Source organism: Bos indicus, chromosome 8 (assembly GCF_029378745.1).
Source record: "Bos indicus isolate NIAB-ARS_2022 breed Sahiwal x Tharparkar chromosome 8, NIAB-ARS_B.indTharparkar_mat_pri_1.0, whole genome shotgun sequence".
NCBI classification, from domain to species: Eukaryota; Metazoa; Chordata; class Mammalia; order Artiodactyla; family Bovidae; genus Bos; species Bos indicus.
In genome coordinates this window covers 79106161-79359153 of record NC_091767.1, presented here as the reverse complement: position 1 = coordinate 79359153, position 252993 = coordinate 79106161, and the positions used below count along the sequence as shown (strand labels likewise).

The 252993-nt window shown below is 40.2% G+C and overlaps 2 protein-coding genes across 10 annotated transcripts; one reads left to right on the top strand and one right to left on the bottom strand.

The window, feature by feature from the left end:
* Nucleotides 1-75623: 75623 nt before the first annotated feature.
* Nucleotides 75624-135493, top strand: GOLM1 (golgi membrane protein 1). 5 transcript variants are annotated; one of them, XM_070795067.1, is made up of 11 exons: nt 75913-76052; nt 86485-86634; nt 88660-88839; nt 107820-107874; nt 111136-111238; nt 120605-120734; nt 125291-125450; nt 126211-126480; nt 128054-128167; nt 132388-132440; nt 133516-135493. In XM_070795067.1, exons 2-10 carry the CDS (start codon nt 86506-86508, stop codon nt 132405-132407), a joined length of 1161 nt encoding a protein of 386 aa, XP_070651168.1. In that variant the 5' UTR covers nt 75913-76052; nt 86485-86505; the 3' UTR covers nt 132408-132440; nt 133516-135493. The 5 variants fall into 5 exon arrangements, with proteins under 5 accessions (XP_019822069.2, XP_070651168.1, XP_070651169.1 ...); XM_019966510.2 differs by lacking the exons at nt 75913-76052; nt 132388-132440 and adding an exon at nt 75624-75716 and having other exon boundaries at nt 133201-135493; XM_070795068.1 differs by lacking the exon at nt 132388-132440.
* Nucleotides 135494-135660: 167 nt separating this feature from the next.
* NAA35 (N-alpha-acetyltransferase 35, NatC auxiliary subunit) lies at nt 135661-229464 on the bottom strand. 5 transcript variants are annotated; one of them, XM_019966509.2, is made up of 23 exons: nt 229342-229464; nt 228362-228490; nt 214939-214972; nt 207535-207649; nt 206682-206756; nt 204667-204834; nt 196587-196653; nt 196464-196507; nt 195208-195258; nt 194463-194546; nt 193516-193630; nt 172387-172565; nt 167328-167387; nt 164754-164860; nt 157729-157795; nt 155745-155843; nt 154984-155162; nt 147739-147875; nt 146681-146748; nt 145699-145839; nt 145180-145302; nt 142572-142652; nt 135661-141779 (listed from the first exon to the last, which is right to left on the bottom strand). In XM_019966509.2, exons 2-23 carry the CDS (start codon nt 228483-228485, stop codon nt 141720-141722), a joined length of 2178 nt encoding a protein of 725 aa, XP_019822068.1. In that variant the 5' UTR covers nt 228486-228490; nt 229342-229464; the 3' UTR covers nt 135661-141719. The 5 variants fall into 5 exon arrangements, with proteins under 5 accessions (XP_019822068.1, XP_019822066.1, XP_070651163.1 ...); XM_019966507.2 differs by having other exon boundaries at nt 229211-229459; XM_070795062.1 differs by having other exon boundaries at nt 229346-229446.
* Between the last annotated feature and the right edge of the window lie 23529 nt (nt 229465-252993).

The window sequence follows — 252993 nt, the reverse complement described above, 5'->3', positions numbered from 1 at the left end:
AAGGGATTTGACTTAGGTCATACCTGAATGGTCTAGTGGTTTTCCCTACTTTCTTCAATTTAAGTCTGAATTTGGCAATTAGGAGTTCATGATCTGAGCCACAGTCAGCTCCCAGTCTTGTTTTTGCTGACTGTATAAAGCTTCTCCATCTTTGGCTGCAAAGAACATAATCAATCTGATTTCAGTGTTGACCATCTGGTGATGTCCATGTGTAGTGTCGTTTCTTGTGTTATTGGAAGAGGGTGTTTGTTTTGACCACTGCATTCTGTTGGCAGAACTCTGTTAGATTTTGCCCTGCTTCATTCCGTACTCCAAGGCCAATTTGCCTGTTACTCCAGGTGTTTCTTGACTTCCGACTTTTGCATTCCAGTCCCCTATAAGGAAAAAGACATCTTTTTTGGGTGTTAGTTCTAAAAGGTCTTTTAGGTCTTCATAGAACTGATCAACTTCAGCTTCTTCAGCATTAGTGGTTGGGGCATAGACTTGGATCACTGTGATAATGAATGGTTTGTCTTGGAAACGAACAGAGATTATTCTGTCGTTTTTGAGATTGCATCCAAGTACTGCATTTTGGACTCTTTTGTTGACCATGATGGCTACTCCATTTCTTCTAAGGGATTCCTGCCCGCAATAGTAAATATAATGGTCATCTGAGTTAAATTCACCCATTCCAGTCCATTGTAGTTCGCTGATTCCTAGAATGTCGATGTTCACTCTTGCCATCTCCTGTTTGACCACCTCCAATTTGCCTTAATTAATTTACCCAACATTCCAGGTTCCTATGCAATATTGCTCTTTGCAGCATCAGACCTTTCTTCTATCACCAGTCACATCCACACCTGGGTATTGTTTTTGCTTGGCTCCATCCCCTCATTTGTCTTTTTGTGACAGGTTTATTTCGCTTAGCCTTTATCATTCCAAAAAAGTGAACAAAAATTCCTTGATCCTGTCTATGTTCAAAGTCCCCTTATTGTCTCAAAATAAATACTTTCTAGTTGACTTGTTTCAATCAGTATCCAAGCAAGGTTAAATATCGCGTTTGGTTTTTACTTCTCTTTACCATATAAGCCACAAGGGAAGACGGGTTTTTACTTCTTTTAAGGTTCTTTTAATATAGAGATTTTCATTTTTTCCCCATGCAATTGACTTACTGAATAAATAGATCCATTCTCCTATAGAAGGTGACTCAATTTAGATTTTTATCCTCATGATATTCACTTTTTCTTCTGTCATCCATATTTCTTGTAAATTGAATGTTTGCTAAAGGCTTGATTAGATTTAGACTCTTTTTGCAAAGGACAGTTCATGAGATGATGCTATGTACTTCAGACTGCTTCACAACAGAAGGCAAACAATAGCTGGTTGTCCCCTTTACAATAGATTGAGGAGTAAATTCAGGTGGTGGTGCCTCTGATGATGAAGTTCTCCATCAGGCCTTTCGTCCAGTGGTTTCCATCCACTGATGATGATGGCATCCTCTCTGAGGCTCCCAGTGATCCCCACTTTGGTATTCACATCCTTGTGTAAATTTACACCCTCTCCCTGAGTGTAGGCTGGACTTATGACTGTTTCTATTAACAGAACCAGCAGAGGTGATATGTCACTTTGACATTGTTTAAAAAAAACTGTGCACATTATCTTGAATTCTCTCTCTTGCTCTCACTCACTTGCTAGCTCCTGGGGAAACCAGCTGTTATATTCTGAGATGCTTTATGAAGAGGTCCCTGTGGCAAATAACTGACATCTCTGGACAACTGCCAGCAGGGACCTGAGCTGTGCCAACAGCCGCAAGAGTGAGCTTGGAAGCACATCCTCCGCTTACCAAGGGTTGAGATTACTGCAGTCCCAGCTGAATCCTTGACTGCATCCTCATGGGAGAGCCTGAGTCAGGGGCATCCAGTTAAACCACACTCAGATTCCAGACCCATGGAAACTGTGACATAAAAAATGGTTGTATTAAGTTGCTACATTTGGGGGGTAATGTGTTACACAAGAGATAACTAATACAAAAATCTTTGACTAGATTATTTCCTTACAATTTACTCATTTGGTGATTTTCTAATTCTATCATTTATTCTAAATTTATTAATTGGGAATAATTTTTAAGAAAAACTTTCTCCCCATCAATTAGGGCTATTTAGTTACACTGAAAAATTGCACAAGAGAGATGATTCATTGCTTAAGATTTCCCCTTTAGTTGCCAATATTCATATTAAAGAGATGATGTTCTAGCTACCTCCTAAATTGACCAAAGAAACGTTTCTCTCTCTCTCTTTCTTTTTTTGGCCACACTGCGTGGCTTGTGGGATCTTAGTTCCCCAACCAGGAGTCGAACCTGTGTCTTTGGTAGTTAAGGTGCAGAGTCCCAATCACTGACCACAAGAGAATTCCCCATCTCTTTTTCTCTTTTTAAATAGTAATGTAGACTTATCAATTAGCTGGATTGCTTTTTTATTTTCTTAATGATACCTTTTGATAAATGATTTCCTAATTCTAATATACTCAGTTGATTAATCTTTTCCTCTGCAGCTAATCCTGTTGAAGAATTCTTTGCTTGTACAAAGATCATGCAGCTATGTTATCTTGTCAAAGCTTTATGTTTTTATCTTTCATATTTAAGTCTGCAATCCTCTAGGATTGCTATTTACATTTGATAAGATGTCCTAAAAAGTTGTACAGCAGCTGAAAGGTATGCTTAGAGGAAAAATTACAGACCTAAATGCACATATTAGAAAAGAGGAAAAGCTGAAAATAAACTATTTAACTTTAAGCATAAGTTAGAAAAAAAATGATAGTTTCTAATTTCCAATATGATATCTTTGAATTATTTAAGGTTATTCATGTGTATGGCTTTCATTTATTTTTTAAAGTGTATTGCTTTTAAATAACTATTCAGAATTATATTTTTAGCCCTTAAATATATGGATATTTTTCATTATCATTTTGTTATTGATTTCTAGCTTAATTTCACTGTGGTCAGAGAACATGCTTTGTATAATTTGCTTGTTATGAAATATGCTTTATGGGTTAACACAGTTAATTTTGATAAGGTTTCATGTGTACCTGAGTAGAATGTCTATCCTACAATTACTGGGTATAGGTTTTTATTTATATCAATTATGTCAAATTTGTTAATCATGTCATTCAGTAGGTCTACTGATTTTGTTTATCAGTTACTGAGAGGAGGGATACATTTAAGTTTTCTATTTTGATTAAATAGGATTTTGCTTTTATTTTTAGTTTTATTAAATTTTTACTTCATATGTAAGACTCTGCTATTCAGGGCATACAATTTATAAATGTTTTATCTTCTTGATAAACAAAACTTTAATGATAAATAATTCTTGTTATCTTTAATCATAAATGAAATGATAAAATAAATAAATAAAATTGACTTTGTCTGATATTGTGATAGCTATAACAACTTTCTATTACTAAATGTTTCAGAGGTATATCTTTTCCCATCCTTTTACAGTTAACCTTTGTGTAGTCTCATACTTAGATTATGTCTCTTGTAAGCAGCAGGTCACTGGAATTTTTTTATCCAGACTGCCAATCTTTGGCTTTTAATTTGAGGTAGTTATTCAATTCATATCCATTTAAGTGTTGATATACACCGTTTTCCCTTCATAGATCACAGCTTTGTTGTGGTGTAGGGACTTGAGTAACTCAAGCCATGAGCCATGCTATGCAGGGCCACCCAAGCAGATGGGTCATAGTGAAGAGTTTTGACAAAATGTGGTCCACTGGAGGAGAAAATGCAATCCACTCCAGTATTCTTGCCACGAGAACCCCATGAACGATAGGACAGAGGAGCCTGGCATGCTGCAGTCCACGGTGCCACAAAGAGTCGGACACGACTTAGCGACTGAACAACAACATACACAGTTTTAACATCTTACTATATGCCCTCTGCTTTTCCCACCCAAACTATATGACTTTTTCTTGACTTTCTTGTCTACTTTTGGGTTGGTTAAATATTTTTTATTACTCATTTCTCTTCCTCTATTTCCTTTTATGATATAGTATCTTCCTATTCTTTCAGTGGATATCCTAGATATGACAGCAAACATCTTTAACTTAGAACTAATAAACGTTACTTCTTTCATGTCTCACACGTGTTATTACTTTGACTGCAAGGAGATCCAACCAGTCCATTCTGAAGGAGATCAGCCCTGGGTGTTCTTTGGAAGGGATGATGCTAAAGCTGAAACTCCAGCACTTTGGCCACCTCATGCGAAGAGTTGACTCATTGGAAAAGACTCTGATGCTGGGAGGGATTGGGGGCAGGAGGAGAAGGGGATGACAGAGGATGAGATGGCTGGATGGCATCACTGACTCGATGGATGTGAGTCTGGGTGAACTCCGGGAGCTGGTGATGGACAGGGAGGCCTGGCGTGCTGCGATTCGTGGGGTCGCAAGGAGTCGGACACGACTGAGCGACTGAACTGAACTGAACTCCATTTACCTCCATCCCAACTTATGTGTTTTTGTTTTCATGTATTTTAATTCTATAGGCAGATGCCCATTCCGTAACATTTTTAAGATTTGGATGAGTACACATGGAAACCCATACACTATGTATCTAGATAGTTTAAAGAATAAATCATGCTAACAAATTGTTGAGCAAAATATATGTTATTTTCCTACATTTATCAGTAATGACAATTTAGAAAGCCAGATGGAATTCATAATTCTGAATTCGAATTCAGGACTCCTCAGAGTTCCCTGCTAGAATATTATGGCACAGAGCAGCTAGCTTCTGGTTCCTGGTCCACAGTTACACTCCTCCTCCTCCCACCCCCACTCCTCTTCCCACTTCTACCTCCAACCCCGGGAGGCCTCACGCATGTGTGTACGGACTATCCAGCTCTGTGAATTCCTGCTACAAACAGCCTCTGCGTATTCACTCCTAGGCCCTCAGGTGTGCACTGGAAATGTGGTCTGTTTTTGGGAGGATGGAGCCAGGGATAATAGGGCCCACACCACACAGACATGGAAGGAGGATCAGATCCATGTGTGTGGGGAATTTTGAGGTCCCAGGTACCCAAACTGTGCTCTAAGTAGAGAGACATAGGCTCCAGGTGGGCATGTACCCTATGGATTCCTTACCTTAAGGCATGGCAGGAAGAAGGCCAGAGTGCAAGGCCTAGGGAAGGGTGCCTCTGGCCCAAATCTTAGTGACTATACATGCGCGCGTGTGCACACACACACACACACGTGTATTATTTTACAAAGTTTTATACAGCTAATATGCATTTAGATTTACCTACATATTCACCTTTCATATTGTTCTTCATTTCTTTCTGCATCTCCAGCCTTCTATCTCATTTAATTTTCCTTGTGCCTTGAGGACAATCCTCAATATTTTCTTTAAAGTGGGTATCCTAGCTGTGCATTTTCTTTTTTCTGTTTATTTGTTTGTTTGTTTGTCCAAAAATATCTCTCCTTTCCTTTCACATTTAAAGGATATTTTCCCTGAATGTAGACTTCTAGGTTAGAAGTGATTTTCTTTCTGGTCTTTGAAGATGCCATTCCATCGTTGCCTTTGACTCTGTCTCTTTGGGGTGTTCAACTGTCAGTGTTAACTTTAAAGAGCACATAGGCAATAATTAAGTAGATGAGAAACCCAATTTTTAGAAATAAAAGATTTGAGCAGACCCTTTACCAAAGTTAAAAAAAAAGATAATACATCAGACTTGTAAGATTTCTGTAAAATATGGTTAATATGCAGGTCTGTGGTAAGACGGCTCAGGTTGAAATACTGGTTCTTTGACCCTTGGTGAGCCACGTAAGCTCTCTAGATATTATTATCTTCATTTGTGAAATACAGATAATAATCGTAAAGGCCATTCTGAAGCTTAAATGTTCAGTTCAATGTAAAGTGCTTACAAGAGGGCCTGGCATACAGTCAACACTTAGGAAACGTGACCTAGCTATGCCATGAGTGTGTACCTTTGCTCTGTGTTGTGAATAGTGTTAACAGTAGTATTAGTAGTAGTAGTCGTGTTGAGAAATTTCTTCTTGGTTTTGGCTTCTGTCATATTTGGGAGCAAATTTCAGGATGGCATGTAGCAACTGTGCAAGACTAGCTTGTCTTCTTTTTGGGGTTACCATCATCACTGGATTTATTTTCACCAATATTTCTTCTAGTTCCCTTTTGTTTTTTCCTATGCTGTATTGTTTGATTTAGGATTGTGTTTAGCTACAAGTAAGAGAATGCCAGGGTCCGTCTCAGAAGCCCGCTGGCTGCGACGGATCGCGCAAAACCTCAGCCGAGAGGAGCTACCCCACGTCCAAGGAGCTGTGGCTGTGCGGACACAGGAGGGCCGAGAGGAGATACTCCACATTCAAGGTCATGAGGGGTGGCTGTGAGGAGATACCCCTCGTCCAAAATAAGGAGCAGCGGCTGTGCTTTGCTGGAGCAGCCATGAAGAGATATGCCACGTCCAAGGTAGAGAAACCCAAGTAAGACCGTAGGTGTTGCGAGAGGGCGTCAGAGGCCAGACACACTGAAACCATAACCACAGAAAGCTAGCCATTCTGATCACACGGACCAGAGCCTTGTCTAACTCAATTAAACTAAGCCATGCCGTGTGGGGCCACCCAAGACAGACGGGTCATGGTGGAGATGTCTGACAGAATGTGGTCCACTGGAGAAGGGAATGGCAAACCACTTCAGTAGTCTTGCCTTGAGAACCCCATGAACAGTATGAAAAGACAAAATGATAGGATACTGAAGGAGGAACTCCCTGGGTCAGTAGGTGCCCAATATGCTACTGGAGATCAGTGGAAAATAACTCCAGAAGGAATGAAGGGATAGAGCCAAAGCAAAAAGAATACCCAGTTGTGGATGTGACTGGTGATAGAAGCAAGGTCCGATGCTGTAAAGAGCAATATTGCATTGGAACCTGGAATGTCAAGTCCATGAATCAAGGCAAACTAGAAGTGGTCAAACAGGAGATGGCAAGAGTGAATGTCGACATTCTAGGAATCAGTGAGCTAAAATGGACTGGAATGGGTGAATTTAACTCTGCTGCTGCTGCTGCTGCTGCTAAGTCGCTTCAGTCGTGTCCGACTCTGTGCAACCCCATAGACAGCAGCCCACCAGGCTTTCCCGTCCCTGGGATCCTCCAGGCAAGAACACTGGAGTGGGTTGCCATTTCCTTCTCCAATGCATGAAAGTGAAAGCGAAAGGGAAGTCGCTCAGTTGTGTCTGACTCTAGCGACCCCATAGACTGCAGCCTACCAGGCTCCTCTGTCCACGGGATTTTATAGGCAAAAGTACTGGAGGGGGGTGCCACTGCCTTCTTCGGAATTTAACTCAGATGACCATTATATCTACTACTGTGGGCAGGAATCCCTTAGAAGAAATGAAGTGGCCATGATGGTCAACAAAAGAGTCCGAAATGCAGTACTTGGATGAAATCACAAAAACAACAGAATGATCTCTGTTCATTTCCAAGGCAAACCATTCAATATCACGGTGATCCAAGCCTATGCCCCAACCAGTAACGCTGAAGAAGCTGAAGTTGAATGGTTCTGTGAAGACCTACAAGACCTTTTAGAACTAACACCCCCCAAAAGATGTCCTTTTCATTACAGGGGACTGGAATGCAAAAGTAGGAAGTCAAGAAACACCTGGAGTAACAGGCAAATTTGGCCTTGGAGTACAGAATGAAGCAGGGCAAAGGCTAATAGAATTTTGCCAAGAGAACGCACCGGTCATAGCAAATACCTTCTTCCAACAACACAAGAGAAGACTCTACACATGGACATCACCAGATGGTCAACACTGAAATCAGATTGATTATGTTCTTTGCAGCCAAAGATGGAGAAGCTCTATACAGTCAGCAAAAACAAGACCAGGAGCTGACTGTGACTCAGATCATGAACTCCTTCTTATTGCCAAATTTAGACTTAATTGAAGAAAGTGGGGAAAACCACTAGACCATTCAGGTATGACCTAAATCAAATCCCTTATGATATACAGTGGAAGTGAGAAATAGATTTAAGGGTCTAGATCTGATAGACAGAGTGCCTGAGGAACGATGGACGGAGGTTCGTGACATTGCACAGGAGACAGGGATCAAGACCATCCCCATGGAAAAGAAATGCAAAAAAAGCAAAATGGCTGTCTGGGGAGGCCTTACAAATAGCTGTGAAAGGAAGAGAAGTGAAAAGCAAAGGTGAAAAGGAAAGATCTAAGCATCTGAATGCAGAGTTCCAAAGAATAGCAAGGAGAGATAAGAAAGCCTTCCTCCGCGATCAGTGCAAAGAAATAGAGGAAAACAACAGAATGGGAAAGACTAGAGATCTCTTGAACAAAATTAGAGATACCAAGGGAACATTTCATGCAAAGATGGGCTCGATAAAGGAGAGAAATGGTATGGACCTAACAAAAGCAAAAGATATTAAGAAGAGGTGGTAAGAACACACAGAAGAACTGCACAAAAAAGATCTTCACGACCCAGATAATCACGATGGTGTGATCACTCACACTCACCTAGAGCCAGACATCCTGGAATGTGAAGTCAAGTGGACCTTAGGAATCATCACTACAAACCAAGCTAGTGGAGGTGATAGAATTCCAGTTGAGCTATTTCAAGTCGTGAAAGATGATGCTGTGAAAGTGCTGCACTCAATATGTCAGCAGATTTGGAAAACTCAGCAGTGGCCACAGGACTGGAAAAGTTCAGTTTTCATTCCAATCCCAAAGTAAGGCAATGCCAAAGAATGCTCAAACTACTGCACAATTGCAGTCATCTCACACACTAGTAAAGAAATGCTCAAAATTCTCCAAGCCAGGCTTCAGCAATATGTGAACCGTGAACTTCCTGATGTTCAAGCTGGTTTTAGAAAAGGCAGAGGAACCAGAGATCAAATTGCCAACATCCGCTGGATCATTGAAAAAGCAAGAGAGTTCCAGAAAAACATCTATTTCCGTTTTATTGACTATGCCAAAGCCTTTGATTGTGTGGATCACAATAAACTGTGGAAAATTCTGAAAGAGATGGGAATACCAGACCACCTGACCTGCCTCTTGAGAAACCTATATACAGGTCAGGAAGCAACAGTTAGAACTGGACATGGAACAACAGACTGGTTCCAAATAGGAAAAAGAGTACGTCAAGGCTGTATATTGTCACCCTGCTTATTTAATTTATATGCAGAGTACATCATGAGAAATGCAGGACTGGAAGAAGCACAAGCTGGAATCAAGATTGATGGGAGAAATATCAATAACCTCAGATATGCAGATGACACCACCCTTATGGCAGAAAATGAAGAACTAAAGAGCCTCTTGATGAAAGTGAAAGAGGAGAGTGAAAAAGTTGACTTAAAGCTCAACATTCAGAAAATGAAGATCATGGCATCTGGTCTCATCACTTCATGGCAGACAGATGGGGAAACAGTCGAAACAGGGTCAGACTTCATTTTTTTGGGCTCCAAGATCACTGCAGATGGTGACTGCAGCCATGAAATTAAAGGATGCTTACTCATTGGAAGGAAAGTTATGACCAACTTAGATAGCATATTGAAAAGCAGAGATATTACTTTGCCAACAAAGGTCTGTCTAGTCAAGGCTATGGTTTTTCCAGTGGTCATGTATGGATATGAGAGTTGGACTGTGAAGAAAGCTGAGCGCCGAAGAATTGATGCCTTTGAACTGTGGTGTTGGAGAAGACTCTTGCGAGTCCCTTGGAATGCAAGGAGATCCAAACAGTCCATCCTAAAGGAGATCAGTCCTGGATATTCATTTGAAGGACTGATGCTAAAGCTGAAACTCCAATACTTTGGCCACCTCATGTGAAGAGTTGACTCATTGGAAAAGACCCTGATGCTGGGAGGGATTGGGGGCAGGAGGAGAAGGGGACGACAGAGGATGAGATGGCTGGATGGCATCACCAACTCAATGGACATGGGTTTGAATGAACTCCAGGAGTTGGTGATGGACAGGGAGGCCTGGTGTGCAGTGATTCATGGGGTCGCAAAGAGTCAGACAGGACTTAGCAACTGAACTGAACTGAAGAGAATGCCTACATGCCAGCACCCTAAAAGAATAAAGTTTTGTTCATTGCATCTGTTGAGATGCACAGAAGTCAGCAGAACTAAGATATCATCAGTCTCTTAGACTCCTGTGCTTCCCTTATCTCAGTATTTAACTGTGGTTTTCATTCAGATGGTTTCAAGAGGGCTGCTATACCCATGGGCATTGCATCAATGTTTCAAGCAGAAGAACAGGAAAAAATTAAAAGCTGTCTTCTAGAAGTTTCTTTCTTTACACAGGAAGGGAAGCTGTTTCTATCAGAATCCTAGATACAGACTATTAATCAGAACCATGTAATGTGAGCATCTCCAGATGCAAGGGATTATTGGAAATGAAAGGTTTTTAACTGGATACAATGCAACCCCAAACAAAATTGTAGTTCTGTTAGAAAAGGAAGAAGTGGGGATGGATGGTTACAGGCAAGTACTCGGCAGCGTCAATAATGAGGGATATAGCTAAAGCCCACAAAGCTCTAATTTTCTGAAGCCTTTATACCCTGTGACCTCATTTTATGTCCAGTGCCCCTCAGCCACCACCATCTAGCCACACTGCCTTCTTTTAGTCCTTTCAACTCACTAAGCCCCTTCCTGACTTGAAATGTTGATACTGAGCCCTCTCTGCCCAGAATGCATCCCCCTGAATTTTACATGGCTGCTTCCTCTTCATTCGTCACATCCCAGTTTCCAAAGCCCCAGCTTAGGACTCTCCACCCCATCCCTCTCTCAGACACCATCTCTGCTTAGTATATAATGTATAATTGTACAACTATATGATTACTAAAACTTTATGTAATGTTTTTTCACATTTTGATACTTATTAGTATTTCCCAGCAGGAATCTTGTCATTCTGTTTACTGTCATGTCTCCAGTGCCTAGAACACTTGTTGACACATGATAAATATTCAATAATTACTTGTGGGATGAATAAAATAATCCTCGCTATTTTATTGAAAGAATGAATGAAAGCATCTGTATGGAACTGGACCTCCCTTGCTGCTGCTGCTGCTGCTAAGTTGCTTCAGTCGTGTCTGACTCTGTGCGACCCCATAGACGGCAGCCCATCAGGCTCCCCCGTCCCTGGGATTCTCCAGGCAAGAACACTGGAATGGGTTGCCATTTCCTTCTCCAATGCATGAAAGTGAAAAGTGAAAGTGAAGTCACTCAGTCGTGTCCGACTCCCAGCAACCCCATGGACTGCAGCCTACCAGACTCCTCCATCCATGAGATTTTCCAGGCAAGAGTACTGGACCTCCCTTAGGAAGTTTCAAATGTGACCACTAACTCTGTAGTGTCAAATACTAGGTCCTATGTGCCAGACTACTTTAAAAGTAAACTCTTTAAAATCAATTCACCAATAGCCAATAAACTTCAGTAGTGAAAATGAGGCCCATGAAGTCAATTCCTATTCAGAGTAGTGAACAGATGCTTTCCTTTATTCTGGACATTAAAGATAAAATCCTATCTCTTCCAGGGCCCTCACTTATAATTGCCCTCCCTTGAACTTCTCCCACTAGTGATCAATTGCCTCTGCATTTAATGCGTTATGAAACTGAGAATCTGTGGTACCAATTTTGTTCCTAATTTCCCTCTAATTTGTATCTGCTTCTACAATGGTAATAAAATCAGCCTGAATCATATAACAAAATAAGATTAGGGACTGCAGATACACATGGAGTTTCATTAAAAGAATAGGTAACACAATCAGGATTCTGAGATAATCAAAATGTAATAATCTGCAAATTTATAAAGGGAAAATTATCACCCCAATGATACAATCAGATGATGAAAGTAAGCATAATAGTTTTGAATTCATGTGACTTCCTTTTAAGAAATGATTACTAAGGGAAAAAAGGTCACTTTAAAAGAAAGTGGGGTCTCTTATCAAGTCCAAAAACAAAACAAATAATCAGGTTACTGTCTCTGAAAATAGAAATAGATGCTGTGATCTTGGAAAAGCAAACTATTCATCATGTCACAGAGGCATAGACTGGTAATGAACCAGGCCTTCTGGTGACATTGATTAAAGCATTTGGAGCACGTGAATAGAAAGCAGAAAGGAAAAAAAGGAAGACAACAAAACCTATTGTGCTAAACAGCCTCAGGGCTGTTAGAACAACCTCATTCAGGAGGCTTTAGACTTAAGATGTGGTGACCTTATTTAGATGCCGCCTCCTACCACCCTGCCGAAAACACAAAGCCCAGGCCTTTGGTTGTTGTTCAGTCACTAATAATAAAGTTGATTGCCTTCAAGAGGTAAGAGCTGAGGGGTATGAAAGGGAGTAGCAGCACTCTGTCCTTCTTTGTATATTTCTGACTTTCGGAAACATATTAATGTTCCTTGTGTTCATGAAATAAAATTAACAAAGATGAGAGAGGAAAATGTCTAAACTAAAGGAAACTGGGGGAAAAAAATAAACCCAATAGAATGAACGTAACTCCTGAAGGGGAGAAATAGAAAGAAGTAACCCAACATAGAAAGACAGATTTGGCAGAGTGGCTCTTTTGAGTAGATCTGTTTTTGCAGTCGTATATTAGAAACAATTCTGAAGCTTATATAATTTTATTTGTTTATTGGCTGTGCTTGGTCTTCATTGCTTCTGGGCTTTTCTTCGGTTGCGGTGAGCAGGGGCTACTCTTCATTGCAGTATTTGGGCTTCTCACTGCTGTGAGTTCTCCTGTTGTGGAGCACAGGCTTTAGGGGTATGCACTGAGTAGTTGCAGATTCCAGGCTCTAGAGCTCAGGCTCGGTAGTTTTGGCACAAGGGCTTGGTTGCTCCATAACACAAGGGATCTTCCTGGACCAGCCATCAAGCCTGTGTCTCTTGCATTGGCAGGTGGATTCTTCACCAGTGAGCCTCCAGGGGAGTCCTAAAACTATTTTAGATGTATTTTAAGGTTGAATAAACTTGTAAATGTGTTGATACTTTGGAAGCCAGGATTCCTGCTGTGGAAGGGAGGACTTATGGATACGAAGTGGGCTTATGGAGGGTCAGAAAGAACCTTAGGGGTACAGACTGGAATCAGAAGTATCTATGGAGTCTCATGATTTCTAAACCACGTTGTTAATCCTCATTATTGGAGGATTCTTCTACTCGCTAAAGTCAATACATATGCCAATCTGTGGTCTCTTGCAGACATGTTCAGACTGGCAAAAATTTGAGTCACCTGACACATTCCCAGCTGAGGTAGAACGAGGCAGTGCTCTCATGCTTGTTCTCATTGCAGCTCTCCTTCTGTAAGCAAATGCCCGTTTTGCAGTCTATTCAGTGCCACATCTTTCCCATTTTTGATGCTTTCTGTTGGTGATATTGCTAACATGCCCCCCAAGTGTAGTGCTGAAGAGCTGTTTAATGTTCCCAAGCACAAGGAAGCTGTGACATGATTTATGGAGAAATATATTTATAAGACAAACCTAGTTGAGGCATGGAAATATAATGCTATTGGCCATGAATTTAATGTCAATGAGTCAACAATATATACTAAATAAGGTGTCTTTAAATAAACACATATAAAACAAAGTCATGTATTGATCAGTTGACAAAAATGTGACCAGAGGCTTGCAGGAACACAACTACGCAGCGTCAGTGCATGTGGCCTGGAAAACAGATACATACCAGGCTGCTTCTAAAAGGGGCTCGATCATGAAACAGGGCATGTTTGTTGTTCGCAGAGTCACTGCAGACTGAACAAGCAGCAGCCGATTTTGTCCTTTGCACAGTTAGAGTTCACCTGTTGTGGATACTGTCATCTGAAGCATGTGGTCAGGCTCTTGGTGCAATTTCAACAAGCCGTAGTCACTGGTAGCTCAGACAGTAAAGAATTTGCCTGGGTTCGATCCCTGGGTTGGGAAGATCCCTTGGAGGAGGGCATGGCAAGCCACTCCAGTAATCTTGCCTGGAGAATCCCCATGGATGGAGGAGCCTGACGGGCTACAGTCCGTGGGGTCGAAAAGAGTTGGACACAACTGAGTGACTAAGTATAACTTAGCACAACCCTATATTTGCCCTCTTAACAATAGTTTAATATTTTCTAATTCAGTGTTTGTGGCAACTTTATAGAACATAACTATGGAAAATAAGGAGAATTGACCATATATATATATGCATGACACTTGTACATGTGCATAGTCATATAGGTAAGTATGTTTGCATGTATATTATATGTATATATACCATACACGCATATATTTCCTGGTTCTGACTCTTGTAGACCCAAGCAATAAAAACATCCCAGTATCAGTGAGCTTACCTAGCACTCAGATATCATTCTATAATACAAACAAAAAAAAGGAGCAGGGCTCCTTGGTAAAATAACCAATTCCAGGTCTGGAGTCGGGTGGATGGATGGATACATGATGAGTCTGGAATATCTTATCATGCCAGAAAGTAGGAAAGCACCCTAAAAAATGATGGAGGCAGCCTACTCAAAGCAGTTTCCACTGGACAAGTCAGGGACAACCTGAGCACTAAAATAATTGAGTACAGTAATGAATCACAAACCATTAGAGGAAAAAATAGAAACTGAGGAATCCGTATCCATTATTAACAAATGACAAAAAAGGGAGCTCTTCCTTACAGTAGAATGCTGGTTGCCAACTGAAAAATGGGGACATAGTGCTGGTGTTGAATTATCATTCTGCAGCCATCATTATAACGACTGGTTTGGGTAAGAATCATATTAACGCTACATTGAGGGAGAAATTTTGATGAGGAGCTGGATATTTGAATGTCTCCACACAACTTGCTCAGTAATTCCAAGGGAAAATAGTAGTAGTCACTACACAATGGAGAAATAAGAGAAGACTTTCACCAGATGATCAAAATTAACATCACAGTGAAGGACAGATGGTCGCGGTGTGCCAGACGTGATACCCTGTAAAGGACACAAGAATACATAATCCGAATCTAATCATGAAGAAACACCAAACAGATCCATGAGAAGCATGCTGCTCTTTTACAGGATTAGGAGAACCTCTATTCTTTTGAAATGTTAAGGTTGTAAATACATAGAAAGACTGTGGAAATGTTTCAGATTAAAGGAGGCTAAAGAGATATGGCAACTAAATATAATGCATGATCCTAACACAGATCCTATACTGGAGAAAATGCTTTTAAAACTTTTTAGGCATAAGTGAGTCAACATCTGAGTTATTGACGCAATAAGTGAGTCAACAAGTGAGTTAATATCTGAGACTGGAATACAGGCAAGAGATTCAATGAAAGTATTTTACCAAAGGTAAACTTACTGTAGTTATATAAGAGAGTCTCTGCATTCTTAGAAAATATACACTGAATATTTAAGAGTAAAATGTTAACATAGGTGCATCTGAATGATGAGTATACAAGTGTTCTTCATACTCTTCTTACTCATGCAAATTTTCCTTTTTTCCTTTTTATTCATGCAACTTTTATTTAAGTTTGAAATTATTTCCAAGTGAAAGTTTTAAAAGCAAAAGAATGAAAATTCTTGTTATCCCAGAAATCTTACGTCTAAGAATGTTTTTCAACAGAATTTTAGGAAGAGTAACAAAGACAATGTGATAATAGAATGATTGCTGTTGAACAAAATCAGAAAGTTAAAATCAATCTTTAGTAAAAGACTTGTTAAATAAATATAAATGTATATCCATGATGACCCAATTGCAGATATTTGCTCGGTTCCCATCAACCCTCTCATTGTAGCCATATTTGCACTGGAGCCCTGGGCTCAGTTGTGTGGACTGAGGGTAGGCACCTGATTTGTAACAAGCTAGTCAGGTTTTCTCCACCAGAGGTTCCATACTGGGCTGACATTCCAGTTCAGTCTGCATGATTCTTTTGACCAGAACAGCAATAAATCGAGAAGTTCCAGTAGCCATCTTCAACCAGATGTACAGAGGAAAAAGAGCAGTAAGGAATTGCTAACAATCTATTTTTCCATAAAATATATTCAGGTATTTAAATAGACACATTTTAACTGTCCATTAATATTCTTTATAATAGTACAGAAATATGAAAATGAATCCCAACAAATAAAAAATTAATGATCAGAATATTGAAAGCGTTCATGCTATTAATCTCATGTTTAATATTGTCTCACTGATTTATGTATGATGTTATAAGTAAATAATGTTTTGGAAAAACATTTTAAAACATATTGAGCTTATGATTTAATGATTTCATGATGCTGTGAATGCCTCTGCTCCAAACAACTTCATTCAAATTTAACATTTTTAAAAAGATGCTTAAAGCTTCCACATCTGTGAAATGAATAATCTGAAGGTTGGAAGTTGGATCCATTTCCCTGCATGTTATTGCCGCCTAGTGGCTGATGATAAGAACCTAAATTTGAGTTGGGAACTGGCCCATTGAGTGACTGGAGAAGGCAATGGCAACCCACTCCAGTACTCTTGCCTGGAAAATCCCATGGATGGAGGAGCCTGGTAGGCTGCAGTCCACGGGGTTGCTGAGAGTCGGACATGACTGAGCGACTTCACTTTCACTTTTCACTTTCATGCATTGGAGAAGGAAATGGCAACCCAGTCCAGTGTTCTTGCCTGGAGAATCCCAGGGACAGGGGAGCCTGGTGGGCTGCCGTCTATGGGGTCACACAGAGTCGGACACGACTGAAGCGATTTAGCAGCAGCAGCAACAGCCAGTGCATGACTGGGGCAGCTTAGCTATTCCACCCACTCTAAGAAGGTAAGTTCCACCAGCCAACTCCCATCAGGGGTCTCCCAAGAAGTAACTCTATATGTCTTCTTAGAACATCTTGCTCCCAAAACCCTGACTTCTTTCCCAGGACTTCCTGCTTCCCAGAATCCCAGGTTAAGTTGGGAGCATGACAAGAAAGCTTGGGGACCCAATCAGTGAGGAGGCCCCGAAAACATCTCATTTGGCTGTCATGCCAAGGAACTCATCTTAGAAAGAGAAAAGGAAAACTAAAATGGTTTCCACTCCAGCTCGCAAAATTCAGGGTAAAGCAAAAACTACCAAGACTCTAGTTAAGCACACCAGCAAGCTCTCACCTTGTGGGAAAAGAGAGGCTATCTCAGGTACAAGATACGTGCAGTCTGCTTTTTCTACAACTTACCCTCAGGGAGTCCCCCCAGTTTCCCTGGGTCTGGGTTTTATCTGCAAAATCCTACCCTGTCAAATTCACCCCAACCTACTGGCACAGCACAAATAACCCCTTACCCTTCAATGTGCCCAGAGCTCTTTAAACTCATTTAGTATTAATTCACAAGCTCAGAACTTCTCCAAGGAAGAGACTGTCTGCATCACATTGACCACTTGTGGGACAGCCCTTGCACATGATAAAAACTGAGGTTGTCACCAATGTGTGAAACCTTTCTGCAGTTCTCAGTCTTTGGCCCTCCAAAGAAAAGTGCCTAGCTGGTGAGACAGTGAGCAAAAGATAGTGTAAAAGGGACTGTCCTCAGGGTCAATGGATTTTCCTCTGCTGCTAACTGGCTCTAGACCCTGAACAATTCACATCTTTGGATCCGTTTTCTCATAGTTATGTGAACAAGTTGGGTGACATATTCTCCAAGGTTACTTTCAGTTCTGTGATTAACTGAATATATTCTCCTCTAGTTTAGTGTTATCTAAGTCTGCATTGACCATCTCTGTTTTCCCCTCTCACTTTCATCACTTCATTTATTAAAAATCACCCTCATGAAGATAGAATGAACCATGTGGTGTTGGATTACAGGCAGACATCATTAAGAACTCATATTTAGCCTTGTACATACAAATGGCTAGATACAGAAATAATTAGGTAACTGTGGGCTGAAGAGCCAACTCATTGGAAAAGACCCTCATGCTGGGGAAGATTGAAGGTAAAAAAAGAAGAGGGTGACAGAGGATGAGATGGTTGGATGGCATCACCAACTCAATGGACACGAGTTTGAGCAAACTCTGGGAGATAGTGAAGGACAGGAAAGCCTGGTGTGCTGCATGCAGTTCATAGGGTCACAAAGAGTTGGAGATGACTTAGTGACTGAACGACGACAAAAATGTGGGCTAGTAGCTGTACATGTATTACCTAGCTCTGTCCAGTGAGAGGTCTAAGAACCATGACACCTCAGTACCAATAGGAACACCTAGTGCACAAATCTTGGTTTCTAAACCCATTCTCCAATGAAAGGAATCTAAGACCCTGAGAAATGGCTTGTTCTGGGGCCAGGGCAGAGAATACACAGGATGAGCCTGGAGTACCTTGCAATGCCAAAAGGAAAGTGCTCAAAAATCAAAGCAATGTGGGCATGTCAAAGGAACATAGGAACCAACAGAAAGAGCTCCCAATGGCCAAAGCTTAAAAAAAAAAAAGAAACAGTACGGATTAAAACCCAAAGTACAAAACAAATGCCCTTGAATCCATATTGGCATAGATAGGTGACTGAATAAATAAATAGGAGGGCAGACAAATCTCCTGTGCAGCAAAACTCCAAATAATTTTTGTAGAAACCCTGTCCTTGGGGCTTCCCTGGTGAAACAGTGGTTAAGAATCCACCTGTCAAGTGACACGGGTTCCATCCCTGGTCTGGGAGAATCCCACATGCCATGGAGCGACTAAGCACACACCACAACTGCTGAAGCCCGCAGGCTCTCGGGCCCGTGCTCTGAAATTAGAGAAGTTACCGCAGTGAGAAGCCGGAGCACTACAATTAGAGAGTAGCCCTCGCTCACAACAACTACAGAAAGCCCACAAGCAGCAATGAAGACCCATCACAGCCAAAAATATAAATAAGTAAATAAATCTTAAAAATAAAACCTATTTTTTTAAAAATGGAAATTCTGCCCTCAAAGTGGTAGGGCTCACATCTCTGCCCCTTGAATGTGCTGTGCTGTGCTTAGTCGCTCAGTCATGTCCGACTCTTTGCGACCCCATGGACTGAAGCCCACCAGGCTCCTCTGTCCATGGGGATTCTCCAGGTGACAATACCGGAGTGGGTTGTCCCCCTCCAGGGGATTTTTCCCAACACAGGAATCAAACCCAGGTCTCCCACATTGCAGGCGGATTCTTTACTGACTGAGCCACGAGGGAAGCCCAAGAATACTGGAGTGGGTAGCCTATCCCTCCTCCAGAGGATCTTCCTGACCCAGCAATCAAACCGGGGTCTCCTGCATTGCAGGCGATTCTTTACCAGCTGAGCTATCAGGGAAGCCCTGCCCCTTGAGTGTGGGCTCCACTTAACGACTCATTTCCAAAGAATACACTTTGGAAAGGGGGACAGAAACAAAGAGTAACTTTGCTATGGAGAAACTTGGAAACATGACCTCAGCCAGGTGATCAAGTGATGCCTTATATTGGGAGCACACACCCTCGGTAGGATTGGCCATGAGAATGGCATTTCGCCTCTGTGGTGTTCTTTCCAAAAAGTTATGACCATCGTATAACCATGAGAAAAGCATCAACAAACTCAAATGGAGAAATATTCTACAAAACACCTGACCAATCCTCCACAAAACTGTCAAGATCATTAGAACAGGAAAAGTCTGAGAAACTGTCACAGCCAAGAGGAGCCTAAGGAGTCATGATGACCAAGAGTAATGTATCCTAAATGTGATCCTAGAACAGAAAGAGAACACTAAAATTATTTAATGAAATCTAAATAAAGTGTGCAGTCTAGTTATAATACTATAACAATGTTGGCTATTTAGTTTTGATAAAGGCCCCGTGGGAACATAAGATGCCAACAATAGGGAAAGGAGATGAGGTGCTTATGAGAACACTTTGTGCTGTCCTTACAACTTTTCAATAAATCTAAAACTACTCTGAAATTAAAAGTTAATTTAAAATAACTATATAAAATCACCCCATACCTAACCAAGGATTTACCACGTTAAAAACCCAAAGAGTTCATACACTCAATACTGAAAAAACAAGCATCCAACCAAAAAGTGGGCAGAGGATCCAAACACACATTCTTCCCACAAAGTCATTCAAATGGCCACCAGGGACATAAAAAGATGTGCAACATTGCTAGTTATTAGAGAATTGCAAATCAAAACCACAATGAGGTATCATCTCACACCAGTCAGAATGGCTATCATCAAAAGTCTAAAAATAATAATTGCCAAGAGGGGATGAGGAAAAGGGAACCCTCCTACACTGCTGGTGAGAATGTAAATTGGTGCAGTCACTATGCAGAATAATATAGAGGTTCCTTAAAAACTTAAATATAGAACTACCACAGGATATGTACCCAGTGATCTCACTCCTGGATATATATCCAGAAAAAACAAAAACTCTAATCTGAAAAGGTATGTGCACCCCAGTATTTAGGGCAGCACTATTTACAATAGCCAAGACATGGAAATAGCCCGTGTCCATCAACAGACAATTATCTTAAGAAGAAGTGGAACATGTACACAGTAGAATATTACTGAACCATAAAAAAGGAATGAAATATTGCCATTTGTGTGGATGGTCTTTGAAAATACTATACTTAGTTAAATAAGTCTGACGGAGAAAGACAAATACTATATGAGACCACTTAAATGTCCAATCTAAAAAATAATACAAATGAATCCGTATACAAAACAGAAACAGATTCACAGATATAGGAAACAAACTTATGATTACCAAACAGGAAAGAGAGGGAAGAAGGGAAAAATTAGGGGTATAGGATTAACAGATACAAGCTACTATACATACAATAGATAAGCAACAAGAATTTACATATAGCACAGAGAATTATGTTCAATATCCAATAACCTATAATGGAATACAGTCTGAAAAAATAACTGACTCTCTTTGCTGTACACCAGAAACTAATACAATGTTATAAAACAACTATACTTCAATTAAAAAATCCAAGCATTCACTGAGGATTCGACCTGAAAGTTCATATCTTATAGTATCTGTCTTTGTTTCTTCCTGCTCTTGTTACCTAGGAATTTTTGTACCCTATAAAAAAGACGTCATCAAAATTTTAATAAAATTTTGCACATACTTATAGAGTAAGATTTCAAAGACAAGACCAACTCTTTGCAGATCTATATTTCCATTTAAGATTTTTTTCAAGACAATATTCCCAATGTTAATATAGAAGAAGGGACACCTTTGCTGGGGTGACCCCTCAGGGAATCATCAGATGTGAAACAGATATTTATGTTACCAAAACAATAGAAAATTTCCCGATTACAAAACCAATGATCGCGATCTCAAATTAAAATGACAGTGAACCCCAGCTGATGTGAAGCAGTTGCTGTTTATGCCTGTTGTCTTGACTTGTACTCTTCTCTTTCCTCTCCAAAGTGACTCACTTTGCTAATAAATTATAGCATCAGTCTAAGGAAAATGATTTCCAGCATTGTTTGAAAAATACCATAGCAGTTTTTTCAACTGTGCCTTTGTTTGGTTTCAGTATTACAGACCTTGGGATCTGCAGGTTCACTCCCTGCCACGGCTTCTCCTGAGTCTGGCCCTGTCCAGGTCTCTCTAGCCTACCTGTGTCTCCAGTGCCATCAGTCATGCTTGTTTGGGCCTAGATCCACCTGTCATATGTTGTTAAAAAAAATACCTCTTTCCTACAGTCTCTGAACAGCCTCAAATCCTATCCACATCCCCATTCTAGAACCCATGTCCTCCCCATCAATCATCTAGCCTTTCAAATTTGTCTTCTCAATGACTCTCCCTCCTGCTAAAATCTGCAGTCTGGCTTCTCCCTGGGCACCACAATCACTGATGCTCTAAGTGGGGAAGTTCCGCCTTTTTCTCTGTCCACTCTCCCGAGTGATCATGCTCTTCTCGGGGTTCCAGAACAGCGATTCTCTGACACCTCTCAGATTTGTGTCTGCAGCCACATCTTCTGGACAGCCTGCTGCACACCTGCCCGGGGGCACTTCAGGCTATGTCAGGCACCTCTTCCTCTCCACCTGCTCTCCCGCTCCTTTCCTGAGCTCACTTACTGTCCCAATCTGTCACCCAAGTCAAACACTTGGTGGGGACTCTAAACCCACTCTCCCTCACTCTCCACATCCACATAATACACCTCCAGTCCGTTTCACCTTTGAAATACTTCTCTGACCTCTACCCTAATTTTTCTGATCCCATAGTACTCACACTGTCCCCAGTACAGCCTCCTAGGGACAGCCTTCCAGCCCTGTCCTGTCTACATCACATCCACACGCCACAAGGTGGGGAAAGGGTGGGCTATTTGAAAAGCAAACCTAACTCTTGCTCGGGGTTGAAACCTTCACCTACTGGAGAAGTCTTGGGTCTCAAGTGGAACCTGAGGCCTCTCTTTCTTCCCACTTCTTGCATCCCTGCCTCTCACGTTATGTGCTGGCCACTGGACCCCTCCACCAGCCATCTCTCCACCTGGCTTCCACCGTCTCCTCTGCCTGCAAGCTTCACCCCACACACATTTCACCAGCTAATCCTACTTACTAATACCCCTGGAAGGCCTTTTTTCACCTCTCTTCCACCTCAGCTCCTGGGCCCAGACTATGTCAGGGACCCCTCATTCCTGCTTCCAGAATATCTCCATCTTGACAGTTCACTTATTCATTTACTCACCAACAACTCTTTCAAGAACACTACTCTGTGCAAGGCACAAAGGCCAGGGGCAAAACCAGAAAGAAGAGAGGAGCATGGAGTCCCAACGAGGCATAGACTTCACGTGTCCCCTGGAGGTACCCACAGGGAGGTCTTCTCTCTTCCCTGCCCACCTGCTCCACTGGGCTGTGAGCAGAAAGCACAAAATACTCTTAGTCATCATTTTACTGCCAGGCTTGGCACAGTGTCTGGCGATAATCTTTTTTTTTTTCTTGGCCATTGTACATGGCATTCGAGATCTTAGTTTCCAGACCAGGGATCAAACCCATGCCTCCTGCAGTGGAAACACAGAGTCCTAACCCTGGACTACCAGGGAATTCCTTGGCTGTAACCTATGATGGATGAATAGAATGAGGACTCAGACCTCCCAACATGCAACGTGCTACCCTGACTTTTTGGAATTAGAAAGAACCTTACAGATGTGGCCCAACTCCCTCCCCAGACCTTTCAGTTCAGTTCAGTTCAGTTCAGTCGCTCAGTCGTGTCCGACTCTGCAACCCCATGAATCAAGCACGCCAGGCCTCCCTGTTTTTCACCAAAACCGGAGTTTCCCCAAACTCATGTCCATCAAGTCGGTGGTGCCATCCACCCATCTCATCCTCTGTCATCCCTTCTCCTCCTGCCCCCAATCCCTCCCAGCATCAGGGTCTTTTCCAATGAGTCAACTCTTCGCATGAGGTGGCCAAAGTATTGGAGTTTCAGCTTCAGCCTCAGTCCTTCCAATGAACACCTAGGACTGGTCTCCTTTAGGATGGTCTGGCTGTATCTCCTTGCAGTCCAAGGGACTCACAAGAGTCTTCTCCAGCACCACAGCTCAAAAGTATCAATTCTTCGGCGCTCAGCATTCTTCACAGTCCAACTCTCACATCCATACATGACCACTGGAAAAACCAAAGCTTTGACTTGACGGACCTTTGTTGGCAAAGTAATGTCTCTGCTTTTGAATATGCTATCTAGGTTGGTCATAACTTTCCTTCCAAGGAGTAAGCATCTTTTAATTTCATGGCTGCAGTCACCATACGCAGTGATTTTGGATCCCCAAAAAATAAAGTCTGACCCTGTTTCCACTGTTTCCCCATCTATTTCCCATGAAGTGATGGGACCAGATGCCATGATCTTCGTTTTCTGAATGTTGAGCTTTAAGCCAACCTTTCCACTCTCTTCTTTCACTTTCATCAAGAGGCTTTTTAGATCCTCTTCACTTTCTGCCATAAGGGTGATGTCATATGGATATCTGAAGTTATTGATATTTCTCCCAGCAATCTTGATTCCAGCTTGTGCTTCTTCCAGCCCAGCATTTCTCATGATGTACTCTGCATATAAATTAAATAAGCAGGGTGACAGTATACAGCCTTGACATACTCCTTTTCCTATTTGGAACCAGTCTGTTGTTCCATGTCCAGTTCTAACTGTTGCTTCCTGATCTACATATAGGTTTCTCAAGAGGCAGGTCAAGTGGTCTGGGATTCCCATCTCTTTCAGAATTTTCCACATTTTTTTGTGATCCACACAGTCAAAGGTTTTGGCATAGTCAATAAAGCAGAAATAGATGTTTTTCTGGAACTCTCTTGCTTTTTCCATGATCCAGCGGATGTTGGAAATTTGATCTCTGGTTCCTCTGCCTTTTCGAAAACCAGCTTGAACATCTGGAAGTTCACAGTTCACGTATTGCTGAAGCCTGGCTTGGAGAATTTTGAGCATTACTTTACTAGCGTGTGAGATGAGTGCAATTGTGCGGTAGTTTGAGCATTCTTTGGCATTGCCTTTCTTTGGGATTGGAATGAAAATGGACCTTTTCCAGTCCTGTGGCCACTGCTGAGTTTTCCAAATTTGTTGGCATATTGAGTGCAGCACTTTCACAGCATCATCTTTCAGGATTTGAAATAGTCGCACTGGAATTCCATCACCTCCACTAGCTTTGTTCGTAGTGATGCTTCCTAAGGCCAACTTGACTTAATAGTCCAGGATGTCTGGCTCTAGGTGAGTGATTACACCATCATGATTATCTGGGTCATGAAGATCTTTTTTGTACAGTTCTCCTGTGCATTCTTGCCATCTCTTCTTAATATCTTCTGCTTCTGCTAGGTCCATACCATTTCTGTCCTTTAATGAGCCCATCTTTGCATTAAATATTCCCTTGGTATCTCTAATTTTCTTGAAGAGATCTCTAGTCTTTCCCATTCTGTTGTTTTCCTCTATTTCTTTGCACTGATTGCTGAGGAAGGCTTTCTTATCTCTTCTTGCTATTCTTTGGAACTCTGCATTCAGATGCTCTTATCTTTCCTTTTCTCCTTTGCTTTTCGCTTCTCTTCTTTTCACAGCTATTTGTAAGGCCTCCACAGACAGCCATTTTGCTTTTTTTGCATTTCTTTTCCATGGGGATGGTCTTGATTCCTGTCTCCTGTACAATGTCACGAACCTCCATCCATAGTACATCAGGCACTATGTCTATCAGATCTAGTCCCTTAAATCTATTTCTCACTTCCACTGTATAATCATAAGGGATTTGACTTAGGTCATACCTGAATGGTCTAGTGGTTTTCCCTACTTTCTTCAATTTAAGTCTAAATTTGGCAATAAGGAGCTCATGATCTGAGCCACAGTCAGCTCCCGGTCTTGTTTTTGCTGCCTGTATAGAGCTTCTCCATCTTTGGCTGCAAAGAATATCATCAGTCTGATTTTGGTGTTGACCATCTGGTGATGTCCATGTGTAGAGTCTTCTCTTGTGTTGTTGGAAGAGGGTATTTTTATGACCAATGCGTTCTCTTGGCAAAACTGTATTAGTCTTTGCCCTGCTTCATTCCGTACTCCAAGGCCAAATTTGCCTGTTACTCCAGGTGTTTTTTGACTTCCTACTTTTGCATTACAGTCCCCTATAATGAGAAGGACATCTTTTTTGGGTGTTAATTCTAAAAGGTCTTGTAGGTCTTGATAGAACCGTTCAACTTCAGCTTCTTCAGCGTTACTGGTTGGGGCATAGGCTTGTATTATTGCGATACTGAATGGTTTGTCTTGGAAATGAACAGAGATCATTCTGTCGGTTTTGAAACTGCATCCAAGTACTGCATTTCGGACTCTTTTGTTTACCATGATGGCTACTCCATTTCTTCTAAGGGATTCCTGCCCGCAGTAGTAGATATAATGGTCATCTGAGTTAAATTCACCCATTGCAGTGCATTTTAGTTCGCTGATTCCTACAATCTCGACCCCAGACCTTTAGTAGATGAGAAATCAAAACTCCTGTAGAGAGAAAAATGAAGTGTCAGCAGTGGAATTCTGAGTCCAAAGTTCAGTACTCTTTCTTTCTAAACCATGCTGCCCCTAACTTGAATAAACTGTGTTTTGTGGTCCTTGGTAACATTTGACTAATTAATATTTCCTATCACTTATTTAACCATAACTTAGTGATCATTCTTGCTTGTTCCTTTCTTTATCTTATAATCCTTATAATCAAAATGATTATAAGGATGATAATCACTTTGATCACAAGAGAATCTTAGACTAATTAAGAAAGGATTCTAATGGATTCTAGGGAGCAAAATGAACCAAGCCAGGTCCCTGTCCTTAGAGGGGACAGCTGGGCACAGACAGGCTTAGCCTGTGTTAATGCCATCACTGAAGTTCTCCTGATTTGGATGGATCATGAGATGCTGCCTGGAAATGAAGCCTCATCTCAAAAAAGTCAATGGACATTTTCCAGGTATTTGAGGACCCAGGAAGGAGAGTGTTCCTAGCAGAGGCAGCACGGTTATAAGGAACAGGAGCAGCAAACTTTAGTCCTTACAGTGATGTTGGCTATGTTCTTTCGAATTAAATTTATCTGTATCTCAATCAGTCCATCAGTTATTATACCACATCTCACATCTAACTGCTTATCCTTTTATTGATCCTTTTTCAAAAAGAGTAATTGATACAGTTCTTCCAGTGTTGAATCCACTCTATTTGACAAATTGGTTACAAGGTTCTAAACACTTGGCAAGTGCCGTGGTTACTGGCACTCGTTCCACAAGCCTATGTTGATGACCACGTGCCAAGCATTGAGCCAGGTGCTGATGCAGACTCAAAGATGAAGATGGGGTGCCAAGGATGCAAGGGGCTGGCCCAGTGAAGACAGGAGAGACCAGCAATCACCCACTAAAAAAAGCCCCAAAGGAGGCTAATTTCAGCTGTTACTGTATTGGTTTAATTACTGGAAATTCTCTGAAGGCAGGAACATGTTTTAAAGTGTCTGGGGGTCACTCTGATGCTCCTCATGCTCCCCACTCCCCATTATCTACCACCAGGTCCTTCCTGTTTTACTCATAAATATTTTTCAAATCCATCCATTTCTTTCCATCTTTATCAGCACCCCTGGAACAGGGTAGGACCTACAGTCTTTCCTTCCAATGTCCTCCACTTGCCTTTGGTCTGTAGAAAAACTTTGGTCAAAGAATAAATTTAATCAGAGAAGTGAGAAGATGCAGAAGCAAAGGAAAACAGTCCAACAAGACCAAATCATAGTTGTTTAGTCATTAAAGTCAAGGACCTTCGGTTCCTTCTCAAAGGCTATAGATAATATTCTGAGCCATATCCTGCGACCTGTCTTATAGATACTGAAACCCCTACCAGATGGAAGAAGTTAAATACATGATAACCAGACTGTAGCCATGGCGTAAGCTATCACAATTCCAAGAACTGGCCTCAAAGAAATGGGAACAAACCAACCATGGAACCGCAGATTAACTGTACTCAGGACAATCAAGATGATGCTGGTCAGACCACCACTGACCAATTCAAGACGACTGTCAGAGCTGCCTCTGCTATTTCTGCATGGCCTTGCTCTGTCTATATGCCCCTGCTGCTGCTGCTGCTGCTGCTGCTAAGTCACTTCAGTCATGGCTGACTCTGTGCGACCCCATAGACGGCAGCCCACCAGGCTCCCCCATCCCTGGGATTCTCCAGGCAAGAACACTGGAGTGGGTTGCCATTTCCTTCTCCAATGAATGAAAGTGAAAACTGAAAGTGAAGTTGCTCAGTCATGTCTGACTCTTAGCAACCCCGTGGACTGCAGCCCACCAGGCTCCTCCATCCATGGGATTTTCCAGGCAAGAGTACCGGAGTGGGGTGCCGTTGCCTTCTCTGCTATGCCCCTGGACTCCCCTTTAAAAATTCTTCCCCACTGATTGTCAATGGGGAATTGGCCTTCAGACATGAGTCCTCTTCTCCCACCAGGTGCCAGCCTCTGAAATAAAGCAAAGTTTCCTTTCCTCCAACCTAGCTCCTCCAGTACTGGCTTTCCAGTAGTGAGCAGCCAGGCCCAGCACTTCCATATTGCCAGTCACCATTTCTCTCTCTTCTGGATTACTGTGATTGCTTTCCTTGTATCATTTCTAATCCTTTTGTAATCACCTCTAATCTATTGTCCACATGTCAGCCAGAGGAATCTTTGCCACATGTAAGCCTAATCACATTCAGTTCTCACACATGTTCAAAGTCATTCCCTGCCTTCTGACTATTTTTGGTAAAAAGATGTGGCCTGTACCTTTGTACCTCCAATGGGAACACAGAACTTGAATCAAGCCTTTTAGAACTCTGTGTTCTCAGCAGTGAGGAATAAGCAGATATTATGTCATCTGATGTCATTTAATGGCTTAAATGTTTGGTCTGCCACAAATTCATACATCACATATCACTCATTTTTAGCATCTAGAGACTATTCCATATCAGCGGAGCTGTTTCTTTTGTCATCATAACTTCATGGTATTTCATAATGTTTGATGTTTCATAATTTTTTTAAGCAGTCCCAATCCCATTTAAGATGTTTCTAATGTAGGTACACAAATTATACATAAATCTTAGTTCACTATTCTTCATCTTCAAAATTACTTTAGCTCTTCCTATAACATTTTCCCCATTCTGACATCTTCTATATAAACTTTAGAATTAGTTTTTTAACCTCTCTGAAAAATTCTATTGGAATCTTGCTCAAAATTGCAATAATTGTATAGGTTATATGTAAAGGATGAAAAACGAGAACATGGAGTATTATTCTGTGATTCTATGTGAGCAATGATTTTTTGCACAAGAGACCAAAAAAAGAAATCACAAACTATAAGCACATTTCCTCCTCAAAGAAGAGGAAAATATAGTTGTATTGAATTGAGGGTCTTTGAGATTATTTAGTCATTAGAAAACTGGGACGAATTCATCTTCCCTGATGCGGGCCTCAGGGGCACGTGTGCTGCCTGCCCCAGCCCTCTACCAAACTCCAGCGGCCACGTGTGCTGCCTGCCCCAGCCCTCTACCAAACTCCAGCAGTTTGGACCATAGCCGACACTTGACCAAAAAGAAGCCAACCCCTAGACCTGGCTGAGTCAATTAGATTTGTTTTTTTCTAGAATTGGAGAGAAGCAAGAAATTAGAAGATGATGAGGCCTTCAACTGAAAGATCAGGCAAATTCAGGGCCAGGTTGGTACTACAGAACACAAAAATGAGCTGAAATCATGAAGGGGCAGAGGAGACAGAGAGAGCCCATATTGGAAAAAAAAAAAAAAAAAAAGAAGCCCATAGCTAATACCATCCTTAATGGTGAAAGATGGAAACACTTCCCCCTGATATCAGGAATGACAAAGATGTCTGTTCTTGCCACTTTTATTCAGTATTGTAATGGAGGTTCTAGCCAGGACAATTAGGCAAGGAAAATAAATAAGAGGCATTCAGATTGAGGAAAAAAAGAAATTAAACTATCCCTATTCACAGAAGACAAGATCTTATATATAGAAAATCCCAAAGAATTCTCAAACACCATTAGAATTAATACACAAGTTTAGCAAGGTAGCAAGATACAAGAATGCTATACAAAAATCAATTGCATGCCGTACACTAAATCTGGAAATGAAATTCTACTTACAACAGCATCAAAAAGAATAAAATACTCAGTAATAAATTTAATAAAATAACTGCAAGGCATACACTGAAAGCCATAAAATATTTATTGAAAGGAAACAAAGAAGACCCAAACAAAGGAAAAGATATTCTATGTTCATAAATCAGAAGACAATATTATTAAGACAATAATATTCCCGAATTGATACAGAACTTCAACACCATCCTTATCAAAATCTTAGCTGGCTTCTTTGCAGAAATTGAAAGCTAATTCTAAAATTTATATAATATTACAAGGGCCCCACAATAGCCTAAACAATCTTAAAAAATAACAAAGTTGGAGGAAGTGCATTCCTCAATTTGAAAATTTACTACAAACAAGAGTAAAAAAACAGAGTAATACTGGCATTCTGCTGCTGCTGCTACTAAGTCGCTTCAGTCGTGTCTGACTCTGTGTGACCCCATAGACGGCAGCCCACTAGGCTCCCCCGTCCCTGGGATTCTCCAGGCAAGAACACTGGAATGGGTTGCCACTTCCTTCTCCAATGCATGAAAGTGAAAAAGTGAAAGTGAAGTCGCCCAGTTGTGTCCGACTCTTCGTGACCCCATGGACTCAGCCTACCAGGCTCCTCCGTCCATGGGATTTTCCAGGCAAGAGTACTGGAGTGGGGTGCCATCGCCTTCTCTGAATACTGGCATAAGAATATATAGATGAATGAATGGAATAGAATTGCAGTTCAGATTCACATTATGTTCAGTGAGTTTTCTACAAGAGTGCCAAGACAATTCAGTGGGGAAATCATTTCAACAAATGATGCTGAGACATCTGGGTATCCATATGGAAAAGAATGAAGTTGGGACTCTACCTCACACCATATACAAAAATTAACTCAAAATGGATCATGAAATTACATATAAGAACTAAAATCACACAAAGGAAATGTATGAGTAAATCTTAATGACCTTGGTTCACATAGTGGTTTCTCAGATATGATACCAAAAGCCCAAATGAAAAATAAACCACAAAAACTGATAAATTGGACTTCAGAAAAATTATACACTCTTTTTTTACTTCAAAGGATATCATTAAGGTCATATTTTTTTAAATGACCTGTAATCTACAGGATGAAGGAAAGTATTTGCAAAGCATGTATCTATCTGATAAAGGATGTATCTCTAGGATATATATAAAGAAATACAACTGCTGGGAAAGATTGATGGCAGGAGGAGAAGAGGGTGACAGAGGATGAGATGGTTGGATGGCATCAGACTCAATGGACATGAGTTTGAGCAAACTCCAGGAGATAGTGAAGGACAGAAAAGCCTGGTATGCTACAGTCCATGGGGTTACAAAGAATTGGGCATGACTTAGTGACTGAACAACAACAAAATAAAAAGTCAAATAACTCAATTGAAAAAACAAACAAAGAATATTAATAGATAGTTCTCCAAAGAACATACCCAACTGGCCAATACTAGTCACTGCTACTGCTACTGCTAAGTCACTTCAGTCGTGTCTGACTCTGTGTGACCTCATAGATGGCAGCCCACCAGGCTCCCCTGTCCCTGGGATTCTCCAGGCAAGAACACTGGAGTGGGTTGCCATTTCCTTCTCCAATGCAGGAAATTGAAGTCGCTCAGTCATGTCCGACCCTCAGCGACCCCATGGATAGCAGCCTTCCAGGCTCCTCCGTCCATGGGATTGTCCAGGCAAGAGTACTGGAGTGGGGTGCCATTATACTGGTCACTAGGTTAATGCAAATAAAAACTAACCACAATGAGGTTAAAATACAAAATACAGACAATGACAAGTGCTTACAAGAATATGGAGAAATAGAAACCCTCAAACACTATTGATGGCAATATAACATGGTGCAGCCACTTTAGAAAACAGTTTAGAAGTTCCTCAAAAAGTTAAATATCAAGTTATCATACGGCCCAACAATTCCACTTCTAGGTTTATACCAAAAGAAATTAAAACATATGTTGACTTAAAAACTTGTACACAAATATTCATAGAAGCATTATTCATAACCAAGAAGTTGGGGGGGGGGGGTGGAAAAAGGCCCATCAGTTGGTGAATGGATAAATAAATTGGAATATTCTCCAGCCACAGAAAGGACAAAGTACAGATGCTACAACATGGATGAACTATGAAAACATGCTAAGTGAAAGAAACCAGTCATATTAGTAAAAAGCGACATAGAATATAATCTCATTTATATTAAGTATCCAGAATAGGCAAATCCATAGAGACATTCAGAAAGTATGGCAACTCATGGTTTCCAGGGGCTGAGGGGAAGAGGGGGAATAAGGGGTGAATGCTAATGAGTATGGGTTTATTTTCAGATTTATGAAATGTTCTGAAATTAGAAAGTAGTTACGGTTGTGAAAGTCTGAAATATACCAAAGAAACAAATAAGAGTAGTAGTGTAGTTGCTCAGTCGTGTCTCTTTGCGACCCCATGGAATGTAGCCCACCAGGCTCCTCTGTCCATGGGATTCTCCAGGCAAGAATACTGGAGTGGGTTGCCATTCCCTTCTCCAGGGGATCTTCTCCACTCAGGGATTGAATCTGGGACTCCAACATTGCAGGGAGATTCTTTACCCACCTGAGCCACCAGGGAAGCCCAACAAATAGCATCCTTTGAAAGTGAAAGTGAAAGTCACTAAGTCATGTCCGACTGTTTGCAACCCCATGGATTATACAGTCCATGGAATTCTCCAGGCCAGAATACTGGGGTGGGTAGCCTTTCCCTTCTTCAGGGGATATTTCCAACCCAGGGATCAAACCCAGGTCTCCTGCATTGCAGGTGGATCTTTACCAGCTGAGCCACAAGGGAAGTGACTTTCACTTCATATATATATTGGTTTCGACTTCCCTTGTAGCTATAGTCCATGGGGTCACCAACAGTCAGACACGACAGCATCCTTCAAAAGGGTGAATTTTATGGTATGTGAATTAAACTTGCTTTAAAACTCAGGAAGAGATGCAGCAGACCTGGATAAAAGAGTAGTGGAAGAGGATGTGTGAATGGACTTCTCTCCTGTGTGGTCAGAGCTCCCGGGGGTCTGGGAGAATGTATGGTGAATCCTTTCCAATAATACCCTTGTCCCTGAGCTAGCTCAAATGGTCATCTGTCACCTGTTCCCCAGCAATTGCTGACACACACAGACATTGTTTCTGCCTTGATTCTAGCCAACCACCTGCAATCACATTGCTCCCCACCCCTAGGGAGCTCGGGCCTTTGGGGCTCAGGTTTTGGCCTGGTGAGGAAGCAGCCAAGTGTGTACATCATCCCAGATATGGAATGGACTTGTGAATATGGGAAACATTCATGCAGGAGAGACATGATCGAGTCCAAAAGGATAGTATCATTTTTTATAACAATAAAGGACATTGTTATCTTTCTAAAGATTACAGTTTTCAGAAAGATAAATGCTCACTTGAAGGCTTTCCCATTTCTATTGGGTAAAAGCCAAATTGATGCTACAGATTCACAGTCAGGTCCTAACATTAGTTATTTAGATGAATGTTTGTCTGATTTTCTGCTATGCATCAGGGCTCACTTGAATATGAATTTTGTTCATATCCATATTCAATGAATACAAATATGAAACCCCTATTTGAAGATACACTGTGTGACTCAGGACAGAATTCTTTTAAAAATAATTTTAAATGTTTGGCTTGCAGAAGTAACCTTCACCATCTGTAAAACAAACACTGAGAAAATTCCCCATTGAGATCTTTTTATTGAGCTCATTTAGTTTAGTGTGTCTTTTGTGTTTGGGAGAAAATTGGTTTTACGCTAAAGAAATCATTCAGCTCATTATGCCTTGATTGTGGGAGACAATGCCTCGTTTTGCAGGACTGATCCTACTCAAGTATATGCAATTTAATAACTATCGGAATATACAGCAGCAAGGAAAAAACCCATATCTCCATTTCCTTTTCTTCTTTTAAAAAATTTTTTTGCCCATGCCACATGGCTTGCAGGATCTTAGTTTGACAACCAGTGACTAAACCCAGACCTTCAGTAGTAAAAGCTCTGTGTTTAAACCACTGGACCACCAGGGAAGTCCCTATGTCTTTTTAATTATTCAAAATCTCACTAATATGAGCATGTGTCTCCATAGAGGCTATTTATGAATTCCCAGTAGGGATTATTATTCCCACATGTAATACACAGGTTGGTTCTTTTCTGCCCACCTGTGTATCTTTGGGTGGCCCCTGTGCCTCCCACACCAGCTCCAAACCTTGTTTGTTGTTGCCATTTAGTCCTAAGTCATATCCTAAGTCATGTCTGATGTTTTTGTGACCCCATGGACTGTAAACTGCCAGGCTCCTCTGTCCATGGGATTTCCCAGGCAAGAATACTGAAGTGCCTTGTCCTTTTCTTCTTCAAGGGATCTTTCCAACCCAGGGATCAAACCCACAGCTACTGCATTGGCAGGCGAATTCTTTACCGTTGAGCTACCTGGGAAGGACAATTTTGTTCACCTACTTTCAAAATTCAGATGTCACCTGTTCTTACAATTCCCTCTTCCCACGCTGAGTCAGACACCTCTGAAATTCTTAAAACCTGTCTTTTGGTACTCATCATGCTGTATTGTAAATCATGAGAATGTGAGCTCCTTGAAGGCAAAAAGCATCCCTTTTTCTTCTCTGTGACCCCAGCAAAAAAACATTTCCTAACACAGCAAAGGTATTCCATTCATGATTGTTTAATGAATGGATGAATGCATGATTTAGCTTAGAGATTTTTCTGTCTGCCACTCCCCAAAAGGTTTATTATAGACTGTCCAGATGCAGGGAAGGAAAATTTTCCTTTACCCTTCTATGTTCTTTTGACTGGCTTATTAGCTAAATTTACATAGGACATATTAATAGGAGAAAAACCAACTTGATTACATAGATATGGGAGTTCCATGAGAATATTAGGCCCAAGGACAAGTTGGGGCTTATATGCCATCCTGAGCTAGAGGATGGGACAGGGGTCTGGGGCTTCAAAGGGAAGGAGGGTCATTCACAGGACAAAAAGTAGAGCTGACGTTTGGTAATTAGATGTTGTCTCTGCATACAGACAGGTTTTTCAGATGACAGTTATCTCTGGTAAGAGTACTTCCTCTTGAGTTAAAAAGGAGGCTCCCTATCTGAATGTGTAATAGGGAAGAACAAATCTGACCCCATATTGGATTTCTTTCTTTTACTTTAACCTTTGTATTCTATTGCTTTTGCTACAAGTTAATCACTAAAGGGATGCTGCTACAGCTTAATGTATACATAATGGCCCATCTGTGTGAACCCGGCTCTCATGCCTCACCTTAAGCTATAATAACTGTTTATCTTATAGGACATGTCCTGACCAGGCCCACCTGAGAATGGCTGCAGGCATGAAAAAATTAACACATCCCCTCTGAAGTCTGCCCAGAATCAGGAAATATTTGCAACAATTTATTGCCTTTTTTACTTTACCTCCTTGAGTTTGGGTGAACTCTGGGAGCTGGTGATGGACAGGGAGGCCTGGCGTGCTGCGATTCATGGGGTCACAAAGAGTCGGACACGACTGAGCGACTGAACTGAGCTGAACTGAACCCCTTCTTTGCTCTATAAAAGAAATTAGCATCCAAACCTGGGCAAGATGTTTCTTTGGGACATTAGTCCACCATCTTCTCTGTCTGCTGGCTTTCTGAATAAAGTCACTATTCCTTGTCCCAACACCTAATTTCCTGATTGATTGGCCTCTCCTATAGGGAACAGTATGAACTTGGACTCAGTAACTTTTAAGTCATTAAGGGAGAGGTAAAAGTGTTTCTTGAGTTCTCTAGATCAAGATTGCCTTCAGCCCAAAATAATCCACATGCCAATTCAGTTCTATCTTTAGGGATAATGTATTCTGCTCCCCTTCTGAGATGATCTATTTTCGCTAGTTGTTGTGTGCCCTCTGGGTACAGTGAAATCAGACCATATGATCTCCATAATGAAGAATAGTGATTCCCAAAGAACAATGCATGTTCTGAAGTTGGTCCATCACAGATCATTTTTTCATCATCTGCACAATGGGAAAAATAAGGACATGAGTTTTCATGGAGGAAAAATGACAGTTTTTTTTTTCTGAGATAAATAATTGTCTTCCTGCTCTTCTACTCTCTGGTATTAAAATATTTTTCTTTTATGAACTGGTAAAATAAACAGAAGGTGAGACCCATGCACACACACACACACACACACACACACAATATAGGTGAGCTATACACACACAATCAGTTCAGTTCACTTGCTCAGTCGTGTCCAACTCTTTGCAACCCTATGGATTGCAGCACGCCCAGCCTCCCTGTCCATCACCAACTCCTGGAGTTTACCCAAACTCAACCATCAAGTCTGTAGTGCCATCCAACTATCTCAACCTCTGTCATCCCCTTCTCCTCCAACCTTCAGTCTTGCCCAGCATCAGGATCTTGTCAAATGAGTCAGCTCTTCACATCAGGTGGCCAAAGTATTGGAGTTTCAGCTTCAACATCAGACCCTCCAATGAACATTCAGGGCTGATCTCCTTTAGGATGGACTGGTTGGAACTCCTTGCAGTCCAAGGGACTCTCAAGAGTCTTCTCCAACACCACAGTTCAAAAGCATCAATTCTTTGGCACTCAGCTTTCTTTATAGTCCAACTCGCACATCCATACATGACTACTGGAAAAACCACAGCCTTGTCTAGACGGACCTTTGTTGGCAAAGTAATGTCTCTGCTTTTGAATATGCTATCTAGATTGGTCATAACTTTCCTGCCAAAGAGTAAGTGTCTTTTAATTTCATGGCTGCAATAACCATCTGCAGTGATTTTGGAGCCCCCCCAAAATAAAGTCAGCCACTGTTTCCACTGTCTCCCCATCTATTTGCCATGAAGTAATAGGACCAAATAGGCTGAGAGGAGCTACCCCACGTCTGAGGTCAGGGGCAGCAGCTGAGACTGCCAGGCTGCGACGGTGCAGGAACAGCTGAGAGGAGCTACCCAAGTCCGAGGTCAGGGGCGGTGGCCGGGAGGAGCTACCCCACATCCGAGGTAAGGGGCAGCAGCCGAGAGGAGCTACCTAAGTCCGAGGTCAGGGGCGACAGCCGAGAAGAGCTATCCCATGTCCGAGGTCAGGGGCAGTGGCTTAGAGGAGCTACCCCGCATCCGAGGTCAGGGGCGGTGGCCGGGAGGAGCTACCCCACGTTGAAGGTCAGGAAGGGCAACGGTGAGGAGATACCCCTCGTCCAAGGTAAGGACCAGCAGCTGCGCTTTGCTGGAGCAGCCATGAAGAGATACTCCACGCCCAAGGTAAGAGAAACCCAAGTAAGATGGTAGGTGTTGCAAGAGGGCATCAGAGGGCGAACACACTGAAACCATAATCACAGAAAACTAGTCAATCTAATCACACTAGGACCACAGCCTTGTCTAACTCAATGAAACTAAGCCATGCCCGTGGGGCCACCCAAGATGGGCAGGTCCTGGTAGAGCGATCTGACAGAATATGGTCCACTGGAGAAGGCAATGGCAAACCACTTCAGTATTCTTGTCTTGAGAACCCCATGAACAGTATGAAAAGGCAAAATGATAGGATACTGAAAGAGGAACTCCCCAGGTCAGTAGGTGCCCAATATGCTACTGGAGATCAATGGAGAAATAACCCCAGAGAGAATGAAGGGATGGAGCCAAAGCAAAAACAATAGCCAGTTGTGGATGTGACTGGTGACAGAAGCAAGGTCCGATGCTGTAAAGAGCAATATTGCATAGGAACCTGGAATGTCAGGTCCATGAATCAAGGCAAATTGGAAGTGGTAAAACAGGAGATGGCAAGAGTGAACATCGACATTCTAGGACTCAGCGAACTAAAATGGACTGGAATGGGTGAATTTAACTCAGATGACCATTATATCTACTACTGTGGGCAGGAATCCCTCAGAAGAAATGGAGTAGCCATCATGGTCAACAAAAGAGTTTGAAATGCAGTACTTGGATGCAATCTCAAAAATGACAGAATGATCTCTGTTTGTTTCCAAGACAAACCATTCAATATCACAGTAATCCAAGTCTATGCCCCAACCAGTAATGCTGAAGAAGCTGAAGTTGAATGGTTCTATGAAGACCTACAGAACCTTTTAGAACTAACACCAAAAAAGATGTCCTTTTCATTATAGGGAACTGGAATGCAAAAGTAGGAAGTCAAGAAACACCTGGAGTAACAGGCAAATTTGGCCTTGGAATACAGAATGAAGCAGGGCAGAGGCTAATAGAGTTTTGCCAAGAAAATGCACTGGTCATAGCAAACACCTTCTTCCAACAACACAAGAAACGACTCTACACATGGACATCACCAGATGGTCAACACCAAAATCAGATTGATTATATTCTTTGCAGCCAAAGATGGAGAAGCTCTATACAGTCAACAAAAACAAGACCAGGAGCTGACTGTGGCTCAGATCATGAATTCCTTATTACCAAATTCAGACTTAAATTGAAGAAAGTAGGGAAAACCACTAGACCATTCAGGTATGACCTAAATCAAATCCCTTATGATTATACTGTGGAAGTGAGAAATAGATTTAAGGGCCTAGATCTGATAGATAGAGTGCCTGATGAACTATGGACAGAGGTTCGTGACATTGTACAGGAGACAGGGATCAAGACCATCCCCATGGAAAAGAAATGCAAAAAAGCAAAATGGCTGTCTGAGGAGGCCTTACAAAGAGTTGTGAAAAGAGAAGTGAAAAGCAAAGGAGAAAAGGAAAGATATAAGCATCTGAATGCAGAGTTCCAAAGAATAGCAAGAAGAGATAAGAAAGCCTTCCTCAGCAATCAATGCAAAGAAATAGAGGAAAACAACAGAATGGGAAAGACTAGAGATCTCTTCAAGAAAATTAGAGATACCAAGGGAACATTTCACACAAAGATGGGCTCGATAAAGGACAGAAAGGGTATGGACCTAACAGAAGCAGAAGATATCAAGAAGAGGTGGCAAGAATACACAGAAGAACTGTACAAAAAGATCTTCACGACCCAGATAATCACGATGGTGTGATCACTCACCTAGAGCCAACATCCTGGAATGTGAAGTCAAGTGGGCCTTAGAAAGCATCACTACGAACAAAGCTAGTGGAGGTGATGGAATTCCAGTTGAGCTATTTCAGATCCTGAAAGATGATGCTGTGAAAGTGCTGCACTCAATATGCCAACAAATTTGGAAAACTCAGCAGTGGCCACAGGACTGGAAAAGGTCCATTTTCATTCCAATTCCAAAGAAAGGCAATGCCAAAGAATGCTCAAACTACCACACAATTGCACTGATCTCACACGCTAGTAAAGTAATGCTCAAAATTCTCCAAGCCAGGCTTCAGCAATACGTGAACTGTGAACTTCCAGATGTTCAAGCTGGTTTTCGAAAAGGCAGAGGAACCAGAGATCAAATTGCCAACATCCGCTGGATCATGGAAAATGCAAGAGAGTTCCAGAAAAACATCTATTTCTGCTTTATTGACTGTGCCAAAGCCTTTGACTGTGTGGATCACAATAAACTGTGGAAAATTCTGAAAGAGATGGGAATACCACACCACCTGACCTGCCTCTTGAGAAACCTGTATGCAGGTCAGGAAGCAACAGTTAGAACTGGACAAGGAACAACAGACTGGTTCCAAATAGGAAAAGGAGTACGTCAAGGCTGTATATTGTCACCCTGCTTATTTAACTTCTATGCAGAGTACATCATGAGAAACGCTGGGCTGGAAGAAACACAAGCTGGAATCAAGACTGCCGGGAGAAATGTCAATAACCTCAGATACGCAGATGACACCACCCTTATGGCAGAAAGTGAAGAGGAACTAAAAAGCCTCTTGATGAAAGTGAAAGAGGAGAGTGGGAAAAGCTGGCTTAAAGCTCAACATTCAGAAAACGAAGATCATGGCATCTGGTCCCATCACTTCATGGGAAATAGATGGGGAAATGGTGGAAACAGGGTCAGACTTTATTTTTCTGGGCTCCAAAATCACTGCAGATGGTGACTGCAGCCATGAAATTAAAAGACGCTTACTCCTTGGAAGGAAAGTTATGACCAACCTAGATAGCAAATTAAAAAGCAGAGACATTTTTTTGCCAACAAAGGTCCGTCTAGTCAAGGCTATGGTTTTTCCAGTGGTCATGTATGGATGTGAGAGTATGGTCATGTATGGACTGTGAAGAAAGCTGAGCACCAAAGAATTGATGCTTTTGAACTGTGGTGTTGGAGAAGACTCTTGAGAGTCCCTTGGACTGCAAGGAGATCCAACCAGTCCATTCTAAAGGAGATCAGTCCTGGGTGTTCTTTGGAAGGACTGATGTTAAAGCTGAAACTCCAATACTTTAGCCACCTCATGCGAAGAGCTGACTCATTGGAAAAGACTCTGATGCTGGGAGGGATTGGGGGCAGGAGGAGAAGGGGACGACAGAGGATGAGATGGCTGAATGGCATCACCAACTCGATGGATATGAGTTTGGGTGAACTCTGGGAGTTGGTGATGGACAGGGAGGCCTGGCGTGCTGCAATTCATGGGGTCGCAAAGAGTCAGACACGACTGAGCGACTGAACTGAACTGAACTGAACCATTTTAAAGTGTACAGTTCAGTAGTGTTAAGTGCATATTCACATTGTTGTAAAACAGATTTCCAAAACGTTCTCATTTTTTGTAACTGAAATCTTATAAACAGCAATAAACCCAATAAACAGCAACTCCTCTTTCCCCCTCTGGGAGCCAGATATCCACCATTATACTTTCTGTTTCTTTGAATTTGACTACTTTAGATCCAAACAAGTGGAACCGTACAGCATTTAGCTTTTCATGATTGGCTTATTTCACTTAGCATAATGTCCTAAAAGCTCATCTATTTTGTAGCATGCGCCAAGATTTCTTCCTTTCTGAGGCTGAATAATACCGCATTGCAGGTACATACTGCATTTGTCCATCTATTCATCCATGGATGGACCCTTGGGTTGCTTCTATGTCTTGGCTGTTGTGAATGGAGCTGCTATGAATGAGTGCACACTGCTTCCAATTCTTTTGGCTATATACCCAGGAGTGGGATTGCTGGATCATACGGCAGTGCTATTTTTAGTTTTGCCCTGAAACTCCTACTGCTTTCTGTAGCAGCTATACCATTTTATATACCCATCAACAGTGTGCAAGTGTTGCAATTTTATCACATCCCATTAACACCTGTTATTTTGTTTCATTTTGTTTTAATAGTAACTATCCTACTATAGGGCTTCCAGTATGGTTTTGATTTGCATGTCTTTGATGTTTGATGATGTTGAGTGTATTTTCATGCATTTTTTGGCTGTTTTTATTTCTTATTTGGAGACATGTCTGTACTGAACTTAGCTGCTCAGTCGTGTCTGACTCTTTGCACCAGGCTTCCCTGTCCTTCACTATCTCCCTGAGGTTGCTCAAACTCATGTCCATTGAGTCAGTGATGCCATACAATCATCTCATCCTCTGTCACCCCCTTCTCCTGTTGCCCTCAATCTTGCCCAGTATCAGGGTCTTTTCAATGAGTCAGCTCTTTGCATCAGGTGGTCAAAGTACTGGAGCTTCAGCTTCAGCATCAGTCCTTCCAATCAATATTCAGGGTTGATTTCCTTTAGGATTGACTGGTTTGATCTCCTTGCAGTCCAAGGGACTCCCAAGAGTCTTCTCCAGCACCACAGTTCAAAAATTTCTTCAGCACTCTGCATTCTTTATGATCCAGCTCGCACATCTTCTCACATGTACGGATCTCACATGTACATCAATAGTACATGACTATTAGAAAAACCATAGCTTTGACTATACGGGCCTTTGTCGGCAAAATGATGTCTCTGATTTTAATACACTGTCTGGGTTTGTCATAGCTTTTCTTCTAAGAAGCAAGCGTCTTTTAATTTCATGGCTGCAGTCACCATCTGCAGTGATTTTGGAGCCCAAGAAAATAAAGTCTGTCACTTTTTCCATTGCTTCCCCACCTTTTTGCCATGAAGTGATGGGACCAGATGCCATGATCTTATCTTAGTTTTTTGAATGTTGAGTTTCAAGCCAGTTTTTTCACTTTCCTCTTTCACCTTCATCTTTAGTTCTTTTTCACTTTTGGGTGGTGTCATCTGCACATCTAAGGTTGTTGATATTGTTCCCGGCAATCGTAATTTCACCTTGAGGTTCATCCAGCCCGGCATTTCACATGCAGTATTCTGCATAGAGTTAAATAAGCAGGGTGACAATATACAGCCTTGACATACTCCTTTCCCATTTTTTAACCAGTCTGTTGTTCCGTGTACAGTTCTGTTGCTTCTTGACCTGCATGCAGATTTCTTAGGAGGCAGGTAAGTTGGTCTGGCATTCCCATCTCTTTCAGAATTTTCTAGTTTGTTATGATCCACACAGTCAGAGGCTTTAGCATAGTCAGTGAAGAAGTAGATGCTTTTCAGGAATACTCTTGCTGTTTCTATGACCCAACGGGTGTTGGCAATTTGATTTCTGTTTCCTCTGCCTTTTCTAAATCCAGCTTGCATATCTGTAAGTCCTCAGTTCATGTACTGTTGAAGCCGAGCTTGAAGGATTTTGAGTATTATCTTGCTAGCATGTGAAATGAGTGCAATTGTATGGTAATTTGAATATTCTTTGTCATTGCCCTTCTCTGAGATTGGAATGAAAACTGACCTTTTCCAGTACTGTGGCCACTGCTGAGTTTTCCAAATTTGCTGGCATATTGAATGCAGCACTTAAACAATATCATCTTGTAGGATTTGAAATAGCTCAACTGGAATTCCATCACCTCCTCCAGCTTTGCTCATAGTGATGCTTCCTAAGACCCACTTGACTTCACACTTTAGGATGTCCAGCTCTAAGTGAGTGAAAACAGCATTGTGGTTATCTGGGTCATGAAGATCTGTTTTGTACAGTTCTTCTGTGTATTCTTGCCACCTGTTCTTAATATCTTCTGCTTCTGTTAGGTCCATACCGTTTCTGTCCTTAATTGTGCCCATCTTTGCATGAAACGTTCCCTTGGTATCTCTAATTATCTTGAAGAGATCTCTAGTCTTTCCCATTCTGTTGTTTTCCTCTGTTTCTTTGCATTGTTCACTTAACAAGGCTTTCTTATCTCTCCTTGCTATTCTTTGGAACTTTGCATTCAGATGGATATATCTTTCCTTTTCTTCTTTGCCATTTCATTTCCCTGCTTTTCTCAGCTATTTGTAAGGCCTCCTCAGACCATCATTTTGTCTTTTTTCATTTCTTTTTCTTGAAGATGGTCTTGATCACCACCTCCTATGCAATACTACAAACCTGTCTATAGTCCTTCCGGTACTCTATCAGATCTAATCTGATAATCATAAATTTGATTTAGGTCATACCTGAATGGTTTAGTGATTTTTCCTAGTTTCTTCAATTTAAGTCTGAATTTTGCAATAAGGAGCTCATGATGTAAGCCACAGTCATATCCTAGTCTTATTTTTGCTGTCTGTATAGAGTTTATCCATTTTCAGCTGCAAGGGATATAATCTGATTTTGGTATTGACCATCTGCTAATGTTCAGTGTAGAGTCATCTCTTATGTTTTTGGAAGAGGGTGTTTGCTATGACCAGTGCATTACCTTGGCAAAACTCTGTTAGCTTTTCCCCTGCTTCATTTTGTACTCCAAGACCAAATTGCCTGTTACTTCAGGCAGTTGAAGTACTTGACTTCCTTCATTGGGGGTTAGAGCTTCATGAAGTTGGAGGGGGACTTAACTCAGCCCGCAGCACTATCTAAGTGCATACACGTTCCATAAATTTGCTGTGGCTTGTCACCCTTGCCCATGAACTTCACGCTAGGGCCATCTCCCAATGCCTGCCTCACTGTAAGCATCCTCATCTTCATCATTACCATGAAGAAGCTGTAGTTTTATTCCCAGGGAGTTTCTCTTGGGTCCTCTTGATGGAGCTTTAGCAAGACAAATGTCTAGCATATCAAGGAAACAGAATCTTGTGGACTTTACCAGTAACCAAGAAGAGGTGGATCCACTAGGCCTAAACTGAAATTCTTTAGTAGCCTGAATCCTCAGCTAGAGCAAAATCTTCTACAGCAAAACTGCTCTCCTCTATGTGTAAGGGGCTGAATGTTGAATGTCATGAAAAATTCAACAGGTTCAAGTACTGTTCATGAATGCTAATAATTTGTTTTACATTCACAATGCATTAATGGTTTATAGGACACTGTCAATAAATTGTTGTGACTTCCATTTATGTTTATGAATTTATAAATATTGTAGATATTGTGATGACTATTGAAAAGAATATTGCCAAATCTCAGTGATTACCAATGTTGAAATATGTCAGTGTTGTTTGAAGGGCAAAAAAAGATCCATACTTTATAATTCTCAAAGCTCTTATCTCTAAGTGGACATGTGTCTAGAGGTATCAAGTAAAAACAAGACTCCAAATATGAAGGAAATGGTCCCTGTTCTTGTGACAGCTACTTAATGAAGTAATAAAATAAAGGTAAGAGCTAAACAACATATAAAGCTTACCACCAAGAAAATAAGTCACAAACTGAACTCAGCTCTTTGCTCCAGGCTAGATCTCAGCTGGTAAAGAATCCTCCTGCAAGGCAGAATACCCCAGTTCAATTCCTGGGTTGAGAAGATCCCCTGAAGAAGGGATAGGCTATCCATTTGAGTATTCCTGGTCTTCCTTGGTGGCTCAGTTGGTAAAGAATCAGCCTGCAATGCTGGAGACTTGGGTTCGCTCCCTGGATTGGGAAGATCCCCTGGAGGAGAGGATGGCAATCCACTCCAGTATTCTTGCCTGGAGAATTCTTATGGACAGAGGAGCCTGGCAGGCTATTGTCTATGGGGTTGCAAAGAGTTAGACACAACTGAGCAACTAAGCACAGCACAGATTTTATAGAACCACACAGTATCAGTTTTAAAATCATTTTAAAAGAGACTTATAAAACCTTGCCTCACTCATAGGTTCCTTAGCTTCCAGGGTCCCAACTCCAGTGGGAAGCTGACCCAAGTTGTGTCTGTCTCAATTAAAAGCCACAAGCATGATGCTAGCCAGGCCAGGAGACCCATAGGCCATTCAGATATTTCAACAGAGTCAAGTTAACATTGATTGTCATGCACAGAGCCAGTTTTCTGTATGAATGAGCAACTGCTCCATCACTCTGCCCAAAGGGACACTGCCAGTGTTTGGGGGCCCAGCTGGCTCCCAACAAAGGCACTCACTCCCCGAGAAGGGGTTCAGGGGGAGAAGTGACCCAGTCTTCTGTGTCAGGTCAATTGAGCTCTGCTATAGAATATGCTTCACACAAGCCTGTTTTCTCTCCTCCCCACCCCCAGCACAATCATGACTTGATTGTTAAAAAGACTGTGAATAACTACAGCTGGCTTTTTGCCCTGTTGGTGGCTGCCCATAATGATTTTTCCACAACTTTCAAATCCCTTTCTAAAGGATGCTATGAGGAAATTCTAGAAGACAAACAACCCATGTTAATAAACCCCCAAACAGAGGGGTGTTAGCACAGACCTCGGAGCAGCCTTTCAAGTATGCAGAGTTCGTCCATAAGATACCAACTTCTCACTAATTGAAAGGATGTTGACTCTTGCTGAGTACTTATTTGCTGCTCAATTCTGCAGAGCTGACACTGGTTGGATGTCAACCTTGTGCTGTGCTCTGTCTTTGTATCTGCAATTTGCAGAACATTGCCGTGGTGGGGGATACAGCAATGGAGATTGGAGTTCCTGCCCTCAGTAAATTCATCATCTCTTGGACCCACAAGTCAACAAGAAAATGGGGTGTAATAGAAAAGTGACACTGAGCTGATACCTGGCCAGTGTCGTCACAAACTCCAGAGCTAAGCAAACGGAAGATGAATTGCATACATGCATGGCTTTGAAGCTCTTGAGATCAGGACTATGTAGCCATTAAAAAGAATGGAGCAGAGCCATATGTGCTGACAGGGAACAAGCCCAGAACACACGGCTGCTGCTGCTGCTAAGTCGCTTCAGTCGTGTCCAACTCTGTGCAACTCACTGGGCTCCCCCGTCCCTGGGATTCTCCAGGCAAGAACACTGGAGTGGGTTGCCAAAGTGAGGAGCAGGACAGTGTGTTTGCTGTGTTCCCATTTGTGCTGAAGGGGTGGGGGATAAGGATGAAGAAGATGCAAATATGATGAGGATAAACACAGAAACATTCCCAAGAAACTGGTAACAGAGAGTTCCTTTAGGGACAAAAACTGTATAACTAGGAGTTTGGTTGAGGGTGAGTGTGGTAGGACATACTTTTTGCTGTATTTGGAGTTTGGTATAGTATGAATGTATTATCTTTTGCTATCTTTTGAATTTAACTTAAAATAATTTCTAAGACACTTATGAGTACCATTCTTCATTTAGTCTATAGAGAAGCAAGAGTGTGTATGTGTGTGTTTATTCAATGCAATTCCAATCCAAATCGCATCATGCTTTTTTCCTAATTCTAATTGATTCTGAAATTCAAATGGAGATGCAAGGATCCTGGAAGAGCCAAAACAAGTCTGTTAAGGAAGAAAGTAACAGTATGTGATTTCAAGAAATATTATAAAGCTACATACTGTTTAGAATCTTGTGATATTGGCATAATGCTAGACAAAGTGATCAATGGTACGAAATAGAATAAAGCATGTGCGTAAAAGACCCTAGAAGGATATACAAGAAACAAATGACAGTTATTACCTTCTTGCAGGTTGGGAGCTGGTTGGATGAAAAGCAACATGGGGTACTTTTCACTGTATACATATTTAATGTGTGATTCACATGAATGATTCAAAAAATAAAGTTCAAAAGCATTTATGCCACTTCTTAAAATGCAGTTTATGCTAACTTTCCAGAGCAAATTATCAGGAAATATTGCAAATTTTGCATTTTGGTAAGCAAAAAAAAAAAAAATCAAATTGTCTGTCAGATCAGTTTAAACCAAGGTTTGGATCCTGGGGCTCTTGGTTTTTCAAAAGACACTAAGCTATTTCTGAGAATGTTAGAAAAGGTTGTGTCTGAGCAACGTATTGTTTAACACCATGCTGTGGTCACATCTGGTCTGAAAGCCAAGAAATTCTTTATCAAGAGAGAAGCTGGGACTTCCCTGGTGGTGCAATGGATGGGACCACCTGCCAATGCAGGGGGTCACAGGTTCAATCCCTGGTCCAGGAAGACTCATGTATCTCAAAGCAGCTAGGCCCATGTGCCGCAACTACTGGAGCCTGAACACCTAGAGCCTATACACCACAATAAGAAAAGCCGCCATAAAAAGAAGCTCACGCACCAGAATTAGAGAAAGCCTGGCCACAGCAACAAAGACAGAGTGCAGCCAAAAATTTTTTTAATTAAAAAAAAAGAAGAAAGACACTGACTTTCTGGTTTCCTCCTCCGTCTGAGATCTCAGTCAACAAGAAGAGTTTTTTATTTTCCTTTCTTTTCATTGAAGTAGAGTTGATTTATAATGGTGCTTTCTTTTTTAAGGCAGTCGTATTGAGGTATAATTGTCAGACAATACACTGTACACATTGAAAGTGTATAACTGACATTGGTGTTGAGAATTGCAAAACTCTCAACACGAAAGACTCCATCCAATTCCCAACGCAAAGGGACATGACCAACTCTAACGTGGCCCTAGTGGCCTGTGGCTGTGTCCCTGGGTTGACCCAGCCTCTCTAATTTCCTGCTTGGGAAAACTCAGGCTGCCAAACAAATTTACTATTTGTTCCTGATGAGCCCCTTGACCTCCCTTTTCTTAGAGTATTTACTTTAGAAAACTTGCAATTATAAGACTTTCCTCCCATCCCGTTGAGAAGTATGTGTATCTTCTATAACCCAGGAATGTCTTTCTCAAAGGGAGCCCTTCCTTTAAAATGTGACCATCAAGAAGGATAAGGGTCTATCATGCAGTATTTGTGAGAGAATAGGAACCAACCTCAATAAGCACCAATATTAGACACAGATGACCTAATCACATCTCTCTTTTGAAATAGATATTTAAAATATTTGAATGTTCAAGTTCTAATTTTTCATTAAGATGCATTATAATTACAAGGAATTTACAAGAATTATCTTCCTATTTTTTTAATTTAAAAATTCATCAAAAAAAACTTTTTTTTTTAAATTTTTGGCCACACCACACAGCTTTAGGCATCTTAGTTCCCTGACCAGGAATTAAACCCATGCCTGTGGAAAATTCTGAAAGAGATGGGAATACCAGACCACCTGATCTGCCTCTTGAGAAATTTGTATGCAGCTCAGGAAGCAACAGAACTGGACATGGAACAACAGACTGGTTCCAAATAGGAAAAGGAGTACGTCAAGGCTGTATATTGTCACCCTGTTTATTTAACTTCTATGCAGAGTACATCATGAGAAATGCTGGACTGGAAGAAACACAAGCTGGAATCAAGATTGCTGGGAGAAATATCAATAACCTCAGATATGCAGATGACACCACCCTTATGGCAGAAAGTGAAGAGGAACTCAAAAGCCTCTTGATGAAAGTGAAAGTGGAGAGTGAAAAAGTTGGCTTAAAGCTCAACATTCAGAAAACGAAGATCATGGCATCCGGTCCCATCACTTCATGGGAAATAGATGGGGAAACAGTAGAAACAGTGTCAGACTTTATTTTTCTGGGCTCCAAAATCACTGCAGATGGTGACTGCAGCCATGAAATTAAAAGATGCTTACTCCTTGGAAGGAAAGTTATGACCAACCTAGATAGCATATTCAAAAGCAGAGACATTACTTTGCCAACAAAGGTCTGTCTAGTCAAGGCTATGGTTTTTCCAGTGGTCATGTATGGATGTGAGAGTTGGACTGTGAAGAAGGCTGAGCGCTGAAGAATTGATGCTTTTGAACTGTGGTGTTGGAGAAGACTCTTGAGAGTCCCTTGGACTGCAAGGAGATCCAACCAGTCCATTGTGAAGGAGATCAGCCCTGGGATTTCTTTGGAAGGAATGATGCTAAAGCTGAAACTCCAGTACTTTGGCCACCTCATTCGAAGAGGTGACTCATTGGAAAAACTCTGATGCTGGGAGGGATTGGGGGCAGGAGGAGAAGGGAACAACAGAGGATAAGATGGCTGGATGGCATCACTGACTCAATGGACATGAGTCTGAGTGAACTCTGGGTGTTGGTGATGGACAGGGAGGCCTGGAGTGCTGTGATTCATGGGGTTGCAAAGAGTCAGACACAACTGAGCGACTGATCTGATCTGATCCTGCAGTGGAAGCCCAGACCACCAGGGAAGTCCTTGTTTTTATTAAGCATCTCCTAGAAGATACATATGCCACAAAGCAAAGATTATTAGTTTACTTTCCAAAATCTGTGCTTTCACTTTAATAAGGCAAAATTTTATTTTAGGAAGAAATTCATGAAGGAGAGACTTCATTTTTCATTTTCCACTTTTGTCTACAAATTATCTGCTTGTAACAAACACACCCATAATTATTATTACTATAATTGCCTTAGCTTTTAGCATCCTCCTTAATAAACATGTCAGGATGAGAAAATGCTAAGAAAGGCAAACCTTTCTCTTGAGGGCATTACCTCTAATCACATCTCCAAATGTCCTCTAGGACTTTTCCTTAGTTCGCTCCAGTGTTTGTTTTTTAATTTAATTTTCACCTGAAAATTAAGAGACCCTCTGGACCCTCCCCACCCATTTTTCAACCCCAAGCAACCAATGATGTGCTTTTGCCCATAAATTAGACTGCATTTTCTAGACTCCCTCCACCATCCCCAGTTCTAATGATTTAGAGTTGATATACATCACTGTATAAATTTAAGGTTGTTGATGAAAATTAAATTAACTATCAAGTTAAGAGGAAGAAATGGAATTTATTTGAACCAAACTGAGGATGATAACCTGGAAAGTAGAGTCTCAGAAAGCTCTGAGAACTGTTCCTCCTGTTAGGTATTGAATGCATTTTCCAGACAAAGGATCACACGTCAAAATGACACACTGAGGATGCAGGGAGGCCCCAGAGGGAGATGTATATGTACATATTGTCGATTCACTTCATTGTACAGCAGAGACTAACACAACATTGTAAAGCAATTATATTCCAATAAAAAATGACATTATGATATTTTATGTTAAGTCCACCAGGGATACATAGTCCAGGTAAGCACCCATAAAACAAGCAGCAAGTCACCATGGTCCTCCACAGAGCTGGGAAAGAACACCGTTCTTTAAGGAACTGAAGGAAGTAAAAAGAAAAAATGATCTTTACAGTTGAGCAGGCTCTTCCTGGTTAATGTGAAGTACAGATACACCCTGCACATTAGGGAGGGAGGAGGTGCAAGCCAGCACCTGGAGAGAACTTTATACTTAATTTTTATATAATTTTGTCCTGTCTTAAGATCTAAATTTTATTTCATCAAGGTGTACAGTGTAATGGCTTCATTTACATATATTGTGAAATGATTACCACTTTAAGTTTCGTTAACATCCATCATTCCACATAGATGCTGCTGCTACTGCTAAGTCGCTTCAGTCGTGTCCGACTCTGTGCAACCCCATAGACGGTAGCCCACCAGGCTCCCCCGTCCCTGGGATTCTCCAGGCAAGAAGCAGATATATTACAATAAAAAGAGAAACCAAAAAAGAAACAGATATTTTACTTTGATGAAATGAGAGCTCTTAAGATTTACTTTCTTAAAAGCTTTTCTATATATCACAGAGCAATGTTAACTATAGTCATGCTATACATTACATCGTTGGTAATTATTTATCTTGTAACTGAAAGTTTGTACCTGTTGATCACCTTTCTACAATTCCATTCTAAAAATGTAGACTTTTAAAATACATGTGGGTCATGCAATATTTAGTACTCTTTTTGTCTGGTTTTTCTTTACTCAGAAAAATTATTTTAAGATTCATCCATATTGCATGTATCAACAGTTCATTCCTTTTTATTGCTGAGCATTATTCTACTAGGTAAATATATTATGCTTGCTTATGCATGTAACCATTGATGGAGGTAGTTTCCTGTTTGAGGCTATTACAAAATAAAGCAGCTGTAAACATTTATGTACAATCTTTGTATGGATAAATATTTCCTTCTAGGGGGTTAAATATCTAGGAGTAGAATTGCTAGATCATATTGTAGATTTATGTTCAACTTTTTAAGAAGTGTCCAAATTCTTGGTTCTAGTAGTTTCTTGTTTGCTTCTTTTTTCAAATTCCATCTGATTTTCTGATGGAATGCTCTGATAGATGCACATGTTTGGAAATAAAGACAGTTTTACTTGTTCTTTTCTAGTCTGGATGCATTTTATTTATTTTTCTTGTCCAACTGTATACCCCTAGTACAATGTTAAATAAAAGTGGTAAGACGTCCCTGTCCTATTCCTGATCTTAGGGGGAAAAATATTCAATCTTTCACCATTTACTGATATCAGGCAGGTTTTTGGCAGATGCCCTGTATTCGACGGAAGAAGTGCCCTTTTACTCTTAATTTGCTAAGAGTTTTTATAAGAAATGAACGTTGGGTTTTGTCAAATACTTTTTCTCCATCTATCGAGGTGATCATATGATTCATTTTTGTTTTTTAGCTAGTACAGTGAATTATATTAAGAATAACTGACTTTCTTTTTAAAAAGATTTACTTATGTATTCATTTGGCTGCACTGGGTGCTTGCTGCTGCCCGCGGGCTTTCTCCAGTGGCAGCGAGCAGGGGCTACTCTCCGGTTGTGGTGGATTTCTCGGTGTGATGTCTTCTCTTTTTGCGGAGCACGGGCTCTGGAGTTCTCAGGTTTCAGCAGTTGCTGCTCGAGGACTTAGTTGGCCCACTGCATGTGGGATCTTCCTGGATCAGGGGTCAAATCCGTGTCTTCTGCATTGGCAGGCAGATTCTTAACCCTGAGCCACCAGGTAAAATCAGTTTTCTTTACCACTAAAAACAGATTTTCAAATGTTAAGAATGACTCTGGATTCCTGGGATAAATCCCACTTGGTCATGTTGTATTATCCTTTTAATATATTGTTGGATTCAACTTGTTAAAATATTAGAATCTTTGTGCCTACATTCATGAAGGATATTGATCTGCAGTTTTCTTTTCTTGTATTACCTCTGATGGTGTCAGGATCAGGGTAACGCTGGCCTTGTAGAATGAGTTAGAAAGTTATGTTTATTCTTCCTATTCAATTTTTGGGGAAGAGTTTGTGTAGTATTGTTATTATTTTTCCCTTAAAAGCTTTTTTTAAATTCACCAGTAAGACCACTGGGGCTTGCATCTTAGTCTGTTCAGGCTTCTATAACAAAATAACATAGATTAGGTGGCTTATAACCAACAGAAATTTCTCTCTCATAGTTCTGGAGTCTGGAAGTCCAAGACTGAGTTGCCCTCATGGTCACGTTCAGGTGAGGGCCCTCTTCCTGGTGCAGAGTGGTGCTGACTTCTCATTTTATCCTCACCTGGTGGAAGAAGCAAGGGAGCTTTCTCAGACTACTTTTATAAGGGCACTAATCCCACTCGTGAGGGCTCCACCTCATGATATAATCACCCCAAGGCTCCCATCTCCTAATATCATCACCTCAGGGGCTAAGCTTCAACATACAAGTTTTGGAGGGACACAAGCATTTAGACCATAGCAGCTTGAAGTTTTCTTTATGAGATGGCTTTTAATTACAAATTCAATTTTTTCAATAAATATAGGGTTACTCTGGCTATATATGCTTTTCTTCAGTGAGTTAGGGCTATGTCTAGGTTGATATCCCTTAGGATTTGCCCATTTCACCTAAGTTGTTGAACTTATTGGCATTATTTATATTATTCCCTTGTTATCCTTTTAACATCTGTAGCTGTCACTCATCTCATTCCTGGCATTAATAATTTGTGTCTTTTCTTTACTTGATCAGTCTGTCTAGAAGATTGTCAATGTTTTCAATCTTCTCAAAAATGAGATTTCCATTAATTTGTCCATTGTTTTGTTTCTATATCACTGATTCCTACTTTGATATTTATCTGCTTTATTTTGATTCATTTGGATGGAGGAAAGAGGAAAGAAAGTATATATCCCCTCTTTTTGAGAATATGTCCCAGGAACTACATAGAGCACTTCTACTTACATTATAGTGGCTATAGCTGAGCCACACGGGCAGCCTTTGCTTCCAGGGAAGTTGCGAAAATGTAGAGTATATTCAGGGTGGTCACAAGTCCCACTGAAATTCCAGGTTGCTGGAAAGAAGAGAAGAGAAAACAGAGGGCAAGAATTAACCTCTGCCATCTGCAAAATAAACCATAGAGCAAATTCTCAAGAGTGTATTGCTATGGAGTTAAAGAGATGATTCCAACTAGATAAATGGAATCTAGCTGGGAATTTCAGGGAAAACACACCCTTATTTCCCAGGATTAGATGTGAAAAGAACATCTGACCTTTTTTACTTCAAACTATTTGGACCAGCACTTCTCAAACTTTAGTGTGAAGACTGATTACCTGGACATCTTGCTAAAAATGCAGTTTCTGACTGAGTAGGTCTTGGGTAGAGCCCAAGATTCTGCATTCCCAGCAGTTCCTAAGTGAGACCAGTGCTGCTGGTCTGAGGATCATACTTTGTGTAGCAGAGGACAGAACCTGTAATGGGTTGAACTGTGTCCCTGAAAAAGAAATGTTCAAGTCCTAACCTCCAATTCTTGTGAACGTGACCTTATTTGCAAATAGGGTCTTTGCAGATGTAACAAAGACATAAGTTAACATGAGGTCATACTGGATTAGGCTGGGCCCTAGATCCACCCACTGGCATCCCTACGAGAGAAGAAGAAAGCCATGTAAAGATGGAGACAGAGGTTTGATGTAGTGTGGCTATAAGACAAGGAACACCAAGGATTCCCAGTAGCCAGCAGAAGCTAGAAGTGGCAGAAAGGATCCTCTTTTAGAGTCTTCAAAGAAAGCATAGCCCTGCCCACAACTTGAATTCAGACCTCTGCCTTCCAGAACTGTGAGACAGTATGTTCTTGCTTGTTGTATTAATCTTTTTAACAATTGTTTGTTTATTTTTGGCTGTGTTGGGTCTTAATTCCAGCATGTGGGACCTTAGTTCCCTGACCAGGGATCGAACCAGTGTCCCCTACATTGGAAGATGGATTCTTAACCACTGGACCACCAAGTAAGTCTCTGTTTCTGTTTTTTTTAAAGCCACCCAGTTTGTGGTCATTTGTAAGGGCAGCCTCAGGAAACTAACACAGCCCTTGACTCCAGGTGTGGGGTTGCGGGGAGGCAGTGAGGGGGCAGGATGGAAGATTCTCTCAGACTTGAGTGTTGTCAAAATTGCATCATACTTCATCTCCTTCATTCCCAAGGTGGCATTTCTCAAAGCATAGAGTAGTGACCTAGGATTCTCATTTAGTATCTAGATTTTCTAGGCATCGCTCTAGCCATGAAATCAGTATTTTTAAAGATTGGACCCAACATTGACTTTTCAAACAGGCACCCCAGGTGACAGGCTCCATAACTCTTTCCTTACCACCACAAGGCTGCAGAGAGTAAGAAGCTACTCCTGATGAAGGAGACAGGCGGGCGAGCTGCTGGCTGTCCTGGGCAAGGCTAGCCTGAACTGGCTGGTGGTGTTTTGGAGAGGGCTGATAATTAATGGTGGCTGACTCTGCCCTCTTTAGTCATTTTCTTGGGGGTGACTCTTTTGTTCTATGTAAAGTTAGTTTAAGTACTCAGAATAATCAGCTTCTGTAAATTAAAAAAAAAAAAACCAAACACATACTAAGAAGTGTAGTTTTCCATCTCTATCATTTTTCCTTAATCCCCAGCACCACTAAACTTTGAAGGAGTTTGATGATATTGACAAATGACTTAAAGGCCCCTGGCGGGGAAAAAAAACCCAAGTGCAAAAAAAAAAAAATAAGAGCTGTGGTTCTCTGACTGCTATGGGCAGGGGTTATATGAGGGAAATTTCTGTGGCAGTAATATTCTATATCTTTCTTTCTTTTGGTGGGGAGAATGGTCAGTTTTTAGTTATGGATAACTTTATTTATTTATTTATTTTTGAGAGTACCACATCTGGTCCCATCACTTCATGGGAAATAGATGGGGAAACAGTGGAAACAGTGTCAGACTTTATTTTTTTGGGCTCCAAAATCACTGCAGATGGTGACTGCAGCCATGAAATTAAAAGACGCTTATTCCTTGGAAGAAAAGTTATGACCAACCTAGATAGCATATTCAAAAGCAGGGACATTACTTTGCCAAGAAAGGTCCGTCTAGTCAAGGCTATGGTTTTTCCAGTGGTCATGTATGGATGTGAGAGTTGGACTGTGAAGAAGGCTGAGTGCCGAAGAATTGATGCTTTTGAACTGTGGTGTTGGAGAACTCTTGAGAGTCCCTTGGACTGCAAGGAGATCCAACCAGTCCATTCTGAAGGAGATCAGTCCTGGGATTTCTTTGGAAGGAATGATGCTAAAACTGAAACTCCAGTACTTTGGCCACCTCATGCCAAGAGTTGACTCACTGGAAAAGACTCTGATGCTGGGAGGGATTGGGGGCAGGAGGAGAAGGGGACGACAGAGGATGAGATGGCTGGATGGCATCACTGACTCATTGGATGTGAATCTGGGTGAACTCTGGGAGTTGGTAATGGACAGGGAGGCCTGGAGTGCTGCTATTCATGGGGTCGAAAAGAGTCGGATACAACTGAGCGACTAAACTGAACTGATACCTTTTTTTTGTTTGTTTATTTGGCTGTGTCATCTTAGTTGCAGAGCTCGGGTTATTCATTGTGACACACGGGTTTCTCTTTATTTGTGGCACACAGGCTCTGTAGTTGTGATACACAGGCTGCAGAGAGCATGCCAGCTTAGTTGCCCTGCAGCATGTGGGATCTTAGTTCCCCAATCAGGGATCAAACCTCTGTGCCCTGCATTGGAAGGTGAATTCTTAACCACTGGACAACCATGGAAGTCCTGACAGTAATATTCTATATCTTAATAGGGTCTGTGGTTACATAGTTAAATGTTTTTGTTAACCCAGGAAGTGTCTGTGCATTTCACTGTACTGAAATGTTCCACACAAGAAATTGATCTACCAAAGCTTCATTTCTACCTCACGAAAACACCACTTTTTGGCACATAGGAAAAGAATATCATGCTGTGGAATGGTGGTCCAGGCTTGTATTAGGAAGCACAGACCTGACCTGAATTCATGCTTTCTGGTCACCAAGAGACCTTGGTCGGAAAGGCTCTTGCTGGGGTCTGTGAACCTGGAGCACTGTCAGAGTGTGAACCACATGCAGGAATGCACAGTGGCCACTAGCCTGGCTCCTGGAGCCTGGGGCACCTGGGGTTCAACCTCCCTCTCCCACTTTTGTGATTGGAGCCAGCCACTTCACTTCCAAGCCTACACTCATTTGTAACATAGAATAACAATAGTATCAATTTCATGGAATGGTTGCAGGGAGTAAATAAAAATTTAACTCAAGGTATGACTGCAAGGAGATCCAAACAGTCCATCCTAAAGGAGATCAGTCCTGGGTGTTCATTGTAAGGACTGATGTTGAAGCTGAAACTCCAATACTTTGGCCACCTGATGCGAAGAGCTGACTCATTTGAAAAGACCCTGATGCTGAGGAAGACTGAAGGCAAGAGGAGAAGGGGACGACAGAGGATGAGGTGGTTGGATAGCATCACCAACTCAATGGACATGGGTTTGGATAGACTCCGGGAGTTGGTGATGGACAGGGAGGCCTGGCGTGCTGTGATTCATGGGGTCGCAAAGAATTGGACACGACTGAGTGACTGAACTGAACTGAATGACAGTAATCACTGGAAATTGATAGCTATTGTCACAGATGTTTATGCTGGTATTTATCAGATTTCTAGGTATGTGTTCTTTTCAAAATTTTGCTATTTATTTAAAAGACCAGAGCTAGCAACTCCTTGTTTTAGTATGAAGTGAAGGAATTGTGTCTATTTAATTCCCAAATCACTGCAGATGGTGACTGCAGCCATGAAATTAAAAGACGCTTACTCCTTCGAAGAAAAGTTATGTCCAAACTAGATAGCATATTCAAAAGCAGAGACATTAATTACTTTGCCAACAAAGGTCCGTCTGGTCAAGGCTATGGTTTTTCCAGTGATCATGTATGGATTTGAGAGTTGGACTGTGAAGAAAGCTGAGCACCAAAGAATTGATGCTCTTGAACTGTGGTGTTGGAGAAGACTCTTGAGAGTCCCTTGGACTGCAAGGAGATCCAACCAGTCCATTCTGAAGGAGATCAGCCCTGGGATTTCTTTGGAAGGAATGATGCTAAAGCTGAAACTCCAGTACTTTGGCCACCTCATGGGAAGAGTTGACTCATTGGAAAAGACTGATGCTGGGAGGGATTGGGGGCAGGAGGAGAAGGGGACGACAGAGGATGAGATGGCTGGATGGCATCACTGACTCAATGGACGTGAGTCTAAGTGAACTCTGGGAGTTGGTGATGGACAGGGAGGCCTGGCGTGCTGCGATTCATGGGGTCGCAGAGTCAGACACGACTGAGCGACTGAACTGAACTGAATTCTATGTGTTGCCACAACCGTTTTAAGAAAACTGCTTATAAGTAGCAAAACAGCTTTATTTTGCAAACATGCTATGGTCTGAATTGTATCCTCTCAGAATTCATTATGTTGAAGTCCTCATGCCAAGCATCTCAGAATGTGACTGTATTTGAAAACAAGCTTGAAAGAGGTGATTAAGTGAAAATCAGGTTATTGGGTGGGCCCTAATCCAGTATCACTGGTGTCCTTATAAAAACAGGAGATTAGGTCAGGGTACAGAGGGAAGATTGTGTGAGGACACAGGGAGACAACAGCATCCATAAGCCAAAGAGGGGCTTCCAGGGAAACCAACCTTGCTGACACTTGAGCTCAGACTTCCAGCCTCCAAAAAAACTTCTGTCATTTAAGCCACCTGGTCTGTCGTACTTTGTTACAGCAGTGCTCACAAACTAATACACATGTATATTAATAATTTCTACAAGATGAAGCATGGTTAAGTAAACTTAACTTTAAGAATACAATCTACCGTTTTTAAATCATTTTTTGACTTTGTTTTAAAGAGCAGTTTTAGGTTCACAGTAAAATTGAGAAGAAGGTAAAGTTTCCTGTGGGAGCTTCCCTGGTGGCTTAGTGGTAAAGAATCCACCTGCCAATGCAGGAGACGTGGGTTCCATCCCTAGGTTGGGACGATCCCCTGGAGAAGGAAAGGACAACTCACTCCAATATTCTTGACTGGAAAATTCCATGGACAGATGAGCCTGGTGGGCTACAGTCCATGGGGTCACAATTTAGTGACTAAACAACAACAAAGGTTCCCATATGCTTCCTCCTCATCCCCACCCCAACCCACACATAGTCTCCTCTATGGGGAGACTATGGGCTGTTAAGCGTCTAGTTAAGGCTATGGTTTTCCCAGTGGTCATGTATGGATGTGAGAGTTGGACTGTGAAGAAAGCTGAGCACCAAAGAATTGATGCTTTTGAACTGTGGTGTTGGAGAAGACTCTTGAGAGTCCCTTGGACTGCAAGAAGATCCAACCAGCTCATCCTAAAGGAGATCAGCCCTGGGTGTTCTTTGGAAGGACTGATGCTAAAGCTGAAACTCCAGTATTTTGGCCACCTCATGCAAAGAGTTGACTCATTGGAAAAGACTCTGATGCTGGGAGGGGTTGGGGGCAGGAGGAGAAGGGGACGACAGAGGATGAGATGGCTGGATGGCATCACCGACTCAATGGATGTGAGTTTGAGTGAACTCTGGGAGTTGGTGATGGACAGGGAGGCCTGGCGTGCTGCAATTCATGGGGTTGCAGAGAATCCTACAGGACTGAGCGACTGAACTGAACTGGACTGAAGCCCCATAAGTGTGATACATTTGTTACAACTGATGCACCTACATTGACACATCATATCTAAAGTCCATAGTTTACCTTAGGGTTCCCTCTGGGTATTATACATCCCATGGGTTTTTAAAAAAAAATGTGTAATGACATGTGTCCACCATTACAGAATATTTTCACTACCCTAAAAATCCTATGTTTCCCACCTATTAATCCTATCCCAAACCCAATCCCTGTCAACCACTGATTTTTTTTTTGTTTTTACTATTTCCATAGCTGCACAGAATGTCACACAGTTGGAATCATACAGTATGTAACCTTTTTTAGACTGGCTTATTTCATTTAGTAATAGGCATTTAAGCTTTCTTCATGTCTTTCTATGGTGTGATAGCTCATTACTTTTTAGTGCTGAATAATATTCCATTGTCTGGATGTACCACTGTTTATTTATCTACTTACTATTTTCTTTCTTTTTGTTTGGCTGCGCCACACAGCATGTGGGATCTTGGTTCCCCCACCAGGGATAGAACCTGTGCCCTCTGCAGTGGAAACACAGAGCCCTAACCATTGAACCACCAGGAAATTCCTTGTCCACTCACTATTTCACAATGGAAGGACATCTTGGTTGCTGCCAAGTTTTAGCAATTATGAACAAAGTTTCTGTAAATATTCATGTGCAAGTTTTGTGTGATCGTAAGTTTTAAACTTCTCTTAGTAAATACCAAGGAGCATGATGGCTGGATCCCATGGGAAAGATATTGTTTTGTAAGAAACCACCATGCAAAGAGTTGACTCATTGGAAAAGACTGATGCTGAGAGGGATTGGGGGCAGGAGGAAAAGGGGACGACAGAGGATGAGATGGCTGGATGGCGTCACTGACTCGATGGACGTGAGTTTGAGTGAACTCTGGGAGTTGGTGATGGACAGGGAGGCCTGGCGTGCTGCGATTCATGGGGTGGCAAAGAGTCGGACACAATTGAGCAACTGAACTGAACTGAAGAAACCACCAAACTGTCTTCCAAGTGGTTGTTCATTATGCATTCCCTCCAGCAATGACTGAGAGTTCCCATTGCTCCACATCCTTGTCAGCATTTGGTGTTGTCAGTGTTCTCAGTGATTTTTTCCTTTATCACTAGTCCTGGAATCTCAGGCAATTTGCAAGCCCATCTTCAGCAGCCCCCACTTCACTCTCTCCCCCACTTCTTTCTTTGCCATATGTGCACTTTTCTAGCTGCTCCAACCATATGTGAATGATACTCCATTCTGGTGGTGGAAAAGAAAAAGATCTTTTTTAAAAATTCAATTTTCACATCTTACTGTCTTGATATATGTATTTTTCATCTCTGGTGAGTTTGCTTAAAAATACATGACTCAGACATTAAAAAATCTGCCTGCAATGCAGGAGACCCAGGTTCAATGACTTGGTTGGGAAGATTCCCTGGAGAAAGGAATGGCAACCCACTCCAACAGTCTTGCCTGGAGAATTCCATGGACAGAGGCGCCTGGTGGGCTACAGTCCATGGGTGTCAAAGATTTGGACGTGACTGACCGACTAACACTTTAACTTGCACATGTATATGAAACTTCCTTGATGGTCCAGTGGTTGGGACTCCGTGTCTTCCACTGCATGGGGCACTGGTTTGATCACTGGTCAGGGAACTAGGATTCTGCTTGCTACGTGGTACAAACAAAGAAACAAAAACAAAGCAAAAAATACATACATACACATTAGAGACAGGACCAAGTAAACACACAAGGAGATACAGTACAAACGGTGCAAAGTTAGATGTCTGGAACAGTTTGGGTTTTTCAGAGAGGCAGTTGGGAGTAGGACAAGTTTCCGAGCCTTCTAAAATGTGCCCCTGCTCCTCCCCTGGGTTAAGCTGGCTCCATTGCTGTATTTCTCCCATCATTATTTCAAACTTTCATCTCTTGACTCTACTCCTTTCCAAATGTCCAACTATAGCCCTGATTTGCTACCCAGGTGGCGCAGTGCCAATGCAGGAGATGCAAGAGACTGGAGTTCGATCCCTGGGTAGGGAAGATCCCCTGGAGGAAATGGCAACCCACTCCAATATTCTTGCCTAGGAAACCCCACGGACAGAGGAGCCTGGAGAGCTACAGTCCATGGATTCACAGAGTAAGATGCATTGAGAGACTGAGCATAGCACAGTCCTGATTTATCCTTTCTCTTATGAAGGTTGCTCTTCCTGGCCAGCTTGCGAAGCTTCCCTGGCTCATTATCATAGCAATAGGAGCACACTGCTGAAATCAGCACCAACAAAGCAGGGAGATCATGTGCTTGCACACAACCATGGATCTGGGTCACAGACATGTCAGGCTGGCTAAAATGGCAACTCTGCATTTCCCAGCTCATAGACTTGAAAAACAGGGAGATAGTAACTTTTGGGAAAATTACTATTCACCTCCACACCTCTTTCCTCTCTTGTGAATGATGGCTTTTCTCTAACCCAGAGGGAAATCTTTAGATGGTTTGGTTTCACCTCACCCAAATAGGGATGACCCAAAATATAGGTCAGGAGAATTTCTGTTCCACAGTGCACCATCCCTGTAAGGGCTTAGCTCCACCCTACCACTCACAGGCTTGCATCCTGGGCTACCAAAAGAGGGAGAAGTGGGTTGTTGGGAATGGAACACAATTTGGTGGCTGAAAAGGTACAGCATGGGGGCTTCTGGCTGTGGAGGAAGGGGGCCCTAGCCAGTCTCTGAGAAGGTAGCCTGAGGTGAGGCAGTTCTGAGGATCACTCAGATGGAGAGCACGTGGGCTGCAGGCCTGAAGAAGCCCCCAGGAGGCCTCCTGGATGTCAAGAGAAAGCTGATGGCCTCTGGAGGTACAATCCCCCCTTCAGATCCTGTACCCCCATCCAGACTTCATCAGTCTCACCCCTGTGTCCAAACCCCTCCCCCCAACCCTGAGGCTCCCTTCTAGGTTCAGGTTAAAAGGCTTTACTTCTTTCAAGGCATTTCTTCCACATGTCTTTCAACAAGCATGCATCCTTCCATTTCATCCCAGTGCTGGGGCTTGGGAAATTCAAAGACCCATAATTGAAATGTTTTTTATTTCTGGTTTTCCTGTGCTATACAGAGTCTCAGGCAATAAACACAGTGCCTAAATTGGGAGCCCATGGACCCATTCTCAGAATAAAAATGTTAAATGCATGAAAGTAAAATGAAAAAAAAAAAGCAATCATATTAAAATATAGTTATTAATATATTAAAAAACAAATGTGTAGTAATATATATATAACAAATGATATAGTAATATATGTGCTTGTTTAATGCATCAACAAGATCAAGTACTTTGATTTCAAAGGGCTGTCATGCATAAATGTTATTTAGAGACATTTGATACAATTATGATATGTTGTCAAAGTATCTGTATTTTCTCTTGGTTACAAAGTCATGGGTACTGTGAATATAGTGAAGTCTACTGCCACATTAAAATGGAAAGTATGCTGAGTCTCAGGGCTCCCCTGATTGCTTAGTCCTGCCAATGCAGGAGACAGGACTTCAACCACTGGGTCAGGAAGATCACCTGGAGAAGGAAATGGCAATCCACTCCAGTATTCTTGCCTGGGAAATCCCATGGAAAGAAGAGCCTGGCAGGCTACAGTTGGTGTCACAAAAGAGTCAAGCATGACAGTGACTAAAAGAACATGCTGAGTCTCAGTTAGAGGTTATGTCAGTAACTATGAAGAGCTGATTTTCTCTTCTTGGAAGGGTATAGGTTAGCATGTCACGGTGTTACCGATGCTCACAGAAAACAGGAGACTCCTGAGGCAGAGACAAAGGACAGTTGGTAAGCCACAGATAGAACAGTAGGCTGAGGTATCAGCATTCAAGCTGGTCCTCTGAACCTCTTCCCACAGTCATGTGAAGAACGCCAGGTGACACTGTACACACAGTGGATTGTACTTAATTATTTATATTAACATGTAATGAATTTATTGTTTTTAAATAAAGTACTAATTTTTAAAAATTTTCTAAAATATTTATAGTAGAACTCACATGATGGAAAATTCTTTGGGGTCATCCATAATTTTTAAGTGTATCTACTGAAAATTTTGTGGTCCTGAGCCTGAATAAGCAAAAAAATTCTTCAGGAAGAAGAACAAAGCTGGAGGTATTCTATCTGATTTCAAGCTATACTACAAAACTATAGTAATCAAAAAAGCATGGCGTTGGCACAAAAACAGACATATAGATCAATAAAGAGCCCCCAAATGAACCCACACTTACATGGTCAATTAATCTATGATAAAGGAGGCAAGATTAAACAATGGGGAAAAACACTCTTTTCAATAAATGGTGCTGGGAAAACTGGTCAACTACATGCAGAAGAATCAAACTGGACTACTTTCTCACATAATGTACAGAAATAAACTCAAGATGGATTAAAGACTTGAATATAAGACCTGAAACCATAAAATTAGAATAAAACATAGGTAGCATGCCTTTGATACTAGTCTGAGCAACATTTTTTGGGGGATATGTCTCAAGTAGGAAAAACAAATCAAAAATAAAATGGGACTACATCAAACTAAAAAACTTTTGCACAGCAAAGGAAACTATTAACAAAGTGGAAAGGCTGCTACTGAATGGGAGAAGATGCTTGCCAATGATAATCTGATAAGGGGTTAATATCCAAAAGATACAAGACTTCATATAACTCAACTTCAGAAAAAACAAACAACCTGATTAAAAAATAGATAATCTGAATAGACATTTTCCCAGATGGCCAAAAGGCACATGAAAAGATGTTCAACATTATTCATGATCAGGGAAATCCAGATCAAAACCACAATGAGATATTACCTCATACTTCTCAGAATGCATGCAATCAAGTTCAGTTGCTCATTCATGTCCAACTCTTTGTGACCCCATGGACTGTAGCCCACCAGGCTCCTCTGTCCATGGGATTATTCAGGCAAGAATACTGGAGTGAGTTGTCATTTTCTCCTCCTGGGGATCTTTCCAACCCAGAGACTGAACCCATGTCTCTGAATCTCCTGCACTGATTGGCAGGTGGATTCTTTACCACTGACCCTCCTGTGAAGCCCACTTCACAGAATGGTTATTTTCAAAAACATCACAAGTAATAAATGTTGGCAAGGATGTAGAGAAAAGGGAACATTCATGCACTGTTGCTGGGAGTGTAAATTGGTGCAGTCAGTGTGAAAAGCAGTAAGATTCAGCAATTCTGAGTATTTTTCCAAAGAAAACAAAAATACTAGTTCAAAAAGATATATGTACCCCTATGTTCATTGCAGCCTTTTTCACAATAGCCAAAATATGAGAGGAACCTAAATGGCTATCAATAGATGAATGGATAAAATAGATGTGGTGTAAATATATACAATGGACAATATAATTTAGCTCTTTGGATTCCTATCTTTCTCTACTTCGAGTCATAGCCCCTTGGCACACAATGCATTTTCCTCCTTTTCTTTGGCTCCCAGTTTCCTCACTTTTTGATTCATATCCTGTGGTTTCTCTGGATGTACTGTGTGACGAACTAGTACCACCAAAACTGACAGTGGAAGAAGATGCCCTTGGTGATGCAGAGCAGCTGCATTGCTTTTAAGTGACATCCTCTCTTCCTGCAATCTCCACCTCTATCCCCACTGTGCCCCGCCAGGCCCTGATTTACTGTGTCCTTGATGTCTCTCCTGATTGATTTCCACTTGCCAACCTCAGGAAGGTGCTGGAAAACCAGTCAATACTAAAGTGTCAGTGTTCTATGGGCTGTGCTGATTATCTATTGCTGCATAACCAACCACCTCAAATGCACGGGCTTGAGACAATAAACATTCTGTGATCCTTCCAAAATCCCCTGTGCTGACTGGATGCAATTGGACACTTCTCGTGCAGGGTCTTGAGAGTCCCTTGGACTGCAAGGAGATCCAACCACTCCATCCTAAAGGAAATCAGTCCTGAATATTCATTGGAAGGGCTGATGCTGAAGCTGAAACTCCAATACTTTGGCCACCTGATGCAAAGAACTGACTCATTTGAAGATACTCTGATGCTGGGAAAAATTAAAGGCTGGAGGAGAAAGGGATGATAGAGGATGAGATGGTTGGATGGCATCACTGACCCAATGGACACGAGTTTGAGTAAACTCTGGAGTTAGTGATGGACAGGGAAGCCTGGCGTGCTGCAGTCCATGGGGTCACAAAGAGTTGGACATGACTGAGCAACTGAACTGACTGAATGACGTGCAGGGTCCCTCCTGCAGTCACAGTCAGATGGAAAAGCCAAAGGCTGTGTTAGTCCATTTGGGCCTCTGTAACACAATACCACAGACTGGGCAGCTTACAGACAACAGGAATTTATTTCTCAGGGTGCTGGAGGTCAGAGGATCAGGAGCTTACATGGTCAGGTTCTGGTGAGATCCTGCTTCTTGGCTGCAGACCACTGACCTCTCACCATGTCCTCCAATGGCGGAAGGAGGGAGCTTTCCGGAGTCTCTTTATACATAGGCCATCACTCCTGATGGCCTCATCTCCTTCTAACATCACCTCGGGGGTTAGGTATCTAGTCGGGAGCATGTTCAGATCACAGCAGCGGTCGACTCTGGAGTCGAGGGGGAATCAATTAGAGCTTCCTCCCTCATGTGCATGGCAATTGCTGGGAGCTGTCAGCTGAGACCACAGATGGGGTTGGCAGCTACACACCCACATGTGGCCTTTCCATGTGGCCTGGGCTACCCCACAGCGTGTGTGGCTGGAGTGTAACAGTGAACATCCTGGAGAGACCCAGAGGCAGCTATGTCACCTTGTATGACCTCATTTGTGCTGTACTCTATTTGCTGGAGCAGTCATAAACCCCCACCCAGTTTTAAGGGAAGAAGACACAGCCTACAGTCTCAATGGGAAGAGTATCAAGGAATTTTAGGGCCAAAGCAAGTCAATACTTTTTTCTTTCCCTACTTAGTCAAGGCTGGACCACTGAAATCTAGCTTTAATAACATACTAGGGCTTCACTTTATGCATGTAGGTAATCCACCTTAGGAGGAAGGGAAGAATTGATTGCTATTGCTAAACTTTTCTTCCTTTTTAGGAACGGTACCTACATCTGGGGTCATGGCTAACCAGAATAGAAGCCTCTATTTCCCAGCTACCTTGCTACTAGCAATGGACATGAGACAAAGTTCTGGCCAAGGAATGTGATCAGAAATGTTATATGCAACTTTTGAGAGGTATCCTCAAAGGAAAAGAACAAGCTTTTCTTTATCCTTTTCTCCTTCATCTGGATGGAATGAGGAAGTGACAGCTTAAGCTTAAACAGCTGTCCTGGGATGAAGGCCACACTTAGGAGCAGTGGAGTCCAAGCCCCTTCAGACTCTGCAGGCATGTCAATTCAGCCAAGACCATCTACTTGGAGACTTACCTGTGAGAGAATAAAGCTTTGTGGGTTAAGCCACTATTATTCAGGTTTCTTGTCACTAGCAGCTGAACCTAATCCTAAAATGATAAAGCAAAGCTCCCTTTATGGGCTTAAACTTCACATTCTATAGAGTGGAACCTTACAGGGAAAAAAGGTTTTTTCCAGGCGTTCCTTTCATAGGGTGACTAGCCTTGTACTGCTCACTGGATCATCAGAGACCAGTGTTTCTCAGTTGACCAGGGTGGGTGCACTATGGGCACTGTGCATGCACGCATGCTCAGTTGCTTCAGTCGTGTCCGACTCTTTGCAACTCTATGGACTGTAGCCTGCCAGACTCCTCTATCTATGGGATTTTCCCAAAAAGAATACCAGAGTGGGTTGCCATGTTTTCCTCCAGGGAAGCTTCCCAACCCAGGGATCGGACTCATATCTCTGGTATCTCCTGCATTGCAGGCAGATCATTTTTTGCTGGGTAGGATCGTCAACTAAAGGTCAATAGCAGATGGCTCCCCAACCCCTCCTGCCGCTGCTGCTGTTATGTCGCTTCAGTCGTGTCCGACTCTGTGTGACCCCATAGACGGCAGCCCACCAGGCTCCCCCGTCCCTGGGATTCTCCAGGCAAGAACCCTGGAGTGGGTTGCCATTTCCTTCTCCAGTTCATGAAAGTGAAAAGTGAAAGTGAAGTCGCTCAGTTGTGTCCGACTCTTAGCGACCCCATGGACTGCAGCCTACTAGGCTCCTCCATCCATGGGATTTTCCAGGCAAGAGTACTGGAGTGGGGTGCCAGTGCCTTCTCCACAACCCCTCCTAGTCGTTGTTTAAAAACAGAATTATAAATAAAACTGATTACAATCACCAAAGTTGCTAAGAGACTGAACTTCATTATTTCAACTACTAAAAAGAAACAATAATTACAAAACATTAATTCTTAGAGGTGCTAAGAATTGCTACAATGGAAATCATATTACAATTCACAAGTGAATCATATTAACATGTTGCACATGTTAAATTGACACAACGTTGTATGTAAAATATAACTTAGCACAAAAAATGTTTCCTTACATTTCCAAATGCTCCCTCCATGCAGGATACTACCCTCAACCGAGAACCACTGCTCCAGACCAAGGAGACTGACCCACTGTAAGGGAAATTAAAATGGAAGAAGTCTTGTTCAGGCTTCAGAAGCAGCAGAGCAGTCCTGATCTTATTTGTGATCTGCCTGGACACTGCCTGGATTCCATGCTTGCCCTTGGACACAGCTCATTAGGCAGCACTTTAGATAAGAGAAGGAGTGGGTCTGGGAATTCTTGAGCCCCTGGAGACCTGGCCAGCTGTCTGGGGTTTGATGAAATCCTATGAATTGCAAGATAAAATAAATACTGTTGTAAAAATGTTAAAGTAAAACCAGAGCTGCCTTTTTGCGCACAAAGTGATGATGATGTCAGTTTGTGGCCTGAAATTTTAAGCAAGAGCCTCCAAACTGCAATTTGAAGTCTCACCCATAGAGCAGATGCACTGCCCAGGACCTTTCCCATACCCACAAGGGTGTGACCCCACTATGTCACCCTAGAGGAAACAAAGTGGTTCTTAACACAAGTTGTGAAAGATCTTGCTGGGTGTGGAGAACTTGACAGATTTGGTAAGGTGGTAAGTCAGTGGGGATATGAACAAAACTAAGACAGCAGGACTGCTGCTGCTGCTAAGTCGCTTCAGTCGTGTCTGACTCTGTGCGACTCCATAGACGGCAGCCCACCAGGCTCCCCCGTCCCTGGGATTCTCCAGGCAAGAACACTGGAGTGGGTTGCCATTGCCTTCTCCAGTGTGTGAAAGTGAAGTTGCTCAGTCGTGTCTGACTCTTAGTGACCCCATGGACTGCAGCCCACCAGGCTCCTCCATCCATGGGATTTTCCAGGCAAGAATACTGGAGTGGGTTGCCATGCCCTCCTCCAGAGTATCTTTCTGACCCAGGGATCAAACCCACATCCCTTACAATCTCCTGTGTTGGCAGGTGGGTTCTTTACCACTAGTGCCACCAGGAGAACCCTGCTCAAGAACCTACTTGTATGCAAAAAAAGAATTCACAGGAAACAAAAGGCAGAGTGACTTACCTGGTGGTTCGGTGGCTAAGATTCCATGCTCCCAATGCATGGGGCCTGGGTTTGATGCCTGGCTGGGGAGCTAGATCCTGTATGCCCCAACAAAGATTAAAGATCCCATGTGCCGCAACTAAGACCTGGCACAGCCAAATAAGTAAATTAAAAAAAATTTTTAAAGCAAAAATCACTGAAATATAATTGACATTTCAAACTGTATTTTCAAGAAATATCCTCCTTTCTCAACATCATAGAAAAATAAGCAGTAGTGGATGAGTCAGCTTCTCAAGTTTGTAAGTTTTCAAGTATTCTTACCATTGCTGCAAAGTTAAAACAAACTGTCAGTCTCTCACTGTAGACATACATCTCAAGGTTAGAGAACCAATCTACCTCAGAAGTCTTTTGAAAACACTTTTGAGAACCAAAGACATGCAAGCATTAGTGAAGCAGAAGAACCTCCTTTCCTTGAACACTGCATCTTGGTGCCAAAAACACACAGCACTACTCCTGCATATCCTGGGCTAGAGTGCTGTTCTATCTATGTCAGACTTCATGCCTTCAGGCTGCCTCCAGATTTCAGTATACCCTTAGCTTGGGCACTTTTCTTCTTATCTGCTCAGTGGGCATTCCCTGGCCCCCTCCTCTGCCCGTCCAGCTGGGTCTCCCATAATCCTTTGCATTGGGGCCATGCCCTAACAGGTGTACCTGTTTGCACACCAAGCAGAGGAAACCATAAAAGGAGCTCTGGAAGCGCGTCAGCTTTAAAGTATGTTGTAGGGCTCTCAACCCATTCAGGAATCTTTCCACGACTTTGCTCAGTATTGCCCAGGCTATTAAAAACTGATGTTTCTTGCTCAACTTCAAATCATATTACAGTTCTTGATAGTATGAGGCTATAATCACAGTCTTTTACAGCTCCAGTCAATACAGGAGACTGAAGACAGTTATTAAAAAAGAGGCATCTGCTTCCCTGGTGGCTCAAACAGTAAAGAATCTGCCTGCAATTCGGGAGACCTGGGTTTGATCCCTGGGTTGGGAAGATCCCCTGGAGGAGGACATGGCAACCCACTCCAGTAATCTTGCCTGGAGAATCCCCATGGACAGAGGAGCCTGGTGGGCTACAGTCCATGGGGTCACATAGAGATGGACACAACTGAGTGACTAAGCACAACACACTTAGAATAAAGATTATCCCTACCTTCCTTTGTATGATAGTAAGCTGGCCTTTCAGAGGTTTCAGATGATCAATAAAAGCCCTTCTGCCAACACAGGATTGCCAGACTTTTATAAAACATAAAACCCCCCAAACCAAAAAAACAGGATGCCAAGTTAAATCAAGTTTCAGTTAAATAACAAATACATATGTACATGGTATCATACCCATTCAGTATACAGGACATACTTACACTAAAAACCTACCTATTGTTTATCTACAGTTCATATATATCTGACAACCTTACCCAGGTAACAAAGACTCTGTGAGTCAGAATGCTTTGGGCTGCTTGTGACAGGAATCCAGCTCATATGGCTTAAGTCAAATGGAGAATTAATTGGCGGATATAACTGAAAAGTCCAGGGATAGGACTGGCATCAGTTATGGCTGGGTCCAGAAGATCAAATGATATCATCAACACTAGACTCTACCTCTGTCTTTTTCAACATATTAGGCAGGTGTCTCCACGTGGGGGCCCCAAGCAGCTCGGCTGCTGCTGCTGCTAAGTCACTTCAGTCATTATCTGACTCTGTGCGAACCCATAGATGGCAGCCCACCAGGCTCCTCTGTCCTTGGGATTCTCCAGGTAAGAATACTGGAGAGGGTTGCCATTTCCTTCTCCAATGCATGCATGCATGCTAAGGCACTTCAGTCATGACTAACTCTGCAAGCAGCTCTAGGCTTATCTTTTCCTAGTATGGGTTGCCTTCGTGGAAAAAAGCCTTCTGTTTTCCAGTAGCTCCAGCAGATGTCCTGAACAGAGTTTCATTGCATTGACTGGATCTTGTGCCCATCTATGAACCAGTCACTATACCCCGTGGAACTGGGCATTGTATTAATTCCCGGGGGCTGCCATAACAAAGTACCAAAACTGGTTGGCTTCAAACAACAGGAATTTTATTCTGACATGGTCGTGAAGGTAAGGTCATGCTCTCCCCAAAGACTCTAGGGGAGAACCCATTGCTTACCTCTTCCAGCTTCTGGTGGCTCCAGGCACTCCTCGGCTTGTGGCCACATGGTTCCAGCTTCTGTCTCTGTGGGTCATATATAGCTTCTTTCTCTCTTCTGTCCAAACACCCTCAGCTTTTCCCTTATAAGGACACTTGTCCTGAAATGCCAGTTGGGCACAGACAGCCCTGTGCCAGTCTCCTGCAGCACCTAGCCTCTGCAGCACAAGTACCAAGCAACTGCAGCTTTCCTGGGCACCTGGAGCAGTTTTGTAAGAGAGCACCTCCAGTGAGAAACCAACCCATGAACAGCTTTCCTGGGCAGCTTAGAAGGTGATTTCTAGATTTCTAGAAAGTTCTGGAGGGCAGATTTTCAGCAAGTTCTACTGACAACACAGCAATTTCTCTGCCACTTAGGGAGCCACAACCCTCTCTACAGAGGTCTCAATCTTATTTTTGTGGTTGGTGGAGAGACAGGCAGATCTGATAACAGCTGCTCAGAATACCTTCCATTCCTGTATTCTTTATTTTTTTTTAAAGGTTTATTTAGTTAGATTTTTGTTTCTTTGCTGTGCTGAGTCTTTGTTGCTGCACATGGGCTTTCTCTAGTTGTGACGAGCGGGGCTATTCTTTGATGTCAGGTGCAGACTTATTGCGGTGGCTTCTCTTGTTGCACAGAGCACAGGTTCTAGGCGGGCAGGCTTCAGTAGCTGTGGCGCGTGGGCCTAGTTGCTCTGCTGCATGTGGAATCATCCTGGACCAGGGATTGAACCAGTGTCCCCTGCACTGAAAGGTGGACGCTTGACCACTGGACCACCAGGGAAGCCCCATTCCGATATTATTTATAGTTCTCTTTGCTTTCTACCTGGAGGCGGTGATGGCACCCCACTCCAGTACTCTTGCCTGGAAAATCCTATGGACAGAGGAGCCTGGTAGGCTGCAGTCCATGGGGTTGCGAAGAATTGGACATGACTGAGCGACTTCCCCTTTACCTTTCCCTTGCTTTTTACTGGCCAGACCCTTGTGATGCTATGTTAAAGAATCTTTATATTTAAACTTACCCTGTTTAAATTACTGTGTACTTTTTCTCTCTCTAGATAAGATCCAAGTGGATACACCTTCCTTCTACACCTTCCTTGTCTAATGTTGTAGCCACTAGCCACATGTAGCTATTGACCATTTGAAATGTGGCTAGTGCCGAGGAGAAACTGACTTCTTTATGTTTACTTTTATACTGAAATTAAAAAAAAAAGTGGACTTCCCTGATGGTCCTGTGGATACAAATCCACCTGCCAACGCAGGGGACATGGGATGATCCTTGCTCTGGGAAGATCTGCATGCCACGGACACAGAGCCCATGCACCAGAGCTGGCCCTCTACAGCAAGAGAAGCCACCACAGTGAGAAAATGGCAGGCAGCAACGAAGACCCAGAGTCGTCAAAAATAAGTAAATAAAAATTTAAAAAACTGAAGTGGTGTATTTATTTTCTGTCAAATGTTTTACCACATGTAAAATGTCCCATTCAGTTCAGTTCAGTCGCTTAGTCATGTCCGACTCTGTGACCCCAAAGATGCAGTTACTGGAAAATTTTAAATTATATATGTGGTTTGAAATCTATTTCTGTTGGACAGTCTGTCCTACACCAATTTTCTGTTCAGTCTTTCCTGATTTTCCTAGACAGACATGAATTCTGCTTGCGCCACAGCTCTTTGAATTTCTCTTAGGATATCTGTGGGGGACATTTGCTGATTATTTGTCTGCCAGAATCCTCTTTTTCAGGCATTACCTCAATTTCCTTTTGTGGAATTAGTGGCCACGTCCAGAGTTGTCCCGGTTAGCCTGGTAAATGGGCATAGAATCAAATCCCTCCAACTGGAAGCTCCCTCTGGACACGTTGTATCTTGAGCAATGTTGCAAACAAGTGCGGTAAGCTGGAGGGCACATTTCCTATAGATGCTGCAGTGTGGCATATATACTAAACTCACTCTATCTGCTGTGTCATTTTTGCAGTGATTTCTGCTGCTTAGTCCTCTGCAGCATCTAGGTTTTCCAAACTGATTGAAAATCAATTTATATGATTTCACTGATTCTCACTATTGACTCCCTGAGACCCTGACCTTTGTCCAATCAACTCCTTTTCCTTGAGATTTACAAAGGCTCTTTGTATTGTTTGTGACCAAGAACTCTGAAAACGATTCTACACTGTTGTTCTGTTACGTATTACACATATTTCTAGCAAGTTCTAGGTATGGGGAAAGCCTCAGAATTGCAGGATAAACTGAAAAGTCAGGTTTTGAGGCGCATAGGAACCAGCCCCACAGATCTGCATGCCAAAAATGATGGGTACCAACACTGACATACGTGCACATGGATCCTTTTTCGTCTTTGGGTCATCGCTTTGCTTATCCCAAGAATAGAGTGTAATGAATCAGCTGAGGGTAGGAGTCTGTAGTAGACAGAATAATGGCCTCTCAAGATGTTCACGTCTTAATCCCTGAAACCTGTAAATGTCACCTTAAATGGCAGAAGAGAATTTGCAGATGTGATTAAATTAAGAGTCCAGCCACAGACATTATCTTGGATTATTTGGGTGGGACCCATGCAATCACAAGGGTTCTTAGAAGCAAAGAAAGCTTCCCAGCTGGATCTGAGAGATGTGACTATGGAAGCAGGATTACAAAGATGTTACTGATTTTGAAGATTGCTTGTTTGTAAAATGAAAGAAGGGGGTTACATGCTGGGAATGCAAGCAATCTCTAAGAGCCGGAAAAAGCAATGCAATTGATCTTCCTAAGAGTCTCCAGAAAGCTCAGTGAGATTTTTTGATCAACACAACTGTGTCATTTTAACTCTTGTTGTTGTCGTTAACAACCTAGTTGTTCCTAAATTGTGTCTAACTCTTTTCAACCCCATGGATTGTAGCCTGTCAGCCTCCTTTGTCCCAGGGGTTTCCCAGACAAGAATACTGGAGTGGGTTGTCATTTCCTTTTCCAGATCTTCCTGACCCAGGTATCAAATTTGCATCTCCTGCATTAGCAGGCAGATTCTTTACCTCTGAGCCACCAGGGAAGCCCTCTAGGTTTGTGATAATTTGTTAGGGTAGCAAATAGAAAACTGATACAATGGTCTATTCCTTGAGCTAGAGAGGACATCACTTTGACTGACAGTCCAACTAAGGCTGTATCCCTTGGAGAGTAGGAGGTAGGTTCCTGTATGAACATAGGGTGCTATTAGCTAGTGAAGGAAAGAGAGATAAACAGACAACACACAGGGGCACACTACAACCAACCACAACAGCCCCTCGCACATTATTTAATCATTGAAAGTGAAAGTGTTAGTTGCTTACTCCCGTCTGACTCTTTGTGACCTCAAGGTCTGTCCATGGGATTCTACAGGCAAGAATACTGGCGTGGGTTGCCATTCCCTTCTCCAGGGGATCTTCCTGACTTGGAGACCCTGGTCTCCTGTATTGCATGCAGATTCTTTACCATCTGAGCTACCAGGGAAGCCCTTATTTAATCAAAAGCTATCCATTTGAATTTTTAGGGCGAGCAACTGATTAGGTTAAACATTCTGGATGAGAAGCCTTGAGGAAATAGAAGAGCACTTTATAAGCAATGTAAATCCAAATTCACATATGCAACACTGCATATATAAATATTGCATTTTAAAAGAACTTTAAGAACTACTCTTTAATTCCAAATTTTGCCATAAAGATCCCCATGAAACTTGGAAAGGATGATTCCCTCTCAGTAAAGATGTAGTTAATTTAGCCAGCTTCCCTTGTACCTAGACATATAGACCTCTTCTATAAAGTGATTAAGAATCCCTGGCTTAGTCACTGACTAATTAGTCACTGATAAATCACAGACACTAATGGGAACATACTTAGAGGCAAATGAGATGGAAGTTACGGTTCGCAGTCTAAGAAAGCAAAGTGTTACTAGGAGAGCCAAAAAGAGCATTAAGGGAAGATACTGCGCCTGTTCTAAAACCCTGACTATGGTCACTGAAGGTTCATAGGGGATCAGAGGCAAGACTTGCAAGTCAAGACCAAGGACAAGCCAGAGCTGATGGTCAACACACACATAGCTTTTGAACACTTATTTTGACCAGGTGGCAGTCTAACAATGGGCAATGAAAACATCATGTTGGAATATACTAGAATATCACTCTAAAGGGGTTATTATTGTCAGCTCATGACTCAGGTTTGGACTCATAAAAGCTCTCGTAACTGCCGTTAAGGAGATCCACGCTCAGGTGGTAGTAAGGAACCTTAACTTTTTGAAGGGGTCTGTTCTGGTTGAATCCAGTTTTAACTGTGAGAGTTCCTTCAGGAGTTTGTCTTTTGGAGTTGGGGTTTGGGAGGGATGAGCCAGGGGGTTCTTTTCTCAGATACTAGAGCTAGGTACGTTCAAAAAGAGATGATTCTAGGAAAATTGTTCTCAATTCTGGCTACATGTTCAATCTGAGAAGCTTTAAAACAAAAATACTAATGTTCAGACTCAGAACTCTAGAGGTGGGACTCTGGTATCTAAATATTTTAAAATCTCCCAGATAATTTGAATGTCTGGCTCATGCTACCAAGGTTAAGAATCATTGCTTTATAATTTCCTAGTACAGGTCAACTTAAAATATATTCACAACCTAAAAGTTGAGAGTTATGTTTTATTTGGTGGGAATTTGGGGAGTTCAAGTCTGGGAGACAGTATCTCAAGTGACTCTGAGACAACTGCTGTGAGGAGGTGAGAGGAACAGCCAGGTTTTATAGAAGTTCTGCAACAAAGGGCAGCTAGTTGGAACATCAGAAGATTATTGTTAATTAAAGAAAGCAGATATCCCAAGTTAAGAAAGTTTGTGCTTTTCTGTGAATGAGACAATGCAAGAGTCTCGGCTCACTAAAATAATTTCTTCTATATACATCTCAGCTATGGGGCCAGTATTCTGTGTTTTCACATCCCAAGTTCCCTTGGGCTCACTGTGGGGAGGGTCTTTAGTCTGCTGGTATTCTTTTTCCTGTATTCCCTTAGAATACAGGCTCACGTTGGCAGGCTGCAACTGCTGATGACAATGACAGTCTTATTTACTGATATGGCAGGAAATATTCCATTTCTCATATGGTTATTCTATATGTCACTAGTTTTGTGGCATCTTCTCAGGTAGGTGTGGCTCAACAGTGCTTCTCAAACTTGCGTGTGCCTGAAGGTCACCTGGGTGCTGTTTAAATTTCAGATTTCCAGGCTCCATTCTCAGAAAATCCTAGAGGATCCCGCTTGGGCAGCACCCAAGAGCCTTGGGATTTTCTCTGCTGCACAGTTGGGAGTGTCCCAACGCTCAACAAAATGAGCGCTGAGAGATAATAGCTTTAGGAAGATCAAGCCCACCTGTGAAGGGCCGATGGAAGAAAAAGGACAGATTTGTGAGTAAAGATCCCCCAAATACCTGTTTTTCCTTGGCCCCTCTATACTCGGCAGTTTCGGCCAGGACTACGTGAGCAAGACCAGAGACGTGAGCAAGACCAGGAGTGTGACAATGGGTGCGGTCGGCTCTGGGTTCCGGAAAATTCCTCCCGGCCGGAGGTGGGGGACGTTGAGGGGTGGGGAGGAGGGCGGTCTCCCGGGGCCCTTCTTTCCGTCGCCACTTCTCACCTCCTTTAAAAGCATCGAGACCGCTCTGCTGGTCTGTCGGAGCCCAGGCCCGAAGGCGCGCCGGGAGCCTCGGGTGAGGAGCTGGGGAGGAGGCTGAGAGGGGGCGCGACCAGGCTTTTCCAGCTCCCGCCGCTCAGCGGCCGCGGGCCAGGGCGCGCGCACCGCGGGGCCGGGAGTCCGGGCGCGGTCCCGGCCTCGCCTCCTCGCGCTCCCGAGGCCGTCTCCTCCGCGCGCCGCGGGCGCTGGCCAGAGGCGGGGACTCGCCGCTGCGGAGGCCGCGAACGCGGCGGCGCTGGACGCTGCCCAGGGCGGACGGGAGCACGAGGCCGGCGGCGGTGGCAGAGCGGCCCGGGCGAGAAGGGAGCCGGGCCCCCGCAGCGCCGAGCAACCGCCGGAGCCGCGGCAGGGGGTGAGTAGGCGGCGCGCACGCCTGGCGGCCCTCCCCCGGTCGCCCCAGCCCCCTTCTCTCTCCTTGTCCCTCCACGGCCCGGGGCCCGCGCCCAAGGACCCCGCGCCGGGCCCCGGAAACACCCGCTCTCCCCCGGCTGGCGCCCGGGCCGCAGCCTTTTACCGGAGTGGGCTCGAGGCCGGCCCCGCACCTCCCAGCGCTGGAGCCTCCTTCCCGGGGCCGCCCCGACCCGCCGCGTTCCGCCTCCCGGGCTCCGCTCCGTTGCTGGGCTCCCCTGAGGAGGCCGGTCTGGGGCGATGCGGGGCCTTTCTTTTTGTTCTTAGCTGTGTCACGCGCGTCGGCACCCAGAGTCGAAAGCGAGCATCCCCAAAGTGGCGCTAGTGGCAGCGGTGCGGGCGTGATTGGCACATGGGGAGGGCGGGCTGGCCGCGCCGCTCGTCTCTTTCCCTCTCCGCCCCGGGCCGCCGCGGTGCCCACGTTGGCAGCAGTCGCGTCCTGGCAGGTGAGCTTGACACCGGGTCCTGGTCTGCGAACTGCCGGAGCTCTTCCGAATCCCGTCTCAGGGATGCTCCGGGTTCCTTCTGTACCTGTATTTCCCAACTTTGGCGGCGTGGAGGATCCACAAAACTTCTGCTCCGCCGTAAAAATAGTCTCCTGGGTTTACATACTCTTTATATGTCACACCCTACTTAATATTTTTAATGATTGTCTTTCGGTAAAACAAAATAGGCAAAATACCTGTTTCGATGAGTATTCGTTGTAGCGGAATTTTAGAATCATTGTATTCGCCAAGTCGTGGTGAGGCTTGAGATACCCCGTTTCCAAATCTGCAAAACCAAACTTGTGTGACTTTCACGGCTTTGAGATTTCCTTTGTCTGGTTTGTGATCTCCAAGGTCCAATTGCCCTAAATAATGCAGATATTGAGGGACAATCCTAGGGGCAGAGTAAGGTAGTCCAGTAACCTGATTACATGTTTAACAGCTTTAGAGTGACTCTGTTTGGCTCATGGCCACGAGACTGACTCAAATTTAGGCAGTTTTAGTATTCCTGAATTTTTTTGTAGCATGGGGCCTGAGAAGTTGAATCCCTTGTTGGTACTTGTGGGTCTTCTAGAGCATCCATCCATAGCTCCTCCTCCCTATGTTAGAGAAGATTAAGCTAAGCGCAGGCTACTGTGAAGAATAAGTTTATTTGTAAATAGAAACCAGGAGCTTGCTAAGACTTGCGTTTTTTAGGTCAGAACTCAATTTTTAAGGAGTCAGTGGTGAAAAGACATTGAATTCTTAGAATGTTTAAAGAAAACAACACTTCAAGACTTATTTTCCTCTCCTGTGAAGATATCACCTTTTCTCCCCATTGGTTTTGCTCAGAAGTGAAAAACCAAGGATGAGAGGCAGGAATGCTGGGGGTGAGGGGTGGAGGTCAGCATTTGGGAACATTGCTATTAGAAAGTAAGGGTGCCATTTGTTTTCTAATTGCTGGTCCAGTTATTGATGAGGGAATGAAAAGATTTTGCGTGTATATTGTTTTTTTCAGGGGTGGGGCTGAAACAGCAATGAGAATGGTTGACTGTGTCAGGCCCAGGGCCAGCTTCAGTCCATTTGTATGTCCACCTTCCCCCAGCCAGAAGGGAACTGCTGATCCTGTGAACGTTGCAGGCCAGCTTTCTGCATCTGAAGCACAAAGGATAGCCAGGCAGAGCCTGGGGAAACTGCCTGTGTGGGAAGAGTTGGAAGGCGGGGTGTCGCTTTCAACTTGTCTTGCTGGGCAGCGAGTAGGATCCCATCACTGGCAGTGAAGTGGAAGGGAACATGAGGTAGTGTGGCCCTGCTTTTAAACAGTCCGGGAGGGGCTGTGAGGGGAGGCAGGAACTGGAGGAGAGGCCCTGTGCCTGGGGCTTTAATTCAGTTGTATTATTGTTGTTTTCTGTGGGGGAAAAAAATAGTTGCTTTAGGAAAAGATTTCTTTTTTAATGACTTAAAATGGGGAATTGGGATAAGAAAAAAAATCACTTTTCTTTTTGTTTAAAAGAAAAACTCAGTTAGCATTATTTTCTAAAACTTCACAAAAGTAGAGGGAATGGTCTTGACATCCCCTTGTGCTTAGTCGCTCTGTCTGACTCTATAGCCCGCCAGGCTCCTCTGTCCACTCCAAGAATACTGCAGAGGGTTGTTGTGTTCTCCCCCAGGGATCTCCTGACAGGTAGATTCTTTGCCTGCTGCGCCATGGGGGCTTTCACCTTAACAAAATGTGAATGGCATTTCTCTTGCTCCCCCAAGATGGTCTTAGAGTGTGGCTGCTTTCTAGACTTTTCCAAGTTACTGATGAAATTACATTGAAAGAGAGGCATGGCTTGAAGTTTGAGGATTATTTCCAAAATTCCCAGAGAGCCTATTTTGCTTCACAAAGAAATGTCAGCCACTTTCAGGAAAGAAAATGCACACCTTCTCAGATTTTTACATCGTGATCTTATTCTCTTTCAAGACTGCATTAATAAAACTTCCTCTCACTAAGATTTTGATGATTAACTAGTGCTGACAGGAAGAACACATATGTAAAAATACTGTATAATGAGATAGTTTGCTGTGGTTTCCAAGCTTTTTTGTTCATTCTTGTTAGTAAAAAAAAAAAAAAAAATTTAACTAGTACAGCATAATGTCAGTTGGATCTCAATTAAGACCAGTTTTTAGTACTCCTCTGTATGTGTGTTTGTTACTTAATTATAAATTAATGTACATGTGCTAATGTTGTAGCTCAAGATCCAGTATATACTTAGGGCTGGAATCATTGTGGAGGTAAAACCCTCTTTCAAATACTCCTTGAACTTTGAGGTTTTTTTGGTCTGGATCTTGTTAGATCTGAGTACAACATCCTTGTTTTTACTTGGTGATGTCGCACAGATGAAGCTGGCTCAGGGTGGGAAGTGCATTCCTAACCCCTGGCTTTTGTTCACCTGTGCTTGCGTTTACTAGTATAGCTTTAATCTGTGCTTTTTATGGGAACCTTAAAGCTTCATATCCTCTGTGAGTTTAGTTTTAATTTGTGCATCTATTTCATTGTATGCTTGCCCAGTCAAAGGAGTGTGTCAGGTACCTCAGAGGGCTGGTGACTTTGTGAGGGTGCAGTCAGTTCCTGCTTTTACTAGCACTGTTAGTATTTCATGGTAGTATTAGTACAGTGTAACACAGTGTAAAGTAATTAGTGTACACGTAATACATTTAACTTGGTGTAATATTTACATTACTAAACGTAGTTGCTATTCTACTTTTTGGACAAAAATAAATGTAACTTCTAGGATTTTTCCCCCAGCCCAGATGGAGCGTCTTTTACACCTTCTGGGGTGCATACGCCCTGCTGGTAGACAGCTGTTTCTCTCACTTCAGTCTCAGGTAATTCTTTCATTTGATTCTCAGAAGAACCCTGTGAATGCAGGTATAATTGATCGCACTCCCCATTTTTTTTTTTTTTAATGAGTAAACTGAGACTTTAAAAGGTTAATACCGGGACTTCCCTGGTGGTCCAGTGGTTAAGATCTGCTTTGCAATGCACGGGACCCAAGTTCAATCCCTGGTCAGGGAACAAAGATCCCACATGCCTTGGAGCAACTAAGTCCATATGCCTCAACTCCTAAGCCCATATGCCACAACTAGAGAGTCCATGCACTACAACAAAAGATTCCACATGATACAACAAAGACCTGGTACAACCAAATAAATAACTATATTTAAAAAAAGGTTAATACCACAGCAGTTCTTTTCAGTTAGTATTTGCTTGGTGACAAGTACATGCTCTCATTTAATTTTCACACTAGCCTTAGAAGACAGGGATAAGCCTTTACAGGGGAGCACAGGAGGTTGGGAGGAGATGAGGAACCACTGCGTCACCAGGTCAGAAATGGGCTGCCCTGTATTCTTTCTGTTCCTCTCTATCTCCTCCTCTCTTACTCCAACTTGTAAATATCTTTCCTTATAAGCATTTGCTGTACATTTTCTATTATAGAAAAATGTAAAATGGCAACCCACTCCAGTACTCTTGCCTAGAAAATTCCATGGATGGAGGAGCCTGGTGGGCCGCAGTCCATAGGGTCACAAAGAGTCGGACACAACTGAGCGACTTCACGACGATTGATTTATTGAGTATATTTTTAAAAATTTTCAACAAAAATGGGATATGAGCATTACTATTTTGTAACTTTTTTCATGTAACAGTTTATGTTTTGATCATCTGTTGCTTCATAACAGATCAGCTGCAAGCGTAAAACCATCGTTTAGTTATTGCTTCTGGTTCTTTGGGTTGACTGGACTGTAGTCTTTTGAGGATCAGCTAGGCTGTAATTTCAAGATGGCTCATTTGCTATTACTAGTTTTTAAAAATAGTGCCTTGGTGAATTCTTGGACAAAATTTTAATATACTAATGATTTTAGAAAAAAAAAAGTAAGCTATTTCTCTGATTCTGATGCTGCCAGAACTGGAGGGTCTAGCCCATCAAAATGTTCTCTGTCATTTATATCCATGCAGCAGGTAGATGATACCTTATCTTTCCTCTCTGTTTTCTGTATCAGTGAGGGAGGGTCCTGTAGAAGCCATTGTTGCTCTGGAATTAGTGATCACTTCATTCTGACTGGGGCTTCTCTGGTGGCTCAGGCAGTAAAAAATCTGCCCACAATGCAGGAGACCCAAGTTCTATCCCTGGGATGGGAAGATCTCCCCTGGAGGAGGAAATGGCAACCCACTCCAGTATTCTTGCCTGGAGAATCCCATGGACAGAGGGGCCTGGTGGACTGTAGCCAAAAGCCAAGGAAGTTTGGGGAATCCAAACTCAACCTTTAAACAGTATGGAAATGTTTAAACAGTATAGAAATGTTTCCCCAAAGATAAACAACGTACCCTCTCCAACATGCCTTTCTGCTTCTTAAAAATAATTGAGTGTGACCAGAATAAGAGGCACTTGTCAGACCTGTCCAGTGAGCTCTGGTGAGCACAGTTCTCAATCTTGACCTGTATCAGCATCACCTGGAGAACTTTATAATCATGTGATGCTGATGCTGCTGGTCCAGGGTCCATACTTTGAGAACTGTGAACTACAGCAGTTGTTGGCAAACGTTTTCTGTAAAGAGCCAGATGGTATTTTAGGTTCTGTAGGCCCAGTGGGTTGTGTCACAGCTACACAATTCTCATAGCCTGACAGCCATGACAATATGTAAATGAATGGTCATGGCTGTGTCCCAACAGACCTTTATTTATGTCAGTGAAATTTTAATTACATGTACTTCTCGTGTCATGAAATATTATTCTTTTGTTTTGTTTTGTTTTGTTTTTTCAATAAAAAAGCTTGAAACCTGAGCTTTTAGACAGTGTACAAAGACAGGTGGCTGGCAGGATTCTGCCCTGAAGCTGGAGCTTGCCGACTCCCGAACAAGAGGAGGAATTTGGGAACACTTGCTATCGTGTAGCTGTGGCGTCCACAGGGGAGTTGGCCCTTCTGCAGAAAGTCAAGTGCTGGAAGAAACACAATGGAATTGGTTCTCATTCATTTTCACTCATCCATCTCACTCTTTGGTATTTTCACTCTATAGCCCTAAATATGCACATGAATTTTGACATTTTTTTCTTTTTAAAACATTTTATTGAGCATAATTGACATCACATATTAGTTTCAGGTATACAGGGTAAAGATCCATTATTTGTATACTTTGCAAAATGCTCACCACAGTAAATCTAGTTATCATCATTGCACAGTTACAAAATTTTTTTTCTTGTGATGAATTTTTAAGATCTACTCTCTTACAACTTTACTATGCGTGATATGGTATTATTGTAGTTACCCTGCTGTTAAAGGTTTTTCTTTCTAAACTATTAGATTCTAGAATTGGGGGCAAATTGAGGGTTGGGAAAGTGGGAGTAGGAGAATTGTATACTTCCTAGTAAGTTTTTAAAAGAATATAAGAATTTAAAAGGAGAATTCAATGGACTTGTAATTTAACCCTAATGGTTTAGACAGGAGTTTACAGACTTCCCCAGAGGGGCCAGATAATAATACATCTAACTGCGTCAGTCTTCATTCTAACCCTTTGAGTAAATCCCCGTGTCAATTGTTCAACTCTGCCTGGTAGGCAGAAAGCAGCTGTGGGCAGTACTTCAAGGGCTGGGCGTGGCTGTGTTCACCAAAACCTTATTTACACAATGGGCTGCTAATGGCTCTAGGCCTCAGTATGCTGACTTCTGCCTTGGAGACATTCTTGGGGTGGGGTGGAATATCTTTGAACCCTCCAAAAAAATGTTGGTGACCAACTCCTGAGACCTCAGCGCTAATTGGGGCATCCTCCAATCTGTTTGCTCACTGAGGTGGCTTCTGAACTCTGTTCAGGTCACTTCTGGCTCCATTGAGGGCACTTCCGGCTCTCGCCCTCCGCCCACCTGGTAAGGCCATTTCTTCTGAGAAGGAATTAAGGTGCAGCTCCCATATTGTTTGGAGAAGCTGTGTTGTTCCTGTAGTGATGACATTGGTTAAACAAGTCAATCTGATTTGATTGCTTATGTATTTGCCTATATGATTAAAAATCTCCGTGAAAATGAGGAAATGGAAAGATTATTTAACTAGGAAGTTCAAAGGGCTCATGTATTTAACCAGTTGCCCATTTTCTTATGTTTTTCTTAAAAAAAGTCTCTGTTCTCTTATAAACATTTTTGCTTAAAAGGCAACAATAATTTTAACCAGTAGATTGAATTGCTTAAATTAATTGAGCCAGTCATTTTTTTAAAAACGACTCTTCCAACTTGCCAAGAAACATTTAATGCAGATATACCTGGAATTTCACAGAGTTTAGTTGATTTAGGTTAATCTTTTTCAGTATGTCAAGTGACTATAATCAAATATAAGACAAAACACCTTCTGAAGCCTAAATTATGACTGTTAATCTGTCTGACATAGACTGTCTCCGACCCACTTCTGTCACCCCCAGTCTGTATAAATTCTAAAGTGGAGGAGGGTAGAGCGTTTGAAACATTTGACAACCCTGACTTTGAGTGCCTGCCCTTAGTCTTCATTAGGCTTTGACATTTTCCCAGCCATGACTCCCTTCGTCTTGGGCAGCAGTGTTTCTGCAATCCTGGAAGTCCTGGGTGAGGCACGTTGCAGGACGAAGGGTCACTGTTGGCCCTTTCTCCGTCATGGTCATCTTCTTACCTGGGCAGCCCTCTGTCCATTGGGAGCCCGGGGCTCTCCTTATTGCGCCCTCTGGGCGGCTGCACACCAACTGACCTGCCAAGTGCTGGGTCAGGCGAGGGGCCTCTGAGACTGTACTCAGCTTCCTGGAACCTCTCTCTTGCATACTAGGGTCCTAGTCTAGGATGTCTGCTGCAGAAGCAGCATCTGTGAGTCAGCCCAGGTGATGGCAGTGACTGCTGCTTCAGTGGACAGCAGAGTTGAGGGAGGAGCTGGTTCCTATGGCTGGTTCCTAGGAATGGCTGGTTGCTATAAAGTAGAACAATTGAGGAGGGAAGACATTCATCACTTTTTTCTTATAAAGGGCAGAAAAGGCCAGATCTGGAAATGATTTGTTATTCATCTTTCCATCTCTAATAATGATTACTGTTGCTCAGTCATGTCCGACTCTGCAACCCCATGGAATGTAGCCCACCAGGCTCCTCTGTCTATGGGATTCTCCAGGCAAGAATACTGGAGTGGGGGTGCCATTCTCTTCTCCAGAGGATCTTCCTGACCCAGGGATCAAACCTGGGTCTCCTGCATTGCAGGCAGATTCTTACTGCCTGTGTCACCAGGGAAGCCTCTAATATGATAGTCAGCATTCCCTGAGCCATTGAAACTATGTGTCGGTTGTGGTTCTAGGCATGTCTCTTATCTTTTCTGGTCTGTATTCCTCATTTAAGCCCTCTGAGGAAGACAGTCCAGGGTTCTGTGGTTCTTAAGAGGTGGAGCCAAGTCTGACTCTGGCCACTGGGTTCTGAGTTAGATCTCTTAACGCTGCCCTGGCTTCCTGTTGCTAGCACGACAACCTGTCCTGTCAGAGCTGTTCACTAAACTTTTTGACTGGCTAAAGGAAGAAGAATGTTAAATGATCATCTGTAACTTCCTTGAAGTGAGAATTGAGTTACATTGTTTTCAGAGTTACGGTATACCACCCTGACTCACATCTGCAGGTATAACAAAAGATCAAGTAAGGATCCCATCTAAAAGCGTATTGTCAAGGGTTTAAGCATGTGACAAAGACGGCCTTTCAGAGAACTGAGTGAAAATAGATTATTCCATAAGAGAGTGCTCAGAGAACTGGCTGGGCATTCCAAAAAAAAAAAAAAAACAAAAAAGTTTTCTTTGTATTTCCTTACTTCTTGGGTCAAAAAAATTCCAAATGGATGAAATACTTAAATATAAATATGAAACCCATAGGTATGTTGAGAGGAGATATGGGTAAATGTATATCTAAACTTAGAGTAGGAAATGTCTTTCAAAATTTAAGCAAAATCTAGAAACAAAGAGTGATGAGATTAGGTTATTTTGAAAACACCAACAATAGCTAAAAATTACGGGCAAAAGATTTCATAGAGAAAGGAGGAGTGGGCCTACTTCTTGGTGATTTAAGAAATGTCCCGAGTTATTTTGATGCCTTTTGAGGGTTAAGAGCAGCTGGAATAGAAGGAACAGCCAGTGAAGTAGGAAGAGGAGGACTTTTAATTTTACACTTCACTGTGTGTGATTTTTCTCCCCAATTGTATTTGTAATTATATATATATATATATATATTTTTTTTTTTTAAAGAAAGACTTTCATGATCAAAAACATGATAAAGCAGTGGAGACACATTTTCAGCAGATCCGTAGAATTTTCTGGAACTTTAGTATTTCTGAGCATCACTCTCTGTTAGTACATACAGTGCTAGCTGATAGCAACTCTCAGTTAAATTTAAAACTTATTTTCCTCTTTTGTCCCAAGAGACCAGAACTGGTGAAGAAGGCACCAGTCAATGGAGGCTGGACTCAGCCCTCAGTTCTATGCATGGGAATTCTGGGGGTGCTTAGTTTTACGTGATTTCCACTAGATTGCTCTTACATCCCCTTCTTGGCTCCCACGCCAGTACCTAGAGAGAGAGGATGTCTCCCAGGGACACGACTCAGCTACAAGTACCATTGGGGGAGAGCTGGCTCTCAGTTCTCCTGTGTCCTCACCTGCAGGAACTTCACCTCAGAGCTGAGTCCCTGGTGGTGTCTCTTCCCCTCCTCCCCCGTTTGCTTCTCCCCTTCCGCCCTCACCACCTCTTCCCCGTCCTCCATTGCTGGCCTCACTTGGCATAAAAGCACATCTATTGTGAGGGAGCCCGTTGATTACATGTATTGTGTGCATTGCCTTCCTTCTGATAAGGCCCTGTTCATCTGGCTCAGCGAAAGCCGTTTGGAACAGTTCACTAACCTTACCCTTGCTGGGGCAGGGCTGGGATCCAGCCAGACTGGGCTTGGGATCGGAGCCCAGGAGCAGAAACATGACTCCTTCCTTGTCAGCTGTGTTTCTGTTTCTTTCAAGAAGTCTGATGCTCCCTGCAGCCCTTGAAGTCTCCTGACTTGGCTGTGCTGCACAGATATGGGCTCAGAAGGGAGAGAACAGTGTTCAAAGGAAGCTGGGCCAATGCCTCTTTCTGAGGCAGTCGGGGCACTTCCGGTCCTGGCTTCACACGCCTCCAGGAGGCTTTCCTGCTTGGCTCAGGGAATATCGTAATTGGGTGTCACTGACAATTTTATCAAAGAATAGAAAACCCTCCCCTTGTTAGGAATCAGATCAAAAAGACTTCTTTGCGGAATAATGAGAAATGGAGTCTTTCTTTCATTTTTAAAAGATTTTTTGAAGTCTTTTGCTTCTGTTCCGTGTCTTGGTTTTTTTCATGGTCAGGCATGTGAGATCCTAGCTCCCTGACCAGGGATTGAACCCTCACCCTTTGCATTGGAAGGTGAAGTCCCACCCATTGGACAACCAGGCAAGTCCCTGGAGTCGTTCTAGTCATTCTAATGTGATGTAGAAGCACTAATATTTGCTTTTACTGCTTACAGAGATGGTGATTTCTCAAATTGTACTGGGAGGTAAGAAACTATAGTTATCCCCATTTTTTCAGATGGGAAAACTGAGGCATAAGAGAAATTATTACCTGCCCGCAGTGTTGAGCCGGTGTGTGATGGGTTTCTATGATGGTGCCCACTCCCACAGGCCTGTCCCAGGGATCTAGCCGCACTGCCCAGGGCACACATCATCTGCTCTGGGTGTGCTATGTACAGTCCTCTCTGCCGACAGCTCTGTGTTTCAAGGAGAAAACACCAGCCTGTGTTTCGGGCAGGCCGCCTTCCTGTTGGTTGTGGTGATGGATGTGGCATGTCCGGGGCATGGCAGTCCTGGTACTGAGGCCTGTGTGCCTGTTCTCATTCGGCAGGTTCTCAGCCCGGCCCTTGAGATGATGGGATTGGGAAACGGACGTCGGAGCATGAAGTCACCACCGCTCGTGCTGGCTGCCCTGGTGGCCTGTATCATTGTCCTGGGCTTCAACTACTGGATCGCCAGCTCCCGGAGCGTGGATCTCCAGGTGTTCTCTTGGTCCTGTTTGTGTGGGTGTCACAGAGTATTTAGAGCTGCTGGGTGCTGGATTCTGAGGAGTTCGTGGTTTATCAGCACCTAAGGTTTTGTGCACAGTAATGCATGTTCTGCAGGGCCCAACACCCAGCCTCAGGCCTGGCTCCACACCAGCCCTGCTCTTGGGTGGGCGAGGACCCCCTTGTGACTTCTTAGGCTTGCTGCTAGGACATGCCTGTCTGCCCTTCCTGTAAGTGAACAATTTTTAGTTAGGCCTTTGGGGCTGGTTCTGGGAAAACAGCTCAAGTACCCTGCCCACAGCCCGTTCTGGTCCTCCAGTCCACATTCAGTACCTGAGTGGTGTGGGTAGTGTATTTGGAGAGTGGGTGTGAGAAATGTGTTTAGAGGTACCAGTCTTTACCAGTATCATTTACTGATAGTAATAACTTTATCTTTCCTATTTATTGCCACCTGTCATGGGCCAGCAGTACTGAGCGACAGCCAGGACTCTTTCTTGACCACGGTTTAGTCAGGCTTTGTGGAGCCCCCTTCTTGACAAGGCCTCAGTCTTGTCAAGGCCATCCTGTTTTTGGCCTGCCCAGCCCAGGCTCAGCAGAGAATCCTGCTAACTCATTCCTCCAGCCCTGATGCCCAAGCAAGCTCCTCATGCATTATCTTTGATGGGCGTGCCTTTAGCAAGACTCCCCCTACCCTCTTAGTACTTTTCCATCTACCAACCCCTTGTCCCTGCTCTTTGGCTGTAAATCCTCAGCTGTCTCTGCGGTACTCAGAATTGAGAGCAGTTTCTCTCTCAACTGCAATAGTCATGACCCCTGTTGCAGCAGCTTGAATCAAGTTTTCCTTATCATTTTAACAGGTATCAGAATAATGTTTCTTTAAGGGTACGTTGCATACATTACCTTTTTTTGTATTCTGTCAGGTTAGGATCTTGTTCCCCACCCCATTTCACAGAGGAAGGACGAGGGGAGCTGGGACTCCAAGCCATTCTTTCTGGTGGCAGGGCTTGAGTTCTCAGGAAACCCGTCCCCTAGGAGCGTTTCTGAACTCCTCTGGTGCCTGCCCCCCGCAGTGGTAGTGCTTTTGTCTGAGTTTCCCCTGGACCCCTGTTATCTGGGCAGATGGGGTTTTGGTGTCCAGAGAACTCAATCTGTTTCAGAAATTGTGTCTTATAAAGAGTGTTCAAGTGCTGTGTTAGTGAGGAAAAGAAACTAAATATTTGAGCGCCAGCTCACACCAGGTAATGCATAAAGCATTTTATGTACAGGCAGACCTTGGCCATATCACAGATTCAGTTCCAGACTGCTGTAATAAAGCAAATAGTGCAATAAAACAAGTCATGTGAGTTTTTTTTTATCAGTGCATAAAAGGTTATATTTATGCTATACTGTACTCTATTAAGTGTTCAGTAGTGTTATATCTAAAAAAAAAAAGTACATACTTTAACTTAAAAATACTGCTAAAAAATGCTGACCATCATCTAAGCATTTAGGGAGCCTTAGTAACTTCAAAGATCATGATCTCAGATCATCACAACAAATATAATGATAATGAAAAATTTGAAATATTATGAGAATTACCAAAATGTGATACAGAGATACGGAGTAAGCAAATGCTATTGGAAAAAATGGTGCTGACGCACTTGGTCCATGCAGGGTTGCCACATACTTTCAATTTCTAAAAAATACAATACCTGTGAAGCTCGATAAAATGAGGTGTGCCTATACCTGCCTCAATCAAGCCTGGCAAAGTCCCTGTGAGGGGTGTGGTGGTGTTTCCATGGAGACGCACAGTAGACACACAGATGCTCAGAGAAGTGAATAGCCTCTAGAATAGCCTGTGGGAGCATCTGCACCACTCACCTAGAAGATCAAGCCCTGGGGACACACCAGGTGGGAATGGACACGCTGTGAACACACTTGGCCCCGGCTGGGGGCTGTGGTGTGGTCTTGCTGAGGGAACGTGGCAGTCTGGTCTGAGGATAGCTTCACATGGTCCTTACGCTGTGGTGTCCTTGCAGACGCGGATTGTGGAGCTGGAAGGCAGGGTCCGCAGGGCAGCTGCGGAGCGAGGGGCTGTGGAGATGAAGAAGAATGAGTTCCAGGGGGAGCTGGAAAAGCAGCGGGAGCAGCTGGACAAAATCCAGTCCAGCCACAACTTTCAGATGGAGAGCGTCAACAAGTTGTACCAGGACGAAAAGGCAAGACCTGCTTGACTTCCTCTTAATTCTGTTCTAAATGCCGTGTATACCCTGTTGAATTCTCCTCAGTGGGAGGATAAGCAGCTGCGTGTTTATGTGTGTTGTTGTTTAGTCACTTAGTCATGTCCGACTCTTGGCGACCCCATGGACTGTAGCCCGCCAGGCTTCTCTGTCCATGAGATTTCCCAGGCAAGAATACTGGAGTGAGTTGCCAATTCCTTCTTCAGGGGATCTTCCTGACCCAGGGATGGAACCCTTCTGCATTGGCAGGTGGGTTCTTTACCACTGAGTCACCAGGGAAGCCCTCGGAAGGAGTGAATTCTGTTGACTGGGGCGGGGAGGGGTCACCAACAAGAAGCGAAATTAAGTAGAGTGTTCAAGGATGAGCTGGAATTGGAAACAGAACAGACGGGAAGGGCAAAGAAACTGCATGTGCAGAACTGCATGTGAAAGAACATGGCTGTTCAGGTGTGGAATGAGCCTCTTGCTCAAGCTTTGGGCGTTTCCCCATCTTGCCAGTAGTCCCTGGATGAGCTTGTTGGAAAACCTTTTGAAGTGGTGATAAAAGGGAGAAGTGCCAAAGAACTATCTAAGCATCAGGTTCATCCTCCTGTTAACCTTGTTTTCTTTTACAAATTTGCGTTGAGTACCTCCTCTGTGCCAGGTGTGAGCCGGATGCTGGTATCTCACAAAGGGACAGCATTGTGGCCATGAGTATCCCACAGGGAGAGGAGATGTAGACCTCCTACTAAATACGCACCGAGAAAGTAGGGGACCTGAAAGTGCTGGGTTTTATGTTTAAAAAATACTAGACCTGCACAGATTTTAGAAGGGACTTCCTGCGAATGAGAGCAGCTTTATGTGTCTTGCTTTTTCTGGCTTGCTTGGGACTGTGTGACTTCACTTTCCTGTTTGTTAGACTGTGTAATGGTATGAGTTACTAATATCTTCTTTTCTAAAGTGCATCAGGCTCATGAACATTTATTTTCTTGAAGACTTGGCTGCTAGTTTCTACTAAAATCAAGTCCGCTTTCAAGATAATGCATCTCAAGATATGACTGCTTTCCAGTAAATCAAACATTTCACAGAGAGAGGCACATGGATTAGCATGAGCCAAATCCCACATGGAGCTTCTGCCAACTTCATCCCTTAAGAATACACCCTATTTCCTCCCAAAATGTACTTCAAGAGGTTAAGCATGTGAGAAATAGCGAGGTCCTGTTCTACGTAGCTGAAGAGGATTCCGGGAGCACACACAGTGTCACCCACATATGGGAAAAATACGGCAGCACCTTCCTACAGCAGCATAAAAACTGGAACAATTCAGAGAAGAAACAGACATTGTGACAGTGAGAAAGTACTCTTCAGATTTTTTTTAAAAAGTATTTCTCACCCTTCAAACCAGTCACATAGGAAAAGTCTGAGGCCCTGTCTAGAAATGGCAGCCAGAGCAAGGTTTCCCTTCTACAGGGAGGGAGGAAAAAGAATGTTTTGTGTTGTCTTTCTGCCTGCCTCTCCACCCCTGTGTGTATCTGTTATTACCTGAAAATCTGACCTTTTTTTTCCTTAGGAAGAATTGCCTGTTACTCTGAGCCTCTGGCCTTTCTATATTCTGTTTTTAATTTTTTTTTCCTTTTTGAACATTCTTTGGTATTGCCCTTCTTTGGGATTGGAATGAAAACTGACCTTTTCCAGTCCTGTGGCCAGTGCTGAGTCTTCCAAATCTGCTGGCATATTGAGTGCAGCACTTTCATACAGCGTCATCTTTTAGGATTTTAAAAACTCAGCTGGAATTCTGTGACCTCCACTAGCTTTGTCGATAGCAATGCTTCCTAAGGTCCACACTCTAGTATGTCTAGCTGTAGGTGAGTGACCACACCATTGTGGTTATCTGGGTCATTAAGACATTTTTTTATATAGTTCTTCTGTGTATTCTTGCCACTTCTTCTTACTCTCTTCTGCTTTTGTTAGGTCCTTACTGTTTCTGTCTTCTATTGTGCACATCCTTATATGAAATGTTTCCTTGATATTGCTGGTATTTTTGAAGAAATCTCTGGTCTTTCTGTTCTGTTGTTTTCCTCTATCTATTCGTTGTTCACTTAAGAAGGCCTTCTTATCTCTCCTTGCTATTCTCTGGAACTCTGTATTCAGTTGGGTGTATGTTTGCCTTTCTCCCTTGCTTTTCACTTGTCTTCTTTCCTCAGCTATTTGTAAGGCTTCCTTACACAACCACTTTGCCTTCTTGCTTTCCTTTTCCTTAGGGATGGTTTTGGTCACCACCTCCTCTACAGTGTTAACAAATTTCCATCTGTAGTTCCTCAAGCACTCTGTCTACCAGATCTAATACCTTGGATCAATTTGTCACTTACATTGTATAATTATAAAAAATTTGCTTTAGGTCATACCTGAATGGTCTAGTGGCTTTCCCTTCTTTGTTCGATTTAAGTCTGAATTTTGCAATAAGGAGCTCATGATCTGAGCCACAGTCAGCTCCAGGTCTTGTTTTTGTTTACTGTATAGAGCTTCTCCATCTTTGGCTGCAAAGAGTAAAATCAGTCTGGTTTTGGTGATACCCACGTGTAGTGTCATGTCTTGTGCTGTATGTTTGCTGTGACCAGTATGTTCTCTTGGCAAAACTCTGTTAGTCGTTGCCCTGCTTCATTTTGTATTCCATGCCAAACTTGTTTGTAACTCCAGGTATCTCTCCTATTTTTGCATTCCAATCTCCTGTAATGAAAGGGACATCTTTTTTTGGTGTTAGTTCCAAGAGGTCTTGCAGGTCTTCATGGAACCAGTCAACTTCAGCTTCTTTTGCATTAATGGTTGGGGCATAGATTTGGATGACTGTGATGTTGAATGGTTTGCCTTGGAAATGAACTGAGATCATTCTGTCATTTTTGACATTGCACTCAAGTACTGCATTTCAGACTCTTTTTATTGATTATGAGGGCTACTCCATTTCTTCTAAGGGATTTTTACCCGCACTAATAGATAATAATGGTCAATTGAATTAAATTCACCTATTTCCATCCATTTTAGTTCACTGATCCCTAAGATGTCAATGTTCACTCTTGCTGTCTCTTGCTTGATCATGTCTAATTTACTTTGTTTCATGGACCTAACGTTCCAGGTTCCTCTGCAATATTGTTCTTTACAGCTTCAGTCTTGACTTTCACCACCAGACACATCCACAACTGAACATCGTTTCCGCTTTGACCCAGCCACTTCATTCTTTCTGGAGCTATTAGTAAGTCGCTTTCCACTCTGCCCCAGTAGCATACCGGACACCTTCTGACCTGGGGGGCTCATCTTCCAGTGTCATATCTTTTTGCCTTCTCATACTATTCATGGAGTTCTTGAAGCAGGAATACCAGAGTGGCTTGCCATTCCCTCCTCCCGTGGACCACGTTTTGTCAGAACTCTCCACTGTAACCTGTCCATCTTGGTGGCCCTGCATGGCATGGCTTATGGCTTCATTGAGTTATGCAAGTGCCTTCAGTGTGACATGGCTGTGATCCATGAAGGGGCTCTTGGTATATAGATCTAGTTTGTCCATTATCACCACTGTGCCCTGTTTCTTTGTATAAATGTGCCGCAGCTTACCCACCCTCTGCACTGGGCCCGTCACTTGTTTCTAGTGTTGGCTGTTGCAGAGAACTAGCTGCTTCTGCAGGGCTCCCTTGACACGTGTGAGTTTCTCTAAGCTTTCAGTACATTTCTGACTACAGTTTGGGGACCCATTAATGAGCTGGGAGTAATAATTTGCTGGTTATGACCCACATAAAGATTTTTAAAATATTAGAGTATTATTATATTATTTAATATTCTTTGGTGAAACCATTGTGTCAGTGTATATATTAAAGATAATACATATGTGAATGTTTGCACTGTATCAAATTTGTCATTGTGGATCGAAAGAGTTTTTTTAGAGGTAAACTTAAAAGCTGAATTGCTGGATGGTGTTATTACATTTTCATTATCTGTTTCCACCTTGCTCACCAGTGTGGTGCTGTTACTTTTTCTTTTTTGTGCTTTCCTGGCTGGTTCCATTTTCAGGAGCCATAGCCTGTTGGAAGCAGGGAGAAGCCTGGGTCAGTGAAGTGTGCCCATTCCCAGAGCTGCAGCTGGCCAGTCAGGTTCTCTGTCCTGATGATTTGAACCAGATCCCACAGACTCTGACTGGTTGATGGTAAATACTTCCAATGAGACTTCAGCTGATCCTTTGAGATTGGATTGTCATTTTCATTTTCTTTCTTTTCTGCATTCCTGTTGCATGAATAGGTATGGTTAATTCACTTTGATTGCATAAATGCAATTACACAAGTTCATGTGCATTTATATAACTGGGTAGAAGCTCATTTCCTGAGTTGTATATTATTAGTAGGGATATTCAGCTTTGTTTTAAAACAAGAAATGATTGTATATGTCAGCTTTCAGTAGCTTTCAAAGAAATTGTCTTTTTCTTAATTATCAAAATATTTTTATTATAGACAATTAGGTTTCCCTGGTGGCTCAGCAGTGAAGAACCTGCCTGCAGTGCAGGAGAGCAGGGTTCAATCCCTGGGTTGGGAATTATGAAAATATAAAAAATACTTTAAAAGACAATTATGAAAATATAAAAATAAAAATCACCTGTAATTCCATCATTTGGAGATTAACCACTGAGAACCTTTAAAAAAAATACTACACTTTCAGTTCAGTTCAGTTCAGTTCAGTCACTCAGTCGTGTCCGACTCTTTGTGACCCCATGGACTGCAGCATGCCAGGCCTTCCTGTCCATCACCAACTCCTGGAGCCTACTCAGACTCATGTCCATTGAGTTGGTGATCCCATCCAACCATCTCATCCTTTGTCATCCCTTCTCTTTCCGCCTTCAATCTTTCCCAGCATCAGGGTCTCTTCAAATGAGTCAGTTCTTTGCATCAGGTGGCCAAAGTACTGGAGTTTCAGCTTTAACATCAGTCCTGCCAGTGAATATTCAGGACTGATTTCCTTTAGGATTGACTGGTTGAATTTCCTTACAGTTCAAGGGACTCTCAAGAGTCTTCAACACCACAGTTCAAAAGCATCAATTCTTCAGCGCTCAGCTTTCTTTATAGTCCAACTCTCACATCCGTATATGACTACTGGAAAAACCATAGCTTTGACTAGATGGACCTTTATTGGCAAAATAATGTCTCTGCTTTTTAATCTGCTATCTAGGTTGGTCATAACTTTCCTTCCAAGGAGTAAGCGTCTTTTAATTTCATGGCTGCAGTCACCATCTGGTGATTTTGGAGCCCCCAAAAATAAAGTCTGTCACCATTTCCACCGTTTCCCCATCTATTTGGAGTATTTATAAATTATGATTGTGTTCAAACTTTTATTAATGTAATGTGCCATGAAAATTGTAGATAAGGTGGCTTCTTTAAACAGTAAACATGTTAACACTCCTAGTTTTTGCACACCATTTAAAGGGACCCAGGAAGTCTTGGCTTATTCTGCATTGTTATCTTAGGGATGTTGAGGTGACCTTCCCCTCGGAAGGAAGGCAGGGGTGTACTTCCAGACAAGAGGATTCTTCATAAATATTTGCTGAAAGGGACCTTTGTAGAATGCCTTGACATCTGATTGGCATAAGGGACCATGTTTTGAAGATCTGTGTTTGAGTCAGATGAACAGGATTATACGTATATGTGTTGTCCTGTTTTTTATTGTTGGATAACAAATTGCCTCCAAACACAGTGTCTTAAAAGCATGACAGACATTTATTTTGTTCACAACTTGCACTTTGGGAGGGCCTAGAGGGAACAGCTTGTTCTACTCCACACTCCACATCCGGGGTGCTTTGAAGGCTTGGGGTGGAGTCGCCTGAATGTTCCCTCGCTCATGTGTTGCGGTCAGGGAACTGAGACTTCAGAGGGGTCTTGTGAGGCCACGGCACCTACATGTGACTTTCCACGTGGCTGGGGGCTTCCCTGAAGCATGGAGGCTGGGCTCCCAGGGTGAGGATCCCAACAATGAAGGGGAGGAAGCTATAATCTTTTGCAGGAGTTTCCCAGAGCTGCCAAGATAAATACCAGGAACTGGATGCCTTAAAATGAAAATGTATTCCTTCATTGTTCTGGAGGCTCCAGGTCCAAAATCAGGGTGTCAGCAGGGCCATGGTCCCTCGAAGGCTCTATGGAGCCTTGGTGCTTTGTAGCTTCTTGTTTGCTGGCAGATTTTTGCATCTCTTGACCTGCAGACACACTACTCCAGTCTCTGCCTCCATCTTCCCTCTGTGTCTGTGTCTCTTCACCTCTTTAGTCATTCTGATTTGGGGCCCACACCCCCACCCTGCTCCCCCCACTCCCTCCAACATTATTACAACTAACTTACATCTGTTCAGACCCTGATTCTAAACGAGGTTGTTAACAGGTTCATTGCCATGCTCTGGGTGGACATAAATTCAGGGTTACGCTAACCCTCTACACCTTTCAGTGGCCAGGCCTCAGAAGTGTGCAGGGTCACTTCCTGTACATTTGTTAGGAGCAAGTCACTAAGGCGAGACCAGGTGGAAGGGGTAGAAGTTAGACTCCATTCTAGGGGGGTGATGTCAGGAACTTGAGTGGTTATTTTTAAACCACCACATTTGTCTGGGTACAGATAATCCTCACACAAGCACCCAGTGAAATACTGTCTTCTTTGTACAGATGTATGTATGTGTACATATAAAACAGATTTTTAAGGGGCCTCCCTGGAAACGGAGCCTCAGGTTTTAGTTAGTTTTGGCAAAAGCTAACAGAGATTCTGTTGTAAAGATCTGTGTCGACTCCTTTGAGAATGGCACGGAGTGGCTCAGTTCATTCTTTTATTTTGTCAGAAAGCCAGTTAATGTTTGTGAGTCTGAAGACTTACTGAGAACTTGGGTGGTCTTCTGACTAGTTGTTGCCCCATAGCCACGTGGTGATCCTAAAGGCAGTTGAGGTACTAATTTCCTGATATCTGAGATGGTTGGAGGAAGAGTCTGGAAGGCCCTGAATTACCGAGTAGCACTTTGTTCAGGGAAGGTTGAGCTTCCTGCCACTGTGTCCATTTTCACTCGCCAAAAGTGAGAGTCAGGAGTGGTTTCCTTTTCCATAGTTTTGTCTGTGACATTCTTTCTAGGTTGGTTTCTTGCAGTCATGTATCTGCTATGACATGTTGAGATTTTTCACTAATTTGTTAAAATATGAAAACGGACACTGGATGATCCCCTGGAGAAGGGAATGACTACCCACTCCAGTTTTCTTGCCTGGAGAATTCTGTGGACAGAGGAGCCTGGCAGGCTACAGTCCAGAGAGTAGCAGAGGAGGACATGACTGAGCGACTAACACCACTATAGTGCAAAGAAAATTGTTTGAGTAATGTTTCTTTCCTTTGTGGTGGAAATACACTTCCTGTGTCATTCCTAACCTAACAAAGAAGTGAAATGGAATGATGGGAGAGGGGACTTGGCAACACGTGAACTGTTCTGTGTCCAGGAAGAGAAAAGCTTCAATAGAAGAGGCAGTAGAAGGTGGAGGGAGGCGGGTCCTGTTCCACGTGCCTTGGCCCCGTGTTGTCACTCACCTGTGTGATCTGTGTCCCTGTCGAGGTGGCCTCTGAGCCGCAGGTTTATCCTCTGTGACAGGGTGATGTGGGTCCTGAGGAGGCTCTGGAAAGCATTATTTGAGGCAGGTGGCATGAAAATATCCTGCATTTCTAGGACTTTCCTGTTGTGAGTGATGCATAGTAGAGGTTTTTGTTGGGTGGTGAGAGCCCCAGGCCGTGTGGCTCCTGTTCCTGTTTGGACCTGAGGTGAGGGCTGCTCCCTTCAATCATAGCAGTGGTGGTTTCTATGAGTTGCTTCCTGTGGAAGATTCTGTCTTTTGAAAAGGAGGCAACAAATGTCAAGCAGTCTAGCCATTTGTCCTGCTTTGAAAGAAAAAGTGAAAGTATTCATTGCTCAGTCTTATCCAACTCTTTGGACCCCTGTGGACTGTAGCCTGCCAGGCTCCTCTGTCCTTGAGATTTCCCAGGCAAGATACTAGAGTGGGTTGCCATGTACTTAATGTAAGAACAACCATTTTAACGATTTTTCAGCGAGCAGTTCATTGGCATCAAGTACATTCACATCATTATGCGACTGTCACCACCATCCCACTCCAGAGCTTTCTCATCTTCCCACCGGAAGTTCTGTCCGTGTGAAGCACTGCCTCTGTGTCCTCCCCCCCACCCCCCTCCCCGTGTGGTGTCTGTGGTCCTGCCTTCTGTGTCTGTGGACTCGACTGCTCACAGCACCTACTCAGCAGGATCTCACAGTGTTTGTGCCTTGGCGTCTGGCTTACTTCACTCAGCACACTCACATTCTTATACCACTGCTCCCACACGCACACATGTACACTCACTAATCTCTTACTCATGTGCCCTTAAACCGTTTCTGCACCTTGAATAACCCAAGTTCTCATACTGTATAGTGCCCTGGGTCTCTTAAACTCCCAAGAGTAGGTCTTGACCTCAACACTTGTGCCCATCTGTCTCTCAGCTCCTCCCTGTGGTCTGGACTCAGCCTCCTTCTGCTGCCCACCTGCCCCTGCACACCTCTCCCCGTCTCCCTCATGTCTTTTTTGGGGGCCCTGCTTGGCCTTCTCCCCACTGATGGGGGAGCTGGGGCAGTGGTGTGCAGACCTCACGTTGCGCAGGCGGATCAGGTGTGCTGAGTCCTGGGGTCCTTCAGTGGCCCCTGGGCGGGAAGACAGCCTGCTTTTCAGTGGCCCTGCCTCCTCTGGATGTGCGTGAGCTGTGGGTGACTATCCGTCTCCCTTAGTTAGTCAGCAGTTTCTCACAGCTTCTCCTCATGCCTCACTCAGAGGGAAGTGCCTCCTCCTGCTGGTGCTTGCTTCCTGTCCGCTGTCATTTAGCCTCTCTGGGCTGTGGTTTTCGGCAGAGGCCTGTGGTGGAGAGGTGGGGTCCGGGTAGGCTGAGGCACTCCCTTTTCACATGGGCCAGGCTGTGGAGGATTTCTTCTGCTTCACTGGTGAACCCTCCGGCCTCTGCCCTGGGCCATTGGGAAATGTAGGGGGCAGGGCTCTTTTTGGTGGTGACGCACATTGCGGGGGTGAGGGTGCTGCTGGTTTGGGGAGGGGTGAGGGGAGCAGGGCTGCTGAACATGCTGCCATATGGAGAGCCTGTAAAGTAAAGAATGCCCCACCTTCACGTGTGCATGGTGTGCCCCCATTAAATGTCGCAGGTCCATCTGGTAGGTTCCAGTTGGAAGCTGGGGCCAGGAGAAGTTACGTGAGGTGGCCAAAGATAAAGCAGATTTGTAGCATACCTGAAACCAGAATCCACGGAACCTTCCATCTCCTTCCACGTCTTTTTATTTTCTTCAAAAAAATTACCACCCTCCCCCATCTTCTTTCTGTTGCTCTCAATCTCTCTACTTATTTCTTTCTTGTTCCTCTCTTTTATCCCTTTATGCGCCTCAGAAACCTTATGATAGCTGATAAATTGTTGGAGCTATATATACTGTGATAAGACGACTCAGTTGGGGGAGTGGAATTTGAATTGTCCCTGGGTGTCCATGGGGGTTGGTTCCCACACACCCTGTGGATGCCAACCTCTGCAGTGCTCAGGCTGTACGTGTCGAGTGGCTGCATGCAGCCAGCCCTCACGTCCTGGGTTCAACCAGTTGCGGGTGTGGCACCCTCGGATACAAGGGGCCACAGGTAAGAAGTAACAAACAGGAAGTATCTATACCTCTAAAAGGTCTTGAACCTCTCTAGATTCCACTCAGAAAATGAAAGTTCCAGGATTCTCTGATTGTCCAGTAGTTAGAACTAGTAACTTTCACTGTGATGGCCTGGGTTTGATCCCTGGTCAGAGAACTGAGATGCTGCAAGCTGTGAGGCGTGGCAAAAAAAAAAAAAAAAAAAGTTAATTTCATCTCATCAACATCTAACTCATCTTTCTTTTCCACTAAAACCAGCCTTGTACTTAAAAAGTTTGAAAAAGGATTTGTTCTTAACTTTGCTTTTCAGTTTTAGTTACTGGCAGTGCCACAAGAAGGGCTGATGCTGAAGCTGAAACTCCAATACTTTGGCCACCTGATGAGAAGAACAGACTCGCTGGAAAAGACCCCGATGCTAGGAAAGATTGCAGGCAGGAGAAGGGGGCGACAGAGGATGAGATGGTTAGATAGCATCACTGACTCAATGGACATGAGTTTGAGCAAATATGGGAAATAGTGAAGAACAGGGAAGCCTGACCTGCAGCAGTCCATGGGGTCCCAAAGAGCTGGACACGACTTAGTGACTAATCTTAGTGTGTACCGTGTGTAGACTAATCATAGAAAGTTTAAACATGAAAAAGTAGAGAGAGTGATCTAATGGACCCTCAGTGTCCAGCATCAAAATTCAGTGACTATACCTCATGCGGTTTGAATCATTCTTGTTTCAATGTGTATCTCTAAAATGTGGGATCATCTTTTTCTCGTAACTACTCTAGCCAAAATTCCCAATAATTTCTTAGTATCAGATATCCAGCCGGTGTTCACATTTCTGCACGTGATACTTTAAATCACAACAATGACTTACGTCAGCTGTAGGGTGTTGGACTGGACACGTCACCTTACTGCTTGTGCCGTGGTTTCTCTGAGAACATGCATGTTCAGAGGACCAGCATTTGGCCCACAGGCACCATAATCTTGAAGCGTCTGGGCGACAGCTTGTCTGTTGTGGTGAGTGGTGCTGGTGTGAGTGTGTAATCCTATCAAGATGCCATAAATAAATAATCACTGACTGGCACTTAACTGATGCTGGTACACTCTCTTCTCCCCTGTTATTGCTCAGGGACTGTGCTATCTCCATGGACAGGTGGCTGCTGAGAACTGAGAAGTCCCAATTGAGATGCACTTTAAGCGTAAAAATGTGTTAGAGTGAAAGAAAAAAGTGAAATATCTCATTAATACTGTTTTGTTGATTACATCTTGAAATGACATTTTGGCTATATTTAGATTAAATGTTAATATTTAATTTCATCTCTTTCTTTTAAATGGGATAGATTCACATAACATAAAGCACACACCTTTTAATCATTTTAAAGTGTATAGGTCAGCGGATTTTAGTATGCGCACAGTATTGTGCAAGCATACTAATGTTGTGCAAACTCTCTAATTGCAGAATGTTTTCATCGCCCCAAGAAGGAATGTGGGCCTGTGGACTGTTACTCCTCCCCACACCCCTCCTCCTTCCAGCCCCCCAGGAACCGCTCATCTACCTTCTTCCTCTGTGGGTGTGCCTCTTCTGGGCATATAGCCTTTTAGAGTGTGTCAGTACTTCTTTCTTTCTTTTTAAAAATACCTATCTGTTTATTTACTTGGCTGTGCCGGGTCTTAGTTGTGGCATGCAGGATCTTTACGTGTGGCACGTGGGGTCTAGTTCCCTGACTAGGGAGTGAACCCAGGCCCCCTGCATTGGGAGTGCAAGTCTTAGCCACTGGCCCGCCAAGGAAGTTCCTTCGTTTCTTTTTATGAGTGAATAATATTCCACTATATGGATAGACTACTTTTATTTATTAATTCATCACTTGGACATTTGGGTTGTTGCCACTTTTTTGGCTGTTACGAACAATTCTGCTGTGACCATCTGTGGACAATTTCTGTGTAGACATGTGTTTTCAGTTCTCTTGGGTATATACCTGGGCTTCCCTGGTAGCTCAGATGGTGGTAAAGAATCTGCCTGCAATGCAGGAGACCCAGGTTCGATCCCTGAGTCAGGAAGATCCCCTGGAAAAGGTAATGGCAACCCACTACAGTATTCTTGCCTGGAGAATTCCGTGGACAGTCTACCTAGGGTCATATACGTAGGAGTAGAATTTCTGGGTTGTATAATAAGTATTTAGCTTTTTTTCCCCTTAGTTTTATTTATTTATTTTTGTTTGTGCTGGGTCTTCACTGTTGTGCAGGCTTTTCTCTAGTTGCAGCTGTGTGCTGTGCTCAGTTGTGTATGACTCTTTGTGACCCCATCGACTGAAGCCCACCAGGCTCCTCTGTCCATGGGATTCTCCAGACAAGAATACTGGAGGGGGTAGCGACTCCCTTCTTCAGGGGATCTTCCCAACCCAGAGATCATACTCGCATCTCTTGCCAAGTCTGCTGCATTGCAGGTGGGTTCGTTTCCGCTGAGCCACCAGGGAAGCCCCTGTTTACTTTGTGAGGAGCTGCCAAATTGTTTTCTGCAGCGACTTCACCGTTTTACATTCTCATCATCTGGCTGGGAGGTTTTCAGTTTCTCCACACCCTTGTCAATGCTTGTTATTTCCCTTTTGTTTGATTCTTTAAATTGGCACCATCCTGGTGTGCGTGTTTCAGGTTTTCGGAACATGGTAAGCTGTTGCAGACTTATTGCTTTGAAAGTTTACTATGGAATGTTGAGGTTATTTTCCTAGGAATCTAATGGAGAAATAGGTTGATCAATTATACTTGCTTCTGAAATAGAATGGCTATGATACATTCATTTATGAGCGATTCATTCCAAGGCCTTCTGAGCTAGTGTCTAATTGAATTTTGGTGGCACTTACTGCTTCCTTGTCTGCTGCTGAGAATTCCCAGGAAACAGGTCACACAGACCAGGAAGTCCAGCTCCTGTAAAATCACTCTTTACCAAAATGCGAAAATCATCTGGGCTGTTTAGGGTGCAATATGTAATTAATTTAAACATAGTTTTGTTTAATGCTGGTGATTTTTTTTCCTTTATTTTGAACCCCTCAAAAAACTAAAAGCGTTTTCATAGTTTCCCTGAAAATGATTCAACAAGATTTTCAGTAAATATAAAACTGCATACATAAAGTTCTCAGTGGAGTTTTATGATCCTTTTCTCATTTACTTAAATGGAGACTGTTTTTCCATGCATCAGGAAGTAGGTTGGGGGAGATAACTAAAATATATTTTCTTTGGAAGAATAAAGTCACACGGGAGACAGAAATATCTTCAGATATATCAAGTTGCAGCAATTCCTAAACCCTCAGGCAGTTGCAAACTCTAGTAAGGACTTTTATTTTGGATGGAACTTCAGCAATACGTCAACCATGAACTTCCAGATGTTCAAGCTGGTTTTAGAAAAGGCAGAGGAACCAGAAATCAAATTGCAAACATCCGCTGGATCATTGAAAAAGCAAGAGAGTTCCAGAAAAACATCTATTTCTGCTTTATTGACTATGCTAAAGCCTTTGACTGTGGATCACAATAAACCGTGGAAAATTCTGAAAGAGATAGGCATATCAGACCACCTGACCTGCCTCTTGAGAAGAACTTACATGCAGGGTACATCATGAGAAACGCTGGGCTGGAAGAAGCACAAGCTGGAATCAAGATTGCCAGGAGAAATCTCAATAACCTCAGATATGCAGATGACACCACCCTTATGGCAGAAAGTGAAGAGGAACCAAAAAGCCTCTGATGAAAGTGAAAGAGGAGATGAAAAAGTTGCAACAGACTGGTTCCAAATAGGAAAAGGAGTACGTCAAGGCTATATATTGTCACCCTGCTTATTGAACTTACATGCAGGGTACATCATGAGAAACGCTGGGCTGGAAGAAGCACAAGCTGGAATCAAGATTGCCAGGAGAAATCTCAATAACCTCAGATATGCAGATGACACCACCCTTATGGCAGAAAGTGAAGAGGAACCAAAAAGCCTCTGGATGAAAGTGAAAGAGGAGATGAAAAAGTTGGCTTAAACCTCAACATTCAAAAAATGAAGATCATGGCATCTAGTCCCATCACTTCATGGGAAATAGATGGGGAAACAGTGGAAACAGTGTCAGACTTAATTTTTGGGGGCTCCAAAATCACTGCAGATGGTGATTGCAGCCATGAAATTAAAAGATGCTTACTCCTTGGGAGAAAAGTTATGACCAACCTAGATAGCAAATTAAAAAGCAGAGACATTACTTTGCCAACAAATGTCCGTCTGGTCAAGGCTCTGGTTTTTCCAGTGGTCATGTATGGATGTGAGGGTTCGACTGTGAAGAAAGCTGAGCGCCAAAGAATTGATGCTTTTGAACTGTGGTGTTGGAGAAGACTTTTTGAGAGTCCCTTGGACTGCAAGGAGATCCAACCAGTCCATCTTAAAGGAGATCAGTCCTGGGTGTTCATTGGAAGCACTGATGCTAAAGCTGAAACTCCAGTACTTTGGCCACCTTATGCGAAGACTTGACTCATTGGAAAAGAGTCTGATGCTGGGAGGGATTGGGGGCAGAAGGAGAAAGGGACGACAGAAGATGAGATGGCTAGATGGCATCATCGACTCGATGGACATGAATTTGGGTAAACTCCGGGAGTTGGTGATGGACAGGGAGGCCTCAGTGCAGTTCAGTTCAGTTCAGTCGCTCAGTCGTGTCTGACTCTGTGCGATTCCATGAATCACAGCATGCCAGGCCTCCCTGTCCATCACCAACTCCCGGAGTTCACTCAGACTCACGTCCATCGAGTCAGTGATGCCATCCAGCCATCTCATCCTCTGTTGTCCCCTTCTCCTCCTGCCCCCAATCCCTCCCAGCATCAGAGTCTTTTCCAATGAGTCAACTATTCGCATGAGGTAGCCAAAGCACCGGAGTTTCAGCTTTAGCATCATTCCTTCCAAAGAAATCCCAGGGCTGATCTCCTTCAGAATGGACTGGTTGGATCTCCTTGCAGTCCAAGGGACTCTCAAGAGTCTTCTCCAACACCACAGTTCAAAAGCATCAATTCTTTGGCGCTCAGCCTTCTTCACAGTCCAACTCTCACATCCATACATGACCACAGGAAAAACCATAGCCTTGACTAGACGAACCTTTGTTGGCAAAGTAATGTCTCTGCTTTTGAATATGCTATCTAGGTTGGTCATAACTTTCCTTCCAAGGAGTAAGTGTCTTTTAATTTCATGGCTGCAATCACCATCTGCAGTGATTTTGGAGCCCCCCCCCAAAATAAAGTCTGACACTGTTTCCACTGTTTCCCCATCTATTTCCCATGAAGTGATGGGACCGGATGCCATGATCTTCGTTTTCTGAATGCTGAGCTTTAAGCCAACTTTTTCACTCTCCTCTTTCACTTTCATCCAGAGGCTTTTTGGTTCCTCTTCACTTTCTGCCATAAGGGTGGTGTCATCTGCATATCTGAGGTTATTGAGATTTCTCCTGGCAATCTTGATTCCAGCTGTGTTTCTTCCAGTCCAGCATTTCTCATGATGTACTCTGCATAGAAGTTAAATAAGCAGGGTGACAGTATACAGCCTTGATGTACTCCTTTTCCTATTTGGAACCAGTCTGTTGTTCCATGTCTCTTTGTGTGTGCACTCTTTGCACACAAAGAGTGCAATTTGAGCATTCTTTGGCATTGCCTTTCTTTGGGATTGGAATGAAAACTGACCTTTTCCAGTCCTGGTATGCTACAATTCATGGGGTCGCAAAGAGTCGGAGTCAGCTGAGCGACTGAACTGAACCGAAGGGTAATGAGTGGAGGAGGGACAAGTCAGATTGCCGTAATTGTTGTAGAAATGATTTGCCCAGGACGTTGGCTTTCGGAATTATCAGCATATAATTATTGAAGTGCCCCTTTTCTTTTTGTGTCCTCTTTCATCACTGATATTCAGCGGGAAGGTGGTTTGTTAACTATGCAGGGTAGAGATTTAAGGGTGCAGTTCAGCTGTGTTAAATATATTCACATTGTTGTGCAGGAAGTATCTGGAACTTTTTCACCTTGCAGCGCTGAGTCTATGCCCAGTAAACACTAGTCTGTCCAACCTACCCCACCCCTTGCCCTTGGCAGCCACCTTTCTGCTTTATGTTTTCATGATTTTGTCTGCTTTAGACACTGTGCATATAATAGAATCATATAGTGCTTGCCCTTTTTTGATTAGGTTAGCATGATGTCCTCAAGGTTCACCTACATTTTGACATGTAACATTCTTTTTAAAGGTTGTGTAGTATACTATTCCATTGTATGTATGTGCCACATTTTTGTTTTTTTCTTTAAATTTTTTTTTAATTTACGATATAGTGTTAGTTTTAGGTGTACAGTAATGTGAATCAGTTATACATACACATAGATCCCCTCTTTTTTTAAAGATTTTTTTCCACATAAGCCATTACAGAGTATTGAGTGGAGTCCCTAGGCTGTAGAGCAGGTTCTTAATATCTGTTTTATATACAGTAGTGTGTATATGTCGCCCCAGTCTCCCAGTTTATCCCTCCCAATGCTTTTGGCCACCTGATGTGAAGAGCTGACTCACTGGAAAAGACCTTGATGCTGGGAAAGATTGAAGGCAATTGGAAAAGGGGTGGCAGAGAACAAAGTGGTTGGATAGCATCACTGATGCAATCCAGTGATTGCATTAGTGAATCTCAGCAAACTGGGCAGTAGTGAAGGACTGGGAGAAGGGGAACCTGGTGTGCTGCGGTCCGCTGGGTCACAGGAGTCAGACGTGACTCAGCAACTGAAAAATAGCACCTCTGTTTTTAGATTCTACATATAAGCCATATCATATAATATTTGTCGTTCTTTGTCTGATTTACTTCACTCAAAATCAATCTCTAGGTCCATCCAGGTTGCTGCAAATGGCATTACTTTGTTCTCTTTTGTTGCTGAGTGATATTACATTGTGTGTATGTATCACATCTTTTTTATCCATTCCTCTGTTTATGGACATTTAGGTTGCTTCCATGTCCTGGTAAGGTAAATAGTACTACAGTGTGTAATGGAGTGCGTATTTGAATTATAGTTTTCTCCAGATACATGCCCATGAATGGGATTGCTAGGTTGTATGGTATTTCTATTTCTAGTTTTTAAAATAATTTCCATACTGTTCTCCATAGTGTCTGTACTTAGTCACGGGCTTAGCATGTCCTCAAAGGTTCGTGCATGTTGTAGCATGTGACATTCTTTCTTTTTAAAGGCTGTGTACTGTTCCATTGTTCGTATATGTTGCATTTCCTTTATCCATTCATCCATTGAGGGATCCTAGGTTGCTTCAGTTCGTGGTGCTGCTGTGAACATGGATGCAGATATCTCTTCAAGATCCTGCTTTGTGTTCTTCTGAGTATATATCTCAAAGTGGGACTGCTGGGTCTTGGGGCCATCTTTTGCCATTTTAACAGAAGATGTGCAAGCCTTTTCTGAGAGTAGCAGGAGCTATGAGCTGTGTGAATATGACTCCCCGCTGGCCCACATGGAAGGTGATGGGCCACGGTTGTGATGTTCCCTCCCTGAGAGATTAATTGTACAGATGGTATCACTGTGACTTGTTTCCTGTTGTGCCTCCTGAAATAAACACCAGAATCATTTGGCCAGATTTTGTTTCTAGGTGTGCATCCTTGTATTCATAAACACCTTCTTCTAGAAAGCCCAGTCCAGGACAAAGAAAGACTGAGGGCTGGACAGAGAGATCCATCAGGAAATGGAAGCACAGAAGGGTGCCGGGAGGGCGTCATTGTCCTCCTTTACCCAGGAATGGGGCAGAAGCCGGTCTTCAGGTAACAGCCAGCCGGTCGACAAACTTTGTTGATTATGACACAGTAAGAAACTTCATGTTGTGGCCTACTTAGCTCTGTGTACAAAAGATCACTTACCTGTGTGATGCAGACTGCTGTTTGATGTCACCTCTCCTTCAGGGTACAGCACCAGGTACAGTCACTAGATCACTGTCCTGCTGGGGTTTGGATCCCCATTTGTCACTGGGTTGCAGTCCTGCTGGGGTCAGATCCCCGTTTGGCAGGCGTGCAGTGAGGAGGAGCTTCATCTCTGGGGCAGGCCTGCCAGGCTCAGACTTGGGCTATGCCTGTTTGCTGTTGAGAAGGCCACGTGAAATCAAGTCTCTAAAGCCACCTGTGCCTCAGTTTCCTTTCCCCCACAGTGGGACTGTGTTTTGCCTCCTCACACAGCTGTGTGAGGGTCACAGGGCTGAGGTGTGGAGTGCCCTGGGGCCACCTGGCACCTGGTGGTGACTCTGTGCCTGTGTACAGGCTGCTGGTTACACTGAGCCCCGCGATCACATGCTTACTTTTTTGTGTTCTTCTTTGTTTTCCTGAGGCCTCCGTTGCTTTGTCCTCTGTTATGGGCATTCCCAACATGTAGCTAGCTGGGGGTGACCCCCTCTATCCCCTGAGCTTGCAGTCTGGATGGAAGGAGGAATGTTGGAAGTTAGAAAGGATCAGGAGGCTTCACAGGTGGTGGCAGTGGTTCAGTTGCTCAGTCGTGTCTGATTCTTTGCAGTCTCATGGACTGTAGCACGCCAGGCCTCCCTGTCCTTCACTATCTCCCGGAGTCGGCTCAATTCATGTCCATTGAGTTGGTGATGCTATCCGACTATCTCATCCTCTGCTGCCTTCTTCTCCTTTTGCCTTCAGTCTTTCCCAGCATCAGAGTCTTTTCCAGTGAGTCAGCTCTTCATATCAGGTGGCCAAAGTATTGGAGCTTCAGGCATCAGTCCTTCTGATGAGTATTTCAGGGTTGATTTCCTTTAGGATTGACTGGTTTCATCTCCTTGCAGTCCAGGGACTGTCAAGAGTCTTCTCCAACACCACAGTTCAAAAGCATCAGTTCCTTGCCACTTAGCCTCCTTTATGGTGCAACTCTCACATCCATACATGACTACTGGAAAAACCATAGCTTTGACTGTCAGGCAGGTGGAGCGGTTGCCGAACACCCACCCCTAGCCAGTTTTAACTTCTGGTTGAGACGGACTGTACCTGGGTTCCCCCAGAGAGAGACCGCAGTTACTGTGGGGTTGCTGTTTCTGCAGGCATGGAGTGGAGACAGCCAGAGGAGCCGCCCGCCCTTGCCTGGGCTGCAGGCTGGTGGTGGGACACCGATACTACTCCTCCCCAGGCATCCAAGTTCATACCGGGGGGCTGGGGCAGGGGCTACTCCCCAGCCTTTCTCCCACAGTCACGTCCCGTCAGGGCTTTTCTAAGTTGTCGGGTTGTCAGTGTTTCATTTTACATGTTTATCTTCTTTGCAGGCCGTTTTAGTGAATAATATCACCACAGGCGAGAGGCTCATCAGAACCTTGCAAGGTAAGTTCCACTCCCCACTTTACACCAGATGTCAGGTTTGTTGGGAAAAACCCAACTTTGCTCCATCCTATTCTGGGGTCTCTTATCAAAATATGATGATGGGTAGAAAGTGAAAGTGTTAGTTGCTTAATCATGTGCAACTCTTCACAACGCCATGGACTGTAGCCCGCCAGGCTCCTGTGTCCGTGGGATTCTACAGGCAAGAATACTGGAATGGGTAGCCATTCCCTTCTCTAGGGGATTTAGCTGACCTAGGGATCGAACCCAGGTCTCCTCCATTGCAGGCACGTTCTTTACTGACTGAGCCACCAGGGAAGCCCTAATGATGGGTAGTGTTGGAGTAATTGAGTAATCTTTATTCTTTTTGCCAACTGTATGTCTTTATCTTTTTACAGTGTTATTGAATACATTGCAAGCTGTTATGAGGAGATTTCAGATTCTTATTTTGTGATACATTAAGAAATATATAAATGATACGTGTGTCGTCTGTTTTATATATATACATATTATGTATATATGATATACGTATGCTCTCTTTTCATTGGGTTTCCTGAATTCAGATTTTCTTCATGAAATTTATATAAAAGTGATTCAGCCCAATTTAATTGCGTATCTTTGCTGCTCTCACTCAGTTTGGCAGCCAGAGTTTGTTTTTCTTTGGGCCCTTCCGCAGCAGTGGAGAAGGTGGAGATGGGGTGAGCCCCTCTGTGTGGTGTGACCAGAGGGGCCAGAGGGGCCACTGCAGCCTTACTACCTGGTGAAGGGAGCACTGGGGCCTGTGATCCTTGACCTGACCCTGGTCTCGCCTGTGCCCCTAGTTAGGAACTCAGCGCCTTCAGCCTCAGTTTCCACCTCTAAGATGGGAAGGTCAGTCTAGAACTGGGCTCCAGAATAGTAGCCCTGAGACCCACTATGTGGGACTCGTTTGGGCAGTAAACATTTGTGATGTGGCTCATGGGACAGAAGAACTGGAGTTTTAATTTTTGTTTACTTTTCTGCAATTTAAAATTAAAACTGATACTTGTCTCAGTTATTGGGAAGCTTAAGTATCTTTGGGACAACTCGCTTATACCAGTATTATTTTAATTGTATATATTATGAAATCTAAATTCAGATCAAGAAGTCCCAATTCCTCTTTAACATCTGAATTGAGATGTGCTACAACTGTAAAATACACACCAGGTTTCAAAGACTTAGTATTAAAAAAAAAGTATAAAATATCTCATTCTTTTTTTTTTTTTTTACATTAATTCTGTGTTGCCATGATCATATTTTAGATCTGTTGGGTTAAGTGAAATATATTATTAAAATTAATTTCACCTGGTTTTATTTACTTTTAAAAAATGTGGTTCTAGGGAATTTTAAATGATCTGTGTGGCTTATATTAATTATAGTCCTTTTCAGCAGTGCTGGTCTAGAACTCTAATTCCAAACCAGCTTCTAAGAATATTAATAGGGGAAACGCAGAGTTACACTAAGTTAAATGGGTCAGTTGACTGCCGGGGTTTCTCAGAGCTGATGACCTGCTGGTCTGTCCTCAGGGATGGCATACAGCCTGCAGCCTTTCTTATACTTAGTATTTTAAACAGCCTTAATCAGGTGTGATTTACATGTAGTAAGCTACACATATTCAATTATTTTGGCTGCACTGGGTCTTTGTCACAGCATGCAGGCTTTCTCCAGTTGTGGCACATGGACTTGGTTGCCCCGTGGCATGTGGTATCTTAGCTCCTCAACTAGAGATCGAACCTGCGTCCCCTGCACTGGAAGGTGGATTCTTAACCCCTGGACCACCAGGGAAGGCCCCCGCACGTATTTAAAGTCGGTCCCACTAGTTTTGACACGAGTGGCTCTTCAGGAAACCACCGCAGTATCAACACAGTGAACACGTCTATCACCCCAAGAAGCTTCTTTGTGCCCCTTGATAGTCCTCCCCAGGCCCTGTCTGATCTGCTTTCTGTCCCTCTAGTCTGTAGTTTTCATGATTTTGTGTATATGGAATCAGATGGCATATACCCTTTTTTGTGAACCTTCTTTCACTCAGCATAATTATCTTGAAATTCATCCGTGCTACTGGGGCTGCAGTAAATAGTCTGTTCCTTTTTTATTGCTGAGTAGTATTCCACCATCCTGGGTTTGGTTTGTTACGAAATTTATGTTTTTTAGGTTAGGTTTATTGAAGTATAATTTATACACAATGAAGTTCTCCCTTTGTAGTGTACCTTTCAGTGTATTTTGACATAAAGTCAAGACATAGCTCATGTCCCACTCCAGGAATTCCTCCCCCGCTGCCCTCACTTCAGCCTCAGGCACCCAGTGAAACATTCTCTACTCCCGTAGTTTTGTCTTTTCAAGCATGTCATATAAATAAATGCTTTCGAGATGGATCCATGTTGCAGTGTGTATCAGCAGTTCAGAGTGTCTTTCACTTTTTAAAAATTTTAAACTGCTCCCCCCAGCACACCCGTCTCCCCTCTCCCCCCTGCCCCAAGAGCCTCGTGGGTCTAGAACTGTGATGACAGACCTTGGGGAAGCCCAGGTCTGTCCGGGGCTGTGTCCCAGGCCCTCGTCGCTGCCCTCAGCCAATTCCGGTGTCACCTTTGTGGCACTTCTTCCTTCTGCCCCAAACTTGGTTGTTGGTCAGTGAGCTGCTGCTTTTTTTTGCAGAGCTTTTACGAGCCAGGGCTGCAGCCATGGGGCAGATGGATTTCCTCAAAGAAAGCTGTTGTTTCCCAAACAGGAGGGTCGGTGACTGAGTGCACAGGAGGCCTCAGAGAATAATTGGGCTGTGAGCAAATAACAGGAGAAGAATACTGGCAGGTAGCCTGGGGGCTGAGGATGGGGTATGGAGGGATTACGTAGGCGAGGCTGCTTCTCTGACCAGGTGTTGAAATCGATTTTTCGTACTGAAGGATATGGAGCTGCTGAGAGCAGCATTGTGAGCAGTTCAGGGTATGTGATGTCTAGGAGGGAAACAGGCGATAGGACCTCCTGATGCGTTGTAAGGGTTGGAGGTCAAAAGGACATTTAGGAGAAAGGTGTGGGAAAGAATCCAGGTGCTGGTTCCTATAGGATCACACACCTTCTGGGCTGCTTCCCGGATCAGGGTGGGGAGGTTCCTGGGGTGGGGCCCTGGCCTCATCGCTTCCTCTTTCCCCCCTTGTTCTCTTGGTGCCCCCATGGTGGGTGTTGGTGTGTCTGCTGTGCTCAGGATGGCCGTGCCGGTGACCCCAGTCATTTCGTGTCCTCCTCTTGGTTTAGACCAGTTAAAGGCCCTGCAGAAGAGTTATGGCAGGCTGCAACAGGATGTCCTCCAGTTTCAGAAGAACCAGACCAACCTGGAGAGGAAGTTCTCCTACGACCTGTAAGTTTGTCCGCATCACGTGTGCGCCGCTCAGGGGCTGTTAGCCATCATGCAAGAGGGCAATTCTCCTTAGCAGGAAATGACCAACTCCATCTACCGAAAAATACATAACTGAGAACTCTGTAAAGTGCAGGTGTACTAGTTAAATCAGTAATCGAAAGCCTTTAAAAATGTGTTCCAAAAGTGCTCAGATGTGACCTAAGTCAAAGTCATAGACTTTAAGGAGTTTGGTATAATATTCATGTAATTTATCACTCGGCATTGGTACTGTGGACATTTTGTTTTCTTGAGGATTTTAAGTGTCTTTCCAAATTTTTGCAGGGAGAATGGAGTTTTTTTTTTTAACTTTATAGAGTTAGGATTGACAAATAATCATTGTGTGTGTTTAAGACATAAAAGCATGATATTTTGATATACCTATACATTGTGAAACGACGCCCATGTCCGTCCATAATCCCGTCTTTACCTTTATGTGTATGGTGAGAACACTTAAGATCTAGCAGATTGCAAGTATAAAATGCATTATTGTCAACTGTAGTCACCATGCCGTAGATTAGATCTCCAGCATATAGTTAGGACAGTCTGTTTTAAGCTAATGACTTTAGTAGCATACAAAAACTCTATACTTATACATATCAGAGTACTTTTGTGGTCAAAAGAATAAACATTTAAAAAGTTTGGCTAAACCCCTTAGTAAGATAGTAAAAACCAATTTAGAGGGTAGAGAATAAAGCTGTAGTCTGTTTATTTTTCTCTCCCTTTTCCTTCATAGAAAGAGTATACCCCAGACACAGGAAATTTGGGATTCAGAGACAACCAGCTGCCCATGACCCCAGCCCTCTTTTTTCTTTGATGTATTGTTATTGTTCAGTTCGATAAGTTGTGTCTGATTCTTCGTGACCTCATAGACTGTAGCATTCTAGGCTCCTCTGTCCTCTGCTGTCTCCCAGAGTTTGCTCCAATTCATGTCCATTGAGTTAGTGATACTATCCAACCATCTCATCCTCTGCCGCTCTCTTCTCCTTTTGCCTTTAATCTTTCCCAGCATCAGGGTCTTTTCTAATGAGTCAGCTCTTCGCATTAGGTGGCCAAAGTATTGGAGCTTCAGCTTCAGCAACAGAACTTCCAATGCATATTCAGGGTTGATTTCCTTTAGGATTGGCAGGTTTGCTCTCCTTGCAGTCCAGGGAGCTCTCAAGAGTCTTCTCCAGCACCACAGTTTGAAAGTGTCAGTTCTTCGGTGCTCAGTGTTCTTCAGTGGTCTGACTCTTACATCCGTGCATGACCACTGCAAAAACCATAGCTTTGACTATACAGAACTTTGTCGGCAAAGTGATGTTTATCTTTTTAATACACTGTCTAGGTTTGCCGTAGCTTTCCTTCTGAGGAGCAAGCGTCTTTTTATTTCATGGCTACAGTCACCGTCCTCAGTGATTCTGGAAGCCCAGCACTGCTTCTGTGTTTTCCCCTTCTGTTTGCCATGAAGTCCTGGGACCGGATGCCATGATCTTGTGCAAGGCTCTTTGTACTTGCTTTTGGAAGGGCTGAGATCAAGTGAAAACAGTATTTCCCTTTTGTAGATTTACACGTTTGGAAATGGCTGTGCACCTGCTCATTGCCAATCCTGAGCTTCTGGGAAGTTGTTTGATCACAGTGACTTGCACATATTTTGTTCTTTGCTGACACAGACATCTTTTTGTTTGCTCCATTTAGGCTACTGTACACTTGTCCACCTCCTGTGGCTTGTGTGTTCATGAGAATTTTATTTGCATGAATGTTTCACCAGGTCTTTCCTTGATCTCTATATTGCTGTCCAAGGTCAGATGCTCTGTCTTCCCTTTTTTCCTGCAGTTCTGATGCCCTTCTGTGTGTGGTACTCTGAGACCCAGCAAGTCCTTTGAACTAAAGGTTTGTTGCAAGAGTGAGAGGCTGAGTACAGTTACACTTGGCTCTGAAATACCTGCAGCTCCAAAGAGGCAGCCAGGGGATAGAGAGAGCCCTGCTCAGTCTGGTTTCTGGGTTCAGCCTTACCTCTTTCTGTCTCTGTGACCCTGGTCAGTGTTGGTCTGATCACTCCTAACTTCCTTATTTGTATGTGTGTATGTGTATATGTATTTATTTAATTGCTATTTCTTTTTGGGGGAAATATTTATTTTTTCAAGTCTGTTGAGGTCTTTTGTTCTTTTTTATTAATTCTAAATAATTTCCAGCCGTTCTGTCTTACAGTGCTTTTTGACCCCTTTCTCCCTTGCTTCTCTGTCCGAAACTCCAAACAAATGTATAACAAAACTACTCCTGGAATCCTCACGTTCTTATCTTTCTCTTTGGTATTTTCTGTATTTTTATATTGGGAATAATTTTAAATTTAAAAAATTAACAATTTTTATAATTGTAGAACTGGATTATAACCCAGTACTGTTTCCATTTATAGTTATTACAAAATAATGGCAAGATTCCCTGTGTTGTACAGTATATACCTATCTATACCCAGTAGTTTGTACCTCTCTCTCCCCACTATATTTCTCCTATATTTCCCCTCTGCCTTTCCCTCTCCCCACTGGTAACTAGTTTATATCTTTGAGTCTTCTTTTTTATTTTATATTCAGTAGCCTGTTGTATTTTTTAAATTCAACATAGAAGTGGTATCATACAGTATTTGTCTTTCTCTGACTTATTTCAATTAGCATAATGCCCTCCAAGTCCATCCATATGCTGAAGATGATAAAATTTCACTTTTTTTATTACTGAGTAGTATTCCTATGTGTGCACACACACATACATGTATCACACTTTTGATCTATTCATCTATTTATGGACACTTAGGTTGCTTCCATCAGAGAAGGCAATGGCGCAACCCACTCCAGTTTGATCTCTGGTTCCTCTGCCTTTTTTAAAACCAGCTTGAACAACTGGAAGTTCACAGTTCACGTATTGCCTGCCTTTTGAGAATTTTGAGCATTACTAGCGTGTGAGATCAGAGAAGGCAATGGCACCCCACTCCAGTACTCTTGCCTGGAAAATCCCATGGACAGAGGAGCCTGGTGGGCTGCAGTCCATGGGGTCGCTAGGAGTCGGACACGACTGAGCGATTTCACTTTCACTTTTCACTTTCATGCATTGGAGAAGGAAATGGCAACCCACTCCAGTGTTCTTGCCTGGAGAATCCCAGGGACAGGGGAGCCTGGTGGGCTGCCGTCTCTGGGGTTGCACAGAGTCGGACACGACTGAAGTGACTTAGCAGCGGCAGCAGGGTGCTTCCATATCTTGGCAATTGTAAATAATGCTGCTGTGAGCATTGGGGTGCATGTGTCTTTTTGAATTAATGGTTTTGTTTTTTTCTGTAAAATTGGTCATATGGTAGTTCTCTTTTTAGTTTTTTGAGAAACCACAATACTATTTTCTGTAGTGGTTGTATCAATTTATATTCTCACCAATAGGGTACGAGTGTTAGTCACTCAGTCATATCTGACTCTTTGTGACCCCATGGACTGTAGCCCACCAGGCTCTTTGACCATGGGATTCTCCAGGCAAGAATACTGGACTGGGTTGCCATTTCCTTCTCCAGTAGGGCACAAGGGTTCCCTTTTCTCCACACCCTCACCTACATTGGTTATTTCTGGCCTTCTTATTTGTACAAGTGGGTAATTCAATTACTTCATAGCTCTGACACTTGAAATATTCGTAAAATAAGTTCCAGGCAGGAAGCTGAAGCGATGTCTTGAAATATCTAATTGTGAGTTCAGGCTGAATTAGATTGTATGTCCCAATAATAACTTTCTGACACCAGTCGGATGTTCTCCAATTCAGTTTTTAATTTTAATTTTTTATTTTATTTTTTTTTTAGTTTTTAATTTTTAAAAATAAATTTAAAATTTTTGAACAGCTTTAGATTTACAGTCTTATTGTCGAGACAGTACAACCTGTACAACCCACACCAGATTCCTGTTGTTCACATTTTGCATTAGTATGAAGTATCAGCAAATTTGGAAAACTCAGCAGCGGCCACAGGAATGGAAAAGGTCAGTTTTTATTCCAATCCCAAAGAAAGGCAATGCCAAAGAATGCTCAAACTATTGCACAATTGCACTCATCTCACACGCTAGTAAAGTAATGCTCAAAATTCTCCAGGCCAGGCTTCAGCAATATGTGAACCGTGAACTTCCTGAAGTTCAAGCTGGTTTTAGAAAAGGAGGAGGAACCAGAGATCAAATTGCCAACATCCGCTGGACCATCGAAAAAGCAAGAGAGTTCCAGAAAAACATCTATTTCTGCTTTATTGACTTTGCCAAAGCCTTTGACTGTGTGGATCACAATAAACTGTGGACAATTCTGAAAGAGATGGGAATACCAGACCACCTGATCTGCCTCTTGAGAAATTTGTATGCAGCTCAGGAAGCAACAGTTAGAACTGGACATGGAACAACAGACTGGTTCCAAATAGGAGAAGGAGTACGTCAAGGCTGTATATTGTCACCCTGTTTATTTAACTTCTATGCAGAGTACATCATGAGAAACGCTGGGCTGGAAGAAGCACAAGCTGGAATCAAGATTGTTGGGAGAAATCTCAATAACCTCAGATATGCAGATGACACCACCCTTACAGCAGAAAGTGAAGAGGAACTAAAAAGCCTCTTGATGAAAGTGAAAGAGGAGAGTGAAAAAGTTGGCTTAAAGCTCAGCATTCAGAAAACGAAGATCATGGCATCCGGTCCCATCACTTCATGGGAAATAGATGGGGAAACAGTGGAAACAGTGTCAGACTTTATTTTTCTGGGCTCCAAAATCACTGCAGATGGTGACTGCAGCCATGAAATTAAAAGATGCTTACTCCTTGGAAGGAAAGTTATGACCAACCTAGATAGCATATTAAAAAGCAGAGACATTACTTTGCCAACAAAGGTCTGTCTAGTCAAGGCTATGGTTTTTCCTGTGGTCATGTATGGATGTGAGAGTTGGACTGTGAAGAAGGCTGAGCGCCAAAGAATTGATGCTTTTGAACTGTTAGAGAAGACTCTTGAGAATCCCTTGGACTGCAAGGAGATGCAACCAGTCCATTCTGAAGGAGATCAGCCCTGGGATTTCTTTGGAAGGAATGATGCTAAAGCTGAAACTCCAGTACTTTGGCCACCTCATGTGAAGAGTTGACTCATTGGAAAAGACTCTGATGCTGGGAGGGACTGGGGGCAGGAGGAGAAGGGGACGACAGAGGATGAGATGGCTGGATGGCATCACTGACTCGATGGACGTGAGTCTGAGTGAACTCCGGGAGTTGATGATGGACAGGGAGGCCTGGCATGCTGCGATTTGTGGGGTCGCAAAGAGTCGGACACGACTGAGTGACTAATCTGATCTGATCTGACCTGTCACGATTGATTACCCAATATATATGCCTTATTTTTATCTTGAAGTTCATCTCTATTCAATGTTTCTTCAGTTTTTCCCTAGTTTTGTCCTTTTCCTGTTCCAGGTGTACATTACATTGATCTGTTATGTTTCTCTAGGCTTCTCTTGGCTGTGATAGTTTCTCAGGCTTTACTTTTTTTTAACTTTCAAGAATTTATTTGTTTAATTAGGTGTAACCTAACTGTACAAGTGGCATTATTAAATTAGCAAAGTCTGCAAGTCTTATACAACTTAACAAGTTGCATAGTTGTTTTAATCCAAGCTTATATAATTACTTCCTGGATTTACATAATACAAAAGGAGTCTAACATGTCAGCATGAAAACTGAGATTCACGAATAATAAAGCACACAGATCATGACATGGCTCATTTATAGGTTTTTTTCTTATATGCCAGGCAGAGAGTGTGGTAATTATGCTGTATTTATCATGTTTTTTTTCAGGCTTTACTTTTTAATGATCTTGATAGTTTTGAGGAGTGCTGTCCAGGCATTTTGTAGAATGTCCTTCAGTTGGGATGTATCTCATGTTTTTTCTCGTGGTGAAACAAGGGCAACCCATTTTTGAGGGGAAGGCCACAGAGGTGAAATGCCATTCTCATGGCTTCACATCAAGGGTATATGCATCAGTATGACTTACCACTGTTGAGCATCTGATTGAGGTAATGTTTATCAGGTTTTTTTCATTGTAAACTTACTCTGTTTTTTCTCCTTTTATGCTGTAATCTTTGGAAGAAATTCACTATGCTTAAAGATAGGGAAATTATGCTCCACTTCCCTAAGGGTGGAGTGTCTGCATGAAGTTGTCTGGAATTTTCCTGCACAGGAGATGTGACTCTTCTTGTTTGTCTAATGATTGATATCAGTATGGATTAGTGGATGTTTATTTTATACTTTTAGGTTATAATCCAATACTAATTTATTTATTTTTCTTAAAATTTTCCAGCTTTGGCCACTGGCAACTTTTTCAGTTAGTTCCTTTATCCAGTTGACATACTTGTGATATTGTGGGTTTGTCTTCCCACCCCCCTTTTAAATTACTTTTTTATAATCTGGCACAAAAGATGCTTCAGACTTATTTTCATATATTTCTTGGCCCAGTCCTGGAATCATCCAGTCAGCCATTTCTCCAAGGAGTCCTTGTTCTCTTTATTGGAGAAAGGTGTTTTAGAAACCAGGTCTGGGCACTACGTGTGCTTTTTGCTACTAGGATCTCATTGCTACTAGGTCCTCTCAGATGATGGAGCAAAGAGACATGTATGTGTGTATACTAACTGTGTTATATATTGGTAAATATTTCTGTATGTGTCTATCTGTATTTAAATTAAACATAAATTTGTACTGCTGTCTTCAACTCTAATCCATGTAAATTAACATAATGGTATGTAAATTAACATAATGGTATGTAATTGGTTGTGTTCTTAACCTGGGACACTCTTCAATTATTTTATCAATGTTTTGTAACTCAAAACATTTTGAAGCTCTCAGTGGCAAAGACTGGTCAGTGCTTATCCACCCACTTATCTTTTTACCAGAAAAATACTACATTTCTAGTCCCTGCTTGCAGTTAGGTACGGCCAGGTGACTAAATTCTGGCCAGTGGGGAAAGGAAATTGCGGGGTGGGACTTACAGGAGAACTTCTGAATATGAGGATAGTTCAGTGCACATCCCTTTTCTTTGCCTTTTCTCCTCCTTGCTTCCTGTTGCCTGGGCTTCACACAAGATGGCTGGACTACTTGTAGCCATCCTGGGTCATGAGGTAATCATGGCGGGTAGAAACCAATGCTAGGATTTTAAAACTGAAAGAGAAACCTGAATTTGTGATAACTCCAAGCTGCCATACTAACTCTGATCTACTTTTATGTGAGGAAAATATAAACTGCTATCTTTTGGCCTTTTTGTTTCACCTAGCCAAACCTGAAGCTAACTTACATACTTTTTGAAGGTGCCTGTCTCTTAAATATTATTTTTTAACCTAGATCATTTTCATCAATGCTTATCTGTTACCCCTCCAAAAAAGACTTCTTAGGAGAGGCTATTTAGAATTGAGTCCTAGGAGCTGAGAAGGAAGATGAGATAATTTAGGAGAGAAAGAACCTGGCGAGCTCAGAGTGACCTGGGCAGGGCAGATAGTATCATATAGTCATGGAGGGTAGCAAGTTAAGAGTAGTGTCTTGAGGACCAGTGTGAAGGTGACTAGTTATGTGAACCTGCTGAGAAAACCTTTTACACAGGTTCTGATGATGTGAATGTTAGGTCCTTTGTAATTGTCATGTAGGTCCATGAAGCTTTGTCCTTTTTCTTCCCTAAGTCTGTTTCCTCTCTGTGTTTAGATTAGGTGATGTCTATTGTTGTATCTTCCAGTTCATTGGTTCTTTACCTACTCTGAGTTTTAAAATTTTAATTATTGCATTAAGTTTCCATTTGGTTCTTCTTTATATCTTCTCTTCTTTGCTGAAACTTTCTATTTCTTTGATGAAACTATTAAATTTTTCATTTGTTCCAAGCATGTTTTAATTACTCATTGAAACATATCTAATGAAGTGACTGCTTTAAAATCTTTGTCAGATCATTTCAACTTCTCTGTTATGTTGGTTTGATATCTGTTGGTTGTCTCTCTTCGTTCAATTTAAGATCTTCCTGGTTCTTGATACGATGAATGATCTTTGACACCTCTGAGCAGTTGGTGGTGAAAGCCTGGCTCTTCACTGACATGCCACCACTGCCTGGGGAGAGGGAGGGGAACCTTGTTAGTGTCAGAGTGGGGTGGAAATGCAGACTTGCCATGTACTCTCCAGGTACACCACTGTGTTGTTCTAGATCCTGAGGTCCCTAACCAGTCTGCCTTCATCACTCCATCTTTCAGAGTCTACTTCTGTTTGTTGAAAACATAATGTCCAGAGTTCTAGCTGTGCTTAGTGGAGGAATAGTGAAAAATACATCTATTCTGTCTTCCCCAAATCCAATTCAGTTTTGACACCACCAAGAGTTAGCACAAACCCCACGTTAGGGGGCTCAGTCCCGCAAGACTACCCCTCCTTTGGATGCTAGCCGTAAGTTCTTGGTGGCCCCAGGCCACATGTACTTTTTGCCTGGCTAACTGCAGATTCAGGGCTTCCCACAACCCCCTCAGGATCAATAATTCTCTAGAACTCAGGAAAGCTCTGTGTTTACAATTGCAGTTTTATTATAAAGGATACAACTTAGCAAGTGCTGATTGGTAGGGGCTCATGAGGCAAGGCCTAGGGTGGAAGCAGGGGTTAGGCAGGAGCTTCTGTTAGAGTTGGGTTGCCTCCTTACTGGTTCACAGAGATGTTCACCAAATGGGAAGCTCGCCGAGCCTTATGATCTAGGGTGCTTATCTGAGGTTTCATTACATGGGCGTGACTCATTGAATGGCCATATGATTGAACTAAATCTCCAGTCTCTCCCTCCTTCCTAGAAAATGGGGCTGTAAGCTCCAACCTTCTCGTTATGCAGTTGGCTCCCGTGGCCACCAGCCCCCATCCTGAAGCTGTGTAGGCTCCTCTCAGTAAGTCAGCTCCTTAGCATAAACTCAGGTATGGTGTGCAGGGGCTCATTATGTATAGCAGAAGACACTGTTACTCAGGAAATTCCAAAGGTTGTAGGAGCTCTGCTGATAGCTGGGGACAAAGATCACATTTTTTTTTTTATTATGCCACAGATTATATTAAAAAAATTTTTTTAACCAGTTAAGTTCATTTATTTTAGAACAATATGACATATTTTTTGGAAGTTTCAGTTGACTCCAGTTTTCATGTCATTTAATAAGTGAAACATACTGTTGCCCTGCCTTAGTGACTTTTTCAGATGAAGTACAGGAAGCAAGAAAGAGATGAGCTGTGTCTGTCTGGGAATTGGATTTTACCGTCACAGCAGGGCCAAACTTAAATAGTGTCTCTGAACAGCTGTCCTTTTCTTTTGCTTTCTTCCACCTTCACAGGAACCAGTGCATCAGTCAGATGAAAGAGGTGAAGGAGCAGTGTGAAGAGAGAATAGAAGAAGTCACCAGGAAGGGAAATGAGGCCATGCCTTCACACGATCTAAACGAACAGAAGGACCAAAGCCAGCAGGTAATCCTGGGCTTTTTCTGCCAGGAATCTCCCAAAGGTCTTCCTGCCCTCTCTTCAGGCATCCTGTTCCTTTATCTGCTGTCTGGTTTGCTCTGGTTCCCTGAGACACAACAGTCTGGTCCCAGGGTGTAGGGTCTCGGACTGAGTATGGTGGCCTCTGAACCCAGCCTCTGTGCCCCAGGCTGTATGGAGATTGCTTCATTTAAAGCTTACAGCCTCCCTGGAAGGGAGTTGTTTTTGTTTTCCTGTTTTGAGGGTGCTGAGGCCCATGGAGGTGGTCAAATACTGTCCCAAGGTCAGTGCACCTGGTCAGTGATGGAGCTGATCCGAACCATGCTGTCAGGCTGCCTCCTGTGTAAGCACAGCCTGTGGAAGTGCTGTTCAAAGCCTTCTGGGGGATCTTTGTTTAAAATGTAGCCGTTTTATTGAGATATATTTCACCTGCCATAGAGTCACCTATGTAGTATTTACAGTTCAGTGGTTTTAGTATATTCACAAATGGGAAGTCGTCATCATCACACTGTGATGCAGTCATCATCACGGTCAATGTTAGAACCTTTTCATAACTCCCCAAAGAAATCCCATACCCATTAGCTCACTCGCCTTTTACTTCCAGTTCCTGGAGGCTTAGGTGAGCTGTGATCTATCTTCTGTCTTACAGATTTGCCTTATCTGGACATTTATTTATGACGGACAATAACACTTATCAGTGACTTCCATGTAACTTTCAGGATCCACCCGTGTTGCAGCATGTATGAGCGCTCCCTTCCTGTGTATGGCTGAATAATAGTCCACTGTTTGTGCTGTGTTCTGTTTGTTTATTTGTCAGCTGATGGGCATTTGGGTTATTTCCACTTTTTGGCGACTGAATAATGCTGCTGTGAATGCTCATGCACACATTTTTATGTGAACATAGGCTTTCATTGCTTTTAGGTATATACCTAGGAGTGGAATCGTTAGATCGTGTGGTAACTCTCCACAGTGTATTGAGAAACTGCCATACTGTTTCGGAAGGTGATCTTACCCTTCTGCATTCCTGCCGACAGTTTATGAGGGTACCAGTTTTGCCACATCCTTGCCAGTTCTTGTCATTACATTTGTCTTTTTCATTATAACCATTGTAGTAGGTGTACAGTGCTATCTCATTATGGCTTTGATTTGCATTTCCCAGTAGTTGATGATATTGAGTATTTTTTCATGTATGCTTTGTTGGCTGTTTGTAATTTCTCTTTGGAGAAATTGTAAATTGTATCCTTTGTCCATTTTGAAATTGAGTTACTTTTATTATTGAGTTGTTAGACTTCTTTATATATTCATATAGAGATATTGGGTGTATGATTTGCAAATATTTTTTCCCATTCTTTGAGTTATCATTTCACTTTCTTGATGGTGTTCATTGAAGTAGAGAAGTTACTAATTTTAAGTCTAGTTTATCTATTTCCTTTGTTGTTTGTTCTATGAGTGTCATATCTAAAACTGCTTTGCCTAACCTAGCATCATGAAGATTTATGCCTGTTTTTTCTTGTGAGACTTGTAAAGTTCTTAGCATTTAGTTCTTCTTTTAGTCCTGTGATTCATATTGTTAATTTTGCATATGATGTGAGGTAGTGGTTCAACTTTATTATTTTGCATGTGGCTATCCAGTTGTCTCAACACCATTTGTTGGGGGGAAAAAAAAAACGATTCTTTTCCCCACTGAGTTGCCTTGACATCCTTGTCAGAAAAATCAGTTTACTATAAAGATGAGGGTCTGTTTTTGGACTCTCTGTCTGTTCCTTTGATCTCTTTTTCTATCCTCATGTCCACAGTACACAGTCTGGATTACTGTATTTTTGTAATAAACTTTGAAATCAGCAGCTTTGACTGCTCCATCTTTGTCCTTTTTCAAGATTATTTTGGCAGTTCTGCACTGGATGACTTTTTATACGAATTTTTGGATCTGCTTATCAGTGTCTTCAAACCAGGTGGGATTTGGACAGAGATTAAAGTCTGTAAGTCCCTTGGGAGGTGTTGTCATTTTAACATCTTGTCTTCTGATGTGTGAATGTGGGATTTGTTTCTATTTCTTTAAGTCCTTTAAAAATCTTTTCAATTATGTTTTGTAGTTTTCAGAATTCTTGCACTTCTTTTGTTCAATTTATTTCTAAGTATTTTTGATGCTGTTATAAATGGAATTGTTTTCTTAATTTCATTTTCAACTGTTTATTTCTAGTGTGTAGATAATTCATTTTTTATAATGACCTTGTATCAGCCTTTCTGAACTTATTAGTTCAAGTAGTATTTTTTGTGATTCTTTAGGATTTTCTGAATACAAGATTATGTCATCTAAAAATAGAGGTAGTTTCACATCTTCTTTTCCAATCTGGATGCCTTTTATTTCTTTTTATCGCCTAATAGCCCTAGCTAGAACCTCCAGTATAATGTTAAATGGAAGTGGTGAGGATAGACATCCTTGTCTTCTTTTTGATCATAGGGGGAAAGCTTTTAACTCGTTCACTCTTAAGTCTGATGTTAACTGTGCAAGCATACCTCATCTTATTGTGCTTTACAGATGTTTGTGTTTTTTACACATTGAAGGATTGTGGCAACTGTGTGTTGAGCAGGTATATTGGCTTCCTTTTTTTCCAACAGCATTTGCTCACTTCGTGTCCCTTTGTCACATTTTGGTAATTCTTAAAATATTTCAGACTTTTTCATTATTATTATATTTATTATAGAAATCTATGATCAAGGGTCTTGATGTTACTCTTGTAATGTTTTGGCATTTTTAGAAAATAAAGTATTTTTTAATTAAGGTAGTACATTTTTTAAACATAGTACTATTATGATAGACTACAGAATAGTGTAAACATAGCTTTTCTATGTACTGGGAACCCAGGAAATCGGTGTGATCACTTTATTGTGATATTTGCCTCATTGCAGTGGTTTGAAACTGAACCTGTGATATATTCATGGTATGCCTGTGTATTTTTCATAGATGCACATTATCAAGTTGAGGAAGTTCCCCTCTATTCATAATTTGTTGAGTGTTTTTATGAAGAAAAGCTGTTGAATTTTGCCAGTGTTTTTTCTGTATCCACTAGGATGATGGTGTGTTTTTTATCCTTTACACTACTGACATAGTATTATATGAATTGACTTCCGATGTTAAACCTTGGCATTGATGGGGAAAATCCTACTTGGCCATGATGTATAATCCTTTTGTATGTCACTTGATTTAATTTACTGGTATTTTGTTGATGATTTGGGGGTCTATATTCATACTAGTTCTACAGGTTTAGTTTCTTGTAATGTCTTTGTCAGGCTTAGGTATCAGGGTCATTATTGGGCTCATAGAATGAGTTGGGGAGTATTCCTTTCTCTGCTGCTTTTGGAAGAGTTTGAGAAGATGTAGTATTAAATGTTTGATAGAATTTACCACAGGAGTCATTTGAAACTGGGCTTTTTTAGGGGGAAATTTGTAAATTAATACTTCAGTCTCTTGTTACAATCTGCTCAGATTTTCTACTTCTTGAATGAGTTTTGGTAGTATGTGTCTTCCTAGGAACTTGTCTGTTTTAGGTAAGTTATCAAACTTGTTGGCAAATAGTTCTTAGTATTTCCTTATAATACAGTTTTTTATTTGTGTAAGAGTTGGTAGTGTTATCCTTTTTTTTATGTTAGTAATTTGAAATTGTTTTTAATCTAGCTAACGCTTGTCAAATTTGTTCATCTTTCAAGGAACTAACTTTTGGTTTTGTTGATTTTATTGTTTTTCTTTTACATATGTCATTAATTCCTGTTCTAATCTTTACTAAATCCTTCCTTACTTTAGGTTTAGTTTTTTCTTCTTTTTTCAAGTGTCTTAAGGTGGGAGATTAGGTTATTGATTTGAGATCTGTCTTTTTTCTTGAGATAGGCCTGAAATTTCCCTTTAAGCACTGCTCTAGTTGCCTTCCAGAAGTTTGGTGTGTTGTGTTTTCATTTTAATTTTTCTCAAGGTATTTTCTAGTTTTCCTTGTGATTTCTTTGACCCACTGGTTATTTAGGAGTGTGTTGTCTAATTTCCAAATATTTGTGAATTTCTCAAAAAACCTCATTCTGTTACTGATTTATAACTTCATTCCATTGTGATTGGTGACCATACATTGTGTGATTTCAGTCATTTAACATTTGTTGAGGTTCGTTTTGTGGCCGAGCATCTGTCTGCCTGGAGAGCAGTCCGTGTGCACTTGAGAAGAAATCGCATTTGCGTGTGTTTTGCTCTTGTTGGGTTGGGTCTGTAGATGTCTGCTCGGGTGGTTTGTCATGTTGTTCAAGCCTTCTCTTTCCTTGTTGATCTTCTGCCTACCTGTTAATCCAGTATTGAAAGTGTTTTTTCTGGGAGATATGGGCCCAAGCTCAGGTCTCTGCTTTATGCCAGGTGGTAGGGCACGACCAGGGTAGGGTATGGCATTAGTCAGGGTTTCCATGTGCTTGTTCATCAGAAGGATGCAGTGGTCCGTTGCATTGCTCAGGGTTGTTGAAGGTTCACGGTCACGGAGCTGCTGCCCTGACCACCTGTGTTCCTGTTTCAGCCTCGAGCCCCCAGTGAGTCCCAGCCCAGGCCGCAGGAGGCAGGCCCGCCCCAGGCAGAGGTGCCGGAAGCAAGAGGAAACGTGCCCAGCCACAGTGAGCCCCAGACACCAGCCCCTAGCTCCGAGGTGGCTTTTGATTTGAAGAGACAAGGTGAGAAAGGTAAGTGAAGCTTGCCAGTGACATGCTGTCTTCAGGGCTGTGCAAAACACACAGGAGCAGCTCCGGCCCCTCAGTCCGTACAGATACTCAGAGCTCACTGCTTGTGGGGAGCCTAGTAGTCGGGCTGCAGGTGGTAGTGAGTATCTCTCTGGGCACCTGGACTCGGGGCCACAGGGCTTTTATCTGCCTTCCTGACGTCTCACCCTTGTAAACTTCCTCGTTCTTTGGCAGCTTGGTAAAGGAAGGTCTAGGTGTGCCTTTATTCGGGACAGTGGCGGGGCTGTTTAGTTAAGGGGACGTGGCTGAGTCCTGGGTGGCTGTCACTGGCTCCCAGATTCTGGGTCTCAAGTAGGGTGATCAGATAAGCCTGGCATTACAGCCTCCTCCCCTTGCAGGATGTGCTCAATCCAGATGACTTGGTCTGGATTTGTTTTCTAAACCGTTTCCTCTTTCTTGTGGTTCTGAAGATATACTCCAGGCACAGTGAGGCTTGGAGTCTGGTGCCGTTAAGTTGCTCAGTTTTGTCCAATTCTTTGCAACCCCATGGACTGTTACATGACAGGCTTCTCTGTCTTTCACCATCTCCCAGAGTTTGCTCAAACTCATGTCCATTGAGTCAGTGATGCCATCTGCTAGGCCACAGCATACATGATCGGCTACCCCGTCCATCCACAGTCCTTGGGAAGGCTCTGGGAATTGAGTGGTCTGAGGATTTCTGTATTGTATGGTGAGGTCACGGCAACCTGTGTCCTATGCACAGAGGAAACCAAGGAAATTCAGGTCGTCAGCGAGGAGGAGCTTCAGAGGGACAGTCTGGCACTGCCGAAGGAGCCAGGCCGAGAACAGGAAGTGGAAGGAGACAGACAAGTGGGCGGAAAAGGCAATGGAGAACCCGGAGAGCTGGGCCAAATCCCACAGGTCCCAGCCGCCCTGCTGGCCAGCCAGGAGAATCAAGAGGCGGAGGGCCCTGAACGGGACCAGCTCGTCATCCGCGACGGACAGGAGGAGGGGCAGGATGCCGACGAGGAAGGTGGGTGAGAGGCCCCCTGGGCTGCCCGCTCATTCCGCTGCACCAGGCAGTAGCCCCTTCCATGGCCTTCCCGGTGCAGAACGGACACCCGTGAAGACGACCAACCAGCAGGGCGCCATTTGGCAGTCGTTCTGTTTGTTTGTTTCCATTGTCAGGCAGGAGACAAGACAGAAGGGCCGGGCACTCCTAGCACTTGGAACTTGTAGAAATCATATTCACAGGGAGCCTAGGGGGCTTTCCAGGTGGAAGACCTTGGATGGGAGCTGAGCACAGCGTCCACATAGGTCTCCTGGCGGGCAGAGCCCACACGTTTTCCTTGTCACTTCATCTCCTCCTGCCGTGTCACTGGCAGGCAGTGCCTGGTGAACCGAAGGAGGAAGGAAGGACAGATGGAAGGATCGGATAGATGGAGGGTCACACGTGTTTGAGCATTGCGGAAAAGTGACGTGGGAATCTCACCTTTCTGGTTTGGTTTACTTTTCTTTTTTAAAGGAAAGTGTGGGAAACTGAGATGAGCAGAATATTCTGGGATGTATCTTGGTCCCTGAAAGACGGAAAACATTTTAATCCTAGCTAAGCCAGGGGCGCTTAGAAGACACCTGTGTGCTGAGCCTGATAAAGTGACAGGTGGGGATAGTACTTACTGGCAGAAATTACCCCGATTTTCTGAAGAGTGTGTTCTCACAACTTTTCTGTTAAATAATTGGGGAGGAAAAAAGAAAAAAAGGACACTCTGGGGGGCTGATCAGAGTGGCAGTCAAGTTTCAGCTCACTCAGCAGTTGGTCGCAGGGTGTAACAGCTGCCAGTAGGCCGGCACTACTGTGGGGGCCTGTGTGTCACACCTTGTTCAAGGTCAGCTGTAATGGTCTGATTAGTAGAATAAAGCCGCACGGCACACAGGCCTGGGCTTTGTTTCCTCTTCAGGCAGTTAGTGCAGGGGTATAGGACTGGAGCTGACTTTTCCAGACATGCTTTTTAAACAAAAGATCTTGTTTATACAGATATGAAATGTTAACAGTAACCCTCTGAGTATGTCTCTTGATTGCATCCTGTCCTGATCTTTTCTGGTTGCTCTTCTCTCTGGGGATGAATGCAGTGATAAATGAGCTAATTCTGTATGTCTGATGGAAAAATTTTACCCTTTGACTCACAATAGCCACTCCATTTCCTTCTCTCAGGGCAGTGAACCATTTTAAGCAGATGCCTCCATTAACCAGAAACCTGTTTCCAAATAGTGATGCCTTCCTTTAACGTTGATTATCTCTTTAAAAAACTGGAATTTTGGTTTGGTGAACTAGTTACCCTGATTCCAGCCTGGAATGGAGCTCTTTATTTAGGGCCATATTTTAAATAGATTCAAAGTTGGAGTGGGGCATACATAAGTAGAGGAATCCTGCATGGTCTTGGCACTGGGAGCAAGCACACGAGTCCCTGTCATTTCCTGAGAGGAAGCAGAAAGAGCTGATTGTTAAACCAGGGTTGGGATAACCCTAGCGCCCGGGCTCTGGTGTTCCCATGGCATCGAGAGAGAAATGATGTAGCTTATGTTTTGTGGTTCTGCTAATTTTTCAGGGAGAAATCAGCAGAAACTGGGAGCTGATGATGACTACAACATGGATGAGAATGAGGCAGAATCTGAAACAGACAAGCAGGCAGCCCTTGCAGGGAATGACAAAAACAGAAATGGTAATTAACAGTGGTGGTGGTGGTGGTGGGTGGGTGGGGGTGGTCACCTTGTGTCTGATTTGTGGTCCTTCACTTTTGTATGACTGCACACTGAATCCCAACAATAATGTTGTAAGTAATCCCTAATTAGAAGACTGTTTTCTCCGGAAGCCTTGGAGTGTAGGGGCAGTGGAGAGAGGTGACAGTTTCAGGAGGCCACAACGAGGACCTTTCAGAAAGTCTGCATACATGAACTTGAGCATCAGCCCCTCAGGGGTCAGTGCGGATATGCTTCAGTGAAGTTTAGGAATTTCCCTTCAAAATGGTAGGTCACCGCATGATCATTTCACAGCACTAGTCGAAATGCTGTCATGTGTACACAGGCAAGTTTTTATAGTAGCACTCTGTGTTACTTTGTATTAACTGTTATTTTGAACTTTTGAAGAGTCCAGGCCTGTGGGATGCTGAGATTCTGGATTCGTCTCCTTGTGATTGGATTCTGGTTGAACTTTTTTTTTTAATAGCTGCAGTTGTGGTGTTGTAGCTTCACACCAGGAGGCACAGGATGGCAGGCTGATCCTTGGTTAAGGTGGTACCCACGAGGTCTGTCTGCTGCAAAGGTCCATTTTCCCCTCTGTAACTAACATGTCTTACAGAGGGGGATGCTGTGTGACGGTGTGACTTTGCTGTCCATTGAAAACCGTTGTCTGGATGGTCATTCCGCACATTGATCAGCTGTCATTCTTTGAGGACTCCCTCACCCCCAGTGTGTATACATTTGCACACACACACAGGCACACATACTCTCTCTCCCTTGTTTTAGTTTCACTGTAGACTCAAGGTTTCCTTTCTTAAAGTTCATTTTTCCATCAAACTCTTGGTGTTTCTTTCTCAGTTTTTAAGAATTCTTTATGTGCTGGGGAGGTTGCCAGTACTACCTAGCAGTTTATCTTGATTTTGATTATGGTTTTTTGCCATGTAAAAGTTTCAAAAATTTTTATGTCTTTTTTTTTTGCCTACAGATATGGAGTCATAGTTTTCTCATTTAGAGTTGAATTCACCCTTTTTTTTTTTTTTTTGTTCAGTATACTTTCAGATTTTTATTTTGGTTTTATGAAGTAAGTCAGATTGAGAAAAGCACACAAAACAAACAAGTTGTTAGAAGTTAAACATTTTTTAACCGCACCCTGCCTTCCTGACTCAAGAAACAGAACTTGGCTTCAGGAAGTTCCTTCTTTGTTGCCCTTCCTGTCCTAGCACCTTCCCTCCCTGTACTGAAATACCTGTCCTCACCTTTCCATTCGGCATTTTCTTGAATTTCTTTATGGGCTTATCATCCAAGTGGGCATCCCTGGATGCCATAGTTTATTTAGTCTTGCCCGTTTTCTTATATTTGATATGTGTTTAAGTCTCAATTTACAAGTCTTCTCTTCCTTCCTTCCTTCCATTCAGCCAGCCAGCCAGCCATTGCTGTTTGACCACAGTCTGGAGAGTGTTGATTGTGTATTTCATGGCTCTGTTTATGGTTTGGTTTAGTGTGTTCTTCTTTCCTCCCTATTTCCTGCAGATCACCAGCTGATACCTGGAGGTGGTATTTTAATTCAGCCATTCCTATTTCATTTGTTAATTGAAATATTTTGTAAATAGACAAGTCATGGTATTGTTCATACAGCATAGGCAGGATAAATGCTTCTTTCTCTTTACCAGTTTTCACAATAAGGAATTATTTCCTTTGACCTTTTGAAGGTGACCATTTGAAAATATAAACTTTTAAACCTTTTTGATGGGTTTCATTCAGTTGCATTTATAATCTTTTTTGAAGTTCACATCGTCTCACCTTTGGCCAGTGAGGTTTTCCCCACTTCTCTCTGAACCATTGGTTCCTTTGTCTCTTGTCCTGCTTAGCCACTGCTTCACTCCACACACTGCCTTTTCTCTGTGAGGGGCTTTACCTGAGAAGAACGCAAAGAGGAGTCGCTGCCAGTGTGTTTCATGGACCTCCACCAGCTCCTTCGTCTTCCATGGGCACTCCGTGGTCACCTGCTGTGGGAGTAGCAGGACTGCCCCTTCCAGCTGCAGCTCTCTCACTGGCCCAGGTGCTTTCTGCTGTAACCTGTTGGTTGTTAGGATTTCTGTTGTTCCCGGGTCCATCAGAAACTCCATTGCTTCCCTCTGTTTTCTTTCCAGACTCTGTGAGTGTATGGTTTGCTGTCCATGGATTATTTTTGACTGCTTGTATTTTGGGGTCTGCAGGACTCCTGCTCAGCTAGTTTTGCTGTAAATGGTCTCTAGTTTTTGAGTTTTTAAATTTAGTAGTTGGTTTATGTAAGGATTCTGAGAGGTTCAAAAACTGTGCCACTGTTTCTGCCATCTTTCCAGAATCCTCTACTTTCATAACTTACACTTAACATCTCTTGATTCATTTGACTCACTTTAAATGTTTTCAAGTGTATGGGCATGAGATAAGGGCCCAGTTTTCTTTTTCCAAAGGTGTTTGCAGCTGGCCCAACACTATCTAAAATCACCATCTCATAGTGAGTTGAGGTGCTACCATCATCAAACACTGGATTTTCATATGTACTTGGTTCTGATTTTTGGATTTTCTATTTCTGTTTTATTGGTTTCTCTCTTGATTCACAGTGTACCACATTGTTCTAAGTATAGCAGCCTTTTTTTTTTTTTTTAATCTAGCCAGTCTACTTTCTCTGGAAAATTCAAGCCAACATCTTTTGAATAATGCTTCTTTCCTTTTTGGCTCCTCCTTGAATTCAGATTAGAAGTGTATTAGAACTTTTCAATCTATTCATGTCTCGTGTCCTCTTTTTCATATTTTGCATTTCTGCTTCTCTGATCTGTGTTGAGAATAATTTACTCAGAAACATCTTCCAATTCAAAAATTTTTCTTTCGTCTATGCCTTCTTTGCTCTGTTTTAATTTCTAAACTTTTCTCTTGGCCATTCTTTATGGGTCCTTATTCCTTGCTCATGTTTTCAGACATCTTTTATTTCTCTGTCAACATTATTTCATACGCCTTGTCTTCCAGTTGTAGTATCTGAAAACTTGCGGTGTTGCATTTTGTTTCTGCAGACTGTCCTCACGGTACCTTGTTTCCTTGTGTGTTTTGTGCCTCTTAACTGTGAACTACTACTTTCCATGGAACTTTGTGTGGGAAGTATTGGAGAGTTAGAGAGAGAAGGTTGTTTGCCTCTGCCAGTCTCAAGGAGGGTACTGCAAACTCAAAACTCCTTTAATAAAGTAGGTTGTCACCTTTAGGGTTTTTTGGGATCACATGGAAAAATGAGAGTTTGAATTATACACCCGCACGATCATCTCATGTGGTTAAGCATGCTCTAGTCCACACGAGACTTTTCATTGCAGGTTTATTTTCTGTTGCCTTTAAGTCAAGGATGTGAAACTTCAGGGTTCACGTTTATATGGGCATCCCTTTCTTCACTCCCCACCTTGAGGGGAGCCCTCATGTTTAAGGGCCTTTTGAAGCTGTGAGGGGAGCTCGGAGTCTTCAGGCTTCAGCAGAAGTCCTTAGGACAAAAGCTGGCATTGATGCTTATTACCTTCAGTTGTTAATATTTCCACTTCATTTTTGATCTTCCTGTTAGTGTTGTTGCATTTTAATGTTTTATTAATTTTTTTTTCACTTTTCATTTTGAAATAATTTAAACAAAACTAGTAAGAATTTCCACAAACCTTCATCCAGGTACCCCAAGTGTTAACATCTTATGTAACCATAGTACAGTTATCAGAATGAAGACATTTAATATTCACATAATGCTATTATCTATAGACATTCAGATTTCTTGAATTGTCCAACTAATAACCGCTTTCTGATTCAAGATCTAATCCAGGATCATACACTGCATTTATCATCATATCTCTTTAGTGTCTTTTAACCTGGAACCCTCTGTCTTTATCACTTATAGCACTGATAATTTTTAAAGTGTTTTGGCCGATTGTTTGGTAGAAAGTTGAGTTTGATTCAGCAGTGCATCCTTAAAAAATCTTTTGTATTTTACCCAGCATGTCACTTACTACAATTGGCAGAGTTGCTTGGGGTTTCTAAAATTGAAAGTCTTAAGTTCATTTTTAATTATTTTCATAGACTTTTTAGCTAATTATTTTTAATGCAAAAGATGAACGTGTTAGGAGTCAGAATTTTAAGCAAATACAAGTTAGATGTGTGACTGTGCAATGAAGCCTTGGGATCTTTCATCCCTTACACCCAGGTGTCCGTCTAAGGATTTGACCTTGTACCTGCTAAGGCTTTCAAATTGAGGAGGTAAGCGAAGTAGAGCAATGGTTTTGCTATACCTGTGATGGATTCATTTTGATATTTGGCAAAACTAATACAATTATGTAAAGTTTAAAAATAAAATTTAAAAAAAAAAAAAAGAATTTTAAGTTGAAGAAATGTCATTTTAAAATTATGTCATCAAGATGGTTGCAGAGCCTGCTTTTCTCCAGGGAAATTAGAAGAAAAAGGCATTAGTTCCAACTTTATTAGAGAACTTAAGACAGTCATTTATAAAATCATTAAGATGTGCAATAGTTGTAAATGAGGATCTTGGGTTTAGGTTATATTTGTGATGTGTCTTTTTACATCCTTTGGGTGTCATAGGATAAAGAGGGTGGAAGCCACATATTGACATCAATTCTGTAAAAGAAGAGCTTTGGAGTCACAAAAGCTAACCTAAGTTGCAAATGGCTTTTAGGAAGCAGTGTGCTTCCTGCTGCAGGTGCAGTTAACAGATTCATGCAGCGCATGAGGGTCATGATCATGTCAAAAATTCTATGAGTACATTTCATACCATCTATTTTGTAGAACATCATTAAACTATTTCACAGTTCATGGTACCTTGTTGGCTATACAAATGGACTCTTTTGCTCTCTTGTCGTTGATTAGCAATGAAATTCCACATTATAATGTTACCCTGGGAGACAGTCCTCTCTTATAGACACTTAAGTCAAATGGGACCTGCCTGGGCTGGTTTCTCAAAATGCTTAATACTAGAACATTTTGTTTTCTTTTTCCTTTTTAGTTCTTAACGCTGAAAATCAGAAAGGAGACACAATAAATTTACTTGATCAGCATGAAAAGAGGAATCACACACTCTGAATCAAACTGGAATCACATTCTTGTGTGTCAGAATTGAACAGAGATCACTATAATAGTCACAAGGGATTGAATACTGTGAATAATGTACTAAGTAAAATATCTAAAGATGATTATTGTGGAGTTTTAGTTTGTATTTACAATGTAGGAAAATGAGATTGTCTTTGAGACAGTGTTTTAGAGGTATTTTTGAAGTGTTTATATTGAGATGTCAAAATTGTTGAAATTTGTTGGCTAATAGGTATTTCATAAGAAGATCAACACCAGAAATAGAACACAGGTTCTCCTTCAAGTACGACAACAGCAGGATTCATGTTGTGAAGTGTAACCTTTGCTGTGATGGGGACTCCCATACTCGCAGAGCTCCTTGTCTTCAGGTCCCTCTGGAGTCATTCTCTTCGCCATGTGCTGCGCTGAGACAGGAACCAGCCCTGCAGTCGGCATTGAGTGATTTTTGGTTTATTCTTCGGTGCTCACTTCTGGTTCTGACAATCAGTGGCCTAGAGCACTGACTGTTAACATAAACATCACGAGCAACGGTGTTAAACAAGTCTAAACACAGAGGTGTTTTCTGTGAGGATTTTTTAAAAGACTGCTACTTGTACAATAACCCTTGTCATTAATGTACAAAATGCTTTCAAGTGACTTGTAATTTGAGTACCTGTGATCTATACTTGCCTTGCTTAGTATGTGTGGGCAAAGCATTACCAAGAAAAGCCACGTGCAGATTAGACTTCTGACACAACGGGCCAAAGCAGGGCTGACCTTGGGCACGTGTGGCAGAGAAGGTAGTACCGCACTGTGGGTGGGTGTGCTGCGGACACTGCCTACTTCACTGCTAGAAGAGAAGAGAAATTTGATGATGAAGGAGATACACAGCATACAGATTTGGAAAGTTTAGAAAGTCAAATGCAGTAGTTGTCTTTTTCAGTTTACACATGTACCTTGTGGTAAAGGACCATATCACAAACTGATTTAAAAACCAAAAGTTAATTTGAAAATGACTAATCGTAATTTGCTTAATAGTGACATCAGGTTTGAGTTGGTTCTTGCAAATAAACAGGCTCCTGTCAGACTTCACACTCACATTATGACCTTTAGAAAGGCTCCCTACAGGGTTAAGTGGGTGGTGATGCTTATTAAATCAGCATTCTGAGTCATAGGGCTTGAGATACAGGGGCTTCAGGTCATGTGACACAACCCCCTGTTAACAGAGAAGAGACTGGGGCCCAGAGGACTTCTGAAGCCTCTCCAGGCCCAGCCAGCGTGCCTGCTTCGAAGCTGGCTTCGGACTCCTGGTGCCCCTGCTGCCACTGAGGGGCGGGGCCTGGTCTGCATTCAGGTTATGATCGCCAACTTGAATGCTGTGTGGTATTTTCCTACCTAATTAAGATTGTAACTGCCCACCCAGAAAAGACAACTGAAGGGTGTGAAAGTAGCTTTATAAGGTACTCATCTAGGTCCTTGTCCAGCCTCCCTCTGTGTCTAAGTCTTAATCAGTCTTAGGGTTGATGTCTTGCATATTAGCCTTTATTCATCTCATGTTTTATCAGTGTGCCTAGAGTTGCTGAGAAATGAAACTCTGTTCAGGTTTTAAAACTGCTTTCAGTTTTCCCTTCATCTGCTGGTGAAACCCTAAGGAATCAGCTTGTAAACTGTGGATTAAGGATTAATAAGGATTTGCCTTATTAATTAAACCTTTCTGTGGAATGAGATGCTGATATAAATAAAAAATAATCATGATTTAATCTCCTTGTACAGAGGCACCTGAAAGCTGTTTATTCGGGAGGTAGGTACTTGAGGTGTTTCTTCAAGCAGTCATGCTTTATTCCTGTTGGCTTCCCTTGGGATCAACTATTCCAAGGAACAATCTAGAGATGCCACAGCCATTTATTTAAAAAATAAAACCTGTGTAATAAGCATCAGATAGATTATCAAACAATGTGGTCTTTTGGGTTCATCTAAAAGCAGCAGCTAATCCAATTTTTAATAAACTGTTTGATTCACACCCTCCTCTATATTCTCAAATGGTGTGTAGACAAGGAGTGATGATTAATTTGATCTTTTTTTCTGCAGATGAAGATTGCCATAGCAGCTTTGGATTAGATTTCATGAATAATCATTGCACCTAGCATACCTTTGTGTGATGGAATTTGAAAAAACATTCCCTGATTAAGTCAATGTGGTATCATTAAATAACTAGTTGAGAACTGGCATAATTGTTTTATTTGGTAATTGGTGGTTATCTATTCATAACAGAACTTGAAATGGTGGAAGAGAATTGTAATTTCACAGTCTTTTAAGGTCCAGGGGGGAACTGGTCTATTCTCATTATGTATTTTAGCTTAAAAGATTATACAGTAATCTTTATTAATAATAACAATAATTACTCATTAATAGAAATGGTAATCTTTATTAATGATTATAGATTAAGGATAGTTTATAGGACACTCAGCCCACTAACACTTGCCTTTGAAATGAGTTTGAAATATACAAGTTTCCATTAATTCTAAGTTATACTAATATTTGGTTCACATTGTCATTTTAGATTTTGAAAATATTAGTATTAGAAAGTTGAGGAAATGGCTTATCTTGTGTATTTAAATGTTTATGTTCTATTTCAGCTCAGAGGGCAACACTTTCTTAAGGGTACTAACTAGGCCACTGTTCTTAACTGATCTGTAAGGTTCTGGTAATGTGCACACTGACGGATTTCTCAAAAGTAGGTCTCTTCCCATGCACTGTGCTTGTTGATGTGCCTGTGAAACTCATCTCTGGGAAGGAGACATGACTTGAAACATTCTCATTTGTAAACTATATATAAACTTAATGACTTTTTTTTTTTTATAAACCAAGACCTTGAGACAAATACCTGCTTTTTTTTTATTTTTTAAATCCTTACTCCTTAGAAGAAAACTAAATGTTCTAAAGTAGAATAAAAATCCTGAGTTGAGTGACACAGGCTTACACTTCATATCCCTACAGAGATTCTAATATTGCCAGGGGTGCTTGGTAAATTTGACTAAAGTTCAAATAAAGACTGAGTGATCAGAGATGTGGCCCTAGGCAACCTGATTTTTCATATAACTGAAGTTTTGCCCTTTAGAACGTTCATAAACAGATTTAGGTGGACAAATGCATTTTTAGAATGAGTGTTAATAGACATGTAAGAATGAGGATGAAAACTCAGGCTTTAAGAAGTAAGCCAGAGTCTTTGTGGAGCAGCTCCTGATGTTAGAGCTTGGTTTTTACTAATTTGGCTCTCTTAAAGTAGTACAGTGACAGTGGAACTTCAGTATGATGTAACATGTGTGCCTTTATCCAGAACTCAAACCTTCACCTGAATGTCTTAACTCACATCAAAAAAGCAGCCACATTATTATTTCACATCTGAATTATCATTTAAAAGAGTAATTCTGTGACCTTAACCACCAGTCTACAGCTGCCAGTTTTTTCCCTGTGAAGGACAATTCTGCTATAACATCCTTGCTCTGGCTTTTTGAGATGGGTTCTTTCAAAAGTTATTCTGGAAGTCAACGGATGACAAATCTCTTATCAAAACAAAGCACCACACTTTACTTTAAGCTTGGCTTAAAGGTTTGGCCTAAAATGTTTGAATTCTACACAGACGGTTGCAGATACTGCATCTTTACCTTATCAGTAGTTTAGAAATTCAGAGTGTTGCATAATAACTTTATGTGGTCCTCCAAAAGCTGATACATTCTTTTTAAATGGAAAGAATAGAAAGCATTGTTAGCAGAGGACTACAGAAAAAATTCTAAGTGAATGCAACCAGTTTCTTCGTCTGATACAAACTGTTTAGGGGCAAGGCTACCAGACTCCAACTTACCACCTCCTGGTTCCTACTTCAAAACTCCCCTGGCACTCTTAGTGTCCTGTGTTCTCACCATTAAGTGTCTCAAATTGAGCCTTCCTACTGCTCTGGAGGCCTTGATTTTAACCTTCATTCAGTTTTCCAACTAACTGCCTCCAGGATGTCTTTTATATTTTTAAAAGATCCACATCCCATTAACTGAGTGAACAGTTCTGCAAAAGATGAAGGTGTTTTTCTCAAGTTTATACTATAGCTGGGAAGATTTAAAAAAATTAACTACAACTGAAAATGCTAAAAAGTTGGCTTATAGCTCAACATTCAGAAAACTAAGATCATAGCATCCGGTCCCATCACTTCATGGCAAATAGATGGGGAAACAGTGAAAACAGTGACAGACTTTATTTTGGGGGGCTCCAAAATCACTGCAGATGGTGATTGCAGCCATGAAATTAAAAGACGCTTGCTCTGTGGAAGAAAAGCTGTGACCAACCTAGACAGCATATTAAAAAGCAGAGAGATTACTTTGTCAGCAAAGGTCCATCTAGTCAGGGTTATGAATTTTCCAGTGGTCATGTATGGATTTGAGAGTTGGACTATAAAGAAAGCTGAGAGCCGAGGAATTGATGCTTTTGAACTGTGGTGTTGGAGGAGACTCTTCAGAGTCCCTTGGACTGCAAGGAGATCCAAATAGTCCATCCTAAAGGAGATCAGCCCTGGGTGTTCATTGGAAGGACTGATGTTGAAGCTGAAACTCCAATATTTGGCCACCTGATGCAAAGAGCTGACTCATTTGAAAAGACCCTGATGCTGGGAAAGATTGAGGGCAGGAGAAGGGGATGACAGAGGATGAGATGGTTGGGTGGCATCACCTACTCAATGGACATGAGTCTGGGTAAACTCCGGGAGTTGGTGATGGACAGGGAGGCCTGGCGTTCTGCAGTTCATGGGGTCGCAAAGAATTGGACACGACTGAGCTACTGAACTGAAAATGCTAAGCACTTTTAAATGGTTTGGCCTAAACGAGGAGATACAGGAGCATTCTCTGAAGATCTAATGTTTCAGAAACTTGAAAGATAAAGAGAAGCTGTCCAAGAGAAGAGGTTGGCTGGTCAGAGGAAAAGCAAAATAAGATGCAGCTTGAGGCGCCCAGGGACAGGGCAGAAATGAAGTGGCCAAACCAGGTATCACTTAGTGAAGACTATCATTAACCAGAGAATAGTTGATCTTTTATGATCATACCAGCTCCTCCAAGAACAGGGTGGGGTAAGGATAAATGTGGAGAAATCAGTTCTAAAGAATGATTCCATTATTTCACACCCCACTCACTAACACTTCAATGTACTGATTCTGCCCTACCTCTTCAAGAAGGTTCTTACTATTGTTGCCAGCAACCTGTCAGATCCAGTGGGCCCATTTTGGTCCTTATCTTAGGCCTATTAGCTGTATGTGGCCCTGCATTGCCTATTTTCTGGCTAAATCTTTTCATGGCCAGAGAAAAACTCTCCTACACTTTTCTAAACGGGTGGCTTTTTTGACCAGTAATTAAGGTGACTTCTTAGAAGGCCAGAGTCTTACGAAACGAGTGACAGAAACTTGGTCAGAGGGTGGCGTGGCATGATTTTAAGGCGCTCACTTTTCTTTCATCTCCTACCTGCTCCTTTCTCCCACCTCTGCCCTGGTCCACTCTTAGAATTTGGTTATCCTGACTCTTCTTGGGACCAATCTCAGACTCTTCTCTTCTACATGTTCCCTGAGCAATTGCAACCCCCAGCTGCTGCTGCTACTAAGTCGCTTCAGTCGTGTCCGACTCTGTGCGACCCCATAGATGGCAGCCCACCAGGCTCCTCCATCCGTGGGATTTTCCAGGCAGGAATACTGGAGTGGGGTGTCATTGCCTTCTCCGGCAGCCCCCAGTGCAGGCCTCAGTTTACAGTTCATTTCTGCAGCCACTTAGTCTTCAGTTCATGTCTACCCAAGAATGCTGCTTTCAGCTCCACACCAAACTACTCGCCACTTGCACTAGGATGTTTTTCAAAGACAGCTCAAGAAGGCATTTTCTGGTGGTCCTGTGGTTAGGATTCCATACTTCCACTGCCAGGGGCCTGAGTTTAATCCCCTGTCAGGGAACTATGACCTTGCAAGCTGCACCGCCCGAAAGAAAAAACGACATCTTAACATCTAAAACAAACTTTATCCCTGAACCTTGTCTCCTGTTTTGCCTATATAAGCAAACAGCACCACACCCATCTAGTTGCAAAGCCCTAAAACCTATGAATCATCACCCTTGATTCCACAAACTCACCCAAGTCCTGTACCTCTTATCTTTTGATTCCATTCATCTCTTCCCTCTGCCACTACCTTAAGACCAACCGTCATTTCTTCTCACCTCACAAGCTTCCCTGCCTACAGCTTTTTGAACCAGTAATCATGAGCAAGCGGATCTGATTTGATCCTGCTGTTTACCTGATTCAAATGTTCCAGCAGTATCCACCAACATCAGTCAACAGTCTCCCCTTACTTCCAGCTCCTCTCTAGTTCCTTATCCTGCTCCTATACTTTAGTCAACTGCCACATTCTCACCACAGGCCTGTGCCCATCTGTGTCCCCGTCAAGGGACTCAGCTAGTGCCCATCGTTAACCTTTGGGACCTGGATGAGATGGTGACTTTCTCCATAAATCATGTGAGGTGGGTCTCCTCCACCAGCACACTGCATTTTCCCTAGAGCATGATAAAGACTTGTTGGTTTTTCTGCATTCTTATGGTTGTTAGATCTGTGAGAGGAGAGGCAGTCTTATTTCCCCCATCATTTTTTTTTTTTTTTTGCACCTTGTATGGTACATAGATTTCCAAAAAGTTCGAAAAAAGGCAACTTTCAGCTTTTCTGATTAGAAACCTGCAGCTGAAACTTAGGAACACTCTTTGCTCTTAGGGAGAAGAGCCACTCCTGAAAAAACAGCCTTAGGTACTCTTAATTAGGCAGAACCCTTGCTCAATAACCTATATGTACATTTTCAGATGACCTAATTAGACATCAGTTTAAAAATGCCAGCACACCCTCTTAATCCATGGTTCCTGTTGGCACTGATCCACATTCTTATAGCTCACCTCAGGCTCTTGGCTGTCTGCCAGATGTTGCTGCCTCATTTAGCCTCTTTGCGTTTTGAATTCTTTCTTCTGTTGCCTGTCTACCATTTTTCTTGTTTAAAGTAATCAGAAATTACCAGCCAGAAACTGTTTTCTTTCTCAGAAAACTATCCAAATAGAAGGCAACAGATATATTCTTTATCTCTTTATAGCTCATTTCTTTTGTACAGACTACTGTTTTTTTTTAAAGACTTCTGGATTCTGAGATTTCAATGTCTACTGGCTGTTCCTGGATAACACGTTTATCACCACTCTTGGTAAAAGAGAGCCTGTCTGCTTCAGGAGCTGAGAAGAGAGGAGTCACGAATATTCTTACTCTACAGTCGTCGGCTCTACTATAGTAAGCAAGATTTATGCAGGTTAGCTGCTTTAAGATATTTCCAGAAATAAAGTTTCAATAAGACATCTGCAAGAAAGGTGTCAAATAAGAATTCAGATACTTGAAACTCAGAACCCTTTTAACCATAAAGGAAATACAAAACACTTGCTGGTTTTAAGCCAAGCCAAAGGCTCAGTGTAACTCCTGCTAACAATACTGTCTTGTTAATAGTAGGACCAAAGGAAAGGCCCCCAGAGATCACAGCAATATGGCACAGAACAGCAGAGCAGATGGGGGCGGAATGAGCAGCAAAGGAAGAAGGCTGGGGCCACTGGCACTGGACACTTACAGGTACAGGTGAATTTAAGTCAATCTGCAGAGCCAGAGGATGCTGGGAAGGCCCCACTTGAAAATGTTTCATGGGTTAAACTAAGTAAGTGGTAATAAAAAGCAGCATGTCATGTTTAAACCTAACCCTATAATATCACTAGCAAACATGATGTGTAATCTTTTTTAAAAAAGTGCCAAAAGTAACAGTTAAAAGGATTAAAAAAAATTCTGACAAAAAAAAATGCTGGTATATAGTTTAAGATACTGTGACACACAAAATCACAATCCCTGCGTGACTTAGTATCCCTATATAGCTAGGAGGTCCCCCCAAACCTCCCTTAAGTGTATTTAGCCCAAATCCCATGTGAGTGTTTACTAAATCCCTTGATTTTAAACTTTTGTTTGAACTGCTCAAATATTAAGAGTAAACACCTTCAATTCTTAGCACGTATCCACAAAGTGCTATTTTTCATCTCCAATAGTGCATTTTTTTGTCAAGAAATTTATTAACCTTTACAAACACTATTTTCACTCATAAAAAATGATTTATGATTAAATCTGTAATAAAACCAAATAACATTCATCAATGCATTCGATAAGACTAGTTTCATCCATGGAACATAATAAACCACTTTAAAACAGCAGTTTTCATTCACGTCATATAAGGCTATCAAATTAAAAGTATTCCTTATAATGGGTTGTTATCCAAGAAATCCATTTCACTTCACGTTATATGGTAAGACTGACAGATAGATCCTCTAAGAACAGAATCTGAAAGTAGACTCCACCCTTTTGGTCACCTTTTCAGTCTTTCTCTCAAACAAGTTTCACAACAGGAAAATATTTGTGAGCAGAGAAATCAAATTCAGGAGGAACCTGTGAAAACAAAGTCAATGTATCTTATACATATTTAGACAGTAAACAAAGACTTTTAATTTTAGACTCTTGTGTTTTTAGAAACAAGGAACAGAAAATGATTTAGCTTATCTCTGCATCTGTGAAGGTGATTAGAAAACATGCTGACCAATGGTTTTCTATTTTTAGAGAATACTTAATGAAAACAGACTTAAATTACAGGAAAAGGTCATGGGTCAGTGCGTTCTTTTAGTCCTATGGTAGCTGCTACTTCTGAGCAATGAAATGAGTCACTGGTAAAGCAGAGGCGGTAAGAAAGAGGGATAACAGAAAAGCAGTGGGAGCAAACAAATAGAGGTATGTATTATATAATGGACAGATGCCACCAGAAATGGCTCAATGGTTGGCCTCTTACTTCTGCACCGAATGTTGATACAGCACCAATGAAACACCAACCAAGGGAGGCTTACAAAATCTTCCATCTCCCGAGCCATTAAAGTATTTATTTATTGAAGCATTCACTTTTCTAAAAGTGGATGACTTTTTAAATAACTCCCATAAATTGGTTTTCACACATTTTCTTTTGTTACCTCAAATCATTCAGTAATTTAGGTGGAAGGGCAGAGCAAACTTTAGAGATTTTAAGTCAACAAAATCTGTAAGTTTCAAGGCAAAATGGCAAGTTCCAATTTATTTTCTGCCACTGAATCCCTTTTAGAATCATCTTTGTGGGCATTCTGACTTTTTTGTAATATTTATTCATCTTACTAAAAAAAATGAAGTTTATAACAATTGAATAACAATATATTTTACCTTGGATTCCTTTTTGTGTCCTCCTGCCAATAACTTCATAACCACAAAGTTGGGTTTGGCAACCTTTAAAATTCTATTGACCTAAATAATGAACAACATTAAGCTATCAAAACATAAAATTCATAGTCAAAATATATTGACTTATAGATACCAATAGGAATGTGGCACAAAATAAGTGTCAGTATTTTATTAAAATGAAAGCAATTTCAAAATATGAGTACCACCATGTATCTTTTAGTAACAAAGAACTCCAGTTTACTATCATGAAAACTTGAAAGGACTACTGTATCTTGTTTTCATTAAAACAAAAAAGCATTATATCGTGAAGTCCTGTAAAGACAGTACAACATGTTCAGGGCACAGAATCTAGAGTTAAGCCGTCTAGTTTCAAAGTCCACTTTTGCCACTTACTAGCTGTGAAACCGGAGAAGGCAACGGCACCCCACTCCAGGACTCTTGCCTGGAAAACCCCATGGACGGAGGAGCCTGGTGGGCTGCAGTCCATGGGGTCGCTAAGAGTCGGACGCGACTGAGCGACTTCACTTTTCACTTTCATGCATTGGAGGAAATGGCAACCCACTCCAGTGTCCTTGCCTGGAGAATCCCAGGGACGGGGGAGCCTGGTGGGCTGCCGTCTCTGGGGTCGCACAGAGTCGGACATGACTGAAGTGACTTAGCAGCAGCAGCTATGAAACCTCTGCAAGTTTTCTAACCTCTCTGTTCTCAGTTCCTTCATTTGTAAAAACGGGGATATAATTTACCTATCCCACAAAGATTTGTGAGGACTGAGTTAACACGTATTATGAACTGAAACTCACGCCTAGCAGGCAGAAAGTGTCCTTTAACTGGTATTTCTGACAACCATTTGTCCAAAACGTTTCACCTGAAAATATGAAACAATGGAATGGAATACTCACTTCTCTTTAAGAGGGAGTAATGGGCAACTTGAAGAAAAAAAAAATTGCCTGCTTCTTACTGACCTCACTTGACACATCACCTCAAGTTCAGGAACTGCTGCCCCTCAGCTCCATATCACATACCCACTCACCTACATAACTACTCCATTTGGGCATCCAAAAGCCATGTTCAAAACTGAGCTCCTGACCTTCCCAGCCCTGCCTCCCAACGAGTTCCATCCACAGTCTTCCCCTTACAACTCAATCCAAACAGATGGTGCTCAGGCCAAAAACCTCAAAACCACCCTTGACTCCTATTTTTCTCTTAACTCCACCTCCAATCCATCAGTCAATCCCACTGGCTAGACCTTAAAATGCAATCACTTCTGGTCCACTGGCACTACCATCTTTCACCTGGATCACAGCCATGGCCTCTAACTGGCTCTGGATTCTATCCTTGGTTTCACCAGTCTATTTTACCAACACAGTGGCCAGCATGGTGATCCTTTAGAACAAAAGTCAGATCTGGTCACATTAAAACTCTCCAACAGCTCAACCCTGTGTTCACCTCACTCCAGCACACAGCCGTGGGCTGTTATTCAAATACTCCAGGCACACTCCTTTACATACCTTTACACGTATGGATCCCTCTGCCTAGAAGGCACCATTCCTGGGTGGTCATATGACTTGCTTCTCTACCTTCTTCCAAGATTTGCTCAGAGGCCAACTTATTTAAAAATGTCTAATCCCTTCCACTATACCTCCGGGAGCATTCACTATCTCTATTCTCAGAAGAAAAATCTCTTTTAAGGTTTTTCTTCATAGTACTTCTGATCTTCTAATAGACTATTTTACTGCCTGCCCCCCCCACCTCCCATAGAAAGGTCCAGATTTCTGTTCCCTGCCCCGCCCCCTGCTAGAATATACCAGACTACTTAGGACAGTACACACTCGACAATATCTGTATATTCATCACTTCCCACATGTACACAAGTATCTGTAAGGTAAATCCCAAGAAGCAGAATTTCGGGGACTAGGCACCTGTGATTTTCGACAGATTGCTAAAATACCTTTCATGGAGGCTGTATCAAGATATACCCCCCAAAATGGTCAGTGTGTTACAGGTAACTCTCATTTACAGAATAAATACATTTCAATAAAATTAGGCTATATAGTAAATTAATGAAACTCATAAGAGGCTGAAACAATATTTTGTATTTTGCAAGTTCTAAGCTCTGTAGAATGATACTCAAAATAGTCTTCAAAACAATAGGCTTTATTTTAAATGGTCAAATAGAATAAGGTTGTTTTTACTTCCTGTGATAACTGACCAGATCATTTTTTAGATTTAAGATTTATATAATTATATTTTAATAAACTATAAAATTTTTTAAATTTAATGTTAACATTACTGAGCTGTAGATCAATCTGGGTCTTATTTCTATTCTTTCAGCTTTATGGTTCTAAGTCTTAATTTCTCTTTGCACTGATTTCTAAATTTACACAAAGGAGATATTTGTATCACTTCTTTTATCATATAATTTTAAGTCTGACAAGGTTAGGTTAGCAAAGTGACTGAAATCCTTAGCAGAAACATGACAGTCTTCATTTATTAATACTGTAAGTTCATTTTATAATTAAACTGTTATCCAGTAGTAAGTGATGTACTTCCTGACAAACTTCCTGTAGAATAACCGTGACTGCAGTTTTACCTCATGGTCTGGGTTTGGGATATTTTCCAGTATCATTTTTGCCTGCTGAAAGTGCTTACTAGCTGCCACATACAGTTCTGGAGACTGAGGAGGAGGGCTATATTTATTGAGGTCAGACATTTCCTAAAAAGAAAGAAATACTATTATTTAAAATATGTTTAATGTGAAAAAACTCTAAAATACCTTTTTAAATTAAAGAATTCTACACTGATTATCCATTCACATATGGACACTAATGCAAACACTCTGCATGTCCTGGTTTTTTCCTATTCAGTTTTTAACCTTTATATACCATACTTCATATTATTCTCATATTTAAATAACTGTTAATATGATGAGTATACCCAACAAAGTCAAATAATATTCATACTATTTAAAACTGCTATTTCATCCCTTTATCTCACTGGTCCAATAACAGTTTCACTTGACTATTTCAGCAAAATGGCTAGGTACAAATAGCACATCTCCAAGAGGGTCTAAGACTAAATATTTTGCGATTATTCTAAGCAGCAGGTTCACCTTGAACTGCAGATAGTGCACTGGTGGTGGTGTCATTACACTGTTGAATGGAGCAAATCTGTGCTCATATCGAACTTGTTCACTATCAAGCTCAAACTTGGGTTTTCGTACTTTGCCATCCATGTCAAAAGCTACCATGGTCTACAGTACAAAGAGAGAGAGAGAAAGATGATAACAGTATGAAAATGTGAACATCTTCATTAACAGAGAGCAGAAAATAAAAAACAGCTATTTATACACAGTTAATCAAAACAAGGCCCAGAAATCAAAAACAGGAAGAGAAAAAACTAGCTTTAATATTCATTTTTATATTCTGCACCATCTTTTATATGAAAAATGTTCATGTTCCAGTGTCTAATATTTTAATTTCCCCAGTGAAATTGTACCACATGCATATTCTTCTTAAGGCTCTTGTAACAGCTTTGAAAACTTCAAGTAAAAGCTCCTGAAGAAAAAGTAATATATCATCTCTATAAGAAAAGCACTGATCCTGTTTTCCAAACAGAATTCCATGTTCTATTTTATGTATTTTAGTATGTTTCCTCGACTTACTATCTCCTGAAAATGTCTGCTTTGCTTAAATTAAGCCTTTCATTATGGAGCTTGCCCCTTTCCTAACTAACATACTTCTAAAAAACTCTGGAACCCATCTCTTCCAAGAAACCTTTTCTGATCATCAATCAGAAGTAAACGCTTCCCTCTCTTAGTATCTATGCCACATATATGTCATCTGGTCTAACATTAACTAGGCACTTGAGACAAGGATCACATCAGATTAGACTTGGTATCTCGCAATGCACCTAGTACAAGACATCTGACATATGACAAATGTTCAGTATTTGTTAAATTAATAAAACCACTGGACTTGGATAAAAGGTCATTTTTAAGCAGACAGTTAGTAAAAATGAAGGTTAAATTAGAACCTAGAATCACAGGAGAGTTCATTTTAGTTTAATAATAAAATAGCAATGTAGCAACTTACTTTAAACATTCCAGCACACATGTTCTGATATGCCTGGCTCATTGTGATCTCTCGGCTCAATGGGCGAACTATAATTAGAAAGAAAATTATCCAAATTCTTTTCCCTCCTCCTCTTGCATTATTGCAGAAGAAATCTAAATTAATTCTATCTTGTTTACCAAATTAAAATATTAAAAAGTTTGTTCCCACAGGCTAAATTTTACGGCTCAAATCTACAAATAATAAAATAGAGCTAAGGTTAGACAGTAATTGGGTTCCCCAAACTGTAAGATTTCTCAAGTCACAATACAGAGACAATTTCTTATTACAGGAAAGCCATGAGTACAGTCATTTAATGACCCACACTCAATTTGAATCTGAAGGGAACACAAAGCACTATTTTGTAATGACTGTAGTCTATCTGTGCCGGCCCATGAGTGATTAATAGGGTAGTCCCCTGGAAACATTTCTTTCTTCTCATGGTCCTTGGGCAGTGTATGATCATCTTTTTGTTTGACTGTTAATAGCACCACTCCAGATTTCCTTCCTTCCTGAGCTGTCAGCCTTCTGTCAAGAGAGTATCACAAGTCTCCTGCTGTCTTGTTCCTCATCTTATTCCATGTGGTTACTACTTCTTGTCTTTTGACACATGACATAGGAAAGAAGTAAAAGAAAAGCAAGGAAAGACACCAAAAGGATTCTACCACTAATACTGTGACTCAGGTTCTACCCCAGTATCTTCTGAAGAGAAGATGAGTGAGTGAGTGAGTGAGTGAAATTTGCTCAGCTGTGTCTGACTCTGAGACCCCATTGATTGTAGCCTGCCAGGCTCTTCTGTCCATAGAATTCCCGGCCAGAATACTGAAATGGGTGGCCATTCCCTTCTCCAGGAGATCTTTCCAACCCAGGGATTGAACCCAGGTCTTCCGCACTGCAGGCGGATTCTTTACCAGCTGAGCCACCGGGGAAGAGAAGATGGTGAAAATAAAAATATAATGACTAATTCATCCATTATTTGATGAAATTAAAGTACATTCCAGTGTTACTTATTTCTTAAGTTTAAAAATAATTCCCATCACCTTTCTTCTTTTTTTTTGTTTTTTTACTACTACGGCCTTTCTGCTGCTCTTCCATTATCCTTTCCTCTGCCATCTGAGAGCCATCGGCACGACTTAATGTCGACATCAACCAGGCATAAAGAAATTCAGAGAGATACCTTAATGGAAAGAAAATGTTAGTTAATGATACATGTCTAAATGAGAGCCTGGTCAACACATGCACTAGTACTAATAAAGAGATATTTTTTTAAATAATGTTTTAAAAGTTTTTTGTTTTAAAACAAGATTATTCAAATAGATAATTGATAGGTTAGATCTTTAAAAAATGACCATTACAAATAATTAATTTTCCCTATCCTGTTGCCATACAATATGGAAATCTTCTTGTCGCCACACAATATGGAAAATATACTACAATGATATGAGTTTTACAACTTTTCAAAAGATTTCTGGAGGGGATACAAATCAGGGGTATAGGATAACAGATACAAACTACTATACATAAAATAACCAACAAGGATTTACTGTATAGCACAGGGAATTACACTTATTATCATGTAATGACCTATAATTAAATATAATCTGCAAAAGTACTGAATCATTATGCTATACACTTGAAACTAACACAATACTGTAAATCAACTATACTTTAATTAAAAAAGACTTCTTGGTAATTGCATGTATCAGTAAATCAAATCAATGTCCAGCAAATTGTTTTTACTGTATCAATATAGGTCACATTTCACCTAAACCCATTAAGGAATTTCTTATTTTCTTATTAATTACAAAAGGAAACAAATACAGAACAAAAATTACATGCATTAGACAGAATGATTCTAAAACATTAAAAACATGCAAGCATATAATTTACTTGAGTTTATTCAATAAAGAAATGTGAGACAGATTTATCTCACCAGGTACTAAATTCTTGTAAGTTTAAAATGGCAAATAATACTTTCTCTTAGGCCAGAAAAATAGTTCAAATCTAGGATATAAATATATATTCCTTGAATAAAATTAAGGACCACTACTATATTAAATGAAAATCAAAGATTTGTAAGAAATTTCACGATCAAGTTGGTATGACACATTCTGAAAATTTCTCAAACAGTTAGAAGGCAGGTTATACTATTAAAACATGTTAAAAAAGAACATTTTAAAGCAAAGGAAGAGAACTCCCTGGCAGTCTGGTGGTTAGGACTTGGGTGCTTTTACTGCATGGCCCGTGTTCAATCCCTGGTGAGGGAACTAAAATTCCGCAAGTCATATAGCACAGCCAGAAAAAAAAAAGCAAAACAAATGAAAAGATACACCTGGAATGACTTAGGCACTTTATTTTAATGCTAAACTGAGCACTATGCCTCCTGGCACCTAAAGCAAACCAAGAAATCTGAGTAGAAAAAGTATATAGAAAGTACAATTCTATCTGATTAGAAAAAGTATGTTTTATGTGGAGAGAAAAGAATTCCTGGCAATGAATTTAAGAAAAGCACTTATTATAAAATCCTTGTAAAAAATAAAAATGAATTTTTCCCCCATCACACTATAAAATGAGGATTTGTAACCTACCTTAACTCAAAGAGATGATTTCTATAGAGAACTAATGCTCCCTTCTACCTTCTGACTACCTAACCCAAGGACAGATGAGTAAAGGGGAGAGCTGGCATAATTCAGGCCTTTCATTTATCAGATCTATCAACAAGCTTTTTACTAACTGCTTTATCAAAATTAATCTACAATTTTATCTAAAGAGAGTCAAAGAGCTAATATTCTATACCAGTTCTCAACTGTGATCTCAGGACCAGCAGCAGTCTCACCAGCAAAGCAGTTATAAATGCGAATGACTTGGCGGGGGGTGGGGTGGGGTCCCTACCCTAGGCCTACTAAACCAGGAACGCCAGAACACAGCCCAACAAGTTGCTTTCCGAGTGATTATGATGCATGCTAAATTTAAGAATTATTTTTTTTTTAAACTGATTTTTAGGGTCCACATGCTTTAGGGATCACATTCAGAAAGATCAACAATATATATTTTATAAAAATGCTGGAGCCCAATCTGTAATACTAAAATTAAACAAAAGTTAAAACTAACATCAAAGTAGACCAGGATACTTACAAGCAGAAATAAAATTTCTTTTGTTAGCAAGAAATGAATCTGTTCAAATATACAGGTAAATTTTATTCAAGTATTTATCTGAATATAATTCATCTGCCAATTCTTTGTGTCAAAGAGCATATAAAAATTGTATTCTGAGCAATCAAGAGCACAAAAGCTTCCAATCAGCTGCCTCAAACAACAAAACTTGAGCACAATCCTCTACAAAATGCCTTATTTGAACAGGAGTGTCCAATATGAATTAATGGAAAAAAAAAATCCTAAGTAGCTATAACACCTGTTGGTAAGAGCTGTTACCTACATAAATGTTGGAGAATATACAAAATAATATTTTTCTCACGTAACTACATTGATGCTCCAATTCATTTTCATAACCAAGAATTACCTGCTAAGAGCCTTAGCAACCATGACAACAAAACCATCTTAATGGTTATGCTGTTCAGCCGCTAAGTCATGTCTGACTCTGTGTGACCCTATGGACTACAGCACACCAGGCTTCCTTCCCTGTCCTTCACTATCTCCCACAGTTTGCTTAAACACCTGTCCATTGAGTCAGTGATGCTATCTAACCATGTCATCCTCCATCACCTCTTTTTCCTCCTGCTCTCCATCTTTCCCAGCATCAGGGTCTTTCCAATGAGTCAGCTCTTGGCATCAAGTGGCCAAAATACTGAAGCTTCAGTTTCCGTATCAATCCTTCCACTAAATATTCCAGGTTGATTTCCTTTAGGATTGACTGGATTTATCTCCTTGCAGTCCAAGGGATTCTCAAGAGTCTTTCCCAGCATCGTTCACTTGTGATCTGCGTTCTTTATGGATGTCCAACTCTGAGATTCATATGTGACTACTGGAAAAACCATAGCTTTGACTATACGGACTTTGTTGGCAAAGTGATGTCTCTGCTATTTAATATGTTGTCTAGGTTTGTCGTAGCTTTCCTTCCAAGGAGAAAGCATCTTCAAATTTCATGGCTGCAGTCACCATCCTCAGTTGAGTCTGGAGCCCAGGAAAATAAAATCTGTCCCTGTTTTCACGTTTTCCCCTTCTTTAGCCATGAAGTAACAGGACCAGATGCCATGATCTTCGTTTTTTGAATGTTGAGTTTTAAGGCAGCTTTTTCACTCTCCTTTTTCACCTTCATCAAGAGGCTCCTTAGTTCCTCTTCACTTTTTGCCATTAGAGTGGTATCATCTGCAGACACTTCTCCCAGCAATCTTAATTCCAGCTTGTGATTCATCCAGCCTGGCATTTCACTTGATTCACTCTGCATATAAATTATAGCAGGGTGACAGTATACAGTCTTGACATTCTCCTTTTCCAATTTTGAATCAGTCCATTGTTCCTTGTCTGGTTCTAATTGTTGCTTTTTGACTGCATACGGGGTTCTCAGGAGACAGGTAAGGTAGTCTGGTAGTCCCGCCTGTTTAAGAATTTTCCAGTTTGTTGTGATTCACACAATCAAAGGCTTTAGCATAATGAATGAAGCAGAGTAGTTGTTTTTCTGGAATTCCTTTGCTTTTTCCATCACCCAACGAATCTTGGCAATTTGGTCTTTGGTGCTGCTACCTCTTCAAAATCTAGCTTGTACATTCAAAGTTCTCAGTTCAGGTACTGCTGAAGCCTGGCTTGAAGGATTTGAGCATCATCTTGCTAGCATGTGAAATGAGTGCAATTGTATGGTAGTCTGAACGTTCTCTGGCATTGCCCTTCTTTGGGATTGAAAGAACAATTCTTTTCTAGTCCTTTGGCCACTGCTAAGCTTTCCAAATTTGCTAACACTGAATGAGGCACTTGAACAGCAATATCTTTTAGAATTTTAAAAAGATTATCTGGAATTTTATTACCTCCAGCAGCTTTGTTTGTAGTAATGCTTCCTAAGGCCCACGTGATTTCACAGTCCAGGATATCTGGCTCTAGGTGAGTGACCACATTATCATGCTTATCTAGGTCATTAAGATCTTTTTTGGTATAGTTCTTCCATATATTCTTGCCACCTCTTAGTGTCTTCTGCTTCTGTTAAGTTACTTACTGTGTCTGACCTTTACTATGCCCATCTTTGCATGAAACGTCCCCTTGATATCTCCAATTTTCTTGAAAAGATCCCTAATCTTTTCCACTCTATTGTTTTCCTTTATTTCTTTGCATTGGTCACTTAGGAAGGCTTTCTTATCTCTCCTTGCTACTCTCTGGAAATTTGTATTCATCTGGGTATGTCTTTCTCTTTTGCTTTTCACTTCTCTTCTTTCCTCAGCTATTTGTAGTATCCTCAGACAATCACTCTGCCTTCTTACATTTCTTTTTCTTTGGGATGGTTTTGGTCACCACCTACTGTACAATGCTATGAACCACCATCCACAGTTCTTCAGGCACTCTGTTGACCAGATCTAATTCCCTGAATCTATTTGTTACCTCCACTGTATAATCATAAAGCACCAATTCAGGTCATACCTGAATGGTCTAGTGGTTTTCCCTACTTTCTTCAATTTAAGTCTGAATTTTGTAATAAGCAGCTCATGATGATCTTCGCCCCAGTCAGCTACAGGTCTTGTTTTTGTTGACTGTATAGAGCTTTCTAATCTTCAGCTGCTAAGAATATAGTCAATCTGATTTCAGTACTATCTGGTGATGTTCATGTGTATCTCTTGTGTTGTTGGAAGAGGGTGTTTCCTATGAGCAGCGTGTTCTCTTGACAAAACTGTTAGCCTTTGCCCTGCTTCATTTGTACTCCAAAGCCAAAACTGCCTCTTACTCCAGTTATCTCGACTTCCTACTGTTGCATTCCAATGTCCTATATGAAAAGGACATTTATCTATCTATAATGGAATTAGTTCTACAAGGTCTTGTAGGTTTTTATAGAATTGTTCAATTTTAGCTTCTTTGGCATTAGTGGTTGGGGCATAGACTTGGATTACTGTGATGCTGAATGGTTTGCCTTGGAAATGAACTGAAATCATCCTGTCATTTTTGAGACTGCACCCAAGTACTCTATTTTGGACTCTTTTATTGACTGTGAGGGCTACTCCAATTCTTCCAAGGGGTTCTTGCCCATAGTAGTAGATATAATGGTCCTCTGAATTAAACTCATCCATTCCCATCCATTTTAGTTTACTGATCTCTAAGATGTCGATGTTCACTCTTGCCATCTCCTGCATGACCACATCCAATTACTTTAATTCATGGACCTAACATTCCTGGTTCCTATGCAATATTGTTCTTTACAGCACTGGAATTACTTTCCGATGCTGAAACAATGCTCAGTTGTGGATGTGCGGGTGGTGAAAAGTAAAGTTCAATGCTGCTGTTGTTCATTTGGTGAGTTGTGTCCAACTCTTTGAGACGCAGCACACCAGGCTACTCTGTCCTTCACTATCTCACGGAGTTTGCTCAAACTCATGTCCATTGATTTGGTGATGCTATACAACCATCTCATTCTCTGTTGTCCCCTTCTTCTCTTTCCCTCAGTCTTTCCCAGTATCAAAGTTTTCCAGTGAGTCAGCTTTTCTCATCAGGGGGCAAAGCACTGGAGCTTTAGTTTCAGCATCAGTCCTTCCAATGAATATTCAGGGTTGATTTCCTTTAGGATTGACTGGATTTATCTCCCTGCAGTCCAAGGGATTCTCAAGAGTCTTTCCCAACACCACAGTTCGAAAGCATCAATTCTTCAGCTCTTCAGCCTTCTTTATGGTCCAACTCTCATATCTGTACATGACTACTGGAAAAACCATAACTTTGATTCTATACACCTCTGTCAGCAAAGAGATGTCTCTGCTTTTTAATATGCTGTCTAGATTTGTCATAGCTTTTTTTACAAGAAACAAGCATCTTTTAATTTTTTGGCTGCGGTCACCATCCTCAGTGATTTTAGAGCCCAAGAAAGAAAAGTGCCACTGTTTCCATTTTCCCCATCTCTAATCCATCAAGTGATGGGACCAGATCGCAAGATCTTCATTTTTCTAATGTTGAATTTTAAGCCAGGTTTTTCACTCTCCTTTTTCACCCTCATCAAGAGGCTCTTTAGTTCCTCCTCCACTTTCTGTCATTATGGTGGTATCATCTGCATATCTGAGATTATTGATATCTCTCGGCCACCTGGATTCCAGCTTGTAATTTATCCAGTCTGGCATTTCGCTTGATGTACTCTGCAAACAGTTAAATAAACAGGGTGACAATATACAGCCTTGATGTATTCCTTCTCCAATTTGGAACCAGTCTATTGTTCCATGTCCAGTTCTAACTGTTGCTTCTTGACCTGCACACAGGTTTCTCAGGAGGCAGGTATGGTATTCCCATCTCTAACATGGATGCTGTTAATGGTGTGGAAAATAATTATTTTCCTGCCTCCACAGCAGTGACTTCAGGGAATACACAATATTTTAAATTTTAAGTTAAATAATTTAAAAATGAATGAAAAGAATAACTATAATTAGATCTAATAATATACTAAACTTAGCTGTGATGGGTAACAATAGGTCATTTCTATTTTAAATTATAACTAAATTACTATATTTTGCTAGACTAAAAAAAGATGCAAGATAGCTGAATTCATTTTAGATCTCAATTTTCTTACTTTATTCTGTGGCAGGTTTTTCATGTCTAAAATATTCTCAAGCATCCTCTTACTAGATATATCTCAGCCCCAAGTGAAAGTAAAGAACTACTCTGCTGAAGATTACCTCTTATAAACTTCTTCAAAGCTACTGAGACAAATCCTCAGGGCGAGTTTGCAACAGTTATACTCCCAATGATAATCTTAGCCATAATTTCTTCTCAGAAGGAAGATCTGGTTCATATTTTGAACTTTAATTTATTTAAGTACATTCCACAGCTAGTACCTAGCGTCACTGATGTCAGGGCAAAATGTATGTTAATTTCTCTCTTTGGAAACAGATAAAAGTTCATTAATCAATTTACTTTTATTAGTAATTTTAAAATAACATTTCAAATGGCATAAAAAATGTATTTGTACACTATTAAGACAAGATTTTTAAGATGATCTGGCTCTAATTTTCAATAGATATTCTTCAATTGTCCCACAAGTAAAATTCAAATACAGTAAATTTAAAAAACCTCTAAAATTACACTCTACAGATACTCTCACAGATCTTATCTATCCCACCCACCATCAATTTTAACTCCAATCATTCTCTTACCAATATATGTAATAATACTCGTGCATGCTGTAGAGCTCCAATTCGAAGCCACTTAGGAGATACTGTATCATAATTCGAAGGTTATGGTAAAGGACCCAGGTACCTAAACAGGCCAAATGCTGCCTGTGGGGCTCCTGTTTCAACAGCATAGTATGAAGGGCTGCATCAACCTTCTCTGCCTATCACAACAAAATGTCATTAATATCAATTTGTTAAGGTAATAAAAGAATTACAAAAAATGTAACAGCTAAAAATAGCACATAAGCAGATAATGTAACTCTCACCATTTAAAGAATTCATACTTTCAAATGCACCTTTGGTTAGACCTACATTCAAACCTTTCATTTCTGAAAGGATAATATTTATCTAAACACTTCCTAGATTAAAAAGACTTTACAGTATAAAAATAACTGGCTTCAGATCTTTAGTTACATTATCAGTGTTGCTATTGCGCACATTTAAATGAAGACTAATATATTTTTATTACAATGTAAACTTACTCTAATTATATCTATAGCTCTACACCTATTTTATAATTCATTGATTATAAAATAATAATTTAAGATGTTTTTGATTTAGATTACTGTTCTATTTCTTTCTGTAAACATTTCTTTGGTGTATGTAACTGTTACATTTCAATGGAAAAGAAAATTCACCATATTAAAAAATTAAGTAGTCAAATTATTGTTCTAAAGAATTTTTTCTGAAAATCTAGTCAAGGTTGCTTATTTCAGAAGGGAGGGCTTCTTTTTGGCTCTTACCTCATCCTGCAAGGTAGCAAATTCCTCAAGAATATGACCGAGTTTATCTCTCTGCCGAGCCCTGTTATGTCCATGGATCTGAATAAGACTACAGAATGGCTGTAATACACAATACGATTGTTAACTGTATTTGTTAACAGTATAATTTGTTAACTGTCAATATGAAATCTGCTGATACTAAAGAAAATTCACATTCCAAATTTTCAAAATCAGGTTTAAGGGAAAAAATGTTGTATATAAGAATAATGCCTATGCGTACTTATTACAAAGGTGTTTCTTTTAAAGGAACTCAATACTAGAAATTATTAATAGCCAGAGGAAAGTGGTTGTTTACAAAACTTGCTCCCCTATGGCAAAAATAATTTCTTCAATCTTTAGATATTTTTCCACATATTCAAGAGCAGTTTCTTTTCTGCTTATTTCAAGCTAAAAGCTACTGTTCAAGCCAGACACTTCTGTGTGCTGCTTTAAATATACCAGAATGCCTAATAATTAGGTAATGGCTAAAACCCAGAAAACCACAGTACAGAACTGCCCACAATGCAGGAAACCTGTATTCAATCCCTGGGTTGAGAAGATCCCTTGGAGGAGGGAATGGCAATCCACTGCAGTATTCTTGCCTGGAGAATTCCATGGACAGACAAGCCTTGTGGGCTACAGTTCATGGGGTCGCAAAGAGTCAGACACGATTGTATGACCAATACTTGTTCACTAAGGTTCTTTATCACTGTTTTTATCTATTCGGTATTCTCATATAAAATACTATAACAGTTTATGAATCAGACAACAGACAGGAATGCTCTGATTTAAGAAATATGCATTTTAAGATTCTCTAAGGATAGTAATGATTTTACATTTGTATACTTCGACAGCTATCATCTCATTTAATCAATAAGTAGCCTATAAGAGGTATCAAAGCAGTATTAATATTTCAGTTTTTAAAGATTGGCAAGTTTATAAAAAAGTAAAGGGATCTGCCTGATAATGATAAAATGGTAGTTAATAAAAATAAAATCTGGTCTTTTATTGATTTTCCTTGCATCGTACCATGCTGTCTTATCCCACTTCCTCCTTACACACAAACACACATTTGGTAAATAGAATTGGGCAAAAAAGATCTATAAAAAGCTTATAATTAAGAATTATTTATAATGAATTTGATCAACTATGAAGCTTTAATTTTTTTCAAGTTATTTGAGATTTGAAAAAAGTTCACAATCTCATCTAAAATTAATAATTTTAATTTTACTATAGTCCTGCTCCTGGGTAGTTCAGCTGGTAAAGAATCCCTCTGCAATGCAGGAGACCTTGGTCTGATTCCTGGGTGCGAAGATTCCCTGTAGAAGGGAGAGGCTACCCACTCCAGTATTCTTGGGCTTCGTTGGTAGCTTAGACAGTAAAGCACAGGCCTGCAATGCGGGAGACCTGGGTTCCATCCCTGGATTGGGAAGATCCCCTGGAGGAGGGCATGGCAACCTGCTCCAGTGTTCTTGCCTGGAGAAACCCCATGTACAGAAGAGCCTGATGGGCTACAGCCCATGGGTCCCAAAGAGTTGGGCACATCTGAGCGACTAAGCACAGTACATAATCCTGCTCATTAAAGCAGTATAAACATAAACGCCTGGGGATGTTACCCATATTCGTTATTTATAAGGTCAAAAGTAATAAGAGTTTTTATGTCCTTTTTCAAAAAAAAAAGTAAACTCTTTTTAGATGGGGGTCATAGCTAATTCTGTTTCTGTTGTCCACAAGGGTATGGTGAGAGGGCATCAGAAGGTGCCTTGGTATCTAACAATCTCGCAGGAAGACTACAGGTTATGAAGCTATCCGCTTGAGTTTAAGAAGAGACAACAATTTCCTACTTATTCAGGGAAAATGAATAAGAAATATTAGATGAAAAAACAGCACAAATTAATGCTACTGAAGATTCTGCATGCCACAATTTTTAAGTATCCACCACAATGATCCAAACTGTAGCTCTTACCCGAACACAGTGAGTAACAAAAGAGTCAATACAGTCCTTAGCCTGGTGATTATTATATAGGCAGCACCTGTAAGATAATATAATACTCTTGTTATTGAAATTAAACTTATTTGGCCTACAAAAAGCACTGTAGGTGCTACCAACACATAGGGAAGGTGGAAAAATGAGAAAATGGACACAAATAAATCATGAAGTTGAAGAGTGCTAGCATTAAATTAGGAAGTATTTCACTATTTGTTATCCACATAATAAATGTACAATATTTCCAATTCCTTTAGTTCTGTACTTGGACAATTAAGTGCTGGATCCAATAAGATCAACAAAGAGGGAAAATTCTAAAGCTCTACTTTTTCTAATCCTACTCTAATATTCGTTATTTTCCTACAGGTGGTACCCTTGTGAACTGTACTTACAATAGTAATTATTTAAAAAATACTGTATAGAATCTGATTGTTTTTAAGATATACCTACATTTCCAATCACTGGCTAAAATCATCACCTAGACATCCTGCCAGCACCTTATTGTCTATCCTCACAAACCAGTGTCCTTGTGGTGCTCCTTCTCTTGGTTAAAAGCATCACTCAACTGAGAAAGGCTTTCCTAGTCTTGGAGGATCTGTTACCTGCCTGGCCCTGGAGAAAATACAAGAGCTGAAGAGATGGAAAGTGTTTTTTTCCCCCTTTTCCTGAGGTAGGACAGGAGCCTTTGCTCCTAAGGAGATAGGAAGAAGTAAACACTTTTCTTGGTGCACAGAAAGGAGTTGACAATTTGCTATTCCTAAGTGTTTGCCATAACTGAGTAATCTGACCAGAACCTCAGAATAAAACAGAATCATGATCATGTGATAGAAAATGACAGAGCAGGCAGCAGCCAGAAGAAAGAAAAGGCAGGACACCTGAAACAGGTGGCAGCAAAAGAGAAGTGCTGGAAGATCCAAGGTAAGAAAATTGCTTAAGATGACAAAAATAAAGCACTTTAAAAAAGGGGACTTTCTGGATCTGAAAATTAGGATTTTTCAAGTTAAAAAAGTTAGTATGTGAAAGGATGCTCACAATAGCCTTGAGGATCAAGAGAATAACTTTCTTACAACACAGCAAAAATAGAGAGATGTCATGAGGAATACAGAGGAAAAAAATCTACAAGACAGAGTATGCAAAAGAGCTCTTTTAAAAGAAAGAACAAGAAACAGATGACTACCTTGTAATAAACTCTGCTATACACACAGTTGATTCTCAGTATTTGTGTTAATTATGTTCTATGAACTTGTTGTGGATGCTGAAATAGAGAATACTGAAACACTGCTGTTAGGATAAAATACAGGATTAGGTTCCTCCAGCCTCTGGTCCCAAGGTTTTAATCAAGTGATCAATGTTTAACATTGGTTTATGTGTGTTTCTTTTTAAAGACACTATATAGAAAGTACACTGCTGACTGATTAGCAAAGAACTTACGCCTGAGCAAATCTTATTTAACACACAATCTTTCTGTAAGGCACACCATAGCCTTCTTGTGCCAGGAACACTAAACAGCATATCACTGCAACTCAGAGGCCATGAAACTACAAAATCACCAACAAAAAGCATAAAAACAGGGGCAAATAGAGTTTACATTGTAACGCACAAGAAGGTGGACAGTTGTCTTGTTTGACTTCAGTGTTGCGTGACTTGAATACTTTGCTACTTTGGACATGTCCATGGAGATGGCAAGAGCAGAGTGAGTAATGATGTAAAGGTTAACAAATATATTCTAGCAAGTAGGCATATTAATAAATATAGAATCTGCAAATAATGAGGATCATACTGTATAATTAAATCTAAATGGACAATGGTAAGCGTGACAATGTGGAATCTACGTGTTAAAGATTAAATAGAGAAGACAAAACGCAAATTAAGATGTAGACACTTACTTCACATATATTTTATTGTCAAAAATTAAAAAGTCTGATAATGCCTAGACTATGGGGTACCTGGAATTCTTATACACTGTTGGCTGGCATACACAATTCATTGAATTATTTTTGAAAGCAATTTCACAAAACTAGTAAAGCTGAATATGCATTTGCCTATGATAATCAATTAATTTTATTTTTTATGTGCAAAAGGAGTCATAATTCAAAGATGTTTACTACAGCACTGATTTCAATGGTGATAAATTAGAAATAAGGTAAATTTTCAACTGCAGAGAATCAACAAAATAAACTTCAGTGCAAAGTATGGATTTTAACAAATAAAATTTGTTGGATAAACTTGGTCAATTTCAACATTCTAATGTTGAAGGAAAAAGTCATGTTGCAAAAGGATATATATATATATCTATATCTATACAGACATACACACTGTGACAAAGTTCATGTGAAGTTTAAAACCATAAACTAAGCTGATGTTATTTATGGACACATATATTTGGGTAAAGTGTACAAGTATTCATAAAAGTGAGACACATAAACTGTAATGTAGTGGTCACCTCTAGGACCAGAGTAAAGAAAGCATGGGGTGGGGGAGGGGAATTTGAAATTATAGTCATCAGTTCTCAATGTAGAATAGGTTTCCCTGGTGAGATGCTTTTGAGGGGAACACAAGGTTAAAACTACTTTCATAATAATATTAACATGTTATTTGCCAAAAGCACTCATTCTCTCATAAGTGTACAATGGCTTTTCCGGAGGCTACATGGCAAGCAGTACTACAACAGACTGAAAACAGAAGCAGGTTAAAATAATTCAGTTAATATTCTACTAAGACAGACCTGAAAGATACTTGCAAAAATGTAAAACAATTCCACTTTTTTCATTAATTTTAATTAAAAAGTTATTTCCCATAAAATATTTGTCTATATGTGATTTATAAATGTTATGGATGTTTATTAACATGTAATGAGTTTACTGTTTTTCAAAAAGAATAAACATTTTTAAAGTATTGTTTTAGTTTCTAAAATAATAGGTATCAATAAATAGGATCCATATAAAAGCTATTTGTGTCCTTAAACTCTTTTAAGAATGTAAAGACAAAAAACAGTTGAGAACTGCTACCTTACCCGTATCTCTAGTAAATGAATCCATTAAAATTAGCTTGCTCCTTGATGCCTAAAGCTCAGCCTTACTCCTGAGACCTTGCAGTTATTGTTTACTATCAGGAAGCTTCATCCTCTGATTTTGTGTAGCTCATTCTCAGTATATTCACATATATCACCACTTCCAAGAGGCTTTTCACAACCATCCCATTTATGAGAACCATCTCATTTTTTATCTTTCTATACAGTACTTATGACCTGACATTATATATTTGCTCACAATTTAGTCTTTCCCATTAGAAGGTAAGCTCCTTGTCACCAGCTGTGTCCTTTTCTCTAGAACGCAGAAAGGTGTCTGACAACATTAGATACCAAATAAGGGAATTAATAAAATTTACTACTTCATATACTGTGTTTTTATGAGTGTAATTATGTATCAGTAATTCATACATTGGGTGTAATATATGAGTAATTCATACATTGAGTAATACATTGAGTGTTTATGAAATACTTAATTTTACCAATGACCTTATCAGTAATGGAATTTATAAAAACAAAATTAATAAAAACTTTGCTTAAAATGGATGGTGGTACAGGTGTCTGTCAATTCATATTCTGAATGTATGATACATTTAATCACAGAAATTTAAAAATAATTTTTAATGATCTCTATATGCAGAGCACACCATATTACATATTGAAAATTCTAAAGATCCTACAAAAAAAAACAAAACCTGTTAGAACTAACACAAGAATTCCGTAAAGTTGCAGGATACAAACTCAATATACAAAACTGTCACACTGAACTATCAGAAAGAGAAACTAAGAAAATGATTCCATTTACAGTAGCATCAAATAGAGTAAAATATCTAGGAATAAATTCAACCAAGGAGGTGAAAGACTTGCACACTGAAAGCTATAAGATATTGATAAAAGACACTGAAGAAGATACAAATAAATGGAAAGATATTCTAGGCACATGAACTGGAAGAATTAATAGTTAAAATAGCCAAACTACTTAAAGTGATCTACAGATTCAACGTAATTCTTATCAAAATTCAAGCAGCATTTTACACATTTTGATGTTACAAAAGATTAAGGAAAAAATTTTCAATGTCTATCACAAAGGATTAACCTTTCATAATACACAAGGATTTGTTACAAACTTTCTGAAAAAGTAAACCATTTAATAAAAGTCCATGGGTAAAGGATAAAAGAAAGACAATTCACAGAAAAACCATTCCAAATGTCCAATGAACATCATATTAAGTGCTCAAATTAAACTGACAATGAGATATCACTTCTCATTGACACACACTGGAAAAAATTAAAGAATGATAACACCTACTACTGCTGGTCAAGATAAAGGAAAATTGTACTCTCTTATATTCCCAGTAGAAATATAAATTGTTAAATCTTTCAGAATACAATCTAATACATATATCAAAATTAAAATTATACATGTCCCCCGCCCCAGTAATCTCACTCTATAAAACACATGCCTATTATGAAACATTTGGCAGCCATTAAAAAGAACTAACTATGTACTTTGAGATATAAAGTTATGATTACTTTTGAGTAGAAAAATTATAAATACATTTTAAAATTAAACTTTTGATTTAAAAAATCCATTAAAAATAATTAAACATTCATGATAAAAAATAGACTGTTTAAGGTAATCCCATATATATATATATATATATATATAAAATCATATATGTATATATCTTATACACAAAGATAACCATGATGATGGTCATCAAAATGAGTTCCAGTTGAGTTATTTAAAATCCTAAAAAATGATGCTGTCAAAGTGAGGCACTCACTATATCAGCAAATTTGGAAAACTCAGCAGTGGTCACAGGATTGGAAAGGTCAGTTTTCATTCCAATCCTAAAGAAGGGCAATGCCGAAGAATGTTCACACTACTCTACTGTACTGTACTCTCACATACTTGCTAGCATGTGAAATGTATTGCATTCATTTCACATGCTAGCAAGGTAATGCTTAAAATCCTTCAAGCAAGGCTTCAGCAGTATATGAACTGAGAACTTCTACACATACAAGCTGGGTTTAGAAAAGGCAGAGGAACTAGAGATTATACTGCCAACATTTGTAGGATCATAAAGAAAGCAAGGGGACTACAGAAAAACAACTACTTTTTCTTTATTGATTATACTAAAACCTTTGACTGTGTGGATAACAATAAACTGTGGAAAATTCTTAAAGAGATGGGGATACCAGACCACCTTACCTGTCTCCTGAGAAACCAGTATGAGGGTCAAAAAGCAACAGTTAAAACCAAACAAGGAACAACAGACTGGTTCAAAATTGGAAAAGAAGCACAAGGTCGTACAGGGTCACCCTGCTTATTTAATTTACATGCAGAGTACTTCACTGGGCTGGATAAATCATAAAACTGGTATCAAGATTGCGGGGAGAAATATCAACAACCTCAAATATGCAGATAATATCACTTAAATGGTAGAAAGTGAAGAGAAACTAAAGAGCCTCTGGATGAAAGTGCAAGAGGAGAATGAAAAGGCTGGTGTAAAACTCAACATTAAAAACCTAAGATCATGGCGTCTAGTCCCATCACTTCATGGCAAATAAAAGGAGGAAGAGTGGAAACAGTGACAGATTTTCTTGGGCTCCAAAATCACTGCCAACAGTGACAGCCATGAAATGAAAAGACGCATGCTCCTTGGAAGAGAAAGCTATGAAAAACCTAGACAGCGCACTAAAAAGCAGACATATCACTTGCTGACAAAGGTCCATATAATCGAAGCTATGGTTTTTTTTACCAGTAGTCATGTACAGATGTGAGAATTGGACCATAAAGAAGTCTGATGCTTTCAATTGTGGTGCTGGAGAAGACTCCTGAGAGTCCCTTGGACTGCAAGGAGATAAAAGTTGTCAATCCTTAAGGAAATCAACCCTGAATATGCACTGGAAGGACTGCTGCTGAAACTGAAGCTCTAATACTTTGGCCACTTGATGGGAAGAGCTGACTCACTGGCAAAGACCTTGATGCTGGGAAAGGCTGAAGGCAAAGGGAGAAGGGGATGGCAAAGGATGAGATGGTTAGATAGCATCACTGACTCAATGGACATGAATCTGAGCAAACTCCGAGAGATAATGGAGGGTAGAGGAGCTAGGCGTGCCACAGTCCATCGTGTAGCGAAGAGTCAGACAGACTCCGTGACTGAACAGCAACAACCAACTGTGAAGCACACCACTACGTGGCTTTCTTCCTTTTCATATCCCACCTGCCTACAAGCCTGAAAGCTCTCCTAGAATCACCTTCTAAATTACACTGGCATGAATCTTTGTGTCAGGATCAGCTTCTGGAGAACCAATCTAAGACAGGACGCTACCAGAGTTTTATATGAAATGTGGCATGATTTATTCAACAAATTGAATGCTGAACCACTAACTTTCCTTAAAATATGTGATTTCATACACTATATCTTAACAAATGCTGGTTTCTTTCCTAAGAAATAACATCTCCTTTCTTCTTTTCTCAAGGGAAAGGTCAATAAAGTTGGCGTTCTTTTCCAAAAGGCCAATTCAAACGATCCTTTCCAGCTTTTTATGGCAGCATAATTTTGGGGAAATGACTCTACCAGAATATAATTAAGGATCAATTATCAGCATTTTCTATTTCTATCTAGACTCAAGATTATCGAGAGGAAATCTTATCTTTTTATAATTATTTCCCAAAGTGTCTACTTAGCACAGTGCTTTGCACACAATAAGGGTTAATACAACTTGCTGAATTTCTAACAAGTCCTTGTAAGCTTTTCTTCTCATACTGGACCCAGTATTAACTTCAGAAAACCTCAATTTAAATTTAAATAATATGCAGCAGAAATCAATTAATTTTAATGATAAGAGTTATTTTTTTTACATGGAGACTTGAATCCAACAGTTTTTATATCTTTGCCATAAAGGAGCACAGAGAATTTGGGCTTTTAAGAAATATACAGGCTATACAATATCTTATGATACTTACTTTGGGGAGAGCACCGGAGGACTGACAAAAGACCGAAGAGCATCTTTCACCATGTCTTGCATGAGATGGATTCCAAAGACCTTTTTGTTATCCACCAGGAAAGTGGTCTTAAAACAAACGTTATATATGTTAGTAATGCTGTCACAATCTTTGACATATTGTACATGTATTTTTCATTACTGTGACATAAGCATACTTCTTTTAAATGTCACAGAATACAAGACATTAAAATGTAAAAAGCTGGTAGAAAATTTTTATAAATCACTGCTTCCATGACGGGTACTACTTAATCCCTATTTAAGAGTATTTTGATGCAGGAGAAGAAATGTGCAAGAAAAAAATCTCTCAAGTCAAGGGTAGTAACACTGAACTAGTGAAAAATGAAATGACATGTCTGAGTATGTCAAATGAGCCAACATACAAGAAAAGGTTTCATAAATTATGAAATATTTAACGGTTATTAATATCAAGCCAGTTGATAACCTATCTCAAATAAAAACTTTGGAATACATAAAAACTTTCTGAAACTGAAAGAAATCTATCTAAAATAATGAATTATTAAATTAAAATACATTGTTATTTACAATAATAAATCCCACAAAGTCTGACATATTTTCATTCAATTCAAAATACAGTAATAATAATTTATTTTGGCTGTACTAGTTCCTTTGCCTTTCCATATAAATTTCAGAAGTAGCTTGTTGACATCTACAAAAACTTCTGCTATAATTTTGAGATTGCTTTGAATCTGTAGATTAATTCGGGGGGAGAACTGACATCTTAAAAAACATCAATTCTTCCAATTCACAAAAGGACACCTATTTATTTAAGCCTCCTTTGATGTCTTTTATTATTACTTTGCAGTTTTTTAGTATACAGGTTCTCCAAACAGGTGCTAGACTTACCTCTACGTACTTCATTCTTGATGCTTAATGTAAATAGTACTGCCTTAAAGTTTTTGGTTTGCATTGTTCATTGCAAGTATATAGAAATACAACTGCTTTCTGTACATTGGTATCATATCCTGTGATTTTGTCAAACTCATCTATCAGGTCTAGGAACTTCTTTGCAGATTCCTTGGTACTCTACATAGATAATCATGCTGTCTATAAAGAAATATTATTTCTTACCTTCTCAACTATATGTCTTTTATTTCTTTTCATGCCTTTTTTCATTGGCTAAGCCTTCCAGTACCACACTGAGTAAAAGCGGAGTGATGAAACTGGACATCCTTGCTTTCTTCCCAAATGAGAAAAAAACTTACTCTTTCATCATTAAGTGTGATGTTAGCTCTAAGTTTTTTGCACATGCTCTTTATCAAATTAAAGAAGTTCTCTTCCTAGCTTTGCTGAGAGTTTTGCAACATCATGAATGGATGCTGATTTTGTCAAATACATTTCCTGAATCTATTGAGACTTTATATTATATGGTAAATTATACTTTAAACATTGAGCCAGGCTTGCATTCCTGTGATAAAATGCACTTGATTATAATGTATTTTTTTTATATATATATTGGTAGATTTGATCTGGTAATACTTTAATTCTTATGTTTTTAAGGGATATGGGTCTACAGTTTTCTAAGCCTGAAATGTCTTTGTCTGGTTTTGGTATTGAGGCAATGCAGGCCTCTTATGATGTGTTCTTGCCTCTTCTATTTTCTGGAAGAATCTGTGTGTAGAATTGGCCTGGAGTTTTGTTTAAAAACTTTTAACTATGCACACAATTTCTCAGATTGATACAGGATTATTCAAATTGTCTACTTCTTGAAGGGCGCTGGTAGTGTCCCTCACAAAACTGGTCCATTTCACTTAAGTTTTTCATTTAGGATATAGAGTTATTTAGAATATTCTATATTATCCTTTTAATTTGTTTAGGATATATAATAATTCCTAATATTATTTATCTGTATCTTTTTTTATTCTTGGTCTGTCTTGATAGAGATTCATCAGTTTTAGAACCAGCTCTTGGCTGTAATGATTTTCTCTTGTTATTTGTCTCTTTCCCATTTTACACATTCCTGCTCTTTATTTCCTTCTGCTTGTTTCTAGTTTGATCTGCTCTTCTTTTTCTATATTAAAGTAGAAGCTTAAATTATAATTTCTGACCTTTCTTTCATATCAACATCTAGTTCTATACTCTCTAAGTACTGCTTTAACTGTATCCCACAAAATCTGATATATTTTCATTTTCATTCAGTTCAAAATAATTTCTAATTACCATCAACACTTCCTCTTTGACTCACAGGTTCTTTAGAAATGTGTTAATTTTCAAACATTTGGAAAATTTTCCAGATACATGTGTTACTGATTACTAGTTTAATTCCAAAATAGTCAGAGAGCATACTTTCTATGATTTCAATTTTTTTTTTACTTACTAAGTTTTGTTTTCTGGCCCAGACTATGATCTTAATGAATGTCTAACACTGTAACTCAATACTTCTATTCCAAAAATATAACACTAACCATGGAATACCCTTTAGAAGCATCCACCTTTTATTCCATAATAAATAAAACAATGTCAATACACATTATTTGCTGTTTAAAGAACTATTTTGATAATAAGTGGAACTTACTTGTAATAGAGATCTCGAAAGAACACAAGGTGATTGTTCACTAAATTCACAGAAAAAATCCTAAAAGATACACAGAAGAAAAGTAATGTCATTAACAGATTAAATAAAAGTTGAAAATGCTTGCATATAGAGTGTAATTTTTACTAGATCTTCTGGGAATGATACACTATCAAAATTAAAATAAGACAGATTGCTAAAGATAATTTCTATAAGAACTGTCTATCTGTATAAATGGAATGGGCTTCCCTGGTGGTTTGGATGCAAAGAAGCCACCTGCCAAAGCAGGAGACGGGAGTTTGACCCCTGGGTCCAGAAGAGCCCCTGGAGAAACAAATGGCAACCAACTACAGTATTCTGGCCTGGAAAATGCCATGGACAGAGGAGCCTGGCAACCTACAGTCCATGGAGTCACAAAGAGTTGGACATGATTCAGTGACTAAACAACAACAACAAAAGGTGTTAGGAACATGATGTACTGAGGCTCTTGAGAGCCTGGGAGTCTGTCAGGTAAAGGAAGAGTTCGTTTTGTATCAAAATGCTGCCCAGCTTGGGACTGCCTTCGTGGTCCTGTGGTTAACAATCTGCCTGCCAGTGTAGGAGATGGAAGTTTGATCCCTGCATCGGGAAGACCCACTGAAGAAAGAATGGCAATCCACTCCAGTATTCTTGTCTGGGAAATCCGATGGACAAAGCCTGGTTGGGCTACAGTCCATGTGGCTGCAAAACAGTTGGATATGACTTAGCAACTAAACAACAACAACAACAGGAATGGAACAATGGATAATTTTAGAGCCTAAAAAAATTATTTTAACAAACTGATGAATAACAGTATTATGTAGATACCAACATTAAATTTTTATATCATAAAAATAATAGTAGCAATACTAATTTACTAACTAAAGACAGAGGTTCATTTCCTACTTCACAGAAATAAATACCAAGTAATCAAGCTAACTGAATTTATTCACTTTTCTCACAATTAATTTTAACACCTTGCACACACTCCTCAAAGTGAATTCTCCACTAGAGAGAGATGCTACTGTTTTATATTACAAAGAAAATTAAAATAATTTATACCACAGAAAATTCCTCAACTTTAGCCTCTAAATTAACTCTATACACAACTGTACCCAGATCCTTTAGTTGTCTACTTTAACAACAGATATCCTACACCCGTATAAAAGGATCCCATTCCTTTGGCTTTTTCACAATCATCACACACTGTCAACTATCCATACTTTGCTCTCCTAGATATTAAAATTCTTCCGCTTTACCAGATCATTCCCATTTTCATTTAAATACTCTTCTCTCATCTTTAAAAAGAAAAGATTATCGCATGATCCCACATTTTCCTCTCAATTGCTGTCTTCTCAACCAAACTTTCTGAAGAAGCTGGCTGTGCCCACTGTCTCTCCTCTTCAACATGTAACCTGACTCTGCTCTAGGCACCACTTGTCCCCCATTACCAACTTCAAAGCTGGACACTGAGTTTGGACCTTATTTATCTCTTTCATTCAAGTATTCAACAGCATGACTTCCTCCTTGAAAAACCTTTAAATGACTTTCACATGTTTATTCCTCTGGGTACTTCTCAGTTTGTTCTGCAGGTTCAAAGTTTAGTTTCAGACAACCTTCTTTTCTTAATCTATATACTCTTCTCCTCACAAATATTAAAACATAAACACTCATGCTTCAATTACTATCTATACTGTAATAATTCTAAAATTTTAATTCTAAGCACAAATCTCTAAATTCTAGCCATAAGTCATTATCTGTTTAATATCTCTACTTAAATATTTTAAATGTACCTCAAACTTTACTTCCCTAAGACCCCCATTTGACTCTCAAGTTCCTTAAAGAATTTCCCCCTTTGAGCGAACAGCACTAAATATGTGTGTAGACTTGCAAGGCAGAAGCCTAGAGAACTTCCTGAGAGCTCTTTCATGCCCCATATTTAATTCATCAACCAATATTCTATCAACTTTAGCTCACTATGGACTACACGGTCCTTGGAATTCTCCAGGCCAGAATACTGGAGTGGGTAGCCTTTCCCTTCTCCAGAGGATCTTCCCAACCCAGGGACTAGACCCAGGTCTCCCGCATTGCAGGTGGATTCTTTACCAGCTGAACCACAAGGGAAGCCCAAGAATACTGGAATGGGTAGCCCATCCCTACTCCAGCAGATTTTCCCAACACAGGAATTGAACCAGTGTCTCCTGCATTGTAGGCAGATTCTTTACCAACTGAGCTATCAGGGAAGCCTTTTAGCTCACACATAGCTGTAACACTGACAATCTCATCATCTCCCTGCCATCCTTCCAGTCCAAGTGACAATCCTTTCTACCTTGGACTGTGGTAATGGTTTCCTTATTTACCTCACTGTGTTTACTCTGCTGTTGTTCAGTAGCTAAGTTCCGTCTGACTCTTTGTGACCCACTGGACTGCAGCATACCAGGCTTCCCTGTCCTTCACTACCTCTCAGAGTTTACTCAGATTCATGTCCACTGAGTCGGTGATGCTATATAACCATCTCATCCTCTGCTGCGCTCTTCTCCTTTTGCCTTCAATCTTTCCCAGCATCAGGGTCTTTTCCAATGAGTCCGCTCTTTGCATTAGGCGGCCAAAATATTGGAGCTTCAGCTTCAGCTTCAGCAACAGTCCTTCCAATGAATATTCAGGGGTTATTTCCTTTAGGATTGACTGGTTTTATCTCCTTGCAGTCTAAGAGACTCTCAAGAGTCTTCCCCAGCACCACAATTCGAAGGCATCAATTCTTCAAAGTGCAGCCTTCTTCATGGTCCAACTCTCACATCCATACATGACTACTGGAAACACCCTAACTTTGATTATACGGACCTTTGTCAGCCAAGAGATGTCTCTGCTTTGTAATATGTGGCCTAGGCTCACTATAGTTTTCCTTGCACGGAGAAAGCGTTTTTTAATTTCATGGTTGCAGTCACTGTTCACAGTGATTTTGGAACCCAAGAAAATAAAATCTGTCAGTGCTTCCACTTCCCCCCCATCTATTTGCCATGAAGTGATGGGACCAGATGCCATGATCTTAGTTTTTGGAATATTGAATTTTAAGGCAGCTTTTTCACTGTCCTCTTTCACCCTCATCAAGAGGCTCTTTAGTTCCTCCTCGCTTTTTGCCATTAGGGTGGAATCATCTGTATTAACTGAGGTTGTTGGTATTTCTCCTGGCAATCTTGATTCCAGCTTGTAACTCACTCAGCCTGGCATTCTGCATGAAGTACTCTGCACAGAAGTTAAATGAACAGAGTACAATATGCAGTCTTCTTGTACTCCTTTCCCAATTTTGAACCAGTCCATCATTCCATATAAGGTTCTAACTGTTGCTTCTTGACCTGCATACAGATTTCTCAGGAGACAGGTAAGGTGGTCTGGTATTACCATCTCTAAGAATTTTCCATAGTTGTCATGATCCACACAGTCAAAGGTTTTAGTGCAGTCAGTGAAGCAGAATTAGATGTTTTTCTGGAATTCCCTTTGCTTTATGATCCTACCAATGTTGGCAATTTGATCTATGGTTCCTCTCCCTTTTCTAAACTCAGCTTGGACATCTGGAAGTTCCTGGTTCATGTACTGCTGAAGCCTAGCTTGGATTTTAAGCATAACCATACTAGTATGTGAAATGACCACAACTGTATGGTAGTTTGTACATTCTTTGGCACTGTCCTTCTTTGGGATCGGAATGAAAACTGACCTTTTCCAGTCCTTATATTGGGTGGAGCACTTTAACACCATAATCTTTTAGGATCTGAAGTAGCTCAGCTGGAACTCCATTACCTCCACTAGCCTTGTTTGTGGCAATGCTTCCTATGGCTAACTTGACTTCAAACTCTAGGATTTTAGACTGTAGGTGGGTGAGTGACCACAGCATCGTGGCTATCTGTGTGATTAAGATCTTTCTTGTACAGTTCTTCTGTGTATTCCTGCCACCTTTTTAAATTCTTCTGCTTCTGTCAGGTCTTTACATTTCTGTCCTTTATCATGCTATCCCTGCATGAAATGCACCTGTCAGATCTTAGCTTCACCGTCACTTCTTTAAAAAAGCCTTCTCTGATCATTTAGGTCAATTCCTTCATTATATGCTTTATGTTGTAGTTTCCAGTTCTTTTCCTTCATACTGCTTATATTGGTTTGTAATTTTATAAACATTTATGTGATTATTTGATCAATTTCTATAGCACATTACAGCCCCATGACAAAATGGATGATATACTTTTGCTCATCACTGTATATACTAGCACAAAAAAGAGCACATTGGCTGAATGTATGTATGTATGAATGTGTGTATACTCACTATCACAGTTTGTACTCAGTTTCTTATTCGAACAGGATATATTCTATATAGTCCATTACTCACCTCATTTAAACTAGGTATATCTTATTACTCCATAGCTGTCAAAAGTATCATCATATGGGTTTCTAATATATGAACTTTCCTTCACTAATATCACTATTCTCCCCCTTACCATTGTTTCTGCCCTATATACAAAATACCAAAAAACACTGAAAATGCAGAAAAAATGGAAAAAACAAACTATCATATAGCTTTCTACTATTTGTAAGTAGTTGTAATTAATATTTTGGTATCTGTTATTTGTATATTATTTATTAACATGAAAACATATTCAAGATACAGAGATTACTGATGAAAAAGTAAGTTATCAATTTTTTAATGAAAAAACATACATATGCATATATATGTATGTATATATACACATTAACAAACATTTATATTTATTTATTTATAGCATAGAATTGAGGGTTCAAACTGACATATTTAAAGCTTGAGTGAATTACCTAACTTCTCCACATTTTAGGTTCTTAATCTCTAGAATGGGTTGTATAAAATCCTTATGAGGATTAAATATAGAAAGAAAAATAATACACACAAACACTTAATTCTCCAGATATCACAGACAATAGGTGAGGAGCATTATTTACCCTGCAAGGGTCTCTAAAACATAATAAACTATTCTGCTATTAAATCAAAGCTATATTCCAGAATAGAGACTTGATTTGTACTTACCAAGATACAATGTAAATTTGTTAAATTGACCACCTCACAGACAGTTTTTATTCTATCTATCAATCTTGCAAAATAGTTGACCATTTCTTCTCTTTTTATTATTTTTGCATATCGAGGGAAGGTGGGTGGAAGTAGTCTCTGGTTAACAAGTGGCTCAAAACCCATCATAATGGGATGGTCTACAAAGGAAAAAAGTTAACATTTTCAACATTTCTATGAATTTTAACCTCAAATACTGCTTAAATACATAAAGAAAAATGTCAGTTTCAAAGCATCTCTAAATTCTTATCACAGTATCCTCTAAATGGATTTTATAATTTACAATTAATGTAACTTTACACTTGTTTTTTTAAATAAGCAGATTTAACAACCTAAAATTATACTTCCTTCCTACATGGTGGTGGTACTGGTGACAGAGAAAGGTTTCTACCTCAAAATTAACTCCAAGCCAAGAGTGAGATAAAACGAGTTAACATATTCTCTCAAAATAAATAAAATAAAAGGGCAATGGTGTATTAACCATGAGACTGTGAAGAAAAGTTTCAAATGGGAACACAAATGGAGGCTTGTCTTCCTTTCAATTTCTAAACTGCAGAATCAATTCACACTGGACTACATAGCAATGCAAAGCAGTAGAGAACAGTCGCACTCCATCCCCATGAGTCTGGAATGCATTTGGCACTGAGATGCAATTCCATAAATTCACAATGAAAATAACATATCACAAGAGACCTAAGGGTAACTTTCTTTCCCACTCTTTGTCCTCTGGTGATTCCACTTTACACACTAGTACAAAGCTCCAAATTAAGTGTTTAGCTTGAAATTTCCTGCCACTTTCATAGAAAAAAAATTTGCACTCCAACCAGACTGATTCTATGGGAGTTATTTTACACAGCTAGAAATTGTAACTGATAAATATGAAATTCTGTTTCACTCTACAGAAAAAAGTTTTACCTATTTATAATTGATTTCAGTATTCCACTACTCCATAAAAATGTGTTTTAAAACAAAATCCTTAACCCACATTCACTTTTTTTATCTGTATGAGAATCATGGTTTTATCTTTGTTTGAAAATCATCTCTTCCCAAATTGCAAGCAGATTCTTTACCCACTGAACCATCTGGGAACCCCCTGAAAATCATCTTTTAAATCTCCCCATTTCCTAAGCAATATACAATATAAGCAAGCATTGTGTCATATTCTTTTGTGCCTCTTTACTTATACAAATTATTCTACTGTAAAACCTACCCCTTTCTTCTTAACCTGAACTTGATATAGCCTGAATTCTCTCTCATCATTGGTCCCTCCAATGATGTATATATAATATATATATATACACACACACACAGTTCCTTGTATGTACACTATTAGACTGTCTATTTGGGATTATAGCATTTGTCAGAGTTCTTTTGAAAGCAAGAACACAGTTGGATTCCAAATACCAAATACCTGGCTCATAACAGACACTGGATACTTGTTTGCTGAATGACAAGATATACATGCTCAAAATAAAATAAAAGGCTGCTACCATTATAACAGTTTGAACTTCTGATTTATACTATTTCATTGAGAACTAAGGTAAAAGCAGTAGTAATGATGCTGTAAGAAGCTTCTTTATAAATACGAATAATTTCAGACTTTAATGATAAATGCACAGAATCCAGATACTTAAATGCTATATTACTTATTTTCTCTAAAAGTATTCTCATATGCACCTAACATGATTACCCAGGAATATGCCTTTATTCTTAAAACATTTATTTTTAGGCTTAAACCACAAACAGAAGATAAATAGATAATAGCCACTCATGAAAATTTATATGGAAAGAAGTAAATATTAACAGGAAATGGATAACAAACACGATATATTCTGAATTCAATTTTATACAAACAAAAAAGTGCAATATAAAACAGTATTAACTTTTGAAAGTAAGCTGTCCTGCACAGATGATGCTGAGCAGCATCCCTGACTCTACCCTTTACATACGAGTTCAGTTCAGTTCAGTTGCTCAGTCGTATCTGACTCTTTGCGACCCCATGAACTGCAGCACCCCAGGCCTCCCTGTCCATCACCAATTCCCAGAGTCCACCCAAACCCATGTCCATTGAGTGGGTGATGTCATCCAACCATCTCATCCTCTGTCGTCCCCTTCTCCTCTTGCCCTCAATCTTTCCCAACATCAGGGTCTTTTCCAATGAGTCAGCTCTTTGCATCAGGGGGCCAAAGTATTGGAGTTTTAGCTTCAGCATCAGTCCTTCCAATGAACACCCAGGACTGATCTCCTTGAGGATGGACTGGTTCGATCTCCTTGCAGGCCAAGGGACTCTCAAGAGTCTTCTCCAACACCACAGTTCAAAAGCATCAATTCTTCGGCGCTCAGCTTTCTTTATAGTCCATCCAACTCTCACATCCATATATGACCACTGGAAAAACCATAGCCTCCTAATTGTGAAAAGGATCCAGATATTGCCAGATGTCCCTGGGAAGCCCAAGTTGAAAAACACTGGTCTAGAGGAACATAAATAGCAACTATAATTTAGTGAGAATAAACTCAGAATGTAATAGGAGCATCTTATCCACATAAAAATTAGATGAACGATTTCACAGAAGTATAAGAAAAGAGCTAACAAAGGACAAATACTAATCAGCACAAAGTATTCCAAGCATATTAAAGGCATGGAGGAGAGATAAAATGGCTCCTTTTCTTTTTCCCTTAGGGAGCTACAATTTTCCCAAGTGATAACTTATTGGAACTCAGAAGTAAAAATAGACGCATATAAATAGAGTTGGGGACAAAATCCCTAGGCACAGAATTCAGATCTGCATGCTTCTCTTTATTCTCTACACACATTTATATCCTCTCCTCCCCACCACATGTTTTTGGACATAGTCCTTGTTAATAGTTAAGTGTTAAAGTAGTTCCTAGTAGCTATTTTTAAGTCTCAGCTGTTTGGTGAATCTCATGCCTAGGGACTCTGTAACTATCCTATACAAGACACAGTAATTTGCCTAACTAGAAAAGAGCATAACTGAGATGTATTAAGAGATCAAAGTCTTTATTCAATGTATATTACAGTGAAGGAAGAAAAGGAATAAAAACCAAGCAGGAGTTTGCGTCTGACTTCGTGACAACACAAACTACAGAAAGTTTAAAAAAGTTTTACCCCACCCAACCCTGATATCCCAGAATAAACTGCTCTAACATTTTCCCACTAAATGCTTCCCACTAAAATAGCCTGGCTAACCCTTATTAAATGAACCCAGAAAAGAAGCAAATTCACATCATTTTCTACTCAATGTGTACTATGCTCAGTAAAGATTTCCTGAATTAAACTAGATACAGATCCGACAAGTCAACTTCTAGAGTCTCTTCTGATTTTACAAGTCTGTAAGTGTACAAAAATTACCTTGGTTTTCCAGTCAAAACACTTTGCTTTACACCAGGACTCTTTTAAGGATAAAATAATAAAGTATACTTACTATATTCAAAACATTATGGCACATTGGTTTAGAGTGTTTTAGTTGCTAAAGTTCTTGCTAGAAAATTGACCTTCATTATCAATAGCATAAAAGTATTACAAATAGCACAAGGTCTGTGGATAAAAGATTTACAGTAACGATGTGCTGTGATTTAACTTAAAAGGTTATTTTAAAAATAATTAGATGCCAAAATCAAAGATCTGGAAGTGTGTAAGTGAAAAGAGATAGAGATGTTACATCATTTTTGGACAACGTATCTCTCCCGAGTTATACTGGCAATTTATAGTCAGACTTACAGAAGTAAGTTTTCCATACCCTGAAGTTGAAAATAATTCTAGAAAACAATGCAAAAGCTGCTGAGGTTAATATTGTACTGTACTTCTTGGCTACTTGACTTCCCTTTATAAAATCATAACATTATGCTATGTGAAACACAAAAGGACAAATATTGTATGAGTCTGCTTATCTGAGGTACCCAGAGCAGTCAAACTCATAGAGACAGGAAGTAGAATTGTGGTTGTCTGGGGCTGAAAGAGGGGGAAATGAAGATTTATTTTTTCATGAGTATGGAGTTTTGGGTTGATAAGATAAAAACTTCTGGCTATGGACGGTGGTGACAGCTGCACAACAATGTAAATCTACTTAATGCCACTGACTTGCACATAGAATTGTACATAAAATGTTAAAATGGCAAATTTCATGTTATTTCAACACAAAAAAAGTTATGAAAAGGTATTTAACAATTGTTAAACTCAAAAAGCACGGTTTCAATGAACATTCTATCATAATCATTATTGGTCATCTAATACTTAGACCTCATTCAAGTTTTGCACACTGTACCAATAACATACTTCACATCTACATTAGTATCACAAGCTGTATTTAATTTCATTGTCTCTTAGTCTCCTGCAATTTAGAGCAGTTCTTCAGCACTTCCTTGGCTTCTATGAATGACAACTCTGAAGACTAACTCACCAATAATTTTGTATACTGCCCTTCAGTGTGGTTTTCTTGTCTCCTTGTGATTAAATTTAAATTATTACTCTTAGGAGTATAAAAGAAGCGACATTATTATCGTTCTCATTGTAACCCATCAACAAAGTGGAGGTTTTGACTCACTTCTTGTAATGTTTACTGTGATCACTTGATTAAGTTGGTGTCTGACAGGCCTCGTCACTACAGTTACCTTTTGCCTTTGTAGTTAATAAACACGTAGAGGTCTGGGGAAAGACAACTAAATATGCTCATTAACATCAAACTATCCACTCATCAATTCATCTATTTATATCAGTATGGAAACATGGCTTATCCTTTTACACAATTGTATATGATCAGAATTATTTATTTTGATGCTCAAGTTGTCCCCAACTTTGTGTGAAAGACCCTTCAAGCTCTTTTGGGTACAACTGACGGGTCCCAACATTCTTTGAACATTTACCCATTTCTGGCTAATTAGACACTCCAGACTCATTCTTCTAGCTCTACCTTAGTCCTGGAATCACCTATTCCTCCAAGATGAACTAGTTCCTTTTCTATTTTTTTTCCAGTTTTATTGAGGTATAATTAATAATAAAGTTGTAAAGATATTTAAAGTGTACAACGTGATAATCTGATACATGTATACATTTTGAAAGGATTCCCCCAAGAGTTAATTTAACATGTACATCACCTTGAATATTTTTTGTTTGATGAGAACATGTAAGTTCTACTCTTCTAGCAACTTTCAACTATACAGTTAAGTGTGATCAACTAGAGTCACTGTTTCATACAACAGATATTCAGATCTTACTCATATGCTAACTGAATGTTTGTACCCTTTACCGAACTCAGAATCCTTATTTCCCTTAGCTTCCGGCAATCATTTTTCTACTGTTTCTATAAATTCTACTTTTTCTTTTTTTAAATTCCACATGTAAGTTTAGATACCATGCAGTATTTATTTTTCTCGGTCTGGCTTATTTCACTTAGCATAATGCCCTCCAGGTTTGTCCATGTTGTCACAAATGACAGTATTTCACTCTGTTAAGGCTAATATTCCATTGTATATATATTTTATTTATCCACTCATCCATCAATGGGCACTTAGGCTGTTTCCATACCTTAGTTTTATAGTGAATAAAGGTAGAAAAAGCATTGATTGAAAAAGCTTGCTAAGGGAAACCAAAAGACATTTAGAAGCAGCTAAACCTATACTAGACTACACAAATTTTATGACAAAGAATATAACAAAAGACAAAGTTATTATATAATAAAGTACCCAATTCATCAAGAAGATATAATAAATTTGAGTATTTATAATGCAACATAGAAGCATCTGTTATATGAAGTAGATAGGAAGAACTCTAAAAAGGGAAACAACAATACAGTAATACCAGGAGACTTCAATATACCATTTTCAACAATGAATAGATCATTCAGACAGAAAATGAGTTTAAAAAAAATTGGAATTAAACTACACATTATACAAAAAGGACCTATCAGACATACACAGAATGTTTCATCCAAGAGCAATACGATACATGTTGTTCTCAAAGGCACACTGAACATTCCCCAAAATAGGGAAGGGTATGACAGGACAGAAAACAAGTCTTAATAAATTAAAGACTGAAATCACACCAACTATCCTTTCTGATGACAATGGTGTGAAACTAGAACATGAAAGTTGGAATACCTACAAATATGTGGAAAGTAAACAGCACACTCCTGAACAAGCAACTGGTCAAAGAAGAAAACTAGAAAAATATTTTTTTAAGTCCTGAAACAAATGAAAAAAAAAAAAAAAATGAAACAAAGAAACAGAAAGCTATAGGATACTGCAAATGCTGTTCTGAGAGGGAAGTTTATAGCAATAAATGTATATACCAGGAAACTAGATGTCAAATAACAATCTAATTTTACACCTCAAGATCTAGAAGAATAAATTATGCTCAAGTCAGCAAAAGGAAGGAAATAAAGATCAGAGTGGAAATAATAGATAGAAAAAACACTAGAAAAGAACAACAAAACGAAGAGCTAATTTTTTAAAAAGATAAAATTGAAAAAACTTTATCTACACTTTGTCTTTTGATTGGCGAATTCAGCCCATTTACATTTAACATAATTATTGATAGTACGGTAATAAACGGTGTGTGTTGTGTGTGTGTATATATATATATGGCATATCAATGATAGTATTGATATAAATGGTATGGACTTAGCATTTTTAGCTTAACTGTTTTCTGGTTGTTTTGCAATCCCTTTGTTCTGTTTTTCCTTCTCATGCTCTCTTTGTTATTTGATTTTCTGTAGTGGTATACTTCCCTTCTCTTTTACCTTTTGCACATCTACTATAGGCTTTTGCTCTGTAGTAATAATGAGACATGGATAAAATATATTTATCATAGTGTATTTGAAGCTACAAGTAACTTCAAAGGCATACAAAAGGTTCTTTCTCTCATATTTATGGTTTTGACTTCAAAATTTGCATCTTTTTAAGCTGTGAATCCACTGTAAAGATGAATATTGCATAGGAACCTGGAATGCTAGGTCAATGAATCAAGGTAAACCGGAAGTGGGCAAACAGGAGATGGCAAGAGTGAACACTGACATTTTAAGAATCCGTGAACTAAAATAGACCAGAACGGGCGATTTAATTCAGATGACTATTAACTCTACTACTGTGGGCAATCCCTTAGAAGAAATGGAGTAGCCCTCATAGACAACAAAAGAGTCTGAAATGCAGTACTTGGGTACAATCTCAAAAACAACAGAATGATCTCTGTTCATTTCCAAGGCAAGCCATTCAATATCACAGTAATCCAAGTCTATGCCCCAAGCACTAATGCCAAAAAAGCTGAAGTTGAACGTTTCTATGATGACCTACAAGACCCTCTAGGGACTGGAATGCAAAAGTAGGAAGTAAAGAAATACCTGGAGTAACAGGCAAGTTTGGCCTTGGAGTACAAAATGAAGCAGGGCAAAGGCTATCAGAGTTTTGCCAAAAGAACGCACTGATCACAGCAAATACCCTCTTTCAACAACACAAGAGATAACTCTACACATAGCCATCACCAGATGGTCAATACAGAAAGAAATCAGATTATATTTTTTGCAGTTAAAATTCGAGAAGTTCTATACAGGCAGCAAAAAAACCCACTGGGCTCGGATCATGAACTCCTTATTGCAAAATTCAGACTTAAATGGAAAAAAGTAGAGAAAACCACTAGCCCATTCATGTATGACCTAAATCAAATCCCTTACGATTATACAGTGGAAGTGACAAATACACTCAAGGGATTAGATGTGACAGAAACAGTGTCTGAAGAACTATGGACAGAAGTTTATAACATTGTACAGGAGGAAGTGATAGAAACCATCCCCAAGAAAAAGAAATGCAAAAAGGCAAAATAGTTGTCTGAGGCCTAACAAACAGGCCTTAAATTGCACTCATCTCACACACCAGCAAAGTAATGCTCAAAATTCTCCAAGCCAGGCTTCAACAGTACATGAACCGAGAACTTCCAGATGTTCAAGCTGGATTTAAGAAAGGCAGAGCAACCAGAGATCAAATTGCCAGTATCCACTGGATCACAGAAAAAGCAAGAGAATTCCAGAAAAACATCTACTTCTGCTTTACTGACTATGCTAAAGCCTTTTGACTGTGTGGATCACAACTAACTGTGGAAAATTATTCAAGAGATGGGAATACCAGACCACCTGACCTGCCTCCTGAGAAATCTGTATGCAGGTCAAGAAGCAAGTTAGAACCAGACATGGAAAAATAGACTGATTCAAAATTGGGAAAGGAGTAAATTAAGGCTATGTATTCTCACCCTGCTTATTTCATTTTTATGCACAGTACATTATGAGAAACACCAGGCTGGAGGAAGCACAAACTGGAATCAAGACTGCCAGGAGAAATATCAATAGTCTCAGATATGCAGATGACACCACCCTTATGGCAGAAAGTGAAGAGGAACTAAAAAGCCTCTTGATGAAAGTGAAAGAGGAGAGTGAAAAAGCTGGCTTAAAGCTCAACATTCAGAAAATGAAGATCATGGCATCTGGTCCCACCACTTCATGGCAAATAGATGGGAAAACAGTGGAAAAAGTGTCAGACTTTATTTTTCTGGGCTCCAAAATCATTGCAGATGGTGACTGCAGCCATGAAATTAAAAGACGCTTACTCCTTGGAAGAAAAGTTATGACCAACCTAGACAGCACATTGAAAAGCAGAGATATTACTTTGCCAACAAAGGTCAGTCTAGTCAAGGCTATGGTTTTTCCAGTGGTCATATATGGATGCAAGAGTTGGACTGCGAAGAAAGCTGACCGCCGAAGAATTGATGGTTTTCAACTGTGGTGTTGGAGAAGACTCTTGAGAGTCCCTTGGACTGCAAGGAGATCCAACCAGTCCATCCTCAAGGAGATCAGCCCTGGGTGTTCTTTGGAAGGACTGATACTAAAGCTGAAACTCCAGTACTTTGGCCACCTCATGCAAAGAGTTGACTCATTGGAAAAGACTCTGATGCTGGGAGGGATTGGGGGCACGAGGAAAAGGGGACGACAGATGAGATGGCTGGATGGCATCACTGACTCGATGAACGTTGAGTTTGAGTGAACTCCGGAAGATGGTGATGGACAGGGAGGCCTGGTGTGCTGCGATTCATGGGGTCGCAACGAGTCGGACACCACTGAGTGACTGAAATGAACTGAACTGATACAAATATCCCATTCCTTTAGAACCTCCCTCCGGATCCTACCCTTCTAGATTGACTCAGAGCCCCGGTTCAGTTTCCTGTGACAAATAGCATATTCCCACTGGCTATCTATTTTACATATGGTAATATGAGTTTCCATGTTACTCTTTCCATACATCTCACCCTCTCCTCCCCTCTCCCCATGTCCATAAGTCTATTCTCTATATGTTTCTCCATTGCTGCCCTGTAAATAAATTCTTCAGTACCATTTTTTCTAGATTCCAGAATACAATATTTATCTTTCTCTTTCTGACTTACTTCACTCTGTATAATAGGTTCGAGGTTCATCCACCTCATTAGAACTGACTCAAATGCATTCCTTTTTATGGCTGAGTAATATTTCATTGTGTATATGTACCACTTCTTTATCCATTCATAAAGAGCCTCTTGATGAAAGTGAAAGAGGTGAGTGAAAAAGCTGGCTTAAAACTCAACATTTAAAAAATGAAGATCGGGGCATCTGGTCCCATTACTTCATGGCAAATAGATGGGGAAACAATGGAAATAGTGAGAGACTTTATTTTCTTGGGCTCCAAAATCACGGCAGATGGTGACTGCAGCCATGAAATTAAAAGATGCTTGCTCCTTGGAAGAAAAACCAGGACAAACATACACAGCATATTAAAAAGCAGAGACATTACTCTGCCAACAAAGGTCTGTCTAGTCAAAGCTATGTTTTTTCCAGTAGTCATGTACAGATGTAAGAGCTGGACCATAAAGAAAGCTGAGCACTGATGAATTGATGCTTTTGAACTGTGGTGATAGAGAAGACTCTTGAGAGTCCCTTAGACTGCAAGGAGATCCAACCAGTCCATCCTAAAGGAAATCAGTCCTGCATATTCATTCGAAGGTCTGATGCTGAAGCTAAAACTCCAATACTTTGGCCCCCTGATGCAAAGAGCTGACTCATTGGAAAAGACCCTGATGCTGGGAAAGATGGAGGGCAGGAGGAGAAGGGGCTGACAGAGGATGAGATGGTTGGATGGCATCACTGACTCAATGGACATGAGTTTGAGTAAACTCTGGGAGCTGGTGATGGACATGGGGGCCTGGCATGCTGCAGTCCACGGGGTCACAAAGAATCGGACATGACTGAACGACTGAACTGACTAACCCACTAACAAATGATTATAGTTTCATGTATTTTAACACTTGTATCAGAGATATAAAGGGTTTATCCACCACCATTACAATATTAGAGTATTTTAAATGTAGCTATAAATTTACCTTTGCCAGTGAGTTTTATACTTTCATGTTTTCCTGTTACTAACTAGTGTCCTTTTGTTTCAACTTGAAGAACTCCCTTTAACATTTGTTGTGAGGTCAGTGGTGATGAACTGTTCCAGCTGTTGTTTGTAAATTCTTTCTTTCTTCCTTGGTTATTTAGGACAACTTTGTCAGAAGTTCTTGGTTAGTACCTTTTTGGTATTTCCCAAGTGTTTTCAATATGCAAACCAAGTTGCTTTCCTTTTGCTGCTTTTAAGATTCTCTTCTTGTCTTTAATCTTTCACAGTTTAATTGCAATGTGTTTGCATGAGTCTCTTAGGATTCAACTTCTTTCAAACTCTCTGAGCTTCCTGGACGTGGACTGTCTCTTTCCCCGGTTAAGGAAGTTTCCGGCCATTATTTTTTTGAATATGCTTTCTGCCTTGCTTCTCTCTTCTTCTGGAACTCCCACCACATATAGTCTGCTTGATTTTGTCCCACGAATTCCATAATCCAGCTCTTCATTTTTTCCTTTCTGTTTAAATAAATTCCACTGCCCTGTCAAGTTTACTGACTCTCTTCCAGCAAATGTAGTCTGCTACTGAATCCATTTAATTTTTTTGTTATTTTTTAATTCTTCAGCTCTTTGATTTCTCTTTTTATATATTTCCTCGTTGAAATTCTCTGTTCATATGCTTGCTTCCTAACCTCAGCGAGCATCTTTAGTAACTGCTGTTTAAACTCTCAATCAGATAAACTACTTAATGTAAGTCACTAAGATCTGTTTCTGGATATTTACCTTGTTCTTTTGTTTGAAATGTATTTCTATGAGTCTTCATTTCTTGACTCTCTATGGTTTCTGTGCATTAGATAAAATAATCACATCTTCCAGTCTTGACAGAGTGGTCTCATGTAGGAGATAAATCTTGCTATATATGAGATGGACCTAATCAATCAGTCCAGCCCAAACTCCTAGGTTTCTCTCAAAGTTTTGTGACCAACCAAGCCTCCTTCCTTGCTCTTAGTGGCTCCCAGGAGTTGAGGGTGTGCCAAGATCCAACAATGTTCCAAAGGAAAGGATCACATTCAGAACCTATATGTACACTCATCAGAAGTTGGATCTTCAGGGAACAGCAGCTGGTAAAGTATGCAGTTAAACTTCTTCCAGGGAGAAATTGGGAGAAGGTTGTTTTTGCCTAATGCTTCTTTGTTGGATCTTGGAGTACAGCCATGGGGAAGGATATCCCCAAACCCATTAACAACTATTTGTTTGATACAGCCCTGTAACTCTTGAATGCAAGCCCCAATGGCTATTAGAACCAGATGACCTGGGGCTTCATCCCTTAGACAGCAGCTGAAAAAGCCTGGGCACTAAATTTGAGTACAAGCTCCTTCTGGGGAGATGCTGTCAACTGGGTTTTATTATTGGAGTGGGCTAAAGGGGAGAAGGTAGGAGAGATGCCTGTTGGCCTCCCCTGTCTCTGGGGAAGTTCTCCGATGTTCCCTAAATGCCTGCTAAATTAGAAGCTTGGCATGCAGGCAGTAGATATTAAAGTATAGAAATAAACCTATTTCAGGGAAAGACTGGAAAATGGCTAATTCTGCTTGTTCCCTGTGTGCTGAGCCCTGAGGGGTAGAGCCAGTTAAGGAATCCTTCTTTGCTATAGTCTTCTGGGTCTCATGAATGGAAATCCCTTTTGCTATAAAAGCCGGGAAATTTGGGTCCCTTGCTTTAGGCAGCAGTCACAAAAGTTGGGGTTCAAATGTACATACAAACTTTCTCCAGGCCCGCAGTAGTAACATGGAATGGGTTAGTGGTAGAAGTAAGGCAAGGTGTCCTCCAGCTTTACTGGCCTCTGGTGAGGGTTGCAGCCAGTCCCTAGTGCTTGTTAAATTAGAAGCTTGGCCCTCAGGGCAGTTTTTACAGTATACGGATAGATCTTTCAAGGAAAGACTGGGAGATGGGCATTTTGTCGGCTTCCTCTGAGTCATAGCAAATGACTGCATTCCCTTCAGTTGTCATAGTCTTATGGACACAAGCCCCACTGACTTTCAGAGCTAGACGTTTTGGAAGCCTACCCTACTGGAAGGAATCTTAAAGCTGGAGTGTTAGATGTAGTGTCAAAACATACTTCACTCCTCAGACAGAACCTGACAGTTGGGGATTCTCTCCCAATTGTATGATGTTGCATCAGGGGTGGGGTTTATGACAAGTGTGTCTCAGTCTTTCCTACCCACTCCAATATGGATATTTCCTCAACTGTCCAATGTGTGTAAGTTGCTCAACTAGTTTCTGGATCTCTTTTAGAGGAAATTGCTCCATGTATAGCTATATATTTGGTGTGACCATGTGAGGAAGGGGTACTTAGGGGCTTCCTATGTCTTCTCCAGTTCCTTTTAGCAAAAATAGTCTTTAGTAAGCAAAACTCAGATGCTAAGTGTGCTTACTGCTATATGGATATACAAGTATGTTTACATACATGCACATTCAAACATATGCATATTTACATGTACATTTCTACCAATACATCAATCTATACATATATACATATATATTAGAAACTATGAACTTAAACCCATACCTTTAATTTTAATCCAACACCACAGAGTTCAATCTAGTTTTCTCCCTTTCTAGAAATTAGTCTAAGTTGGCTCTTCAAGCCTGAGGAAAGTAGCAAAGCATAATTATCAATACATTTATATATATGATCAATTCCACTGAGTGCAAGCAATCTTTGTATCAGTTTCTTGGTCTTCTGTAACAAATGATCACAAATTGTGTGTTTTAAGACAGACATTTATTCTCTCACAGTTATGGAGGCCAGAAGTTTAACATCAGTTTCACTTAGCTAAAATTAAACTTTTAGGTGGGCTGAACTCTTGAAGGCTCTAAGAGAAAATCTATTCCTTTCCTCTTCTAGGTTCTTGAGGCTATTGGAATTCTTTGGCTTACAGTTCAATTATGCTGATTTCTATTTCTGTCGTCACATCACCTTCTCATCTTCTGTGTGTGTCCACTCTCCCTCTGCCTCTGAGAAGGACACTTAGGATGATATTTAGGGCCCATCCAGATAATCCAAGATTATCTCATCAAAAGATTCTTACTTAATCACATGTGGAAAGATCTTATTTTTTCAAAAATAAAGTAACAATTACAGGTTCCGAGAACTGGATCTTGATACTTTTGGGGTTATCAATCATTGAAACCCACCTCCCCCTTAGTCCTGATCTCCACATTCTTTTCAACTTTTCAACAATGACCACATACCTTTTGCTCTTCACTTTCAGGATTTTTCTCTCTTCTTTCCTGAACTCTGCCTGTTTACTTGTACTGTTATTATTTCCTCCTTTGGTCCTAATATTTCTGTTTTGCTTTACAGGGGTCATTTCATTGCTTAATGAATGTTTTGAAAATTTGAAAAATGTTTCTGATCTGTTTTTCATCTGTCTTTTGCATTTTGTTTTTGTTCATTAATTTCCTGGAATATGTGTAAAAACTGTGCAGTTTCTTTATTATTAAATCATTCAGTGAATGCTTTCTGAGCTAGTTATTTGGGTGTGGTGTTAGAGTAACACTCCAGACTATTAGGAAGCCTCAATGACTTACAATTAAGCCACATGTGATATGCCTCTAAGTATTCAAGAGAAATCACCTACTTCCTTTATTGACAGAGATTACCATCTCAAGTTCCTGGTACTAGCACATCATGGCATATACCTCTCTAATGCATGGTTGTTTTAAAATGAAGTCAGCTCCCACCTCTCCTGTACACTGCCAAACCACAAATGAAGCTGACTGGTTGAGGCAGCACAATTTTGCTTCAGCATCAAGTACAGCCCTCAGGAGGGCTTCCCAGGTGGCTAAGTGGTAACAGAATCCACCTGCCAATGTGGGAGACCCAGGTTTGGTCCCTGGTTTGGGACGATCCCCTGGAGAGAAAATGGCAACTCACTCCAGTATCCTTGCCTGGGAAATCCCAGAGAGAAGAGCCTGGCGGGCTACAGTCCATGGCGTCACAGAACAGTCAGACATGACTTAGCGACTAAACAACAGCAGCAGCTCTCAGGAGGTTAAAGTACAATATTACCAGATAATAAACCATCATAATTCTAAACTAATTTTATATTTTAATCCACATTAACTTTTAATTGAGTTTCTTTTATTTAGTCATAAATACATGCCACTCAAGAATCAAATAGCCAGGTGGGAGGGGGGGTCAGGATGGGGGACACATGTATACCCGTGGCTGATCAGTGTCGACATATGGCAAAAGCCACTACAATATTGTAAAGTAACTAGCTTCCAACTAAAATAAATACATTAATTTAAATTTTAAAAATTAAAAAAAAAGAGTCAAATAGCCAAACAAGGTTATTTATAAATCTTCTCCCTCCAATTCCATTTATTTGCTTCTTCCCAGAAGCAATCGTCTTCCACATCCTCTTACCTTTCTTTTTGTGTCTACCTCCATATCACTAAATAACAAGCTTATTGTGCTACTTTATTTCATATTGTTTTTCAGTTTTACACGTTATCTAACTTACTTCAATGTCTAAAAGAGATAAATGTAAAAAGAGAGACACTGAAAATAATATAAAGTAGCACTATAAGCACATATAAATGACATGCATATATGCACTTTGATCCTCTTACCTCCAATACAGTTAGATCAGAATTTTATTATCATCAATGTTTAGCACTATTAAGTAAATTACACTTCACATTTGGGCCCTGGATAACTTCTGCAAGCACAAAAATGTATTTTACTTTCATACATAAAAAGTCTTACTTTTTGTTCACCTTGTATGTACTTAACACTTTAATTCAACCCCAAGTGAAAGTGAAAGTCACTCAGTCTTGTCTGCCTCTTTGAGACCCCATGGACTGGCTCTTCTGTCCCCTGCCAGGCTCCTCTGTCCATAGAATCCTCCTCTGCCAATTCTCTAAATCTCTTCTTTCTACATTAAGGAAAACAGCTATTATATCAATTTCATTGGTGACAACAGATATTGTATCTACTTAGACCCTTGTGACTTTTCTTCAATCTGGACTTGTCTTCCATGTATAACGCTGAGACAATGTATTAGGTTCTTGTTACACTATGACCCTGGGATTTCCTTCATTTTTCTTTCATGCTGGATTTTTATATCCTTAAACTCCATGCTTTCCTTTACTTAATTTACTCTTCTGTTTTAATGAAGCACATTCCAGTAGTCTTGTAAACCTTCTGGGAGATTAGTTTTGTTGAGACTTTAAAAACCTGACATTATCTTTCTTCACAATTAGATGATAGTTTTGGAAAAGGACTCAAGATTCGAAATCACTTCCCCCCCAAATTCTGAAAACACTGGTCCACTGATTTTCTTTTAATCACAACTCTCAGATATAATTAACATACTGTATAATTTATCTATTAAACATATATAGCATAGTTTCTTTTAGTATATTCAGAGTTGTAAAACCACCACCACAAGAAAAATAGGACATTTTTTTCACCCCAAGAAGAAATCCCATATACATTAGCATTCCCCTTTCTTCCCCCTCTCTTCCAGCCCAAGGCTACCACTGGTCAACTTTCTATCTCCATGGATTTGCCTATTTTGCACGTTTTATATAAATGAAAATCATATATGATCTGTTGTGAATTTTTTTTTTCCCACTTAGCATGTTTTCAAAGTCCATCCATGTTGCAGCAGATATTTAATTGCCAAATGCCACTCCACTGCATGTATATACAACATTTTATTTATCTGTTCATCTGCTGAGGGACACCTGGGTTGTTTCTACCTTTTGGCTATTATGAATAAAAGTGCTGTGAGCATTACTGTACAGCTTTTTGTGTAGACATATATATCCATTTCTCCTGGGTATATATACAGGCTGGGTCATGTGATAAATCTAACATTACGTCTTTTGAGACACTGTAAAACTGTTTTCCAAAGTAGCCGCTTATTTTACATTACCACCAGTAGTGTACACAGGTTCCAGTGTCTTCATAACCTTAACACTTGTTATGAAGTGGAATCTTTTCATTTTGATTTGCATTTCCCATGGCATATCTATCTTTTCAGATGTTTATTGGTCATTTGCAAATCATATTCAGAGAAATGTCTAACTTAGATCCCTTGCCTGTTTTTTCACTGACTTAATTTTTCTTTTTACTGATTCTTAAGGTTTATTCCCAGGTTCTAGAGTTTCATATTTTCAGTTCTTAGATTTATGTCACTGATCCATGGCTCAGTAGTGATCCATTTTGAGTTTATTTTTGTTTATGATGTGAGGAGGGGTGGGGAAGGTGCTGAACTTTATCCTTTTGCTCTGGTTATCTAGTTGTTCCACTGTTACTTGTTGAAAATACTTTTCTTTCCCCACTTAACTGTCTTTGCACTTATTTCAAATACCAACTGACCATAAAGGATCATTTTTGGACTTATTCCACTATCTTTATATTAATTTGACTATCTTTATACTAATTCTAAATTCTCTTGATTAATGTAGCATGGTGCTAAGTTTTAAAATCAGGAAGTGTGACTACTGCACCTTTGTTCTTTGTTCCACTGATTTCTAGCTTCCTTTCCTGTTGTTTAAAACTCTGCTGACATTCTGTCTTCATTCTGTGTGTGCAACCTCTTTTCCTCTTTCAAATCTCTTAGGATCTTCTATTTTCCCCAACTATTCTGAAATTACATGATCATATGCCTTTGTAGAAGTTTACTTTCACCCTGGTTATGCTGAGTAGCTCTTTACTGGCACTCTTACCCTAGGTATTTGCTTCATTGACTCCAGGAAATCTTAAATGATTACATGACTTTTTCTTTTTTGACATTTATTTTTTGAACTTTATTTTTGGAAAAACTTTTATTAGTTTACCTTCATTTATCTTATTATTTATCTTTATTAAATAATGGAACTGGACCGAGCCTAAAATATTCTTTCCTTTTTTCTCTTTACTTTCAACCTGTTCATTTTTACTCTACTTTCTCTAAGATTTTCTCAAATTTGCATTCTCTATTTTCTATTAATTATTCTGCTCTTAAAATTGTGAATGTCAAAGAATATATTTTTTCTCTTTTTTATAACATCCTATTATTTTACATACAGAATTTTTTTTTCCATTTTTAAGAGGTATTGTCTTTGCTTGTCTGTTTTGGTCTTTTCTTATAGGCTAGAGATTTCCACCCGTAACTATATACCTAGGCTTGAAGCTGAATGACTAAAAACCTCATTAAGAGCTCTATCAATATAGACAAGGTTTTTGTACCAAACTATTTCATCAGAAGAACCACTATTACCAATAAATTTAGATTTTGCTGATGTTTTTCTCTATCTCTTGGGCTTGCCAGATTTCCCTAAGAGTGTTCCAAATTCTTAAGTGGAATGCAAGAGCTAGACTGCACTGTTCTGGAAGCTGGGAGTGGGGGTACCCACCAGAGCTTGGTGTGTGGGAAAAGCAAGGACAGATGTTACAAAAGTAAATATCTAAATTACCACTTATCTCCCCCATAATGTGTACCATTCAACAGTGCCTGGTATCTGCTCAGTCCAGAATCTCTCTGTTCTGCTATTCAAGAGAATAAACTTCTAGTATTCTGAGGCTCAGGAATGTTATCATGGAGAAAATGGGAGGGAAATCTTTCTGCTTCTAAACAGATTTTCAACCAGATCTCATCAACATAATTCTCATCCTCATTTTCAGAGGTAGCTGATACCCTAAAAAGGAGGCCCTTCAGAGGATCTGCAGTATAAATCTGGACTGTATCTTGACTTTATCAATAGCTAAGAATTCAGTTACTTGAACAGACAGCTCAACATCTGTTTTCCAGCTTCTAAAATTTTGTTGCTACTGTCTTCTTTCCCTTCTTTATTATGTGTGCTCAGTAGTGTCTGACTCTTTGCAACCACACGGATTGTAGCCTGCCAGGCTCCTCTGTCCATGGAATTTTCCAGGCAAGAATACTGAAGAGGGGTTGCCATTTCCTACTCCTAGGGGATCTTTCCGATCCAGGATTGAACCTGAGTCTCTTGTGTCTCCTGTGTTGGCAGGAGAATTCTTTAACACTGTGCCACCTGGGATGTCCCTTTATTAATTATATCTATTCGCTAAAAACCCAAACACTTCTTCATTGTCATTAAGGTTTCAGAAGGTAAATGCATGTGATTAATATACCATTTGAATCATACATCTTTTTTCAAAAGGATGACAAGGCTTCTTTTTTGTTGTTTTTGCTTTTTCAGTCATGCCACGCAGCTTGTGGGATCTTAAGTTTCCCGAGGGATTGAACCCATGTGAAAGTGCAGAGTCCTAACCACTGGACTGCCAGGGAATTCCCCAAGGACTCTTGAAACTGAATGTCAGAGTTGGAGATACACTTCCAAAGTACCTAACAATTAAAGACAACCTAAGTTTGATTAAATTTTTAATTTCTACTAGCAACTGTTAAAGATGCCTGCATTCGAAAGAGTAAATCAAACCTAATCCACAGATAAATGGAAAAGAATATGGGAGAGAAAAATAAACTTTGACAAGTAGAACATGAAAAGTCTCACTGGAGGAAATAATCTGAACATTATTTTGAAGAAGTCCACAGACATATGAAAAGCAGTACAGAATTCACAAGCAATAAAATAGCACAAGCAAATACAAAGAGCAACAATGTGCTTCACTGAATCCTCTGCTTCCCTTGTTTTTTCATGAAAGGTCAACTCAAGGTCTTGAATTCAGAAAGCCCTGATTAACCACATTTACTTCTTCGATTTCAATTAGCACTTAACATGAAAATAATTCCAAAACCTTCTTCCATTTATTTTCCAGAGCAAAATATTTACTTGGTTAGTGGTCTGCTCCATTTAACTGCATCAAAAATCCCAAGCTGCCTTCCTTAAGCATCTCCTGTCCCCAAACCACTTCCACCTCCTTCACTGTCAAGCCATCATATCCACTGAGTAAACCAACCAGCAAGCAATCCTTGAACCAAGTTGGAGTCTTCCTACTTTCTCCCTTAACACCAGTTTCCAAGTTCCCACTTACTATATATTTTTTTCAATAAGAAGATAAAATCAATGCTCAGCAATTTCAAGCTTTAAGTCATTTTGTCACTAGATGCATTCTAGTAACATTAAGAAGGCAAAATGAATAATCTGAGACCCAAATTAATCTACACTAATAGCTATATCACCATTTTCTTAGAATAAACATTACTGGGAAGGTTCTCACTTTTTTTATTATAGAACTGTTTAGCGTCATGCTTAAGCTGGATAAGTACAAAGTTGAGTGAGAGTAAAAAGTGTTTAGCAGAAAACAAAGAACAGAGTACTCCCTAAATTTAAAACTTCACTTGCTTAGTTATTTCAAATGAACTTTATGCAACCCATCTTCCAGAAGCTTACTCATAAACAGACTATAAAACCAGAGAAATAGTTGAGAATATACACATATGTTTTTGTTTTAACTGCTGACTGATCTGAACTACAGGGAAGCCACAAAACATGTGGGCAACTAATGATCCCATGGCAATTATTATCCTCAGTTATAGACCAGAACGAACCATGTAGTAAAGATATGGCAAAAAAAAGAAGCATTAGAATCAAGTCATTTGACTCTTGGTCTGCATCATAATACCTTGTTGATACATAATCAACCAAACTAATTGGAAGCAATGTATTTTACAGTGGTTTTCATAAAGTATTCTCGCACTTGATTTCAAAGTATTGAAGAGTTGTAGAAATGGTAACCTCTCTGTAAACATGTACTAGATAGCTTGCTATGCATAAAAACTTTTACTTTTTAATGTCCCATAGTTACAGAATGCCTCCTAGTCAGTCATCTAACAGTCACCTAATCTTTCCCTTTTCTGTAGAAAATGATAAAATTTTAATGAATTAATAATGAATTTATAAGCTCAGAATAATTATTATCCATAAAGATATCTATATATTGATTGCCTAAGCCAAATTATCTTTGGACTGTTTCACTACCTAATGTATGAGTAAGGAAAAAATTCATGGGAAGGGGAATACCACAACTTATTCTCGAAAAAGGAGGAAAGGAGGCAAAAAAGCAAAGGAATATGAATCAATAAAAACTAGACTTTCTGGTCAGAAGACCAACAACTGTGAAAAACTAATTTTAAAAACATAAATGTTATCTCATTTTAACAAATTTTAAGGATAACCAAAATTGCGGCACATTACTAAAGCGTTAACTTGGTTGGAGTTTTCATAATAAAGGTACACTGTCTCTTTTATTTTTAAGGTATAGTTCATGAATAAAATCTACTGAGTGTCAACAATGTGCCAAGCACTGCAGGATTACACAAAGAAGAGACTCTGGCACAGATGTATTAAAAATCTCATGGAATTACAAGGTAAACTATAATATGATATACTAAAAAAATGTAATAGAGGCATGTGTGAGTACAATGAGGCCACAGAAAATACCCAGGCCTGCTTGGTAGAGTCAGGGAAGACTGAAATCGAGGTGATGACCTCTTAAAGCAGTAAAGTGGAGAGGTGATTAAAGAAAAAGGATGACCATAAAGAAGGGACCATAAACACTCTATATAAAAGCCTATGTAGCAAAACAACCCAAAGTTAGAATGTTTTGGATAGACTGACAAACAATATTTTAGAACAAACCAAACCCTATATACCAGGGATGGGAAAAAACAACAACAAAAAGAGTAGGAACAAAACAGACTATTACCTCCTTTTGTAGTGTCATTCTGGGCCTGGATACCATGATGCAATGAATTATGAATGGCAGAAAGAAGATCTGCTGCTTGAACCATCAATTTTTGAGCTTCTGCAACAGCACTGGTCTAGCAAATAAATCACCAAAAACATTCTTACATATTCTTTCACTGAAAGATATACATTAAATAGGAAAATCCTATAAACAATAATGAAATTATTAAATGCTTGTTGTAATGACATTGGTTTTCACAAACTATTCACTTAATACAAGATGCCCAGATCCTGTTAGGACAGAAATAATTTTTTTACTCATATCAATACTTTGTAGGAACCACTAAAAAACAATAGGAAACATTCTGGTTTATTCTACCAATCTCATGGTTTTTTTTTTTTTTTCTAAAGACATGTAGTCAACTAGAAAATGAGAAACTGTAAGTCATTCATCAAGGTGAAATTTAAAAAAGAGAATTACTGAAGTTTGTATGGGCTGGATCTGTACTCAAAATTAACTATTCACAAATTAGCCTGTAATTTACTTGAGTTAACACAATACACACAAACACACACATACACACAAATATTCACCATCTAAGGGCTGTTTTAGGTTCTATACAAATCTTAAGTTAATTATTTAACTGAATGAAAGAAGAGCCTACCTAAAATTCTCATTTTTAATTTCTCAAATTAACTTCAGAGAAGCAATTTCAGCTTCTACTATTATATCCACTAATAAGCAATACATTATTTTTATATCAACAACAGTCATGGATATGTTAAGGGCACAATGTAAAATTCATGTGCTTTCGGAGAAAATCATCAGGGATATCCTGACATAAACACACCAAATGCTGAGTGCTTTGTATGTGTGCATATACATTCCAAAAGAAAAGTCTCAGAACTACCAAAATCAAGCATTCCATCAAAAACAAAAACAATGAACAGATTAAATATCCTTACCTCTTTCTTAGTAAAGGCTATAAGCACGGTCAGTAACACTCGAGTAAATTTCACTCTGCTGAATACTGCTAAACATTGTTGGTGCTAAAAAAATAAGAAAGGACTAAAAGTTAAAAGATGCAAAGCCTTGTGAAAGAAATTTCGTTTTGAAATACAGTATATTAAGTTCTAAATCTCAGTGTTAATACCTTACAAATATCTTCACTTACAGGCTTTTAAATATCTGAAAATGAGCTGCGTAAAACACAATAAAATGACGCCTATTTTACTGAAACAGAAATATATAATAAAGGTTCTGTATCACAAGGACTGATTTTTTCCCAAGTCAGGAGTTACACTATTATTTCAAAACTGATTTAATTAGTATTTTTAAGAGGACTGATAGAAACATGCTTTAAGCAGAGACAGAAAATTTAGGATCTCAACAAAGGTTTGACAAATTTTGATATTATGTAAGTTCTTGACTTCTGCCAAGTTTTGGTGGATCGTATGAGAAAAAAAAAAATCATTTTTTCTTCCTACGTACCTCATAGGAATATCGAAGAACTCTGAAATCATGTATCTGAAAGAGTTGTATTATAATTCTATCAAAATAAATACAAGGGACATAAACTCCCTTGTAATGTCCAATTTTTAAAGAAATACCTTAAAAAGGGCTTTCATAAATTATAACGCAGTTCATAAAACTACAACATTAAGAGGCAGACTTCTCTGATATTATCTACCAGAAAATAAGTTCAATTACTTCTAGTTCAACTTCTGGGTCTCTTTCTTCTCCTTGTCGACTTCGAGTACTCTAAAATTTTAAAAAAAGGTGAATTAAAACCAACACAAGCCTATAAAAGCATAAATTATTATTACACAAGGTAAAGGAATAAATTAATTTATTGAGTATACACTATAATCTATTTGGAGCAAATATTTGGAAGGAAAACGCTGTATCAATTATTTACCTAATAGTACTATACTTAGTTCATTTTGATATAAAGATCACACAAAGGAAAAGGTATTAAAAACAGCAAAAGCAAAACAATGAATAATATAAGCAAAAGCACATGGTACACAGTACTTCTTTCTTTTAAAAGATCTATTAACTGAAGTTCCTGATGTTCTCAAAACTAACCCAGAGAAAAGAAATGCGATCTTCACAGAATCACATCATAAAGTCACATGGTAAACACTGATCAGTTCTATACTAACACACAAAATCTTCTTAATATATATGTTACACATGGTTGAGTATTCGGGCAAAACCCAAAGGCAATACCACACGAAGATCCGGTAGATCTGGGTTCTAGACCTGGAACTGACACTTAATAATGGCATGCCCTTAAGAAGACTGAAGACAGGTTACTTGGTGTTTTTGAGCTCTATTTTCTTCATTTGAAAGTGTAGTTTATTGCCTAATACACTGAATAACTGTAAATATCAAATAAGACAATAATGCAAAACCGTTTTGACAACCATGCTGTGTTATATAAGTGTAAAAAAAATAATAGAAATATAATTTTTCATTTTTAATCTCTATCAGAACAAAATCATCATGGTCATCTGGCCAAAGGGTGTCTGTCGCTCATAGGTTTTTACCAGATTTGAGAAACTACTATTTATCCCACTCTTCTACTATGTTCTAGACACTGTCCTAACCATTAAAAATACAAAGGTGAAAAAGATAATCCTTACCTTTGAGGAATTTAAAACTCTAGCATCTTATGCTATTCTTAAAACAGCATACTAAAATTCTAAAACAGTGGCAAAAAATTGAAAAAATTTTAAATGGTTAAATTTTGAGTACTTGAAAGGAATATTAATTCATCAGAAACCACTCCAGTAGTCTTCAAACTCATTACCAAAAAAAGGTATAGCATACATAAAGGAACTTGGTAGTCTTACCTAGCTATTTGTAATTTGCTTACTAGTTATTTGTAATTAGCTAAAGTTAACCTGACATTTAGAAGAATATAAATATCCTATACTAAAGAAAAGAGAAAGAAAATATACCTTTACTCTTCTTTGCATGTCATCCTCCACATCTTTTAGCATGCCTAGAAATAGAGACAATGATTTTAAGAGGAAACAAATTCAAACGTAAAACTTGTGAATTACCTTTATAAATGGTTTTACCTGTAACTCGAAGATCTGTCACACTGTTAGCCATTTTAAATCCATAAGTCATTGACTGAAAATCTTCCTATATAGAAAAGCAATAATTAGGCCCTTGAATAGCAGCAAAACCTTTTATCATTTTTCTCTTACAAAATCACTATTTGCTAAAAGGACATGGTAATAGAATGTCACCTCAATATTGCTATCATTCACCCAACTTTCTTTATAGTCATACCATGAAAACACCACATTCTAATGCTATCTCTATACCCTTAATTTCAACTGTTTATCCTTAGGCTATTTAAACATACTTGCATTTAATATGTTCATCTGCAAAACAATGCTTACGATAATATTACAAATTATTCCCACCAACAAAGAATTCTCACATTTACAGATGAACAATACATACATAAAAATTACCATTTGATGACAAGGTTGCAAAATTTAGACAACATTCTTCAAAACTTATGCATCTTTTCACACACTGTTAGGCTACAAAAGTTAAGCTTTTCAAACAGAATTACTCAAAGTGCCAGCAGAACTACATTCCCACTTCAAACCACTGTAAAGAAAAAAATGATTCAAATATGGGTTCCCACTCTCAAAATAATTTAAAACACTGCTGAGATATTAGCAAATTAAGTCATTTGCTGGATCCACTATGAAGAGTTTAAGATCATCTGGCTGATTTTGGCTAAGAAGTTAAAAGCTTTAATACAGGAGTGTTTCTGCCATATTACAATTCTTATAAAATGTATAAAAAAGTCTAATATAATGGAATAACAGACATTCACAGCAGTGGCCAGAACTGTAGAGAAATTTCCAGACTCAACAAAAACATCAGTAAGCATGCAATTCATGTCAAACACTAAACCTTACAAAGAGAATGAAGTACAAACAAATATCCCAGTCTCAAAGAACTCAGTAGAATTGTATGCCTCACAAGACTGGGTCTTTTAAGTCTCAGGTTGTATTACAGAGCTATAAACGTAGCTTCTGGATGAAGCTTATACTCTTATCTCTATTTGGACATCAAATAGGATTCTCAAATTGTACACGTGTAAATACGAACTTTCATAGTGTTTACCACATTCCTAAAAGGCACTCCTATCCATTCCATTATTCAAGTAGGAGTGAAGAACCGCAGGAATCAGAACACAAATAATTTAGAAACAGAGGTGGTGGCATGCTTCATGCTTCAAAGATCATAAGGGGTGACAAAGACGAAGTCTAAAGTATGGTCACTAAAAAGATAAACCCTAAATGTTTCCGAAGAGAAAACAGGAGTCAAGAATCAGGATGGTAACACTGGAATTCTAAATCAGTGAAGCGCCCCAGGCTGCATTCCCAAGCTGGTGCTTCCCCGCCCAGACTAAGCGCCGCACGGAGGGAATCAGGGTCCCGGTGCCCCTGGCTTGGGGAGGCAGCAGGAACAATGCCTTCAAAATTCAGAGGAAAATTATTTTCCAGCCTAGAAGTCTACTATAGCCAAACCATCGACCAGGTGAAAGGGTAGGGAAAACATTTTCAGAGATACAAGGTCTCAAAGAAAAATCCCTTCCCTGTCTCCCCAAAGAAACTGGAGGTACTGAACAAGCAAGGTTATAAACTACGAACAATACAGGCATAAGATCCAGGTAACTAGGGATCTAACAAAGAGAGAGGGAAGTGGAATTTCCAGAAGAACAATGCAGAGAAACCTGGGATGACAGCTACGCACGGGGGCTAGAAAGCAAATGAGCCAGCTAGAGAACAAAGAAGAATATTAAAAAAGAATTGTATATTACTGGATGTATATATACATGATAAAATATACAGATTATCTGATAGTTTAATAATAATGGGAAAGGAAGAAGGACATAGAAAACTAAGCAAACTCAAAAGAAATAGTAGTTACTGCCTTTAAGAAAAAAAATTTGTATGAGTAAAAGAAGCATACACTACTCTGGCTCATCTGTCATTAATATTTATACAGTCACAATAATATCTGTAGTGAGTGATTTAACATAAACTGAATTATTATTTGGAGTGAGGGAGAAGGTAATATATGAATGCTAAGTATACACTAAAAATTTGATGCTATACACTACCTAAAGGTTGATAAATTCTTAAACCTAGAAACTAGAATATTAGCCTATTATACAGAAATATGGAAACTGTAGGAAAAAGCTAAAAGAATTGATTATTATGAATGGATAAAGAAAGAGGAGACCACTGTACTTTTTCATTATACACTTTGTGGGCTACAGAGAAGAAAAAACAGTGGCCAGATTCAGACATTCGCAAGGTAAAAGAATCAGGATGTAGGAGGTTAAAAAAAAAAAAAAGTAATCAAAGATAACACTAAAGACATCATTTTGCAAGACAGAAGAAAAGCCATTTGATAGGGGAACTGTGGTTCCCATTTTGCACATGAGCAACATATTAAAAGAAATTTCTTTGGGCAAATGAGAATGTCTCCAGTTTAGGAGTAAAAACAAAGCAGAGACATAATACATAATCATTAGGAACTTCAGAAGCATCCATTTCAAACAAATTATTTGTTGATTTTAAGTCATTCATTATTTATTCATTACCAGGCCTCTAAAGGATTTTACTAGGCAATTAACTTTTTTTAAATTACCAAACTGAGACAAATTCATCTGAACTATCTGAAAAGTTTAACAAAACAAGAAAAATATCTTTCCAGACTAGGAACTAACTTTTGTTTCTCCAGATTTAGTTTTACATCATTGGTTACACTGTGTGCTGCCTTCTTAATCTTTTAAAGTATGCATTTTCCCATGATATTAAATACTGTCATCTCTCTATATTCATTACACATAATCATTATTATATATGATACAGTAAGCACAGTTTATTTCAACCATAACCCTAATGGTAGTATTTTGATCAACACCAATTTTCACTATTAAAAACTCTGATTAATGTATTTGGGCATTAAGTGTCCATATGCCTAATAATTTCTTTAAGGCTGAGTTCTAAAGGTGAACTAACTATTTTAAATGGTTATCAGTAAGTTTAAAACTTTTGATATATACACCGCTAAATTGTTTTCCAAAGCAGCTATGTTAATGCATACTCTCACTAGTAAAATATATATTCTTATTTTAAATACCGTGTAGATGAAAAGTGAACTATTAGATTTTCTTGGATTACACTGAGCCTAAATTTTTTAAATGTTATGACCATTTGATAACGTTCCTCTATGAATAAGCTATTTATTTTACTACCATTTATTCATTTGGGTTTTACTCTCATCTTTATTTGAATGGGATTTTAATACACCAAAACTGACTTTTTTTTTTGTATTTTTCCTAAGAATTTTTTCTATCAGCTTTTCTCCTATTAGTCCTTTTCTTTAGGATTTCTTTCATCTCTTACTAAGTCCTTCATCCAGAGAGTATGCAGAAATTTGAACTGAAAAAATTATAAAAATTTTTTGTTTACTTAGAAAGTAATACAGGTATATAATAAAAATTACAATACAAACAAGTATATACTCTGATCCTCAATACCTTAGTTATTTTCTTGTGTATGATGATTTAACTAACTACCTCTTTTTAAAAAAAGAACAAAAATGAACAAACATATTTTACATTAATTTGGAGATCTAATTTGTATAAGTAAGCCTACCCCCTCCTTTGTAAAGGGCGCAAAACACTTATTTGGCAGTAAGTGAGGGTAGTGTCATTTAACGTCTTGTACTGATGGACATTAGTTTCCAGACTTTAGTTACTACAAACGCTACACCTCATGTCCTTGAACATAGATCTTTGGCGATAAGCTTGAATATATTTATAGGCTAAATTCCTAAAACTGAAACTGACGAAACAAGACAAGCATTTTAAATCATAGATAGTACCAAACTACTCTTTTAAAAAGTTGTAGAATTTACACTCCCATCAAAAATGCATGAATCTTTGTTTATGGTACAATCCTGTCCTAACTAATAAATGTGGAAAGAGTGCTGGAATTCAAAATCATCATTTTAAAGTCAACACACTAAGATTAGTCCAAGCAAGTACTGTGAATGGATACTACATATATATGGAGAGATTTTTAATAAGCAGGATATTTATGTGATCTTAAAGAGTTTCCCTACATATTGCTTACTATATACACAAGATTAAAAACAGTAACCATGAAAATGTGAACTGGTGCAGGCACTATGGAAAACAGTATGGAGGCTTCTCAAAATAACTAAAAGCAGAGTTGCCATGTGATCCTGCAATCCCACTCCTGGCCATATATCTGGACAAAACTATAATTCAAAACATACAGGCACCCCAATGCTCACTGCAGCACTATTTACAATGGGCAAGACAAGGAAACAACATAAATATCCATTGACAGATGAATGGATAAAGAAGATGTAGTGTGTGTGTATGTCTGTGTATATATACACACATACACACACATATATGCACAACAGAGTACGATTCAGCCATAAAAAAGAATGAAATACCATTTGCAACAACATGCATGGACCTAGAGATTATCTACCCAAATGAAGTAAATCAGAAAAGACAAATACCAAATGATGTCACTTATAAGTGAAATCTAAGATATGACACGAACTTACATATGAAAGAGAAACAGACTCACAGACATAGAAAACAGTCTCATGGTTACCAAGGAGGGCAGGGGAGGGATGGACTGGGAGTGTGGGATTAGCAGATGCAAACTATTATACACAGGACAGATAAACAACAAAGTCCTATTGTCTAGCACAGGGAACTATATTCAATATCCTGTGATAAACCATAAAGGAAAATAATATGAAAAAGAATGTGTAAATACATGTATAACTGTATAACTGCATCACTATGATGTGTAGCAGAAATTGACACAGCAATGTAAATAAACTACACATCAATATTTTTTTTTTAAGTAACCATATAGTAATCAGAAAGCACCTTGATGGGGTGAAAAAGTCACATTACCATGGAGGGACAAATGGACAGTCTATGTCTCAGATATGAAACCATAAAAAGGACACATTATTACTCATGTCATATTCCAGCCAGGACTGCATAATATAAATCTAATCATGAGGAAAGAGTAGACAAGCCCCAAGTAAGGAACATTCTATTAAATAAGGAAAGCAGGAGAGGGCTATGTTTTCCAAAAATACCAATGTCATTAGAGACAAAGGATGAGGAACTGTTGTAAACTAAAGGACACTAAAGAGATATGCAACTAGATGTAGGACATGGTCAGACTGGATCCCACACTGTAGAGAAAAAACACTAAGGACGTTTACTAAGTCAACTGACAGAAAGAGAATACGGGTAGGTAGTGGAGTGGTATCATAGATTTGCTGAGGTAGATCACTGCGCTGTAGTTGTGTATGAGCGTGTCCTTTTCCTTACGAGGTGCATATTGACGTGTCTCAGTGAAGTAGCTCAGTCGTGTCCGACTCTGCAACCCCGTGGCCTGTAGCCTACCAGGCTCCTCCCTCCATGGGATTCTCCAGGCAAGAATACTAGAGTGGATTGCCATTTCCTTCTCCAGGGGATCTTCCCGACCCAGGGATCGAACCAGAGTCTCCTGCATTGCAGGCAGACACTTTAATCTCTCAGCCACCAGGGAAGCCTCAGAGAAGAAGATCAAAATGTACACAGCTCACTTGCCAATAGTTTGGAAAAAGATACATATATACATACATACATGAGAGAAAAAGTGAAAAATGACATGATAGGTTAACAGCAGCTGAATCTGAGTGTTCTTGGTGCTATCACTGTTAACTGCTGTTATTTGGAAAACATTTCCAAATCAACTAAAATTTTTTAAAGTTAAAAAAAAAAGGAAAACAATGACTATTCATATCCTACACACACACACACATCCCCCTAGCATGTCAGTGCCTATTATAGGTAAAAAAAAAATGGTATCTCACAGTTTTAACTTGCGTTTCTAATATGAGGTTAAACATCTTACATTTAATGACCATTTTATTTCTATAAACTGCCTTCTGATTTTTAAGCAAATTTTATATCTAAAACATTTTCTCTCTCTACAATTTACTTTGACGTTGTTATAAACTGAATGTTTGTGTCCCTCTCCCACTCCCAAATTCATATATGAAGTTCTAATGCCCAATGTGATAGCAATTGGAGGTGGAGCCTTTGGGAGAGTTCTTTCAACAACGAGTTGCAAGGCTTAAAAAAATAAAAAAGAGAGGGAACCTACAGACTGAAACTTAAGACATATCAACCAATAGACTGACTGGGTGCCCTCAAAATTTATGTTGAAACAACCTCCAACATAATAGTGCTGGGTGATGGATCCTTTAGAAGATCCATGAGGGTGGGACCCTCAAATGAGATTCAGTCAGTCACTCAGTCATGTCCGACTCTTTGCGACCCCATGAACTGCAGCACGCCAGGCCTCCCTGTCCATCAAAAACTCCCGGAGTTCACTCAAACTCACATCCATTGAGTCAGTGATGCCATCCAGCCATCTCATCCTCTGTCGTCCCCTTCTCCTCCTGCCCCCAATCCCTCCCAGTATCAGTCTTTTCCAATGAGTCACTCTTCGCATGAGGTGGCCAAAGTACTGGAGTTTCAGCTTTAGCATCATTCCTTCCAAAGAACACCCACGACTGATCTCCTTTAGAATGGACTAGTTGGATCTCCTTGCAGTCTAAGGGATCCTCAAGAGTCTTCTCCAACACCACAGTTCAACACCACAGTTCAAGAGCATCAATTCTTTGATGCTCAGCTTTCTTCACAGTCCAACTCTCACATCCATACATGACCACTGGAAAAACCATAGCCTTGACTAGAAGGACCTTTGTTGCCAAAGTAATGTCTCTGCTTTTGAATATGCTATCTAGGTTGGTCATAACTTTCCTTCCAAGGAGTAAGCGTCTTTTAATTTCATGGCTGCAATCACCATCTGCAGTGATTTTGGAGCCCCCAAAAATAAAGTCTGACATTGTTTCCACTGTTTCCCCATCTATTTCCCATGAAGTGATAGGACCAGATGCCATGATCTTAGTTTTCTGAATGTTGAGCTTAGTGTCCTTATAAAAGAGACTCCAGAGAACTCCCCACCCCTCCTTCTGCCTTGTGAGGCCATAGTTAAAAGAGGAACCAGGAAGCAGGCCCTCACCAGGCACCAAATCTGCTGATGCCTTGATCCTAGACTTCTCAGCCTCCAGAACTATGAGAAATAAGTAATTGTTCGTAAGCCATCCCAGGCTACGGTATTCTGTTATGGCAACATAAATGGACTAAGGCAGATGTAAAATGCTGATAAAGTAAGTTTCAAGGGTGCCAACCAATTATTCCAGAACTATTTGGTAAATAAACCCTTTCGCTGTCCCACTGATTTTTAATGTCCTTTTGGGAATACTTAATTTGTGTGTCTCTTCTCATTTTTTAACTCAAACTAATCTTTTACAAAATTCCATCCAAATGTTAAAGATTTTCTACCTGTATCAGTTCAAATATATAGCTAAATAATCAATGAGTGTTTAAGAAATACCTAGTATTTCATAAACAACTCATAAGACACACATTTAAATGTGGAACTCACATCAGGCATATACTTAGCTGTTCTTCTCACATATATAATGTAAATTTAGAAAAGCTTTACACCCTGAACCATTGCTGAAGCCTGAGATATTTATTCTGGATCAGTAACAGTGTGAAAAAGAAACTTAACGGTTTCAACAAATGAAAGAAACAGAAATAACTTAGTTTCAAATGCTATCACATCTCCCCTTAAAATACACAGAGTTTATTATCATTTTTTTTAATGATAAATGGAAAAAGCTTTCTATGACTAAAATGTAAAACACTTCCTCAGTTTGAGGTACTAAGTGGAAGAAAAAGTTTATACTCTAAACTATTCTTCATAACTTTTGTTTTCCTTTCCCTTCCTCTAAAGACTGAAATTAACTTTTATAATTTATAAGAGACTTAAGGGACAAGCTTATCTCTTCTATTTTCTTTGTGAATCCTCACAACATCCAGAGTAAGTATCTCTGTACATAATGAATATTCAATGAATGGTACTGACGGAATACATATTAAGATGAAGGTGGCCAATGAATTTCAGGAATTCTTAAATAACAAAATCTTACCTCTTCAAAAACAGCAGCTTTATTTACTTTTTCCCTTGCAATGTCACAGATTTTCAAGATACCCAGAGCAAAAGCTTTCATGGCAGGATCTTCTATAAAATCTGGATTATGAATGTAAAGGCACGTAAATACTGTCTGTGCCAAGGAATGGCCTTCTAACCACGTTATCTATAAAGAAATAAAAGAATGCACAAGTCTGAAAAGTCTGATTCAACAGAGGCCAGACACAGACCCAAATAAATATGATTAGTCACAAGACTTAAAAGAAGATTAAAAGGAAGATCAGAAAAGAAAAGCGTCTGAATCCATTTTCATTGACCAAAGTCTTCCAAGAATTAAAAATATGATTACCCAAAAGTTATAGATATGGAAAGCATTCTTTTATTATATAATTCAGTTTGCAAAATATTTAGAGATTAATGAAATTAGAGTCCCTCCTTACTTCATATCCAAACACTATTAATTCTATTACAATGTAGTAAATAAAAACCCATGAAATTAAGGAATTCTCAATTTTAGAGCCAACCAGGTTCTTAGCCACTCATTCAACTCTTCTTTTTCATCTGAACTACTACTAATCCAGTCAAGAGATTCATATCACACCTAGATTACCACAAGAAACTAGCCAACTGTTTTCCTGCCTCCCACCTCTACTTCAATACTCCCAATAAGAAGGATCATTCTAAAGCACAAAAATAATCATGCAATACTATTCTACTGAGTGACTACCATGGGCCAAGTACCCTGAGCTAGAAGCCAGAAGAACTGCAACCAAAACTGAGTAATCTATGATATTTGAGTACTATGCTAGGTATTTTGCATGTATCTTATCTCATTTTTTCCCTAACACTTTGAGAAAGGTGGTGTTTTTCTCATCTTACATATAAAGAAATAGCATAAATAATTTGCCCATGTTTATTCTAATTTCTACTTAGTCTAAGAATTCTGCAATAGAGCAAGAAAACTACATTACAAAATGAGAAATGCACATGAAAACTGCTTTAATTAAAATGCATATTTTGTATTACTAGTGTGCAGAAGACTCTCCAGACTAAAAACTGTCTGCCTATTAAAGTCCAAACTTAGATACAGCCCCAATACTCTTATAGAATTGTTCCTCAACTTTGACACAAATCCTCCATCTTGCCCCCTTTTAGCCTATTCTACTACAATTACAAATGGCCAAAGAGTAGTAAAAATATTTCTGAGGGAAAGAGCTTTGCAGGAAGGATCAGGATTCTCACTATGCCCCTTCCAGGCAAATAGTAGGCAAATAGGTAAGAATGATACCAGAGCGCTCACAGAGCTGATGTAAAAGACCAAAGTAAAAAATATACACATAAAACACCTAACAGAAATACTTCATACACACTGGTAATCAATGAATATTTTACCAGACACACAAATGAAGACATTTTATATTATGTCTAAAAATAATGATTTAATATCAACTTTAAAAAAGAAAGGGACACTCAGAAAGTGGGGGTGGGGTGGAGGAGAAGAGCAGTACACATGCGAGTTTTCCCACAATTAAACCACACTGTCTAGGAAGACAATCTATCCAGTACACATATATAAATAAATAAATAAAATTCCTCATAGTATAAAATGGCCAGTTTACTTCAATTTTCCCTAGAATAGGAAAAAAATTTCTTCAAAGCCAATCCAAAACTCTCTTTGGTTAAATGTCATGCTTACTTACAGAACCTTTAAATTACAGATTTGTTTTCCTGGGTACCGGGAGAATAGAAAAGGTACTTTGGATAATGGCTGTATATTATTATCTTTCTTGGAAAGAAAATATCCTTCCAGAAGATGAGAACCTAAAATCACCCAGATGAAAAGATAAAATAGCTGCTTCCTAGAGCATAACTTAGCCTAATAATCTTACATACATCTTACTAGGCCAAGAATTATATATATTTCATATTCAGTGATGGTGTATATACTTTCAAACTGTAATTCAAGTAAGCCACAGCTCTAAAATTAACAAATAGTGCTATCTTAACTCTTACCAAACAGCAAAAGCATGTATCCATTATCCCTATCAATTCAGGCAAGGTGAGGTCTTTAATTTTTATGGTGCCATCCTAAAAGAAAGGGGAAATATGACATATAAGCTTTTTAAAAATGTATGGTTACTATGTACAGTAAATATTTTAAAGTATAAATTCTAAGAAAACTCTATCTCATCATCTGATAAAACTAAGGGGTTGAAGTAACTCTGTATTCTTAAAAATAATGTATCTTAATAAGTCGTCAATACTAAAAATAAAAGCCTAATATAAAATAGAATAAAGGCCTTTATAAAAAAATGAGTCAAACTAACAAATATTTAAAAAGCACAGTTAAAATTAGTTTTGAACATTAATAAATATGAAGCATTTTAATGAACTGAAACTATTTACAAAGAAAAAAAATTTTTTTTTATTTTCCTTAAAATGATGTATGTCATAAATTTTTTAACAGTTTCCACTTATTTAACATATCTTTCTTCAAAAACTATGCAAAATTAAACTCTGAGGCAACTATGAATGAACTTCTAAATCAATTCTCATTGAGTAAATTTCTAGTTCACTACAAGCATTTTATTTAATATATTTAAAATTTAATCCTTAATCAATTACCTTGGTATTTATACTCAAAACACTTTCAAATATTAATTTTAAAAATGCATGCATATACAAATTTAGAACAAGCTTTTAATGAGACCTTTGTTAAAACTTCCAGACAGATAACTAACTTGTTTACATACCCGAGATGCATTTAAGAAAATTTGATATACTAAGTTTGATTTCCATTATTAATCAAAATGTTTTAACATATGAATAACAAATAATAAAACACAAAAGGCACAATGGTAACAACCTTGATAGCTTGTTCAAAATTGAGAACTTTTCGATTAACTTGGTTTCCAATCATGCCAGCATCCATCTTGGGATCCATCATTTCAATGGCAGACATGGCTTCAAAAAGACCAAATCTGCAATAAAAAAAATTGACTCTACAAATTATATTTGAACCAATAAGCTTATCCAGATTCCCACAATGGTACAAAAATCATTACAGTATTGAATACTTCAAATAACTACCCTATTCTAGGTATTTAGTCTCCACAACTTGCTATCACTTCTATTTCAATTAAATAATCCTCCTTCAACATAAAATTCCTTCCATGTACTTGTCACTCAAATCATTTTACATGCACTATAGGAAAAGAATTAAAAGAAAAGCTGTTTTTCGTTCTTCCTTCAAAAACTCTGCACATTAGAAGATTTGGGGGAAAAAAGAGATCAACTGATCAGCAATGGATTTCATTTTGCCTTCTTTATTTAACACTTAGAAAAGTATGTTTGGAATAATCATTATCAAATGTAACTTGCAGGTATTTTTCATTTTCTTTACATCTTGAAAGTCTAAAAAGCTGGCACATCACCATCTATAATGCCCAAAGTTTTGGCAATTACATAAGAAAAAAAAAAAAAAGAAATCCTGATGGTCTGGTATTAGTGGCTTATTAGCTGTGATACAGTATGGCCTGAACAGTTAGTATATCTTTAATTGAGATATGAAAAATGAAGAACCTAAAAGAAAGTATGATTGGCCATCAAGCTACTGACTTTCTAATTTGCTTAGTCTAAGCCAATAAATTACTAGGAAAATAAAAGACATCTATCTATGTTACACTACATCATTTCTCTCAGAAAAGCAGCAGCAGTAAGATATTAAGAAAAATAAACAAATGGGATCCAATCAAACTTACAAGTTTTTGCACAGCAAAGGAAACCATAAACAAAATGAAACAAAACATCAACAAACAAAAAGACAACCTACCGAATGGGAAATAATATTTGCAAATGAAGCAACCAACAAGGGCTTAATTTCCAAAACACAAATAGCTTATACATCTCAACAACAATAAAAACTATCCAACTGAAAAATGGGCAGAAGACCTAAACATTTCTACAAAGAAGAAATACAAATGGCCAATAGGCACATGAAAAAGATGCTCAACACTGCTAATTAGTGATTTTCAAATGAAAACTACAAGATACCACCTCATACCAGTCAGAATGGCCATCATTAAAAACTTTACAAACAACAAATGCTATAGAGGCTATAAAACAAAGGGAACCTTCCTGCAGTGTTGGTGGGAATGTAAATTGGTACGTAAGTATGGTAAGCAAGTATGTAAGAAAGTTGGTACATAAATATGTAAATACGCAGAACAGTATGGAGGTTACTGAGAAAACTAAAAACAGAATTACCCTATAACCCAGCAACCCCACTCCTGGGATATATCCAGACAAAACTTTAATTCAAAGATACACGCAGCCCTTTATTCACAGCAGCACTAGTCACAATAGCCAAGATATGGAAACAGCCTACATATTTACTGACAGATAAATCAATAAAGAACATGTGGTACATATATTAGCTTGGTGGAAAAGTAATTGTGGTTTTGCATTGTTGAACTCTGCTGTTTAAAGTTCAACAGCATAATAAAAAGCAGAAACATTACTTTGCCAACAAAGGTCCGTCTAGTCAAGGCTATGGTTTTTCCAGTGGTCATGTATGGATATGAGAGTTGGACTGTGAAGAAAGCTGAGTGCCGAAGAATTGATGCTTTTGAACTGTGAACATGTTGGAGCAGACTCTTGAGAGTCCCTTGGACTGCAAGGAGATCCAACCAGTCCATCCTAAAGGAAAACAGTCCTGAATAGTCACTGGAAGGACTGATGCTGAAGCTGAAACTCCAATACTTTGGCCACCTAATGGGAAAAACTGACTCACTGGAAAAGACCCTGATGCTGGGAAAGACTGAAGGCAGTAGGAGAAGGGGACAACAGAGCATGAGATGGTTGGATGGCATCACCGACTCAATGGACATGAGTTTGAGTAAACTCCGGGAACTGGTGATGAACAGGGAAGCCTGGTACACTGCAGTCCATGAAGTCACAAAGAGTCGGATATGACTGAGCAACTGAACTGAACTGAACTGATGCTACTGAAATTGCTGATACTAGAAAATATTCTTAAATAAATGTGATTATGTTATACATCATTTTAATGCACACTTCTCACTTTGCATTTTTTTGCTAATGACTTACAACTTGATGTTTATTTTATATGTATTTTAGACTAGGGAAATGATGTTAAGACAAAAAGAAAATCTGAGCTATTTTCCTGAGTTCAAAATGGGTGGTAAAGCAGAGACAACTTGCAACATTGACAATGCAGTTGGCCTATGAACTCATAACAGATGTACAGTACAGTGGTGGTTCAAGAAGTTTTGCAAAGGAGATGAGAGCCTTGAAGTTGAGAAGCACAGTGGCTGGCCGTTGGAAGTTGACAGCTAGCAACTGAGAGCATCATCGAAGCTGATCCTCTTACAACTATAGGAGAAGGTGCTGAAGAACTCAACGACGACCATGCTATGGTGGTTTGGCATTTGAAGCAAATTGGGAAGGTGGAAAAAGCTCAATAAGTAGGTGTCTCAGGAGCTGACCAAAAATAAAAAAAATCAGCATTCTTAAGTGTTATCTCCTTTTATTCTGTGCAACAACGATCGGATTGTGATGTGCTACAAAAAGTCGACTGTATACAACTTCCAACGATGACCAGCTCAGTGGTTGAGAAGAAGCTCCAAAGTACTTTCCAAAGCCAAATCTGTACCAAAAAAAGGTCACCATCACTGTTTGGCAGTCTGCTGCCAGTCTGATCCACGAGCGCTTCCTGAATCCCAGTGAAACCATTACATCTGTGAAGTATGCTCAACCAACTGATGAGATGCACCAAAAACTGCAACACCTGCAGCCAGCACTAGTCAACAGAATGGGGCCACTTTTTCTCCACAATGCCTGACCACACATCACACAACCAATGCTTCAAAAGTTGAAGGAACCGGGCTACAAAGTTTTGCCTCATCCACCATATTCATTTGACCTCTTGCCAATTGACTACCACTTCTTCAAGCATCTCTACAACTTAATGCAGGGAAAATGCTTCTGCAACCAGCAGGAGGCTTTCCAAAAGTTTGCTGAGTCCCAAAGCATGGATTTTTATGCTACAGAAATAAACTTATTTCTCATTGGCAAAAATGTGTTGATTGTAATGGTTTCTATTTTCATGAATAAAGATATGTTTGAGCCGAGTTATAATGCTTTAAAATTCATGGTCTGAAATTGCAATTACTTTTTCACCAACCTAATACAATGGATTACTGCTAGGGCATGTAAGTCATGTCCGACTCTGTGCGACTCCATAGATGGCAGCCCACCAGGCTCCTCCGTCCCTGGGATTCTCCAGGCAAGAACACTGGAGTGGGTTGCCATTTCCTTCTCCAATGCATGAAAGTGGAAAGTGAAAGGGAAGTCGCTCAGTCGTGTCCGACTCCTAGCAACCCCATGGACTGCAGCCTAGCAGGCTCCTCCGTCCATGGGATTTTCCAGGCAAGAGTACTGGAGTGGGGTGCCATTGCCTTCTCCGATCAGATACTATAAACCTGTATTAATTAAAGGCATTCTAGCATACACAGATCAAGAGAAAACAATCTAAATCCACACAGATTTATGTAATCCATGTAATTCCATGTAAGAATTACAGATGATAAAGACGGAATTTCAATTACTGGAAAATCAGTGCATTAGTCAATCAATACTATTAAGGTAAGTGGTTAACTACCATGAAAAAGTGATATCTTTGATTTACACAATTAAACACAAACTCCAGGCAGATTTAAGTTCTAAACCTAAGACAAACAAATGAACAAAAATTTTTCAATAATTTACAAAGCTATGAAGAAAAAAGTTGGGTTACTCCAGCTGTGTAAAATATTAAAAAATTACATGCAACAATAAACTTGTCAGTTAAAATATAGACAATTATCTGGGGGAAATACTTTTAATACAGGCTATTTTGAAAAAGTTAGTATACAGAAAATACAACTAATTCATACAAATATTTGTTGTTGTTTTAGTTACTAAGTCATGTTCGACTCTTCTGCAACCCCATCAACTACAACCTGCCAGGCTCTTCTGTCTATGAGATTTCCCAGGCAAGAATACAGAAGTGCGTTGCCATTTCTTTCTCCAGTGGGTCTTGCTGACCCAGGGATCGAACTTGTATCTTCCACATTGGCTGGTGGATTCTTTACCACTGAGCCACATGGGAAGCCCAACTCATAAAAATATGAAAAGGCAAATAATCAGAAGAAAAGTAGGCAAAGGACATAAATGAACAATTAAAAGAGAAAATATAAACTACTGATATGAATAAAAATTAAAATGTAATCAAGTAATGCAAAACAAAATGATGGTTTTTTGGGGGGAGGGGTAAGGAAAATTTTAAAAAGCAAGCATACTCTCATATACTGTTGGTGTGTAAACTGATAAAGCCTTTTGTGAGGGAAATTTGGCTGACTCCATTAAAATCCATTCATTTGATTTCTAGGCTTCTGTCTTCAAAATTATCTGCACATGTATATGTATAAAGCAGTTGTATAAACTAAATTCACACTTAATTTTTCAATTTTCCCATGCTACCAATAAATGCTGCAATCTGAAAGTCCAACAATAGGGACACCATGAACAAATTATCATAGTCATTTTATAAAATAAAAAGCAATTTTAAAATGAACAAGGCAGAACTATTACATACTAAAATGGAAAGAACTCTAGGATATAGTGAATGGGAAAGAAATCTGCAGTACAATACAGTCGACCCCTTCTATCCACAGTGGATTGGCTCCAGACACCTTGGCAGATGCTGGAGCCCTTTACATAAAACTGCATAGTTGAATACTGCTCCGTATATCCCCATTTACAACTAACTAGTTTTATAACAATGACTATCTCCAGACAAGGAGCGGAGACTGTGTGGGGGAAAAGGTATCATGGGAAGTTTTGCTTCATCCCTAATGTTTAAATCTGTTAAAATACAAAGTATCCATTTATTACTATATGAAAACAACTAAAGAAAAGTTGTTATGGGCACAATTAAAACCCTAGATCAATAAGATATCTGTCTAATTAGTAACACTGCCATAGAAACTATAATAGCAACAAGTTAGCTATTCCATTCATTCAACAAATGCTCAGTGCCTACTACTACCTGCAAGGCACTGTTCTAGGCACTTGAGATACATGAGGGAGGAAAACAAATCTGACCACTTCCTGAAGCTCACATTCTAGTGGCAGAAAACGGACAACAAGAAAGTAAATTACATAGGTAGATTACATAGAAGGCTAGAAGACTGTACATGCTAGGGGGTGGAAATGACACTTAAAAGACAATATGGATTAAAAGGATACAATTTTAAGAGATGGTCATGGTAGGCTGCTGGTAATCATGATCCCTGGGCTCAATGACTAAAACCCTGGGGAAACGAAAAGGATCATGTTCCTCTTGTGATCCTTCTCAAATGCTATTCCACAGTCAGCAGTCACGTTCCTTCCTGAACTAGCTTATGGTCTGATTTCATTACATCCTTCCTATAACTGCCAGTGGCATCAAATAATGATGTTCTCAAAGTGTGGTCCCTAGATCAGCAGCATCAATCTCACCTGGGAACTTGTCAGAAATGCAACTTCTGTGATCCCACACTAGACCTACTAAATAAGGAACTCTGGGGGCGGGTCCCAGCAACCTATGTTTTAAAAACTCTTTCAGATGACACTGATATCACTAAAGTCTTAGAAGAACTAAATTTCAAATTCTACTTCTCCTAACCAAATATCCAATCTTGTCCACTTACTAATTTAAAATTTCATACCTCCAACCTTGAAAATTGAGTCTGGCCATAGCAGTATGAAACAGTGGCTACGGGAGTATACATATAATTAGGCATTTCCTTTCATTTACCTAGGGATTCTCAATCTACTTTTATCTAGGCATTTACTCATCTGTTTCTGGTCATCAACCAGCCTGTCACATATAACATGCAACCAAGCAGTTCAATTCAGTCACTTTGTGTCTGACTCTTTGTGACCCCAGGGACTGCAGCATGCCAGGTCTCCCCATCCATCACCAACTCCCAGAGTTTACTCAAACTCATGTCCATTGAGTCCGTGATGCCATCCAACCATCTTATCCTCTAACATCTCCTTCTCCTCCCATCTTCAATCTTTCCCAGCATCAGGGTCTTTTCCAATGAGTCAGTTTTTCACATCAGGTGGCCAGAGTAGTGGAATTTCAGCTTCGTCATCAGTCCTTCCAATGACTATTCAGTACTGATTTCCTTTAGGATGGACTGGTTGGATCTCCTTGCTGTCCAAGGGACTCTCAAGAGTCTGCTCCAACACCACAGTTCAAAAGCATCAATTCTTTGGCGTTCAGCTTTCTTTATAGTCCAACTCTCATATCCATACATGACTACTGGAAAAACCACAGCTTTGAGTAGATGGACCTTTGTTGGCAAAGTAACGTCTCTGCTTTTTAATACGCTGTCTAGGTTAGTCATAACTTTTCTCCCAAGGAGCAAGCGTCTTTTAATTTCATGGCTGCACTCAACATATGCAGTGATTTTGGAGCCCCCCAAAATAAAGTCTGTCACTGTTTCCATTGTTTCCCCATCTATTTGCCATGAAGTGATGGGACCAGATGCCATGATCTTAAGTTTTCTGAATGTTGAGCTTTAAGTCAACTTTTTCACTCTCCTCTTTCACTTTCATCAAAAGCCTATTTAGTTCTTTTTCGCTTTCTGCCGCAAGGGTGGTGTTATCTGCATATCTGAGGTTATTGATATTTCTCCCAGCAATCTTGATTCCAGCTTGTGCTTCATCCAGTCCAGCATTTTTCATGATGTACACAGCATATAAGTTAAATAAGCAGGGTGACAATATACAGCCTTGACGTACTCCTTTCCCAATTTGGAAGCAGTCTGTTGCTCCATGTCCAGTTCTAACTGTTGCTTCTTGATCTGCATTCAGATTTCTCAGAAGGCAGGTAAGTAGGTCTGGTATTCCCATCTCTTTAAGAATTTTCCACAGTTTGTTGTGAATGCAACCAATAGCTTTTCTCAATAAATTTCACATCCTGTACATCTACTCTCAAGGAAAGGACCAGAAGTCACAGTTTCACTAGGTACAACCTCTTCCCATCACAACTAAAGTCAGCTGTCTCAAAAGAGTTCACCAAGGTTAAAAAATATATAATTAGTGTTATACTTACAGCTTTGAAAGGTAAATTTACTCAGACTTCAAGGAATACTACTGCACACAAGACAAAGTAGAAATATTACACTACACTACTTCAAAGGATACAAATACTTACAGCTTATCATGAAGCAGTTCTCCCAACTTTAATTCTAAAAGAAACAAAGAGAAAAATCTTTTGAATAATACCATATTTATATTTAACTGTTAATTCTAAGAAAAAAAATGAAACAAAATATTAGCACCTGGAAAATGTGCTTAGAGTCCTTTATACTTCATTTTCTAAAAAAATGGTCATATTATTCTACTCAATTACTAATATAATGTCTTCTATGCAGTGAATATTTAAATAGTAACTATAAATTGAACTTCTGAGAATCTAGTAAGTGACCCACCCATCACAGGCCACAATAATACAATCAGAATTATCAGACTCATTAAAAAAAAATCGCTAATATATTTATCCCTATATAAACTTCTCCACAGAACTCTAAGCTATTTTTCAAGTTGTTTTTAAACCACTTGGCATCATAATCTAATCTCTCTTTGTCCCAGGAGCACTGTCAAGACTATTTTTTCTTTTGGCTGCTCTGCATGGCTTACAGGGTGATCTCAGTCCTCCAACCACAGATTAAACCCACACCCTTTGCAGTGTAACTGCAGAGTCTTAACCACTGGACCACCAGGGAAGTTCAAAAACCATTTTTTAAAATCACACTTGATTTAAATAAGGTAGAAAGCACTTGAGTAAACAGCTGATCAAGAATGTTTATCCCCTGTAAAGCAGCTGTTCTCAACCTTGCCTCATATCAGTATAAATTGGAGAGCTTTTGAAAATCCTAATGTCCAATCAGCATCCCAAACTAATTAAATTCTAAGAGTGGGACCTACACAGTGGTTTTAAAGGACTCCAGATGATTTCAGTGTGCAAGGAGGATGAGAACTACCTCTGTATCATTTTTAAGGAGCTTAAATGTTAATGGTCAAATCCTGTGGAAGATATAAACAAGCAGTTTTCAGAATTTTACTAATGCCCCTAGTTTATTACAAGTTCAGTAACATTTGGTTTTTAAAGTTTCATGTACCTTCCCCAATGGCTCACGTGGGTAAAGAATCTATCCGCAATGCAGCAGACACAGGAGACGCAGGTTTGATCCCTGGATTGGGAAAAATCCCCTGGAGAAGGAAATGGCAACCCACTCCAGTATTCTTGCCTAGAAAACCCCATGAACAGAGGAACCTGGTGGGCTACAGTCCGTGGGGGTCACAGAGTCAGACACAATTGAGCAACTAACACTTTCATGTACCAAAACAAATAAATCAATGAGAAACATTTATCAAAATATTACAATAAAGCAGAACATACAACAGTTCTCAAAGATGGTCTGAGAACCCAGGAGTCTGTGACATTAAAGTTGTTGTTTTTGTTTAGTCTTTAAGTCATGTCTGATGCTTTTATGACCCTCTGGACTGCAGGCCGCCAGGCTCCTCTGCCCACGGACTTTTTCAGGCAAGGAAACTGGTGTGGGTTGTCATTTCCCTCTCCAGGCATCTTCCTGACCCAGGAATCAAAGCCGTGTCTCCTGCACTGGCAGGCAGATTCTTTATCCCTGGACCACCAGGGAAGCCCAATGTTAAAGTTACTTTTGTAATAATACTAAAAGTTTTTTTTCATTGTGTTGACATTTCCAATGATGATGCAAAAACAATAGTGTAAAGAGGAAAAGGGCAGAACTGTAGTTTCAGCACAAATCAAGATAGTGGTCCCTAGCAAAACAGCGTATTCTTCATTTTCATGCACTTTCACTTAACAAGTCTTTGATGGAGACAGTAAAAATTACTAATCTCAGGGCAAGGACCAAAGTGCAAGTGAGGCATGTAGGGTGCAAAATTTAACGAGGTACTTTCAGATAGTACCTTAAGTTTTGTACCCTATATGCCTCAGTCATTTCATCCTAGGGCTGGTCCTGATATACCTAATTAAATTTCAATCTCTTGAGTACATCTTTTTAATATTCTATCTGATAAACAGGAAGCATATGTAAACACTTCCTCTGCTTACCAAAGTAAGAGACTGTCTCAAAGAAAAGCTCTTACACAGTTATCATGGAACACCACTTTTACTGGAAAGAACATGACAAGTTATAGTCATTTGAACTTGACAATATAGCAGGTTTTTTAAAAAAAATAAGAGTCTGTCACTTTAAGAAAATAACCAATAAGATTTATTGCCAATGACAAAATTTGAACTTTCAAAAAAAAAAATCAGAACTCTGGAAAACACATATCGGCTGCTATGAACTTGACAGTGTCCCAATACTTAAAAAGGCTTTCCTGATTATACTGGTGCTGATATTATTAACAAATTTGTTTAATATTATATAATGAAGTGTGTCAACACCTGGAAGATGTGCTTAACTCACTAAACCAATATTTTGCAAATGATAATGCATGTCACAAAATTAGGCATGGATAAAAGATCCAAAGTTACAGAGAGACCAATATACTTTATGTAACAGAGCATGAAAGGTCCACTGATAGGCTTTCAGACTGCACACTGCAAACTAATCTTTAAGAAACTATCACCTGTTAAAAGTTTTGGTGTAGTAGCAAATTACCTAAAAAGTTCCCTAATCTTTTAACTACACATTTTGTGAGGCCAGATTTACTTCTAATGTTTCAACCAAAACAACATGTGGCAACAGATTGAATGAGAAGCCGCTATGGAATTCAGGTGCCCTCTATTATGCCTACATGAGAGATTTTCAAAAGTATACTTGAAAATAGTATATAGTGGCGTATCCACTCTTCAAAGTTGTCCTGTTTTGAAAAATACATTTTTCATTTTTAAAATGTTATGCTGACAAGCAAAGGGTTTATTATCATTTTCAAATAAATATTTTAAAAATTTCTCAGCTTCAAATTCTAATAAACATCAATATACATATAGCACACATAAACAACACTTAAAAAAGCCCATGTGCTTGCATGCTCAGTCATGTCCAACTCTTTGCAACCCTGTGGACTGTATCCCACCAGATTCCTCTGTCCATGGATTTTCCATGCAAAAATACTACAGTGAATAGCCATTCCTCTCTCCAGGGGACTGCTTCTGACCCAGGATCGAACTTGTGTCTCTTGCATTGGCAGGTGGATTCTTTAGGAATGTAAAGTAGAACTGATGCCAAAAAATTTGAGAACTGCTATAATAATTTATCATAAACTTTAGAGTAGATGTGGGTACCAGTTTCACTGAACACTCCAGAGAACTAGGAGCAAGTAGATCACTCTGGACACTGAGTTCATCATCTGAAAAATGAAGGGTTTTACTAGATGACTCCGTAAAGTTCCTTAGGACATCCTCCCTTTTGCCTTGGAAATGAACAATGAACTATAACTTGTACCTGGAGTATGGATTTGCAGTAGTGCTAAGCACTTGAAGCATATATTCATTCTCCTGGAAAAAAGTAATCTAACAGGATGAGAAAAACATGCAACTATTTGATATTTTACCATCTTACAAATGAGAACATAATTTGTACACTGAAGTTACAGATCTCTAAATATGTCTACACTAACATTATGAATGATGCTTAAATTTGCTGCTTTCTTCACTATGAAGGCCCTATTGAATCTATGACACAGCTGGACTCCAGTACCATTATACAGTAATAATTAAAAGATGAATTAAAGTTTACCTCTGGGATAAAGGTGGCCAACTGAACACATGCAACAACGTTTAATTCCCTCCTTAAATTTTATTTCAATAATTAAGGTGAAAAAAAAATATTTTTTAAGAAAACTATGAACCTTAAGGAAGAGAAAAACTAGTTGTTGCAAAAATAATACAACGAAATTAGGGAAACTAGGAAAAAGACACACAAGTAATTTCTTAGCAAACTCGAGAAAAATAATACTGGCAGTGAAGTGTGAAGCTTGAGTCATTCAGTCATGTCGGACTCTTTGCTACCCCATGGACTATGGCCCACCAGGCTCCTCTGCCCATGGAATTCTCTAGGCAAGAATACTGTGGGTTGCCATTCCCTTCTCCAGGGGATCTTCTGATACAGGGATCAAACTGAGGTCTCCCGCACTGCAAGCAGATCCTTTACCATCTGAGCTACCAGCAGTGGAGAAAGCCAAAATCAATCTGATTTATCAATCATCTTTGAAAGTGAGGATAAAGACAGGCTGAAATGTGGAGAATTGAGCCATCAGACAGCCCAAAGCCCTGCCCTAATGTACAGATCAGGATAACTACCCCTCCCCTCACCTTGGGTAATACTGAAGATTTTCCTTGAAAGGGGCAAACCAAAAAATCTCCCGGACAGGTTATTTGAAGGCTAGGGTTCAGTACTGGAAAGAAGGGGCATTAAGTGAATACATGACAACTCCAGACTTCTTCCCCTATTTAACGTGCAGTCAAATGTCGAACCTCAAGCAGATGAATTTTATCTACAGAATATAATCTTTCGAAGAGGAAGGAGCTATGTAACTGACACCATGGGTTCTCCAACACAAAAACCAAGTCAGATCACCTGACATTGACATGCACAGCAGAAGAGTCCTGCTCAAAAATTCAAGTTGGCTTTTTGGTCCCTGAGGCAACAAAGGATTCTCAGATACCTGAAGTAATCCTCTAACACAGAAGATAGAAACCAAGAAAATAAACTTAAAAAGGCAAGTTGGAAGAAAGACACTATGTAGGCAAAATTTCAAAAGAAATATTATTATCCTTAGAGATAAAATAGTTCAACCCTGAAACAAAACCAGGAAATTTTACTTTTATTTAAAAAGAGATATTCAAAAAAAGAGAGAGAGATATTCGGGGGCGGGGGGGGGTGCGGAACAGTAGAAATTAAAAACATTACAGCGGGAAAAAAAAATTAAATTCAAAGTCTTTTAACTCCATTCAGCTGCTATAACCAAAATACCATATATTGGGTGACCCATCAACAACAAATTTTATTTCTCATGGTTCTCAACTGTGGGAAGTTCAAAATCAGGGAACCAGCAGACTCAGTGTCTGGAAAGGGCCCACTTCCTAAACGGCCTTCTTTTTAACTTCACATGGTAGAGAAGCAAAGGCAAAGGAGAACAGGAAAGATATACCCATTTGAATGCAGAGTTCCAAAGAACAGCAAGGAAAGATAAGAAAGCCTTCCTCAGCAATCAATGCAAAGAAATAGAGGAAAACAATAGAGTGGGAAAGACTAGAGATCTCTTCAAGAAAATTAAGAGATACCAAGGGAACATTTCACGCAAAGATGGGCTTGATAAAAGACAGAAATGGTATGGACCTAACAGAAGCAGAACATATTAAGAAGAGGTGGCAAGAATACACAGAAGAACTATGCAAAAAAGATCTTCACGATTCAGATAATCACGATGGAATGATCACTCACCTAAAGCCACATCCTGGAATTCGAAGTCAAGTGGGCCTTAGAAAGCATCACTACGAACAAAGCTAGTGGAGGTGATGGAATTCCAGTTGAGTTATTTCAAATCCTAAAAGATGATGCTGTGAAAGCGCTGCACCCAATATGCCAGCAAATTTGGAAAACTCAGCAGTGGCCACAGGACTGGAAAAGGTCAGTTTTCATTCCAATTCCTAAGAAAGGCAATGCCAAAGGATACTCAAACTACCACACAATTGGCACTCATTTCACACGCTAGTAAAGTAATGCTCAAAATTCTCCAAGTCAGGCTTCAACAGTACGTGAACCGTGAACTTCCAGATGTTCAAGCTGGATTTAGAAAAGGCAGAGGAACCAGAGATCAAACTGACAACATCCACTGGATCATCAAAAAAGCAAGAGAGTTCCAGAAAAACATCTATTTCTGCTTTATTGACTATGCCAAAGCCTTTAACTGTGTGGATCACAATAAACTGTGGAAAATTCTTAAGAGATGGGAATATCAGATCACCTGACCTGCCTCTTGAGAAATCTGTAGGCAGGTCAGGAAGCAACAGTTAGAACTGAACATGGAACAAGACTGGTTCCAAATACGGAGAGGAGTACGTCAAGGCTGTATACTGTCACCGTGCTTATTCAACTTATATGCAGAATACATCATGAGAAACACTGGGTGGGATGAAGCACAAGCTGGAATCAAGATTGTTGGGAGAAATCTCAATAACCTCAGATATGCAGATGACACCACCCTATGGCAGAAAGCAAAGAAGAACTAAAGAGGCTCTTGATGAAAGTGAAAGAGGAGAGTGAAAAAGTTGACTTAAAGCTCAACATTCAGGAAACAAAGATCATGGTATCCGGTCCCATCACTTCATGGCAAAGAGATGGGGAAACAGTGGAAACAGTGACTGACTTTATTTTGGGGGGCTCCAAAATCACTGCAGATGGTGACCACAACCATGAAATTAAAAGACGCTTGCTCCTTGGCAGAAAAGCTATGACCAACCTAAACAGCATATTAAAAGGCAGAGACATTACTTTGCCAACAAAGGTCCGTCTACTCAAAGCTATGGTTTTTCCAATAGTCATGTATGGTTATGAGAGTTGGACTATAAAGAAAGCTGAGCGTCAAAGAATTGAAATCAGTCCTGAATGTTCATTGGAAGGCTGAAGCTGAAACTCCAATACTTGGGCCACTTGATGTGAAGAACTGACTCACTGGAAAAGACCCTGATGCTGTGGAAGATTGAAGGTGGGACAAGGGGACAACAGAGGGTGAGATGGCTTGATGGCACCACCGACTCAACGGACATGAGTTTGAGTAAACTCTGGGAGTTGGTGATGGCCAGGGAGGCCTGGCATGCTGCAATCCATGGGATCGCAAAGAGTCAGACATGACTGAGCAACTGAACTGAACATATGGTGGAAGGGACCAGGAAGGCTCTGTGGTGTCTCTTTCTCAGGAGTATTAATCCCAGTCATGTGGGTTCCACTTTGATGACCTAAGTACCTCCCAAAGGCTCCACTTCTTAATACCACCATAGTGTGTGTGGGCATTAGGTTTCAACACATGATTTGGGGGCAGGGGGAACACATTCCTCCATAGCATTGAGGAAAACTACAAAGAGACGGAAAACAGGCAACAAAGTATTAAATAAACAGATCTTCCAATATCCAAAAAGTAAATACTAGGGGCTATAGCTCAGTGGTAGAGCATTTAACTGCAAAAAGTAAGTACTCCATAAAATGAATACGGAAAAAACAAGAAATAAAGTAATCCAAGAAAATTCCCCAGAACTGAAAAATCAGAGTGAAAGCGCTCAAGCGTCATCAAACAAAGCACACCACTGTGAAAGCTCTGGACATGAGAAACAAAAAGAAGATTCTAAAAGGTTACATACGAAAGTTCAGTAATCAGAGTATCAGACATTTGAGCAATGCCCTCAAAATTCTCACACACTCCCAGATGTATTATCAATAAAGTGGAAGAAGAGAACAAAGGCATTTCAGACATTCAGAGCCTCAAAAAACTGTATCTCTCATGTGCTTTACTCAGGAAGATAATAAAGGTATCTAATCAAAACCAGGGAGAAAAGTAACAAACGCCAGGGTGATGATTAAGCAAGATCTCAGGATTATACCGGAGAAGGCAATGGCACCCCACGCCAGGACTCTTGCCTGGAAAATCCCATGGACAGAGGAGCCTGGTAGGCTGCAGTCCATGGGGTCGCTAAGAGTCAGACACGACTGAGTGACTTCACGTTCACTTTTCACTTTCATGCATTGGAGAAGGAAATGGCAACCCTGAGCCTGGTGGGCTGCCGTCTCTGGGGTCGCACAGAGTCAGACACAACTGAAGTGACTTAGCAGCAGCAGCAGGATTATACCAGGTATAAAAGACAAGATATCCAGACTGGAGAGAAGTAAGAGGCTTGAAAAGAAATTTCTTTATGGTGAATTAAAACAATAGGATGTCTAAATGTGTTAGATGATTCAGACAATTGATGAAGAGCATAAAGTACAATTAATGAAACTACATATCTTTTGAGCAAACACTTTTTGCATAAAACAGAACTGGGTAGGAAGGGAAAAGGAACAATTTTACTTTTTGGCTCAGCTATGAATAATATTTGCATAGCTATAACTACATGGGGCGGGGGTGTGAAATCCACAATGCCCAAAGGGGAATGGGGGTATCAAGAAATAGCAATAAAAGCATGCTATTTAGGATCATGATTACTAAAATAACCAGTTAAAAGGGGGAAAGTGGTGACTTCTGAGGACATCTTTTCTATTGACCAAGGCTCCTAACATAAAGCAGGATACGCAATACAAGATTAACAGGGAAATCTAGTAAAAAGAGCCTTTAAAATGCAACAAAGCTCCCATTCCTTTCTACTGCGTGCTATTTAAATGCTAGTTGTTGGTCTTATGACATCCATAGGCTCCTTTCCTTTAAAAAATTCAACGTCAAAGAGATTAAATAGCTAAATATTCTTGAAAGTAATCTAAACAGAGTGAACTAAGCGGCACTGTTGGTACTTTGGGCAGAAAAATTACTCTTCTGTGGGGCTATTCTGTGCATCACATGATTAGCCGCATCCTTAATGTGTACGCACTAGTTGTGCTGTGTGATGCTGTGCTCAGTCATACCCAACGCTGTGTGACCCCATGGATTGCAGCCTGCCAGGTTCCTCTGTCCATGGAATTTTCCAGGCAAGAATACTGGAGTGGGTTATGTGACTAACCAAGCATGTCTCAAGACGTTGGCAAATGTCCCCTCCAGGGCAAAAATCACCCCTGGTGGAGAACAAGAGTGCTCCACAATTACCAGTGCTGCTCAGCAAACCCATGACCCACCACTAAACACATTCTTAATAGTATGGAACACAGAAAACATAATTCATTTCCCAAACCAAAATCACTTCAGAAATATTTTATAGGCTGCCCTGATCTTTCACCAGGAGAATTTCTGTTCAACTTTTTTCTCCTAGAATTAAATGGTTCCAACAAGCAGCAAACACATAGAATAATGATTCTGAAACCAGGGTTCATGAATTGAGGGAGTGGAGTGAAAGTCCATTAAAGTTTTATCAAAAATCTATACTTCTTTTATAATAATTGTTAAATGCTATGTAATCAGTTCAATGGCAATCTTTTTAAAATAATCAGTTCAGTTTAGTCACTCAGTCGTGTCTGACTCTTTGCAACCCCATGGACTGCAGCACACCAGGCTTTCCTGTCCATCACCAATTCCTGGAGCTTGCTCAAACTAATGTCCAAGTTGGTGATACCATCCATCTCATCCTGTCGTTTTCTTCTTCTCCTGCCTTCTATCTTTCCCAGCATCAGGGTCTTTTCTCGTGAGTCAGTTCTTCACATCAGGTGGACGAAGTATTGGAGCTTCAGCTTCAGCATCAGTCCTTACAATGAATATTCAAGACTGATTTCCTTTAGGATTGACAGGTTGGATCTCCTCTTCTCCAACACAACAGTTCAAAAGCATCAATTCTTTGGCACTCAGCTTTCTTTATGGTTCAACTCTGACATCCATACATGACTACTGGAAAAACCATAGCTTTGACTACATGGACCTTTGTCGGCAAAGTAATGTCTGTTTCTTCCAAGGAGCAAGCCTCTTTTAATTTCATGGCTGCAGTCACTATCTGCACTGTTTCCATTGTTTCCCCATCTATTTGCCATGAAGTGATAGACTGGATTCTATGACCTTAGTTTTTTCAATGTTGAGTTTTAAGCCAACTTTTTCACTCTCCTCTTTAACTTTCATTAAGAAGCTCTTTAGTTCTTCACTTTCAGCCATAAGGGTGGTGTCATCTACATATCTGAGGCTATTGGTATGTCTCCTTGCAATCTTGATTCCGGTTTATGCTTCATCCAGTCTGATATTTCGCATGATGTAAGTTAAATAAGCAAGGTGACAACATATAGCTTTGACGTACTCCTTTCCCAATTTGGAACCAGTCTGTTGTTCCATGTCCAGTTTTAACTGTTGCTTCTTGACCTGTATACAGGTTTCTTTGGAGGCAGGTAAGGTGGTCTGGTATTCCCATCTCTTTCAGAATCTTTCAGTTTGTTGTGACTGTTTAGAAGATTACAGAAACAAATTCCAAACCGAACAGATGATAACATAATCAAGTACTGCTACAGTACCAGTGCTTGTGTTCATAATTCTGCTGGTTCCAGGCAATCACTCACATATAACACAGGTTCTCAAACTTTTAAGTACAAGATCCAGATAGTCTCTGGATATGAAGAAACATGGCCTTAGAATATCATTTATTCTTACAAACAAACATATTGTTCTGGGTACGAGAAGACAGAACAGAAAGAGAAGTAAGAGGCTTAAGCATCCTAGATTTTTTCTTTTAACATTTTGTATTGGGGTGTAGACGATTTACAACATCGTGATAGTTTCAGGTGAACAGCAAGAGACTCAGCCACAAATATACACGTATCCATTCTCCCCCAAACTCCCCTCCTTCCCCTCCCATCCAAAGCATCCTAGATTTTAAATGAGGGAACCGAAAACAACAAGTTTTCTGAAAGTACTAGGCAAGACCTAAAGAAACTGGATGGATAAGGGGAGTCCTGAACAGTGATGAAAGTAAAAGTGTTAAGTTGTTCAGTTGTGTCCAACTTTTCACAACCCCATTAACTATAGCCCGCCAGGCTGCCCATCCATGGAATTCTCCAGGCAAAAATACTGCAGTATGTTGCCATTTACTTCTCAAGGGGATCTTCCCAACCCAGAGATCAAACGCAGGTCTCCTGCATAGCAAGCAGATTCTTTACCATCTGAGACACTAGGGAAGCCAACCTAAACAGTGAAATCTGTTATAAAGATTGATGGAAGAATGAACTAAGTCATCAAAGAGAAAAGAAAATAAGTGAGAGGATGGGCCCATATCCTCCTAAACTAGAATTTAAAAAGAATGAAAGTTATGATAGCTGACTCTGGATTACCTCTGAGCTCTAGACGAGTGATGGTGTCATCATTCCAGGAGAGGTTGCTGGCTCTCCAGAACGAGTGTGGAAAGGAATCTTGCAGTCAGAAGCTGCAGCAGCAGTGTATTTTTTATGATCTTTATGTTTAAGTGAAATTTCTAAGTTGTGACTTTGTAATTCAGAAAGTGCCTAAGTATAGACAACAAAATAGAAATAAAGAACAAAGGCTTTACGGTAACAAAATGACATGGTTTGAATTAGGCAAGATTTCCCAGAGAAGCAAAGCTCAGAGGTGTTATTTAGACAAATGATATATTACATATATTACATAAATAGTGATGGCACTATACATTCAAAATACTTTGGAAAAGAAAAAAAAGACTCAATGTCAATTATAGGAAATGTGGTAGGAACGTGCCATTTGACCAATAGGAAATACAAGAAATAATTAAAGTTAGAATTTGAGGATTTTAGAGAGCCACTAAAAGAATAAGTAGAAACGTACGTGAAAAATGCTGTCATCAGTAGACAGGGTATTTTACAGTACTCCCCACCACCCCCTGAATCACAAAAGTCAAGCCAAATGCCATCACACTATTACCAAAGAGAAGCCACTGCAACAGTTAAACAAATTATTAATACCATGGACTAAAGACTGCTAATAGCCTTTAGTCCTAAAATCATACTCAAGTTTAATTCTATGTCAACTTTTTAGTTGCAAGAAGTATACCTCTCATTTGAGCCACCTGAGACAGTACAAGGGCTAATTATGGGGGAATTAATAGGATAGTTTGATGCTGGTAACAAAATAAAATGCCACCCTCTCTCAATCAACACTGAAGAAGGTATTAAACCACATGTCCTACTCAAGGTTCCTTCCCAGAAGCAGAGTTATTCACTGTTCCTTAAACATAAAAATCTCAGTTTAGAGTAATTTTCCTCACATTCACTTAACAGAATCTTGACCACTCCTTCACAGCCAACTCAGGGCACGTGATAGTGAAGTCACTCAGTTGTGTCCAACTCTTTGCGACCCCATGGACTGTAGCCTACCAGGCTCCTCAGTCCATGGAATTTTCCAGGCAAGAGTACTAGAGTGGATTGCCATTTCCTTCTGCAGGGTATCTTCCCAACCCAGGGATCGAACTGAGGTCTCCTGCATTGCAGGCAGACGCTTTACTGTCTAAGCCACCAGGGAAGTAACTCAGGCCATATTTACTTCATAAAACCCTTCTTATTTAGGTTCATAATGATAGTCCTCTAATACACATCACTTAAAATCTGTGTAAGATTATAGGTGGGATCCACTTACTAGTGGAAGAACACTGAGCACAAAAGCTACATTGTAATTTACATTTCTCTCTCCCTTAGACAAACATATATGTGCAGTCACCCAACTCTCAGTCTAATGGTTTTTCCACTATCTCACTTAGGTGTACTTTAACTGGACATGTATTTCAAAACAGTTGAAGAGTAAGCACATGATTTATGCCTCTGATTATATTCACCTGGCTCCCTTTCATCTGCAGTTCCAAGTCTTTACTTCTCTTAAGAGCACTATTCTAAATACACACCTTCACTAAAAGTCCAACCCTCTGTTCACTAAGAAAATAGAAGCCATCATGTGTGAATCCCTCCACCATTCCTCCCTGCCCACTTAGAAACACACGTGTAATCTTCACCATCTTATCATTCTCTGAGGTTAATTTCTCTACAATGTTCTTGATCCCATCCCATCCTCTTAAAGTTCAAGCCCTCTACCATTTGTTCTTTTCTCTTATTTTCCTTCTCTCCTTCTTCAAGGCTCTTTCCGCTCCAGTCATTTATACATAAGCATTTACTGAACTTATTAAGTGCCAGGCACTGTTCTGTGTACTAGGATAATTTCTGCACTCACAGACCTTATTGTTTGAGTGGGTAAGGCTAACAGTAAACAATAATTGAAAATGATGGTTTCTCACAGTAGATAAGTACTACAAAGAAAATAAACTGGGATTCAACTAGGGTGGAGTTGGACAGAAGAGAATGAGGGGATAAATCTGCTTAGGTTGGCTGTTTTGAGAGCTCACTGGAATGGTAACATTTAAGTGGTCAGGAAGGAGCCAGCCACCTGAAGACCTATGGACACAACCTTGGTGTATTTAATGAGATAAGGACCTCATGACTAACATAATGAGCCTAATGGAGCAGTGGTACAAAAGGTCTGAGGCAAGCACCAGATCATATAGGCCGTAGGGAACAAGTGTGAATTTTATTCTACATGCAACAGGAAGCCACTGGAGGATCTCAAGCAGAGAATGACATGATCCAATTATTTTCAAACCTCAAATATACAATAATACTCCCATCTTTAGGGCGACAGAATTTGTATTTCCAATTTGAAATTATTGCTATGTGCACGCTAACCTGTTAAAGTTAGAAAACGTTAACAGATGAAACTGCCTCAACATCTGTATTTAATGCAATATCTATAAAAACTGGTTTTAAATGAAAGTTAAAATCAGAGGATAGAGAATGAATAAGTGTGGTAACGCAATAAACCACACTTACATGTTGATTATTTTTTCCATTTATTGAGATAGTTTAAAGATCACAATCCACATTTTTATTATACCCTTTCCCAAATTTTGAACTTCTAATTCAAAAATTCAAACTCACCTCGACAAGCTTCTTCAAAATCTTGGGTTATGTCCACCCAGTTTGTGTTGCTTTTTTCCATCTTTTCTGGTATACCGAGCTCCCATCCTGAATCATCATCTTCTACAGAAGCTTTCATAACCATTACGCCTATAAAATTAATATTATCGTTAAGAGAGACGATGCAGCTTTCAGGGCAAGAGTATTTGCAAACTATGTTTAAGTATTGGATGAAACTCTTACTAAACTGTTGAAGCAGAGATCTTCTGAGTTTGAGGATAGCTCTGTGAAAAACTACCTTAATGCAATTAAATCTCACGTTAACTAATACTGCTGCTGCTCATTTAATAATAGATAGCCCATCACCTACCAGGACTCCTAATCAGTGTGCCTACTTGAGAAGTAAAATCACAAACCATCCCACCAGCGGCCCAAAAAGAACCACCTCCAGAGTTCCAACTTTTAACACTGGCCACACATAACCAAGGCACTCTTCAAGGTCCCCTCTCGAAGTCCAAGACCCCATGCAGCAACTACTCAAGTCAAGATGGTCCCTCACCTGCCCGGAGCTCACAGGGAGAACCTCTCCCGAGCCGGCCAGACCCCCGCACAGCCTGTCTCGGGGGTGGGGGTGGGGGCATTGCGCGAGGGAGCTTACCGCCGGCCCAGGGCGGGGGAGCACCTAAAGAGGGGACCCGCCCCAAACGGGTCAGCCCGGCCGGGCCCCGGCTCCACGGGCACGGAAGCAAGGACAGGGCTGTCGTCGCGCGCGAGGACGGGCACGCCCGGTACCAGGTCGTCGCCCGGGTAACACCAGCTAAGGGCAGGGCCTCGGAGGGGAGCGGGCACGAGTAAGCCCGAAGCTCCTACCTGAATCGCGGCGGGAGGGCCGGGGCCGCAGGGTGACCTGGCCTCCCCAGGGTCCGCCACACGCGCAGGGGGCTGTGGCTCTAAGGCACGGGAGGAAGGAAGTCTCAATGGCTGCACACCGCGGTCCCTACCTACTTCTCTCGTGGCCACCCGCGCCGCCACGCACCGTCCAGACCGCTGAAATAACGACACCTCCTCGGCCGCCACCGGCGCCCCCTCCCCTCTCCGCCCTGCCCGACCGGCCTCGTGCGCGCATGCGCACGCCTGGTGCGCGCGACCCCGCCTCCTCTCCCTCACGCCTGAGGACTTCGCGCTCCTCGGCCACACCCCCTTCCTCGCCACCGCCAACATTATGCCGTTGGCCATCTCTTCTCGCGGGATTAGAGCAGATCGCGAGACCGGAAGCTACATTCTTTCTCCACCCTGCGGCCGCATCCTGGGTAATGGGTGGCTCCAAGCAAGGGGCGGAGCCTGGGGGCCCCAGAGCCTGCCCCTCCTCGCCCCGCACGGCTACCTGGGAAATTCTTAGAAAGGTGACAGGAAGGAATGAGGAAAGGATGGAAGTGTGCGCAGATCCTAGAGGTTGGGTCCTTGAATGAAGACCCCAGCTCTGCAGCTTGACACCGGTTTTATGTTTCCTAGAAAGTCTGGGGATTTCGAGAGGAAAAATGGAAACAAAATACAGCAGAATCAAGCTGTTTTTTTTCTTTTAGACCTTTGGTTTAGCGTTTTCCTAAAATTAATAAAATGATTGGTTTTAAAGTGGGGTTACATTAGTGACTAGAACGGGTAGGAAACAAAACACAACTTTACCACTATTAGTCATTAAGAGGTAATCCCAGGTGGCTCTGATATCCTCCTGCCAATGCAGGAAATGGGAGTTTGATCCCTAGGTGGGGAAGATCCCCTGGAGGACGAAATGGCAACCTACTCCGATATTCCAGTCTTGGAAATACATGGACAGAGAAGCCTGGAGGCCTACAGTCCATGGGGTTGCAGAGTCGGACAAGACTGAGCACACACACAGGCAGCCGTTAAGGTTAAGGCAGCCGTTAAGGCCAAAATGTAAAATATGATAGAAACGTTGACAATATGGATCAGCAGGACCTCTCATATATTGCTGATGGGAATCCCAAATGGTACAAAATTTTTGGTAAACAGTCCATCTTTTACTATAAAATTAATCATGTATTTACATGATCCAGCAATTCCACTCCTAGGTATTTAATTAGGAATGAAAATGTGCCCATGCAAAAATTTGTACATTAATTTTCACAGCTTTATTTTTAATGATCAAAAACTGGAAGCAGCTCCAATGTTCATCAACTGATGACTGGAAAAACAAATTGTGGTATACCCATACAATGATATGTAATTATCCATATAATGAATAGTAATTAGTGACAAACAAGAATGACTACTTAACATGCAAATATATGAATCTCAGAAAACATTATTCTGAGCAAAGGATATCAGAATATGAGCAACACAGTATGATTGCATTTATATAAAATTCTAGAAGAGACATGTAATCCATCGTGACAAAACAGAACAGTGAGCATCATAAGTGGAGGTGGGTATCAAGGAGGGATTAATTGGAATAGGGCTAGGTGATTTGATTTGATTTCCCTGGAGAAGGAAATGGCAACCCACTCCAGTATTCTTGCCATGGAGAATCCCATGGACGGAGGAGCCTGGTAGGCTACAGTCCATGGGGTCGCAAAGAGTTGGACACGACTGAGCGACTTAACTTTAGGTGATTTGAGGTGTTGGAAACATTCTGTATCTTGATTATGATGGTGGTAATATGGCTGAATTCACTTGTAAAAGCTCATTGAAGTACACACTTACAACATGTGCATTTTACTTTGTGCAAATCAAGCCTCAATAAAGTAGATTTTAAAAACAAAAAAATCCATCTTTGTGTCTAATATAGAATAAGGGCAAGAGCTTTGCCTATTTTGAATAAAGGTGTATCCCTACCATTAAAAGCTGTGGTTGACATATAATGGGTACTCACTAAATACACTGAGGATGAGAATATAGAAAAGAATTATAATAAAACAGAAATTTATATTGTTTCTCCAAAAACATCTGATGATCTTTACAGTTATTTCAGTTCAGGTCAGTCGCTCAGTCGTGTCTGACTCTTTGCAACCCCATGAACCACAGCATGCCAGGCCTCCCAGTCCCTCACCAACTCTCAGAGTTTACCCAAACTCATGTCCATTGAGTCGGTGATGCCATCTAACCATCTCATCCTCTGTCGTCCCCTTCTCCTCCAGCCTTCAATCTTTCCCAACATCAGGGTCTTTTCAAATGAGTCAGCTCTTCGCATCAGGTGGCCAAAATATTGGAGTTTCAGCTTCAACATCAGTCCTTCCAGTGAACACCCAGATCTCCTTTAGGATGGATTAGTTGGATCTCCTTGCTGTCCAAGGGACTCTTAAGAGTCAGCTTCAACACCACAGTTCAAAATGATCAATTCTTCAGCACTCAGCTTTCCTCATAGTCCAACTCTCACATCCATACATGACCACTGGAAAAACCATAACCTGGACTAGATGGACCTTTGTTGACTAAGTAATGTCTCTGCTTTTGAATATGCTGTCTAGGTTGGTCAAAACTTTCCTTCCAAGGAGTAAACGTCTTTTAATTTCATGGCTGCAATCACCATCTGCAGTGATTTTTGGAGCCCCCCCAAATAAAGTCAGCCATTGTTTCCACTGTTTCCCCATCTATTTCCCATGAAGTGATGGGACCGGATGCCATGATCTTAGTTTTCTGAATGCTGAGTTTTAAGCCAACTTTTTCACTCTCCTCTTTCACTTTCATTAAGAGACTCTTTAGTTCTTCTTCACTTTCTGCCATAAGGGTGGTGTCATCTGCATATCTGAGGTTATTGATATTTCTCCTGGCAATCTTGACTCCAACTTGTGCTTCCTCCAGCCCAGCGTTTCTCATGATGTACTCTGCATAGAAGTTAAATAAGCAGGGTGACAATATACAGCCTTGATGTACTCCTTTTCCTATTTGCAACCAGTCTGTTGTTCCATGTCCAGTTTTAACTGTTGCTTCCTGACCTGCATACAGGTTTCTCAAGAGGCAGGTCAGGTGGTGTGGTATTCCCATCTCTTTCAGAATTTCCCACAGTTTATTGTGACCCACACAGTCAAAGGCTTTGGCATAGTCAGTAAAGAAGAAATAGATGTTTTTCTAAAACTCTCTTGCTTTTTTGATGATCCACTGAGTGTTGGCAATTTGATCTCTGGTTCCTCTGCCTTTTCTAAAACCAGCTTGAACATCTGGAAGTTCACAGTTCACATATTGCTGAAGCTTGCCTTGGAGAATTTTGAGCATTACTAGCATGTGAGATCGGAGAAGGCAATGGCACCCCTCTCCAGTACTCTTGCCTGGAAAATCCCTGGAAAATCCCATGGACGGATGAGCCTGGTGGGCTGCAGTCCATGGGGTCGCTAGGAGTCAGACACGACAAGCGACTTCACTTTCACTTTTCACTTTCATGCATTGGAGAAGGAAATGGCAACCCACTCCAGTGTTCTTGCCTGGAGAATCCCAGGGACAGGGGAGCCTGGTGGCTGCTGTCTATGGGGTCGCACAGAGTCGGACACGATTGAAGTGACTTAGCGGTGGCAGCAGCAGCAGTGTGTGAGATGAGTGCAATTGTGCAGTTGTTTGAGCATTCTTTGGCATTGCCTTTCTTTGGGATTGGAATGAAAACTGACCTTTTCCAGTCCTTTACAGAAGCCATAAGAAATGTAGAAAAGTGTGAACTAACTTCATCTGAGTTATTCAGTATTATCTGTAGATTGTGACAAGCACCAATATAGCACATAAAAAACCTGAAACAAAACACCAAATTTTCAAAATTAGACTGCTTCCAAAATAACTTGAAACAAAGAGTTAAAAAGGAAAGAAAAATCAGCAGAACAAAGTAACCAAATGAAACAGGATTTTCTTAATTTCTTCACTAAAATGTAATTTACTTGAAATTCAAATTTATTTTCACGAGTTCTAATTATCCCTCTGCTTTAAAAACATTTTCCCTGAAAAGAGACGTTTAACTTATAATGATATCCATATGCTTCATAAAGTTGAAAAATAAGCATTTTACACATTAAGTAGACTACATATTTGGAGAAGGAAATGACAACCCACTCCAGTACTCTTGCCTGGTAAATCCCATGGATGGAGGAGCCTGGCAGGCTACAGTCCTTAGGGTTGCAAAGAGGTGGACCCAACTGAGTGGTATAAACACACATGGACTATTACTCAGCCACAAAAAAGAATGAAATAATGCCATTTGCAGCAATATAGATGGACCCAGAGATTATCATAATAAGCAAAGTCAGAGAAAGACAAATATCACATGACATCACTTATCTATGGAATTTAAAATATGACACAAAAGTACTTATCCAAAAAACAGAAACAGACTCACAGACATAGAGAACAGGCTTGTGGTTAGCAAGGGGTGAGGGGTAGAGGAGGATGGATTATGAGTTTGGGATTAGCAGATGCAAGCTATTGTATATAGAAGGGATAAACAACAAGGTTCTACTGTAGAGCACAGGAAACTATATTCAATATCTTGTGATAAACCATAAAGGAAAATAATATGAAAAAGAATGTATATATGTGTATAACAGAATCACTGTTGTATAGAAGAAACTAGCACAGCATTGTAAACCAACTGTACTCAATAAATAAATTTAAAATGTGAGTAGTTGATGCCTTTAATTTTCTTTCTTTGTATTAATAATGAGGAAATGTGAGATGCTTTTCTAAGAGGTCTTTTTTGTTTCCTAAATTTTCTTATAATACTGTCTTCCACATATATAGTATCTTCTCATATCTCATAATTTGAGAAGGAAATGGCAACTCACTCCAGTATTCTTGCCTAGAGAATCCCAGGGACAGGGGAGCCTAGTGGGCTGCCGTCTATGGGGTCGCACAGAGTCGGACATGACTGAAGTGACTTAGCAGCAGCTTAGCATATCTCATAACATAAATAATTTTCTCTTCTCCCTACATACTGTGTTTTTTTCTAATTTTTTTCAGTCTCTGTCTTTTATTTGAGAAACTTCTTCAGTCTGGTGGTTGTTGGCTAGAAGTTCATATTGAAGAATGTTTTTTCAAAGAGTAGCACTAAGGCTTTTTGCTTCCAAGATCAGATCAGTCGCTCAGTCGTGTCCGACTCTTTGCGACCCCATGAATCGCAGCACAACAGGCCTCCCTGTCCATCACCAACTCCTGGAGTTCACTCAGACTCACGTCCATCGAGTCAGTGATGCCATCCAGCCATCTCATCCTCTGTCGTCCCCTTCTCCTCTTGCCCCCAATCCCTCCCAGCATCAGAGTCTTTTCCAGTGAGTCAACTCTTGGCATGAGGTGGCCAAAGTACTGGAGTTTCAGCTTTAGCATCATTCCTTCCAAAGAAATCCCAGGGCTGATCTCCTTCAGAACGGACTGGTTGGATCTCCTTGCAGTCCAAGGGACTCTCAAGAGTCTTCTCCAACACCACAGTTCAAAAGCATCAATTCTTCGGCGCTTAGCCTTCTTCACAGTCCAACTCTCACATCCATACATGACCACTGGAAAAACCATAGCCTTGACTAGACGAACCTTTGTTGGCAAAATAATGTCTCTGCTTTTAAATATGCTGTCTAGGTTGGTCATAACTTTTCTTCCAAGGAGTAAGCGTCTTTTAATTTCATGGCTGCAGTCACCATCTGCAGTGATTTTAGAGCCCCCCAAAATAAAGTCTGACACTATTTCCACTGTTTCTCCATCTATTTCCCATGAAGTGATGGGACCAGATGCCAAGATCTTCGTTTTCTGAATGTTGAGCTTTAAGCCAACTTTTTCACTCTCCACTTTCACTTTCATCAAGAGGCTTTTTAGTTCCTCTTCACTTTCTGCCATAAGGGTGGTGTCATCTGCATATCTGAGGTTATTGATGTTTCTCCCGGGCTTGTCAAATGTTGTCCTCACTCTAACAAGACCTGGCTGGGCCATTCAGTCAGTGAATCTCTGACAGCATCAACTTTGGGCCTTGTATCTTGGACTGCTCTGATTTCTCAAAGGAGCTTCTGATCCAGGGCCTTTGTGTATAGCTATACGAGCTGGGCACTGCACAACAGGGGTATCTTTCATGTTAACTGTGTGTATGAAAGACTTCCCCAGAACTGTGTAACTTAGCAGCTCTGCTCCAAAATTCTACTAGCTGAGTAGCCATTGGGAGTGGAGGATGAAGGCTGGAAGGTGAAGGAGAGAGAATCAATATCTATTGTAACATTTTCACTTAATCTCCCTTGTTCAGAAGCACCTCCATTGTCAGAGATTCTTTTCTTTATCTTTTCCAGTCTTCTACAGGGCCTGAGGAGGGGCAATCAAAGCCAAACAGAATTGGGAAGGAGAAGTCAGATCCTGGTAATTCTCAAACATACTCCCCTTCTTTTAGACTCATCCTAACCTTCACCTAGGGAGATAGCCAGTTCTGTCTGCTCTTGAATCCTCTCCGTGTTTCTGTGGTACACAATGGGTGGTTTCTGGGCTTTCCCCATCATTGCCTCCTGGTCCTACTCTCTTGGGTCTACTAAGTGCATGCCCTCATCCATCTGCTTCATGTCATCAAAGGTATTATTTTTTCTTCATCCATTTCTTTTGTCCTTGTGAGCATGTGTCTTTTCCCTTTCATTTTGTAGACATTAATACCTGTATCCAGTCCTCCATATTTAATAGGAAGTCTAACAAAGGAATCTGGAACAAGGCTCCTGAACATGTTAAGTTCCAGTGTCCTCATTCAAAAACAATGACCTTACATCACCTACAGAGTTGCAAGAATCATAGTTAAGAGAATTATAAAATTACACATTGTAATTCTTTTTCTTATTCTTCTGATATCTCGGTTATTTTGTGCTACTTGATGGCTATTTATCTAGTACTGAAAGTAAAGTTCTTGTACTTTTGTCCCACCCAGATTCATGGCTGCTTATTCCATTTTTAAACATCTTTGAGGAAAAGGTCTTTATTTTATATCTTCATCTCTTCAAAAATCCATTTCAATGACTTGAGTTTATAAAACTATAAAGGCACTCACACATCAGCTTCAACACTTTGCAGAAGTACTTTTTAGTTGCCTAAAAAGCAGCCTTTCAGAGGCTTGAAGATTTATATTAAGCCTCTTATGATTGTCAGCCCCAAGATAAGTGTAAAATCACTTTTATTCTAAACTAAATTGAAGCAAAAATATAGATGCTTATGTGAGACATATTATAAAGTTCTCCCTATCCTTTACACATGACTTTTTTAAGAACTATAAGTGGTCATGTTTATATTTTAGAGAAGAAATAGGAAATGGTACTTCAACCTGCACTGTCCCTAAACATCTGAAGTCTCTGGAGAATTCTGTTGATGTTAAAAAAAAAAAAAGTGTTTGGGAGACTCAAATGTAGAAAAACATGAGAAGAGCATTGCTATTTATAGAACAGTATATTTCTATATTTCTGTGCCAGTTACACTTTGAAATATGCTTTAGTACAAACTAATGAGATTTGTGTTCATTGATATTATTAAGTAGGAATATAAAACATGAAGCTAACATATAATATGATTCATTCAAACCTGGAATGTGAAACAGGCAGCAAAGAATGCAAAATGCATCTTTAATGTCGTGTTTGGGTTGCTTTCTCTTTTGTGTGTGTGTCTATTGTAGTTTTGAGGTTTGCTGATCCCATGAGGTTTTGATATAGCAGTCTATATGTGTGCAAGTTTATTTTAAGTTGCTATTCTCATCCGTGCCTAGTGGCAATCCTTTAGCATTTGTTGAAAAGCTGGCTTGGTGGTGCTGAATTCTATTAGCTTTTGCTTGTCTGTAAAGCTTTTGATTTCTCAAAAAAATCTGAATGAGAGCCTTACTGGGTAGAGTATTCTTGGTTGTAGGTTCTTTCCCTTTATCGCTTTAAACATATCATGCCACTCTGTTCTGGCCTGCAGAGTTTCCACTGAGAAATCAGTTGATAACCTTATGGAAGTCTCCTTGAATGTTCTTTGTCATTTTCCCCTTGTTGCTTTTAGTTTTTGTCAGTTTGATTACTACATGTCTCAGTGTGCTCTTCCTTGGGTTTATCCTACCTGGGACTCTCCGTGCTTCCTGGACTTGGGTGACCATTTCCTTTTCTACGATACAGAAACTTTCAGCTATTATCTCTTCAAATAACTGGTCATCAAACCACAAGAGAAGAGAACAAAAGAGGAAGAGAAGGAAAAAAAGACCTACAAAATCAAAGCCAAGGGACTTCCCTGGTGGTCCAGCAGTTAAGAATCCACCTTCCAATGCGGGAAACACGTGTTCAATCCCTGGTCCAGGAGGATCACAAATGGCCCATGCATCACAACTACTGAGCCCATGAGTTGCAACTATGGAAGCCCAAGCACCCTAGAGTCTGTGATTTGCAACAAGAGAAGCCACCACAACGAGAAGTCTGAGCACCTCAAGAAAGCCCTCATGCAGAAACAAATTATTTATATTTTAAAAATAAAATAAAATTAATTAATAATAAAAATAAATAAAATGGATAACCAACAAGGACCTATTGTATAGCACAGCATTATGTAACAAGCTAAATGGGAAAATAATTTGAAAAAGAATAGATACATGTATATGCATAACTGAATCACTTTGGTGTACATCTCAAACCATCACAACCTTGTCAATCAACCATACTCCAACATAAAATAAAAAGTTTTTTTACAAAACAATAAAGTTCCCTCAAAACAAAGGGAAAACCTCAAAGAGAACAGGGAGGTTTGAAATGAAAAATAAAATCTTCCTTCCTCCATAAAAAAAAAAAAAAAAAGAATGCAAAATGCAATCTACTCTAATCATCTTTCTTACAAAATTATTACTAAAGTTATTTGAAAATAATCCAGATAAACATAGAAGCTAAATATATTGGTAAGTATATTTACCATATACTGGTAAGTGTGTGGGGGGAAAAAAAGATCTGTTACAAAGTAAGACGGGTAACTTTTCTAGTACTGTTCTACTCTTTTTCTCCTTAGAGACCTTCAAGAACTAGGAATGTCCTTAAAGACATTCAAGGACTACCAAGACATTCAAGATATACCAATATATGAAATTTAGACTTGTCATCATAACACATGAGTGTTGGAATACCTGGAATTTTACTAAAAGATTCAAAGAAGCATCATAACTTCAAGGTTCTTCAAGATATTGCAAGCAAACGGAGACAACTTAAAGACATCTGCAAATACTCTTCTTCTTTCATTATTTGCTCATGCTTTTTGGAAATTAAAGTAGACTGAGCAAGATAGGACTTGCCTACTTATCAGGATTTTTGTATACAATTTTTACTTCTGCACATCCTTTCGCTAAAGTAGACTACTTCATGTTGTGGACTCTTTCTCCACAACACAGACCTTTAAAACCTATATGGCTCTTTGCATCTTCACATGGTGCTGATCTTTCTTTACTCCATATGTGAAAAATGCAAAGAAGAGAAATTACCTCTTTTACCATAGCTGCATTCTAAACTCTTATTCTTCAGTCTTGTAACTTTTTGATTGATTACTTATATAACACAAATATTTATTAAGGGTTTTTTTTTTGCACAGTTTTCTCTGTAGTGATGGTATCTGTGTATGTAAGACAAATAAGATTTCTGCTTTTTCAGAAATTATGACTTATGAAGCTAAATTATTCTGGTGTTTTATTACAAAATACATTAAGCAAGCTAGAGGTAATTGAGAAGAAAGAAAAGCAGGAAACATTAATTCAACCCAAACACAGGTATTATTAGCATTTTAGCCTCTGTGTTGCTATTTTTTTCTTATCACAATTTGCTGCTGTTGTTTTCCCTTTTGGGTATATGGCTGAGGAAAGGGGGTGGTATTGTTTAACATGCCAGAGCCTGCATTTTTGCAATTGTAAACATCTTTCCACGCATTTGCATAACTCTCATGGCCATCATTTTGATAACATCAAATGTTTACTGTTTATTGGCACTGGCAATTGGGTAAGATCTCAGAGTCACATAGCCCATCCTTAGGAATAACTAGTCTACCCTGGAGTTGGTGAGAAAATCTGATAGCTCCAAATGTTCTTTTAACTTCAGTCTTGCTGACCAGAAGTCACTGAGAACACATTTACACAGAAAGGAGACATGTATTTATGCTATGACACATGTTCCCCAAGAAATAGCAGTATGAATAATCTTAAATTCCTAGACCAATCCAGATCATGAGGATTTTCTGTTTGCTTGGGTTTTTTTTGTTGTTTTTGTTTTGCCTATGATGTACTTGGGGCTTCCCTAGTGGCTCATAAGGTAAAGAATCTGACGCAATGTAGGAGACCCAGGTTCGATTCCTGGGTTGGGAAGATCCCCCGAAGAAGGGAATGGCAACCCACTCCAGTATTCTTGCCTGGAGAATCCCATGGACAGAGGAGCCTGGCAGGCTACAGTCCATGTAGTCACACAGAGTCAGACACGACTGAGTGATTATCACCATCACTGTCATGAGGTACTAAGTTTACTCAGAAACTTAACTGGGGCTTCCCTGGTGGCTCAGTGGTAAAGAATCTGCCCGCCAGTGCAGGAGACACAGATTCAATCCCTGATCTGGGGAGATCCCACATGCCACAGAGCAATTAAGTCTGTGGACCAAAACTATTGAGCCTGTGCTCTAGAGCACGGGAGCCACAATTACTGAGACTACATGCCACTAACACTGAAGCCCACACGCAGTAGGGCCTGTGCTCCACAACAAGGGAATCCACTACAGGGGTCCTCATTGGTGGCTCAGATGCTGGAGAAGCCACTGCAATGAGAAGCCAGTGTGCTGCAACTAGAGGAAAGGCTGCACAGCCAAAAATAAATAAAATTATTTAAAAAATTAATTGGCTTTGGGTGCTAGACTCATAAACTGAACCATTGTTATCACACTGGTCCTAGCTGAAAATATGTTCATCATTACAAATAACTGCTATAGACATGAATTACTGGAATATGACTTATTTTTAAAGTGTTGACTCATAATGCTGCTGCTGCTGCTAAGTCACTTCAGTTGTGTCTGACTCTGTGCGACCCCAGAGATGGAAGCCCATCAGGCTCCACCATCCCTGGGATTCTCCAGGCAAGAACACTGGAGTGGGTTGCCATTTCCTTCTCCAATGCATGAAAGTGAAAAGTGAAAGTGTAGTCGCTCAGTTGTGTCCGACTCTTCACAACCCCATGGACTACAGCCTACCAGGCTCCACCGTCCATGGGATTTTCCAGGCAAGAGTACTGGAGTGGGTTGCCATTGCCTTTTCCATGACTGATAATAGTGATGTTATTTTTTTCTTGTTAAAGGGAGCAATTATCAATGGATAGAATCAACTTGTTTACCTATTTATTTCATCCAGATACAAGGCAACTGGGTTATCTTTGTTTGAAAAAACAATTTGTGGCTTTAGTGATATTATTTGAAATATTTCAAATAACAGGACCTAGAATTTAGGCTCAAATCCCAAATATGTGTAAAGAATTACCTAGGTTTCTGAGGGTGTACCAAATAAGACAAGATAAAAGCGTGACCCTCAATTGCTCCTGATTTCAAGGGAGAGGGTTGCATATTAACAACTAAGTACAAACAAGAGATGAGAATATCAGATCACCTGACCAGCCTCCCGAGAAATCTGTATCCGGGTCAAAAAGCAACAGTTAGAACTGGACATGGAACAACAGACTGGTTCCAAATTGGGAAAGGAGTACATCAAGGCTGTATATTTTCTCCCTGTTTATTTAGCTTATATGCAGAGTACATCATGTGAAATGCCAGACTGGATGAAGCACAAGCTGGAATCAAGATTGCTGGGAGAAATATCAATAACCTCAGAGATGCAGATGACACCACCCTTATGGCAGAAAGTGAAGAAGAATTAAAGAACCTCTTGATGAAAGCAAAAGAGGAGAGTGAAAAAGTGGCTTAAACTCAACGTTCAAAAAACGAAGATCATGGCATCTGGTCCCATCACTTCATGGCAAATAGATGGAAACAATGGAAACAGTGACAGATTTTATTATCTTGGGCTTCAAAATCACTGCAGATGGTGACTGTAGCCATGAAATTAAAAGATGCTTGCTCCTTGGAAGAAAAACTATGACCAACCTAGACAACATATTAAAAGCACAGATATTATTTTGCCGACAAATGTACATGTAGTCAAAGCTGTGGTTTTTCCAGTAGTCATGTATGGATGTGAGAGTTGGGTTATAAAGAAAGCTGAACACTGAAGAATTGATGCTTTTGAACTGTTGTTTTGGAGACGACTCTTAAGAGTCCCTTGGACTTCCAGGAGATCAAACCAGTCCATCCTAAAGGAAATCAGTCCTAAATATTCATTGGAAGCACTGATGCTGAAGCTGAAATTCCAATACTTTGGCCGCCTAATGCTAAGAACTGACTCACCAGAAAAGACCCTGATGCTGGGAAAGATTGAAGGCAGGAGGAGAAGGAGACAACAGAGGATGAGATGGTAGCATGACATCACCAACTCAATGGACATGAGTTTGAGCAAGCTCCAGGAGTTGGTGATGGACAGGGAAGCCTGGCGTGCTGCAGTTCATGGGGTCACAAAGAGTAGGACACAACTGAACGACTGAACTGAACTGGACAACCATGACCAAGAATGAAGGAAAGAGCCACAACAGTGATAGAAGCTTTGAAGAATATAAAGAGATCTCAAAGAATGGAAAAAATTTTTTATAAGTCATGTATCTAATATGGAATTTTTATATGGATATGTAAAGAACTACTACAACTCAGTAATGAAAAGACACAGGGAGAGGAAAGAGAGGGTAGGATGAACTGGGAGAGTAGCGCTGACATATAAACACTATTTTGTGTAACAAGTTCTCAGGCCCCACCCCAGACCTACTCAGTTAAAAAGCTTCCAGGTGGGCTGACGCCTGTCTGTGAAGCTTCATGCTGATAAAGCCTACTCTGCTTCCTCAGAGCTAGACTGACTACATCCAATCAAACTAAAGTTCCTTTTTCTTCCTGCACATGATATGGGGGAAGAAAATTTCAGATCACACAAAGGAGTGAAACATCAGTCGACTCCTGCCTGGATTTCTGAACAGACAGAAGTGAAAAGGAGGAAAGGATGAAGAAGTACGGGACAAGAGAAGACTGAGAAAGTCCAAGCTGGGAGGTGAACCAGCACCTCTTTTATTCTGATAAGACATTACTGGACAGAGGAGCCTGGTAGGCTACAGTTTATGGGGTTACAAAGAGTCAGACACGTGAACGAGCAACAAAGCACCCACATGCCTTTTGCCGATTAGATTGTGAACACCTATTTTTAAATGAGTTTTTTCCCCCCGTACTCTACCAGACTGAAAGTGACAGAGGCAGAGCTTTTCAAACCTACTACCTGGTGGTGGAGAGATTTGTTAACTAACATGAACAGTCCTGCCCCTTCTCCCCAAGATACTGATTCGATAGATCATGGGTGAGGCCCATGAATTTGCATTAAAAACAAAGAAAGAAAGATGGCGCCAAATTATGTACGACTCTTGTGATCCCATGAACTGTATATAGCCTGCCAGTTTTCTACATCCCTGGGATTCTCCAAGCAAGAATACTGGAGTGGATTGCCATTTCCTTCTCCAGGGGAACTTCCTGACCCAGGAATTGAACCCAGGTCTCCCACATTTCTTATTTAACTTATATGCAGAGTATGTCATGAGAAATGCTGGGCTGGAGGAAGCACAAGCTGGAATCAAGATTGCCGGGAGAAATATCAAGAACCTCAGATATGCAGATGACACCAGCCTTATGGTAGAAAGTAAAGAACTAAAGAGCCTCTTGATGAAAGTGAAAGAGGAGAGTGAAAAAGTTGGCTTAAAGCTCAACATTCAGAAAACTAAGATCATGGTGTCCAGTCCCATCACTTCATGGCAAATAGATGGGGAAACAGTGGAAACAGTGTCAGACTGTATTTTTGGAGGCTCCAAAATCACTGCAGATGGTGATTGCAGCCATGAAATTAAAAGATGCTTACTCCTTGGAAGGAAAGTTATGACCAACCTAGACAGCATATTCAAAAGCAGAGACATTACTTTGTCAACAAAGGTCTGTCTAGTCAAGGCTATGGTTTTTCCAGTGGTCATGTATGGATGTGAGAGTTGGACTGTGAAGAAAGTTGAGTGCCAAAGAATTGATGCTTTTGAACTGTGGTGTTGGAGAAGACTCTTGAGAGTCCCTTGGACTGCAAAGAGATCCAACCAGACCATCCTAAAGGAGATCAGTCCTGGGTGTTCATTGGAAGGACTGATGTTGAAGCTGAAACTCCAATACTTTGGCCACCTGATGAGAAGAGCTAACTCATTGGAAAAGTCCCTGATGCTGGGAAAGATTGAGGGCAGGAGGAGAAGGGGACGACAGAGGATAAGATGGTTGGATGGTATCACCGACTCAATGTACATGGGTTTGGATGGACTTCGGGAGATGGTGATGGACAGGGAGGCCTGGAGTGCTGCGGTTCACAGGGTCACAAAGAGTCGGATACGACTGAGCGACTGAACTGAACCTAACTCCCACATTGCAGGCAGCTGCTTTACTGACTGAGCTATGTGGGAAGCTTTTAATAACCAGCTTTGCATTTATAACCAGCTTCCAAATATTGCCTGCCTGCTGGTCTTCAGATCACATCTTAGCACTGCACTGGAGGGCAGAATCAATGCCTCAAGCAGTTACACATTTACTAACTGCCCAATTGAGTTTGAGTGAACTCCAGGAGATGGTGATAGACAGGGAGGCCTGGCGTGCTGTGATTCATGGGATCGGAAAGAGTCAGGCACGACTGAGCGACTGAAATGAACTGAACTGAATATGTTCAAGATTCTACAATAACTACTTTTCAACAGTTTAATTGTCTTGTAGGAGAAAAAATATATGTAAAGAATTTTTTGGTCTTTTGTCAACTTGAGTTTATTTAAGCGAAAATTCTCATTACAACCCAAGGATGATATTCCACTTCATAGCATGATTGAGAAGATTAAATATAATTATGTGTGGAAAGCATGGAATATAAAAGAATTATTTTCAATAATACCTGGCTTTAATAGATGCCTGAGTCTTGGCCCTTAGAGGTGGTATGGGAAAGGGGGAGTGAGAGGTCACAACCAGTGGTGGGATTCTAAAGAGTTCATCAAACAAAGCGGGCCAGGAATCACTCAGCTCAGACTTTGAGTGCACTCACTGATTCCACAACAGGCACTGGATGAGGGAAGCAAAGCATTGTTTAAGGTAGCTATAAAGGGTTGCCCAAACCAAGAGCTGGGAAGCACGTCTTGAAAATTCAGAGACAAAATTTAGTGGCCAAAAGAAAACAGAAACAATTGAAAGAAAGCAAAACGTGTATTCTGGGCAGCTCCTAGAAACACAACTGTGGGCTGTAGCCTACACTCATGCACCAACTGAAACACGAAGGGAGTTGGGTGCCTGCTTTCAGAACACGTGCACTAGATGCACTGAATAAACCCACAATCAAGAGTGCAAGCTGGTGGAAATTTTATTTAAGCACCAAAAGTAATTCTTGGTTTCTACAGAAGCTGCTGCTGCTGCTAAGTCACTTCAGTCATGTCTGACTCTGTGTGACCCCCATAGAATGCCTCCTACCAGGCTCCCCCGTCCCTGGGATTCTCCAGGGAAGAACACTGGAGTGGGTTGCCATTTCCTCCGATGCATGAAAGTGAGAAGTGAAAGTGAAGTCACTCAGTCGTGTCTGACTGTTAGCGACCTCATGGACTGCAGCCCACCAGGCTCCTCCTTCCATGGGATTTTCCAGGCAAGAGTACTGGAGTGGGTTGTCATTGCCTTCTCTGCTCTACAGAAGCAGCAGCTCTCAACTTTGAACATTGGAATCACCTGGAGAGCTTGAAAAACTACTGATGCTTGGAGCTCACCTCCAAAGACTCTGAATTCATTGGTCAAGGTGCAGCCAGGGCATGGGCTTTCCAGGTAACACTAGTGGCAAAGAACCCACCTACGAATGCAGGAGATGTAAAGTGATGAGGGTTCAATCCCTGGGTCAGGAAGATTCCCTTGCAGAAGGCATGGCAACCCACCTCAGTATTCTGGCCTGAAGAATCCCATGAACAGAGGAGCCTGACAGGTAACAATCCATAGTGTCACAAAGAGTCAGACACTACTGAAGCGACTTAACACACTCGGGGAAAGGGAATATTTAAGATCTTTTCTAGTGATTCTAAGGGATTTCCTAATAGCTCAGTTGGTAAAGAATCCGCTTGCAATGCAGGAGACCCCAGTTCAATTCCTGGATTGGGAAGATCTGCTGGAGAAGGGATAGCCTACCCACTCAAATATTCTTGGGCTTCCCTGGTGGCTCAGCTGGTAAAGAATCCACCTGCAATGCGGGAGACCTAGGTTCAATCCCTGGGTTGGGAAGATGCCCCGGAAAAGGGAAAGGCTACTCACCCCAGTATTCTGGCCTGGAGAATTCCATGGGCTGTATAGTCCGTGGGGTTGCAAAGAGTCAGACATGACTGAGCGACTTTTACTTTCTAGTGATTGTAATGTCCAGCCAACATTGAGAACCATTGTTCAGAAACCATGCTCAGTTTCTAGAAAGAAAAAAAGAAAAAAGATTTCATTTAAAAGAACCCACTATGCAAGAATTTCTAAGTAGGTGTCAAAAATAATTGAGGCTATGTACAGTGATACACATGGACATCACCAGATGGTCAACACCAAAATCAGATTGATTATATTCTTTGCAGCCAAAGATGGAGAAGCTCTATACAGTCAACAAAAACAAGACCAGGAGCTGACTGTGGCTCAGATCATGAACTCCTTATTGCCAAATTCAGACTGAAGTTGAAGAAAGGAGGGAAAACCACTAGACCATTCAGGTATGACCTAAATCAAATCTCTTATGATTATACAGTGGAAGTGAGAAATAGATTTAAGGGACTAGATCTGATAGATAGAGTGCCTGATGAACTATGGATGGAGGTTCAAGACATTGTACAGGAGACAGGGATCAAGACCATCCCCATGGAAAAGAAATGCAAAAAAGCAAAATGGCTGTCTGGGGAGGCCTTACAAATAGCTTTGAAAAGAAGAGAAGTGAAAAGCAAAGGAGAAAAGAAAAGATATAAGCATCTGAATGCAGAGTTCCAAAGAATAGCAAGAAGAGATAAGAGCCTTCCTCAGCGATCAATGCAAAGAAATAGAGGAAAACAACAGAATGGGAAAGACTAGAGATCTCTTCAAGAAAATTAGAGATACCAAGGGAACATTTCATGCAAAGATGGGCTCGATAAAGGACAGAAATGGTATGGACCTAACAGAAGCAGAAGATACTAAGAAGAGGTGGCAGGAATACACAGAAGAACTGTACAAAAAAGATCTTCACGACCAAGATAATCACGATGGTATGATCACTCACCTAGAGCCAGACATCCTGGAATGTGAAGTCAAGTGGGCCTTAGAAAGCACCACTACGAACAAAGCTAGTGGAGGTGATGGAATTCCAGTTGAGCTATTTCAAATTCTGGAAGATGATGCTGTGAAAGTGCTGCACTCAATATACCAGCAAATTTGGAAAACTCAGCAGTGGCCACAGGACTGGAAAAGGTCAGTTTTCATTGCAATCCCAAAGAAAGGCAATGCCAAAGAATGCTCAAACTACCGCACAATTGCACTCATCTCACACGCTAGTAAAGTGATGCTCAAAATTCTCCAAGCCAGGCTTCAGCAATATGTGAACCGTGAACTTCCTGATGTTCAAGCTGGTTTTAGAAAAGGCAGAGGAACCAGAGATCAAATTGCCAACATCCGCTGGATCATGGAAAAAGGAAGAGAGTTCCAGAAAAACATCTATTTCTGCTTTATTGACTGTGCCAAAGCCTTTGACTGTGTGGATCACAATAAACTGTGGAAAATTCTTCAAGAGATGGGAATACCAGACCACCTGACCTGCCTCCTGAAAAATCTGTATGCAGGTCAGGAAGCAACAGTTAAAACTGGACATGGAACAATAGACTGGTTCCAAATAGGAAAAGGAGAATGTCAAGGCTGTATATTGTCACCCTGCTTATTTAACTTATATGCAGAGTACATCATGAGAAACACTCGGCTGGATGAAGCACAAGCTGGAATCAAGATTTCCGGGAGAAATATCAATAACCTCAGATATGCAGATGACACCACCCTTATGGCAGAAAGTGAAGAGGAACTAAAAAGCCTCTTGATGAAAGTGAAAGTGGAGAGTGAAAAAGTTGGCTTAAAGCTCAACATTCAGAAAATGAAGATCATGGCATCCGGTCCCAGCACTTCATGGGAAATAGATGGGGAAACAGTGGAAACAGTGTCAGACTTTATTTTTGGGGGGCTCCAAAATCACTGCAGATGGTGATTGCAGCCATGAAATCAAAAGATGCTTACTCCTTGGAAGGAAAGTTATGACCAACCTAGACAGCATATTCAAAAGCAGAGACATTACTTTGCCAACAAAGGTCCTTCTAGTCAAGGCTATGGTTTTTCCAGTAGTCACGTATGGATGCGAGAGTTGGACTGTGAAGAAAGCTGAGCACCGAAGAATTGATGCTTTTGAAATGTAGTATTGGAGAAGACTCTTGAAAGTCCCTTGGACTGCAAGGAGATCCAGCCAGTCCATCCTAAAGGAGATCAGTCCTGGGTGTTCTTTGGAAGGAATGATGCTAAAGCTTAAACTCCAGTACTTTGGCCACCTCATGCCAAGAGTTGACTCATTGGAAAAGACTCTGATGCTGGGAGGGATTGGGGGCAAGAGGAGAAGGGGACGACAGAGGATGAGATGGCTGAATGGCATCACCGACTCGATGGATGTGAGTTTGAGTGAACTCTGGGAGTTGGTGATGGACAGAGACGTGTGGCGTGTTGCACTTTCTAGGGTCGCAAAGAGTCAGACACGACTGAGCGACTGATCCGACTGAACTGAACTGAAATATTCCATTGTATTCATGTACCACATCTTCTTTATCCGTTCCTTTGGATATTTAGGTTGCTTCTATGTCCTGGTTATTGTAAATATCACTTCAGTGAACATCAGGGTGTATGCATTCTTTTGAATTCTGGTTTCCTCTGGATTTATGACTAGGAGTAGAATTGCTGGGTATATGGTTGCTCTGTTTATGTTCTTCTTAGTGGCTATACCAATTTGCATTTCCACTAACAGCATAGGAAGGTTCATTTTTCTCCACCCCACACCCCACCCCAGCACTTACTGTTTGTAGATATTTTGATGATGGCCATTCTGACCAGTGTGAGGTAATACCTCATTGTAGTTTTGATTTGAATTTCTTAATAATCAGTGATGCTGAGTGTCTCTTCATAGGTTTGTTGGCCATCTGTATATCTTCTTTGGAGAAATGTCTATTTAGGTCCTCTGCCCATTTTTTGATTAGGTTTTTTTTTTTTTGATATTGAGCTGCATGAGCCATTTGTATATTTTGGAAATCAGTCCTTGGTAATTTGCTTTGTTTGCAAATATTTTCTCCCTTTCTGAGGATTGTCTTTTCATTTTATTTATGGTTTCCTTTGCTGTGCAAAAGCTTTAAAATTTAATTAGGTCCCATTTGTTGATTTTAGCTTTTGTTTTCATTACTTTAAGTGATGGATTGGAAAAGATCTTGCTGTGATTTATGTCAGAGGGTGTTCTGCCAATATTTTCCTCTAAGAGTTTTATAGTATCCAACCTTACATTTAGGTCTTTAATCCATTTTGAGTTTATTTCTGTGTATGGCATTTAAGAGCATTCCAATTTCATTCTTTTACATACAGCTGTCCAATTTTTCCAGCACCACTTATTGAAAAGACTATCTTTTCTCCACTATGTATTCTTGCCTCCTTTCAAAGGCAAAAAAAAAAAAAAAAGAAAAGAAAGAAAAAAGTGACTTCACACATGAACATAACATAGAGAAAATAATTAACAAATGACAATACATCTCCAACTATCAGTAAATAAGGGAAAATATATTAAATATATATTTAGTATATTTAATATATTAAATTCCTCAATCAAAAAGTGACTGAATGAATCAAAAACAAACAACACCAACAAAGGAAACAAGATCTACCATGCACAAGAGAATCACCTTAAAAGACACCATAAGATAAAAGTGAAGAGATGGAAATTAAATACTATTTGATGCAAATAGTAATCTAAAAGAAGCACAGTTTTTGTCTATTCATGTTAGACAAGAGACTTTAACAGGAAAATTGTCTCCAGAGATAAAGGAGGTTATTATATAATGATTAAAAGATCAATTAAATCAGAAGGCATAACAGAAATATATACACATTCAACAAGAGCACATCAAGCAAATATTGACATATGAATGGAAAAATTTATACCAATACGATAATAGGAGATATCAATACCACACTATTAATAATGGATAGAACAATCAGAAAATCAATACAGAAATGTCTGACTGGAAAATACTATAAACATAATAAACCTAACAGACCTGCAAAACTTTCCACACAACAGCAGGATACACATTCTTCTCAAGTGCACAGTGGTCAGCCCAGTGCACTGGATAGAACATTAACCAGTATAGATCACATGTTAGTTCACCAAACAATTCTTAACCATTTAAGAAGATCAAAATCATTTCAAGCATCTTTTCTGGCCACAATGGAAAGAAACTGGAAACCAAGAAGTGTAAGAAAACCAGAAAATTCATAAATACATGGAAACTAAACACCACATCCTTGAACAACCATTGTGCCAAAGAAGAAATTTAAGAGGAATTAAAAATATCTAGAGACAGACAAAAATGAACACACAACATACCAAAACTTATGAGATGCTAAAAAGCAGCACTAAGAGGGAAATTTATAGCAATAAATGACTATGTCTTTAAAAAAAACTGAGATAAACAAGATAAATGCACACCTCAAGGAACCAAAAACAGAACATCCTAAGTCCAAAGTTAGCAGAAGGAAGTAAATAATGGTAATTAGAGCAGAAATAAATATAAGAGAGAAAATAAAAACAATAGAAAAATAAAACCAAGAGTTGGGTTTTTGAAAAGATGATGATGAATGAAATCAGTAAATGCTTAACTAGACTAAGAAAAAGTAAGAGAGGACTCAAATAAACAAAACCAGAAACTAAAGAAGAGACATTACAACTGATGCCTCAGAAATTAAAAGGATCGCAAGGGACTACTATTAATAATTATATGCCAAAAATTGATAACCTGGAAAAAATAGATATATTTCTAAATACATATAACCTACCAAAACCGAATCAAGAGAAAATTGAAAGCTTGGACAGGCCAAAAATAAATAAGGAAGTTGAATTGGTAATAAAAAACCACCCAACAAAGAACATCAAGGACCACTATTGGTGAATTCTATCAAACATTCATTCAAAGAATACCAATCTTCCTTAAACTTTTCAAAAAATAGAAGATAGAAGACTTCCAAACTCATTTTATAAGGCTACCTTGATACCAAAGCCGGACCAAAGCCGGACCAGACAAAGACTTCACCAGAAAAGAAAACTATATACCAATATCCCTTATAAACAAAGGTACAGAAATCCTCAACAAAACACTAACAAACCCAAATTCAAAAGCACATGAAAGGAACTATACACTATAGCCAAGTGGCTTTTATCCTTGGAAGCAAGAATGGTTCAACATATGCTAATCAATCAAGGTACTACATCACATTAACAGAATGAAAGACAAAACCACATGATCATTCAGTAGATGCAGGAAAGCATTTGACAAGATTCAATATTCATTTATGATAAAAAGCACTCAACAAATAGGAATAGGAGGAACTTATATCAGTACAACAGAGGCCATATAGGAAAAGCCTGCAGCTAACATTATGATCAATGAGGGAAGACTGAAAGCTTTTCCTCTAAGATCTGACACAAGGCAAGGATGTCCGCTTTCACCACGTTTATTCAGCATAGTACCGGAAGTCTTAGAGCAATCAGACAAAAAAAAAAAAAAAAAACCAAAAAACTAAAAGCTTCCAAATCAGAAAGAAGTAAAACTGTCTCTGTTTGCAGATGCCATGATCACAGATGTAGAAAACCCTAAAGACTAAATAAACTGTTAGAACTAACAAATAAATCCAGAAAAACTGCAAGATACAAAATCAGCATGTAAAAATCATTGGCATTTCTACACACAAATAAAAAGGAAGTTGAAAAAAACAATCCTTTTTACAATAGCAACCACGAAAATGAAATACTTAGGAATATACATAGCCAAAGAGTTGAAAGACGTGTATGTGGGAAATTATGAAGGAATTTAAACATTTATGAAGGAATTTAAAGAAGACACACATAAAAGTGAAGACATTCCAAGTGCATAAGTTTGGAAAAGTTAATATTGTTTAAAGGTCCATATTATACAAAGTCATCTGTAGGCCAGTGCAACCCCTATCAAAATCCCAGTGACGTCCTTTACAGAAGGAGAAAAAAAAAAACAGTCCTAGAAATTCATCTGAACCACAAAAGAACTAGTGTCCAAAACAATCTTGAGCAAGAAGAACAAATCTGGAAACATTACATTTCCTGATTTCAAAATACAACACAAAATTATAGGAATCAATAAAGCATGGTACTGGCATAAAAATAGACATATAAACCAATGGAACAGAGTAGAGGATCAAGAAATACAAGCTTGCATTTATGGTCAACTGAGCTACAAGTTTGGTGAGAACACACAATGTGGAAAGAATAGTCTCTTAGATAAAGTATGTTAGGAAAATTGTGCATCCACATGCAGAAGAAAGAAACTGGACCATATCACATATTATACAGAAAAACCAACTCAAAATTAAGTGTTAAACATAAGGCCTGAAACAGTAAAACTACTATCAGAAAACTTGAGGAAAATGCTTCTTGTCAATGCTTCTCCTGGGCATGTTTTTTTTTAAATAACACCAAAAGTAGAGGTTACAACAGCAAAAATAGACAAATAGGATTGCATCAAATTAAAAAGCTTCTGCAGAGGAAAGCAAACAATAAAGAGAATGAAAAGGTATCCTATAGAGTGGAAGAAAATAATTTGCAAATTATATATCTAATGAGGGGTTGCATGCATGCTAAGTCGCTTCAGTCATGTCCCCATTCTTTTTTTTTTTTTTTTTGAAAATATGTACCATGAGGTACTTTAGTTATTTTCAGTATTCATCCCACTTGCATAATATCTAAGACAGAACTATGTCATACCATATTCTTTTTTTTTCTGAAAAATTTCACAATATAATGTTGATAGTTTACCATGAAGAAATTAAGAAAAGAGAATAGTTTCTAATGTTTATCCATGTATTGACTGTTCGTAGTGCTCTTTACTCCTTCCTGTATTTCCCAGTTTTGTTTTGATATTATCATCATTCATAAAGGACTTTATCATTTTTTATAGCTCGTGCATGCTTCCTTAGCTTTCATTTCTCTGAAGGTGTTTTCACCCCCATTTCAAAAGATACTTTCAATAAATATCTATTACAGAATTGACAGCTTTAATTTTTCAGCACTTTATTATTTTTTTTTATTTGATAAATTTAATGCCTTTTATTGCCATACCTCATTTTACTGTGCTTTGCTTTAGTGAGCTTTATAGATACATGTTTTTGTTTTGTTTTTTTTTTTCCTTGTTAATTTTCTGTTTAGTTGATCTATCCATAAGTGTGAGTGGGGTATTAAAGTCTCC

What these genes read in the sequence shown, in the direction of transcription:
- NAA35 (XM_019966509.2), bottom strand. Translation starts at nt 228,485, where the DNA reads ATGGTTATGAAAGCTTCTGTAGAAGATGATGATTCAGGATGGGAGCTC. An exon ending in TTTCGAGATCTCTATTACAA is followed by an intron (nt 164,861 to 167,327) that starts GTAAGTTCCACT and finishes GTTTGTTTTAAG; the next exon opens with ACCACTTTCCTGGTGGATAA. An exon ending in TGTGTGCTGGAATGTTTAAA is followed by an intron (nt 145,840 to 146,680) that starts GTAAGTTGCTAC and finishes TTTGTACTGTAG; the next exon opens with ACCATGGTAGCTTTTGACAT.
- GOLM1 (XM_019966510.2), top strand. Translation starts at nt 86,506, where the DNA reads ATGATGGGATTGGGAAACGGACGTCGGAGCATGAAGTCACCACCGCTC. An exon ending in AGGAAGTTCTCCTACGACCT is followed by an intron (nt 111,239 to 120,604) that starts GTAAGTTTGTCC and finishes CCACCTTCACAG; the next exon opens with GAACCAGTGCATCAGTCAGA. An exon ending in GCAGGATGCCGACGAGGAAG is followed by an intron (nt 126,481 to 128,053) that starts GTGGGTGAGAGG and finishes CTAATTTTTCAG; the next exon opens with GGAGAAATCAGCAGAAACTG.